Below are 288,358 nucleotides of genomic sequence, written 5' to 3' on the forward strand. Positions count from 1 at the left end.
AAATCGCAGGGACTAAAGGGAGCTAGTGGCAACCTCCTCATTAGGACAGGACGCAATCGCGTTCTTTCACAGGCTACATGAAAAACACCACTGGCTAGAGACCACATTACCCTTGCTCTTATTTGTGTATTATCTATAAATATATATATATATATATATATATATATATATATATATATATATATATATATATATATATATATACACACACACATATACTGTATATATATATCACCTTTATTTATTCAGGGAGGGCCAATTGAGAGCAAGCTCTCATTTCCAATGACGCCCTGATTACATGCCATATAAAATTACAATACATGTAAATTGACTGAACATAGTAATTAATGTACAATATACTGTTGCAATACACAATACACACATAAAACAATTACAGAATATTAAACAACTTAAATTGCACATGTACATTCAGAATACATGGCTTCATAAATAAGACATTTAAAGGTCCAGTGTGTAAGAATTTCTCCCATCTAGCATTGAGCTCATATATCACAATCAACTCTCTCGCACCACGCAGTTCAAAGTACGTATTACAGCTACGGCAGCCTTCACGCTTCAAAAAGCCGGTCTCTTGCTCTTTTCAATATCCTTTGTCTTTTTCTGGGCGAAGAAGAAGACTCCTGTTCCTGAAGTTTGGATTTTGAAAACGTGTGGTCCTCCATGTTTCCTTCTTCAAACTTGCCGGGGCCGGGAAGCTACGATACCCATTAGCAGCATTAGCAGCACCTGTGAGTTTATCATGTGATAAACTCACAGGCGGAGCAGTATGTCCTGTGTGTCCCTTAACGGCTAACGTATTTCAAGATGGCGCATGAATATGGAGCATCTACCCCAGTTCATGTGAATGCAAATGTAAAATTTCAAGCCAAAAGGAATACTTGGAATTGATGGTGTTGGTAAATATTCATGAAAAAGGACAAGTTTGTGAACGGGCAACACAGATAATTTTGGCCGTACATAATTCACACAAAGAATTATGTACTTCTGCTTTTAAAGAAATACAAACCACCAAGAGTGTTTTTTTCTCCTATCCCAGAATGTATGTGGGGTGTAGCCAGACCATGCGAGACTAAATCCCCACTGAATACTCTAGATTTGTTTCAAACTGTCATCATAAATAACCCGGTTTTCAGACTATAACCGATAGATATTGGGGTGGAGGAATTATTATTCCGCAGTGTTATTCCATCCTGTTTTTAGGGGTAGATTATTAATAGATCCAGTTATGAACTGACCTTCATGTTCTTAAACTTCATCAACAGTTCTCCCTTGTAATATAAGGGTTTTATTTAATAGAAGGTATTTTATTTATCCAGAGCAGTGTGCACACCGGGAGAAGCTCATGGGGGTTTCAGGATAAATATTTGACTTTCTGAGTTTACACTGTATATTGAGGATTATGAGTTTGAGAGACCAAATGTGCGAGGTCCTGATCTGCCCATCCATAATGTTTCCTGCCCATTCATCAATCTCAGTGGACTCTCCGATTTCATAAACACGGCCGTGTAAACACACGCCTTTGCATTCTGCATGAGTTCTCATAGTCAATATTTGAGACCTAGTGTATTTTCAAAGTGTGTCTCTGTTTGGATGAGGAGCAGAAATTTAATGTAAATGGACTGTTTTTATATAGCGCTTTTCTAGTCTTAACTCAAAGCACTTTTACATAGTACCCATTCACCATTCACATGCATTCAGACACTGTGGCTGAGGGTGCCGTACAAGGTGCCACCTGCTCATCAGTTAAACATCCACACACATTGAGTTTAAATGTGTGTGAATGTTTATCTGATGAACAGGTGGCAACTTGGGGTTTAATGTGTTGCCCAAGGACACTTCAACATGGGACTGCAGGTCCAGGGATCGAACCACCAACCTTCCGATTGGCAGGCGACCGCTCTACCACCGAGCCGCCCCAAATGCAGAAGTGGTTTGATGAGGAGCAGAAATGTATCATTCATTATCATTCATTAGCACAGGCACTACAGCAGTATTAATTGCCAACATACAATCCCAGGGGAATCAGACTGCAGTGGCTCATTGGATGTCATTTGATTTTAACACTGTTGGAAAAAAAAACATTTGCATCTTTTAACCCAACAAGTGACAACTGGCGGAATTCGTCTGTTTCACTTGTATTCCCACTCAATCAATGATATCACAACTGTTCATATTACCAATACTGCCACCTGTCAAAGATCTTTCACAGCCTACAGGTACGATGTGATGAAAGTGCTAGCCAATATGCTATTTGACTTATTTGAAATCATTTTTGTTTGTATATTTGCACACTCACACAAAACATTGTCACTGCTAGGATTCATTTTTGTTTAAAATATTTTTCATTAATAGATAAATAGCATTGAAGCAGTTATTTATTCTCCCTCCATATTTGCAGCCACTATGTTTCTCCCAATTACTGAGGCTTTTCTTGCCTCATTTTAATTTTATGGGCATTTTGTGAACTTGCCCTCACTGCCCATTAACGTCTGACCCTAGTCATAGGTCATTTAACAGCATTTATGTCAGAAGATTTAAAACCCAAACCAACCAGCACAATAAGTGTCTAAAGGGTCAGATTACCATATCCCAAAACCTATCATTAAGAAAGATATATACATAAAATAAGATAATTGGTGTCCGACAACCTTAAAAGATCACATTCAAGAGCTCACAAAAAAAAATGACTGCCAATAAATATTAAAGCAGCATTAATCCATATTTTTATATTGACATAATGGTTATGTGACATTGTGTGATGAGAAAGTGCCGATGTTAGTGATGAACCCTTAGATAATTATCAGCCAACTCTGCAGTTCCCCTCAGCTGCACAGAGGGGATTTGTTTATAGTTGTATGCCCTGCAACAAATTTATTTCCAGCAGCAGCATGCAGCTGTTTCAAAAAATTAAAAAAAGTCTGATAAACGTACAGTACACTACCTATCCAGCAACAAACAGCACACTGACAAAGTTAGCAACTCGCTGATGAACATAGTGAAACATATGGATGCTAAAGAGTCAGATATATCAGTCAGGAGTTGGAGGGGAACAAAAGACATCAAATAAGACTGAATATTGGACTTCATTTTAAGTCAATTTTATTTATAGTGTCAACTCATAACAGAAGTAATCTCAGGACAGTTTACAGAAAGAGTAGGTCTTTCATTGCCAGACCTTCCTCCACAGCTGTGGAGGAGGGTCTGGCTAGTCCTCACAACTTTCCAGGATGGGAAAAAAATGTGCTCTGGTTTATTGGCAATTGGCAATCACAATCGTCTTGGGCGGTGCTTAGCGCCAGACTGAGCCACGGTGCTTCTGCAAAATAGCCTCGGGAAGGAACTTGTTTTAGTGGAACAAAACTTGTTCTAGTCGTGCGAGAGAAAACTCAGATTGGACTGATAGTCTAGCTAGCTGTCTGGATTTACCCTGCAGAGATCTGAGGAGCAGTTAACCATAGTCCTCAGAAATCCACCAATGCCAACACAAAGACAGTGAAAGGTAACGGGCATCCGGCCGAAAAGAGGGACATCCAGCAGAGTTTCCAACGGCAACGAAGCAATCCCAGAAGTGGAGCGTCGTGAATATAGACTAGCTTGCCACTAGGGTTTTCAAAACAGACCAACCAAGCCTTGTATGCTTATTTTCGAAAATAGTTCAACGAGATGTGATTCTGAAAATATTGTATGCGAGAAATAGGCTATGCAGTTGCTGAATCTGTCTTCACAACATTTGGATGCTAAAGAGTCAGATATTTCAGTCAGGAGTTGGAGGGGAACAAAAAGACATCAAATATATAAGACTGAATATTGGACTTCATTTTAAGTCAATTTTATTTATAATGTCAAGGGTACTGGCTAGTCCACACAGCATTCTGGGATGGGAGAAAAACGTGCTCTGGTTTATTGACATTTCTTTAAACCAATCACAATCGTCTTGGGCAGTGCTAAGCGCTGGACGCAGTGACGGTGCCTCTGCAAAATAGTCTCGGGAAGGAACTTGTATGTAGGGAGGGGAGTTCTGGAATTAAAATGGCTGTAGTGTGTGTGACGATAATTTTACTCAAAAAAAAGAATAAATATAATTTGATTGTCCCATTCTCGTTTCCTGAATTGACCGGAGTTTTGAATGCCAACACAAAGAAAGCGAAACTATCCCGTATATGAAACGTCATCGACTAGTCTAGACTCTTTAATTTACAGAGACCCAACATTTCCCCCAACAGCATGCATTTGGTAGCCAGAGACATGGCCAACTGCTAATGTTGCTCTGTGTCTGCTGGATACGTGAATAGACAACGCAATAGCAAACCGTTAATACTGCTTAATACTTATGAGGTTTTTAACATTAATATGAGTTCCCCCAGGGCTATGGTGATAGGTGTAAACCGAGCCCTGGGTATCCTGCTCTGCCTTTGAGAAAATGAAAGCTCAGATGGAATCTTCTCCTTATGAGGTCATAAGGAGCAAGGTTACCTCCCCTTTCTCTGCTTTGCCCGCCAAGAGAATTTGGCCCACCCATGAGAGAGAGACATCATGGCTTCAAACGAGAAAAGTGGCCGTTGGTCAAGGCCACACCCCAAACCTCCACCTTGCCCCCCCTCTCTCCTCCTCAATAGAATTTAAAGCTACAGACAAAGAAATGGCACATCCTAAGGAAAGCTCATTGTGGTACTGGCTCTAGTGGCTGTAATTCTGCACCAAGGCTGAATTTTGGGAACGAGACTTCAGATACAGTATTAGGGGACCACTAAGGTCTATATAAAAGAGACTTCAGATACAGTATTAGGGGACCACTAAGGCCTATATAAAAGCATTAAAAAGCAGCATGTCTTAGGACCTTTGTCAGATGTATATTGGCTGATGTAAAGAGTGACATTATCTGATGCTTGCTAAATTGACCGTTCGCAAAACCCCACCCTCGAACGGTCCTCGTCCAATCCTAGCTCAGCAACTGTAACTAAGGAGAAGGACCCCCGTCAAACATTGCGATTTCAGCAAGATCGTGAAACGATGCGCCTATGGTACAACCCCAAACAACCTCAACGTTGTCCTTTTTGAACACTGATTAAACGAGAACTCCGGGCAATTTTTACGTTAATCTTGACCGCTATATGTATAGGAGTACTGTCGATAGCAAAAAAGACGAGCCGAATCGGTGCTAGCAACACGGAGCTGCTAAAGCTAAGCTCCCACTCAGCTAAAACGGCAGTTTTGGGGGCATAAGATAAAGAGTGCCTTTGTGCCTCTTAACAGACACAAAATGCAATTAAAATGTGCAACATGAACAGGGCCCTTACATGACAACAAGATGCGTTTAGCAACTTAGCCATTGTTTAAATTCACCTATACCTCTTAGCTGCTAGCTGCCGTCTGGGATGAGTGAATGTGTTCAGCCAGGCTCCGGTAATTATCATCACGCAGCAGTTCCATGTGTATTTGTAGCATATATATATTAGGGGTGTCCCCGACTAAGGATTTACACATTCGAATCAGAATTGACGAATCTTTCTATAGTCGACTGATAGTCGAATCATCTGTGTGTGTGTGTGTGTGTGAATGGGTTGGGAGGGGCACGACACTAGTCAGCAGGAGGGTAGCATGTAAACCGCAGGCGCGTATGGACGCGTATTTCGCATCCGCCGCATGCATAACCGTCTCTATTTTGGGAACTGTGTATCCTGGCTCAAGTGTGCGCATTAATTCTTTATAACCTTCACTGGCCTCATTGTGAAGCGAAATAAACTCTGCAATTTTGTCCGGGATTTCTCTTTTCCTTTTCTCGGGCAATGGCGGTCTCAAATCTAGCTTTCTTTGAGTTAGTTTTGGCGCAGCTCCGGTACTACTACTACTACTACTACTACTACTACTACTACTACTACTACTACTAGATGAACTGCTGTCGTCAGTCTGATACTGTGGGTGGATCTAGAAAAAAGACTAACATATTTTAAGTCCCAACATATGATATTGCTATTCGTAAATTAAAAGCGTCATTATATATGAAAAAGTGAAACCTCTTTATTGGTAATAAACTTACCCGTTTTAAGTGGAAAGCCATGTTTGTTGTTGACGAGTGGTAGGACATGAGGTGTTGGCAAAACTTGCATTTTACTTTTTTTGGATCATCTTTTACCATTTGAAAGTGTATCCACACTTTAGTTTTTCTTTTTCCAGACATTGTTAAGTAACGTTAATCTCCTCGTCTGATGCTCCTCGTCTGTCGCGGATCAGGGAAAGTGAAACTTAAATCTTTCACAGGGGTGGTTGGATTTACACACACACACACACGTAAAAAATATTTATTGAACTTTTCTTTCTTTCTTTTCACGTTTTTTTTACAGCATTATCATAATTAAAGGCTGTATATAACTTAATATAACCGTACAAAACCAGTAGTTCTGTGTGAAATTAGACATTGAGCACCCCCATATTGCTAAAATGGTATGATCCTCGTTTCATAATAACACCTGCGAAGATTCGACTGTGAGATTGGTGGTCGAATCAGGCTTCGCATATCAATGCATCGAATCTTCGACTATTCGGGGTCACCCCTAATATATATATATCCATTTTGTGTGCGATCCATCTGGCGTTGGTGAATATGAGTCTCTGCAGTGGCGAATTGTCTGGTAGTTTCCTTAGCCAGGCTAGCAGCCCCGACCGGGGCATCCTTCTACTTCCTCCCTCGCCTGCCGTGGCCGACAACAATCCACAGGCGGCCGCTGGTCTGGTGGCTGTCCTCCAGAGGACAGTACATGCTTTCGCGGCGAATTTTTGAAGTTTATTCCCTCCTCAAAAATAGGTATTTGAGCACTGTAGTGGTTATGATCATATCTGTGACTATGTAACTACATGGAAACGGGCCAAATCATGCCTGTTTCCCGTACAGTAACAGCGCCACTGAAGGTTAGCTCTAGCTCCATAGTTACTCCAAGCTTCTTCCCTTGTGAACACCTCCGCTCTTCACTTTTCACACACTATGCTCCGATCTGCACACTGCTGTTTACCTTTTCCTGCTACAACTGAATTCCCACGGGACTTAAGCGCAAGACTACAGCCTTCTGCAACGCTAGTTACTTTACAAGAAACAGGCATCACTTGGTCCGCCATGGCTATGTGTCTGGTTCTCAATTGTTTGACGGGCGTAGTAACAATAACTAGGGGGCGTGGCTTTTGCGAACGGTCAATTCCCTTGTACTTAACTGCTGCTGTTGTGACCTCAGATGGTTCTAGAATTTAGTCTCGTATAAAGTGACTGCTGTTTTTACATGGAGCCCACATTCTCAGTCTGTTAGGGAGATTAACAATTAGATTTAGAAACACCAGAGTCCACTGACACTCCTTATTAAAACAATTGCAAACATGGCCTTCTGACTTTGTGCTTTTCGTAACCTTTGCATTATGGTATGGAGTATCTGCATATTTAACCTCTAGATGAGATGGGTTGCAGTATATAGATTCAGATTAAAGGCTTTAACACACTGTTATCAAGCCTTGTAGTGTGGGGGCTGTGGTTAATAAACATAATGTGTTTGCACTCAGTTTCAGGTAAATAGGGCCAAATATGTGGCTTCATGAATATGGAGACTAAACTGTTGTCATTTTAGAGAAATGTCTGATAGAAGAAGCATTCGCAAAACAAGTTTGAACAAAAACAGCTGATACAATTAAAGTTTGTTTACAGTGTTACATTGACGTAATTGTTTTGAGTTTTGACAGTATCACAAAATCTGTAGTTCAAGATGTTAACTGTTATGTTTGCCACATGATTGTTATACTCACGTATAGGACAATTTAAGATCGGGAGAATCTTGTTTAGGAATACATTTTATGTTATTTCACCTGAGGAAAAGCAGGCGATCAAAATAAATACTCAGACTGAGTAATGTAACGGAATATGTTAGAAATTACATTTGTGAGCATGTATTCTGTATTCTGTAACGGAATACGTTTTGAAAGTATTCTTCCCAACACTGGCAGTTAAGCAATCTGCTCTATTTGTGTTTTCTCCAATGGCCGTGATAGCAACACATTTTCCGTCTACAGTTTGAATTGAGAAATATGTTACAGACATTACACAGTGAAAACAGTAAAAACTATCTCCAGCGATGTCAATGGACTGACCATTTAATATAAAGTAATGTGTCATGTTTTTATGGTAAATGTCAACGCATTCGCATGAACAGGTCCGTATGATATCGTACAAAAATAGGAGAGCGATGGGTGGTCACGTTATGCCGGGTGGTCACCTGATGCCAGCTGTCTACGAGCTTTAAGACGCCCAGCGGCAGTTGCTTGTTGTTTAAGCCACTACAGAGCTTTGTGACGCGGGCTACGGACCTCCATTGTATCAGCGGTAGTTGGTGGTTCAGTTACCCGAAAATAGGTGACTTTGAGCCGGGTACAAAGCACCGTGGACATTACGGTTAAGTTTAGTCCACAAAATATGAGCGTTTTGCTGCTACGAAAGTTAGGCACCAAAACGACCAGTTACGATTAGGAAAAAGATTGTCGTTTGGATTAAAACACTCCTAATGAACACGCATTTCCTGGGTGAAAGTCTTTAGTTTTCCCCGGTAAGCGAACTCCGCTCTCTGGCTTGTAAGTCCTGTAGGCCTATGTTAACGCCCACCCATCCACCCCGACCATCTACCTACGCGGCCAGCCGCGTTGTTATACAGCGGCCGTCATTGAGTGAATACAGCAACAACAACAAAAACGTGGAATGCTTACGAATTACAGTGCTTAACTTTTCGTAGCTTTTTGAACGAATGGTTCATGAGAACAGGCTGTATATCTTTAAAAGCATCAAATAAAAGTATCAGATTTGAATAATATAATAAAGTTGCCAAAAAACATAAAGCACCAGCACCTCAAACAGTGCACAGTACAGAACTTGATTATATGTGCTTTGTTACTCTCCACCTCTGAACTGTTTTCTGAAAACTGCTTTCCTCTGCAGGATGCAGTCATAAAAAAATGACAATTTTTCATTGGCTGTGGGTATTGACTGGGTAGGCCTGTCTTCACACATGATCAATAGCGATGTATAATGTCGGCTCACCACAGCTCTTAATAATGAGCCTCAAACACAGCCAAATTCTCATTTTGTTTGGCCTCGAAAGAATAACAAGGTTGTTAATTACAAAGGTTACATTGATTAATATCCCCTCTTGCCCATCAATGGATGAGTAATTCTTGGTAATGAAACATGCTCCGCTCAAAGAATCGATCGGCCTTCATGGAAGTGATGAAAACATATCTGGCTGATATCAGAGAAATGAATTAGAGGACAATCACAAGGGGGTAATGAGCCCCTGCCTTTTCCAGACATCGTAACTTGATGAAGTACAAATGGAGATAGCGGGACAGAAAAATAATCAAATAAAGGAAGAAAACATGCATCAACAGTTGGCATTTTCTGCCTAAACTGCGGTAAATCTACTAACTAACTAAACCCTCAGGTAAAGCTTATTGTGCGGAAATCTACAGTATGTGGGCAGCTTGCGTTCAGCCACATCTTGCATGGACAGATCTATAATGACTCATTTCATTTGGAGCTAGAGGCAATTATACATATGCCAGATAGTGCATCATGTCCCTTCAAATAAACCCTCTACCATACATGCTACAGTAAGTGAGGCATATTTTGCTGTATTCAAACAGGAAATTGCATTTTGTGTTAATTTTAACTGGGTAAAAAAAATATATTTTTTTTTTGGCTTCCATGTAGTATCCCTCTTGAGTTTTGGAGGAAATGCCATTCTGATCATCTAATCCCCACCTCCACCCCCTCTAAACGCCACTCCTGCCTATCTCTGTGACTGAGGCAGATACCGACGGAGGGCCAGATGGTGTGTGTTACACTTGTTTGGCTGTCGCTCGCCTGTTGTTTATACGCCACCGCAGCAGCAGCGGGCCCCCCTAGATGAAAGCTTTTGTTTCCGAGCTTGAAGAGGAGAGAGGAGGAGAGGGTGAGGAATGAGCGGGAGACAAAAACAAATGTCCCTATTAGATTATCACCTCAGCCCCTGTGGAAGAACTCTCTCCTCCCGTCTTGTGTGTATAAGCTCTCCTAGCGTGTGTGTGTGCCCCCCGCTGCCAGGAACAGAAAACAGGGGTCTGATATCTCAATATCACTGGTATTAGCCCGGGAAAGAGGCAATGGATCATTTTAATGCCATCTCGTGTACAGGAAGACCCGAGTAGCAGATCGATGATACATGTCCCGCAGCCACCCATGACACCTACCAGCCACACACACACACACATCCCTCAACCCAGCCCTGGATTCCTGCCTTTTTACTCTTGCATACACACACACACACAGACACACACCCCTCCCCTACCTACTCAATAAACTGTGAGAAAAAGCAATATCTCTCTTGAAGGCAGAGGAATATGATTAAAGCTTCCGCGCTGCCGTTATCATCCCATGAGCCGTTAACAGCGAGCGAAATGAAGCAAAGTGAATTACCTCCAGCTGTCACCGTGTAGCCTGCAGACCCAGAGTCAAGGGCCTGTAATGTTCAAAGCATTGTTTAAGCTTATAATGACAAAAGTCAAGAAAAGCATTTTGTGCCCTTTGTAAAAGCAACCATGGTGTGAAAAGTTTCTGCCATGGTTTCCTTTGTTTCCACAGAGAAGTTACAGAGGAGATACTATAAAAGCTTTATTTTTTTTTCAGTATAGACCGTCAAAACATTTTGACATTGAAGAGTGGTCATAACCGCCTACACCAGGGCTGAAAAGTGGTACACTGCACATACTGTAATTTCTCAAACAATGACTAGTGTTTTTGTTCATTATTTCCAATTACCTCCATGTTGCCTTTTTTGTAATTACTGTTTAGCTTTTGTCAATCAAACTCAACGCTTTTTGTACAGATGTTTTAAATTATTATTATTCCATGAATAATTCTTCTTAAGTCCCCCAGCAGAACAACAGAGACCCTAGGCAGTATCCTTTCCAGGACCCCACTCAGAGACCCTAAGAAAGCCAAATACTCAGGACTATTTTACGTTGCATCGGCACAAACAGTCATGCCTTCCTCTCGGTGACTTGTAGAGCTACGCTCTTGTCCCCAGTGGAGAACCTGTCCGGTGTTTCTCACCCTGGGCAACTACAGAAAGGGTCCAGCCCCTCTCCAGGCGTTTGATTGCAGAACCGGTGCCATACATAGAGGTGAGCCCAGCTGAGGTGTCCCTAGAAACTCTGTGATGCCAGGGGTCAGCACACCTAGGTCACTGTCTGCCATCTGGCTGTCAATGCACCCAATCCCTATCCCTGTGGGTGGCGGAACCACAGGGCGGCACTTTAATTTAGTTTGTCCGGCACTGTAGCACGACCAGGCCCACCAGGTCAAGGCCACCGGCTACGCTGGCCCTCCCAGGCCTGTCTGCAGAGTCCCCAAGGGTGGCAGCAGCTCTTTCTTGAGTTGATTATTGTGGCGTATGCTTGATAGGCAATTTACCTTGGGAGACTAGCACAAGCACATTGAGTTTATATTAAATAAATAATACAATTTACAATAAATACAATTGCCCTACCATCGCTAGTAGGGTGAATTGATAGAATATATATATATATATATATGTATATATATATATATACAATATGTACAGGCCAAAAGTTTGGACACACCTTCTCATTCAATGTGTTTCTTTATTTTTCATGACTATTTACATTGTAGATTCTCACTGAAGGCATCAAAACTATAAATGAACACATATGGAATTATGTACTTTACAAAAAAGTGTGAAATAACTGAAAACATGTCTTATGTTTTAGATTCCTCAAAGTAGCCACCCTTTGCTTTTTTGATAACTCTGCAAACCCTTGGTGTTCTCTCAATGAGCTTCATGAGGTAGTCACCTGAAATGGTTTTCACCTCACAGGTGTGCTTTGTCAGGGTTAATTAGTGGAATTTTTCCCTTATTAATAAAAAAGCAAAAGGTGGCTACTTTGAAGAATCTAAAATATAAGACATGTTTTCAGTTATTTCACACTTTTTTGTTAAGTACATAATTCCATTATGTGTTCATTCATAGTTTTGATGCCTTCAGTGAGAATCTACAATGTAAATAGTCATGAAAATAAAGAAACACATTGAATGAGAAGGTGTGTCCAAACTTTGGCCTGTACTGTAGATATATATATATATTATATATATATATATATATATATATATATATATATATATATATATATATATATATATATATATATACATATATATATATATATATATATATATATTCTATCAATTCACCCTACTAGCGATGGTAAGGCAATTGTATTTATTGTAAATTGTATTATTTATTTAATATAAACTCAATGTGCTAGGGTCTCCCAAGGTAAATTGGTCTAACAATCACAGACGCCACATAAATCAACCAAGAAGGAGCTGCAGCACCTTGGGGACCCATCTTGCAGCCAGGCCTGGGAACTTGTCTACGGGAACAGTGAGAATCTACAATGTAAATAATCATGAAAATAAAAAGGAAACGCATTGAATGAGAAGGTGTGTCCAAACTTTTGGCCTGTACTGTATATATATATATATATATATATATATATATATATATATATATATATATATATATATATATATATATATATTCATTTACCTGTAGTGGTATCCTGCCATGCTGATAGTTTTGGTTGTATTTGGCCAGGTCATGAGAAATGTGATGTCTGCCATTGATCCCATACAATGGAGGTAAATGGAATTTGATTTGTATCACAGCATTTAAAAAACTAAACGGCAATGTTTCTTGCAAGTAAACTGTGTGCCAATGCATGAATCTAACTGATAACAATCTAAAAACCTGAGCAAATAAAACCAAAGGTACTGCAAGATAGTTTTTTGGGATTTGTATTTGGGTGTTATCAACCATTTAATGTACAGTATATTATCTATTCTAGTGCTTTTTCGACAGGAAAGGTATTACAACACATTTTATTTCCATTCCCTTTGCTTGACTGATCATCATAACCTAAGTATAGGGTTAACAATAGGACTGTGAGATCTGGGTGTTAAGGAAAGTTTAACTTTTTTTTTACTGTCATCACACTCACACATCTTTCTCTCATGGCTGAAGTGTTGCGTTGTTGAATTATATGTAGATAAAAAAAGACAGCAATGTAAGGGGACACATTTAATCATTTCCAACATGTCATTTACTCTGTTAATCCAATCCTTTATCAGTTCTCTTGCTATTTCCACAGTGCACTTTATGTGGTGGGGTCTGGGGTGGAAACATGGCAGAGAGAGGTATGTGTTATAAACGCCTTCGTTAGAAAATATTCACTCCGTCCTCTTGAAAAGCCAAGGATTTTGCAATCCTTCAAATATAACATTACGGCTCACGATCAAACGAAATATCAACAGCTCTGGCAGCTACGCTAATCGGTAGCAGCAATGGGATGAGAGGAGAATCAGACAAATCGAAAGAAAGTGTGATAGAAGGAATGAGAGGAGTAAAGTGTGGGTAGGAGACTGATTGCAGCCGGCTGTCTGTCTCCCTGTTTGATTGCGGCCCTGGATGGTGCCTTAGACCTGCTTTTTATAAGGGTTTACTCTGTGATCAGAAATGAAATGTAGCAGGTAGTGGTGTCGTGTCAAACCTCAGGAAGCATTACCATTAAAAGTAGTGTGTAGGCCGAAACCAATACAAGGGATGCTACAGTGAGCTCCCGTGTGAATGGAAAGGCAGTGTGTTGATAAATTAAGTCCAATAAATTAGGACAGGGACTCATTTTGTGCCAGACTGACAAGTAAAGATGCCTTGGGATTCACCCAGTGATAAACTCCATCTTCTCTTTTACATCCATTAAACAGGAGCAATCATCTAGATTGACACAATGAGAGCTTATAAAAAAGAAATAAGATTGTATAACATCATTAAAGTCAAAGTAAAGTCTGACTTATGGTTGTCTCCCCTGTGCTCTCTGACACAGTGGAGATGCAACATTACCAAGCCATGGCCGAGCGACTTGTGTCGCCGCGATGTGTAGTTAAATTTTTTTGAGAAATGTGCGCCAGGCTATGGCGTAGGGTCCGCCATAGGGTCGGTGTCTCCATGTACCTACGTATGTACCCACGGTATCGACTTAACACAGAAGCATAAATTGGTCTTCATTCTCAACAGGATTTGAGTAATAGTGTGTTCAATATACTCAAAAATTGTCTCCTGGTATAAAGTTTAGGTCACATGTCATGGACGGTAGAGATGGCAAAGATTGTAACGATGTTAACGACTTGCGAGCGTTTACGTCATCAAGATGATTGTTTGATTACAGAGTTGGTCGTAGGAGGTTTAAAAAGCACATACATGATGACACTATATCCATTACATTTGTGGTAATTACATTGAACGCCTTGAACTGGTGTGAGGCATCCATGTTTGTTTAGTTTTCACTTTTTCTAGGGATAGAGGTTGCCCCATGTGGCAATAGTGATGTTGGTTTTACAGCCCGCAATGTTACTATTTTGCTTCGCTCTCACCGCAAAGTAAAAAACTAGCTGGTGAACGTAGGGGAACATTTAGCTGTTGAAGAGCCAGATATGTGCTTCAGGGTATGATGGACTAACCTGACTCCGCCAGATGGATTGCTTCGCATTTGCTCGGCATATCCATCTGGGAACTTTCCGTTGGAGAACTTTTGAGAAGGGGCGAAAATACTGGTTAGCTGATTGGATAAACCATCTGTCTATCACCACCTATGACGGGCCAAATCAACCAATCACATCAACGAAGCGTATGAAAATACAACCACAAGCCGCTGCTGCTGCAGGCAAAGCATAGCTCGTTAGCTCAGCAAGCAAGCAACATGTCGGTAAAGGATATTTGCCGTTTGTGTAACGAGAATTTAGGAATAAAAGGCACCCTTTCAGGTTCCCGGTCCATATTCCAAAAGAAGGATCCAATAGAAAAAAGCATTAGCGAGCAGCTAACAGAATTAGGGCTACCGCTTTCTGAAAATACTGGTTAGCTGATTGGATAAACCATCTGTCTATCACCACCTAAACCCGCCTCAAAACCAACGCTGATCAGCCTGGTCGTTTGGTGAACGGCTCCAAATTTTCTCTATCTCAAGATGCCAGACTGATCTGCGAGTGGAAAACTGGAGCTCGCGAGATCAGGACTGTCTCACGAGGCTAATGATGGACACCTAACGAGAACAACAAGGCGATTGAATGTATCACCTAGATACTTAGATTCATCACATAAATTCTAATTTTGCTAGCATGTCTCCTCGATGTGTAAATAGCATGCGTAGGATATAAGAACTGGATGGTGGCTTTTCATTTGAATTTATCATAACAACTTGATAGGGAGATATTATGTCAATGTTGGGTTGACAGCTTGTTCTGCTGCCTGCAGGCTGTCAAAAATGGCAGTTAATATTGCTTTAATGCTGGGGAAAGGCCCTTGTGTTTAAAATAAACCAGTGCTTACTGTTGGTAGGAAACAGAGGTCCTGTGTCAGAGTTGGATACTTTTAACATCATTTTAACCATCCACCACAATCTAAGGTTTTGTGGGAACGTATCAATATACAGTAGTACACTTACGCTTTTTATATACTTTTTTGTATGTTAAGGTCTTGCTCAGTCTTACAGTGCCATTTGTTATGAAAAGGAGATGGAGGTTTGTACAGCAGCTTTTCATAATGATCAATATGCAATTTTATGCTTATGCAAAGTCTAAATGATGCAATTATACCATTTGAAATGAAACAGAGTTTTACATTAATTTGAAAATCAAAGCACTTTCCATTTCGTGCTCCAAAGTATTCCAGCAGATTTCACACCTACTTTCACTCCATGAAGCAAAATGTAAAATGTTAATGTTGATCTCAGTTTACAGTGATTACCCATGAAAATGAGGATGTATTGATGTTAAAACTCTATGCCACCCCTTTTAACAAACACAACATGTAATACAAAGTAAGAAAGTTGTCATATTGCACTCCACTGTAGACGTGGCTCCACTTTTGAGAAAGATGTGTGCCTATCCAAAGAGGCTTAAGGTAACACTTTACTGGGCTATTCTTAACCTTCAGTATAAGACCGACTTGCTGAGCGCTATACGTTTTCATGTTTTGCTCAATCTATCGGCACGGCGTGTGGCTTGGCCCTTGAGGGTGGCCAGACGTAGCTGTTTATTCAGCATGAAATGAGGTGAAGCCTACAAATACATGGGGGTCGAGAGGGGCGCTGGGCGGGGTTAAATGGTTGGCCCCCACATTCAAAGAACCCCAGAATGAACAGTGCTGCCTCATTAGCAGCCTGATATGGTAGCAGGTCCATCTGGAATAGCAGGCAGAGGAACTGGAGAGACTGGGACTCAGCACAGAGAGAGAGGAGGGTCAGAAATAGCTCAAAGATGAACAGACTGACCGCAGGACACACACACATACACACACGCACACACACACACACACGCACACACACACAGACACACAATGGCACGAAGCAAGCAAAGAAGATCTAGAGAAGCACACATAGCCATCACTGTTAAAGTCAAAGACAATGTCAAAGTTATACTAAACACATACATGAAATACACCAGGCTGTTTCTAAATGTTCTCTATGAACCATTCCTGCATATCCCTAGGAAAAGTAATGCACTGTAATTTGTACGTATTCCACGTATTTATTGCTGTATGCACCACATTGACTGCTACTGTATAAGAGCGTGAAACACAGGGCGTTCAAGCGGAGTTCCTGTTTTTGTTTGAGGAAAAATTACAGGAATTAATATTAATTTAATGAAAGATTAGATGCTCCCTGTTCTCACAGTTGGTGACATAGATGCACACTTGCAGATACTCAACACCAACGATCTTTAAAGAATAGGCAAAAACAAAAAACACACATATAAAGAAACTGTTTGACCCATGGACAGATTTACAGACACATACATGTACATGCACGTACGCTCACACACACATACACACATGCACAGACTTGCAATCATATATCATACTGTACTGTAAAGAAAGCTCAAGTCAAAGACAAACAGATCAGATACCCTGTCTGTTTGCCACAAAGCAGAGGGAGGAGTGGAGTATGTTGCAGCAGATGGCCCATCTCCTCCTCATCCTCCTCATCCTCCTCCTCCTCTCTTCCTCTCGTTCCTCTGCCACCTGTGGAGGAGGACACACACTCTCCGAAACAGGTCATTTATCATGAAAGGAGCAGGTCACCTCAAATTAAAGTTTGTTGTGTGAGTGCATGATTCTTTTTGTGGGCTCCGTACTTGTCAGTCTGAAAGTCACAGTGATACCGATGGGAGTTTGTCTTTGCGAGCAAAATGTACCCAAGATCCATTTTAAACATCTCTATTGATCACACAAATCTTCAATTTCTTTTTTTTTCAGGCAAAATAAAAGGGCTTATGTTTTGCAGGAACTCTCAGTGGAAATTAAACTCCAATTGTTACCTTTTTCTTTTAAATGTTTGGCATGGTATTATTATTAAGAAATGTTTATGTACTATGTGAAAAATGCAGCTCTCTAAATGTGATTTGAACAAAAAGTCTGTGCAGAAGTTGTTGGTAGTGACAGGGTCAAGATGAGAACTTTTAAAAAGAAATCCTTAAAAAGGTTTTATTTCTATCTACTGTAACAACGCATTGTCATGAACGGGTTTGCATGATATCGTACGAAAAGTTGTGCACAACAATTCGTATGATATCCTTGGAACTTATGGGTTATGTGACGACCGGTCACATGACAGTTAAGTGTAGCAGGCTTAACATTTAAATTTAGCTGAATAAGGTTGCTGTGAGCCGGGTACGGAGCGCAGTGAGGTGTCGGTCGTTTCTGCAGCCGTTGCAGTTAAAGATGAGCCGACAAAAGGTGACTGTGAGCCAGGCACCGGTCACCGTGAGGTCACAGTCCTTGCAGCAACTGTTACAGTTAAGTTTAGCCGACGAAAGGTGACTGTCATGCAGCGATGAAAGTTAAGTTTAGGCACCAAAACGACTAGTTAAGATTAGAAAAAAAGGTTATTGTTTGGATAAAAACACTTGTCCCCTTAAGTAGTACTCCCTTGACACAAACACGTATTTCCTGTGTGAAAGCCTTCAATTCAATTCAATTTTATTTATAGTATCAAATCATAACAAGAGTTATCTCAAAACACTTTACAGATAGAGTAGGTCTAGACCACACTCTATAATTTACAAAGACCGAACAATTCCAGTAATTCCCCCAAGAGCAAGCATTTAGTGCGACAGTGGCAAGGAAAAACTCCCTTTTAGGGAGAAACCTCGGGTGATGAGAAAAACTCCCTTTTAGGGAGAAACCTTGGGCGATGAGGAAAACTTCCTTTTAGGGAGAAAAGACAGACCCAGGCTCTTGGTAGGCGGTGTCTGACAGTGCCGGTTGGGGGTGTGATGAACAGTGGCATTAATTGTCACAATAAAGATAATGGAACTATGACTAGAAATAGTAGTTGTAGTAGTTCATGTCATAGCAGGGCACTGCAGGGCGTAACAGGGTGTAGCAGGGCGCAGAGCAGGACCACGGCGACAGCTGCAACCATGAGTTAGGTGCCACCCTAATCCAAGGAAAACTGCTGGGCAAAAAAAACATAAGGACTCCGGGGAATAAGCTCCCCAGAGTAACAAGCATTTCTGGGACATGGATGCACACAGATGGAAAGAGAGAGGTGAGAGGAACTCCGTGTGTCAAAGGAAGTCCCCCAGCAGTCTAAAACTATGACGGCATAACCAAGAGCTGGTGCAAGGCAAACCTGAGCCAGTTCTATAAGGGTTGGTAGATGAATCTGACAACTATGAAGAGAAGAGAAGGGGTGCTGTGCACATGAGAGGAGCCTGATAGCTGAAGACTCTCACTCCCATTATACTTTTTTAGACTCTAGGAACCACAAGTAACTCTGCATTCTGGGAGCGCAGTGCTCTAGTGGGACAATAAGGTACTATGAGCTCTTCAAGATATGATGGTGCTTGCAAGCCTTGTGTTTTACCCAGGACACGAACTCTGCCTCCCTGCTGGAAAGCCCTGTATTTATGACATATTATACAGCAGCAGGAAATGTGGGGCATACAGCAAAACATACACTCACCTAAAGGATTATTAGGAACACCTGTTAAATTTCACGTTAATGAAATTATCTTATCGACCAATCACATGGCAACTGCTTCAGTGCATTTAGGGGTGTGGTCCAGGTCTAGACAATCTCCTGAACTCCAAACTGAATGTCAGAATGGGAAAGAAAGATGATCTAAGCAACTTTGAGCGTGGCATGGTTGTTGGTGCCAGACAGGCTGGTCTGAGTATTTCACAATCTGCTCAGTTGCTGGGATTTTCACACACAACCATTTCTAGGGTTTACAAAGAATGGTCTGAAAAAGGAAAAACTTCCAGTACGCTGCAGTCCTGGGGGGCGAAAATGCCTTGTTGATGCTAGAGGTCAGAGGAGAATGGGCCGACTGATTCAAGCTGATAGAAGATCAACTTTGACTCAAATAACCACTCGTTACAACCGAGGTATGCAGCAAAGCATTTGTGAAGCCACAACACAAACAACCTTGAGGAGGATAGGCTACACCAGCAGAAGACCCCACCGGGTACCACTCATCTCCACTAAAAATAGGAAAATGAGGCTACAATTTGCACAACCTCACCAAAATTGGACAGTTGAAGACTGTAAAAATGTTGCCTGGTCTGATGAGTCTCGATTTCTGTTGAGACATTCAGATGGTAGAGTCAGAATTTGGCGTAAACAGAATGAGAACATGGATCCGTCATGCCTTGTTACCACTGGGCAGGTTGGTGGTGGTGGTGGTGTAATGGTGTAAGGGTGTAATGGTGTGGGGGATCCCTTTCGCCTTCAGAACTGCCTTAATTCTTTGTGTCATTGATTCAACAAGGTGCTGGAAGCATTCTTTAGAAATGTTGGCCCATATTGATAGGATAGGGTCAAACACGGTATTAGTATGGTGTTCCTAATAATCCTTTAGGTGAGTGTATGTGGAAGACATACGAATTGCAGTGCATTAGTTGTTGTAGCTGTATGTACGAATGGTTCACGAGAACACTTTGACTGTAATGCAGACGTCTCACAGCGCAGTGTCTTCTCTTCACTCTCTGTTCTTTTATTTCAGAGCCGGCTAAAGCCATGCATTGCCTTCACTTCTCTCCGGCTGAGTTGACGTCGTGACAGGCCTTGAGAGGCAAGGATACACACACAGTGTCCTTATTCTGTCACCTTCCCCCATTGGCTTTGACTGGCCCCAACCCATGCATTCAAGCCCCTACAGCAGAGCCAATAAATCACTGTCTTCTGATACAATACAAGAGAAAGTTTGCTCAAGGAGCGTCGGCACAGACATTATCAGTGTTTGGTCACAATCTATTTTGGTCCTCTCCTTTTTAGTTGCTGGATGTCTGACATGAAAGATGTAGATATGCCAGTGCTTCACACTATGATGAAAACTGTGATGCTCTTCGCTGCATTAACGCTTAGGATAATAATCAAACTGATTGGGATTTCATTCACAGATCCTTGCTCTCACTTCTGAGGAATGTGTGCACACAATTATTCACATTGCACACTTCCTCACTCATTGTTCATCATGACCTTTTGTCACATAACTTTGAGAGGAAAGTGACACTTCATATTCTATCTTCAGACCATCTCTGGAGAGGCATTATTGCTGATGCATCTTCCCCCGGGTACATGTGTCCTCCTCAAAGAGCCACCCATTAATCTTTGAGCACTTCCTATCAATGCAAACGTCCCCATATCATCGCCTCTCTCAGTCAACCTCGTAATATCTGCAGTGACAAATTGACAGAACTGCAGAATGACCTTACGTCAATTTACATTGCAATGTATCCATAGATGAATAATGAGACAATTGGTAAAAATCTCTTCATACTAGTCATTTTGTGTCTCTTTGTAGTCGTTTTTTGTGTCTACTTGTGGTTAAATTTGCATCTCTCTGTCCTCTGCAATATTGCATCTATTTGTGGTCATTTTGCATCTCTTTGTGGTTGTTTTACGTCCCTTTGTCATTGTTTTTGCATCTCTTTTTAGTAGTTTTGTGTCTCTTTATAGCTGTTTGATTGGATCTTCCAACAAGAAATGCTGACAGTCAATTTAAACAGAGTCTCTGGTCCAGGGCCCCCCTGCCCCCTTGGGCCTGTGCCAGTAGGTAATCCATCCATGACTGTATCCCAGTGCACATGCTTGTTAAAAGGTCGGGAAGGATGCTGCGATGTTGCAAGCCACAGAATGAATGAGGCCTGGCTGGCATATACCATCAAGGTGTCAATATAGAGCTCCTGGGCCATGATGGATCTGGCTGAGTTAAAAGAAAGGGTGTCAGACTGCAATGATTGAAGGCTTTTGTCGTTGGAATGTCACTGAGTGAAAACTGGGGATTGGAAATGATTGCATAGGTAGAAATGAAAACTGATTTTCTTTAGCAAATCAAGCACTTTTATGCAAATTGCTCTGAGGAATTTTTCATATATTCACACATCTGTCACCCCAGTCAGACCTCAGACATCAAGCATGCAAAAAAAAAGGGTTTGCCAGACGCAAGAAGCCAAAGGCTGTGATTTGCATAGAAAATGGCCACATGCGATTGGCTGAAAGTGACGAATAAACAAATGAGTTGGATGTGAGGCTTTAGAGTTGGATCTCAGAAAAACAATTCCTTTGAGCAAGATTAAAACTTGGGACAGTGACGAGTTAATAGAGTCTGTCAAGTAATTTCTCCCCTAAATATGTAGCCTGTGTAGAGCAACAGCAAGTAGGCTACTGCTGTGGCTGATAACTGGTTAGCACTTTGTTTTGGTTATTTTTTGGTTTTAAGCATATTATACTAAAAGTCAATGGGCTATTGGAAGAGAATGAAATAGAGGCAAAGTAGATAGTTTGTTGCAAGGGGGTAGGGTGTTTTTATTTCTAACTTTGGTAGGTATATTTGTAATTGCTCTTTCTCTCCTTTGTATGCACACACACACACAAAGAGCATAACACTGCAAAATATTTACTGTGTATTTGGTGATAAAACCTACCTATCAGTATAGATTAAATTACTCAACTGTAGTAGTATGACGTAGTTAAAATTAGCTCCACCTTGCACAAGTATTAACAATCCAATAATGTATAATAACACACACAGACAAAGTACTTTTACTTTGAATTTAAGGATATTTTGCTGATAATAAAATTGTTGAACATAAGTAACATTTTGAATGCTGGACCTTTACTTGTAATGGAATATTTACACTGTGGTATCTGTACTTCTCAGTTCTTCCACAACGTGATTGGGTTGCCAGATCATCAGGTTAAGCATCCCCTATTTCACTCTTTAGTTATCCATCAAAATAGCCCACCTGGGGCCTCTGCATTGACCTTACTTTGAACACCAAGAGAGGCAAGATTGTTAATATTGGTAGGGACCAATTCAGCAACACCTTAACACCGACAATTTGTAGGAACGAGTCCCTACCATCTTTACCTAAACCTACACATATGATTTGTTGATTCATCCCAAATAAAATGTGAAAGTAAAAGTCTGTGACGAGACTAAAAATGTCTGTGAAGTCCATGCACGTCCTTTTTTAAATTATTATATTTAAATTTCTGTATTACAATTAGTAATTACCTGAGTTCACTGAGGTTAAGTGTTGAAATACTCCAGTATAATCAGTTGTATTGTTAGGCATTCACATCTATCTCCAACAGTTCAGTCAGATAAAGTCAAATGAGAAAAGATGGTCTCACTTACTAATGTGTGATACCGCGCAAACATATGGCTCCACAGGGAATTCAATGGAGGACTTTGGAGCAGATAGTGTTACTTCATTCTGTGCTTTTCAGCTTAACAAACAGTTTAAGACTCTCTAAGACCAAAACAACAATTTGTGAATTCTTAAATTGAGTGCTGCAGCCTTTTAATCCCTTTACACTGGTGAATATTTAATGTGGAAGTAAAATAAAAAAAGATCTCATTTGCACTTGAAAAACAATTAGGAAAAAGAGAGCAGGACAAATGTAAAATTTATAGAGGTCAGCTTGATTTATTTATTTTTTTTACTCTGGAGAGATTTCCTATTTTTTTGGTAAGAATTCATCCCCGCTTTAAAGTGAAAGAAACATTAGATATCTCAGGAGACCAGTGTGCCAGAGCTCGCTCCATCTGGTCAGCACTGCAACACAGAACATTGAAGTTTGTTTAGTGTCAGCGCGAGTGAGAGAGCAAAGCAGCGAGAGAAAGAAAGACAAAGACCAAGAGGGAGAAAGAAGAAAGGGTGGTGGGAGGATGCCCCGGTTGAGTCCTCAAAGTGCCGGACTGTTCCACTTAAAGATCTTTAAATAGGGTGGTTCACTAGAATGCCTTGTTCTCATCCGTCTCTGCTCTTGTTGAGACACCATGGGATAAACCGAGGGCTGAGCATCATGGGAAAGTGGGTTGGGGGTGTGGACAGCAGGGCAGGTTGTGTTATCACGGGAGCAGTGGGTCTGGCCAGTCCACACAGCATCCGGGGATGGTAGAAAAACCTGCTCTGGTTTATTGGCATTTCTTTAAGCCAATCACAATCGTCTTGGGTGGCGCTAAGCACCAGGCAGAGCCAAGTTGCCTCTGCAAAATATCATCGGGAAGGAACTTATTTTGGTGGAACATGTTGTTTTAGTCGTGCGACAGAAAACTCAGATTTGACACTATCTATCTGGATTCCTGCAGAGATCTGAGGAGCAGTTAACCATAGTCCTCCTAAATCCACAAGAGTTTAAAATTCCAACGCAAAGAAAAGGTACTGCACAGAAAAAAATGAAATCCGGCATCCGGCGGAATTTCTGAGGCAACGGAGCAATCCAGGAAGTGGAAGGGATATAGACTACCGGAACAGTAGTCCATATCGCCGATGGTTCATTTAGTTCCGGTGCCACCGGATGTGTCGCCGGATGTCCCTCATTTTCCGCTTTCTTTGTGTTAACTTTAAACTCTGAACGCTTCGAGCAACATTAACCGAAACCTCTGAGCAACATTGCAGGTTGAAAATGGCAAGTTTTAAGGAAAAATTGGATCATGCAACAAGGCAGCCCTGCTTGATTTGTTCGGGGAATGATTGTAAAGATTTACAAAGAATATTGTTACGGCACTTGCTCTCTAACTGGAACATTGTGGGACCGATTGGCAGGGATTTGCTATGGACAAAATACATGCGGCGATACACTGGTTAGAGCAAATTATGTATTAGAGCACTTTACTGTATTGAGTGAACAGTTAACTTCATTTAATATTGTATGTGGCGTTTACTTTTGCGGGGTCTAAATGTTTCACCCAAGACTATTTTGAAGAGCCAGGCTCGCTGCCGGAGCTTTGCGACGATTGTGATTGGTTTAAAGAAATGCAAACAGTTTTATCCAGGAGTGTATGCTCCTGTTGCCAGACCTTCCTCCGCAGCGCTGTGGAGATGGAGATGGCCATACGAGACTACCGGAGGAACAAGTCAGAATGACTCAAATTGCTCACAGGGATCAATAAAATGTCCTCATTAGTGAATTTTTGCCCTACAGAGCCACGGCACGGACAAAATAAGGACACAAATCTTGATAAGCAAGCATCATACATAAAACATAAGCCTAAGTCAAACCAATAACATAATGGATGTTTTATGCACTGGAGCCAGAGTTGCTTTGAATGCCAAGACACATTCATTTGGTTAGTGGACTCATTTACCTTCCGTCTGAATTCTTCATGATTTCCCGGTTAGTTGATTGCCTCTAATTTCATCTGAGCATCTGGGAAAGGGGATTCATTGTGGAACAAGAGCGGAGACTGTGGGTCTTTGGATTGCCGTACGCCAGCTAAATGATCTCCAGTGGACGTAGGCTTCAATGGAGGCTAAATGGCGACAGCGAACGCTCCTCTATCTGAAGCTCATTACCCGCCTCTCGATTCCCCCAGAGACCTGGCTCAGCTTCACGTCGAGCACTTTCCTGCCAGGAGGAGGGTGATTACAACATTTTGCTTAACAAAAGCTCCCTCTCCCCTTCCCTTTTCTCATCATTTCCTGTCTTCCCCCTCACCCTGCCATTCTCTCTGTGGTCACCCACTTCCATCTTTCCCTCTCTTCTGTGTTTCTTTCAGATTCCCTCTCTCCTGCACCTCGCAGGCACCCCAGGGGATTCACACTCGGACTGATTTGTCTTTGTGTCCCGCCTATGATTATAACACTCAGAGACAGGCAAGCTGTGAATTGCTAACAGACAATAGTGAATAAGCAGAATTATGAATTATACATCAGTCTAGACAACAAGGAGCACAATAGCGGTAACAGCAAAAACAAAACGGCATGGAAATCAAAAGCTGTTTGAAAGTGAATCACAGGAGAGCCGCAGAACGGTATGGAGATGGGATAAACAGTGATGTGCGCACGGGTACCATCCAGTCAGGGAACAGTCGAGGCCTACGCATTTCTCTGCCAAGGCTCGATGTACTCAAGACCCAGATGGGCAAAGATGTCCTTTTCAGTCGTGGCTGCCAGGAACTCTTTCTAGAGAGAGAACAAACAAACAGAAAGTCAGTGACTTGTGCAGGAATGTGCAGGAATTTGTCTCGGTGAAATCAGAATGCGAAGAATCTGAATCAGAAATAGATGTATTGCCAGGTAAGTAGCACTTACAGTACTAGGAATTTGTTTTGGTTAATGGTGGGGAATTATTAGAATTGTTGGGGCTTTGTAAATTATAGAGTGTGGTCTAGACCAACTCTATCTGTAAAGTGTCTCGAGATAACTCTTGTTATGATTTGATACAATAAATCAAATTTAATTGAATTGGTGCATACAGAAAACAATAATATAAAATAAACAAACAATAAATACAGAAATAAATAACACATACATACATACATACATACTGTACATACATACATACATACATATATACAGTACATACATACATACTGTACATACATACATACATACATACTGTACATACATACATACATACTGTACATACATACAAACATACATACAGTACATACATACATACATACTGTACATACATACACATACATACATACATACATACTGTACATACATACATACTGTACATACATACACATACATACATACATACATACATACATACTGTACATACATACATACACATACATACATACATACATACTGTACATACATACATACTGTACATACATACATACTGTACATACATACATAAATACATACATACATACTGTACATACATACATACATACATACATACTGTACATACATACATACATACACACATACATACTGTACATACATACATACTGTACATACATAAATACATACATACATACAGTACATACTATACATACATGTTTATATACATACATACTGTACATACATACATACATACATACATACATAGAACTATTTAACATTAAGAAAGAAAAAAGAGGCTGTACGGTTAGTGCATGATGTACAAAAATATAGAGGTATGTGCAAAAAGTAAAAAAAAAAAGGCAAAAAGGATATATGGAATGTGGAACAGGATATAGGATTAAGGTTCAAATCCAGTGCAAGTCAACAAAATCTCAATTTTAAGCATCACTATTCCTGAAAATTTGGGCTGCTCAATCTGTCGATTACTTTCTCGATTAATCGGTTAGTTGTTATGCTATAAAATGACAAAAAATGGTGAAAAATGTCGATCAGTGTTTCCCAAAGCCCATGATGATGTCCTCAAATGTCTTGTTTTGTCCACAACTCAAAGAGATTCAGTTTACTGTCACAGAGGAGAGAATAAACTAGAAAATATTCACATTTAAGAAGCTGCAATCGGATGAGTTTTACCGATTAATCGATAATAAAAATAGTTGGCGATTAATTTAATAGTTGACTGATTGATTCATCTTTGCAGCTCTGCTGAAAGTATCCATGTCTTGTACTTGTAGCCTGAACTGAGCTTGTATTTGGACTCCTTTCACCGCTGCAAGCTGTCAATATCAATTTAGGATTTTATTCACCCAGTTTGTGCCAAGGCTCACACATGCAGTGATTGTGCCGATTTACATATGACCGCCCACCTCCCCTCCAACCCATAAACACTCTAACCTTGCTCTAAGTGATTGCACTCGTCAGCAGATGAGTACTTTCCCTGACAAATCACGACAGGGCTATTAACTGCTGGCTGTCCACCAACGCTATGTGATGGGTAATGTCTCTACAGGAGTGGTGACAGGGCCTGACTCACCTTGAGAGTGAGACAGCCTGGAGAGAGAGAGAGAGAGAGGACTGCGATTCTGACACATCCTGCCTTCAAGTGCGAAACTGGACCTGACACGTTGCGAAGAGATGGCAGAAAAAACAAGAGCGGGTCGGCTCCCACTGCCAGCCGAAAGGCAGAGATAACTGAGAGCAACTAGTCGGCAGCCAGGAGAGGGAAAACACTACAAGGCCCGTCTCCCAACATACTGGCTTGTTATTTATAATGCAAATGACAGGTTGGCCATGCGGCGGGGGAGATTTGGGTGCACACTGCATGAAGTCTCTGTTCATATCACAGATCGTCTAAACCACTTTATTTGGAAAAAAGATTGAAAGTGAGCGCATTTGAAAGGTCCATGAAAAAACACAACTTCGGTATGGAAGTGCTGTGAGTCAGTGGCCCAATCCCAATGTCCGGACTCACAGACTCACGGACTTTGGTGCGCGTTCTCGCGAAATTCGTAAGGGCTTAGGGTTGTCCCAATGTGGAATTTCAAAGGGCGTGAGGGTTTGAGTACACACTTACCGAGCCCTTTCCGTAAGTCTGCATCGATGCAGACTTCACCAAAGGGAATTACCCACAGTTCAAAGCGTTGTGACGTTTACCGCGGAGATGATAGGGAATCCGGAAATTACGAAGGTAAACAACAGCACGACACGCGACCACGGAACGGACCAACCTGTTGTCCTGCTTCGTAAAAGAAGAGTTTGGATTCAGGCAGCCGTCTCCCGGGGCCCCGGCCGCGGTGAAAAGCAACAAACTTAAAAGGACAATTCCCAAACCGGCAAGTGTTAGCAACATCTTTGTTATTAAACGTCGCCAAGGTAACATGTGACTCGTGGAAGCCCGTCCCAATCCCATTTATACCTATCCGAGCCCATGTGGCCTCACACACTCGCTCACTTAGTACCTGAGATCACTTAAATCTGTGAGTCCTTAGTCCTTAGTCCTCAGGGCCACTTGGGATTGCCAAGAATATCTTTGAAAAAAAAAAAAAAAATCCTTTTTTAATGCAAAATGTCAAGTATTAGATCATATTGCGACATAAGCGGTTAACATGGCTAATGAAAGTGAATATTCCACTAATATTCCAGTTTACATGCAGCAGTGCAAGATTTTTTTCAAAGTTTTCCACCAGTGGCAGACTTGTTTAACCATGCGAACACAGCGTCCCTCTTTCATTGCTTCAACTAGCAGTTGCTGTTTGCACTCAATGTGTTTCAATGCAATTAGTCTTGCATTGCCAGACCTATCTCCATAGCACTGTCAGCGCCGGCGTATGGTCGGACTACACCACTTAAAAAAACGCCCTGGCTTGTTTGCATTCATTTTAAACCAATCGCAGCTGTTCCGGGCGGCGCTAGGCCTCGGATGCAGCAACGGTGCCCTTGCAGAATAGATGGCGGAGATATAGCGGAAGGGGAGAAAGGTATGTCAGGTTTTATTCCACCCATGTACATCCGGTCAGCCAGACTAACACGCAGTTAAATCAGAAAGGGTAAACCTGGTTTCTGTTATTGGGGTAGAGGATTAAACTCTTGGTAGATTTCTCTTGGTGGATGCAGATTTCACTGCCATGTATACGATACCGCAATCTCTGGAAAGACCAAGTTGCGGATTGCCGGGTGTTTGTGTGTGATGTCCGTGTTTGGATTGCCAGTTTTGATGCAAATTGCAAAATTGTCAGGTGTGACTTGCAATTTCACATGTCAGACTTGCTGTAATACCTTGGCGATGATATAAATGCTGGCCAAAACTACAAAAATAAAACACCAGTTGTGTTAATCAATCATATCCTTTAAGGGCCACTTCTGAAAATCAGTGGACTCTGAGGTTAGCTCTATTTCTAGCCCTCATTTTCTCATGGCTACAAAACATTTAATCATTGCTGTCCAGAGCAATATTATCGCTCTATAATAAAAAAAAAAAAACGGTGTATTGTTAGTGAAACAGTATTATATTTGACTGAAACCATCCCGAGGCCCATAATGTGGTCCACCTCTGCCTGTATTTTTCATTGTGCTCATAAGCCTGAATTCATTTATTGCTATTGTGAAATGCAGACACAGATCGATGCAATTTATGATGCAGCAAGCTATACTTAAACATACAGGTGATAAAAAGTGGAGGCAGGGAGGGAGGAGGAATGAAAGACAACAGGAAAGAAAGAACACTGCTGGACAAGGCTGATGTGATTTAGAGCAAATCCCCATTTCCAACAACACAAGGCAGGGCTTATCGTTCAGAGGAAACAGAGGGGCAACTCGGGCGATCCAACTAAAGGAGAAAACAACAGGGTACAGATGAGATTCTCAACATTTCCAATTTAGCCATTGTCCTGGATCAGGGCTAAAGCGCTCCCACCGCGGCACTGTCCACTTTCCTCAATTCGTACAATCCTCACATGCCCTCAGGGAGACGCTGCTTTATTTACTTAGCACAACACAGTGTGGGCTCTCTGAGAGAAAAATCCACTAGCCTTGTGTACCTCTGAGTTCTCCCCTTTAAGCGTACACAGGGAAGCTACACTTGAAATGGCAAAAAAAAAAAAAAAAGAAGCTTTTTGGTATCTCAAAAGGAGCTTAGAGTTTAAGAACAGAGCGCCGGATAACGAAAAGGAGAGGTTATCTGTCTGAGACACTCGGGTTCTCCATGACTGGCAAGCCATCAGCACCGCAAGCCTGAATGGAAGCCGTGTGTGTTACTTCGAGCCAGTGTCCTTGACTTAATAAGCCGCTAATCAGCTACATGTTTCTCTGTCCACCGCGTAATGACATCCCTCGTGGACGTGAACACATATCAGTTCCTGCAAAACATCTGCCCCTTCTCTGCTGCCCGTCATCCTCCTTCTGCCACCCGGCCCACTGCTTGATGGATGGAGCTGATGGACATGGCTGCCTGCCCGGCTCTGGCCCGACTCAGCTGACACATCAAGAGAGAGAGAGAGAGAGAGAGAGACAAAGAGGAAACCTGGATGCTCAACACTGTGCTGCCAGCAAGCATTCAAAGGACAGAAACATGGAGGAAGTTCAATATCAATCCAAATGAGCAAAAAAAAAGAAAATGATAAAATATTGTTGGCCTGATGTCTGAATATGCACATTATAAACAATTATACTGGAACATAGTGAAATCCACTTATGTTATTAGCTTGATTTTGATTACAAGTTGTCAAGTTGACATTATTTTTAAGCTCAAACTTTGGAACTTCCACAGGGCTCGACAGTAACTGTTGCCATTGGCTACCATTTTGAGAAATTGGAAGTCAGTTCTTGGCCTTTGTTTGTCATCAGTGGTTAAAGGGAGGGTGAATACTGGACTTGCTAATGTTGCTCCATATCTGCTGGCTGTGTAAATAGGCAACGCGTTCTCATGAACGTGTAGCAGTAGGAGTTGAACTCCTAATTACCTGGTGCTCTGTTGACCAATCACTGCCTCAGGGCCCCGTATAAAAACTGCTAGTTTCCCCCTTCCGCCCTCTCTTGCCCGTTGGTGACGGAAGTGCGTCATACTTCTGCGTCGCTCACTCCGTGTAGTTGCTCTGCTGTGCTACAGGTTAGGTAGCGGCCTGGCCGCCCCACACTTTCACTTTCACTGTTAATTCGTTCCCGTTATTTATTTTGTACTGAACGTTTTAGATCTTCGGTTGGCGGGCTATCCTTCACCTTACTGTTGAACGCTGTGAATGAGGAGCGCAGTAACACTGATAGCTGCTACGTTTGCATGCTCGGAGCTTCCTCCCTCTGGGCTTACTAAAACTCTGCTTGAACGGTATGTGGGCTAAATGGGGTCGGATTAATTCTTAGAATTTATTTGGTGTTAATTATTATTTTCTGTAAATGCTAGGAACCGGGCTGAAGCCGCCGGAGATCCTTGTAGCTGCTTAGCACTTCCACTACTGGCTGCTGTTTTGCCGACACTGAAGTTTTGCCGACACTGCTGTTCGCTTCAGACGCCTTTTGCCGAGACTGTTGCTGTTATTTAAAAATTTAAGATTGTAGCGATTGCTGCACGCCTGTCTTGCCTTCACGGCTACTGGGCCAATATGAGTCACCTGTTTTATCGAGGCACTGTTTTATAGTTGAGGGGTTTGACTTGATTTAGTTGTTTCTTTCTTTATTTTCTTTCTATTTTGTTTTCAATTTAATTAAAAGTTGTAGTTATATTTAGTTTAGTTTTTTTTAGTTAGTCTTTTTCTACTTAAACTTTGACTTTCCTTGGTTATGTTATTGTGTTAATTATAAGTGTTTTGTTTGGTTTCTTTTGAGGTTATTGCAAAGTCTTTTCTTTTTAATTCTTGCTTTGTATGGCTTCCTGGAACCACTAGTGGTTCTGGCCATTATATTGTATTTATATTGTGTTCAATTTCTTTCAATTTGTTTCTTTATAATCTGTTGATATTGATTTTTGATATTCCTTTCGTGGAGTGAACCCCTTTAATTTTGTGTGTGTGTGTTTCCCATTTCTCTCCCCATTTTTAGTTACTGAGAGCCGAAGGTGGTGGTGTTGGTGTCCGGGTGGTGGTATCTCCTTTCCGGTGTGCTGTGTTTCCCCATTTTCATTTGCTGTGTTCACTGTTGTGTTTTTGTGTGTTCACGGGTGACTTTCCCTGGGATCCCCTTTACCATCCTCGTTCCCTTCTCCCCCTCCACTGGTAAGCCTCAGCCCTAATTATTTTTCCCCTTTTAGTGTGAATGTGTATTAAATTGTTTACTTTTAACTTTATTGATTTTTATTGAAATAAAATTTTATTCTTTTGTAAGTTGAACCTCGTCTTCGGCGCCTTTGTATATTGACCTGTGTGACCTTAAATATATCAATCTTGCAATTGGAAGTAAAATCATTCATTAGTAAGTGATAGCATTCTCTGGTGGAAATTCCCAGGGTGGCGTTGTCGGTGTGTTTGAGGTAGGCTTCATTTAGAATACTACCTCCTCTGTTCAGTCGGCTCTCGTGCCGCCACAAACGGGTTCGTATGACTAGGGCTGTGACGGTATAGTATTTTTCTTATCGCGGTGACGAAGCAACATATCACCGCGGTATGGCGGTTAACCGCAACCCCCTTACAAGAGCCTTAGCGTAAATTAGAGTGAGAATGGCAGGGGGCCTTAAGTGATTGACGTCAGTGCCCGTGTGGAGAGCAAGCAGTAACGGAGAGCAGCGTATGAGTGCTGCTGTGAGGAAAAGCGAGAGGAAAAAGAGATAGCAAAGATGATGTAAAGTAAACAATAAAACAAGCTTGAGCTTCTCAAGACACAGTGGCTTTATCTGTTGTCAATACCGCCGGTAAAGTGAATGGCCGTTACCCCCCGATAAACATCGGCTTAAAGGATAATTCCGGCCAATTTTTACGTTAATCTTGTTCGCTATAGCTAAGCGAGTACTTTCGATAGAAAAACACCCGACCCGAATCAGTGCAGGTAACACGGAGAAGCTGCAGCTACGTACTACAAGCGTCCCCTGAGCTAAAACGGCAGTGCTCGGGGCAAGTTTTAGAGTGCCTTTGTGCCTCTTAACAGACACTAAATGCAATTAATATGTCTGTGCCACATGAACAGGGCCCTTACGTGTCAACAAGATGCGTTTTCAACTCAGACATTGTTTAAATTCCCCTACCCTGGTCCCTGTCCCTGCCGGTAGCTAGCTTGCCCTGCTAGCTGATAGCCGTTAGCTGCTAGCTGCCGTCCGGTGAGTGTATTCAGACAGGCTTCTGTGATAATCATCCCAATAACAATCCACGGAGCGGTGGTGGTGTGGCTATGTCCTCCTGAGAACAGGTCATGTCATGTCTTGAAGTGTATTCCCCCCTAAAAAAACAGTAGTGCGGTAGTAGCTGTTAGCTGCTAGCTGCCCTCCGGTGTGTGTACAGCCAGATAGCTGTTAGTCGTTAGCTGCTAGCTGCCGTCCGGTGAGTATTCAGCCAGGCATCTGTGATAATCATCCCAATAAAAATCCACGGAGCGCCCGGTGGTGTGGCTATGTCTCCCAGTTACTGAAGGCTAGCTTTAGCTTGTGCTTGGTTTCCCCTCTGTCTGTCAGTCTCGTTCTTTCCAACTCTTGTGAGTTGTGCTAGTTCTTCGTCTGTATACTCGGGTTCGAATAAATAAGGACGACCATCAAACTCAAAAGGCTCTTCCGTGTGTTGTAGCTATATCTGCTATATTCTTCATACTCCAAGCTTCTTCCCTTATAAACAACTCCGCTTTTCACTCTTCACACACTACGCTCCAATCTGCACTCTACTGTTGACCTTTTTCTGCTACAACTGAATTCCCAGGAGACAGCGCGATGCAACAGCTAAGCTTCAGTAACGCTATTACTGTGCAAGCCACAGACATCGTTTATCCCGTTTCCATGTACTTACATAGTCACTGGTATGGTCATAACCACTACAGTGCTCAATTACCTATTTTGTGGGGGAAATAATCTAAACTTTTCGCTGCGAAGGCATGATCTGTCCTATGCAGGACATCCACCAGCCCACCGGGCACTCCGTGCGTAGCGTAGTGTTTCCATTTCAGCTCAATGTGAGAGTCTTTACTGTGTTTTGCTGTCATTTATGGCCACTCTGCTTTCTCTCATCTCCGTTGATCTATTCCACAGACAGTTCAGAAAGCTCTATTGTCAATAAAGTAAAAAGAAAAAAAAAGGTTTGCCGACAATGCCAAGGAAAGACGCTCCGCAGCACAGCGGTCTTAGCAGCTGAGCAGACAGAGTGCTCTGTCTAAGATAACCAATATAAGCTGCTCTGTTTAGGCTACAAAACGTGCATGCAGGCTGAGATTCAACCGTTCAGTTTTGTCAGGATTAAGCTATAAGCAGAAGGAAACTCCGCTAGCTGCTAGGCTAATGTGCAATGGTAAACACTGCAGCGTTAACGTTAATGTGTCCACCTCAGCTCAATGGACTGTCCATCCTCATGTGCAAAGCTGAAGTTACGGGCAACTTGCGTTTTTTTTTCTCTCCATAAACTCTTGAATGTAGGATAGAAGACAGTCGATGAGGGTAACTACACAATGATTATTGCTTTCATTATGTGTCATATCACACAATATCTGTTCTCCTGTAAGTTACGTGAGCTAAAGGTAAAAACAAAAATATGCGGTGATGGCGGTGATGACGTCATGACCGCAGTAGTGGCACGTCACCGCCGGTATTGCGGTGATGCGGTTATCGTCACAGCCCTACGTATGACATCGCATGATGCACAACAATTTGTATGATATCCTACAAAATTATGATGCCGCTGGCCGGCACATTCAATTCAATTCAATTCAATTTTATTTATAGTATCAAATCATAACATAAGTTATCTCGAGACACTTTACAGATAGAGTAGGTCTAGACCACACTCTATAATTTACAAAGCCCCAACAATTCCAACAATTCCAGTAATTCCCTCAAGAGCGAGCAGTGCGACAGTGGCGAGGAAAAACTCCCTCTTGGGAAGAAACCTCGGACAGACCCAGGCTCTTGGTAGGCGGTGTCTGACGAGCCGGTTGGGGGTGTGATGAACAGTGGCGATAGTAGTCACATTAATGCCACATGTCACATTAAAGTGCCAGTTAAAGTGCCCATATTATGAAAAAAAACACTTTTTCTGAGATTTGGGGTGTTATTTTGTGTCTCTGGTGCTTCCACACGTATACAAACTTTGAAAAAAATCCATCCATGGTGTTTAGAGTGCGATACGGTTTCTGAATGTGTCCTGCCTTCAGTCTCCGGGTGAGCTGTTCAAAATCGGCACAGCTTGTGACGTCACAGTCCGAAACAAGCTGGCTAACCACAACCGTTAGCTCGTAGTGTTAGCGTTAGCATGCTACCTCGTTCTCAATAGCAAAGCACTGCTACAACACACACAAGTTCACCATAATCTACAAAAGAACTACTTACATGTGTGCCCTCATTTAGAAGTCTCCCAGCTAATCCTGCCTTGTAACTGACCAAAGTTGGAGAAACAGGCTCTTTTACTGTCTCTAGAGTTAGCTAGCTGACATGATCTACATCTGAGCTACTGCGCATGTGCGAGTGCAATCAAAGACAGTACAGAAGAAGAAGATCAAAAGAGGTCTCACTCTGTAGCTAAAACAGAGACCAGGTGAAAAGAGGATCTGCAGCAGTGAGAGAGAGCTGTACAGTACAAAAAAAATATGGTGTTTTTTGAAAATTAAACCATGTAAACCTATTCTGGTACAACCTTAAAATACAGTTATGAACCTGAAAATGAGCATTATATGGCTTATAAGTTCAGCGGCCTTTACAGTTAAGTTTAGCAAACAAAGGGTGACTGTGAGCCGGGTAAAGACGGTCATTTCAGCCAACTTTGCAGTTGAGTTTAGCCGACAAGAGGTGACCATGGTGATGACAGAAAGATTCTGGTTTGGGTTAAAACACCGTCCCGTGTACTCCTGGGACACGAACACCTGTTTCCTGGGTGAAAGTCTCGTGTTTCCCCTTAACTTCTTCCAAGACACAAACTCCACTCCCCCGCTTGAAAACGCTGTGTTTTAGGACCCTTCCATCCACCCTGACCTTCTCCTTACACAGATCTTCACTGTCTTAAACAGCGGAAGTCTATGTGGTGCATACAGTAATAAATATGTGGAATGCATACGAATTGCAGGGCATTACTTTTAGTAGCTATATGTAAGAACGGTTCTTGAGAACAGCCTGAAATAGGCAACTGTTTTCACATTACAACAGTTATGTACACAGCATTTATAAGGCGATAATATGTTAATGCTTTACAGCTTGTTGAGCTGCCTCCAAGTGGCATACAAATCTATTAATGCAGGAGCAAAATGTTTTGCAGTGTAGGTGATGATTAACAAACCCAGTGGCTATCGACGATTGATTTTTATATTTACGATGAAGATGTGTGGTGGTTTCCTGTTTTCACATCTATTGCAATGTGAACTGTTTATGTGTGTACAATGGAGGGATTAAACAAGAGACAGAAATAATATGCGAGGTAATGATCTCATATGAACACGGCACACCTATTAGGCAGTATCAGACAGAGAGAGATATCTTTAGAAACACAGCGAGACAAAAGACAAAAGAAGTCTGCTAAGAGAACCAAGCTAAAGGTCATGTGGAGAAGTATGCAAACACAACTTGAAATCCATGCAAATTGACTTATGGCAACTCTCTCGTAGTAAAATGTATCTGAACAAAAAAGCCTCAGTAAGTGTGCAGTCATCTCGCTTTCAGTACAGACTGTCTGCCTGGACAAAGCAGCGATAGCCACTTATCAAAAACTTGAGTATTGAGGTCAGGCTGAATGGCAGATGCACATAAAGCTTTCGAATCAGTTTTTCACATCTATTTTCACGAGTCAAAATGGTAAGAGGAACATATTAAGAGTACAGTATTTTATGTCTGAGGACATAGGCCTTTATATAAAGAGTCCAAAGTAGACTTGGATCACAGAATGCACACTCAAAGGTAGAAAGAACTGTAATGTTTTGTTTTTTTTACCTGTATTTCAGGCTATCAAATCAGCTAATGTTCTCAGTCTCCTGCTTATTTATTTGGACTTTCTTCTTCTCACTGACAGTTAGAAATAGATTACTTTATTGCCAAGAGATCAAGAAGAAAAAAATCCTTTGATTGCCTTTAAGTTAATTTGTCTTTATTGCAGCACACAGGAAAGGGCTGACAGGGGCAGAAAAAAAAGCGGTAAGTCGATTATGCCCTTGTGTCTTCCTCCTGCAACGATCCGCCTCACACCCACACTTCCCCTGCGCTCGGGGTCTGCGAGAGCTCAGTTCACAGGACAGCCGGAGCAACCAGCGAGGGCACAGACACCTCACTAATCACACCGGCAATTAGCGCAAGCATCATAAAGCACTGCTGCCTATAAAACAGCTATTGAGTTTAGTGTTACCGTCATTACCTATCCGTCCCCAGCTTGCTAATCAGCCCGTGCACTGGGCAGAGAGGCAGACGGCTAGCAAATAATGAACTCCTAATCAGAAACAATGGGATCCTCACTCGGCCTTCTCTGGCGTTATGGCTCTATGCTCCCGTGGAGGAGTAAACATTTGCAAATCAAAGTTATTTAGTTGATTAGGCTGCCCAAAGGTAATGAACAGATACCGTCAAGAGTATGAGAGAAGTGTAATAAAAAGCACTATGTTTTTCAAGTGACCTTGTGATGTGATGTTGCCAAAGTAGAACTTCCAAATGTATATTTCCATTTGCATATCATTGTCATTGAATAAAGGAATTGGAATGAAGCAGTGACAATTATACATCAGACATATTTCTGTAACACTTTACTTGAAGGTATCGACATAACTATGACATGACACTGTCATGAACGTGTCATAAACGTTATAAACAAGTCATAAACGTTTATCACTTCTTTCATTAAGTGTCATTCGGTTTTTGTTATGACAAGTTGACATTGTTTGGGTTGTCTTGATTATGACAACTTGACATTAGTCAAAGTGACATTACCAGAAGTTGTCTTGGTCATGACAACTTGACATAATGTCATCCTGTTTATGTCAAGTTGTCTTAATAAGGACAATCCAAAGAAATTTTATGTCAAATTGTCATGACAAATACATCTTCTGGTAATTTCATCCTGGTTAATGTCAAGTTGTCATGACAAAGACATCTTCTGGTAATGTCATCCTGGTTAATGTCAAGTTGTCATGACAAAGACATCCCAAACTAATTTAATGTCAACTTGTCATAAAACAGGATGACATTATGTCAAGTTGTCATGACCAAGACAACTTCTGGTAATGTCACTTTGATTGATGTCAAGTCGTCTTGACATCAAGGTGAGGGTTGAGTCCAGGTGGAGAGTGGTTGAGAGCAGGTCAGAGAGATGGTGGGGATTGATAGATTTGAGGTTGCGGAAGGTGATTTCTCTGAAGAGGCGGGGGCGTGGGGTTGGAGAAGGGATGGTGAACCGTATCAGTTTGTGATCAGAGACGGGAAAGAGGCATGGATGGAGGTCGAGCACTGGTTGGTTGGTGGAGCAGACCAGGTCAAGACAGCCCATATATAATCAAGACAGCCCAAACAATGTCAACTTGTCATGACAAAAACCGAATGACACATAATGACAGAAGTCATAAACGTTTATGACTTGTTCATAACGTTTCTGACACGTTCATGACAGTGTCATGTCATAGTTATGACAGTGTCATGTCATAGTTATGACAGTGTCATGTCACGATTATGTCGATACCTTCAAGTAAAGTGTTTAAACCCATATTTCTTCACTTTGTTACAATACCTATAAGAGCCGTGGCAAAACCGCTCCTTGATCTTCACGGATGCAAAGAAAGCTGTCGTTTGCTAGTGCTTCAAAAGTTCACACAACTCAAATATCAGGGGTGTGAATCTTCACTGGCCTCGCGATTTGATTACGATGACCCTGCCAATGTCTCGAATCGATTCGATATCCCGATGCGTCACCTCCTCCATGTTATTATACATTGCTACACAAGGTTTTATTTGATAAATTCAAGGAGTCAGGTATAATAATAATAATAATAAATTGAATTTATATAGCACTTTTCATGGACTCAAAGTCGCTTTACAGGGCAGGGTAGATTATAAAAACATAACAAAACAAAACGAGCAAACAAAACAAGTAGAACAAAACAAGATACAGATGAAAAAGGGAGGGGGGCAGGTGGACTATGGGTAGGCTGAGGTGAAGAGATGGGTCTTGAGGCGGGACTGGAAGATGGTGAGGGACTCAGAGGTGCGGATCTCTTGGGGGAGGGAGTTCCAGAGCCTGGGAGCTGCTCTGGAGAAGGCTCTGTCCCCAAAACAGCGCAGGTTGGACTTTTGGATGGAGAGGAGACCCGGCTGAGGTGGATCTGAGGGACCGTTGAGGGTTGGTAGGGGGAGAGGAGGTCAGTGAGGTATGAGGGGCCAGATGGTGGAGGGCTTTGTAGGTGAGGACCAGGATTTTGTAGGTGATCCGGTGGGAAATAGGAAGCCAGTGGAGTTATTTTAGGACTGGAGTGATGTGGTGCCAGGATTTGGAGCAGGTAATGAGGCGGGCGGCTGAGTTCTGGACCAGTTGGAGTCGGTTGATGTTGGTAGAGCTGATGCCGAGGAGAAGTGAGTTGCAGTAGTCCAGTCGGGAGGAGATGAAGGCGTGAATGAGTCTTTCAGCAGCAGGGGGTGTGAGAGAGGGTCTGATTTTGGCGATGTTGCGGATGTGAAAAAAGGAGGTTTTAATGACTTGACGGATGTGAGGCTCAAGGGAGAGGGTGGAATCAAAGATAACGCCAAGGTTGCAGGCCTGGGGAGATGGGGAGACAATGGTGCCGTCGATGGTGATAGTGGGGTTATTGGTTTTGCTGAGTGTGGATTTGGAGCCGATCAGAAGGAATTCTGTTTTGTCGCTGTTGAGTTTGAGGAAGTTGTGTTGCATCCAGGTTTTAATAGCGACAGACAGGAGTTGATGTGGAGAGGGGAGGATTGTGTGGGGGATTTGGTGCTGATGCCCATAGCTGTGGACGTCCAACAGGGAGCGGCGTTGGAGTATGTGAAGAATTGAAAAATTGGACACCGAGCACACTCCGCAGGGGAGAAAGGATGTGGAAGGTAGGGGAATACCCCGGCCTAAGCAGCGTGAGGGGGTGAGGGGGGTGGGAAACAGATTGAAGGAAAGCGAGGCCGCGCGGCCCAGCCGGGAGGTGGGAGAGGAGGGATCCAGCCTTTAAGGGGGAGGGCTAAGAGAGGGACCCAAAGAGGAAGAAAGTGAGGAGCGGGGAGCAGCCAGAACAGAGTGAGGAGGTCAAGGGAGCAGGTGGGCGGAAAGATGATGGAAGATACGAGGAGGAGTGACGGTGGAGAGGAGGAAGTGTGGAGGAGGGGTCGGGAGGTCTGGAGGGATGGGGAGAGGAGGGTCCAAGGTAGGTGCTGGAGTAGATCCTGGGAGGTCAGATACAGGGGATAGAGATTTGTAAATGAGATTGATTTTGTCAGTGAAAAAGTGGAGGAATGAGTTGCAGAGATCCGGAGTAGATGTAAGGAGGCTGTTGGTCCGAGGCTTGATGAGGTTGTTCAATGTGGAGAAGAGGGTTCTGGGGTTTTGGCAGGGGTCGGTGAGGATGGTGGAGAGGTAGGCAGATTTGGCAGCAATGAGGGCATCTTGTGTAGCGATGAGATGGGATTTATAGGCTTCGTGATGGACTGTGAGGGATGATTTCTTTGTCAGACGCGTTCCGGGCGGCCAGTTTGTTTCATTTTCCGGAGTGCAGGTGTGTACCAGGGTGAAGAGGTGTTAAAAGTGACGAGTTTTGTTTTGAGGGGGGCCAGGGTGTTGAGGGAGGTAGACAAGGTGGAGTTGAGGTGGTCTGTGAGGTCATCGGGTGAGGTGAGGGTTGAGTCCAGGTGGAGAGTGGTTGAGAGCAGGTCAGAGAGATGGTGGGGATTGATAGATTTGAGGTTGCGGAAGGTGATTTCTCTGAAGAGGCGGGGGCGTGGGGTTGGAGAAGGGATGGTGAACCGTATCAGTTTGTGATCAGAGACGGGAAAGAGGCATGGATGGAGGTCGAGCACTGGTTGGTTGGTGGAGCAGACCAGGTCGAGGATGTGTCCTTTTTCATGGGTGGGGAATGTGACATGTTGGGTGAGAGAGAAGTTATCCAGTAAAATGTTGAATTCTGATGAGAGCTTGCAGGTGGGGGAGTCCATGTGGATGTTTAAGTCATCGAGTAGCAGCAGACGTGGAGAGAGAGATGAGGCTAGTGTGAGGAGTTCAGTAAAATCAGAGAGGAAGGAGGGATTTGGTTTAGGTGGCCGGTAAATGAGGATGACTGTCATGGAGGAAAGAGTTTTGAAGGCGAGATATTCAAACGATGATACTGAGGGGAGGGTGAGTTCTGTGATCCGGAAGTTCTGATTGAAAATGACGGCGAGGCCACCTCCACGGTGGGAGGGGCGGGGTTTGCAGATGTAGTTGTAGCCAGGGGGGGATGCTTGGTTGAGGGAGAAGAAGTCATTGGGTTGTTGCCAGGTTTCGGTGAGCAGAAGAAAGTCAAGAGTGTTGTCGAGGATTAGTTCATGGAGGGCAGGGGCTTTATTGTTGAGCGATCGGGTGTTGAGGAGGGCAAAGTTGGCATGGTGAGAGGGTGGTGGGATGGGGGCAGGCTGGAGAGATCTGAGGTTGTCCCGGTTAGCAGTGCGTGTGGTCGTTGGGGTGTGGGGGTATTGCAGTTGAGGGGGGACAGTGAGCCGATTGGTATGTATGAACTCCTTTTTTTTTTTTTCTTTTTTTTTTTTCTTTTAAAAAAACCTAAAAAAAAAAAGTGTATAAAAAGCAGCATCCGGAGTAGGCTATAATCAATTATGGTCTGTCACTGCATCGATGCAGAATTGTCCACGTCCGCATAGCGATGCATTGATGCAATGATTAATTTTACCCCTATCAAATATATATTCAAATTAACTGGCACACGTAAATATGAGCACATTTCCCCCATCTTAGCCTCACTCCACTAGCTGCCTATTCAATTTAGGATCCATTTTTAAATTCATTTATTCGCTTTTAAAGCCTTGAATGGTCTCGCCCCGCCCTACCTCTCGGACCTTCTATGCCCTTATATCCCCACTCGTTCGCTCAGGTCAGAGGATCAGCTGCTCCTGAGTGTGCCTAGAACTAAGCGGAAGCTCAGAGGAGACCGTGCCTTTGCTGTGGCGGCTCCTAAATTATGGAATGATCTGCCTCTGCACGTTAAACAGGCCTCTTCTGTGTCTGTTTTTAAATCCCGTCTTAAAACCCATCTCTTCTCTGTGGCCTTTGACACCTAGTATGATGTTGACTTGATGTACTTCTTTTAATTATTTGGTTTGCTTGGTTTTCATTGTGCAACTAATATTTTGTATTCATGTTATATTGTTATGTATTTTATTTATGATGTTTGATTTATTTTTCTGTACAGCACTTTGTTCAACTTTGGTTGTTTTAAAGCGCTTAACAAATAAAGTTGGATTGGATTGGATTGGATTGGATAAACTCCAGTTGTTTTATTACTTTGATACCGGCCTTGAAATGTTTTCTAGTACTGTATATGTCTCACTCAGTTCCACACAAACAATGATCAGGTATGCGCTATGTAATCAGGTGCTATAGAGAGAATGTCTGAACACACCCAACGCTGTTTGACCCTTTGTCACAACTGTTCGACTACTATGGACAATATGTTAATCATGGACTTTCTGCACATCCATAACTACAGTAAAGATTAATCAGCAAGACATATGTTGTTCATTGAAGTTACAACAGTAAATCCCCACATTGTTAGTTTTTCTCCAAACTAATGCCAATGTATCCATTTAAAGGGACTACTTTAGCTTCAACTCCTAAAAAGTCAATTTTTTAATTATTATTCCCCCTGAGATACAACATGTCAACTTGGACAATTGTCCTTGCACAATGTTCATTTTCTGCCTTCACCCTTTTAATTTGCATTTATTAGGGTATAATCTTCCTAAAGTTCATCGCTGAAGTTTGGAGGCATCTTGTGAACTTGTGAAGTGTCAGAATGGCTGTCTGCCGCGGTCGTATGAAGTTCTGTCTAATCGGTGGAGCCTGTAATTGTAGCTTGACTCTTCCTCACATGGACCCAAACAGAACAATCTTCTAATGATAACAATAAATTAACTTTCTCTGCTCCACTGAAGCTCATAAATAATTAATTGGTTTGTTGAAGAGTGGCCGGTTTTGTGTGACCAGATTGCTTCCTGCTCCAGACAGTGTGATCGGATGCTGCCGCCTCAGCACTCCTCTCATTCTGCTCAATTAAAACGGCACATTGGCAAAATATGAGCTGTGTTTGGGAATTTTAATGACACGTTTTTGTATGATATGAGCCAGGATCATCAGATTCGTTTGATCGGTCACACAACTGGAGAGGCAGCAAATCATGGGATTCGGTAGGAATATGCTATTCCTGAAGGTTAGAAATGCAGGTTGTGACCTAAAATGATTCAAAAATTAATGAATTAATTAAGTTGTGTTCGCAAGTTGTGAAAACACATTTGAGCTGTTTTTACCGGATCCGGGTTGAAGTCGAACGTAAAAACGCTGCCATAACTGTGGTGGCACCTCACCTTAAAACATGTGAAACACCACAGTAAGGGAAGCATTTTACTTTTCAACTGCTTTTGCCTATAAATATGAACAAAGACCCGGTTACATGAAATATGGCCAGGGTTCAAAATTAACTTTTTTGTCCACCAGCTAGTTCAAATTTTACCAGCCACTCAACGTAGATGGTGCTAATAAACCTGCTTAAACCCTGAATATAGCCATCATCATGACTTGCTTATGATGCAAAACACAACATTTTTAGGACCGATGTCTACCTGCGGTGTGCAGCTGATTTCTTGCTAGGCAATATACGCTTTGAATATTTCCTGTCCAAAAATACGCTTTTACAATTTCACGTGTTCAAGATGTTTTGTTTTTAAATAATGCATTCTATGCATTCCATATATGCTGTCAAAACCGATTTTCAAAATAATGTTTTGAGACTGTCGGAGGGGGGCGATGCTGACTGTGATCAACCCAAATATACGCACTCCCACAGCGATTGCATTCAGTTTGATTCTGCAGCCGGCAGTGGTGAAAGCACAACACATAAATCAGGTGGTTTCATCTATAAGGGCACTCAGGATTCTATTTTTGTGACAGTGCATTGGTGGGCTTTGCGTTGGCCTTTTTGCCAGATACACATAGCTTTATTTCCTTTGATGGCAGTCATCTTGCATTTTGGTAACTCACTGTGATGGTGAAAAGGTGCAATATAGTGTGTGTCAGTAATAATCAAGTGGTGCTGGGTAAGTTTGGTGTCAGGGATGGACTGTGGGTTTACGGAAAGTCTCGGTCAGAGTTTCATGGCAGATGAAGGAGTCATTTTCTGTGTTATTTTCACGGCTTTACCAAGCAGGGCACATATCAAGATCGAGATCTTACAGGGGACATATTATGCTTTTCCGTATTTTCTGTCATATCGACAATGTTATAATGTCGGATTTTCATGTTAAATGTGGCCAAAACTTCAAATAACGAGGTAAACACATTTTAGAGAAATAGATTTTAGATAATAGATAATTTTAGAGCTAAAACGTTCAGATTTCCAACTGTTCTGAACGCTCCAGTTTCAACAGTTTTTTTCTACTCTCGGCTAAGTCTTCAGCAACTCTAAGCCGGACTTCTATGATTGGTTATCTCCTCCAGGCAGGAACTAATGAAGTGTTTTTTTTAAGCTACTGCGGTGTTAACATTGTCGCATGAAGCTACATGCTAGGGCAGTAAACAATGTCACCTTGGCTGCCAGTGTCGTTAAATTCTCCCCAATTCCGGGTCACTTTACTCCTGAAACATTTCTGGTTATAGAGTATTTGGTTTGACTGTAGAAAGTGTTGCTATATTCCATTAGTGTCCACTGCTAACTATAGTAGCTACATGCTGTACCTTTACTGCTGGGACATGTCCGTTTGTGTAGTATTTGGTTTAGATAGCCTTTATTGGTAATTTTCATGGTACAAAGTCCTGCTATATACTCCAGATGATACTAGTGCAACAACAGCGTAGGCTGTGGATGGAAGCGCAGATGCCAGGAAATACTCTGGCCAATCCAGGCAGACTGGGCTTTGTCAGGAGGGCGGCTTAAAAAGATAGATTTGTCTCATACAGAGGGTGAATACAGGTGCAGCAGTTTGAGAAAAATAAAGCATGTAAACATGTTCTAGTACAAACACAAAATACAAGTACTAACCCCAAATTGCTATAGTTGTCCTTTAAAACTTTCAAATAATCTCCAATTTTTCATTCTAAATGCTTTATCCTTTCTGGCTGTGCTTGTAATTATTACCATCCAGCACAGAACTGCCAATATGCGTCATCATCTATCATTGAATGGTTTCCTACATTGGAAAATGGTTCTCTTATGTTGCCAAATGTGCTATCTCCTCCCACGCCAATTTAATTTAAGGTACCATATATTTACTTCAGAGTCCCGTTGGGAGAGGTTTTTGTGACAGAAAATCTTTTGTGGTGGATGTTTGCTCTGAACTATTCAGTCGCTCAGAGCAGACTGCTTTTAAAAGGAATAAAAGAAAGAGAAAAATCGGATTTGTCATGAATCATGTCAGGGCCTACACTGGCTGATTAATGTATTCTTCCTAATCTCACCCTGGTTCCAACCAAGGTTAAACGAAATAACGAAAACTAGGTGGGGAAAGACATTGTTGTTAACTGAAATAAAAATGTACACAGTCTATGCCATAGACATATAGTTTCCGACTGGAAACCCAGAAAGGCAGACATTCCATGTCAAATTGAACACAACATAGTCCATGCCCCACGCCTGGCATCATGGGGGTACCGGAAGTCGGGAGAAAGCAACAGAGTCCTATTTGATTATGACTGTGTCACATAAAAGCAAGTGCCTCGCTGTGGAAGGTGGTAAAATATGTGGACAATTTATTAAAGGGAAAAATCCCACGAATTTGAAAGTACATTTGAGAAGCGCGTACAAGGAGGCGAGCCTAGCTTGCCTTAACAAGGTAAAGGAGAACGCAAAGCCCCCTTTCCCCGAAACAGAAGCTAACCCCGGTACGGGGCATGGATGTATGGGTACAGGGCCAGGCAGCATGACGGAGACAACCGCAGGACAGAGAACACTACAGGCGTGCTTTCATCGACGACCAATAGCTGCTGGTTACTAAATACACAGGAACACCAAAAGTGGGAGGAAGCATGGGTTAATATGTGTATTGATACTGGGATGTCTACACAACTGTGTGAGTCGATTGACTTCAAAAAGTTCCCACTTTACTAAATACCTGTTCATTTATGTCTTCTTTAGTCTGTTGGCTATTTAGGTTTTTTCCAGGCACACGTCACTTACACATTTCGCTCTTACTGGCATCTTGTGTAGACTGTTTACATATTTGTGCTCATCATATGTACATGTTATGTACTGGTGTTATTGTTGAATACATTGTGAATACATATTTCTAAAATTGTATGATGTTTTTATTGAGTTATTATTATAATACTTTTTCTGACCTTTTTGAATCTTGCCCTGGACAAATAACCCATATTATAAAAAAAGACTAAAACTAACACTAAAATGAATCAAAACTAAACTAAAACTAAGCATTTTCAAAAAATAAAAACTAAATTGAAGAATTTGAAAACAAAAAGTCAAGACGAAATAAAAATAAAAACTAGTGAAAAATGCAAAACCATAACAACCTTGGTTCCAACACAGTGTCACTGGGGCCACAAGGTGACAAAAAAAACAACAACAGTTGCCACATCCTGTGCCCCCTGCACCATTACACAAATAGAGCCTTGGATGAGATGCAGCTTTGTATATCTTTGCTTTGCCCTCTCATATTTCGGCCAATGAACCTCAGTTGTTGGTTCTGCAAACAGAAAATGCATTACCTCTGTGCACGAGGGATCTGATCAACAAACTGTGTTTATATATAGCTCATGCACAACCTCTCATGAACTGGGTACAGGCTGAGTCATCAATGTATGACGGCAACTGACAACGGGGTTGCCAAACAGAAACATTTACATATTTTTATTAAATCCTGATCTAGCCCTTAATGTGCTCGTGGCTATCAATTGTAATTGAATAAGTCAACAATTATATAAGTGCAGGCTGTATATACACACCTAAACAGAACATGATTACTAATATCTGTGCAATGAAGACTTATTTTGCTGATTTGAATCTTTTTGTACAGTCCAGTTAAAAAAATTGGAGTCACTGACTGTATAGTCCTGACTCGTTCTCCAAAGCTTATCGCCATAATGATCACATGGATTCAGTCAGTTTCTGGTTCAACCTGTCATGTTTAGTTCAGTACAAAAACTAGTCCCATTTTTCATCCGGCGCATGGGAGGAAGTCCCAGGTGCTTCCCATAAGGAAAAGCTAAAGGGGGTGGGAAGGTTAACCAGGCGTGCATTTGCCAGACCAAGCAGTTAGCATTATCTCTTGTGAGACTTAAGCTTGCTGTTTAAAAACACTTTGGATGAACCACAAATCTCATCTTTGTGCAGCCCGTCCTAGCTTGTTTTCGAGTATGGAATAAGCTTATTGCTGCTTTCTTGTGGTCGACACCAACTGTCGTTACACGGGGTGTTTCCTGCTCTGAGGCAACAGGCATGGTCATTGGAAAACGTACTTGCCGCACAAAGGTGAGATATATGCTTAATTGTAAGATCTTTCTTATGCCGTATTGCCATATGCTGTAGGCCCTTTCATCTTGTTCCACTTTGCTCTGTGCAGTACGTTACATTTAGCTGACACTTTTATCCAAAGCAACTTCCAGATAAACATTACACCGATGGCGCAGAAACTCGCGGTTAATCAGGGGACCAAGGATCGAACTACCGACCTTCTGAATGGTAGGCGACTGCTCTAACACCTGAGCCACAGCTGCCCCTGTAGGGAGGTCTGCCAGTGGTGCCCGTAAGAAATCTTTCATAGGGGTGGCCAGATGGGGCCACTGAAAATCTTGGGGTGGGAAACCAAAACCAAAAGTCAGAACTGGATTTTGGGATTTCAATTATGCTGCCTGCTGTTTGTTTCACCCATCCACCACCTCAACCTGCGTCCAGATGTGGAGCTTGGCGCTCCTACACTTTGTCACCTTACTTCCTGCTTTGCTCCCGTCATATTCCCCATGGCCACTAGAGGGCGCAGCTACTATGAACATGAATATGAGTCGTAATTGCTGCTTAAACAAACCACTTATGGGGTTGTTTTTTGGGGCGGGACAATCTCTGTTTATAATGTAGTATTATCACATCATGATTGTTTCTTTGGCTGTTGCTGTATTTTAGTAAACTATTGACCAAGTAATCATCATAGCGGACAACAGTACTTGGTCACCAGTGAGGGGAGTCACTGACTCGTTCAGTGACAAGGATTCAGTATAGTCGGTTCAGTTTAAAGAGTGTGTGTCAGAATGTGTTCAAAATTTGTGCGTACATGTACTGAACACCTCTTGCAACATGAGCTCTCCTTTTCCTGGTATTCTAGATTGAAGCCAGCCATGCCTTTCAGAGGGCACGGTAGCACAGAGAACGGTAGCACAGAGACCACAAATAAGCCTGAACCACCCCAATGATTGTTCAGACCAGTGTCCCTATAAATAAATCATGGGGCAAACTGAAACAAGAGCCCCGGACGGACGGGTGGCTGTGCCACCGCAAGGGCTGTGTCAATTAATGTTACATGCCAAGCGGACACAGCCCGACACCGGGCCTTTCCTTTTCACTTTCATCAATAATGGATCGGAATCTGTCTCCAGAGTGAGCCGACACCCTGGTTCAGCCCAATCCCCAGGCAGCCCCCACCTCCAAAATCTCCATCTCTAATTATATTCCCTTTTGTCCTGTCCTCTCCTTCCATAACAAAGTTCACAGAGTCAACTCATTTCTTGTCTTTGCACTGTAATAAAAAAAAAATTTGATTGCAGGTTGCAGGATTTGGGGGGATAATAGCATGCTATTGAATTTTTTATTTTTTTTTGTGACGCAAAAGGCAGGCTCAATAGAATCTATAAATACTTCTTATACTTTATTTTCACCCATTAAGCCCTGGTAACAGGCACTGTGTGGGTGGATGGTAGGCTGGAGACGTTGAGGTACAGTGGGTGACGTGGCAATGGTGAAACGGGTGACGGAGGAAAGAGGGGGCGGTGAAATAAGTACAGTAAGTAAAAGGATAATATTCATGCAATTATCCTGAATGTCTTTCTCTTCTTTTAGAAATGTTCCCTAGCAGTGTCCATCACTCTTCTCCCCCTCCCCCCCAATTCCCCTTAATTCCAGTCTATTTTTCAACAGTTCCACATTCCCTCCTCTATCATTACCCCCCTTCTGTCAGGCAATAGCTGTCAATATGATTTATCATCAATGCTATCTGATGTAGTTGTCCCACTGTGAAGGCTGATTAGATGACCATCCTGCTGATACAGCCTCGTCAGGGATGACAGTCTACGGGAATGGCAACAAAACCTTCCTGTCTGTTTGCATCTCTTCATGTGTCACTCTGTCTCGTCCTCTCTCCCCTGTTTTATTGTCATGACCGTTTGCGTTTTCTTAGCACATTCCCACATCAAGCATCACACGCCAGCCTCTTAAAGCTCTAGGCACTATAGGCAACATTTTGACAGAAAAATAATACTTGTCATGTCAACATAAATCCCAAATTGTGGCAAAAAAAAACAACAAAACATGTCCGCTTCACTGTGATGTTGTAGATTTGCCCCATTTGCTTCAGAAAAACTGTGGTGTCAGGCATGTACAGAATCTTCTCAGACTACAGAAAGTGATGTATTGAAACATAAGACTGAAGTCCAAACTATCTGCCAAACAGCAGTGAGAAGCACTCCATCTACAGAAATTTTTTTTTTTTTTGCCCATTCCGTCCCTTTGCTATCATTTAGTATGAAGCATCGCATAGTTCACTGATGTTTTTTTTATACATGAAACAGTTTCAGTTTAAAACCAGCATGTAGCTGCTCAAATGCAGCTTTATTATTTATCATTTATAACATTTTTACAACATCTATTGGCCCAGTGAGCGACGCAATCTGTTCTTTGTTGCCGGCTCTAGGGATGGGAATGTCGGTTGGTTGGTCCAGCGCTTTGGTCCAGACTTTAATAGCTCAACTATTGGAATGATTGCCATGATACATGTCCCATGGTTTTGCGTCCCTGTGACTTTTGCTCAAGAGCCACCATGAGGCTTCCATTTTTGGTTTTGAGTTTTTGGATTAGCATGCAATCTGGTAGATATATCCAGGGCACTCAGAGAATGGATCCTTATGGCTCTGGTGATCCCCTGACTTTTATTTAGCGTTGTCACTACCCAAAGTGAGTAGAGTGCAGATTTGAGTTGCGCATGCGTCACTTTGCGACGAGTGCAGATGTGAGTTGCACATACGTCACTTTGCGACAAGTAACCTACAAGATGCTAACGACGGTTTGAGCTAACGTTAGCAATCAAGTAGCCTACTAGATGCTAACGGCGTTTTGAGCTAACGTTAGCAATCAAGTAGCCTACTAGATGCTAATGGTGTTTTTAGCTAACGTTAGCAATCAAACAATCATAGATAGCTAAAACGTTTTTGAAATGACTGCTAGCTACAAGTTAGCAATCAAACACAACATTGGCTGTCACTTGAATGGCGTTTTGAGCTAACGTTAGCAATCTAACAATCATAGAGAGCTAAAACGTTTTTGAAATGACTGCTAGCTACAAGTTAGCAATCAGACACAACAAAGGCTGTCACTTGAATGGCGTTTTGAGCTAACGTTAGCAACCAAACAATCATAGATAGCTAAAACGTTTTAGAAACGATTTCCATCTTCTGTTATTGTATGTAAAGAGAAAAGTTTATTATTTTACAGATTTCACAAATTTCAGTAAGACACGTTATGCCGTAAACAGTTTAAATCGTGCGCAACTCACATTTGCACTCGACCAGAGCCGGTCTGACTCGGCTAACATCGGGTATGACACGTTATGCCGTAAACCGTTTAAATCTGAGCATGCGCTACTCAAATCTGCACTCTACTCACTTTGGGTAGTGACAAGCACTTCCACAGACTGTATAAAATATGGACATAAGGGCGTCTCCGTGACGTCACCCATCTGTTTCTGGAGAGTCCAAATGAAGCTCAAAGTGGGCGGCTCCCTGTGGTAAGGGCCGTCACAATCTAAGGGCCTTTAGACACCTGAAAGTCTGAACCAAGGTCCGAACAAAGGTTCATGTTTTTGTTACATTGTATACATTTGATCCAGTTAGTTTTGGTTTCACACTGCAGTTATCCGGACCGAAACTACCTCTTTTGGTTGGACCAAATTTTGTCTACTTGGTCCGGAACGTAGTCTGGGGGAGGTTTCACACCTGTAATTTTGGTTTGAATCAAACTGAAAATCCAGAAAATCCGGACTAAACAAGGTTAGTTTCTGACGTTGGCTAATCCAAAAAGGGCAAAGAGGTGAACGCGGACTGAATAAAGCCTAAAGTCTATGCTCGCCTCCAGTGACGGCAGCCACCTGTCACTCAAAGTGACCAGCCTTTAAATATCCAAAACTTTTATCCTTAATATAATTTAACTTCACAGAGCTGCTATCATGCAAACTTTTAGTCAAGTGTCTTTACAGTCCCTACAGTATCTGCTCTCTGCATGGCGTGTGTTCTGTGCATTTGTGGAAATTAAATAATAATATGGATCCCTTTTAAACACAACTTTAAGTAAACACTAAATGTGGTTCCTGTACTACAAATGTAACAATATACGTGAATGTGAAACTCAAAGTGAAAAAAACTAATAATAAAAGACTATCGTCATAGCAGTAAATCAGCCTGTAAACCGAAAGCTGCTGGAACATTTATTAACTGGCTGTGTAACACTAGGCTACCTCCATCACTGTGCATCATTGTGGCAGCAGCCCTCCCACTTCACACTCCCCAACCATTCCCATTAAAGTCCCTTAATTGTTTCTCTGACCTCTATGTGGAGCGACCTAATCACATGGCAACTGTATCCTGAAATGAATGTCCATATTTGCATTGTTCACCTGTCATTACTTGAGTGGTTGGAGCGAACAAGCTTCTTGTTCAAGGGAAGGGCGGACAAAGATGGCTCCCACACATTTGTGCTCATGAATTTGCCATCTCATGGAAAGACATTTTGCTTAAGATTTGCTTAACTACAGTACAGGCCAAAAGTTTGGACACACCTTCTCATTCAATGCGTTTCCTTTTTATTTTCATGATTATTTACATTATTTCACACTTTTTTGTTAAGTACATAATTCCGTATGTGTTCATTTATAGTTTTGATGCCTTCAGTGAGAATCTACAATGTAAATAGTCATGAAAATAAAGAAACACATTGAATGAGAAGGTGTGTCCAAACGTTTGGCCTGTACTGTATAAAGTGACATTTAAGTTTTGTAATTTAATACTTTCTAAGGCGTTGTATTGACCTTTGCCAAACGCAAAAGTTGCAGTTGTTTTTCATAAAACAAGCATGCAAAGGATAAGCTGTCAGCATCTTACATTTAGTTGGGATGGCTTTTTTTTGTCAATACAACAGCAGACCACAAATCATGACTAGGGATTGGTCAGAAAACTGCAAGAGTGGAATTAGACGCCACTGCAGCAAACAACTTTACATTACACTCAATGAATGCTGTCACTGTACAATCCATCATACACACATGGTGCTTTACCTGTCCGCAATCATTCCACTCGGCTTCCGTCTTACAGTCAGAGCCTTTCAAAACCAACTCAGGGACATAGCAAAGAAAATGTCCAAATCGACGTGATTAAAGCAAACCTTTTTGAATCCCTTTTTGACTGACACTGAAAAAGGACAAAAAAGGGAACGGAAATATGTGCAGGCTTTTATGGCAAACCAGGAATCTCCTTTGTAATGCTGAGTGGCAGCTCCCTCAGAGGAGAACAGGGTTCCTAATCAGAATAAATGCAAGAAGATGCTCAGACCTGTTGCGTGGTTACGGCATTAACATGGACAGAGAGTCGGCAGACACTTTTCAGCCATGTACTGTGGAGGATATCCTGATCATAGCACCTGCACACAGACTGGGAGCAAATGAATCAGAGAAAGATAACAAGCAGACCAAAGTTCAGCAATAAATGATCAAACCAGGAGGTTTCCAACGTGTGAAGGGTATGTATGAGCATGAATGAACGCCAAAGTAAAAGAGTTTCCTCTCTTTTACCAGCTAGTGCCTTTCAACGGTGCATTTCAAATGTTCCAATGGAACCGCTTTCTTGGCAAAGACCTCATTTACACCTGGTAATACAATCTGGATTGGGATATACTATCCAGATAATTAACAATCTGATGGTAATTGTTGGGACTTTTACTCAGTCTGTATTGATTAGATCCTAGTGTATTTTTGGATGAGCACTGTGCAAGCCAGGTGGAAAGGTGAGGAGGTGAAAACAAGGGACATTTAAGATGCAAAATACATCCTAATCAGGGGTCAGCAACCTTAGCACACATTCCCCCACTGACACGCGATAGCTCAACCATTAGCACATTAGCAATAAGTGTGAAAAAGAGTTTTTGTTGGTAATGTTGAAGTGTCTTCTTATCTGTATGCCAAATTACCTCTTTCACAGCCATTTGCTGAAGCACAGTCTCTTATTTACAGATGCGCGGGAAGATATTTTCGGCAGGGGGTGCTGGGGTGCTGGGTGGGGTCCACGGTCCACGTAGAGTTTAAAGATACTATGTTACGCAGACTCTGTATTCTGCAGACCACTCTACCTCTGTCTCCTTTTAAAAACTCACTCACCCGTCCCCTCCATGAAGTAGAGCTGAGCTGACGGTGCGTACTAACTATATCCCAACATAGGACCTACTGCACAGCCAACTCCAAAAACCAGCGATGAAAAAAGTAGGCCTATCTAAATATCTGTGTGAATGCGTGCATATAAACTAAAATGTCATTTATATAGTGCAACCAATGTAAATAATATATTATTAGCAATACATGCATAATCAAAATGTCCGTTAAAACAAGGAGCTTGACGCCCCAGGATCAGTTTTCTAGATGACAATGTATGTTTATTTTAAAACAACCACAAGTAGATTAAGTGTTCATAAACCGCAAAACGACCAAAAGAATGCCTAAGTGCCACAAAGTAACAGACTATGCAAAATCTTTCTTTTCCGACAGTATGTGACAAATACTGAAAAGTTACAGACTATTAGTTTCTTTATAATAGGCATACATAAATCACAATCATACTAGGCTCAATATAGGCTACCATCTGGGCCTGCACGGCGGCAGGAAAAAGACGCAGAGATGTAAGACGCCGTGTCTCTACCTTACGATGATTTCAGTACACCAAACGTAGATTTGCGCTCTGGAGTTCGGCTGATAAACTCTGCCATGAGACTCTGAATATCCAGATCATCCAAAATGAGACACTTCACCGGAGACAAAGTAGGCCTACCGGCACGCTGTAACAGGGCTACATGTGAGCGGGCAGATCAAAATTCAAAATGCTTTATCATTCCCACAACGGGGAAATTCATAATGTGGCTGCAGCGAGGGATAGGGGGAAAAGTACAAGACACTCCGCGCCTATGGTTATTTAAAAGTCTATTTATTTGAAGGTAGGCAATACTTCTTTTATAGAAGTGACTTATTTTTATTTATAATGGGAATGAATATGTGTAAATTGAACAAATGTTAACTGTATCTATCAGATTGAATTGTATCTCAATGTATCGCAACGAATCTATCCAGATAAAAAAGTATCATCCCTGAACCATATCGTAGCCCATGTATCTAGAAACGTATCGGATCATCTTATAAGGGAGAGCTGCACAACCCTAGAAATTACACATGTTGTTGCATGCATCTGTTAATATAGCAACCCATTTGCAAATAGTAAAGGTGGCCTCACACCTGCACAACCATTCTGGCATTCACGTTTCCTCACCTCACTTGCCATCCCTAAATTATGACGAAGAGATTTAACTGCTGGCTTGGCTCCATGCTTGCACAGATTGCAAGAATGCACATGTCTGCAACATTCAAGACGGTCCAATTTTCCAAATCCTATTTACAAATCCGAATGAATCTTGTAATCTGTAATGTTCCGTGCTTATCTCACGGCTAGGTGGGAGCTTCTCCTGGAACGCGAGACAAGGTTTTATGAAAGATATCTGGAGCGGGCGGCCTGTATATATGAGATATGTTGAGATTTTCTTTAAATCCTGTAGTCTGATCCTAGCTTAAGAAGTAACTCTTCATCCGGCTTTGCTCTGGGCCAAGATGTCTTCATGCAGTATATCGCTCTACTTTTATTAACTGCCCAATGGTTCCTGGACAGCACTGTCACATCACTGACCAATGTTTCTGTGAGTTTCTTGTTGGCTCCGGGGACGATAATCGCCCATTTTATGATATATGGCCAGGAATTGGGGACATGGTGAGTGCGTTATTACCCGAGATGACATTTCCACCTGTGGTGATGACATTGATACCCATGGTGTTGACATTTCCATCTGCGGGGATAATGTTTGCACCCATAGTGATAAATATTCTACCCACGGTGAGGATGTGTCCAGCCATGATGATGATTTTAGGTTTTTTGCAACAGTGATGACTATTTAACTTTCAGTGTTATGTTTTCTCCTCTGAGCAGTGATGGTTACCATGACCACTAAACTTGAGGGGGCACCCCCCTTTTAAATATTTGAGATTTGATGGCTTTAGAAAATAATATTTCTTTTTGCTTTTTAGCTATTTCTATCTATTTTTTTCTTCATCTCTGATAAACAGAAACCCTCCTCTATGGACAGGATATTTGGTTCCTTGCAGCTGGAACACAAAGTACTACACTAGCACAGCACAGTTTTAACAGTCAGTGGAGGCTACAGCTTGCAGTTCGGAGTGTGAGGTGGGAATCAGCTATGTCAAACCATTAAAATAATATGACTTTATTGGATTCAGTTACTGAGAGCTTCGGATATAACTTCACCTGTAGTTAAAGTGACATTAGCATCACTGGGAGAGCCTTTAGCATGAGGGGTTTGTAGCCATGCTAGTGGCAAAGCTCTAGGGATGTCACTGTCTACCGTTCCAACACTTTGGTTCAGACTGACGTATCTCAACAATTAAAAAAGACAATTAAAAAGATTGCCATGAAATTAAGTACAGACATTCAGGTCATCCCCAGAGGATGTAAACCGTAATGACTTTGGTTATCCCCTTGGTTTTCCCTTAGCGACACTAGCGGGTCAAATTTTTCTGAAATATATCTTAACATCTACTGGATGTATTGCCATAAAATGTGGTACAGACATTCACGATCCACAGAGGATAAACTGTAATAAATGGTAACTTTTGATCTGGTGCCAGTGTCAGGTCCAATTTTTATTGCAGAATTAATGACATTCCCATCAGCCTCAGCTGTGCTATTTGTTTGGTGCTTAATAGCAAATATTAGCATGCTAACTAGTTAAAATGCACTAATAATACAAATTTGTGTTAATTAGGGTTGTCTTTTCAGCAGCTCACAATTTTACAGCACTGAAATGCTTCATAAAAAGCCATAATAATTCATTTTACTTAATTTAAGAAGAGCGTATGTGACGGCGGTAGTCTGCGTTTCCCGGAGTTAATCGATGTTTTCTTCACTTGGCCGCTACTCATTCCGTTTCTAGTTTCAAATGTCAACCAGTCTAATCCAAACTTATAATCCAAACTTACATAAAATACCGACGCTTGGGCAGTGGCTGTCAGCGTCAGATAAAAAGCAAAAAGCACCCTTCAGAGTGTGTGTACAACGCACCGGGCTGAGCAGCAGCTTCTCGACGCTATAAGATGACATAGTAATAAGAGCGACAACAGTAGCAAGTTAGCTCTGAGAAATTCCAAATCCGTAGCTTGCAAAGGTCGAAGTCCGCTTCACGCCTCTCCCCTGCTCCACGCGCCACCCCACCACGCCACCCTTTGCTCACGCCGCGCACCCTTTGCTCACGCCACGGCCAGGCCCGCCAGGCCCGCCCCATTGCCCCTTTTGTTTTGTTTCCCTCCAAAATAAAAGCCCCCTTCTTTTCTTTGCCTTCAAAATAAAAGTCCCTTTCTTTTTTTTCACTTTACAAAAAAAAGCCCCCTTCTTTTTTGGCGCTGTCCCGGTCACGGTTTCTGCCACTGTTCTGGAAAAACATGGCTTTTGGTCTCGACCGAGTCAATGTGTCTTTGTTATGTGTATAATAATATTGGAGAGAAAGTGGAACACAGCTTGGACGGGGATGCTGTTCGGCTTTTCACAAGTTTAGCTAGTTAGCTAACGCTACGCCGACGTTTGCTAACGTTAGCGCAGCAGCGTTAGTTAAATACCGGTATTACAACTGCCTTCGGAGCTGCGTCCACGTTGTCAACATAAGACGTGGCGTTAGGGCTCCTTTTGTATCATACTTTTATTGAATGAAATATTAAGCTTTGCTCCTATGAAATAGGTGTTTTTGTAACATTACACACAAAGACATTACAAACATTACATACATATTGAGTGCTATATGTACCTATTAATCAACAGTGGTGGTTAACCTGCAACATGGGCTTTATACAGCCATGGTGCCACTGCATCTTGTAAACTAACCCTGAAAGTCAGAAGTTGCGTGCCAGCGGGGGCGTGGCGTGAGCGGGCGTGGCGTGAGCAGGGGGCGTGGCGTGAGCGACTGCTGCAAGCTGCAGTTGGACCCTTCTCGATGGGTCTGGGAACTCACCATTGACGGAGCTCAATCCGAGGGGCGGGATAAACGGTTGTCTTTCAAATTCCCTCTGCACGTAATAGGATAGCGCTACAACCAGGCAGAGCAACGAAGAAGGTAGCGGAGCTAGTTGATAGATTCAACTTTTGCCGTATCCGCTCGGCAAAACACATCTTCCTTTTTTAAGAATTATTTCAGTGCCGTTCTTTTCTCAAAGAAAAGCTTCCAGAAGACCGCTGTTCCCAGCAGCAGCAGCCATAAGCCCCGCCCACCGACTCTATACACGATGTGATTGGCCTGACTAGAGTTTGGTTTTTCCAGCTCGCAAGTCAACGGAGAGTGCCTAGACCCCCCTGGCTGCAAAATAAATTTGCTGCTGCTAGGCTGCATCTAGATTTCTAGGCTAGTAGCGAGTAGTACGAAAGCCCGAAATGCCGGGTAAGGAGGCTGATTGGGGTGGTGGATGGGTCAAAAAACACAGGACTTTCACCCTGGAGACCGGGGTTCGTGTCCTGCATGTCACGTTTCCTAAACCCAACTGCCCAGTGTCAATAACAGCACCAAAGGCACCTGACCAAGCGTCCATATCTTACGCGATGGGAGTGAGACTGTGTTGCAAATGTACGAGTAGAACCAAGCTCTGGTGAAATCCTAGACGTAGCGAGAGCCATCGAGTTCCCAGGGTGGTTTTGCCGGCAGCTTAAATTAATTTGATTTCAGACAAATAGGGGTTAGGGTTGATAATAAACAGCCAAAGGGGCTAAATAGTCAATAATTTGATTTGGTGTGAAAATAGCCAGAGACAAATGGCAGATTTGTTTCTGAATGTCATGTTTAATTTTAATATGAGCAACAAAGTAGCAGCAGCAGCAGCAAAACAAATACTCCAGAAGAGCAAGGTGGAGCCCCAGCACCCCAGGTGAAATCTTACAGTGGATAGATGATGACGCCCAACAGTGTAAGGTCATTATGTAATAGGCTTTAGTTTGGTATGGGGCTCACTGTATGCACTGTAAGAGGCTCCGAAAGCTTCAATGTCGTACTGACCGCTACAGGAAATCTTTCCTGCCACATTCCATAAAACTGTACAACAATTCACACGTTACAATATTGCACTATTATGCTATTGCACTCTGGTTACTTCATATTTATATTATACATATTTTATTTTGATATATATACTATTTTTGTAGGTTGCACATTTTATTCTACACGTGTACATATTCTTATACATGTACACTCTTTTCATTCCTCTGTGTATTTTTTTCAGTAGGAGTTCTGGTTTTTTGATCTTTTGTTATCTTATTTTATCTAAATATTTTTTTTAAATCTTATTTATTATTTCTGGTACATTTCTTGTATTTTCTGTATGTGTGTACGTGAGCGTGTGTGTCTTTCTGCTGTAACACAGTAATTGCCCAGTTCGGGTTTAATAAAGCCCATCTATCTATCTATCTAGCCATCTCATTTTTATAATACTTTTCCCCAGTGGGAAATTACAATTTACACTCTGTTCAGTTTATTTAAAAAAGCGGACAATGCAAATTAATAAAACACATGAATTTACATGGGTTAAAAATGCCAGAGTTAGCCAAAAGGCTATTTTTCATCTGTAGTCTCCTGTTAATGATGTTATTACACACTACATACAGGCTTGAAATACACACACACGCTCAGGTCCTTTTACATGCACAAACGGAGAGATGTCAGAGTGAGGGGGCTGCGACTGCTGGACAGGCGCCCTGGGCAGTGGGTTCTTGCTCAAGGGCACCTTGGCAGTGCCCAGGAGGTTAACTGGCATTTCTCCAGCTACCAGTCCACACTCCGTACTTTGGTCCATACAAGGACTTGAACCAGCGACCCTCATCCATCTATCTTTTTTTTCTTTTTTATCTTATTCTTATTTTTACCGGCCACCTAAACCAAATCCCTCCTTCCTCTCTGATTTTACTGAACTCCTCACACTAGCCTCATCTCTCTCTCCACGTCTGCTGCTACTCGGTGACTTAAACATCCACATGGACTCCCCCACATGCAAGCTCTCATCAGAATTCAAAATTTTACTGGATAACTTCTCTCTCACCCAACATGTCACATTCCCCACCCATGAAAAAGGTCACATCCTCGACCTGGTCTGCTCCACCAACCAACCAGTGCTCGACCTCCATCCATGCCTCTTTCCCCTCTCTGATCACAAACTGATACGGTTCACCATCCCTTTCTCAACCCCCCCACCCCCCGCTCCTCACAGAAATCATCTTCCTTCCGAACCTCCCAAATCTATCAATCCCCACCATCTCTCTGACCTGCTCTCCACCACTCTCCACCTGGCACCAACCCTCAACCTCACCCGATGACCTCACAGACCACCTCAACTTTACCTTGTCTACCTCTCCTCAACTCCATCAACATCCTGGCCCCCCTCAAAACAAAACTCGCGACTTTTTAACACCTCTTCACACTGGTACACCCTGTACACACACCCGCAAAATGAAACAAACTGGCCGCCAACTTGAACGTCTGACAAAGAAATCATCCCTCACAGTCCATCATGAAGCCTATAAATCCCATCTCATCGCCTACAAAGATGCCCTCATTGCTGCCAAATCTGCCTACCTCTCCACCATCCTCACCGCGCCCCTGCCAAAACCCCAGAACCCTCTTCTCCACATTGAACAACCTCATCAAGCCTCGGACCAACAGCCTCCTTTTACCTCTAATTACGGATACTCCTGCAACTTTCTTTTTTATTTTTTTATCTGCAAAAAAAACCTCCACTTTTTCAAAAAAAAAAAAAACCCAAAAACCCCTCCCCCCTTCCCCCCTTCCAGGATCTACTCCAGCACCTACCTTGGACCCTCCTCTCTCCATCCCTCCAGACCTCCCGACCCCTCCTCCACACTTCCTCCTCTCCCAGTTTAACCCAGTCACTCCTCCTGAAATCTCCAAACTCATCAGCTCTTCCAAACCCACTACCTGCTCCCTTGACCCCCTCCCTACTCCACTTCTGAAGTCCTGCCTCCCGGTCCTATGCCCCTACCTCACTAACCTCTTCAACTCCTCACTGTCCCTTGGAACTGTCCCCTCTGCTTTCAAAACTGCCGCTGTCACCCCAATCCTTAAAAAACCTGGTCTGGATCCCTCCTCTCTCAACAACTACCGCCCAATATCCAACCTCCCCTTTCTGTCTAAAACCCTGGAACGCATAGTCGCCTCACAACTACAAACCCATCTTCTTGCCAATAACCTATTCGAACCTCTCCAATCTGGTTTTCGCCCCCTACACAGCACAGAAACCGCTCTCCTCAAAGTCCTCAACGACCTCCTCACCTTTGCTGACACCGGTTCCCTCAACATCCTCATCCTCCTCGACCTGAGTGCAGCCTTCGATACTGTGAGCCATAACATCCTGCTCACCAGACTCAAAGACCTCGGTATCGACGGTACTGCACTCAGCTGGCTCCACTCCTACCTTTCCAACAGATCCCATTTCATCTCTCTCCACAACCACACCTCTGCCACAGCCACAGTCACTCAAGGTGTTCCCCAAGGCTCCGTACTTGGCCCCCTCCTCTTCATCATCTACATCCTCCCTCTTGGTCAGATACTCCGCCACTTCAACCTGGACTTCCACTGCTATGCTGACGACACCCAGATCTACCTCAGCACCAAATCCCCCCACAATCCTCCCCTCTCCCACATCAACTCCTGTCTGTCAGCTATTAAAACCTGGATGCAACACAACTTCCTCAAACTCAACAGCGACAAAACAGAATTCCTTCTGATCGGCTCCAAATCCACACTCAGCAAAACCAATAACCCCACTCTCACCATCGACGGCACCATTGTCTCCCCATCTCCCCAGGCCCGCAACCTTGGCGTTATCTTTGATTCCACCCTCTCCCTTGAGCCTCACATCCGTCAAGTCATTAAAACCTCCTTCTTTCACCTCCGCAACATCGCCAAAATCAGACCCTCTCACACCCCCGCTGCTGAAAGACTCATTCACGCCTTCATCTCCTCCCGGACTGGACTACTGCAACTCACTTCTCCTCGGCATCAGCTCTACCAACATCAACCGACTCCAACTGGTCCAGAACTCAGCCGCGCCGCCTCATTACCTGCTCCAAATCCTGGCACCACATCACTCCAGTCCTAAAACAACTCCACTGGCTTCCCATTTCCCACCGGGATCACCTACAAAATCCTGGTCCTCACCTATAAAGCCCTCCACCATCTGGCGGCCCCCCTCATACCTCACTGACCTCCTCTCCCCTTACCAACCCTCACGGTCCCTCAGATCCACCTCAGCCGGTCTCCTCTCCATCCAAAAGTCCAACCTGGCGCTTGTTTTGGGGACAGAGCCTTCTCCAGAGCAGCTCCCAGGCTCTGGAACTCCCTCCCCCAAGAGATCCGCACCTCTGAGTCCCTCACCATCTTTCCAGTCCCTGCCAAGACCCATCTCTTCACCTCAGCCTACCCATAGTCCACCTGCCCCCCTCCCTTTTTCATCTGTATCTTGTTTTGTTCTACTTGTTTTGTTTGCTCGTTTTGTTTTGTTATGTTTTTATAATCTACCCTGCCCTGTAAAGCGACTTTGAGTCCATGAAAAGCGCTATATAAATTCAATTTATTATTATTATTATTATTATCTATCTATCTATCTATCTATCTATCTATCTATCTATCTATCTATCTATCTATCTATCTATCTATCTGTAGGGGCTTCATTGCAAACCAGCAGACAAACAGAGACAAGCAAACAACAACAACTTGACCACTATATGTATACTACTTCTCCATTTTAGTGACACAAACAAGCTTTATCCTGTCAGATCAATATTTTTTTCATCAATATAGTTTTTGACAATCTTTATGACGAGGTAAACTGTTCTTGTTGAGTTCTGAAGCTGTGCATCCTCAAAAAACGTCTGGTTGGCAGAGATCTGATCACCTTTAAAGGTGACTTAAATGCCAGAACACATTCCGTCCACAATGTTTTGTGCATTTACACCTAAAGTATACTTTTTCTTATCTAGGTAGACTGACATTTGTTACAAAGGTGTAAAAGAGCTGGAGACTAAAGCTGCACCTCCCACATGCATTTGTTCTTTATTTCTAACTTTTATAATTCATACTGCACAACGTTCTTGATCACGGCATGTGGCTAAATTAGGGTTAAAAGCAAAAGAGAGCGCGATCCAATACTGAGTGCAAAGTCAACCACAGCAGCAAACCACACATAGGCTAACAGCAAAATAGACCATCCACAAAGTAGAGGAAGCCTAGAGGAAGGAAGCAATGAAAAAAACAACAACTTGAAATCAATTTCTGTTACTGAAAATAGAACAGCCAGTGCAGCAATTACCAGTTTAATGTTCCTTGAATACTCCACTTCCGCAAAACAACAATAATCAGTGACGATGATTCCACTTGCAAGCCGCTTAGTGTGCTAAATGAAAGGCTACATCTTGTTTGTAGCCGTGTAAGACAAAGGGGAAAAATAAACTTTCCCTCTGGCTCGCACTTCCTTACCTGCCCTCAGCCCTCTGCAGCTAGATCTGCATATAATGAAGACAGAGAGCAGAAGTGGGTGCATGTCTTATTTGAGCTATTTTGATTCTTGCACTGTGTGCGATTGGTTGCTTAAAATGTGGGCAGCGAACAGGAATCATTTTAGTTTTCTTCTTGCTTGTTATGCAGCGTTGGATTAAAACCTGCTAACAGAAATGGTAATAAAGTAGCATGAAATTGCTGCATGCTTTTAAAATAGTCTAGAATCATATTTGTTCTTTTATAATTGCCTGCAGATGGTTAGTGTTTGTGTGTGTGTGTGTGTGTGTGTATTTGCTTCCCTTCCACAGGATTTGCTCTCTTGATTTTTTTTATACTTTCTTTGTATTATCACCAATAAAAAGATTCTTTCACTATTGCACTTAGAGCAGCAACGATTAATCGATAAGTTGCAAACTATTAAATGAATCGCCAACTTTTTTTGATAATCGATGAATCAGTTTGAGTCATTTTTTAAGAACCAACATTCCAGCTTCTTAGATGTGAATATTTTCTAGTTTCTTCTCTCCTCTGTGACAGTAAACTGAATATCTTTGAGTTGTGAACGAAACAAGACATTTGAGGACGTCATCTTGGGCTTTTGGGAAACACTGATCCACATTTTTATCACCATTTTCTGACAAATTTATAGACCCGAAAACTATTCAATTAATCGAGAAAATAATTAACAGATATATAGACAACAGAAATTAGGCATGCACCGAATCCAGATTTTGGGGTTCGGCCGAATACCGAATCCACTGGTTAAGATTCTGCCGAACCCGAAACCAAACCGAATCCTACTCCCGTCCTCAGTCCATTAACACAGTAAACACATTAAGGGTCCCATGACATGCTGCTTTTTGGATGCTTTCATATAGACCGCTAATCCCCTAATACTGTATCTAAAGTCTCTTTTATATAGGCCTTAGTGGTCCCCTAATATTGTATCTGAAGTCTCTTTTATATAGGCCTTTGTGGTCCCCTAATACTGTATCTGAAGTCTCTTTTATATAGGCCTTAGTGGTCCCCTAATACTGTATCTGAAGTCTCTTTCCCGAAATCCAGCCTTGGTGCAGAATTACAGCCACTAGAGCCAGTCCCACAATGAGCTTTCCTTAGGATGTGCCATTTCTGTGTCTGTAGCTTTAAATGCTATTGAGGAGGAGAAAGGGTGGGGGAAAGCTGCCACTTTGCTTGTTTGCAAGCCATGATGTCTCTCTCTTTCTCATGGGTGGGCCAAATTCTCTGTGCGGGCAAAGCAGAGAAAGGGGAGGTAACCTTGCTCCTTATGACCTCATAAGGAGAAGATTCCAGATCGGCCCATCTGAGCTTTCATTTTCTCAAAGGCAGAGCAGGATACCCAGGGCTCGGTATCATCATTCTAGCCACTGGAGGACCATAGGCAGGCTGGGGGAACTCACATGAATGTAAAGAAAAACTCATAAAGTGAAATTTTCATGCCATGGGACCTTAAAGAAGTAAACAACATCCAAAGCCTCTAAAATAGTTAAATGTGTAACTGAGGGTTTCTTATATCGTCTAGACTCAGGCTTGGCTTTAAAATAAAGACACAGGCTTCCAATACCCGAACCAAGACAGCATTGCACATCTCACTTTATTCCACCCCAACACAGTCAACCATCAGAAAATACACTTTATTCACTTGTAACTTCCTCTTAATCTTCAACTGAGCGGTTACACAGTAAAATACCATACAAATATAACAACTTAATGTTGAATTCACACGCATCTCTTTTCACATCGTAGGAAAGCACATCGCTATCGCCAGATGAGTGACAATTTTGTTTGGCAAATTTTCGCTAACCAGTGTATGATGAAGGCATGTTGGGTGGGTGAAATTAAAAGTTAACGTTAGCTAATGAGCAGCAGTCGCTCCGCTCCCGCTGTAGGGAGACTCCGAGAGAATGGCTGACAGCCCGGGACAGGCCCTGTCTGGTTAACACAAGTTTTTAGCTGTGACTGTGCTTCCTTTGCCGTACCTGGGGTTGCTGTGTTTTGGCTGCTGTCTGTGGATTCCTTCATGCGCGGCTCGTATTCTTTCGTATGTTTCATGCGCAGGGGTTTTGGCAGCGGCGATGTAGTGTGTTGTTTGGGGTCCTTGCCGCAGCGGGACAGGTCGGCATTGCGGGTTGGGCGTGTGGCTCGGCTTGAGTCGCTTTGTTTTGGCTGGGGGTGCTGCCGGGCCGTGCTTTTTCTGCTCGCGAGTTCCATTTTCACTTTCTCACAGCCTACTGCATTGAAGAGTCCACTTAGATTACGTCGACCAGCGTAGCGCGCGCAGTGCAAGCGTAGGGTTGGGTGGGAAAAAATTGGAACCGAACCCGGTGAAAAAACCCAATATTCGGCCGACTCCAAACCTGAACCCTGGATTCGGCGCATCCCTAATGGAAATAACCGTCTCTACTAAATACAAATAGATTGGCTTAGGTTGAAAGCTAATTGCCACACACTGATCACTGAAAGCACTGGATGAACTTCTAACCTTGTAAAAGAAAAAGGAAAAACATCACTATGTATCCCTCATCTTTCAAATGCAGCTGCAGCAGGTCTATCCATCTACCTCCGTTAATTAGAATTCACAGGAACAGACGTGCCACCAAGGTCGAGAAGAAAACGTATGAAAATGCGAATGGTAAGTGAACAACCTTCCCCCACCGACTCCACACATCGCTCCATTTAAATAAATAAATTTAAAAAAGGATAAAAAAATAAGGCTAATTTCCCAGCTCTCCCAGGCTGCCAGCAGGATGTTTGGAGGACAGGGGCCGCACCTTCCTCGGCTCACTTGTCTGTCACAACGTATGCTCAGGTACGCGTGTGTGTGTGTGTGTGTGTGTGTGTGTGTGTGTGTGTGTGTCTTACAGCATGTGATGCCCTGAGGGTCCCTGTGCCGCCATCCGCTAAATTAAACCTCTCCTCCCTTCCCTGTGCTCGCTGACAGCAGCCTCCTCGCAGACAGTGGTGGAATGTAACTAAGTACATTTACTCCAGTACTGTACTTAAGTAAAAATTTGAGGAACTTGTACTTCACTTCAGTCTTTTCTTTTCACGCCACTTTCTACTTCTACTCCACTACATCTACATTAATCTGACGGCTTTAGTTACTCTACAAATTAACCTTTTTGCACACAAAACACGTACTACAGAAAATATGATGTTTTATTATAAATCAAACTACCCAACAATATACAGGCCTACAAGTCCAGCTGAAATGATTAGACCATTAATCACAGAACTGTTTGGATCGTTTCCAGTTTCTATAATGTGAGGATTTTTCTGCATTGACTACATTTACTTTTAATACTTTTAGTACATTTTCCTGATGTCACTTACATAGGTAACATGAGTATTTTTACTGGGTGGTATTAGTACTTTTACTTAAGTGAAGGATCTGAATACTTTTTCCACCACTGCTCACAGGCGGCTCCCATCCTCGCCACAAACGCTGCCTGTGTGAGCAGCAGGCGGGCCGGGGAGCGTTCAGAACCGCCGCTCCCCAAAGCCCAGTGCAATTGCCCTGTTATTGTCCACTCATCCACTGCTCAGAGGGTGGGGGAGGGTGGGGGGGTCGAGAGAGCACTGTGAGCACTCTACATCCAAGATGTCGTAATTTGACAGTGAGCTTTGTATTAAATTCTACCCCGCTGGACAGAGAGAGAGGAAGTAAGTGTTGGAGCACTATCTTCACTTTGTGATCGCTTTTTAAATTAAACATTTTATTCTTGTCGGGGAAAATTGGAAGAGCAAGCGGCAGAATTATGTTCATCTATGTCATTTTTAAATGTTAAAAGGAATCTCCTGTGGACCTTCATGCTGAATTTATGCTGTGTGTGTGTGTGTGTGTGTGTGTGTGTGTGTGTGTGTGTGTGTGTGTGTGTGTGTGTGTGTGTGTGTGTGTGTGTAGATTTATGTGATTACAGCATATTTCATTTTTTTTTTTGTGATGGCATTTTTAATTTTTTTGTAAAAATGAGAAACTCCCAATGGATGTGTTTCTTCCCGCCCAGATATCGTATATGTTTAGCTTTAACTGCTATGAATCAACAAAAATTCAACATTTTAAATGTGCTGCTAAGTCCACACACTTAAATCTTAAGACAAATTTCATTTTAGCATTTACATTTTGAGGTTGTTAGATGAGAACAATATTAAATGAATTAAAAAATAAATATAGCATTCAGTCGTTTTTGGTCTGGGCCTGTATTTATCAAACTGTTAAAGTGATTGAAATGAAACGTAATGATTACTCAGAAACGTAAGAAAAAAAGTTTTTTATCAAATCTATCATGACTTGAAAATGCTCTTAAATTTAAAGGTCCCATGGTATGAAAATTTCACTGCATGAGTTTCTTTAACATTAAAGGGATACTTCACCGATTTAGCATTCAGCTTTGTATCAGTAGAAACCCGATAGTATTTCTGAATGACCGTGCCTCCCTCCCTCAGACGAGAGATTTCTGCATTTGGGGCCTGGAAAAAATCTTCCGATGACGTAAAATTACGATTTTTGCGTCATTGGAAGATTTTTGGGCCAGAGGCAAAGGACTACAGCCAGTAGTAGGATCTACTTCCGTATGTTTTCAACACGCCCACAGGGGGTTGGACTGCCGAGTCTGGCCGAGGTATTCTGAATGAAAACGACTGTCAGCCATCTTGAATCTTCGCTAAACAGGCTTTCGGTTTTCAGCAGAAAACATTTACAACAATTATCTGCATTCAAACTACCGGACGTGTGTACCACCGGGATACATCGGTACAGATCGGAGAATATGGAGGAAACGTTATTACAGACGCAATACTCGGCACACTACGTGAGCTTCAGCTTCGCACGGAGACCAGCGGTGTCGCTCAATGCCGCTAGCCGGCTAGGGGACATCCTCATCGGCTAGGTGGAAAGCTAACGCTAGCTGTCCACCTGTCCCAGCCATCCTGCTTGCAAGTGTCTGCTCATTAAACAACAAGCTGGACTACATCCTCCTTCAACGAAAATCCCAACGTGAGTTCAGTGACTGCTGTGTTTTTGTTGTTGTGGAAACATGCCTGAACAACAGTGTACCGGAACCAGGACTATCCAGCTACCAGGCTGCTCTCGCCGGCCCGTGGAGGTGGACTGTGTTAAACGGACTGGTGTAGAAATAAAATCCAACTAGCTACTGCTAACTGCTGTGGGCTGTGTTAACACCGACTGGCGCAGAAATGTGGTGATTTGTATCCATTTAACTGCTAACTGCTGGTGGAGTTTGTGACTGTTAAATGCCGACCATTCTACATTACACACTAATTCACGGCTGTGTTTATGCTCGGTGTTTACAGCCCACCAAGCGCTAATGCTAGTATGCGTTAGCTGAACTTTACGGAGCCTATAAAGTGTGTGTACTAAATGTAGCCTATTTTTATATAATGTCGTTTTTATATATGTTAAATGTGTAACACCACTTGAGTCACGATGAAACGTTGTTTCGTGTATATGGTTAAAATGACAATAAAACACGCTTGAGTTGAGCCTCTGTCGGTCTGTCCGGGTCTGTCAAGCGGTAGGCGTGGCTTGGGAGTGGACTCAAAGCAACGAAGCAGGTGCATTCTGGGATTTGGTGTTTTTCATCCATATAAGACCAAAACACATTTTCTGGCTTTTCTCGGCCTAGAAGGCACCAATTTAAAAAAAAAATTCACATTTCTACTACATAAGTGACCCAATTTAAAGATATATTCAGCTTTCCAGCGGTGAAATATTCCTTTAATATGACTTCCCCCAGCCTGCCTGGTCCCCCAGTGGCTAGAAATGAAGCTCAGCGCAAATTCTTTCAGGAAGACGTCATTAACCCAAGCACTACTCATTCTTAACTCTAACAGCTGATTAGAAGTGACGCTTTCAGTTGAACCAATCAGACTTGGCCACGAAATTCATGGGCCTATCACAGCCTTACAACTCTGCTTTAAATCTGTTCTCTCCTTGTGCAGTCAGCTGTCGTTTCAGGCAAAGCGCTCGACCCTCCTCCTCCCCTGCCGCCTCCGGTCTTCGTGTTTCTCCTGGCTGCCCACTTCGTTGCCTTTTCGGTCCGATCTCTGGTCTCTTTGTCCGCCGCCACCAGTGTCTGGACTTGTTCCTGTTCTCTACCCCCTTGAAATATATTATTGATTCGATGGAGTCTAATCTCCAAAAGACTTCATATTACACAGTTGTACAATAAATAATTTTGCATATCTGCAAACGAAGTCTCTCCTGATTGAAATGGCGATAGGTGTAAACCGAGCCCTGGGTATCCTGCTCTGCCTTTGAGAAAATGAAAGCTCAGATGGGCCGATCTGGAATCTTCTCCTTATGAGGTCATAAGGAGCAAGGTTACCTCCCCTTTCTCTGCTTTGCCCGCCCAGAGAATTTGGCCCGCCCATCTGAAAGAGACATCATGGCTTTCAAACGAGAAAAGTGGCAGTTGGTCAAGGCCATGCCCCCACCCTCCACCTTGCCCCCCCTTTCTCCTTCTCAATACCATTTAAAGGGACAGACACAGAAATGGCACATCCTAAGGAAAGCTCATTGTGGGACTGGCTCTAGTGGCTGTAATTCTGCACCAAGGCTGAATTTCAGGAAGGAGACTTCAGATACAGTATTAGGGGACCACTGAGGCCTATATAAAAGAGAATTCAGATACAGTATTAGGGGACCACTAAGGCCTATATAAAAGAGACTTCAGATACAGTATTAGGGGACCACTAAGGCCTATATAAAAGAGACTTCAGATACAGTATTAAGGGACCACTAAGGCCTATATAAAAGAGACTTCAGATACAGTATTAGGGGACCACTAAGGCCTATATGAAAGCATCCAAAAAGCAGCATGTACTAGGACCTTTAAGAGAGCTTCAGAGGAATCTTAAATTGGCGAAACAGTAGATCCTGGGTGACTGCAGTACAGAAACACCTTGTGAAACATCCTTCAGAGTGAAAATATAATAGCTAAGGATGAAGCAATATGTATAACTCAGAAGAGCAGTTTTTGCCTATTAATTGAGTTTGATGTGAACACTTGATATGACTTTCCACCACTTTTTCTTTTGCATTTATCAAACAACAAGAACAAAGACGGCTTTGATTTGGTTTGCAATCACTTCATATGCATCTTCATGGTCTGAACTTGTCATTCGGCTCCTAAATTCGTATAATTTTTTACGTGTGCATATATTAAACAAATGTTACATTTTAAGTACAATAAAACAATGAAAAGAAAGAAAAATATACAGTAGAAAGTGTACGTTGTAAGTAAGTTGTCAAAAACTTTGTTGTTGTTGTTGTTTGTAACTGATATTACAAAGGCAAAATGCTGTATTTGGGATACCATTTGGTGTAGAGCCGGAGGAGTGTCAGGTAAAGGGAATATAAATGGTCCCCTCATATCAGTAACTGTGCTTCAGGACCAAAGCCAGGACATCTATGCTCACTGCCTTTTGACCAGAACCTCATTAATCACACTCCCACAGATGACATAGAGTAATTACCCTCTGAGAAAGACACATACTGAAACACACACTCCCACTCGCAGTGTATAACACACTTTATGCACATGGCATGTGAAAGTATGCATAAACAGGCAGAACAAACGGAATTGCATTTACATGAACCCCTTTTTTTAACAGGTGTACTTTAAGGTTTACAGCCCTGGGAACACCTGAGCCGCACCGCTGTGTATTCACACACACACACACACACACACACATACACATGGAGTAAATTTCAAGGGTAGATCCTGCCACACATAGACGGTTGTGTTTTTTTTCTTTTTTCGAGGTGTTGGGCAGGTCATGGATCCCTCCTGCCCAGGGAGGGAGCCAGTCTGTCTAGGCATGATGAAATCCTCCACCTGTCCTCATTCATCAAGCCCACTACACATATTAATTATCACAAACCTTCAGACTTACAGCAGAGGACACACACACACACACACGCACAGAGACCCCCCTCCCTCCCTCGGTCATCTTCCCCAGCCGACACCACTCCCTCAGACCTACAGTTAAAATGTAACTGTGTTGGCCAGATACTGATGCTGGTTGTAAGTGCCGGTGGCACTACAAGTCAGTAGAGTATTTCCAGAGGACGCCTAGATGTCAGTTATTGCTAGCAGGGTGTCCCAACTCAAAGCTGACAGAGGAGGTGCAGTCATATCGATCACACCCGGGTGTGAAAGATCTCCTCGTTCACAGCAGGGTTCAACTAAAACGAAAATAAGCAGGTAAAGGTGTCGTAGTAAAGACCACCTAAACCGAGACCATGTCAACACCAAGGCCAGAGTGTCTTGAGACCGAGACAAGACCAAGACTTTGAGGGGTTGAGACGGAGTCAAGACCAAGGCCAAGGCAGGGCGAGACCGAGTCAAGACCAAGACCAAGACCAGAGTGTATCGAGACCGAGACAAGACCAAGACTTTGAGGGGTTGAGACGGAGTCAAGACCAAGGCCAAGGCAGGGCGAGACCGAGTCAAGACCAAGACCAAGACCAGAGTGTATCGAGACCGAGACAAGACCAAGACTTTGAGGGGTTAAGACGGAGTCAAGACCAAGGCCAAGGCAGGGCGAGACCGAGTCAAGACCAAGACCAGAGTGTATCGAGACCGAGACAAGACCAAGACTTTGAGGGGTTGAAACCAAGACCAAGACCAAGGAAGGGCGAGACTGAGTCAAGACCAAGACCAGAGTGTATTGAGACTGAGACAAGACCAAGACTTTGAGGGGTTGAGACAAGACCAAGGCAGGGTGAGACTAAGTCAAGACCAAGACCAGAGTGTATCGAGACCGAGACAAGACCAAGACTTTGAGGGGTTGAGACCGAGACAAAACCAAAACCAAGGCAGGGGCGAGACCGAGACTAGACTAAGACTTTGAGCGGTTGAGACCAAGACAAAGACCAAGACCAGTGCCAGACAGCCAGAGCTTTTTCTCCTGTTTCCTGCATTCACTTTCTTGGTAGTGTGTGTTAAAGGGTCTGGGAGAAGTTATTAACAGTAACACATTTCAAATTAGAAAAGTTGTTGGTTGCACTTGAAGCAGGAAGTTTTACATCTGATTACAGTATTGCACAAGCAATTAATTGATTTCCCTGCAGTTGTGGTCTTGACCGGTCTTAAAATAAAATCCTGAGTCCTCTTTCTCTGGGACCAAGAGTAAAAATGTGGTCGATTACGAGACAAGACCGAGACCTTCATAGTGGTCTTGAGAACAAGACCGATCTCGAGTACTACAACACTGGCAGGTGACAAATATTTTTAGTAAGTAAAAACTAAATTGTTCAGGAAAAAGTAAAAGTAAACAAACTATATTGCCAGGTAAAAAGAAAATAATAAAACAGGATAATAAATATGAACTTGAATCATTTTGGTTTAATTTTTTTTTACAGAAACTGAACGAAGTTGAGATCCCAGCAGATGGCGCTGTGACGCGATTGCTTCACATACTAAAGCAGCACGGAGATTAAACATACAGGGCCCTATCTTTCACTCAGCGCAATTGCCTTTGTACACCGACGCATGTATGATTCCTATTTTGCACCTGACGCACAGCGGACTTCTCCCTCCACAGACGCACGTCGGTAAATTAGGGAATGTCTTTGCCCGAGAGACCGCAGCAACATCGCCACCCGGTCAAGATGGGCATTTAGCTCCCGCTGGCGTGCGCCAGGCAAGTCTGGCGTCATAATAGCAATCCGCCATGGAACAAGTGTGCCTGCTCTTAAAGGGAAAGTGAGATGACGCTCTGATTGGTTTATTGCACGTTACACCCAAATCACACCTAGCTACTTCAGACCAACCCATTTTAGATTTGCGTCGGGCGCAAGAGTCATTTATCCCGCCGGTATAATAGCAACAGCGGCCGAGATCCGCCCACAAAGCTACTTGCGTTTCACGTTTGATACTTGCGTTTCAGATCGTTAAAATAGGGCCCTAAATGTCATGGCTATTCCAACACAGTTCTCCAACAGGTGTCCACCTCTGTATGACAATAATATAACCATGTGAAAACTGTCTCTGATAAATTGTCTAATCCCTATGGTTCTTCAGATACAGTGATAATAAAAGATAGTTTTCAGTTTGTGATGTAGATCTTTATTTCTTTCCTTATTTCCCTGGTCATGCTGCCAGTTTAGAGCAGGGTCCTTCAACAGGGGGGGCCGGGACCCTTAGGGGGGTCCTCAGAGTTACTGCAGGGGAGCCGCCAAGTTATTGTTTAATCATTTAAAAAAAATGTTTAACAAAACTTAAAATAAGTCTGAAAATACACATAAACATTAGTGCATCATATTATTAGCAAAGATAAATCGGCCTATTTGGTATTTGTTACAACATTGATGATAATAACATAAGAGTATGCTTCCTGGCCTGTAGGTAAGGTAGCCATCCACAGAAACTGTGCTACATGTATGTTTAACATTAAAACATGATGTATAAATATATGTATATATAATTATTTTAATAGCTTAGTATTGTATGCACCATAAATAGGTATGTGTTTTTGTAGGTCCAGTTTATTATACAACTTCATTTTATACAATATGTAGTAGGGGGTCCTTGCTCTGTCTCAGCTACAACTAAGGGGTCCTTGGCCTAAAAAACATTGAAGGCCCCTGGTTTAGAGGATTTTGCAGGAAATGAAAGTAAAGAAGAAAATGGTGGAGAAAGTGTGCGACTCAGCCCTGACTCAGCACAGGTTCCAGTCTGTTCATTTTCTTATGCGAGGCTTTATGAGCACGAGGAACCCCGGCTGTCAGCACCCATCTCCTGATACCCATAAAGCCTTGTGTTGTGGGGTCATTCCCTGTAATTGGTTTGGATAATGTTCCCACTATGGACCAGAACCTGCACTTTCAGCCATTTCACTGCTGTTCCTCTGGTGTCACCTGTGTTCCAATTACATAATTTCTACCTGTGCAAGCAATCTCAATGACTGAAAGTAAATGCTTCAAACAGGAAAACATCTTTGGTGTGCAGTGGTTGCGTCTCCGTGTCGACGGTTGTCCAGAAACTCTCCCACGGCGATTGGACGATTCCCCCTGAGCCTGTTCTTAATTGGGAGGAGATCATTAGCTAGAGTATAGCCCTCTAATCTTTTTTTAAGCATTTTATAATAAGACAGAGACCAGCTTGTATCCGCTGAGAGCCTCTCTGAAAGCCCACAAGATTAAAGTCCTCTAAATGACCGCCTTTGGTCCTGAGCTGGGATGTCTCTCCCTTTAATCAGACACCAACGCTCATCGCTTCCATGTTTTTCTGACACCAGTCACACGGGCAGCGCCAAATCTCTCCAAAACCTCTGGCCAATTAGAAGGGACAGGAAAAAGATAAAAGCGCCATTACCGCGCCGTCCTCAGCAATACGTCGAGCCAATTAACGTCAGTGAGCGTGGGGGTCGCTCCTCATGTCCTGGCCACGGAGAAGTGAGAGCGAACAGAACGCTGTGAGCCGATGGTGACAGGACAGACACCGGGACAGTTAATTGATCTTCATTATGTTAATTATGACTGTGATGCGGTGCGGAGAATGAAAAACGGGTCACACTGTTCAGTTCACTCTGAATGTACCCTGCTAAGCTTTCTGCTGACCTCCGAAACTGTTGCCTTGCAAGTGATGGCGCTGCTTAATCGAGTGAGTGTGCGTGCATAAACAGTTTGGCTTGTTTTCCAGCACTTTTAAAATTTCTGAAAGTTTGTGCTGTAAGTTTGTAATTATGTGAGTGTGTGGTCACATTTCCTCACCCTTGTCACTTTACAGAATCTACTTTTCTTCGAAGTGTTTGACATACCCAGTGTTGGAAGAAGCATTGAGATCCTTTACTTAAGTAAAAGTACTAATACCGCACTGTAAAAAGAAATACTCTGTTTCCATTAAAAGTCCTGCATTGAAAATGTTACTTAAGTAAAAGTATGTAAGTATCATCAGGAAAATGTACTTAAAATATTAAAAGTAAAACTACTCAATGCAGAAAAACCCTCACAATTTGAGAAAATGGAAACGATCCAAACCTAAGTGTTTAATCAGCTAATGATTTCAGCTGGACTTGTAGGCCGTTAATACAGCATGGAAACACTGCATCGCTAGAAGAAATATTAAAGATGCAGTAGATAAGACTTATAAAACTAACTTTCTGTCATATTTGCTGAAGCTGACCCTATGTTCCAGTAGAACTATATGAAGCTGGTAATGATGGTAAAAAACTTTCTTTTTTAAAAAAAATCCAGCTCCTCTGACACCACCTACAGCCTGTAGTGCAATTTGCAAAAATCCACAGCTCCCTGTTCAGATTCACCAATCAGGGCCAGGGGGGGTGTCTAACTGCGTGTCAATCACTGCTCATGCACACGCATTCATTCTCCCTCATGGGGGGAGGGGTTTAGGAGACCGTTTGGGCTTTAACAGAAAGGGGGGGAGGGACTGAGAAGTTGTCGATGTTCAAATTCTTTGGCTAAGTCCTGGATCTTCACAATCCTACCTACGGCACCTTTAATCTTATTCACTCTTGTATTGAATCTTAAAAGTGTGACACCTGCTGTTTTCTTATTGTGTTCCAGATTAGCAGGTATACTGTATCGCTACAGTGTTGAGCCTTCCCCTTGGTTTACTGTCTGAACACAGTGGTGTACCTCTGAAATACCTTTTATACACATTTGCATGTGCAGTTAAGTTCTCAGCTGTCAAACTCTGCAGGACTTTATGATTTTCTACCATAACAAAGGAATTATGTGGGGAAAACAAGGACATGGCACTGTGGCATACAGCAAAATAATGTTGGGTAGTTTAATTTATAATAAATAAATAAATAATGTTGTATTTTATAAACTTGTTTTGCGTGCAAAAATCTTAATTTGTAACCTAACTAGTAACTAAAGCTGTCAGATCAATGTAGTGGAGTCAAAAGTACAATATTTCTCTCTGAAATATTGCGGAGAAGTAGAAAGTGGCATGAAAAGAAAAGAGTCAAGTAAAGTACAAGTACTTTAAATTTGTACCTGAGTAAATGTACTTAGTTACATTCCAGCACTGAACATACCTTCTTACCTCATCAAACTCCCGACAAACATATGCAAGATTTCAGTAACAGTGAGGGTGTGTTGGTGTGTGATGTCCCTCTGTCCACTCCATTGCACGGATGGCTGCACTGTCAGCAAGCCTGGCTCTGCCCTTGCATTTGAATAAACACCATCTGAGTTGGCTGCTTGTGTATAATATCTGTCAGGAAGATGCCACCCGGTGATCCTTCCGACTCTGACCTCTGTCCCCCGGGGAGCGTCTGACGGGACACTGTGGTGACAGGATGTCTCCCCTGTCGATCCGCCGCGCCGATACGCCTTACACCATTCTCTGGCTCAGCTCGCAACTCAAATGGCTCGCCGCTCTGCCCTATGGAAATGAGCTGAGGCTGCCTTACAGGATGCAATGAATTGTCGTGAGGGTAGGATAAACACAAGCTTCGGAGATGCCTGTCACAAAGATTGATGGTTCCCTGGAATTTCTGTTGTCGTCTTGTCAGTACTATAAACTTATCCCTGCTGAATAATTGAGTCCCTCAGCAGAAGAGTGGTGTCAATCTTTTTTTAAGTTTACTCTCACACACACTTGTGCTTTCAGGAGTGTATCTCACTGTCTGATAGCTGTAAATCAGAGAGCCGTGCGGAGAAGAGAAAGCTGACGTTGTGCAATTTCAGCTGATGTACAACATACAAATGACTTGGACTTAATACAAAAACTGCAAGTGGCTTCATTCATCAACACACAAGCAAACCCTTTTTTTTTTTTTTTAGCATTTGCTTGGTTTCAGCTAAATCTTAATCATATTACACGACATTCAAACTGCCTGACTTGTCCTCTGCATGGAAAAATGTGAAAATCGCTGTCATCTTTCACCTCGCAGCTCATCGCACCTGTTGTCAAAACTGATTTTAATATGGGCAAAATCACTTCTCTACATGGGTCTGTTAAAAAAAACTTAAAAAATGACACGAAATATTTGCAAGTGCGAGGTGACGTTGTAGTGGAAGTTTCCTTTGCAGCAGGGGTAAAGGTTTGAGAGTTTAATAACGTGAAACAAATAAGACAGTCAGAGACTAAACCATGTTAGGTTTTTTGTATTTAATTAAAGATATATTTTTAAATATAGGAGCAACATGATTTCACAAAAGGCTGCAGCCCCGTGTGGAGTCAGTCCCTCAAATGAGTGAACAAAACACTAGGCTTATATGCATCTTCAGAGTGGACAGCACACACGCACTTGGCTAATTATGACACTACAATTTTTACAGGCAATCTGATACACATGAAGACAATCAAGAAATACAAGAGACATCTTGGAGCCATCTCACCTCCTCCTCCCTGGACGACTTTCATCCCCCAGTTATATCTCAAACGGCATGGGAAAACTAGAGATAGTTTTAGGGTGACCTTGTACCTTTATCGGTTCAGGCGAACAGTGCTCACATTATGTTCCAGACTGGATGTCTCACAAAGTTAGAATCAAAAGCTACATGTGGGAAATGAGATAAACTCTTTCAGCATTTGTGAGAGAATTAGAAAGTACAAATAAAACATAAAAAATATAAGGAATTATGCTTAAATGTAATTTTCCCATTATAACGTCTTCAAAATGCTTTCTTAGTCTGACCAAACAGTCCAAAAGATATTTAAATTCATAGTGATATAGAACCTCCAGGTCTGAGAAATGAAGCCAATGCACGAGTGCCAAAAACTGCAGGGCCACTTGATGCTGGCTTCAAAAGGGAGTCCATCCCCATAGACCTCCATGTTAAAATGCCCAACTTTACAGTAGAAATCAACATGCACAGGGGTAACCTGTAACCAACTTAGCTGTTTCCATTTGTTTCTATCCTGTTTTGCTGTGCCTTTTTCATATTTATCTCTAGTTGTTATTGAGGTTTTTACACTGATCTTGCTATTGTTTTTCTTTGATTTTACCTTGTAAAGTGCCTTTGAGTACCTTTTAAAGCGCTACATAAAATTATTATTATTATTATTATTATTATTATTATTATTATTATTATGTTTACAGCCTGAAACAAAAACAAAAGCGGTTTGGTCATTATAGCTAATTTCGTTACAATTGTGCAAATTATATTCAGGCTTAAAGTTCTGCATAATTAACAAGGGCATGGCCGCAACAAGGGCATGGCCGCTTTAAATGACAGGTGGGTTACTGTCAGAGGTGGCTATCATAGACTGTAGGTTTTATTCGACCCGCCTCAGTTCCAGCCATGCTGCACCTCTTTGCCCATTTTTTAATTAGCCGGGAGTTAGGCGGAGTCAGACACTGCCAAGATGGTGACTGCCGGAGCCACCCAATTTGAGCTTCAAACCGGCAAACTTGTCACTTGTTCTCTCGCTTCCCAGCTGATGATAAAGACGCTGGACGAAACACATCAGGTACGATTACATTAGATGTGGTGTGAAACATAGCTAAGCTTTCGCTGGATGTCCCTCTTTTCGGCCAGATGTCCGTTACCTTCCGCTTTCTAAACTCTGGTGGATTTCTGAGGACTATGGTGAACTGCTCCTCAGATCTCTGCAGGGTAAATCCAGACAGCTAGCTAGACTATCTGTCCAATCTGAGTTTTCTGTTGCACGACAAAAACAACTTTTGAGCGTACACACGTTCCACCAAAACAAGTTCCTTCCGGAGGCTATTTTGCAGAGGCACTGTGGCGCCGTCCGGCGCTTAGCACCATCCATGACGATTGTGATTGATTTAAAGAAATGCCAATAAACCAGAGCACGTTTTTCTCCCATCCCTGAATGCTCTGTGGAGTAGCCAGACCCTCGTCCGCGGCGCTGTGGAGGAAGGTCTGGCAATGCGAGACTAAGATACACCTGATGGATTGTGGGTTACCTTAGCTTCCATTGTTGGTGTTAGCCATGCTGCTGTAAAGACATGCTGTTGGGTTAGTAACTATTCCATCATAGTCTGGGTTATCATTATTATATCTAGTAACATGAAAGAGTGAAGAATATAACAAAGTTAACAGCCATTCTGTCACCCCTCCGAGCTCGTCACACCTACTGTCAAAACTGATTGTTACATGTGGAAAATGACTTCTCTGCATGGCTGAAAATATCTCACATGACACGAAGGTCTGACTGCCATAGGTTACAAATTATGACAGCCCATCTTGAATAACATAGTAGTATTATCACCACTAAAGGAGACTTTCAAGTCCTGGATGAAAACCTAGCACCTGTTTCATCCCTCCTGAAGCCAATTAACAACATTGATAAAGGCAAGGTGTTCCTAAACAAAACCTAATTAGCTCTTGCAGTGTAGGCAAGCAAATAGTTAATTGGTTATTAAATTGTACGTGTTATTCTCTGCTGTACTGTGTGCCTTTGTAGCACCGTGTAAGGTAAGATGTGGTTTATTTAATTTGAAAATGTGTAAATGAACCTTGGACTCCCCAATGCAATTACCTTTACGTTAACAAGCTTGCGCTTTCATATATTGAAACATTAAGATGGATTTTGTTCAATCAACTTGCTCTGATGTAGTCATGTGTATACGAATGCATTTGTGTGTGTGTGATGGAGCATTGCATCCGCCAATCCCTGCCCACCTCCCACTGAGCACTGCGCTATAATTAAAAATGTTGTTCTCGCTCCAGTATAAAATTTCTGCTCGCTCAGAGTGGAAACACATATTGCATCGAATAATTTGAGATAATTTGTCTAAGTTTTATGATGCTGTGGTATTGCAAACGCCGACCCTAATCTTTTCAAAAACCTTTGAGGAACAGTGCTTTGGCAGTAATTCACTATCCAGATTCATGAGCGCACTCAGACCCACTCAGTCTGTCTCTTTCTCTCTCTCTTATTTAACACTGGCAGTAACTTACAGGCCAAAGCATTTAGCTTGTGTCATCCCTCAGAGTAGCCTGGTTTATAAAGACCGTTGTCCCGTTCTACTCCGGCGTGTCACAGAAACGTACATTTTGTAACCCCACCTGCAATCTTTTCCTAAACCTACCTGTCTGCTCCTGTGCCGCTTGTCAGTTAAACGTACGTCCGACCCAGAGCGTTAAAATGTGATTCCAAAAGTGCCGACCAAACGCATCTAAAGATGATGTTGAAGGAGACTTTTTGCCTCAATAACAAACGCCAAAAGGTACCTGACCAAGCGTCGCTTTTTGATGCCATGGGAGTGAGACTGTGTTGACAGAAAAATGCAGAAATGGCTTGGAGCTTGGATCAGATCAACGCAGCTGCACAAGTTGTTGCAAGATACACTACCGGTCAAAAGTTTTAGAACACCCCAATTTTTTTTGTTTTTCATTGATATTTTAGCAGTTAAAGTCCAATGAATAGCTTGAAATGGTACAAAGGTAAGTGGTGAACTGCCTGAGGTTAAAAAAAAAGTAAGGTTACCCAAAACTGAAAAAATAATGTACATTTCAGAATTTTACAAAAAGGCTTTTTTTAGTGAAAAAGAAATGGGTAAACAACTTAAAGCTGTTCTGCAGCAATGGAGGTTGATCAAGCTTTGAAAGTTGGTGCTACCAATTCCCACAGGTGTTCCAACTTGTCTGGATTACTTACAAACCCCTTTGTTTGTATAAAAGTATTGTTGGAACACACTGTGGTACCGTACCCTCGTGAGCATTATTTGAACAGTATTGTACTGCAGAAAGTAGTGTGTTGCCATAAAAATGGCGGGAAAAAGGCAATTAACAATGGAAGAGAGACAGACCATCATAACACTTAAGAATGTTGGTCTTTCCTGCAGAGAAATTGCGAAGAAAGTCAAGGTGTCAGTGAGTACAGTATTCTTCACCATCAAAAGGCACTTAGAAACTGGGGGAAACTCTGACAGGAAGAGGTCTGGCAGACCCAAAGCCACAACAGAATCAGAAGACAAGTTTCTGAGAGTCAACAGCTTGCGTGATAGGCGGCTCACAGGACAACAGCTTCAAGCACAGCTTTATAGTGGTTGTAATAAGCAAGTCTCAGTTTCAACTGTAAAGAGAAGACTTTGAGCTGCAGGTTTGATAGGTCGAGTTGCAGCAAGAAAGCCATTGCTAAGACGTCAGAATAAGAAAAAGAGGCTTGCCTGGGCCAAGAAAAATCGTCAATGGACTACTGAAGACTGGAAGAAGGTGTTATAGACTGATGAATCAAAATTTGAAATCTTCGGTTCATCACGCAGGATTTTTGTACGCCGTCAAGTAGGCGAAAGGATGGTTCCTCAGTGTGTGACGTCAACTGTCAAACATGGAGGAGGAAGCGTGATGGTGTGGGGCTGTTTTGCTGGATCCACGGTCGGTGATTTGTACAGAGTAAAAGGCACCCTGAACCAAAACGGCTACCACAGCATTTTGCAGAGCCATGCAGAACCCGCTGGTATGCGCCTAGTTGGTCAGGGGTTCATCCTACAGCAAGATAATGACCCAAAACATAAGTCCAAGCTATGCCAGAACTACCTTAGCAAAAAAAGAACAAGATGGTAAGCTTAAAAACATGGAGTGGACAGCACAGTCACTAGACTTAAACCCCACTGAGCTGGTTTGGGATGAACTGGACAGAAAAGTGAAAGCAAAGCAACTTACAAGTGCCACACATTTATGGGAACTTCTGCAACAGAGTTGGGAAGAACTTTCTGAAGAATATTTGATTTCCATTGTAGAAAGAATGCCACGAGTGTGTTCAGCTGTTATATCTGCCAAAGGGGGCTACTTTGATGAGTCAAACATTTAGAATACATTTTGGTTTATAAATTGATTCCATGATTTCTTTTTAAACTTAAATTGTTCATTTGTTCTATTCTTTCATTTCAGAGTACAATAAGACATTGAACTGCATGAATTTCAATAAAAACGTGGAAAAATTGGGGTGTTCTAAAACTTTTGACCGGTAGTGTAAATTACAGCAACAGCAGCTGTACTCTTAAAGCTACACATCTCAAGAGCACAACGTGGCCAAGACTGCAAAATAGTGTATATGTTGGCAGCCTATGTTTAAAAAAAATAAGGTTATGACTAAAAAAAAGGTCCCATCCCCACAAACTGAAATGCCTCTAGTTTGCCTTAATTGTAGTGAATACAGACTGGAAAACGTCTCACACCCAAAAGGAAGTGGCAACAGATAAGTTTCAAAGAGAAAAATAATCTGCAATAACTCACTAAAAGAATATAGTCATCCACTTTGAATACATTTGCTTGACAATTTCACACAGATCCTCAGACTTTTTGCTGGCAGTGGTAGCCATAGTAACTTCCAGTTTAGTATACACACATTTTAAGGGATACTCAACTCAAAACACAATATCATATTCCAAATCATATACTCAGCCAAATAATTTGTATGAATATGTGGCTTCCACTTGCAGCTTGTATGGTGAGCTGTTTATAGTTTATTTTTTTGGCATCTTTTGCTGAAAATATCAGTTTGAAACATTGAGCAATGGATAGAAGACAGGGAAGTGTGCCATGCTGCAGAAATATTATTAGTAGTTTGCTATCTACCTTGTGTCTGCTATAAAACTTAAGACACATGTACATTGTAACCAAAAAATGAATTTCTAGCCTGCAGTGGATAGGTATTTTACTTTAAACTGCTACATGTAGCTGCTCTATATAGTCAAGATTTACAGCAATTATATCCTAAATTGGCTCTTGTTCTAACCCCATACTTGGAATATAAATCGTATAAATATGAACTGCCTTTTTGCACATCATTATGTAATTGACTAAGGAATCAGTTCCAGTTGTTGAGAATCTAATGCTGCACTAACCTTGGTTTTGTCGTACAGGCAGTGGTTGTCCAGAATCATCTGCTGCTTTACTCGAGCGAACCTCCTCAGGTCTCTCTCAAACTGCTGTGGAAGAAAAGAATCAATAGTCTGTAACCAAATATTGGTTTTACTCATCTGTTTTTATGGCATTGAAAGGAAATAGGGAGGCCTTAATGCCATTTTCTTCCTTCTGACTTTATACCGAGTCATCCCATAACATAGAAGGTATTTCATATCAGATATTTTTATATAATATTGTACACTTGCACACGACTTTGTATTGACTTTTCCTCTAACTCCACCATCAGGCCCATGTTTATGCCCAGACGAGTTTCCCCTCAGCGTGTCTGCTGAGCAGGTGACTGGGGCACTGCGGCGGATCGACTACCGAAAGGCGGCAGGTCCAGACAATATCCCGGGACGAGTGCTGAAGGAGTGCGCCCAGGAGCTTACCAGTGTGCTCACAGATATCTTCAACCTCTCACTCTCTCAAGCTGCTGTTCCTGTGTGCTGGAAGACATCAACCATCATCCCAGTGCCCAAGAACTCTGCTGCGAAAAGCATGAATGATTATCGCTTGGTGGCTCTCACACCTATAGTCGTGAAATGCTCTGAGCGGCTTGTCATGGCCCACATAAAGGACAACATAGTCAGCAATATGGATTCCCATCGGTATGCATACAGGAAGAACAGGTCTGTGTCTGATGCAGTATCAGCTGTTGTCCACTCTGCTCTCACCCACCTGGAGAACAGGGACACTTACGCCAGACTGCTCTTCCTGGACTTCAGTTCTGCGTTTAACACCATCATTCCGCAGACATTGGTCAATAAACTGCTACACCTGGGACTTAGACCATCTCTCTGCAAATGGGTCCTTGACTTCCTGTCAAACAGTCTGTTAAGGTCCATGGCATCTCATCATCCACCATTGTGCTCAATATCGGCTCGCCTTAGGGGTGTGTATTGAGCCCCCTCCTCTACACGCTCTTCACACGTGACTGCTCTGCCAGGTGGGCAGTCATATAGTGAAGTTTGCGGACGACACGGCCATCGTTGGACTAATCTCCAAGGGAGACGAGTCTGTGTATAGGCAGGAGGTGGACGATCTGGTGGACAGTAATTTTAAATACAGAGAAAATAACCTTAGTATAAATGTGGATAAGACCAAAGAAATTGCTGTGGATTTTAGGAGGGGGAGGCATACCCCATCACCTCTCATCATTGGAGGATCTGAGGTGGAGATGGTATCGTCACTCAAATACCTGGGGATTCACATCTCTAGCGACCTGACGTGGAGTACCAACATGGCTAACATTCTCAAGAAGGCTCACATGCCACCAAGTACAAGCGTACTCCTTGAGGAGGCTGAAGCAAGCTGGCCTCAGTCCTGCTGTCCTCACCTCCTTTTAAAGGTGTGTGGTGGAGAGCACACTGACATTCTCCATCACTGTCTGGTATGGGAACTGCTCTGCAGCGGATAAGGCAGCCCTGCAGAGAGTAGTTAAATCTGCTGCAAAAGATCACAAACTGCAGTCTCCCTTCCCTGGACAACATCTACGCCAGAAGATGCAGGAGCTGTGCCTCCAACATCATGAGAGATCCCTCTCACCCAGCACACAACCTGTTTAACCCCCTCCCCTCCGGCAAGAGGCTGCGCAGCTTAATGCTAGGACCACAAGGCTAAAGCGCAGCTTCTACCCAGAGGCGGTGAGGCTTGTGAACTCAAGGACTGTCAACTAAACTGTCTACTATGTGCTGCTGCCATCCCTTTTCCCTAAGGAACTGTATGCATTTTATTGAACTGTATGTACTTTACCTTATGGACCGCTGATGCACTTTATGGACTGCTGATGCCCTGAAATACTTGTCGCATTGATTGTTTTTAAAGAAGTGATTTTATTTATCCTATTTATTCTATATTTCTATAATATTCTATATTATTAAAAGCCCTTCTAGGGACAGGTGTTGCGAATTAGCCATGGCTATAAACACTGTGATACAGGCATCGGATTGTTCTTTATGTAATAATCTATGTTTTTTTTGTATCTGTCCCTATTCAAATAAACAACAAATAAATATACCTCTATGCCTTCAGTGAGAATCTACAATGTAAATAGTCATGAAAATAAAAGGAAACGCATTGAATGAGGTGTGTCCAAACTTTTGGCCTGTACTGTATATATAAACCTTTTTTTTTTTAACCATAGGCTAATTAATTACTGCCACTGTCATATTGCTGGTCCTGAGAGCGAATTTCGTTCTCCGTGTCTAACATGTTGAATGACAATACAAATGTAATTGAAATTAAAATTGAACTTTTATATCTTTCTTTATTCTTAGAATTCTTATTCTTGAAAGACAGTAATGGTACATGTCCACCGGCAAGCGTCATTTCCACGCTTCCCATTTATTGTCAATGTAAGCAGCCAGGCAATGCATTCTGGTAGCGCCACGGCAACTTTCAGGAAGCGGGGTGTCGAGCGGCCTGATTCTCATTTGCATCAAGTTGAGGTCTGGGCTACTTTATGCAAATCAGGGGCGTCCAGCTCAACTCGCCGCCTCTCGAAAACTCATAAAAATCTTTTAAACTGACCGTTTTCAGCAACTGCATAGCCTAATAATACATAAAATGTTTTCAGAATCACACCTCGTTGAACTATTTTCGAAAATAAGCCAACCAAGCCTTTTAAGGCTTTACCATGGCTCTGTCTGGCGCTTAGCACCGCCTAAGACGATTGTGATTGGTTTAAAGAAATGCCAATAAACCAGAGCATGTTTTTCTCCCATCCCAGAATGCTGTGTGAACTAGCCAGACCCTTATCCGCAGCGCTGTGAAGGAAGGTCTGGCAATGCGACATTATTGGCAAGCCCACCAAGCGTTAATGCTGGGAAGTGGGGCCATCCATGTGGTCAAAAGACACCACTGTAGACATGTATCATAACTTCTACATTTTCCTTTTGTTTTGTAAAACCAAGGATTCCACCAAGGTTAAAAATAGACTATTATCTATCTATATCTATTTTTAACCTTCATACCCTGGAGCCGGTCCAGCCCAGGAGAGCAAAGGCGTAACGATCCACAGGTGGTGACACCAAGTCCACACGCACTGCCCTCCAACCCCTGCTGTCCCCATCGGCACTGTGGAGACCTCCCTCCACCTGGCTGGCCTCCAGCCGCAAGATCAGGAAGCACTTGGCAAAGTGGTCCATGGCTTCAAACCTGTAGCTGGGAAGCTTTGCCATATCAAAGGTGGAGGCCTGGTAATCACAGAACAGCAGAATGCCCTGGTGAAAAGAGAGACAAATTAAGTATTTTAGCATGGATGTTGGTAGAAATTTATCATTTATGTTTACTGGGTTTTATAGTTCTTTTTCTTTATACATTTTTTTTGCTTCTACTATATACAGTATCAGCCTACTATATATCCAACACCAGTTCATAAAATGTTCTCTACAACCACTAACAGTATTACTTGTAAAACTCATAGCTTAAAGGTTAATTTCAGGATTTTTCAATTTGGACCCTATTTTGCCCATGCATTGGTGTCTAAGTGACTAATGTGAACAAACATCTTTGAAATTGGTCTAGTATTGAGCAAGAACTCTGTGACCTGCAGGCGCAAACCGGGCTGCAATGTAATCCTATAGGGCAAATATGCATAGTCAGTTTCGTCTGACTACGTTAGAGAAAGGATTCCTACGGAGATAGACCTTTTTGTTAAAGAGTAAAATCCTTTTTTGTTTAACCAGAAACAGCTCAGAGATCGCTATTGCTAAATCCACCAGACTCCAGATAAACAATACTTTTAGCGTGTCTAGAGCCAGCATATTCTCACATATAAATCTGTAAATTATGTGTTTATTTCAACCAAACCAGAGTGGTGATTGTTGGAACAGTGGGAAGACGAACCGAGATGGCGTTTGATAGTTTTATTTTGTTTCTGTCGACTTTGAATGAAGTGTATTTTACGATGCTAAAATTACTGTTTATGTACATGGAGTCTGGTGGGTTAAGCGATACCAATTTGGGGGATGTTTTTATGTTTAAAAAAAGGATCTTACTCTTTAACAGAAATGACGATCTCTGTAGGCATTCTTTCCATAACGTTGTCAGACACTTAGAACAATAATCTGAGCCTGTCACTGGCAAAACAAGCACTTTAGTGGACGTAAATTGAAGGTCTGCAATCGCCCAATCATTTTTATTGTAGATTGTTTCGCCTCTGCCGACAGCAGCGGCCTTGCTTATTACTGGACCAATTTTAAAGATTGTTGTTCCAATCATTCACTTACACACAAAAACAGGAAAATAGGGTCCAGGTTGAAAAAGTTACCATTAAAATATTGACATTAAATTAACTAAAAATCTGGTCTTTTGCATGAGTCTTGGCAAGCGACTTTAAAGAGGCCAGCCAGTCTGTCTATCTTTCTCAAGCACCCAGGGGCCCTGACAGCAAAAACCCGGTCACCTTTCATCTTTAGCCCAGACTTCAGAGCAGCCAAAAAGAGCACAACTGTATCTGAGGATCAGAGCCGGCACACTGGCTCATAGAAGGTTAAAAGTACTCAAGTATAATCTATGAGCAAAATGTTGATCAGCCTTAAACATATCAAATAACCCTATTCATCAATTCTAAAATTCAAAAATTGACACCAAAGTGAGGATTACACATTTGTGAGTGATGTGGTCTCTTAGTCCTGAACAAAAGCACTGAGGATATTGCCAGAGCTGAGTCATGCCTTGTTAGCATTACGGTAATTAAGATGAGAGGATATCAGAAGCCTGTGGGATTATGTGTCACTGACTGGCAGGAACCATTTCATGTTTTTAAAAGACTCAATTACTGGAAAACTGCTCAAGGTTTAAACTTGGATCAAAAAGCACAATTACGGTAAAATGTTTTTAATTCATGGCTTGATATTACAGTATTTGTTAGGGGAGCATCAGATTCAGTTTACTTAAGAAGATTTCTCTATTTTCACAGACAGGCTGCAGAACGTGTTGATGACATTGAGACCCTTACATCTGTTAAAAAGTGATGTCATTAATATATTATTAATATATATTAAGTAAATGTTTTTACTGGAAGAATTGGAATGTGGAAATGATTGCCAGTCGTCTGACCTAGAATTGAGCCATTCAATGCAACAACATGACTTTTTCTGTTATTTGACAGGTAGGATGACAGCGCAGCCATAGAGAAACCAACCACATAGTTGAAACCTATGAAAACCTTGGAATCATTTGTGGCCTAATGTTGTAATCACAGTTTCTGGATTCATCATAAGATCTTGGAACGCAAATGGGTTTCAGTGCTGTGGTTTCCATGAGCACTGCAACTTTCTTCAAAACCAGATTCTCAAAAAATCTTGGAGATAATGGCTTAGATATAAGCCTGGAGGTATTGAAAAGGGTTAAGTCAAGGTAAAGTTTTTTAAACAAAGTTGGATATTGCTATCTTGAAATACTGATCAGAGGAATTTTCTGGGGAATATGTGGAGTAGTAGATGTTCTGATTTATTTTGTGAATGGCTAGTATTAAAGAGTCTGCACTCTCTTCTTATGTAGGTGATGTAGCCTACTGACAGCCAGTAGGTGAGTGTGACTGATTGATAAAATGGCAATGGTGGTTGGTCAAGAATATCTCTACAACTATTAGATGGACTGCTGTGACATTTGGTACAGACATTTATTTTGGTCATTTTCTGATGCCATCTTTAGGTCAAAAAAGGTAATCTACAATAACATTATTTTGCAAAAGTTATGCCATTCCCGTCAGCCTCATTGCCTTCTTTGTGTTTAGTGCTAAATAGCAGGTGTTAGCATGCTAACACGCTAAACTACGATGGTGATCATGGTAGACATTACACCTGCTAAACATCACCATGTTAGTGTTGTCATTGTGAGCATGTTAGCCCGCTGACATAAGCAGCTAGCTTCAAACATCTCTGTGATTAAGAACAGCCTCACAGAGGGTTAGCATGGCTGTACACCATTTCTTGGGAAAATAGTGGCCCATGGGCCAAATCGGGCCCTCCAACAGAAATATTTACCCTTTGGTTCTCCTTTGGGTGACTGTATGAATGCAAGGGTTGTGTAAATCCCGATAAACATGACCTTGTAACATTATAATAATAATTTGCATCTCTAACACAAATAGGTGGCAGTTTAACAGAAATGGTGCACAACAAAAGCATTTTCATTCAACCATTAAACTGGTCACAGTTTATTGAGTGTGGCTAACCTATCAATACATTTAAGTCTCGTAGAGCAACTCATTTAGCATAACCAAATATTTTTGGCCAGATGAGTGGAAACGTTTTGCTTCCTGCCCTTACTTATGAGTACAATTACCCATTCTTGGATAAAATAAAAAAAAACTGATTTATAAATCTTTTATTGTTAAAAAAAAATACTTTGGGGCCGCCTCGAAAACGTTATGAGACATCTCAAGGGGTTCATCCTGACAAACAAAATTGACACTTTAAAATAAAATACTCTAAAATGAGGTTGACCCCCCACTGAACAATGCTGAAAGAAAAACAGTTGAACCTAACCGTTATTCTTGTTTCCACTTTGTGTCAAAATTGTAACTGCTTTTGGGCAAATATCCTTAAAGCACACTAAACACGCTTTAGCCAATTGTTTGTGTATTTTCACATTTTTTAAAAGCTCATACTCAGTGCTTAATTTGTAAAGTGGGAGGTCCCGGAGCACAGAGGGGGGGTGGATCCGGCGACTCAAAACGGGGTTTGGAGCTAAGGGAACAAAAAAAATATATATATTACAGTGCCTAGCTTCTCTGACTAAAAAAACCTAAACAACGCTGTGTGTACATCAGGGCAATGTTTATTTTCATTTCAGAACACGCAATGCATCGGTGCGAAATGTAAATTTTTTAAAAATAAAAATACACTGCAACAATCGTTTTCACAAGCAACAATTATCCATCGGACTATTAAATTAACGAAAAAACCCACCGTGGTCTGCACATTCTTGATCGGCAGAAAGGGTTTTTGCTTGTTTGGGATCCGACTGGCCAGCGTATTTGAAAAAGTTAAGCAAACTTTGTTGTCTTTTTGACATTGTTCCAGCTCAAATTAAGCCCTGCTCATACTGTATGAGTATACAAGTATCAACTTTGCCAGACCTTCCTCCACAGCACAGCAGTTGAGGGTCTGGCTAGTCCACACAGCATTCCGGGATGGGAGAAAAATGTGCTCTTGTTTTTTGGTATTTCTTTGAACCAATCACAATCGTCTTGGGCAGCACTAAGCGCCGGACGGCGCCATGGTGCCGCTGCAAAATAGCCTCAGGAAGGAACTTGTTTTGGTGGAACATGTGTACGTTCAAAGGTTGTTTTAGTCGTGCAACAGAAAACTCCGATTGGACAGATAGTCTAGCTAGCTGTCTGGATTTACCCTGCAGAGATCTGAGGAGCAGTTAACCATAGTCCTCAGAAATCCACCAGACTTTAAAATTACAACACAAAGAAAGTGGAAGGTAATGGATATCCGGCCGAAAAGAGGGACATCCAGCGGAATTTCCAGTGGCACCAGAGCAATCCCGAAAATTAAACGTCGCGGATATAGACATGAAGAGCAAAGTCAACATCAATGGCTAAAATAAGCAAAATACCCAGTCACTTTTGTCATGGCTGGAAAAAGAGGTAAAGGGCTATGGCTGCCAGTAAAAGGACATGGACCACTGTGTGAACATGTCCTCAGACCTATCATCAGTCTAATTTGAGCCTGGAGTGGTAAAAAAAGGGGATGGCTGAAGATCCAATAGAGAGACGGGCCTCTTGTCAGCTATAGTAGATGGCTGAAGCCCATACCCTGGTAAATGGTTCCACTCCTTAGATAATGGAAATCTCTGCCAAGTAAGATGTCAGTGTGCTGAAGAGAAGAGAAGGAGAGAGGGTCACTGATGAGAAACAAAGCCTTAAGTGCAGAAAAAGAGTGTAATGGAGTGAGTGCAAGAGAGTCAGAGAATAAAGTGTTCAACCTGTTGGAGAAAGTGAGAATTAGGTGGACGAGTAGATAGCGGGAAAGGCAGAAAAGGAGAGAGAGGAGAGAGTCTGTGAATTGATTTCCTCCGAGGCATGGCCTGGCTGATTGGGCCTCTCCCTGGATGCAGGATGGTTAAGGCGATTAAGATTACAAATTGTCAATTTAATTCCAGCGTCCGGCCTAATTGTTGGGATACTACTCTCCTCTCACTGGCCATAAATCTGCCGCACTCTCCTTAAATAACAATAATTGGGAAAGCGAGTCCATCGGGCAGCCACTCGGCCCCGTCCAGCCAGTGACTGAGGTTAATCACAAAGCATTTAACACCTAGTCAGCATCAGGGGCGGAGGGGGCGGTGGAGGTCTTGAATGATTGTATTTTTTCAAAAGCCCATAATCTTTTAGGTTTTTTAAAATACCTTCAATTGATCTAGGCTACTACTACTATGTTATTCCCTAAAGAAATCAAATATGATTGAGTAAATGTTCTTCTGTTAGCCTACTATATTTTATATTCAGAGTATTGAAGACCATATTTACTTGGCTTTCCAATTAGAGCAGCCCAGATTATTATGACATTTCGATTAAAATGCAGCAGATTTGTCAGTTTAATTTATTGAGTAAACTCTACTCCAGCACAATGTCAGAAAATATTTAAAGATTAGTAATGCGGTTTACGCCAAATTTCTACACTACTTATGTAACTTAAAAATAGAAACAGACAAGTTTGGTCTCTTTTTAGGTGACAGGAGTGAAAATGAGTCATCCTCAACATGTGTTGTGTTCTGGTGTCAGAATGATGAAGACAGTTGAGGAACAGTTAAAGTGATGGTTCGGAGTAATTTCACCCTAGGGTCCTTTGCACCATGACCTCGAGCCAAACACTCCCCCAGAAGCTTTTTTCAGCTGGGTCGAACATTGGGAGAGTTAGCGTAGAGTAGCGTTATCAGCTGAATAGCTTAGCGCAGGGGCTAATGGATCCGAAGTGTCTCTTAACATTACCCCACTAATAATGCCCGAAATGATACCAAACGTCTACAGTAGTACAAATAGGTTATGCTCTCATAAAACGATGGATTGTAAAGTTTGTAAGTACACCAGAAGTTTATGAACACTTGCCTGCTGGCTTCAGCTCTCTGCTGCTGCTGCTGTTACTACCGGGCAGTAAGAGTGCTTAGGGCCGTCTACAAATTACTACACCGAAAAGAGATGCAACAAAAATATTTATTAATTTAATGATTAAATAAGGTAATGTCTCCAAACTTACCTCAATTATAACTTGTCTCCTGCTAGTTATTCTACAGTACTTACTTTAAAAAATAAGTGGAATTAAAAAATATTTTTGTTGCATCTCTTTTCGGTGTTGTAATTTGTAGACGGCCCTAAGCACTCGTCTCACAGCAGCAACAACAGCAGCAGAGAGCAGAAGAAAGCAGGCAAGTGTTCATAAACTTCTGGTGTACTTACAAACTTTACAATCCATCGTTTTATGAGTGCATAACCTATTTGTACTACTGTAGACGCTGAGTATTATCGGCATTATTAGTGGGGTAATATTAAAGACAATTCGGATCCATTAGCCCCCCTAACGCTATTCAGCTGATAACGCTTACCTCTCCCAATGTTAGACTCAGGTGAAAAAGCTTCTGGAAGGTGGCAAGGAATCATGGAAAGCCTAGGGGAAATTACTCCGAACCATCACTTTAAGCCCAGTTCAGACCAAAGATCCGCGACGAGACTAAACCGTTTTAGAACATTGCAGAGAAAAGTTGTAGCGGTCTGAACCGGCCCGTGTCAGTTCACCTCAGACCAGCTGATGGAGTGGCTGCAACTCAGCTGGTCAAGTCTCCAGCGGCTGGTTTTAGAGCATAAAGCACTTCACCTGTTTCAACAGCCAATATCGAAGTCAGCTTGTAAAGTCAGCTACAATAAAATGATACATAATCCGTTAACGGAGTCGCGACGCATGCACCTACGGTCGAGCGAGCTAGAGAGTGACTGAAGAGAGGGAGCGCCTAGGACAAAGCCGTGAATCAGAGAAATAAAACGTGTTTTCGCCGATTCATCACTAGAAATGTAACTGTAGCAAGCATCTCACAATCACTAACGTTATCCACATTCATATCTAGACGCAACATGTGAAATGTTTAGCTACAAAAGGCCTGGAAGTTAGGACGGAAGAGTCGTTGCTATGTAGACGACACAACGTCTCGTCGCATTGGTGTGAACTGGCAGCTTTCAGAATGCTGCAGACCGGTGCGTTGCAAGTAGTTGCAAGTTTCAACTCGTCTCGTCGCAAATCTTTGGTCTGAACTGGGCTTCTGATAGAAAACAGGATGTAAGCTCTACAGGATGATATTTTCCCTTGGCAGCTATCATGTTTTTCCCAAATAATTTAGGCATTCTATTATGAATTGACTTGAAAAATAGTGCATATAGTTGCTTTAAATGGGGGAAAAAATCTCCCCGGAGGAGCCTGCCGCGGGACTCCCCTAGGTGTGGGCTGAGACCCGAATGTTTATAACGTCTGGCCCCGCCCCTGCCCCACTGCCGAACTGCACAAGACATCAAATGAGGACATCGCTTCCCAGAGGGCACTGAGAAACAAGGTAGTGAGAAATCCAAGGCTGCGATGGTGAAAACCTCGAGCGACACACTGGAAGCAGATCTCAAAGAAATCGCCAGCCTCCTCCACGTTTTTCCACCACTAATTATTTTTCAGGGGTGGACTCGTTTGTTGCCCAATTGCAGGCCAAAAGTCTCGATGTCAGCCTCCGCTGCACCCCTGGACCGCTCCACCTCCGCAATTACAGATAACCACTCACCTTCCTATAATAGGCAGGGAGAGGGGCTTCTTAAAGTTCCCTTTACATTCAGTAATAGCTTAGCTTAAGGCGGTGACAGTCCCCACTTAGATAATGAGGCCAGAATGACAGCATAAAAGCACTTAAACACCGACTAATCTGAAATTAAAATCCCCGCGAGCCACACTTGAGACAAGTTGTGGGAGAAGGTCTGCAACCCATCTAATGCATGAGGCCACAAATGTAGGCCACGTCTTATTCTGGCAGTTTTTTCCGGTCCCTCCTGGCAGTGTATTTCTTTAAGCTTTGAATCATTTTGACGCCTTTAGAGAAAAGTATTAATGAGTTATGATGACAGTTGAACAGACTATTAAGTACCTGACTACGGACGCCCTTTGCTCGATAAAGTTTGCGGCCCTCCTGCCTACACACACACACACACACACACTGTAGTCTATGAGCTGCTTTCTCTCAGTCTCTTTCTTTCTTTCTTTCTGCCTGACACACACACTCACAAATCCACCATAAAAACAGGATGACATGAAGTTCCCCGTCTCAGTATCGCCGGGGGCTGTTTAGCCCAATAGCGCTCTGTAATCATCTCCCACGCAGCAGGTAATGTCAGCGAGCATCTGAAAGTAAGCTTATTCCACCAGAACTGTTTACAGAGGGAATTACAGAGGAGGACAGCTGGATGATAATCTTCTCCCCCTAAAGCTTCGCCTCTGAGCGCTGAAGAAAAGAAAAGTCAAGAGAACATGACTTTTGAAATTGTGATAAAAGAACATTCTGAGCTTTTATTTCTTTCGATTTGATTATTTACTCAGGGTCTTTTCTTGAGAAAGAGTGGCGAGTGGCCACTTGCATCCCGAGGATGAGGGCGGGGAGGAGCTCTGATCTCATCTGGCAATCTCTTTGGCTAACAGAAAGAGACTTCAAAACCTGCCTTCAAGTCGCAGATTAGCACGCGTTAGCCAGGGCCGTTTGAACTGTGCTTCGACTTTGATTCGCAGCTTCGGCGGAATGAAAGAGACCGACTGCTGGAATTAAAGGGCGGCGGTATGGGTGTCTGTATGTGTGTCCTCTCAATGTCAGTCAAAGTAGCCTTTAGTGCTCCGATTTTATTTAGGTCTCAAAGTGACAAATATGACTGCAAAATAACCAAAACAATGGACCAAATGCAGAACAGTAAAGACAGAGCTGAATGGCATTCTAATGGTGGCAATGCACACAGCGCTCAGCCTACAGAAAGCATCACTATTTAGTATGGGTGTTTTTTTTTGCGACGTTTAAAAAAAACGAAAAAATTCAATATTTTTTAAACATTTTTGTACCAATGATCGTTGCCTAAATATTTCCTGTTTATATGGTACCACTGATTACATCATATCCGTTTCCAGCTAAACAGAGCGAAAGCAGAAAATGCAGAAATTCCATGTTATGTACTTTTTTTTAAATGAAATAAATGTCAGACTGACCGAGTGCATTCTTCTTAGAAAACAATTAGTTTTTTGTCTTTCATTTTTGTTAAAGAAGGAAAAGAAAATCGCAATACTCAATGCTATTGAATCGCAATATTCGCTAAATGAAAAATAAACAAATGGAATGAATCCGCAAACAAAATGGAACCGCATGTGCGAAAGAATTGAATCGGGCAAAAAAAAAAAAAAAAAGCCCCGAGCCCCTTTTTGTATTTAGAGACAGAGATGATAGATGATTGGAGGATGAAACATGACCCTCTCTGTCTCTCTGTTGCAATTGCCGGGGCCAAGCTGAATCTCATCTGTCTGCCACAGAAGCTGGTGGCTGACCTTGCTTTTGCCCCCAAGTTATGCTTTCAGAATATCAGCAGGGGGGAGGGGGGAGAAAAAAAAATTATGAACTCGTTTTCACAAGGACGTTCCTAGATAGATGTATTTTTAACTCCCTGCAGGCTGCGGGTCGAGGAGGGATGGCTGAAGGGGTTGGAGGGGGGGTGCCCGTGATATTGGGCCAGAGTGAAGACACGTGGGCCCCCGGGGGGGCTTGATTGCAGATGACAAGGTTACACGACTTAGAGTCAACCTCCCGTTACCTCCACTTAATCATTGTCTCTTGTGTCCTCGTCCCTGCGGACCGCGCCCCTCTGCAGCCCTGTTCCATCCAGCCCGCTGAGAAGAATCATGACGCCGACAGTGGTGGATTGTAACTAAGTACATTTTCTGTACTGTAGTGCTGTACTTAAAGTGCTCATTTCATGCTTTTTGGCTTTTCACCTTTCCTTTATTGTGTTATATATCTTTTTTGTGTACGTTATAGGTTTACAAAGTGAAACAGCCCAACGTCCACCCCAAAGGGACTTACCAACTCCAACAGAAAACACTGTTCACAAACTGCTCCAAACAGCTCTATTGTAGTCCAGCCTTTACTTCAGAGACAAACGTGCGTCACTTTGTAACACACGTTATAATGCTCGCCTAGCTGCTAGCACAGCACCCCCTCATACTTTGTTTCTGACTGGCTAGCAGTCCTTACCTAGGTACTGCGCATGTGTGACTCCCAACAAAGATAGAATAGAAGGGAGAATTCTCACTCTGTAGCTAAAGTAGAGAGCTCAACACACAGGGTGAAAAGAGGAGCTGCAGCAATGTGCAGTACAAATACAATACAATAATGAACCTGAAAATGAGCATAATATGAGCACTTTAAGTAGAATTGTGAGGTACTTGTACTTTACTTGAGTCCAGTGGTGGTCTACGTGATACGTGGGTAAACACACTATACCCACTAAGAAAGCTCCAGGATTTCCATATACCCACTTAAAAATGTGCAATGGCACGTAACAACATATTTTCCATCATAATTTTGATATATTCTGAATTGTTATGTATTGTTTTCTTCGCATATGCTAAATAAAGGAATTTACACCATGAATTGGTGCATAAAAGTGTGTCAGAATGCAGGAAATGAAGTCTTTGACGCTCAAAATTTCCCCGGGGGAGGACACCCAGACCCAACACTATGATATGTTTAAGTTTAATTACTAATGTTAACTAGCATTTTAGTTAGCAATAATTAGCCTGTGCCCATGTTATCTACTTACATATACCTACACTCTCCGTCTCTGTAAGATTGGGAATGATTGAGATTTCTCTTGGCACAGCTACCAGAAGATTTACAACTTTCAGACAGGTTGCTCACGTCACATTTACGTTGTCTCTCTCAGTTGGAGGCTGCTCAGTAACGCTCAGCGCTCACCGGAAAAGTGCTTCTAATATCCTTCACTGGTCTCTGTCCAGAGCAACGGGATCTATTGGTCCATTTAACTGTCTATGATGGTGACCAAAAATATACAGTACAGTATACCCACTACGATACATCAAACTACATCCCTGCTTTTCTTTTCATGACACTTTCCACTTCTACTCCGCTACATTTCAGAAAGAAATATGGTACTTTTTGCTCCACTACATTCATCTGACAGCTTTAGTTACTTTACACATTAAGATGTTTGTGCACATAACATGTGTAGTTTATAAAATACTACATTTATTATAAATTAAACTACCCAACATTATTTTGCTGTATGCCACAGTGCCATGTCCTTGTTTTCCCCAAATAATTCCTTTGTTATGGTAGAAAATCATAAAGTCCTGCAGAGTTTGACAACTGAGAACTTAATTGCACATGCAAATGTGTATAAAAGGTATTTCAGAGGTACACCACTGTGTTCAGACAGTAAACCAAGGGGAAGGCTCAACACTGTAGCGATACAGTATACCTGCTAATCTGGAACACAATAAGCAAACAGCAGGTGTCACACTTTCTAAGATTCAATACAAGAGTGAATAAGATGAATATTTCTTTTAGGGATGCAGTGTTTCCATGCTGTATTAACAGCTTACAAGTCCAGCTGAACTGATTAGACCATTAAACTCTTAGTTGATTGACAGAAGTGTTTGGACCGTTTCCATTTTCCTGAGGATACTTACATACTTTTACTTAAGTAACATTTTCAATGCAGGACTTTTACTTGTAACAGAGTAATATTAGTACTTTTACTTAAGTAAAGGATCTGAATTCTTCTTCCAACACTGGACTCCACCCCATCTTCAGCTCCTGAAGCCTTTTTTAACACCTGCTCTACCCGCCTAATTCACTCTCACACATCCCTTCTGGCTCCTTATCCCCGCACATTCACACATAATGTCACACCTTCACCTCGTTCCCTTCCGCCTATGGTGAACATAAGTGGCTGCCAGAGGTGAGAGCTGCCTGCGATAACGTACAGTAAGTAGGAGGTAATTATCGCCAGGATGGACCGCTGAAGGAGTGGAGGCATGTGGAAGTGTGGATGAAAAAGAGACAGAAGGGTTTTATTTTATGTTTTTAAACCCAGAGATGACAAAAAAGAAGAAGCCGAAAGCAAGGCTAGACAGCGCGGCCATGCTCTTCATCAAACACTTGTCTCCTCTGATGACCCTCTCTGACCAGGCATTTATCTGAGGAGAAAGCTGTGTTGACAAATCCTCTGCCTTCTTTTTTAGTTTTTTTTTTTATAGAAAGACATTTATTGTACATTCTTTGTAAGTGATATTGTCCAAAATGCATTTGCAGTGATGAAAGAAGTACTCAAATCCTCAAAATGTTACTTATGTAAGTATCATCAGGAACATGTACTAAAATTAATAAAAGTATTCAACGCAGAAAAACCCTCACATTTTACATACTGGAAACGAAAACAAAACAGTTCTGTCAATCAACTTAGAGTTAAAGGGATACTTCACCGATTTAGCATTCAGCTTTGTATCAGTAGAAACCCGATAGTATTTCTGAATGACCGTGCCTCCCTCCCTCATGTCCCCCTGAGACGAGAGATTTCTGTATTTGGGGCCTGGAAAAAATCTTCCGATGACGTAAAATGACGATTTTTGCGTCATTGGAAGATTTTTGGGCCAGAGGCAAAGGACTACAGCCAGTAGTAGGATCTACTTCCGTATGTTTTCAACAGCCCCACAGGGGGTTGGACTGCCGAGTCTGGCCGAGGTATTCCGAAAACGGACTGTCAGCCATCTTGAATCTTAGCCTAAACAGGCTTTCGGTTTTCAGCAGAAAACATTTACAACAATTATCTGCATTCAAACTACCGGACGTGTGTACCACTGGGATACATTGGTACAGATCGGAGAATATGGAGGAAACGTTATTACAGACGCAATACTCGGCACACTACGTGAGCTTCGCCTGCACGGAGACCAGCGGTGTCGCTCAATGCCGCTAGCCGGCTAGGGGACATCCTCATCGGCTAGGTGGAAAGCTAACGCTAGCTGTCCACCTGTCCCAGCCATCCTGCAGTGTCTGCTCATTAAACAACAAGCTGGACTACATCCTCCTTCAACGAAAATCCCAAACTGAGTTCAGTGACTGCTGTGTTTTTGTTGTTGTGGAAACATGCCTGAACAACAGTGTACCGGAACCGGGACTATCCAGCTACCAGGCTGCTCTCGCCGGCCCGTGGAGGTGGGCTGTGTTAAACGGACTGGTGTAGAAATAAAATCCAACTAGCTACTGCTAACTGCTGGTGGAGCTTGTGACTGTTAAATGCCGACCATTCGACATTCCACGCTAATTCACGGCTGTGTTTATACTCCGTGTTTAGCTACACCAATGCTAGTATGCGTTAGCTGAACTTTACTGATCCTGCTTGCAAGTGTCCGCTCATTTAGACCACAAACTGGACTACATCCAACTTCAACGACACGTGAGTTCAGAGACTGCCGTGTTTTTGTTGTTGTGGAAACCTGCCTGAATAGTGTACCGGACTGTCCAGCTACCAGGCCTGCTAGCCCTCCGAGCTAGAGATGCTCTGTCGCCAGGTAAAAGAGGTGGGCTGTGTTAACACCGAGTGGCGCAGAAATGTGGTGATTTGTATCCATTTAACTGCTAACTGCTGGTGGAGTTTGTGACTGTTAAATGCCGACCATTCTACATTACACACTAATTCATGGCTGTGTTTATGCTCGGTGTTTACAGCCCACCAAGCGCTAATGCTAGTATGCGTTAGCTGAACTTTACGGAGCCTATAAAGTGTGTGTACTAAATGTAGCCTGTTTCATATGTCGTTTTTATATAATGTCGTTAAATGTGTAACACCACTTGAGTCACGATGAAACGTTGTTTCGTATATATGGTTGAAATGACAATAAAACACGCTTGAGTTGAGTTGAATGCCTCTGTCGGTCTGTCAAGCGGTAGGCGTGGCTTGGGAGTGGACTCAAAGCAACGAAGCAGGTGCATTCTGGGATTTGGTGTTTTTCATCCATATAAGACCAAAACACATTTTCTGGCTTTTCTCGGCCTAGAAGGCACCAATTTAAATTTTTTTTTCACATTTCTACTACATAAGTGACCCAATTTAAAGATATATTCAGCTTTCCAGCGGTGAAATATTCCTTTAAATCGGCTAATCATTTCAGCTGGGTAGTTTAATTTATAATAAAGCATCGTACTTTATTAACAATATTTTTCTCTGAAATGTAGCGGAGTAGAATTAGAAAGGAAAAGACTCAAATAAAATACCTCAAATTTGTACTTAAGTACAGTACTAGAGTAAATATACTTAGTTACATTCCACCACTGTGCATTTGAATTAGCCTTTGCAGATCCAGTTCTGCTGTAACATGTGCCATCTCGTTTAGTGGAAAAATATGATATAATAACTGTCTGTATGACATTAATAGGGACTTTACTCATACAGATATTTTAACAGGCTGCTCTAAAGGGAGACATAATCTCAGTGGTGTGATTGGCACACACCTCAATTTGGTGTAAGTTTTTTTTGGGGGGGGTTCTCTTTCAGTTGTCCATCTTACTGAACAGCTATGCTTCTATTTTAATCAATACAGTTGTTTAGATAAGTCACACTACGGCTGATTTTCTTAGTGGGTATTCAATGCAACGAGCTGCAGAGTATGATGCAGAAAGTTTACTTATAGAGTAACAGAGAAATGAGACTGAAGGCTTGTTAGATGCACTGCACCATGATTTATAATGCTATGAGGCAGGATTTCACACCTCAGGATTTTACAACAGTAAGTTTGTAAGTTTGCCACGGTGTGGTGTTTTTTTATTTATTTTTTTTGTACAGTATAATCTCTCGACTACAGTTTATGCTTCACAACCAGTTTATAGAGGAGGGATGTTTATAGGGACCCACAACTCTTTCAATGTCAAGTCACTGTGCTGTGAAAACGAAACAAAAAAAACCCCCAGTAATTTAACCCTGCGGATCACAGGAGTTGCTGGTCCACCGCTTCCTCGATCGCTTAGATTGATTGTGTTACCGTGTAACTTTCGAATCCGAACTAACCCTTTAAAAACACCAAAGTGACACAATAACACAAACAAACTAACTGGTCAAGCCAGCAGTAGACCAGCAACTCCCGTGTCCTGCAAGGCTGAATTATTGTTTTTCTCAAAGGAGTCTGGTGGTTTTGAAAGAGCATGGATGGAGATAACGGCTTCAGTTCCCGGTGGGAAAGCGCTGCCTGACGGCAAAGTAAAGCGGTGAAAATACTCTAAATATAGGATACACCTCAACTGATATTGATCGTTTTAGGTGGGCTTTTTTTTAGGTGACTAAAATCCATTTCTTAGCTTCCGTGCCTGAACTCCTTTCCTTAACTTAAGGGGCCGTGTTTTTTTAACGGAAATCTTCTTCCGTGGGCCCATCACGGAATGTTTTGCGATTCCGTGAAACTGCCACATATTTTGAGTTAAGGGGCCGTGTTCATTTCATGGAATTCTGTCTTTAACCGTCCCGTTATTCCCGACAATGAGCGTTTAGTTAAAGCGAGTTATATGACGCCAAAGGAGACTTTTAGCGTCAATAACAACGACAAAGGCACCTGACCAAGCGTCCATATTATACAAGACGCATTGCATTAAGTACTGGACCAGAAACATAAATGTCATTAGTTCCACCTGTGCTTTTCCTGGCATGGCAATTCAAAATGTCTGCTGTAAAAAACTGTAAATAAATAAAAACATCTGATTAATTTGCTAGCAACGTAAAGTACAAAATAGACCTATTTGTGACAGGGATGAAAAGAATAACTGGTGATGCACATCAAGCAGTCAAAGCTTATCTTGCTCTCCAGTTCACCCTCAATACAGCAGAAGGGCCTATCGTCTTTTGTATGTTATGCCAGTTCATGTTCTTGTTCATACAATTCTACTTGTCTCTTTAGTTACTAGTTTCCTCAAACGTGTTGCGGTTAATAAAAATGTGATAAGATAAACATGTGCATTGAATGGTAGTATGAAACATTTCTCCAGCTTTAAAGGGAGGGCACGAGAGAAAAAGAACCACTGCTTTAAAGTCTACTGATTCTTTAAGAATCTCAAATGGCAAGGCAAAAACAATAATTTCTATTTTTATCATAACAGGACGTATGCCTTCTGGCTCTAGGCTCAGATTCCCTGTGATTAAGCGTAACAGGTATAACAGTCCCTCCAGAAAAACGAGATTATGCCATCGCATAATTCAATGCATAATCAGCCAAAGTCAGCATATTTATGCGGGGGCCACATTTTTTCCAATACGCCGCACTTTCGCCACATAAATTGGCGATTTCCGCGCAAAATATGCAGGGCTTGCATGATTTCATAATCCCCGCATTTTCGTTGAAAAAAAGTCACATATATCTTAGCAGAAAGTTGAAAAATGTTGCGTTTACTTCACACAAGAGCAGCCATTTTCCCCTGTTGCCATGGGAACGTTATGAAGTGACGTAATTACGCGACATGAACATCATCGAAAAGCAAGGTGTTGGGGGAATCACTTTTTTTTCTGTTTATCATCAAACCGCAATTTTTGCAAGTTCCGTGAATGGGGATCCAGAGATCTCTGAGAAGGTGTGAACTACAAGGTTGTAGTTCTTAGAGTTTTCCACTGTGGCCACTCCTTCGTGGTCATTCAGCCATTTTGTACCCTTCTTACCTCCTTTCTTCATGTAGGAGTTTGGAGCAAGGGATGTGGAACTTACATGTAGGCCTGTCTTTTGTTTCAGGCGCTTTGTCCCTGAGCACATGTGCCACATGTGTGTCTTGTCTCCAGAGGTCAGTTTAATCCGAGGCCTTTTGGTTAAAATCAGGTTTAACACCACTGATGGTCCCAACACCGCAATTTTTGCAAGTTTCCACAATTTCATCACATACAATTGCATAAATATCCTGCATATTCCATTGCATTTTTTAAGAAAACGTGCCGCATAATCAAGGATTTTTGCCCGCAACAATCACAAAAAAATTCTGGAAGGACTGGTATAAGTACTCCTTCAATCCCCACAGCCATTTCACTTGTATACTCGGTCCGGGGGAGGAGGTAGTAACCCCTCAATTCACTTGGCAAAGTGTATAGTTTAGTTAGCGATATGATGGGGTTTCTGTGGTGATAATGGTGGTGATGATGGTGATGATGGAGACGATGATGATGATGATGTCTATGCTGCTGATGGGGACAGTTTGTGTTACGATGGAAGAGATGTTGATCATGCATTTGAACATGTCTGGTTACTTGTACTTTATTGTGGGTATTTGTGGCTGTGTCCTCATTCTGCCGCTTTTGTTGATGTTATTGATGCTGTGCTTGACTACTGTTGATCTTCTAGCCCACTGGTACACCCCACCACCCCCCACCCAACATCTCCCTCTGAATTGCATGACTATGTTGTTTTTCATGTATTGTACCTTGCTGCAAAACCAGCTGCCCTCTGGGGACAAAAATAAAGTTGAAAGTAACATTTACTTCTGTACTTGTGAGTCACGCTTGCTCAGGAATGAATCTATGCATCACACATCAAATCATTTTACACCAACTTGAATTTTTACCCTTTCCTTTAAATGCATTGAAATTTCATTTAATTGTATAAAGCCGGAAAGCTGGACAAAGGAAAAGCAGTGGGTATAAAAATGAACATGCTGGACTTATGTTTGCACAATTTGTGATTAGGAGCTCCGTTTAATGTAATTAGATAAATGTGTTTACATGCACTGGGTTTTAATCAGACACTTCTGGAGCTCATTGACATTTGTCGCATTACTGTGATATTAGCAGCAAAATAATTGTCATCGTTTGAGTACAGCCAATAATTAGACCATTATCTGAAAGTAAACATAGCCTGCCGTTAACATTGTCTGTCACTGTGTTTTATCTCTCGCTCACACATTTTCTGACTTTCTACTCACTGTCTCTGTCTCTAATCAGACGCCATCTGTCTGTCTCTCTTCCACATTCATCCTCTCCTTTTTTTCTCCCTCCTTTTTGGATCCATTTTCCATTAAGGGGCTGCCGACGGTCCTTGAAAGCCCGGCTAAAAGTTCTTAAAGTGACCTGCCAAATTGTACTCTTTCTCTTTTACCTCATTCACTCACCTTTTTCCAATCTCTTTCCATTAAAGGTGACAAAATCGGCTCAACCTTGGACCACCTTTCTCTCTAAGTTTTATGAAAAAAAAAGGGCTGCTCTGAGCTTCCGAGTACATTTCTGAAAGTTGGAGAAGTGACCAACTTGTATTGAAACATATACTGCAAGAGGTTACCTTCAGGCAAGAAGTTGTTAAGTCCCGTCCTGCTCCTTAGGTTATATTTTCCTGTTTTATGTCATTTAATTATTGTTTTGTCCCTTTAACTTGCGATGATGTTGAAGTTTGTTTTACCAGATTACAGTATGTAGGGTTAGCAACCCAGCTTACTAGCGTTAGCTAGCACTCTTTGGTACAGTTGTTGCCATTGTCAGCGCTGCTAAGTTCAAACTAGATGGGGTAAAAATACATTTACACACGTGTAAAGGGGTCGCTTTGAGTGGCCACAACTGAGTACAAGCCAGACATGAAAAGTTTTGTGGATAACAAAGACTGTCAGGTTTCTCACTGAGTCAATCTAGGTAAGAAAAAAAAACCTATGGAACCTGCTATGTATCAGGACTGCCATTAGATCTGGAAGTCACTGTTGCTGTTGTAGTGTGGACGTGCATGTGGCTCTTTGCCACATGCACTAAACAGTTCATTCAAAAACAAGAGATCAATCAGGATATCATGCATTTAAGTCAGAAAGTTCATCTCCCTTCAAGCCAAAGCTGCCATGCCCTGTCTGTAAGGATGAACTGCACGGCACTCAGAGCCGGCCCAAGGCATAAGCGAACTAAGCGGCTGCTTGGGGCCCCCTGGCCATGGCATGTTAATGTACGTTACTCAGCAACAGGTGAAAATAGGGGCAAGGTTGCGCGACTAAAGTTAAAATGAATTGAACTTTAACTGAGGAACGAGAAGTGAATTACCTTTATGTGTGAAAACAGCTTTATCTCACGCATCCGTGTAGTGGTTGTTGAATATATAACATTATTATATAATTTGTTCAATATATAGCATAATATCATTTTTTCACTCTTTCACAGAGGGCGCCCCCCCAATACAATGATAGGGAAAACACTCAAACCAATATTTACATAAAATTGGCATGAATAATCATAATGGTATACATGCCCCATGTGAAGCCCAAGTAGTTGCGTGAAGTCACTACCTTAATAAATCAAAAAGCAAAAGGCTATGAATCTGAACAAATTTAGGTATTGCCCTTCTCCAGCTGACCATCCCCAAAATGCACCAGAATACAGGGAATCACATCTACCAAATTCAAAATTTTCTGTGGGGGAGCACCCCCAGACCCCCCCCTCGTTGTTTGCATCCACTTTTGCACAAATAGAATAGGGGGGGAGGGTTCTTATGCATCTGTGCCCCGGGGGGACAGTAGTTCATAAACCGTCACTGTATTAATACATAACCTCACTGTATTAATTTATAATGTAACATTATTGCGTGACATTTGTGTCAATAATCGTCAAGTACAGGTGACTCCGCGTGGTGGGAGGGGGGGCCCCCAAATCAAATTCTGCTTAGGGCCCCCAAAAGGCTCGGGCCGGCGCTGACGGCACTGCTAAGTGCCCAGTCTTTGCTGCCAAGTCTATGGGAGATAAAAAGGCATTTATACATCAAAATTATCTATGCTTTGGATGTTTGCGTAAAGGACATATAACTAAAGATTGCAAAACACGGCATGCCTGTGGAGTGTGTAGCCGACGCCATCCAACCTGTTTGCATGAAGAGAGAGAGGAGAGAGTCGGTGAAACGGCAAAGAGAAGCTTCACTTCTGGTTCCAAAGAAGGACAAGCAAATCAGGAAGTCCACAAAGTTTTGTCCCATGTAGTAACTCAGAATGCTTTTGCTACCTCAAGTATTGTCCCAGTTTTTTTGTCATCTGTTAAAGAACCTCAGAAGGAAATTCTTATATATGCTCTTCTTGACACACAGAGTGATTCATCTTTTGTCTTGGAAGACCTTGTCAGAGAGCTGGATGTAGTTTCTCAACCATTACAGTTGAAGCTTAGCACAATGACTGCTGTGGACACAGTTATAGCCAGTCAAAGTGTGTGTGGTTTGCAAGTTCGAAGTTTTCATTCTGACAACTGCATACAGTTACGGCAAGCATACACACGTGACTTTATTTCTGTCGATAAGTCTTGCATACCAACCAGGACCACAGCGTCGCAGTGGCCTCACCTTAAACATCTCGTAAATAAGATGCCATTCCTTCAAGAGTGTGAAGTGGGACTATTGATTGGCTATGACTGTCCTTCAGCTTTAGCTCCCCTTGAGGTCATCACTGGTGGTGAGAATGAACCATTCGCACAGAAGACAGAGCTGGGATGGAGTATTATAGGGGCAGCTAATCCCCACTTGGATAGGCAGGGAAGTCAAATATTTGTACACAGAGTTGCAGTGAAAGAGATGCCAGTTCCATCACCCGCAGATGTCTTAAAGGTTCTGGAGTCTGACTTCAGCGAGAGGAATTCTGAGGGAAAAGGCGTCTCACAAGATGATGTGCGCTTCATACAGATTCTTAGTAAAACCATCTGGCAGAAAGAGGACGGTCACCTAGAGATGCCCCTCCCCTTTAAAGGCCACAGTTGCCCTTCATTATCTAACAATAAGAAGTTGGCCATCATTTGTCTGCAGCACTTAAAGAGGAGGCTGAAGGCCAATCAACAGTTTTATGATCATTACAAGGCATTCATGGAGGATATGATCAACAAAGGTGACGCAGAGTCAGTCCCAGAGGCCTCTGTCGGAGAGGTTGTTTGGTACATACCCCACCACGGTGTGTACCACCCGAAGAAGCCTGACAAATTGAGAGTCGTTTTTGATTGTTCAGCTAAATTTCGTGGCATCTCATTGAATGACACTTTGCTGACAGGCCCCGATATGATTAATTCCTTGCTGGGAGTTCTCTGTCGTTTCAGAAAGGAGAAGGTGGCCATCATCTGTGATATTGAAAGGATGTTCCATCAGTTCTTTGTCACCCTTGACAATCGCTGTTATCTGAGGTTTATATGGTGGGAGCATGGAGACCTTGATTGTGAGCCTAAGGAATATCAGATGGCAGTCCATCTCTTTGGCGCCGCCTTGTCTCTAGGGTGCGCTAACTTCGGCCTGAAATACCTGGCACCGAAATACAAAGCACATTATCCCTCTGCAGTGGCATTTGTCGAAAATAGTTTCTATGTCGATGATGGGCTAGTGAGTGTTCCCACAGTTAAGGATGCCTGTGAACTGATAGTTGAAGCACAAGGGTTGTGCAAGAGAGGAGGCTTACGACTCCACAAATTCAACTCCAATGAAAGTGAGGCTCTTCATTGTGTCGAGGCATCTGAAAGGGCGTCAAGCGTCGAACGCCTTGACCTCAACCCTGATTCAGTGTCAGTGGAATATGCACTGGGTATTCAGTGGCTAATTGAAAGTGATTGTTTCAGATTTAATATAACCTTGAAAGACAAGCCAGACACACGCAGAGGCATTCTATCGGTCATAGCGTCATTGTATGATCCTCTGGGCTTTGTGGCTCCCTTCGTTCTGAGTGGAAAGTGCATTCTCCAGGAACTATGTCGTCGGAGCATTGGATGGGATGATCTGCTTCCTGAGGACTTGCTCCCACGGTGGGAGGAATGGAAGGCTGGTCTCCAAGGCCTGAAAGGAGTCTGGATTCCAAGATGTTATCATCCACAAGACTTTGGCAAGATTGTGAGTGTAGAACTGCACCACTTTGCAGACGCTAGCAGTATAGGCTATGGAGCATGTTCTTACCTTCGATATAAGAATGTCCAGAATAAAGTTCATTGCAGTTTCGTCATGGCAAAGGCTAGGGTTGCACCATCAAAGATCACAAGTATTCCCTGTTTAGAACTTTCAGCTGCTGTGGTTGCAGCCAGAGTGAGCGTTCTGCTGAAATCAGAGCTAAACATGAAGATTGATGAGGAATTCTTCTGGACAGATTCTCAAGTCACTCTAGCATACATCAATAATGAAGCACGGAGATTTCACATCTTTGTGGCCAATCGTGTCCAGCTTATAAGAGAGTACACCAATCCGAGCCAGTGGCATTATGTTGATACAGAAGAAAACCAAGCCGATCACGCCTCTAGGGGACTCCGTGCATCAGACATTCTGTTAACAACATGGCTATCGGGCCCTGAATTTTTGTGGAACGAAGAGGTTTATTCGGAACCTACTTCGTCACCCGACCTGTTGGTTGGTGACCCAGAGGTCAAAACCATTCAGGCCTTTGCAATAAGAGTGAATGATTGCACGAACATGCTTGATCGTCTGTCTAGGTCATCCTCTTGGACAACACTCCTTAAGGTAGTGGCGAGAATTAAGAGACTGGCGTCTGGACTAAAGTGTCAAACTGATGTTGTGACTGTCGGAGAGCATGAGAGTACTGCCAAAGCGGTGATAAAGCTTGTTCAACAGCAAGCATTTAGTCGAGAGATAAAGGCACTTGGAACAGGAGAAAGTCTTCCACGTTCTAGTCCCCTTTTTTGCCTCGATCCCATTCTTAAAGAGGGCATACTTTGTGTTCATCTCTTAGTGAGGAATTTAGGCACCCGCGCATTCTACCCAAAGATAGCCATATCACCGAGCTTGTTTTGTCACATTATCATTCTCAATTATGCCACCAAGGTCGAAGTCAAACTCAAATGGAGCTTAGAGCAAACGGACTCTGGATCATGAGTTGCAGCAAGTTGGGTGCGAGGCTGATACACAAGTGTGTTCAATGCAGGAAGCTGAGGCGCCCGGTAGAAGAACAGCGTATGGTTGACCTGCCTAAAGAGCGCATTGAAGCATCTGCCCCGTTCACATACTGCGGAATGGACTGCTTTGGACCATTTGTCATTAAAAAGTATCAGAAAGAGTACAAGAGGTACGGCTTGATATTTACCTGTTTCTATTCTCGAGGTGTCCACATCGAAATGTTAGAAGATCTATCCACTGACTCTTTTATCAATGCCTTACGTTGCCTCATCAGCCTAAGAGGTAGAGTGCGCCAACTGTACAGTGACCAAGGCAGGAATTTCATAGGAGCTAAGAATTAATTGAGAGAAGCACTTAAACAGTGTAAAAATCAGGCTTTGGAAATGTTTCTGGTTGAGAATCAGTGCGAGTTTGTATTCAATGCCCCATCAGCAAGTCAGGCTGGTGGAGTTTGGTAGTGCCAAATACGCACCATTCGAAGTGTGTTGGATGCTACTTTGGCTCAAAGTCTAGGTAGGCTTGATGATTCCTCCCTTAGAACACTCTTTTACGAGGCCATGGCTATTGTTAATGGCCGCCCATTAACAGTAGATGGAATAAATGATCCCAACTCTGTTGAACCTTTAACGCCTAATCATCTAATCCTAATGAAGTCAAAGATAGCTCTTCCACCTCCTGGAAAGTTTGAGAGAGAGGATGTATACTGTAAAAAGCGATGGCGCCAAGTTCAATATTTGATTGAGCAGTTCTGGAGCCGACGGAAGAGGGAGTACCTTCAGAACATTTCCACACGACAGAAGTGGCACGTGGCCAGGCACAATCTCAAAGTGAACGATGTGGTCGTTATAAAGGAAGACATCCTCCCAAGGAACCAGTGGCAGTTGGGGCGAGTAGTGGAAACTTCTATGGATGGTGATGGCTTAGTGCGAAGAGTGAAAATAAGAACAGAAATCAGGAAAGTCTCCATCTAAACCTTCTGTTATAGAGAGGCCCATTCAAAAGTTAGTGCTGCTTCTTGAAAGTGAATAGTCATAAAGACACATGCACAGAGACACACGCATAATTCATCAGATTAACATAACTCAATGCGTATTTGCACAATGGTCCAATATTGTGATAGTAAAAGGTCTTTATAATTTTTAGAATCATGCATGATTTATTTGGTGTTATAATTACCATGACATGATTGGTGGGATTGTAAAGGACCACTTTGGAGTTTTAATATATGCTGTGGAGTTAATGAGTAAAATGGGTAAAATATTTGTATATGATTGACCGGAAATTCTGTGTACCCGTAATTTTGAAATGTGTCCCTTTAATGGCACCGTAGTTTTTGCACAATTGAGGATGAGCTTTGAAAGGTAGCTGGCGGGTGTGCATGGCATGCAGCTGTGTTTGTGCCTACAGGATTTTATCTGAGATTTTGTTTCTTTTATGAACTTTGAGAACTTGACGCCCGTTTCATGACGGAAGAAAGGACGATCATATATTGTTTTGCATTCCTTGGGGAGCGCAGCGAGGTACGATGGGTTTTCATTCATAGTAATTTAGAAATTGTTTGCATGTATGTATGGTCTATTTTGCTGTGTAATTAATGTTTGTTCACGTAATGAATTTTGTATCCGTGAAAACACGTGTGTGAAACGTTTGTTTGTATTTTCAATACAGTTTTCACGGTGCTAAGGTGACGATGAATTAACGAATGCTGAACGTCATGCTGGACTGGCAAACTAAATAAAAGACGCCTTATGCATCAGTCAAAACTCTCGTTTTTGGACCCAAGGGCTGTTACTGGTTTTAAAAGGATATCTGCATTATTGTTTATTCTATAATATTGTCCTTGTATAAATAAATCTATACAGCAGTTGTTTTTCCAAAATATAAACCGATGCTACCTACTAAGTATATTTTATTATTTTATTCACAAATGATGATCAACAAAGCTAAACATCCTCAAAAAAAAAGGAAACAACATACAGTACATACTTGCTTTTTCAGTCCGTTAATAATGTTGGGTAGCAGACTCTTCTCTTTCCCCAGCTCCGGTGTGGTCACGATAAAGTCTACGTCATGACCAAACTCCTTGCCCCTGGAGATAGAGACATAGCGCTGTTACTCACTTACTGTGTCCACGAAATAAAGAAAATAATTATCTTTGAGTCACAGCCCTTAACTGATGAACAGGAAAGGTGGCAGACGGAGCTATTAAAAGCACAGGCAACACTAACAGCATTGACTTTTTTTTTTCATCATTCTAACGAGTTATTTGTCCTAAATTGTTAAGTGTAAAAGCTCCATTTTGTCGCCTCAGCTGTCAGAGCTTTAACTTTTATGAGAATCATCGTTTTCTGCTTGGATCAGTGTCATAAAGCATACCCATATGGAGCCCGACTGCGCTTACACAATGTATTTTCTCCGTCAGCACAACTGCGCTGTAGTGGAAGTGATTATGAAGTGATTATCAGTCAGGAGCAGCTACAGTGAAAAGCTCAGCAGAGAACCCCTGCATGTGCGTAAGATTTGTACACAATAGGCATACCAAAGCTTCTGTCTGGAGTCGGCCCAGTGAAGCAGCTACAACACATACTTTTCACTCCTGTTATTCATTCAGGACAGTGATGTCTCCATTTGTGTAGATGCAGTTTAAGATGATCTATGTTTAATTTATATCAGTAGCCCTTTAATTCGTGTACAAGTAATAATATTTGAATTCTGACTTTTTTTCTCTGAATTCTGACTTTAAACTCAGGAATATGGCTTTATACTGAGGCTACATTTACACTGCTATGTTTTTTTTTTTTTTTAAGCTGAGTTTTGAGCCAAAAGCAAGGGTTTTTAGCTCCAGTAGAAGAACTAATCTCTGTTTAAACTAGCACGCCCAAACCGCATATCTCATCAACATTCTCGTATACTGGGCATGCGCGTGCCGGGGTAAACAGGAGGCAGCATGTATGCTCCACCTGTTGCTCTGACCCAATCAGGCAGCGAAACATTGGCGTGTTGCCAAAGGGCTCCGTTTGCGGCCATCGAGACTGCAACACGACCCCATAGATCAACACAGTCTCACTCCCTACTCGTCAAATGTCTGACGCATGGTCAAGGAAACCCTGGCGTCAAGTTTCAACGAAAGAGGGGTACCCTTGACGTTGTTTTTCGATGTGGGGGTCCGTCAGATTCATGTTAATCCCTTACCGTCGGATATCGACGAAAGAAACCCCCCCTTAACTCGAAATTTGTGACAGTTTTATTATTGGTATTTTTAGCCCAATAACCGCTGTTTTAATCAACATTATTCACTAGATATTATCATGGTTTATATGTATTTCTTTTAATTTTATTATTTCGGTCTATTTCGGCCAGGGAAGCTGGGTTGATTTTTTGTTTATTTATATTTTTTAAACTATAACGCTACATCTATCAACATTTATTTAGATATTATCATGGTATTCATTTCTTTATTTTAATAATATTATTTCGGTCTTATTACCGGTGAAAAATTAACCCTGACAAAGCACACCTGTGAAGTGAAAACCATTTCAGGTGACTACCTCATGAAGCTCATTTAGAGAACACCAAGGGTTTGCAGCGCTATCAAAAAAGCAAAGGGTGGCTACTTTGAGGAATCTAAAATATAAGACATGTTTTCAGTTATTTCACACTTTTTTGTTAAGTACATAATTTCATATGTGTTCATTCATAGTTTTGATGCCTTCAGTGAGAATCTACAATGTAAATAGTCATGAAAATAAAGAAACACATTGAATGAGAAGGTGTGTCCAAACTTTTGGCCTGTACTGTATATAAAAAACCTACAGTTGAGTGTTTAGAAATACAGCCTCATGGCTTGTTTGACTAATTGCATTTGTTTTGACTTGTACTGTTGTGAAAAACAATAAACTATATACAAAGAGAAACATTTATTATTTTATTGTTATTTAAAAACAGTTTCCGCAATATTAATAGCAAAGACTAAAGGGGAAAAACATGAGTATATGTACAGTGCCTTGCGAAAGTATTCGGTCCCCTTGAACTTTTCGACCTTTTGCCACATTTCAGGCCTCAAACATAAAGATATAAAACTGTAATTTTTTGTGAAGAATCAACAACAAGTGGGACACGACACAATCATGAAGTGGAACGAAATTTATTGGATATTTCAAACCTTTTAAACAAATAAAAAACTGAAATATTGGGCGTGCAAAATTATTCAGCCCCCTTAAGTTAATACTTTGTAGCGCCACCTTTTGCTGCGATTACAGCTGTAAGTCGCTTGGGGTATGTCTCTATCAGTTTTGCACATCGAGAGACTGACATTTTTGCCCATTCCTCCTTGCAAAACAGCTCGAGCTCAGTGAGGTTGGATGGAGAGCGTTTGTGAACAGCAGTTTTCAGTTCTTTCCACAGATTCTCGATTGGATTCAGGTCTGTCTGACTTTGACTTCGCCATTCTAACACCTGGATATGTTTATTTGTGAACCATTCCATTGTAGATTTTGCTTTATGTTTTGGATCATTGTCTTGTTGGAAGCAAATCTCCGTCCCAGTCTCAGGTCTTTTGCAGACTCCATCAGGTTTTCTTCAGAAAATGGTCCTGTATTTGGCTCCATCCATCTTCCCATCAATTTTAACCATCTTCCCTGTCCCTGCTGAAGAAAAGCAGGCCCAAACCATGATGCTGCCACCACCATGTTTGACAGTGGGGATGGTGTGTTCAGGGTGATGAGCTGTGTTGCTTTTACGCCAAACATAACGTTTTGCATTGTTGCCAAAAAGTTCGATTTTGGTTTCATCTGACCACAGCACCTTCTTCCACGTTTGGTGTGTCTCCCAGGTGGCTTTTGGCAAACTTTAAACGATACTTTTTATGGATATCTTTAAGAAATGGCTTTCTTCTTGCCACTCTTCCATAAAGGCCAGATTTGTGCAGTATACGACTGATTGTTGTCCTATGGACAGAGTCTCCCACCTCAGCTTTAGATCTCTGCAGTTCATCCAGAGTGATCATGGGCCTCTTGGCTGCATCTCTGATCAGTCTTCTCATTGTATGAGCTGAAAGTTTAGAGGGACGGCCGGGTCTTCGTAGATTTGTAGTGGTCTGATACTCCTTCCATTTCAATATTATCGCACACTGCACGTGCTTGCGGGATGTTTAAAGCTTGGGAAATCTTTTTGTATCCAAATCCGGCTTTAAACTTCTCCACAACAGTATCTGGGACCTGCCTGGTGTGTTCCTTGTTCTTCATGATGCTCTCTGCGCTTTACACGGACCTCTGAGACTATCACAGAGCAGGTGCATTTATACGGAGACTTGATTACACACAGCTGGATTCTATTTATCATCATTAGTCATTTAGGTCAACATTGGATCATTCAGAGATCCTCACTGAACTTCTGGAGAGAGTTTGCTGCACTGAAAGTAAAGGGGCTGAATAATTTTGCACGCCCACTTTTTCAGTTTTTTATTTGTTAAAAAAGTTTGAAATAGCCAATGAATTTCGTTCCACTTCATAATTGGGACCCACTTGTTGTTGATTCTTCACAAAAAATTACAGTTTTATATCTTTATGTTTGAGGCCTGAAATGTGGCAAAAGGTCGAAACGTTCAAGGGGGCCGAATACTTTCGCAAGGCACTGTATGTGTGGAACTTAGTTTGATTTAAAATCACACTGCATTATTAGTTTTTTGAAATATCAATTTATAGTAGGCCTAACATATTAATTATATTCAGAAGATGATCCTCATATCAATCACCGTGGTTACAGCTTGTAGCCATCCTAACCTTTGTAGCCTTTTCTGAGACTACCTTTTCAAAACTAGTTTTAGGAAGCATTTTCAGGAAACTAAAAGGATAAGCAGATTGTTGCTGAGGTTTTTGTTCACAGAGTAAGATGTATATAGCTTTGTATGGGTATGTGCACATATACAACATGTGTTTTGGCATTTTTGGCACACTTCTACCTCAGCCTATATACTGCACACAGACACAACTCGCACATCTCATTCAACCATTTCACAAACTGAGGAGTTGGTCGTGACATGGGTCAGAGGGTATCAGAGGTAATACATGATGAACCAATCCATCGGCTCTGCTCCTACAGGCACCTTGGTGTTCATATGGACAACACCTTTGGCTGGAAGGCAGTGTTCAAAGTGTGCGTTATCATTTAGAACAGACACGGACGGTGAATCAGAGGGTTTATGTTATACAAAGCTGCATTACCGAGCATTATAAATATAACTGTCATGAAGGTTGTGGAGAGGAATAGAAACCAGTCTCTCCAGGCAAGCACAGAGAATATGGTTTGATCTATCTTTATTCTCCATGCCAAGTATGAGCTCTTATCCTCTGGCAGAAGATATATACTTAACATTTCTGAACTATAGGCCTAATTTGGACCTACCTCAATAAAAACTTAAATAATGTTGCTTGAGGTTGCTGGTGTTGTGCAATAGCTTCATGATATGATGCATATGGTTGCGTTTTGCTCTTGAGATGAGCAATAGATTGTGGCTGTGTGAGGTTTTGTTTTTTTATTGTAAGTATATGTCAGCTGTATGATAAAACAATATGTAAAGTGTTGTGTGAAGCATTTGAACTCAAGGCAAATACCCCTCTGGGGGCAACAGCATATCATCTGCAAAGTGGTCTCCATGATGTGTAAAAATTAAAAAACATTGTCGTAGGACTATGACAAACACATCGTTGGAAAGGTCTCAACCTGGAGAGTAACATACAGTGGGTATGGAAAGTATTCAGACCCCTTTAAATTTTTCACTCCGTTTCATTGCAGCCATTTGCTACAATCAAAAAAGTTAATTTTATTTCTCATTAATGTACACTCCACACCCCATCTTGACAGAAAAAAAACAAAAAAACAAAAACAGAAATGTAGAATTTTCTGCAAATTTATTAAAAAAGAAAAACTGAAATATCACATGGTCATAAGTATTCAGACCCTTTCCTCAGTATTGAGTAGAAGCACCCTTTTGAGCTAGTACAGCCATGAGTCTTCTTGGGAATGATGAAACAAGTTTTTCACACCTGGATTTGGGGATCCTCTGCCATTCTTCCTTGCAGATCCTCCCCAGTTCCGTCAGGTTGGATGGTGAACGTTGGTGGACAGCCATTTTCAGGTCTCTCCGCTCAATTGGGTTTAGGTCAGGGCTCTGGCTGGGCCAGTCAAGAATGGTCACAGAGGTGTTCCGAAGCCACTCCTTTGTTATTTTAGCGGTGTGCTTAGGGTCATTGTCTTGTTGGAAGGTGAACCTTCGGCCCAGTCTGAGGTCCAGAGCACTCTGGATGAGGTTTTCTTCCAGGATATCTCTGTACTTGGCCGCATTCATCTTTCCTTCAATTGCAACCAGTCGTCCTGTCCCTGCAGCTGAAAAACACCCCCATAGCATGATGCTGCCACCACCATGTTTCACTGTTGGGATTGTATTGGGCAGGTGATGAGCAGTGCCTGGTTTTCTCCACACATACCGCTTAGAATTAACGCCAAAATGTTCAATCTTGGTCTCATCAGACCTGAGAATCTTATTTCTCATAGTCTGGGAGTCCTTCATGTGTTTTTTGGCAAACTCTATGCAGGCTTTCATATGTCTTGCACTGAGGAGAGGCTTCCGTCGGGCCACTCTGCCATAAAGCCCCGACTGGTGGAAGGCTGCAGTGATAGTTGACTTTGTGGAAATTTCTCCCATATCCCTACTGCATCTCTGGAGCTCAGCCACAGTAATCTTTGGGTTCTTCTTTACCTCTCTCACCAAGGCTCTTCTCCCACGATTGCTCAGTTTGGCTGGACAGCCAGGTCTAAGAAGAGTTCTGGTCGTCCCAAACTTCTTCCATTTAAGGATTATGGAGGCCACTGTGCTCTTAGGAACCTTGAGTGCTGCAGAAATTCTTCTGTAACCTTGGCCAGATCTGTGCCTTGCCACAATTCTGTCTCTGAGCTCCTTGGGCAGTTCCTTTGACCTCATGATTCTCATTTGCTCTAACATGCACTGTGAGCTGTAAGGTCTTATATAGACAGGTGTGTGCCTTTCCTAATCAAGTCCAATCAGTTTAATTAAACACAGCAGGACTCCAATGAAGGAGTAGAACCATCTCAAGGAGGATCAGAAGAAATGGACAGCATGTGAGTTAAATATGAGTGTCTCAGCAAAGGGTCTGAATACTTATGACCATGTGATATTTCAGTTTTTCTTTTTTAATAAATTTGCAAAAATTTCTACATTTCTGTTTTTTTCTGTCAAGATGGGGTGCTGAGTGTACATTAAAGGAGAATTCCGGCCAATTTTTACGATAATCTTGATTGCTATAGCTACGCGAGTACTTTCGATAGAAAAAACCCCGACCCGAATCAGTGCAGGTAACACGGAGAAGCTGCAGCTACGTACTACAAGTGTCCCCTGAGCTAAAACGGCAGTGGTCGGGACAAGTGTTTTTGTGCCTCTTAACAGACACAAAATGCAATTAATATGTCTGTGCCACATGAATAGGGCCCTTACGTGTCAACAAGATGCGTTTTCAACTCAGACATTGTTTAAATTCACCTACCCTGGTCCCTGTACCGATCGCGCGGTAGCTAGCTTGCCCTGCTAGCTATTAGCCGTTAGCTGCTAGCTGCCGTCCGGTGAGTGTATTCAGACAGGCTTCTGTGATAATAACAATCCGAGGGCGGTGGTGGTGTGGCTATGTCCTCCAGAGGACAGGTCATGTCACGTCTTGAAGTGTATTCCCCCCTAAAAAAAAGCAGTAGTGCGGTAGTAGCTGTTAGCTGCCCTCCGGTGAGTGTGTCCTGCCAGATAGCTGTTAGCCGTTAGCTGCTAGCTGCCGTTTTTATTGGGATGATTATCACAGATGCCTGGCTGTATACACTCACCGGAGGGCAGCTAGCAGCTACTACTGCACTACTGTTTTTTTTTAGGGGGGAATACACTTCAAGACATGACATGACCTGTCCTCTGGAGGACATAGCCACACCACCGCCGCTCCGTGGATTGTTATTATCACAGAAGCCTGTCTGAATACACTCACGCGGGGGTAGCAGCTAACGGCTATCAGCTAGCAGGGCAAGCTAGCTACGCGCGGATCGACGGACCAGGGTAGGTGAATTTAAACAATGTCTGAGTTGAAAGCAATCTTGTTGAACGCACACGCAGGGCCCTATTCATGTGGCACAGACATATTAATTGCATTTTGTGTCTGTTAAGAGGCACAAAGGCACTCTAAAACTTGCCCCGACCACTGCCGTTTTAGCTCAGGGGACGCTTGTAGTACGTAGCTGCAGCTTCTCCGTGTTACCTGCACTGATTCGGGTCGGGGTTTTTTCTATCGAAAGTACTCGCGTAGCTATAGCGATCAAGATTAACGTAAAAATTGGCCGGAATTCTCCTTTAATGAGAAATAAATTCACTTTTTTGATTTTAGCAAATGACTGCAATGAAACAAAGAGTGAAAAATTTAAAGGGGTCTGAATACTTTCCGTACCCAGTGTATGTCAGTCTGAAGAGGATACATTACTCCTGCTTTGAAATACTGACCTCTGAACCTTGAACCCAGTACATCTTTGAAGGCTTGTCATTTAGCAACAGAAGGTGCTACACACATAGGACCAGCTGTTATAGAAAGCTCTGGACCTCAGCTGTCATGTAGATATGATCTCCAAAGTTTACCCACTGTAAGCACTGTCAAATATGGTAATAAGCTATTTTCACCTATTTAACGATTCAATTTTTAAAATCTGATGACACCAGTGTGTTCCCCATCCCAAAAAACCCCAGGGTGTATCCAAAATTATACACTACCAACTTCTACTTATGAGAAATATACCAATATACTTTAAAACTACAACTCGCATATGAGACGCCACAGAAGCTGTTACAAAGCTTGAGCACTTGTAGTTCTTCCGGGGTGGGTGGGGGACTTGTTCGGCTCCTGTGGTTTCTGCTGTCTGCTGTGAATGGGCTTCATTCCATTTCAGATTGCCTATGTATATTCAGATTGGCCGACCGAGTGCAGTACATGAGACAAATACGTGAAACTGTATTTTATTATTATTGCTATCTTTATTGTTTAACTCCTCAAATACAACGTTGGAAAAAAAACATCAATATTACGAATATTATGTATTTTTATCTTCTTATCCGCTACGTCACTTCCGGAGTATTCCGTGGATTCGTTTAAATGTTATTATGGTGCATAACTTAATGGAACAAAACTGAGCAACGTGTTGTTGCTGGTGACTAAACCACTGACTGTAGATATGTATATTGAAGCGATACTGGCGTTAAAGACCAGCTGATCGCTGCCCGATTGTTTGAAATGAATGACCGCATTGCATTGGGGGATATCGGCTTTGAATGCGTCTAGCTCGGATCATATCGTAATGTTCTGTATTACAGCATATACTGTAATATTTCTGTATATTTATATATATCTATATATATATATATTTATTGTAATAAGACCGAAATAATATTATTAAAATAAAGAAATGAATACCATGATATCTAAATAAATGTTGATAGATGTAGCGTTATAGTTTAAAAAATATAAATAAACAAAAAAAGCAACCCAGCTTCCCTGGCCGAAATAGACCGAAATAATAACATTAAAAGAAATACATATAAACCATGATAATATCTAGTGAATAATGTTGATTAAAACAGCTGTTATTGGGCTAAAAATACCAATAATAAAACTGTCACAGATTTCGAGTTAAGGGGGGGGGGGCGTGTTTTTTCTTTCGTCGATATCCAACAGTGAGGGATTAACATGAATCTGACGGACCCCCACATCGAAAAACAACGTCAAGGGTACCCCTCTTTCGTTGAAACTTGACGCCAGGGTTCCTTGGCCATGCGTCAGACATTTGACGAGTAGGGAGTGAGACTGTGTTGCAGAGATTCCAAACCAAAACGGGTCAGAAGTGTTTTCAAATGTCTCCTGTTTAGGGGCTCTGAAACACCAGAGCAGTGTGAATGCCAGGTGAAAATGAAGCAAAAGATATGTTTTTAAACCAAAACATAGCAATGTAAATGAGTTTAAAGTCATAATTATGACATTTTCTCAGAATTATGACTTTAAACTCCCAATTTGCCCTAATCCACTTCCGTACACTGTGGATTGGTTAAAAGCCGATTACAGGGTTGAGGTTTGAACTATTCTCTTTTGAATTCATGTTATGTCTTCACTGAAAATCTCTAAGGACAATGCTGTCAGAGTATGTAATGAGGCAGACTAAGATATGTACTTATGACATTTGGTTATGAAAATCTTATTCTGAATGTTAAATAGGTTTGTTTAGCCCTATGTGAATATGCCATCAGAATCATATTGAGAGGCTGTTAGTTTCTAAGATCTGGAGGTGGTGTTCTGTTGATTTGTTCTACCTTGTTGCACTCTCTGGCTGCATCTACATGTAACCCATAAGGCAACACTGACATTTTTTTAATGAATGTTTAGTTGAAAAACTGTGCACTAGGGATGCAACAATTATAGATTTTGTTGGTTCGATTATAGTCTGAAAATGTTCACTATTATCATGATTTTTATGCATTAATTTCACTGCTAATGTATGAAATTAGCTCTACATTTTAATGAGTTATTTATTGCTGCCTTCTGAAACAGAAATAACACAATAACAGTTTTGAATGTTTTGAAAATGATTATATGATTAATCATCGACCTTTTTATTTAAATTAATCTGAAAAGATTAGAGACTAGAGGGGAATCAGTCACAACAAACAAAGGCCAAGTTGGCAACAACAGTGCTGTCCTTCTTAGGAAGAAGTTGGCCATTTTTGGGCTAGAAACAGCCCTGGTAGCTGGTGTGTCTAAAAGTTGGAGGAGCTGCTGGACAAGATGCACATGTCACAGGGAGATGCGCAGCATGTTGCCAAGGAATACATGTGATGGAGAGATCTCTTTGCAGCCTTATGTCTCACGGGGGATGAAGAGGAGTAAGCAGAGCTGAACTGGGACATAAAAATCGGCCCTGGCATTTTTGGCCCAGGCAGCCCACACCCACCGTGATTGGTCACTCAGACACATTCCCTGCAGACAGTCCTCTTAAAATATGCAGTCATTCTATGATATGAGTTGCCTAGTGTCTAGGGATCTCAAGACTTATCTGTTGATCTTAAACTAAAATAATTAATTAATTCTTAGAGTCATGATTTGTGTATTTATGGTATTTGTTTATTTTTTAAATTATTGATATTTGATATTGTATTGTCATTATTGTTAGTATTACTATTTTGCTTAATATTGGCTTAGCAACTTTTAAAAACTGTTTACTGTTAATTTTAACTATTGTAAGATTCCTATTTTGTCGCATTGGACAAACATGTCTGCTGAATACAATAACCATAACCCTAACCCTTCCCAAAAGCTACAATAAAGCTGAGAGTAGTATATGCCCTGGAAAAGAACAAACTCTGGCTTTTGCTTAACTGACTTCCACTACCTTATATGACGTTACTGCATCCACTATAAAACAACTTACTTTATTGTCAATTATAACGAGCTAACTTTGTCATTATAACCCCCCCCCCCCCCCACACACACAACACACACACACACACACACACACACACACACCCTCCCTCCCTTCCTGAGAGTCCCTGTTACTCTCTCTTCCATCTTTTCCTCACTCGCTCCCCTGGCCCTGTCATGGTCAATCTCCTCCTCCTCGGCTTCTTCCCTATCATGATGTTATTTCTGCTTCTCTGTAAAGCCAGCCACGTCTCCTCCTTCCTCTACTTCGGGTAATGCTGATGTTGAAGCAGCAGCTACAGTCCCTAATATGTCAGAAATTTTGGCGCATTTGGAGGAATCCGCCTGTAGATTGTTAATCTTTTTCTCCCGTAATTTCTCGTCAGCTCCATTGCGCTTTGGTGGTCGTTTGTCCATTTTAACGTGGATGCTAAACTTCCAGCATAAGCATAACTATTAGGCTACAGCTTGTGTCTCAGGGCCGGGAGTGGGGGAAGGGGTTCCTGGATTTGATTAGGTCAGGCCAGTGCCAATAAAGAAAATTAACCAATGGGCCGCTGTCAGTTTTTTATGGGCCGGTGCGGGCCAAAAAAAAAGAAAAAGGCCCATAAATTATATCTGCGATTCGGCCCAAAAATGTGTTGGCCCACTGGGAAAATGCCCGGTATAATCATTTCAGCTGTACTTTTAGGCCGTTATATTGTTGGGTATTGTTTTTTTATGAACTACATGTGTTTTGTGTGCAAAAATCTTAATTTGTAAAGTAACTAGTAACTAAAGCTGTCACACAGCCAACGAGTGCTGAAGTTGCCCCTCAAACGACAGGAGCTTCCCCCTGCCAGGCTGTGATCAGGCTACCTGCTAAAAGGCAGGGCATCATTTAAACCTGATCATTACCCAACACCCACTGACACACACACTCATAAACCTTTTGATGAACAATTGGGACCAAATGTCGGTGGCAATGTGGCTGCAAAGAAGAAGGTTTAGCTGCGGCGAGGCTCTGTGTTTGCCGCCTCGAACGAATGAGTGACGGCAGCGAGAGAGAGACACATTAAAGGAGGCTGTGAATGGCTCGTGGCAAAGCTTCAAAGGTCACTGTGGCTAATTCAGGGAGCAAGGACGTATTAGTAAACAGCAATTAGAGCTCCACAAGGCATGATGACGGTAATGGTTAGCGTTAGTGGCAGACAACACGCACCCACGTGGCATTAACAGAATGAGGGCCTGGCTTACAGGTTCACTCGGCAGATGCCGCTTTAGTCACAGGCATTTCATTTGCACTGTGACTGTCTGTCATTTATTTTCTTTCTAAAATAATTGAAGATGTGGGAGTGCTCACTTCTACGCTTGTGTTTCACACTCGGTGGTATTTATGTAGTCCTTCATGTCAGAAGTCAACGCTTGTTTAATGAGTCGACTGGTAGGACACAGCTATTTGAGACTGCATCACACATTTCCGTCTGCTGAATGAGCAACTTTCTGCCAACACTCTTAATTGGCAAAGCTGGGATTCCACAACACTTCCAGTTTGTACACTGCACTCAAGTTGTTAAGTGAATCTCACTGCTAGCCCTCTGCTGCGCTGGCAAAACGCACTCGAGTGCACTGCATAAATGAGTGGCATGAATAGCAAAAAGCCAAAGCGGGAGAGAGAGACGGAGAGATCATCAGCATAAATTGAGTTTACCTCCAATCAGAGCTTTGAAAAACAACCTGATTTCAGCGCAGCATGGGAAACAAGGGAATTGGGGTTTATTTTTTATTAATTTTTTTAAGATTCATTTTTGGCCATTTTAGGCCTTTATTAATATAGGACAGCTGAAGACATGAAAGGGGAGAGAGCGGGGGAAATAACATGCAGGGCAGAGTCTAACCTGCGGCCGCTGCGTTGAGGAGTAAACCTCTACATATGGGCGCCTGCTCTACCAGTTGAGCTACCCAGGCGCCCGAGTTGGAGTTTATTTGAGGAAGAAGACGTTACACTTCTTTCAACTCCTTCCTGATTGCACTGGAACATTAGTATGTGTACAGATACCTCCTCCGCTTCGACCGCAGTCAGCAGAAAAGTAGTAGACGACTGCGCGTCAGGCCCAATTCTCTGCAGCGAGGAGAGTGTTTTTCTCCATCTCTGCCTCTAATGGTACACCTTCAGAACACTGTTTTTATTAAGCATTAGACATCCACTCCTGCTCAGCGGGAGATAAGGCTGGCAGTGCTCGGCTCAAAAAATATTGGCTTTGATGAGCTGTTAACACACTGTGCACGGTAACGCCCGCCAGTCTTTAAATCAAGCACCACAAAAGGGCAGAGCAGTCGAATTTAGCCAGTCGGCTATTTTATTGCGTGAGAGAAAATGCTAAATTATTCATCCTTTCAGCACAAAGCCTATCAAATATACATAGTTATTTACAAATGTGTGTGGACGAGACGGCGACATGTATGAATAATACAGGTGTGGGGAAGTGTCGCTGCTGCTGGAAGTTTCACAGAATGCATTTATCTGCGGGAAGGAGAGTTCAGGGGCAGCCCGAAAGTGGCTGGTCAGGGGAAAAGAAACTGGATTGTGCGCACCGATGCATCATTTTCACCTTGTGTCTCACTTGCTATCTTAAGTTTCTTGCTAACACAGAAAAAAACAAAAAAACAAGGCGATAATCAGGAAGCTATTACATAAAAGCAAGAAAAAGCACCAAGTGCACAGCGGATACGTGGGCTATACGTCATGATCAGACAGCTTGTTTTTTCTCTTTTCCCCTGCAAGCTGATACTAGAGTTAGTTTTAAAAATCATGACACCCTGAACTAAATACTGATAAGGATTACTTATCTCGGCTGTTGTTCAAGGGAAACAATGCAGCGGGACTCAGCCCTTGTTTGAGGATTTGAGAGCAGACACCATTGGGCCCCTCATCAGTGTCACTTAGAGCCGTATTCCAGACAATCTCATGTTGAATAAGAGCCACAGCGGGGACTTGCCGGCTTCACACTGAAATAAATACACACACCGCTGACACCGTGTGAGCCTTTCACACGCACTGGTGGTAGAAGCAGTATTTTCAAGCCTAATCTATTTTTAATCCTCCCTCCCAACAAAACCGCTTTAAGACTTGACACCCGGCGCCTTCCGCAGCTGTCCTTTCAATAAGGCTAATGTCAGTGGCATCAGCAAATCCTCGCCATGCTGTTTCCCTCTGAAGTGGATGACAGCTTGAGTTTACTGGTGCACAGCGCTTATTTCGTGAAACTTTTTGGGAGCAGAGTATCATTTTTATTTATTTTTTTTTTGGGGGTTATGTTATCCAGAGATGACAGATTCGCCAGAGCCGAGTGCATTTATTTAAAGATATATAGTATAATGTGCATCGCCATATTTGACAGGGGCTACCGGCTGGAAAGATGAAGCTAATAAGAGACTCTACATCTCGCTGGAAATTATAGGTAATTAAAATGGAGCTTTGACAGGACTTTGGAAGGGAACATTTTCCAATATGTCACCTCGAAGAGAATTAGTGGGTTATTAGTGGCGCTGCTGGCATCTTAGAGAGCATATGAACTATTTTGGTGTAAAATCCCTTATAATAATGCCTCACGCTGTGTTTAAACCATGTCTGGAGAATCTGCTTTTCAGCAAGATAAAAGGTAAATGACTTACTTGCTGAGTGATAATGTACAAGTCATCGTTCTTCAATTATAGCTCCACATGATTCCAATTAGGTCTCACGTAATACTCCCCCAAGCCTGCGCCATACAGTACTGTATATGAGATGAAGTCAATGTGTGCTTCATCTCCCCGAGTCTTAGGCTATAAAAGCTCCCTCAAAGGCCCCTTACCGCTTTGCAGCAGACTCCTGGTCCATTAATCTTGCGCTGTTCCTCCCCTTCATTCTTGATGTTAACTATCCATGATGCTCTAATCACTTTCCTCATCTCTTTTACCACATCATCCCCTTGAGGAGCAGTTATTTACATAATCAGATATCATTCCATATGTCATTTTATCCTTTTGAAGATTAGACATATTGTTTTTTTTTTTGTCTGGTGCAGTTTGATACCATCTTTACTTAAGAAAGTTATGGACCTATAACCACCGAAACAAATAATTAAATATACACCACTGCCCAAGACGATTTACCTTTTGTGAAAAGAAATATAACACAATGAAAAGTTGAATTCATGAGCAGTAAAATGCACCTTCTCTCAATTCAATTCACTGCTACAGACTTCTGGTATGACCCAGGGGCGATTTAAGCCCTTTCTTAAAACTTGATCCCGGCACCCCTAAAAAAAAATTGTTAAGAAGTCTGTGTTTGACAAGTTCCTGCAAGATCAGTTTTTGAGCCACAGTGAAGATTCTGGTATCACCTGAAACTGCACATCCAGGTAGGTGTCAAGCAGATTAAGTTATCACGTTGGGAAGCGGTCGTAACATGCCTTCTAAGTCGGCGAAGCTGTTTATTGCATGATTATTTTCAAACGGGTCCATTATACTCTTGCATCAAGATATCTGAATGAGCTGTAGGCTATTTGGCTTTGGTGAGTCATTTACAGCCATGTCTGACACATGTCAGCTAGCTAGTAAACTAACAAGTAAGTTAGGTTCAGAGTTCTGCATGAAGTGAAAATAATAACGATTGAAATAGTGAAAATATACATGGCCAGGTGGGCCCAGTGGGTAGAGCAGGCACACATATACTTAGAGGTTTGTGCCTTGACGCAGAGGTCCAGGGTTAGAATCCGACCTGTGACGATTTCCTGCATGTCTTGCCCCTCTCTATCCCCTTTCTCACCTAGCTGTCCTGTCAAATAAAGGCAGAAAAGCCCAAGTGAAAATATGTTAATTTTATCACCTTTTTCCCTTCCCTGTTTCTGCATACTGTGGCAGCCTACCTATAAGTATTGGCATTGTAGAAATCGGAGGTGACTACTAATATACAAATATAATACTAATCCTAGAAGCCCAATTTATTCAATATGTGCACGGTCTCGGTTTGCCAGACCTTCCTCCACAGCGCTGGGGAGGAGGGTCTGGCTAGTCCACACAGCATTCTGGGATGGGAGAAAAACGTGCTCTGGTTTATTGCCATTTCTTTAAACCAATCACAATCGTCTTGGGCACCGGACGGAGCTGCGGTGTCGCTGCAAAATAGCCTCGGGAAGGAACTTGTTTTGGTGGAACATGTGTACGTTTTAGTCGTGCAACAGAAAACTCTGATTGGACAGATAGTCTAGCTAGCTGTCAACAACACAAAGAAAGAAGAAGGTATCTGGCCAAAATGAAGGACATACTATGTGGACTACCCAGACCCTCCTCTGCAATGCTGTGGAGGAAGGTCTGGCAAAGCAAGAGTACTCTTGGCTCAAGCTGACGTCAACCACTGCTGGATTTTTTCTCTTCTCTTCTCTTTCTTGATGGTCATCTGCAGTGTTTACATGCTAACGTCAGGGAAACCTGTAATTTTGTTAATTTCATCCCAATTTGGGTTCACAATCCTTCTGGAACTCGTCCAGTTGTGTATTTTTCGCTTTAGAAGGCGTTATTGGTATCTTTTTCGGGAGCGGTGGGCATAAAGAGACACACGCTCCAACAGAGCGTCTCACACAGACAGAGGGTGAGTACAGGTGGAGCATCCATGTGCAGTACATTAATGCATGCAAACGTGTTCTAACAGAAGCAAACAAAATATGAGTATAATAGGTCCAGAATATAAAGGAATATAATACGTCAGCGACATTGTAAAGTCGCAGTTTGACGTCTGGCGGCCCAAAACTTATATCTGTATACAGACGTCGTTGGTCGTTTAGTAGAAGTTACTTTGTCTCACTTTAAAAGTCAGTTTATGGTAATTTTGTACGAAACTTTGACAAACTGGAAGGTTAAAATGCAGTTTGTCGAGAGAGGAAAAACAAACTCTCTCCGGCAACATGTTTTGTTTGTAGCCCGGGCACTATTAAAGACCATCAGCTAAGCTGTGGCAGCTCTGTCACCCCTGTTGAGATGCAAGCGCCTGTCCTTATTGCCACACTGCGTTTGAATTATTTACCGCACACGCCACTGGTTATGGCTGGATTTTTACAACACCACAGAGCAGAGTGCTGCACGCTTGCTCAGGCACAAAGCGCCGCGCATAAAAAAAGAGCAGCACAGAAAGGTGGGGACGGAGAGAGGCGCCGGCTGTGAGCAAATGGTTGCACTCAGTAGGTGACTGTACAAGAGCACTCACAATGCACTCTGAGATTGACAATGTAATGCATTTCAATATCTTAATGCAAATGCAATACTATGTTGGGAATGACCTGTGACACTGTGCAATGTCAGTTTTTTTATGACCAAGAATAAAGAGATGGTTGAGCGAGTGCATCAACACTTTTGATCTACTAATTCATATCAACTGTAGGATGCATTCAAGCACCAGCAGCACCGATGCTACGAACCACACACACTCTGTGACTGTGTGACAATCAAAACAAAAAAAAGTTTTTTGTTTTGGCACATTGGCAAACTAATCACAATCGTCTTGGGCGGCACTAAGCCCCGAACACAGTGACGAGGAGGGAACTTGTTTCGGTGGAACATGTGTACGCAAGGGCGTAACTTTGGGTTCAACATTGGAGGGGTTGAGAAATTTTTGATGTCAAACAAATCATTTTCTGCATTCTGGTGAATTTTTCTGCAACAATTTGTGCCTTTTCTGCATCAAGGATTTCCAGCGGCACCTGAACAATCCCGGGAAGTGGAACGGCGTCAATATAGACTATAAAGATGAGGATTCAAGCAGACCTCTCGAGACGTTTCTAATATATTTGCATTCCCCCTTCGCATAAGCATGAGTGCTGTTCTATTTCAACTACCGTATCGACACTGAGTGGCAGGGACGTGACATGTACCTGCGGAAGCCACCTGTCAGGGCTAGTATGGCGGCCGGTGTGATCGCACGGACAGCTTCGTCAATAATGGTCCTCAGGGATCGGGCCTCTGCTTTACTGACAGCCCTGGTGATGTCTCCATAATGCAGAAAACCTGGAGGGAAAAAAGATCACGTGGTTATTAGTCTGGGAGCCAGCCATCAATCATAGCTATTTGCTCTGGAGAAGTAAAGTCGGGGAGAATTAAAAGTAAGGTTAAAATGTGATATGTGCTGCTCTCTGATAGAAGGTGACTAGCGGTGTATGCCTGCCAGAGGGGGGGGGCTTCAGAGGCTCCAAGGGGGGCTTAGATTAAATTTTGAGCAACCCTAAAACGGGTCTAAAATCGCCAATGGATCAAAAGTTCTGTTACTGGGGAAATATCGCCACTCATTCTGTGAACTGAAAGTAGGTTTCAGGATTAGTAATTCTGTATACACCAAATCCCTAATCTATCTATGTTATGTGACTTAAAAACCATAACATCAGACAATCTGTGCCTGTTTTTAGGTGGCAGAAGGGAAAAGACTCATCCTCAACATGTGTTGTGTTCTGGTTTCCGAATGACGAAGACCGAACAATTAGTTTTAAAATAGGATTAAAGCTCTACAGTCTTTTCCTCGGCAACTATCATGTTTTTCCCAAATAATGTTGATTTATGTCGGCTGAACATCTTCTGGCTCCACCCCTGACGCCAGCTGCAGACACAAGGATTACAGTCAGTGTAGGTTCTGAGCTACATTACAGTATGATTGGTGGATTGATGGGTATCTTGTTGATTTCATGCATCTCACTTTGTATTTTCTCTTTCCTGTTGTTCTACATGAAAACCAATTTCCTTCCCTTAGAACAGATGGAGCTACACCGCCAATTCATTACAATATCTTTAAGGACATTTCTGTCTGTAGTGCCATTAAATAAACGGAATAATTCATGTATCTGCTCTTTTAAGATTTGCAGAATACAGTGGAGAGATCAGGGTTCAAACACATTTTCCATGTCAAAAATTGCCATTATTTCTCTGCGCGGAGCGGAGCCTGCAGTGTTCCGAATGATGGATTATGACCAGTTTGATGAAGATGTCTGTCAGCATAATATATCATCGGATGGAGTTTCAAACTGAATGGGAACCTGCGAGCAGTGTAATATAATGTTTTGAATTACCATCATGCAGTGCTACAGTATATGCATCCAGCACCATCCTGAGCAGAAGCAGAAGCAGACAAATGAAAAGCTGCACATCGCTACTTCCCTTTGAGACATTTAACCACAAACATTAAATGCTCTGTGGGATTTCTATCACTGGCAACAATCGAGGCAGATGTTATCTACATGTCTGGCTGCTCTTATATTGCTTGTATTCCTGTTCACTCAGCCATTTTTTTGTTGTAGATTTGAGCACTGCATCACCTCAGAGAATAATGACCGCAGCGAAAGCTTTAAACTATATCTTCTTGTACTGCACTTCAATTCATTACCATTTTGTTTTTTTCAACCGATCAGTATTTGTTTGTTTTTAGTTGCATAGCTCAAAGGATGGCAACGTCAGATGGCCAATCCACCCCTTTGTTCCAGACTGAAATATCTGAAACAGCCATTTGATGGATTGCCATAAAAGTTTGTACAGACATTCATGGTTTCCAGAGAATTAAGCCTACTGACCCGTGACGTTGACATTTGGGGTTCAGAGTGAAATGTCTTTTGAATGGATGCAGTTCGGTAAAAATGTGAACTGTGCGTCATACAAGTATTACTATATATATATAGACTTATACTAGTATTTATGTATTATATTGATAATATGGAAGTATTAATGTAACATTGATTGTTATGCTTTATCTTTTGTGTGGACCCCAGGAAGAATAGTTGTTACTACGGTAATAATCCTGAATAAATAAATAAATGACCAAATATCAACTGTGTGCTAATTAACCAATGTTAGCATGCTAACCTGCTAAACTAAGATGCTAACAGTGACAAGCATTGATGAAAACACAGATGATGATGAGGATGAGGATGAACTGCTACACATTCTCACTCCCAACTCGTCAATTACTGTCGTCACTTTGTAATGCTCTGGGTCCATTGGCTTCGTTTTTCAATGTGTAAAACCACTTAGTCTTGAGTCCCAGCAGTGAAATTTGGGATTTATGTTAAAATATATCATACATATATGAAACTTGATAAATATAAACAGTGTTATTACACATGTTGACATAAAAAAGAACTAAATAATGTGATTTAATAAAGTTCATGAAGCATTTAATGGGTCCAAACACCACTTTTGTTCATGTCCCACAACTGTGGTCTCAATGTTGAAATACGTAAATGATGTATTATATATCATTATCATATATATATATATATATATATATATATATATATATATATATATATATATATATATATATATATATATATATATATATATATATATATATGCTCCTTTGCGTCGAAATGAGCCAGCTGAGGTGGTTCAGGCATCTGGTAAGGATGCCCTAGGGAGGTGTTCCAGGCACGTCCAGCTGGGAGGAGGCCTCGGGGAAGACCCAGGACTTGGTGGAGGGATTATATCTCCAACCTGGCCTGGGAATGCCTCGGGATCCCCCAGTGGGGCTGGTTAATGTGGCTCGGGAAAGGGAAGTTTGGGGTTTTTCACATCTTTGCTCTTCCAAGTCTAGAAATTATAACAATAAAGTGACTCCTCATGATGACCTTTCTGCTTACCACCAACATCTCTTAACTCTTCATTTTGACACCACCCAATTATTTTACATGACCAAAACTGCGAAAGACCACAAACTGCAAAAGATTTTAAGCAAGTGTTGAAACTCAACTTTCCTCAACCACATTAATGTACTGCTGCTGTGGAAACCGTCCAAACACCTACATCCCAAATCACTGACTGTGAATAAACTGAAAAACAATATCACACATGCAATATATGATGATTCCCCACAGAAATAGGAACCAACTCTAACGTTGGAAATGAATCCCAACTCTCCAACTGTAAGTCAGCGACCTCTCACGGTCTTTGCTTGGATGGCCCCCTATGCCCAGCTGATTGATGAGAGCTCATGGGAATTCCACAGCGAGCGTTCCACTTCACAGTCACTGTTCATTGATTTTTATTAAAAACACCCCTGCTGCCTTTTCCATTGTGTTGTCACCGTAAACTCCCTGCTGGTCACATCTCATCTCACTTTAGAGAAAACACATTACAGCTAGCGGCTCACATCAGGAGCCTCCTATGGGACCTAAAAAAAGGACAAAAAAGTCCAAATGATATGAAGCGCAGGGTTCTTTGAGTCTTTCTTGGAACCAAACTCGAGTGGTAATTTTCAGTCTATAATTTGTGGAGTGGCAGGGTGAAATAATGCTGAGATGTTGATGTACCATTTTGTTGCATCCGGTTTAGATGAACGCTGCGGTCTGCCAGAATGTCAGTGAATGAGCGCAGCCCTCTGCGGTACCACTTCTCAGCCGTCTTAGGTCCAACCCCAAACACACTCGTGAACAGCTGGCAGGAAACGAGGTAAGGACGTAATCAAGAAGACATGCTCTGAAATGACAGGCCCCTCTCAGGGGAGGGTTAGCATTCAAAGTTTTCAAGAGCCCTACGTCCTCAAGAGATGCGAGCAAATGCAAATCATTTTCACGGCACTTTCAAAGCACCAAAAATGGGGAGAAATCAACCAAACGTTGGAGTTTTTTTTCTGTCTACTGACCTTAAGTGTTTGATACCTTTCATCAGAGAGTAGTTTCTCGACTTCAAACGAACGGCCACATTGAAGAACCTCCTGCAAAATATGAAAGTAGATGATATCATTAGGAAAAACTTGGGTGTCAGCATCGGCATGTTTTCTTTTACTGGTTTCTGTTCCATCAGCACTTAACAAATGGCCTCAAATTGCTGCTCATTTAAAAACAGCTTCCACTCAAATCAGGTGCTCCTCGTGTCCTCATATCCATTTCCTTTTCAAGAAATAACGACTTTGTTGTGAAACCTGAGATTAATGCCGGTTTTATGGCGTTCATAAAAAAAAATAAAAAAAAATAAAAAAAAGCCCAAGGTAATGTTTTCCCCAGCTTCTATTGTTTGCTCCGGAAAAACTTTGTTGCGTGTTTAATTGTCTGCCGCTTTCAGCAGAGCACGGCTAATTTGCTGGTCACATTTGAACTGTCGTTATGTTATGCGTAACGCAAAAAAGGCAGCAGCGTTAACTTCCATGGGGGTAATTTTAAAAGTTGTTGGTGTTGAAAGGGACCCTGTATATTTGTGCTTTACAAGAATGAATATTTTATTTCAGTGCCATGTAGGAAAGCTTTTTTGCACACCTCTTTTGTCAGGCAGGTGCGTAGGATATGATCAAAAGTAGCAGATCAAAAGCTTAGAGAAAGTCCCGCACACTGACCATTACGCAAGCAATAATTTATTTAGAAAAATACAACGTTTTCGGTCTCAGACCTTCATCAGTGTCATGCAAATGTGGAATTACATGACACCAATACAAAAAGTAGTTTCATCCACAGCTTGCCGCACACATGTCCACACACAACATACTCTACTTTGCACAATACAAAGAATAAAGAAAACATATTACAGCAGACACAACACATTAGTGTAACCCATAAATTGTCCAAGAACTAAACATTTCACACATAAAACAAAAGTACAGCCCACAAAAAAAATGTTTTGATTAATAAACATGGAATGTCACTTCTAGACAGAATCATCGATACAAAGCCGTCTTTCTGCTTGTTCTAAAAAGTCTGCAAAGAAAATTTTTTATGTTCAAACAACCAGACTAGCAGATCTATATCCTGTATCAGCTCTTTTACTTCAACTTTGTTAAACAATTGCAATCTAAAATCAAGAAGCATCTGCGTGCAATTTAAGTAGGGCTGCACAATTAATCGCAATTGTATAGAAATCGCAATATGGACTACTGCAATATCCAAATTGCAGGGAGGCACAAAGTTTTGTTAAAGGCAAAATATGTGTCAAACCATTCTGAATTTAGTATTGTGGTGCTGCAGAGACGTCCCAGACTAGAAATCAGACTAAAGAAAAAAATCGTTGTTTTGGTACAGATCCTTGCAAAAATCACACCAGACAGTGGAAGAAGTATTCAGATCCTTTACATTAATAAAAGTACTAATACCACACTGTAAAAATCCTGCATCGAAAATGTTACCTAAGTGAAAGTATGTAAGTATCGTCAGATACTTCCCCACATTTTAGAAACTGGAAATGATCCAAACTGTTCTGTCAATCAACTTTAATGGTTTAATCATTTCAGCTGGACTTGTAGGCCTTTATAGTGTTGGGTAGTTCAATTTATAATAAAACATATTTTATAAACTACATGTGTTTTGCGTGCAAAAATCTTAATTTGTAAAGTAACTACTAACTAAAGCTGTCAGATGAATGTAGTGGAGTCAAAAGAACAATATTTCTCTCTGAAATGTAGCCGAGTACAAGTAGAAAGTGGCATGAAAAGAAAAGACTCAAGTAAAGTACAAGTACCTCAAATTTGTACTTAAGTACAGCACTTGAGTTAATGTAATTCGTTACATTCCACTGAATCACACTATAATCATTTTAATTAGAATATTGTTCAATAAAAATGAGAATAATGGTACCAAAGTGATCATTCCCTCCAATATCGTGAATCATATCGCAATGTTAGTCAGAAATAATGGCAATCAGAGGTTTTCATCATATCGTGCAGCCCTATTTTTAAGCCTGTGCGTGAAGGGATGACATCTAGTATCAATGAACCAGTGGACCTAAGATCCACACAGTGAGTACGGTGCAGTTTAAAGCAGCCCTCACTGCTCAATGATGCATCCACCCGTCCACCTCTGCTTTTAAACCCTAGAGCTAGGGCCAACCTCAAACGCAAGGATAATGCTTTAACACACTCGCTGCTCCGGGGAGGACACACTTCTTTGCATGCACACTGAAAAACACATACTGACTATTCATCCCTGACTGTGCCTCAGTGCTCCCAGACTTTCATGTCAGTAGGTTTTTATATCTTTTCCCCCCACTGTGGATGTTCAGTCAGCAGCGAGCGGTTCAGTCGCTGCTGACAGAGTGTCACTCCGATGTTCACAGGCACATCAAGCGTTTTGTTTTTACTCTGTTTGGTTTCACTTTGTTTTTCGTGTCATGTCATTTTTTTTTTTTTTTTCTTCAGTTTTGAGCCACGATCTGTTCAAAGAGACAACCTAGCGGGGAGAAAATAAAACTAAAAACCTCTCACCGCTTGGTAAAAAAGCGTCTGAACAAAAGAATAACATGACTGTTATTTTAAATTTAATTGTCAGAAAGTTGGACTGCAGCGCTCACCTTGTTCTCCGACAGGGACTCTGCGTTCTCTCCGAGCAAACATTTCTCGGCACTTCCCCTGACAACTTGCTATGATTTCTGCCCCGAGCACGACTCTAGGTGAGGGGATGATTGCCAAGTGACCCAATAAGACTTCTCCCCCTCCCCCAAAGTCAAGATAAACCGGTGTGATGGCTGTCAGTGTGTTTGCTCATGTGTGTGGCAAGTTGTGTTAGCTGTCTAGGACTTCAAATTTCAGAAACTATTTTTGATATCTTTTTGAATGATTGGATTTTTTTAGATTTTATTTTAGCCTTCAACAACTCACAGCAAAATGTGTTCTGCAAGATGAAACACCATTTTGGTTTCCGCTGAAAGCATATTTGTGCAGATTGGTATTTATTTTAGAAGAAGAAAGATTCAGCTACATTCTTCTTGACAGAGCACTAAAATGGCACAAAGTTATATTACAAGAATATTACAAAAAAGTCAAAATGTGAAATGCACACGATAGTCAGCTGATGGTTGAATGATAATGGCTGTATGATTTTATGCAATGTCATTTGATGTAGCTACATTGTTCTATGTGAGCCTCCATGGTGGATTTCAGCATTTCTGTTACATATTTATATTATCTGTTTGTTTTATGCATTTTGTGTCTGGTATTAAGTTCACAAAGTTCACCCAGCTCTAAATCTTCTCCTGGGGACAAGAACGTTAAAGTTTAAAGTTGTAGTCAGCTTGGATTCACAACAGTTAAGATTGTATTCTAACGCCAGGGCCGTTTCTAGCTTTTGGCGGACCCTATGCAAGATGCTGTTTGGGGGCCCCTATTATGTCAAACTACGATAAGGGGGGGGATTCAAACCTTTAATATGATCCGTGGAGATGAATCAATCTGTAAAAACCTCTCTCAAATTCAAATTAAACATCTCAAGTTGACCCAAGCAATTTAAACCTACAGAAAATGATAGTAAAAAAGTTAACAATGAGGCTCCTCTATGTTAATAAATGCAACAGATACAGGATTTTCCTCAAACATGTTTTTATTTTGTATTTTTTTGTAGAACAAAGAAGGCTACTTGCTAGTGGATACAAATAAAGACAGGTCATTTTATTTCTCCCTAAATATATTGAGGCTGAACGGGCTGAACTTGCAGCTTGGGGGCCCCCTAGTGGCTGTGGGGGTCCTATGCATAGGAAGAAACGGCTCTGTCTAACGGCAGGTATCACCACCTATGTTGGTGATAGACGGGCCAAATCAACCAATCAGATCAACGAAGCGTATGAAAAATACAACCACAAGCCAGGCTACCCCTGCAGCTTCAGGCAAAGCATAGCTCTTTAGCTCAGCAAGCAACATGTCGGTAAAGGATATTTGCCGTTTGTGTAACGAGAATTTAGGAATAAAAGGCACCATTTCAGGTTCCCGGTCCATATTCCAAAAGAAGGATCCAAGAGAAAAAAGCATTAGCAAGCGGAATTAGGGCTACCGCTGTCTGAAAATACTGGTTAGCTGATTGGATAAACCATCTGTCTATCACCACCTATGTTGGTTATAGACGCTTCTTGTTGCGTCACACCTAAACCCGCCTCAAAACCAACGCTGATTGGCCCGGTCGTTTGGCGAACGGCTCCAAATTTTCTCTATCTCAAGATGCCAGACTGATCTGCGAGTGGAAATCTGGAGCTCGCGAGATCAGGACGGTCTCACGAGGCTAACGGCTACCTGTAGTCACAACATTTTGTTGAAATAGGGCTTATCACGGTCTACCCTGGCTGTAGATAGGTGGGCCAACAAATTTTTTGTCTCAGTGCAAGTAATTAGGTTGTTTTTTTGTCTTTTGTTGGCTCACTTTTACTCACAACATGCTAACCGGCAACATAGGATTCCATTCACTATGCTAAGCTAACTAGCAGCGGCTCTGCCGGTGTTGCACCGGACTAAAACGATGCATACACAAAAAATGCGTTGGCCCACCTATCTACAGCTAGGGGAGACCGTGATAAGCCCTATTTCAACAAACGGTGGCGTATCCCTTTAAGCATATTGTCAGTTTGTTCCAAAGACATGTTTTATCCCCAATATAAATGCTACTTTTCCCCCTTATAGCTCTGACATTCCACCAGCGGTAACTTATTTAGAGATAAAGCTGGTGTTCTCAGTCTGTATATTTGTCTTAGGGTTTTTGCTTTCACACTTGAGCCATTTGTTCCATGCTATCCGAACCCAGGAGCGTTTGGTCAAGTAGTCTGGTTTGTTTGGAGTGGTGCGAAAGCTCATTCCAACCCTGGTGCAGACCAAACAAACTCAAAACTCTGGTCTGCTTGAAAACTGCAGTGGTGGAAGAAGTATTCAGATCCTTTACATCAGAAAAAGTACTAATACCACACTGTAAAAATACTCTCTTACAAGTAAAAGTCCTGCATTGAAAATGTTACTTAAGTAAAAGTATGTATGTATCATCAGGAAAATTTACCTAAAGTATTAGAAGTAAAAGTACTCAATGAAGAAAACTCCTCACATTTTAGAAACTGGAAATGATCCAAACATTTCTGTCAATCAACTGGTGTTTAGTCAAAGTGTTTAATCAATCGGCTAATCATTCCAGCTGGACTTGTAAGCCGATATATTGTTGGGTGGTTTAATTTATAATAATACATGGTATTTTATACACTACATGTGTTTTGTGTGCAAAAATATAAACTAAACCTATCAGATTAATGTAATGTAAAAAGTTAAATATTTCTGTCTGAAATTTAGCCGAGTAGAAGTAGAAAGTGACATGAAAAGAAAGGACTCGAATAAAGTACAAGTACCTGAAATTTGTACTTAAGTAAGTAAGGTACTTGAGTAAATGTACTTAGTTACATTCCACCACTGGAAAACAGGGGACTCAGTTTATTTCCAAGTCCGCTAATAGTTCAGTTCGCTGAGAACGCTAGCCGACCCAAATATAGGAAGTGAAAGAAAAAACACTGCTTTACTAGCCTGCAATTTAAATTTATTCAACCTTGTACGGAATATATGGACTATATGGATATATGATTTAAAGGCTGCTAACTTTCAAATCCATAAAGGTGTCATCCTTTTTTTTTTTTTTTTTTTTTTTTTTTTTTTTTTTTTTTTTTTTTTTTTTTTTTTTTTTTTTTTTTTTTTTTTTTTTTTTTTTTTTTTTTTTTTTTTTTTTTTTTTTTTTTTTTTTTTTTTTTTTTTTTTTTCTCTCTCTCTCTCTCTCTCTCTCTCTCTCTCTCTCTCTCTCTCTCTCTCTCTCTCTCTCTCTCTCTCTCTCTCTCTCTCTCTCTCTCTCTCTCTCTCTCTCTCTCTCTCTCTCTCTCTCTCTCTCTCTCTCTCTCTCTCTCTCTCTCTCTCTCTCTTATCAAGGCCTCGCTGTCTGTCAGCTGCTCATATTGTTTGCCTTCTCTTAAAATATGACAAACCCAGAAAACCCATAAATGTGGTGTTGCTCCATTATTTCTGAGACCCGGAAGTGTCAGTGAGATTCACTCCACTCGTTTCCACTGCGTGATATTTATTAATTTGTGAATCCAAGCCGACTATTGCTGCCATCATTTGGGAAGGAGCAAAAAGTTGAAAACACCCAAGCGCATAATATCTTTATCTGAAGGGACATAAACCAATTTCAGACACCCACCAACAGCTAAATTTGCTACGAATATGTATGGCTTTCATTATCAAAGCGGACTGTGTTACCATCATAGTCACTTCTCTCTGTTAAACTTAGTAATAACGGTTATAATACTTCACTGCTATATTAAACAACCATCCTGTTTTGGGTTTTGGGTGTTGTAGCTCATTAATCACATCACATATACTTAGCGTTACTGCTACCATTTTCCAATGCATTTGCCAAAGTGTCTAGATTGACTTTCCCCCTTCAAGGCAGCCACAGATCATTTCACAACGGTACGAAAAAACTTCAAGAGACCTGAAAGTTGTGAGGTGAGAGAGGTAATCCATCACAGTAAGCGTCGCATTATTTATTGTGACGGATTTGAAAACTCTCCTTGTTTGGAAATTTGAGAGTCGGCTTCCGAAAACTTTGCATTCACAGGGTATGGTTTCAGAAAATCAAACTAGTATGGCTGCCCAAATTAAACACTGCTGTTTCATTCCAAACATTATACAGATGGATTGGCTGTCAGCAAGGAGGCTCTGGGCTTTACTTTACCTCCATGACTGCCTTGGTGTGTTCCCCCAGGCAGGGCAGGTCCTGAGTTGCCCCCAGGCTACGCACCGCCCAGGGCAGACTCTTCAGGACAGACGCCGCTCTCCTGAACGCCAGGCATGGACCCTCCATCTCGCTGAATTCATAGCTCTCCGCCAGCACTTCAAAAGCATCCTCCAGGGAGAGGAAGGCAAGGACAGGTGAGGGGAGAAAGAGGAGTAATATAGAAGATTCAGTTCAGTTCAAACAACTTTATTTATCCCAAAGGGCAATTCGGTTTTAACAATCTACAGACCAAAAACGTTTGCACATAAACAGCAGACAAAATGTCAGAGATAACACATGAGGGCCGGGCAATGAGTATACACAGTTCAATTTCAAGTTAAGGACAATGATAGATGTCAGAAATAAATAAATAAGTAAATAAAAAGGTTCCCAGACAATCCATCCATCTTCGTCCGCTTATCCGGTATCGGGTCGCGGGGGGAGCAGCTCCAGCAGGGTTCCCAGAAAAATGGAACACAAATAGTACATACAACAAGAGAGTAAAATAAGATAATAATAATAATAATAATAATAATAATATTGTCAAGATTCAAAGAGATGTTAAGATTAGAAAAAAATACAAATGTCCTGGGGTCTCATTTATAAACGTGGCGTACGCACAAAACGGGGCTGAAAATGCGCGTACGCCATTGCCCACGCAAAGGTTGTAATTTATAAAAAACAAACTTGACGGGAGAATGTGCGTTCCTCCACGCATACTCTGACCCATGCGTACACACATTTTGGAGACAATGGGAATTCAGACTGAGGAAAGTAAATGTGGGAATAACAATTACTCTTAATATTTTCAAGTATTGATGCCTCACGCATCAAATGTCTGCATGAACGACCAATTCTTCAAAGTATTTAAACAAAGGTAAGACAGGGAAAACCCACAAAAGAAAGCAAGACCAAGCAAAAATTTTGTCAGGTGTGCATTCACATGTGGATGCACTGACCCGTACAGAAAACCAGGCAGGGAACGGAACTCCCTACAGTCCTTCCTCCCCCCCCACCTCCCTCCTTTATCACTCCTTTCTCTGTCCCTGTCCCTGTCACCGTCACCTCAAAGTGGTACGTGCTGCATGTTGGTTTTTCTTCTGGATGACCGGACAGAGACGTTAGAGGCTGGCAAACACCAGACAGGAACCTGTCATTTTCTACTTGTTCACAACACGCTCCCCCAGGGGAGCAGCCACGAGCTCCCCCTTTACAAAGGACATGTTGGAACGCTCAAATAGGCCGCAGTCAGGATCAAGGAACGAATGGATGAATCTACGAGAGAGCACACAAATCTGCCAACAATCTTATTTTTTTTCTTTAATTCTAAAGTTGTTTGTTTAAAGTTGCTACAATCAATATTTTCTTGAATACTGGATCAAATCGCTGATCGATTGTATCACATACCAACAGAGGACCCTACAGTCCCACGTATTAAGGTTCGCAGTCAGCACCAAACGACACACGGACAGACAAAGTCAGCAACTAGCTAGCGAACCAACCAACGCACTATTTATTAACACAGACGCTTTAAAATTCAGTGATCCAGTTGATCTTAAAACTGCACAAATAATGTACAAAGCACACAATAATGTGCTCCCTAACACTACCCTACAAAGGCAAAAGACTCGCTAGAGTTTTTTAGATGTCCAGCCAAATGAATTCTATGATTATAGGTAGGACACTGGAAGTCTGGCAATTAGATGTTTTAGTAATGCAATTTATCTACATAAAAAATCTTGACCCCAAACTTGACTTTTTGACTTTTGACCTCTATTTTGCAAAAAGTAAGAAGTCACGCCAAGGCAAAAGCCAGTAACTTCCACATTATCAATATTTGGTTGCTGATCACCATTTACAAAATCATTATACAATCAACACCTGCATAAAATCTAGTGTCCATGGCATATATTTTTGATGATTTATAATTACTTATAGCTACTGTATATACTGTTAAGACAACCCATTATTTTGTCGAAAAAACAACAACATTGACTCAAGATACCTTTCTACATGATAAAGGATGTCTTGAATGTCCCCAAAAAATCATTAACTCATTTTTGACCAAAAACAAATTTACTGCCTTTTGCCTGTACAGAGTAGTCAGAGGTTGTTTGAAACTAGAGAGAGAGTAGGTATTAACTAAGGGGAATAGGCATGTATAAAAAAAACAAGGGTAAGGACAAATGGCCACAGCACTGTGGAGATAGTTCTGGCAACACCACAGATACATTGTAGTATAGGAGAAAACAAAAAACCTTTTTTTTTAGCAGAAATGGATAAAGAAAAGTGTTTTTTGAATGGCAAGTTCAGTTTCACAGCCCTTCAAGACTGCCCTTCTCTCCACAAGACTTAAGTTGTCTGCATGTATTGTTACTGTTGATGTGAACTGAGTTACCACCCGAGTGCGCTGAGTCTTAAAAGTGCTCTAAGCGATGTCACGCGTTTTACAGCAAACATCTCCTCACTAGCTGACTGTCCCCTGAACACACTGTAAAAGACCGTGGTCTCTGTAGACAGCCCAGGCTCCACAAACGGCAACAAAAACAAACTGCGCCAACCTGCACCACCAAACATAACAAACAGTGTTCCAGCCAGTAACCGACAAGAAAGATTTGGGGGTTGGGGGGTTAGTGCGCGGAAGGGATGGGGAGGGGCGAGCTAGCCTCCGTTTAGTTTGACAATACTTCGAACGTCAACAAGAAGTGACGTCACTGGACATCTCTTAGAGCACCTTTAAAGTGATGGTTCGGAGTAATTTCACCCTAGGGTCCTTTGCACCATGACCTCGAGCCAAACACCCCCCCAGAAGCTTTTTTCACCTGGGTCGAACACTGGACGAGCTAGCATTATCAGCTGAATAGCTTAGTGCAGGCGTTAATGGATCCGAGAGTGTCTCTTAAGATGACCCCACTAATAATGCCCGAAATGATACCAAACTTCTACACTAGTACAAATAGGTTATGTACTTATAAAACAATGGATTGTAAAGTTTGTAACTACACCACAAGTTTATGTAAATAACACTTGCCTGTTGGCTTCTCGTCTCTGCTGCTGCTGCTGCTGCTGCTGTTACTACCGGGCAGTAAGAGTGTTTAGGGCCGTCTACAAATTACAACACGGAAAAGAGATGCAACAAAAATATTTATTAATTTAATGATTAAATAAGGTAATGTCTCCAAACTTACCTCAATTATAACTTGTCTCCTGCTATTACACTACAGCACTTACTTTAAAAAAAGTTAAATTAATAAATATTTTTTTTGCATCTCTTTTCGGTGTGGTCATTTGTAGACGGCCCTGAGCACTTGTCTTACAGCAGCAACAACAACAGCAGAGAGAAGAAGAAAGCAGGCAAGTGTTATTTACATAAACTTCTGGTGTACTTACAAACTTTACAATCCATCGTTTTATGAGTACATAACCATAATTATACTGAATAATAAGTTTGTATTATTTCGGTACGTAGTGGGGTAATGGAAGACACTCTGGATCCATCCGCTCGCCCGCTAAGCTATTCAGCTGATAACGCTACTCTATGCTAACTCGTCCAATGTTAGACCCAGGTGGAAAAAGCTTCTGGGGGGGTGTTTGGCTCGAGGTCATGGTTCAAAGGACCCTAGGGTGAAATTACTCCGAACCATCACTTTAAATACCACTTGAGCATTGAAAATATCTCTTTTAAAGTACATTTAGGATGGATAAAAAAATGTGCGATTAACTTGCAATTAATCGCGAGTGAACTAGGACACTTGTGCGATTAATCACGATTTAAAAATTCTAATCGATTGACAGCCATACTAAAAATGTTTTGCAACAAATTAAAAATAATATTTGTTTGACCAAATAGTCGAGGGAAAACAAACTATTTCGCTTTGTAAATGGCCACAGGGTGGCTCTATCCTCCCCAAACCCTGATCAGTTATTGCACTTCACTGCCAGTGAGGAGAAAACACTTCACCATCCCACTTTGTGATATTGACGACATGCAGCGGAACATTTGTGCTGCTGCTGAAGTGATGAGCTGCTGTTGTGGAACCAAGTGGAGAAAAACATGTCACCACATAGGAGCTGGATCATCAGCAGAGCCATTCATTAGCTAAACAGGTAATGTTCCTATGAAGGCTATGACAAGCCATTTCAAATGAGACTGCTGTCTGAATGTCTCTGAGATGGAGCATGCTGGTGCAGTCAGGAATAAAGAGCTGCAGGTGGGCTTTGTGCCTGTAATCATTTGAGAACTTGTATTATTTTTGAATAGGCAGCACTTTTGCTGAAAAATGGAGCTGTTTTTATTGAAGCAAGAAGGGTGGAATTCTCTGAAATGAAGTGCTAGGTATAATAGTTCTTCCAACTCAGCCGCCAGCTTAAAAACAATCAGAAAAACACTTCATGGTCAGAAAAGCCAGAGCAAACTGCTCACAAAAGATTTATGTAGCACATCTCAAATTTCATGGAAAAGTGACTTGATACAATTATCACATTTCACATCACAGGAAACGCTAATGTGTGGCTGCGTGAGACTCCTCAGGGTATTCTTCTTTCCAAAGCCCCTGAGCATTTTGAGTTATGCGCTTCTGTGAGTGAGGCAAATGTGATAATTGCATTCTTTATTTGCTTTTTTGTTTTCAAATTGTGTGCTGTCTCACATGTACGTTTAATTTGGTGTGTTATTACACTGAACGCCTCCTACAAAAGTTATTTTGCAACCCACAAATTGTATTACTAGCTTCAAAGAACAAACTGCCATCTTGCCATTTTCGTCTTAGAAAACCTCTTGTGGTCGACAAAAGTCCTCTACCTTCTTCATTCATTCTTAATATAAATTATGTGTAATATTATGTCTGTTTAATCCATTTCTATGTAACAAGAATGATAAACAATGAATGAAATAATGTGCAAATAGGATTCATATATATGTTTGCAACACCAAGGCATTTCTAAAAGAATCAGAGAAGTGAGCCACCTGTCAAGGTCAAACTGAATTCAGCCCCCCTCAGTTCCAACATTGGAGGGTACTGACGCAGGGGCGTAAATATAGACGGTGCAGGCAGTACAGTTGCACTAGGGGGCCCTTGGGGTGGAGGAGGGAGGGGGGAAACAAAGAGAGAGTCATGGTTTTCATTTCTGTTGGTAAAATAGTCAGTAATCTAAAAAAAAAAAACTATGCCATTAACCCTTTGAACTCTGCAAGAGAAAAGGTCCTCCAGTGCCTGAATTGGTATGTCTGCTTATTGTGATGTCATTTCCTGGAGTATCTTCAAATGCTTCATACCCCCAAAATCAGTACAACCTAAGCTAAAAGGTTATGCTAGTCAGTAAACCATAATAATTAATATAAGTATTAAAATGGTGTCATAAATGAAAAAAATATAAAAATCGGAAAATGTGTTTTCACGAATTTTTACTAAATTAATACACAAAATATTTCTAAATGTAGAAACATGAACAAAACTTTCCTTAACACTTCAGACGTTATTTGAAATGTCTACCTTTTAGTAATATATTTTTATATTATACTAATGTTTATGAGCAGAGCGTAAAGGCATTTTGATGAAACGGTCCGCCTGCTGCTTTGCACTGGACGCCATGTAACATTACGACGTCATCACGAGCGTACGTTAAGACGGGAAAGACGGAAGCCTTCGCTTTCGGCTGAAAAAAGAATAAAGGATCCAGCTGTTTTGGTTTTTGTTTTAGATCGTTTTGTACAGGATCATGTAAACAACAATCTCCCCCAGCGGCCATTACGGGGAAATACACTGTCGCCACTGCTAGTTAGCAGCCCGCCAGACGTCACGTAACGTGATGACATCATCGCGAGCACACAACGTGGGGACAGGAAAGACAGAAGCCTTTGCTTTCTGGTGCAAAGAGAGTGAATGCTATAGCAGTTATAGTTTTTATTTCAGACCGATTTAAAGAGGATCATGTAAACCACGTGTGTCAAACTCAAGGCCCGCGGGCCAAATCCGGCAGATTTACATCCGGCCCGTATATCAATTTGGGTTCACAATAGATTTCGGCCCGCCTAGTTGTGCGCCAAACCAAAAACACAGGAAAGTGTTTTTTAAACTGCAATTACTTGTTATTCAAAGCAGAATATGGCTAAGATTTGCCAACTCTGAGAATCAGAAATTCCCCCAGAAGCAGAGAGTTTTCATTCATTCACATACAGTAACAAAAGCACGTCAATAAACTCTATACATGTCTGGCCCTTGGTGTGATTCTCTTTTTCCAGTGTGGCCCTTAGTGAAAATGAGTTTGACACCCCTGATGTAAACAATGATCTCCCACAGACAATGTCTTATTTTCTTTGGTATTGTGTCATATACAGATGTGCAATGACGATTGCTAGGTAATATGTACTGTACGCTGTCTAAAGTCAAGTCTCTTTTTGATGTGTGTGTGTGTGTGTGTGTGTCTGTCTCTCTGCTTCACAGCGCTTCGTGGCTATTTGCGGTGTGTGTGTTCCAGTGTGTTTCTGGCGTTAGGTGCACAAACTTCTGAGAAATTAGACGGGTGTCTTTGTTCTAATGTTTGGTTCACTTCTAATCTGACCAGCCTTTCACTCTGCTATTGTACAAGGCTCCTTTTTCACAGCAGACACGTTGAAGTGTCCCAGCAAGTGGTGACAGTGAGACAGCATGCTCAATGCCAGGACCCTGAAACTGAAGCACCAAAGTGGAATTCAGCCATTCATCTTTTTTTTTTTTTTTTTCTTTACACCTGTGCTTTTCCTACTGTCGCGTTTCTCAGTCATCCATCCGATGTGTATCTTAGCAAATCAATACTAACCGATACAAAGCTGCTTTCACTGGCCACAGCATCTTTTAGACGTGATCTGTATTTTTCTTTCTGCAGTCTGGACTTTCTAACCACTGATGGAGGACTACAGGTGCTGCTAATGTCCTGTTGTCGCTATGCAACCAGGAGTAGACAATGTTTGATTCTCATTGGGATCGACACTACAAGCGACCCTTTTTATATTACAGGGATTCATTGGAGTCAACAAATATTGCTTAGTGAAGCTTCAAGAACACAGGAAACCTGAGATAGCACAAGAAGCTCAGAAATAAGTTGGTAATCACTCATTACATTTGGGTCTGCATCTCATATTATGCTAACTCTAGCATGCTGCTACTCTCTACCCTTCATGGAATGCATGCACCAGCTATTTTTAAGAAAAGAACAGTATTGAAATACATATAAGTGAAATACCATACAGCTGATCAAACTAGCCAGTGTAAAAAAAAAATTAAAAAAAAGTGCCTATGGGATAACTATGGAAACCCTCTACAGGGAGTAAAGTGGAGGAATTCTAAATCCAGGACTTGGACTTTATGCAGCCTGGTGTGACCAGAGCTCAGGGCAGACTTGGACATATGCATGCCTTTGTTTTTCCTCTCCCCTAACCAAGCCATGATCTGAGGTCACTTCACCACCCACGGTCCTGTGCAGACATGCAGCCTCAGGTCAGTGTGCAGCAGACTTCAGTCCAGCTCACCCAGGAGACGCACTGACCCGTTTACTACAGCACATGCAAAGGGAACGACTACACAGCAGACACACACACACACACACACACACACACACACACACACACACACACAGCTGGGCTCTCTTCCCAGCATGAGACAAATAGGAGAGGCAAGCTTGTAATTGGATAGGGGATGATGGGGCACGCTTGTGTTGTGCAAGTGTGCAGGGTGTGCTACAAATCATCTATATCTGACTTGGTTAATAGGCTTGTTCTCATTGGTAAGTATCATAACCATTGTAGTAAGTGGAGACATTCTAAGCCTTCCTTTGTTTGGTTTATGAACGATTTTAAATAGTTTTTTTCCTCACTGAAAAAAGTAAAGTGTAGTAAAGTTGCAAGAAAGATGTGTAGAGATATACTGTATCTAGGAAATTGCTGCTTTGATAAATCTCCCTGTGTATGCTGCTAATAAATTTTGACTTTATTTTCTCTAGCCTTTTTGCTTTTGACTTGTGATTTTTAATTAATAGGCCTACCCCCTTTTTGTTTTTTTTGTTATGTTTTGCTGAGAGGATTCTTTTTCTTTCATGTACGCTGACATTTGTATTGAAGCTATTGATGTATGCTCTCTGCTAAAAATGAAAGCCGGTATAAAACCTGTGAACTTGAGAAACGCGTAGTAAAACCCCTGTGCAACCCCTACAAAGCTTGCTTATGTTATTAACGTGAAGTCACATACAGAAACATACTGTATGTGTATGTTAATGTTTAAACAATCTAATGATAGACGCGATACACTGTTCTTTTCCAGTCTTTAAGTTAAACTATACCACACACCTAGACTAATATCTCTACTGAAATCACTGATTAAAATTGTTTGTCTTCTTAAATAAATATATTGCACTAATTAATACAGTATTGCAAATTGTAACGGCAGCTGAGTGCCCAAAGTTTCTTTAAAAATGCCCAATAATAATTGTGATGGCGTTCACAAATGAAAAAAGGAGGGGTCGATGCAGGCGCGTCAATTATCGCTTTCAGTGCGTTTGTGCCTTCATCGGCGTGAGAAATACAAGGTGTGGCGTGTGAGCATGTGAACTGGCTGAAATGCGTGTGTCTCACAGTGAATGCGTGAGGCTTGAGAGCCCTGTTTAAAGAAATGCCAATAAACCAGAGCACATTTTTCTCCCATCCCAGAATGCTGTGTGGACTAGCCAGACTCCTCCTCCGCAGCGCTGTGTAGGAGGGTCTGGCAAAGCGAGACTACAATAAACTAGACTACACCACTGGTAAAGACCAACACAGACTTAAAAGAAGATTCTATATCATCAGGTGCCAGAAACACGACTCCAAACGAATGCTACAATGTCGCTCTGTGTCTGCTGGACGTGTAAATGAGCAACTGTTTACTACTACAACCCAGCAATTATGCCATGCCGACAGCTTGTTCCACTGCCACCAAGAGGCCAGGAATGATGATTATTGCACTCCTGGGAGCAAACAAGTCATGGTGCTTTTCTAAAGTACAACTTGATACTAGTGGAGTGGCAAAATTGCATTATTGCTTCTTGTTACAAAATCACACTCAAGCAGAACAGCCAATTATAATAATCGCACCTGTAGAAAAACTGGATTTTAAGATGTTACACACAGACACACACTCTCTGCAGTCTGTCAACTGTCATGTTGTCCTAGCAGCTGCGTGGAGTCAGCGCTGCGGGCTGAAAAACCCACCCTGCATATGTGCTCATCTAATTAATGAGGAGTAAAAGCTGGTAGAGGGACTTGGTGCGCAGGGACGTTGATATAGCACGCCGATTTACCCCCCACCACCGGATATCACGGACATGCCTGCGAGTTATGTTCGCACAGCAGCCCGCCTCGCTGCATGCGCAAAAGGAAACCATAAAAGGAGGTCAGAGAACCCACTGAGAAGAGTTTTAACACGATTAACAGCTAGGAGATGGATATTATCTATCCCATGTCTAATGAATAAGCATAGGACGTAGTTCTGGATTTTTTTTTTCTTCATGTCATTTTAAGGTTTGCCTCGGATGAGGCAAGGAAGTTTCTTTGACTTTGGTTTCTAGGAATGCCTTCAAAGGAAAGTAGAAGGCGTTTTAGTATAAAATCCAACAGGATCTCATATGAAAAGTATTAAAAACTTCCGAACAAGCATTGCTTGACCCTTTTCTGATCCTTAAGGCTTTTTGTTTGTTAGCTAAGTTGAGAATGTTAACTCTGCTGGAGGATGGAAGGGAATCAATTTGATGCATTTAAGGTTCAGCGCTCCCATACCCTGTCCACTCATCTCTTCATCCGTAGCGTTGCTGCTAACAATACATTGGAGGCCTTTGGCTGAAGGATAAAAAAATTCTGGATATTTAGCCATTTCTCTTTGTACTTCTTTCTCCCTTTTTCTTTCCCCTCCCCTTGTTCGCCTCACAAACTATGTACGCTTGTATATGTTGGTTTGTGTGTGTAAATCGGTGTGTAATGTGTGTTGCCATCATAAAAAAAGGCTGTGCGTCAATCAGCCGAGACACAAATGTCAATATTGGTGTCAGCGCACGTCAGGCTTATGGGGAAATTATGACAGCAGAGGACTCATGGCTACGCAGATAACAAAAAGAGAGGGTGTAGGCTTGACTGTGTGTGTGTGTGTGTGTGTGTGTGTGTGTGTGTGTGTGTGTGTGTGTGTGTGTGTGTGTGTGTGTGTGTGTGTGTGTGTGTGTGTGTGTGTGTGTGTGTGTGTGTGTGTGTGGACAGTGTTGATTTCTCAGTCACAGCAAGAGACAGCAAGAGTGAGAGAGAGTACAGCAAGAATGGGTAGACGGAAGGTGGGTGTGTTAGTCATAACAAAAAGAGCAGGAAGAAGTGGTGGCAAAGTGTGAGGCAGAGATGGGGAGGGATGAAGAGCAGGGATGAATAAATCAATAGTGCACGGCTGTGGAATGAAGGGGCCGCTTGCTGCCGGTGCATGATTGACACCTCACTGGGGTGCTGTTGCTGAGACGCTGACACCTCTCTGCACCACTTACTTCCTCCCCCTTCACCAGCACACCCTGCTGGCCCCAGGATGCTCCCCTCCATCCTGAAATCGTCGCAGGTTGTTTCCTCCGACACTTCCTCTGCCTGTCTATTGAATCCATCCGACACTGACATGCACAAACAGCATACACCAAAATGAGCGGTGTACATATGAGTACACATGGTTACACATGGATACGCATATACATCATTTAAAGCCCCTGGGTGTTTGGTTCACCACACTGTATTACTGTCAAAGTAATTGGTTTGGTTGGTCAAAGAAATTGTTTTTTGGAAAATTGTTCGATTGTTTGTGTTGTATTCTTCGTCTTGCTCCCAAAACGAGCAATTCATTTAAAATGTTGCGCACTTATACAAACACTCACACAAATCCAGCTGTTGATAAGTATGCTGTGCGTGGGCCTCATTGTCTGTTGCAGTAGTTAAAGGAATGGTTTTTGAGAAATGTAGATATGTAGATATTTGCTTTCTCACAGATAATTAAATGAGATAATCAATACCACGCTCACATATCTGGGTATTAAGTATAAAGCTGGAGCAAGGAGGTGATTATCTTAGCTTAGCTTAGCTTAGCATAACGACTGAAAGCAGGGGGAAACAGCCAGCCTTGTTCTATCCAAGGTTCAAAAATATTTCGACCAGCGCTTCTAAAATAGACATTTCTTTAATCAGTACAACAACGGAAAGGTAAAAACTACTTTTTTCCGGAGTTGGGTGCTGAAAATGTTTGTTTCGCTGTAATCTGTGCCCTCACTGTTCTTCTATAATTACAGCCATGTCTGAAAATGCCACAAACATGCAACCATAAATGTATCACAAGAACTGGATACCAGACTAAAAGATGATCAAATTGAGTGAAACTTGCTCACCGAGTAGCCAACTACGAACCTGACAGGCCAGATGGTTTGTTAACACAAAAACATCTGAGAAGCAGCCATTGTGAAAAGGGAATGCCAAACAGTCGCAGCCGTCACACACACCTAAACCACGCCCGCCCCCGTCCCTGTTTAAACTAACTGAATGAACTGCATCACCTAACATTGAGAAAGGTCATGTTCCAGAGATACATTTTTAGTCATTTGAATGCTAAATGTAAAAGTGTGGTTTTGAATTTTTTTACTTTTGAAACTTGAGAACTTGGACAGTGTAATGCTAGCCTAACTGTTGGAGAAGCTGCATTGCTCATAATTCTGTGATAGAGCTGCTTTGTGAGTGCAGGAATTAGTAAAGAAAACGCACTTTTGCACATGCATTTATAAAGCAATGCTGAGCATGAGTCAGGAGAGCTTCTGTTAACTGAGCTGAGAGATTCCAACTTGACTGACTGACCTTTTTTTTGCTCCTGATGAATACATCTCTTACCATCAAAGAAATAATTATCCTTCTTACAAATGGTTTTCCCAGTTTAAGGTTGTGGAAGTTATGCAGTTGTCTATTAAATCTGTAGTCTGCATTAGTGACATAAAAGGAGCTTGGGGGGTCACCAAACTCCTCCAGTTTCAGATTCCACAGGCAAAGTAATTTTAAAAGCTACAGAAATCGTATTTCCTGTTTCATCTTTTGATATGCATGTCACTGTATCGTGCAAAGCTTTTGAGGTTACATATCAAATATTGTGAAAAGAAATTTCATAGAGTCCAGATTTTGACTAAAGTGCAAATGTTGGCTCCCTTTTTGTAAATTACATAAATATAGCCAAATAAATAATATAAGAAAACCTCAGGACGTCATTTGAAGACAAACTCATATGGTTTTGGTTGCTAGGTGACAGAAGCACTGGCTAGCCATGACACACATCAGTGCATGTGGCCATTTACTGGACTATACTACTGTGTGTTTGAGCCAGATGAGCTTCTCCTCTGACAATGCTCATCACTACTATGTTGTTAGTCTCACACTGACAGACCTTCCTCCACAGCGCTGCGGAGGAGGGTCTGGCTAGTCCACACAGTAGTGATGGCCAAATGAGGCTTGGTGAAGCATTTTCTTTATTTTATGAGCCCACAAGATGGCGCTTTCTGTTCAACAAAGGGTTGAGAATACACTGAATTGCAATGCCTTAGGCCTTTCTTTTAAAACCAAGAGCGCCATCTAGTGGGCTCAGAAAATGAAGAAAATGCTTCACCAAGCTTCATTTGGCCATCACTACCACGAAGCATTCAGGAATGGGAGAAAAACGTGCTCTGGTTTATTGGCATTTCTTTAAACCAATCACAATTGTCTTGGGCGGTGCTAAGCGCCGGACGGAGCCACAGTGTCGCTGCAAAATAGCCTCAGGACAACACAGTCTCACTCCCTACTCGTCACAGTCTCACTTCCTACTCGTCACAGTCTCACTCCCTACTCGTCAAATGTCTGACGCATGGTCAAGGACCCCTGGCGTTAAGTTTCAACGAAAGAGGGGTACCTGTTGTGTTCTTTTTCAACAGGGGGGTCTGTCAGGTAGACATTCATGTTAATCCATTACCGTCGGATATAGACGAAAAACAAAAACACGCCCCCATGTTATTATTTCGGTCTATTTCGGCCAGGGAAGCTGGGTTGCTTTTTTGTTAATTTATATTTTTAAAACTATAATGCTACATCTAGCAACATATATTTGGATGTTATCATGGTATTCATTTCTTTATTTTAATAATATTATTTTGGTCTTATTACTGTATGCTGTAATACAGAACATTACGATATGATCTGAGCTAGATGCATTCAAAGCCAATATCCCACAATGCAATCGGGCAGCGATCAGAGGGTCTTTAATGCCAATACTACATACAATGTACATATTTAATCAGTGTTTTTTTCGCCAGCAGTTGCTCTGATTTGTTCCAGTAAGTTATGCACGGTTAGCCTGGGTAAACTCTGACGAACTTCTGGCAAATTTGAGATTTGTTCTGCAAGTCAATCTGGCGAAGAGCCCATTCAAACCCATTTCCAATGTCCCCAAAATCGAGGCACCAATCACAACCGCTGAGGCGGGTTTTACACCAATCACGACCGTTGAGGCGGGCTTTACGCGACGATGTTAACGCAGCGACGGCGAGCAGCTTTTTGTTTACATTCAACATGACGGCTACCAAAGCGCAGCGTCACCGGGATTGTTGGTCTGATTGGTTGAAGGACTATCCAATGCGCCCAGAGGCATTTGAGCGGTGTCCGTTGGTGACGCCCCTTTGGAAATGAACTGTCAATGAACCTTTCCCAGATCCACTCTCAGTTACAACTGAGAAGGGTCTGGTGTCAACCAGGCTAATGCACCGTAATAACGTTTAAAAAAAAATCTGCGGAATACTCCGTAAGTGACGTAGTACGTACCGTTCGGTGGATAAGATGATAAAAAATACATAATATTCGTAATATTGATGTTTTTGTCTAACGTTGTATTTGAGGATTTAAACAGTAAAGATAATAATAATAAAATACATTTTCATGTATTTGTCTCATGTACTGTTTGCTTGGCCAGCCGGCGGCAATCTGAAATGGAATGAAGCCCATTCACAGCAGACAGCAGAAACACAGGAGCCCCCCACCAACCCCGGAAGAACTACAAGTGCACAAGCTTTTATGCTCTTATGGAAGTTGTAGTTTTAAAGTATATTAATTAATTTCTCATAATTAGAAGTTAGCAGTGTAGAATTTTGGATACATCCTGGTTTTTTTGGGATGGGGAACACACTGGTGTCATCAGATTTTAAAAATGGAATTATTAAATAGGTGAAAATAGCTTATTACCATATTTGACAGTGCTTACAGTGGGTAAACTTTGGAGACCATATCTACATGACAGCTGAGGTCCAGAGCTTTCTATAACAGCTGGTCCTATGTGTGTAGCACCTTCTGTTGCTAAATGACAAGCCTTCAAAGATGTACTGGGTTCAAGGTTCAGAGGTCAGTATTTCAAAGCAGGAGTAATGTATCCTCTTCAGACTGACATTTCTTACTGTCGAGGTTGAGACCTTTTCAACGATGCGTTTGCTATAGTCCTATGACAACGTTTTAATTTTTACATATCATGGAGACCACTTTGCAGATGATACACTATTGTCCCCAGAGGGGTATTTGCCTTGAGTTCAAATGCTGTAGACATAACACTTGACATATTGTTTTATCATACAGCTGACATATACTTACAATAAAAAACAACATAAACAAAGTGATATTTAGTCAGACTGAAGCACATCACAAAGCCACAATCTATTGCTCATCTTTCACAAACAGTGACAAGAGCAACACACAACCATATGCATTATATCATGAAGCTATTCCACAACGCCTGCAGCCTCAAGCAACATTATTTAAAGTTTTAATTGAGATAGGTCCGAATAGGCCTATAGTTTAGAAATGTTAAGTTTACATTGGGGTACCCATATCTTCTGCCAGAAGATAAGAGCTCATACTTGGCATGGAGAATAAAGATAGATCAGACCATATTGCTTGCCTGGAGAGACTGGTTTCTATTCCTCTCCACAACCTTCATGACAGTTATATTTATAATGCTCTGTAATGCAGCTTTGTATAACATAAACCCTCTGATTCACTGTCAGTGTCTGTTCTAAATGATAACGCACACTTTGAACACTGCCTTCCAGCCAAAGGTGTTGTCCATATGAACACCAAGGTGCATATTGGAGCAGAGCCGATGGATTGGTTCATCATGTATTACCTCTGATACCCTCTGACCCATGTCACGACCAACTCCTCAGTTTGTGAAATGGTTGAATGAGATGTGTGATTTGTGTCTGTGTGCAGTATATAGGCTGAGGTAGAAGTGTACCAAAAATGCCAAAACACATGTTGTATATGTACATATACCCATACAAAGCTATATACATCTTACTATGTGAACAAAAACCTCAGCAACAATCTGCTTATGCTCTTAATTTCCTGAAAATACTTCCTAAAACTAGTCCCTTCTTAAATTTTGAAAAGGTAGTCTCTCAGTAAAGCTTACAAAGGTTAGGATGGCTACAAGCTGTAACCACGGTGATCGATATGAGGCTCATCTTCTGAATATAATAATTAATATGTTAGGCCTATCATAAATTTATATTTCAAAAAAGTCATTTATTTAAAACAACTAACAATGCAGTGTGATTTTAAATCAAACTAAGTCCAACACAATAAATATGCTTATGTTTTTTCCCTTTCGTCTTTGCTATTAATATTCATCAACTGCAAAATTAGAAAATTGTGTTTTTAAATAACTATGCATGGAAAATAAAATAAAAATGCTTCTCTTTGTAAATAGTTTATTTTTTTGTTTTCCACAATATTACAAGTCACATTAGCCAAATGCACATTAGCCAAACAAGCCATTAGGCTGTATTTCTAAACACTCAACTGTAGGTTTTTTATATAGTGTATATATAAGGCAAATGAAAGTGCTAAGCATAAAACACAATTTTTTCATTATTAATATTTTATTGTGTAAATACTCATGTACAACGTGCAACATTCTTTCACAACGAGGAGCTGTAATTACTACGTCACTTCCGCTGATTTTTTTAAACGTTATTACGTGCATAACTTACTGAAATAAAACTGAGCAACATGTTGTTGCTGGTGACAAAACCACTGACTATAAATATATGTGCATTGAAGCGATACTGGCGTTAAAGACCCTCTGATCACTGCCCTATTCTTTGAAATGAATGCTAGCATTGCATTGTGGGATATCGGCTTTGATCATATCGGAATGTTCTGAATACTGTATACTGTAATAAGAGTGTAAGACTGTAATTTCTGTAAAGAAATGAATACCATGATAACATCTAAATAAATGTTGGTAGATGTAGCGTTATAGTTTTAAAATTATGAATAAACAAAAAAGCAACCCAGCTTGCCTGGCCGAAATAGACCGAAATAATAACATTAAAAGAAATAAATATAAACCATTATAAGATCTCGTGAATAAATGTTGATTGAAACAGCTGTTACTGGGCTAAAAATACCAATAATAAAACTGTCACAGATTGTAAGTTGAGGGTGTTTTTTTTTTTTCTTTCGTCTATATCCGACAGTGAGGGATTAACATGAATGTCTATCTGATGGACCACCCAGTAGAAAAATAATGCAACAGGTACCCCTCTTTCGTTGAAACTTAACACCAGGGGTTCTTGGCCATGAGTCAGACATTTGACAAGTAGGGAGTGAGACTGTGTTGGTCAGGAAGGAACTTCTTATGGTGGAACATATCGATCGGCGCGCAGCGTGCTTCTACCAAGATCTAGTGATGTTTGTGATTGGCTGTCTGGCGTTGAACTTCGTAGAGACACGCAGGAAACACTTTACGTTACACAGAGACACGAGGGAAAACTAAATAAAACGATTTGTGCCGTAATGTTGTAAATACGTTCAGGAAGGAACTTGTTATGGTGGAACATACTGTATGTACGTTCAAAAGTTGTTTTAGTCATGTAACAGAAAACTGTGATTGGACAGATAGTCTAGCTAGCTGTCTGGATTTACCCTGCAGAGATCTGAGGAGCAGTTAACCATAGTCCTCAGAAAAAAGAAAAAACCCAAAGAAAGCAGAAGGTAACGGACATCCGGCCAAAAATAGTGTCATCCGGCAGAATTTCCATCAGCATTGGAGCAATCCCGGAAGTGGAACGCCGTGCGTTGTGGATATAGACTACTAAGGTGTTAACTGACATCTGTTTTTGCTAAACACTGGAGGGTAAAAATGCTAACCCAACAGTAAAGGAGAACAATCTAATTTCACAGTGTTAAAACTTGCCCACTACAACAACAATCACAAAAACCTCAACACAAGTCTGAAGCCAAGGCAGAAGTGCCTTGATACTGCATTCTATCAAATTTCCAGAAGGGGGCGACTCCACTGGTTGAAAAAACAAGTCAGATTCTATAAAGATCTACGAGAAAATTACCATACTTGACACTTTATTACCTCAATAAACATTTTCATAATGAGTTTATGGTCTCTTTCAAGTCTTCTTCAATACAGCATAATGTTCATTTAGTAAACTATGGTCCATTTATTTTAAAATAAACGACAAAGCAGGGGATGCATTAGGGGTGTGGCTACACGGAGACCTGTCAATCAGGACGGAGGCTAAGCAATGCTAACCATGGTACTGGGAACATTCAAATAGACCTGGACTTGTTTTTGGGTGCTGTTTGTGTCTTTATCTTAAACTTTGACCCTCTCACTGTGTGTTTTCACTTTATCAAAGTTGATTGGACTATTTTGGTTGCCTAAAAGAAGGGATGAAATTCAGCAACTTTCCCTTTCTAGCGTTTAGCAGAGCACAGCACCATTGCAGCCATAAACAACACTGGCTGGGCGCATCATCCTCCTCAGCTCCACCCGGATACCATTTGCTCCTGATCCACCATCACATCCGGATACAAAAAACCAAGATGGTGACGGCCAAATTGCCAAACTCAAGGCTTCAAAATGGAAGTCCACAAACTAATGGGTGACGTCATGGCTGCTACGTCAGCTATTTTTACAGTATATGCAACCAACAAATGTCAGTGCATCTGCAAATATCTCTACAAATACTGTATATCTACAGTGTTAAATCTGACTTCTGAAAACACTCCCCATTCTTAATAACTGAGAACCAGCAAATTTGCAAAAAAATAATGAGTAGCCTAGGTTCAAAAGATTAAAGGTTTTTGTTCATATCAGTTATCATTTCATCACAAAGTCATACAAGCACATACCACCACAAAGACATGCACAGAAACACACATACCCACGTACATGAATAACCCATACACCCGTACCCATACACACAGTATCTCAGTCCCCTCAAAAGGGGTTTCATATATTCACAGGGATTACATCATTACTGTGACAGACAGCAGGACAGATCAAGGATAGCTTTGCAACGGTGGATCAATAGCTTGCTCCTCATTAGCACTGCAATACAGTAGATCATATCCTGTGTCTATTGGCTTGCTGCTGCTTATATCTAAACAGAGATGGTTGGTTTACAGTCAAAGGGCATTCAGGCAAGGCAACGGTTTTTTTTTTTTCTGAATGAAATATTTCAAGTAATTGTATTGTGGCATGGGAGTGTTCACCTGTGGCTTTGCCAAGACCACATCAAGAACAACCTTTCTTTCTAATCAGAACGTCTCCTTTGATGTGGCTTTATGTGGGGATAATGAGTTAATCATGGGGATAGGGAAATAGAGTGGGATTGCTACTTATGGAGTTAATGCTGTGGAAAGAAACAGGGGATAAGAAATGGAACAGAAGCCCTCCCCAGGTGAGATGTGTGTGGGTGTGCACGTGGACAACACATGCAGGCGAGCATGTGTGGGTGAATTGCGGTACACGTGCGTGCTTCTATTATGTACATTTACCGTCACCGCGAGATAAAAAGTCATTATGTCATAACAGATGCCTCACAGGCCCTCGGTAAGCTGTGCTTAATAGGTCTAGAAACTCATCAGCGGGTCTCCAGGCTTCAACACAAACGCACACATAGGTTTGGCTGCCACTTCAAGGGGATATTGCACATCTCAGACATGCAATTTCATATCCTGTGCCATATATGGCATCAAGACAGTGCCAACAGAGAAGGATCGCAACAATCTAAGTGGAAATGGATGAAATGCAAAGAGTAAGCAAAGAGTTAGACTTACAACTAATTACTGTTTTAATAATGAATTAATCTGACAATTGTTTTATGATTAATTCTTTTCTAGATTAATTGTACAGTCAAATTGCTTGTTTCTTTTCAACTAACAATTCAAAAGCCAAATATATTCCATTTACAGTGAAGGCATCAATAGCTCAAATTTAGTGGGTGGAAAAGGTGGAAACAGTTTGGGATTGTTGCTTGATGAATGCCTTTAATGATTGATCGATTAGCAAAAATGTTGTTTAATTTATGTCAATCAATTAATCTTTTCGGCACTACTTACAAATCGTATTTGCACATCTGGTTTATTGTTTGTTTGGTTGATATATTGACGACATGCAGACACTGCCTTGTTCCAATTTCCTGACTGGTTTTTCACTCCACATCTGCAGCTACATTTTCTCATTATCTAAATGCAACATCCTTTCTCTTCTCTTTCACACTCATCAACACCTAAGCCAATCAGCCGATCAACCACTTCCCCATTCTGTGCGGGAACCAGAGGTTCTGAGGCCCACCCCGCCCACCGCTCCCTCCCAGACTGCCCCACCAGATGGCAGAGGGACAGATCCATCATTGCTTGTGAGGAGTGTCACGTTCGTCGCACATCATGGCGTAGCACGCTGCGCCTTCGGGCGTGTCCGTGCCAGCCCCTGTGCCAGGGATCGTAGGCATGTCAGCTGTTGCACCTCCAACGCGCCGCAGCTGCAGATGCTGCTCATTTGCAGGTTAATGTATTTTGGGGAGAGTTGTGTCAGAGCGCTGGTGAGTGAAGCAAGTCAGCCATCCAATTAGAGCAGAACAGATTAGGAGGCTTTTTTTTTTTGTTTTTCTTACATTGAAAAGTCAGAGCGACAGCCTGTGGTGGGTGAACATGTAAAAGTAAATTGTGTCCAGAGTGAAGTTAGATAACAGTTTCTTACTGTGAATATCTTGTTATGGTTTTCTGTTGTTGTCCTTCTCTGGCAGGCGTATTGAGAAACGGTGGTCACGGGAGTGGATGTAGAACCTTCTGGCAATGTGGGAAAATTGTCCTGTGTTCAAAAATAACCAGAGACTTATGAATATACACATATGCATAATGTAATTCATTGTCATAATACCTGAGCTCTTGCAAATTGTTGACAGGCTAAGTGTGCAAATGTGTGTCAGGCTATTCCTGACATGCACAGAGCCAACCAAGAGTTCAAATTGAATTACATAAAAATGTAGCCATTTGCCTTGGAGAAGTTATTTTTATGACCGTGTGTCTCCAGGGCAACAGGCTAATGACACTCATCTCACAGTCTGGTGGCATCCAAATCCATTATGCTACCTAACCCGTGGCATTACAAATCTGCTTGCCATCATCCAATTTGCCTCCTGTAAATTGCCTTTTCATTCTATGAAGAAATGGTTCCCCATTTGTAATATATGTGTCAAACGGATTACCAATGTAATATTAATATTCTCGCAGACAATTAGACAACACAAAAGGGAACATTGTGTCCATAAAATTACCCATGTATTGGGTGGGAGAATGATACAGAGAGCGGAGGAAGAGGAGAAAGAGGAAGATCGAGAGATTGTCACCACACAGTGTTGACAGGGGCCGATTCGGCAGAAGGAACATGGGTGTCTCGAAAAGATAATGAAACGAGCTAGTACCTCTCACAATGCTGGGCTGAATCAATCAGTAAGGGATTCAAAAAATGTTCATCATATATTCTCTGCCAGGAGCCTTTCCTGTTCTCAAAAAATAAATAAAAAATAGAATAACTTTGAATATATTTCACGGCACAATTTTTCTGCCAATCAAAAGTAAAACTGTCTTCCCTAACTGTTCTTCTTAATACAACAGGGGGTTCTCCATCACTTTTCTTCCACCTCAGCTGCAGTTTGTTTAATCCAATATGGGATTGTAAGTCCATGGAGACAAACGTCTGTGCATCAGCATGCAGAGGTTGGTTTTCCCCATCTGGGCTGGGTTATTATACAGGCCTATAACTCTGTGGAAGTTAAAGCTCTCTGACTGATCTCAGAGGCCACGTATCCCCGCCTGGCCTTCTCTCCAGCGTCCTCTCCAACGCTGCTGTATGGCTTAGATGTAACTAAACTAATGTGTGCCGTCTACACACCGCAGCTTCATTGCTCCACATACCATCTGCTGAGATGAAAAGGTGCAGTAAGCGTTGGAAGACCTCGACCCACTCCTGCGTCCTCTTCCATACCGTACTGAGACACAGACGAGTTCCTGCCTCCGTGTTAACGTGCTCATATTATGCTCATTTTCAGGTTCATAATTGTATTTAGAGGTTATATCAGAATAGGTTTACATGGTTTAATTTTCAAAAAACACCATATATTTGTTGTACTGCACATTGCTGCAGCTCCTCTTTTCACCCTGTGTGTTGAGCTCTCTGTTTTAGCTACTGAGTGAGGCATCACACTTCTGTTCCATCTTTGTTGGGAGTCGCACATGCGCAGTAGCTAGGTAAGGACTGCTAGCTAGTCAGTTGCAGAGTATGAGGGCGTGCCACGCTAGCAGCTAGGCAAGCATTATAACGTGTGTTACAAAGTGACGCATGTTCGTCACCAGAGCTGTATAGTAACAAAGTAGAACTACTTCACTAGTCTACTTAAGTACTAAAAGGCTGTATCTGTACTTTACTGGAGTATTTTTCTCTCCTACTTCCACTTTTACTTGAGTACATATTTTAGATGAATGAAATACTTTTACTCCCATAAATATTTTATGTGCTGCATCGTTACTCGTTACTGTTGTGAATTCCTCACGCTACGGAGACTGTGTAGGTTACAGTGTACGTTAGTTACGTACGCTAATTACGTAATTTACGTAAGAAATCCCAGAGATCGTGTCGTGTTTCTTTTCATTACGGTTGCTCGTTCAGAAATCAGAGACGATGTAAGTTTGTACTCTTTCTATTTAGCTATTGTTGCAGCAGAGTAATCTATTCCTGAGTTGTTTCAGTCTACAATGAGAACTGAATGTTAACCATTTGACCCTGTGATGTGAAGCTGATCTAATTTATCTGGATGTTTGACCCTGTGATGTAAAGCTGATCTAGTTTATCTGGATTTTTGACCCTGTGAGTGAAGCTGATCTAATTTATCTGGATGTTTGACCCTGTGATGTAAAGCTGATCTAGTTTATCTGGATGTTTGACCCTGTGAGTGAAGCTGATCTAGTTTATCTGGATGTTTGACCCTGTGATGTGAAGCTGATCTAGTTTATCTGGATGTTTGGCCCTGTGATGTGAAGCTGATCTAGTTTATCTGTATTTTGCTAGCTTGCTAACTTTCCTGTACTTCACACATGTTACTAGCTGTATGATATGTTTTGGGGGGCTTTAATTGTTACTGTGCTGGAGAGGATGTTCATTTTACTTGCACAGTGTGATTACTGTACATTTTATTTCACTATCTGTTAATATTTGTTATTTTTAATATAATATATTTAATATATATACTTGAGTAGTACATTTTAAAATAAACTACTTGCAATACTTAAGTACAAACATTTTTGAATAGTTCAGTACTTCTAAGTGTGGTGCTTAAAGAGCACTTCAACTTCTACTCAAGTCACTTTTTTGATAGAACACTTGTACTTTTACTCAAGTATGGGTCTCTAGTACTTTATACACGTCTGTTCGTCACGGAATTAAAGGCTGGACTACAATAGAGCTGTTTGGAGCAGTTGGTGAACAGTGTTTTCTGTTGGAGATGGTAAGTCCCTTTGGGGTGGACTTTGGGCTTTTTCACTTTGTAAACCTATAACGTGCACAAAAAAGATATATAACACAAAAGAAGGAAAGGGAAAATATAATATGAGCACTTTAAGGCTGTGAAGTGGGTGGGTTCTCAGGTGGGTTAATGAAATCCTAATGGGCCGCTGAACAGGGCAAAGGTCACAGAGGTTCTCCCCCCAGAGGCTGATGCATTGGCTGTACACGTGAAGCCAAAACATCTTGATCGCCCCCTGGTAACCCCCATTCTCCACTGGGCGCGTCTGTGCTGCGTTCCGGCTGCGTTTTGGTTTTGTGCCGTCCTCCGCGTCTCAGAAGCGGAGCGTCTTGCTGCCCGACTCGCTGCCCGACTCGCAGATTTTATTGTCTCTACTTTGTACTTTCCAGAACAATCACGTGTTTATTAAGCTTGTATCTACCTTCCACTCCAAGCACTCCGAAAGTTAAACTCCATGTCTTCTCTTTTCTGGTGTTGTCCATAAAAAACAGATCTGTGATGTCGTATTATGTTTTCAACCTCCAAGATGAATCTCTCATCATCCGTGGTGTTGTAGAGGAGACGTATACAATATTGGGGAGGTTGTTTTCGTAAATTGACGAGATGCTCTAGCTGTTTCACTTCCTGCCCGGCTGTCTGAACGCCCCACAGCTCGCGTGAAAATAGACCCGCCACGGAGCAGAGAGCTGCTTCATGCACGCTTCTGGGACTTGCCGTGGCACAGCTGTTGGAATATCAATATCCGGAACGCAGCGCAGACGCGCCCAGTGGAAAATAGGGGTAACTGACTGCAATACAGGCAATAAATCCCGCCCCCTTTTATGTGAGCGGATGGGACCTGGCACCTCAAATAAATTCTTTCCAAAGATGGTTTCTGTTATTTTAGGGAGTTCTTGGCATGCTGAGGTTTGTTCAAGTGTTTGTTCTTCTGATCATTTTGTTTTTTATTAGTTATTTAAAGTGATGGTTCGGAGTAATTTCACCCTAGGGTCCTTTGCACCATGACCTCGAGCCAAACACCCCCCCAGAAGCTTTTTTCACCTGGGTCTAACATTGGGAGCGTTAGCGTAGAGTAGCGTTATCAGCTGAATAGCTTAGCGCAGGGGCTAACGGACCCACGTTTGTATCTCGTAAATGACCCCACTAATAATGCCCCAAATGATACCAAACTTCTACACTAGTACAAATAGGTTATGTACTCATAAAACGATGGATTGGAAAGTTTGTAAGTACACCAGAAGTTTATGAACACTTGCCTGCTCTCTTCTGCTCTCTGTTGTTGCTGCTGCTGCCTGCAGTTAGACGAGTGCTTAGGGCCGTCTAAAAATTACACCGAAAAGAGATGCAACAAAAATATTTATTAATTTAATGATTAAATAAGGTAATGTCTCCAAACTTACCTCAATTATTAATTGTCTCCTGCTAGTTATACTACAGCACTTACTTAAAAAAAAGAAAGTTAAATTAAAAAATATTTTTGTTGCATCTCTTTTCGGCTTACTGCAGCAACAACAACAGCAGAGAGCTGAAGCCAGCAGGCAAGTGTTATTTACATAACCTTCTGGTGTACTTACAAACTTTCCAATCCATCATTTTATGAGTGCATAACCTATTTGTACTACTGTAGACGTTTGGTATCATTTCGGGCATTATTAGTTTACTTTATTAGTTACTATCACTCATTGCCAGAACTATCTCCACAGCACTGTGGAGTAAGGTCTGGCTACACCACAGCAGTGTTGGGAAAGTTGACTTTCTACATGAACTAGTTCAAAGTTCAGTTCACAAATTTTAAAATGAACTAGTTCAGTTCATAGTTCATACTTCAAAATTTTGAACTAAGTTCACAGTTCTAAAAATGAACTAGTTCATAAGTTCTTTTTTTCCATATGTTGCTGCGAGCTATTATTTTTCAAAATTATTGCCACAGCCCATATAGAACCACAGACAGCAATTATTTTATCAGTAATAACACTGAAACTATGCGTCAGATTTCATCTTCATATCCAATCAGTTCAATGTGCCGTTTCAGGTTTGCTGTGGATGGGCAGTTTTCACAGAAATGTAAGATTTTTCCTCACTGACCTTGTCATAAAACTTGTTTGAATGATCATATGAAGCCTCCTCCATGCTGCTTTTTGTTTTGATGACTCATGCAGCGGTGCGACACTGGTGGCTGGTGTTGCCAGATTGGGTGTTTTTTCCGCTACATATTAAGGCCTGTTTACGGTGTGTTTTAGCCAGGTTTTCACCTGGAAGACTCTATAGAAATCTGGCACCCTATTGAACAAAGTTAAACTGAGAGAGCGTGCTGTTCACAGACACCAGAATGAACGAGTTCACAGTAACGTTCATCAGGCAGTAATACAGTACGCTCAGTTCACGTTCACCCAAAATATGAACAAGTTCATGAACTATCGTTCAATGAATGCATTCAGGCACAACACTGCACCACAGATACGTTCTGGAACAGGACAAAAAAAACGCTCTGGGTTGTTTGCATTTCTTTAAACCAATCACAATCGTCTTTGGCGGCGCAAAGCTCCGTACGCAGCGACGGTGGCTCTGCAAAATGGTCTCGGGAAGGAACTTTTTTTGTCGAAACATTTGCACGACGCAAAAGAAAACGGCACATAGAATATTAACTGAAGTTAACTGTTCACACAATAGTAACGTGAGCTATTTAAATTAGCTGGATACATGGTTGAATGTCATTTCACGCTGTGTGTCTTTTGTCCATAGCAAATCCCAGCCAATCAATCCCAAAATTTAGAGAGTAAATGCTGTAGACGAATTATATTTTATCTTTACAATAATTTCCCGAAAGAACCAAGCAGGCCTGCCTTGTTGCACGATCCAAATCTTTTTCAAAAATTGACATGTTCAGCCTGTAGCTTGCTAGCTCGAAGTTTGTTGTTTCCTTGTTACCCAAAGAAGAACGGTGTCGATCCAGACTACTACGGCGCAGACTCTGGCTCCAAAATGACAAGTTGGCAGCACCCGTATCAGGGATATTTTAGCTTTACTTTTGTACGTGGGAGGAAGTAGAGATGTGTCCTCTAGCTTTTTTTTCTCTCTTTTTTTTTTACAATCCATGGTTCCATCTCATAAATGAGGCACACCTACACACCTACCCACAAACATCCTCCTCAGATCAACCTACCTGTCTCCTAACAGAAGAGTGAAGGCTGACACGTGTTCACAAGCCAGATGCAAACTCTAAATTCCCTGATAATCATTTCCATTTTTGTTCCTTTCAAGCAGCGTATTCTTACATCTTACCACCTCTCCACTTAAATAGGCTAAACAGCCTCTCTGCCAGCCAGGAAGTGATGGAAAATATTAAGTTTCAATGGGTTTAATACTTAAAATTTCTCCCTGACTTGGTGTAGAATATTTATGATAGTAAAACACATTGCAATTCCAGACTATCAAGAAGAGCCGCAGGCAAATGCGCCCAAGAAGTGGCCCGTTTGGGGAATATTTTATCTCTACATGGTAGCTCCTTAAATGGATTTATGACTCATAAAAACTATCTAGTGGAAAAGCTGCGCACATAAATGCCTCGTTGGCTTCAGAGAGAAATTGCATCACGAAACAAGAAGAGAAATGGGCTTGTGGTTACCTGGCGAGATGGGTCAATAAATGTCAGCATGGCATCATTAGCCCTGTCACTTAATGGTGCAGCCGCGCTCACATGGCCATGTGGAAACAATGCTAGAACAAGACAAAGGCTTTTTTTTCTGGGGGGGTGGTTATTTCCCATTACGGCACAAACTCAGCCAATGTCATCGTGATAGTTGATGCTGACACAGGCAGTGACTTCGGGAGTGTTTATTTTTTTTCCTTTCCGCTGTGGGAGAAGCTGGAGACAACATATTTCTTTATTTTGGATCCATATGCTGCCAAGTCCTTATAGTGCCACCCACAAGGGGAAAAATGTGTGTGTCTCTGTGTGCGTTTCAGTTAGTGGACCACTCTGAGCCCTGACATCCGGCTGATGGGTTTATTTGACTCTCCCACGCAATATAGGGGGATGTTTCTGTTCGCTACCAGCGAGGTGAAGTGTGGTAATATGAACAGAGGCAAGTTAGATGTGTCCTCTTTTTAAGAGCTCCTTGTCAGGGTTGACATCATAGATTTGCTGGGGGATGAAAAATCCAAATACATACCTAGATGTAGAGGAAATACCTCCGCAACATCTTTCTGCACGAAAGAGTATTCAATTATTGTGTCTCCTCAAATACTGCATGCCTATTTGATTTATTTTGTGGCTACCACATACTCAATGAAAAGCTGCCTGTTTGGTTCATAGTGCCATCTAGTGCTTAACCTACATCTATCTAGATATTTCTGTCTGGTTTGTGAGACACAGACAGACACACAGACACACAGACACACACACACACACACACACCTGAATGAGGTGTCTGGTCTCCACAGCAACAGGTCTCCCCTCTCTCATGCTGTCAGTGAACCAGCTGATGTCCAACACATTCACGGTTTTTAGATTCTTCGGGGCGCACTCCTTTAGCCACTTCCACAGGGATGAAGCGTGGCTGTCCTCTGACACCACATGAGTGACCTCATCACTGTAGAGGGAGAAGAAAAAAAAAAGCTGTCAGAAGGTTTATTGTTCACTTTGTGGTTTTATTACATTCCATGTGGTGTTTTCACATTTTTATTTCCCACTGGCTCTATGAAAGAGGATTAGTACCGGTACCAGTCCAGATCATAATTTACGCAAGCCATCATGGGGGCTAAGAATAAGGTAGATAACAAAAAATACAAGTTTGGAAAAAATACATACGGTTATACACTGGTAAGAGCAAATGGCGTTTAACCATGTATCCAGCTAATTTAAATAGCCCATGTTACTGTATTGTGTGAACAGTTCACTTCATTTAATATTGTATGTGGCGTTTTCTTTTGCGGGATGCAAATGTTCCGCCAAAACAAGTTCCTTCAGGAGACCATTTCGCAGATCCACCATCTTTGCGACCGGAGCTTAGCTTAATGCGAGAATACTCATAATGCAAAAAAATATGCCAAAAGCCTTTATGATACCGTATTTATGGATTAGGATTCCCAAGATACCTTGAATTGACGCAAAGATTTCCTCCACTGCTTGTTTCAACAAAAAGAACTTTCCTGTCTTCGTCTCAGCACAGAGTCTGGAGGTTTAAGCCATGCTTTTGAAATGCAGCTCATATCTCAGCATCGTGGTCTTACAAGAGCTGTTTGGGGATAAACACTGGGTGAACAACAATCACCACAGGCCCTCAGTGCCTCCCTCCACTGTTTGATAGCTGAACTCATTCAACCGGCGCCTTCCCTAGCTCCGCCGAGACTTTCTCAGCAGACTTTTTATCACGGCCTCCTCCCTTCTGCTTCCTGCCACGGAGTCTAACTACCATACCCAATCAGGGCGCCCAGCCATGCATAATTACCATCAGCACACTCCTCCTCTTCCTCTCTCCTGGCGTGGGTAAATCAGTGAAAATACTCTTTAAAGGATAACCCAGCAGTGCTCAGGCTGGGGCTTAATTGGCCAAATCACTGGCGAAACTAATCCTCTATCTGCTCGGCATACCAGTCTGGCCACCGGTGGTCCATGTTTAAAAATGTCTTTCCCAGCACAAAGAGCCTCTCAAGCAAGCACATTTGAGGTATCAAAGAGACACAGCGATTATCTCCAAAAGCTTAAATTCACTTGCCGTGAACAGTTGTCTAACCCCAGTAATAGAGATTTGGCTCTTGGGGCTGATTTCCCTCTCCAATCACAAGCTGTTATGTTGGAACAAGATTAAGATCATGAAAAAAAAAAAAAGAAGCGCTCTCCTCGTGCCATGTTTACCTCATTATAATCCGGCCACTGAATTTGGATCCTTATCTTGTGCGTAGCCATGCAGAATTTACAACGGCAGATTGATGAGCGGGGATGCAAGCCCAGCACCAGATTGTACTTCCCAGAATCAGTGGGACTCTGAGCTCAGACACAAGGACAGGCTAAAGTCAATGGGCTTTGATAGGGAGAACACTCTTCAGTCGTCTCATGTCAGCAGCTACCCTCCTATTCCTTCCAGTGAAAACCAACAGGCGGATCAAAGACACAGTATGTCCATAACAGATTTGTACACCATGACGAGGCTTCATCTGTTTGCCTTTTACAGCTGCTTCCATTGGACCTCTTCACTGAGATACACGTGACCCTTGTACGTAGTAAATAATTCATGATAAACAAATATCTAAATTAAATTGCCTTAAATTATTATTAAATTCAGGCAAGAAGAGCTGCTTCCGTGCCTAGTCAACCAGTTTCACAGATAAACAACATGAGCAAGGGACCAATCGCTATAAACCCCTTGCCCCAAACAGTGATTGTCCAATCACAGCTCAACTTGTCAATATTCTGATTTCTCCACGTGTTGAAGCTGTGTGCATAGATAGAGCTGGATAGAGCCATACATTTCTTAACCCTTAAAACCAAAAGTTCAAGAGCAAACATGTAAGCTGTGGACTAAAAGATGTGTTTTTTCGCTTGTAAGCAACCGTTAGCATGTCCAGCTAACGAGATCACTAGCTACAGTATTAACCTAATGCTGGAAGGAAAGTCCAATGACATTTAAGAGTAAATTATTTTGTGGTTTTACTGGTTACGTTTACAACAAAAAGCCCTGTTCAGGACTAGAACATCCAGTATGTTGCATTCATATTTATATGTATACGTCTTAGCTAATCAAACAAGGTTATGTTAGAATGAAAAAGTCTGATCTTACATTATTCCTTGTCATACTAAGACTAGATTCTTTATTTTCTATACATGTGTCGTCAACTGTGAGATGCCGATATTTTTAGTTCTGGTTTCAGAACGATCAGCTTAGGACAGCTAGCTACAGCTGATACTGTTTGGGGACCTTTAAGTGAATATACAGTATTTCTCATAATGACAATAATCGCCGGATGTCCGTTGCCTTTCAAAACTCTGTTTGTTTCGGGGAAAAAAACTAAAAACTTTGAAACTTTCAGGGAATGATTGTAAAGATTTATAAAGAATATGTTTACAGCATTTACTCTCTAACTGGGACGTTTTAGGACCGTTTGGTGGGAATTGCTATGGAAAAAATACATACGGTTATACACTGGTGAGAGCAAATGGCGTTTAACCATGTATCCAGCTAATTTAAATAGCCCATGTTACTGTATTGTGTGAACAGTTCACTTCATTTAATATTGTATGTGGCGTTTTCTTTTGCGGGATGCAAATGTTCTGCCAAAACAAGTTCCTTCAGGAGACCATTTCGCAGATCCACCATCTTTGCGACCGGAGCTTAGCTTAATGCGAGAATACTCATAATGCAAAAAAATATGCCAAAAGCCTTTATGATACCGTATTTATGGATTAGGATTCCCAAAATACCTTGAATTGACGCAAAGATTTCCTTCACTGCTTGTTTCAACAAAAAGAACTTTCCTGTCGCTAGCTACAGCTGATACAAATCTGCTTGTGACAGCTTTATTTAGGCCGCCAAATCAACGGTGGCTGCCTTTAAATGAGAAACCTGCTTTTTCCTCTAACTGTCTAAAAATCAATGACCCATTGTTTTAAAATTGAGTGGTAAATCCGCCCCTGTTACCATTGTAAACTGCATATGTGCTATGTGGGAACAGAAAGCTTGACAACAGTAACAAAAGGGGACAAGACGTACTGTAGCCAACACGGGAGGAATCTGGGTTAAGAAGATGCTGCTGGGTCCGGAGTGAACCTCTGTCAAACATCCAACTTTAAACTAACTTTACCTCAGTCAGATTTGAAAGAGCATTCATTTGCAGCTCATCCATCAGCCAGGACAAACATGTCGATATTTGAATCCATGTTCATGTGCATCAGACTTGAAATTAGGCCAATGGTAGACTGGTGTGTGCGTGCATGCATGTGAAAAAGAGAGAGAGAGAAGGAACATTCCTTTATGCACAGAGGAATGTGCTTCTGACCATATGCTCAAGGCAGTGTGCCTATAACTCGTGTTAAGACTAGAAAAGGGAAGTGTTGCTATCAAACTGCAGCTGATATCAGTTTTGTTGGCTTGCAGAGTTAACGTCAGTTTGAGGCAGGCACGCTCTACTTCCTGTCGTTGGTTTCAAACAAATGAAGCCAAGTGTAACCGTAGGAGCGCTCAAGCTGTGTTTCTGGGAATGCTGCCATGGCCAAGCTGGCGCACGGCTGGCAGGCACACTTAGACTCGCACTTAAACACTCTCACACACACACGTCTTGGTTATACTATACCCGAGAGGACCCTATATTAACCTAAATCACATGCCAACCTCAACCTGTTTTTTACCTTAAGGGGACATCAATTTGGAAAAACCACCCTCACTGTGAATCTTAAAAAGTCCAATTGATCCTTGCAATGACAGAAGCAGGAGAAATTCTCACACACGCAGGCACGCACACACACACACACGCTCACCAGATAAGCTCAAAGTCTGAGGCTTGGGCTTCCCAGCCCCAAAAACAAAGCAGATTGTTAAGAAAAGGGAGTCGGCATCAACCGTATCACCAGCCTCAAAGGAACCTGACTCCGAATCGTGCGGCTGTCAAGCAGAGGACTTCTGCTGTGTTCACAGTTTGGGATTTAAAAGATACGTTCAATCAGAGACAGAAAAAAACGAAGGCATGCTGCTTCCATAATTACCTCACAATACATGATTCATCATCGGGAGGAACAAGCTCACAAAACACCTCTCCTTAAGTGTGACTTTACTAAAAACTTTTGCCAAACTCATTAAAAAAAAGAGTTTGTTCGATCAGTTACTTTTCTTCAAATGTTTTTAGTTTTAAACATGTAGCTGGCTTAATGTATTTATGTAGGAGCTGAGAGTTATGGCTCAGGGGGGAAATCCACTAAGGTGTAGCAGAGACAGGATGGATGCCCTTACCCTTCCTAATTATGTATTCATTAGACAATAGTGGCTTTGGAACTAGCTAATTGGACCGGAACGTCTTTAAAAAAAAAAAAAAAAAAGACATGTTTTCAAGAAAATTGCACATTGTGGCACTGAATCTCTCACTGGAGAACTGCTCTTGTATCAATAATGTCCTGACATGTTTTCAGAGGAACGGCCGGATCTGTCTTAACTTAAAAGTAGGGCTGCAACTTATTTTCATTAGCGATTAATTTGCCGATTATTTTCTCGTTTGGTAGATCAAATGTCAGAAAATGTTAATAAAGTTCTATCACAGTTTCTCAAAGTCCAAAGTAATGTCAAATGTTAGTCCAAAACCCTAAAGATATTCAGTTCATTTATGATATGAGAGGCTAGAAACAGCCTTTTATTTTTGCATAAAAATGAATTGTCAAATTGTCAAAATAGTTAATAGCGATTATTTTCCTCTCGATCGACTCATGGATTAGTCGACGAATCTCTGCAGCTCTACTGTAAACATCTGGACTGTAGGTTCAATTTCAACATTCATTTAAAGATTACATTATTAACATCATTGTAACTGCCTGTACAGACTATAAATGGATGTTTATTTAAGCATTAAAAATCATCTTTATTTTGCATTTATTGACCCAGCTCTAAGACAGTACAACCGTGCTCAAACAGGCCTTTAATTAGCATTGTAACCTTCCATTTTATTAGAGTTACAATAAAGGCCTTGAAAGCCGACCACAAGGTCTACCTGTTCTGGCTGCTACCCTGAGCACATAACACAACCACAGAAAACACTCCTGTGTCCCTCTTAGCTCTACATTAGCGTGCTCTCTTGAGCTTCGCATTCAGAAAAGCTTTTAGGCACAGAGCCGTGCTCAGTCAGCGAACAACAACCAACCTGAGGACGTCTTCCACAATAAAGCCCTTTGACCTAGCCAGCTGGGTCAGAAAGCTTCTCCTGCTGCGGCCCATTTTCCTCTCCACCAGGTACAGCCTGACATCCTCAAACTTCACCTCTTCACGCCTGGGAACATCAGCTTCCGCTGGCCTCGACCTTTTCCTCACACGAGGCACAATAGGAGCGTGGAACATCTCTCCCGAGGTGAGATATCTGAAGTATATCTGCACCTCTAGGAATTTCTGCTGTTGTTGTTGTGTGCCACTCACCTCTCATCCAGGAAAAAACACCCACTTTTGGTAATGACAGTTGTAGCTCTCTTGCCAGAGTGTGTCAGTTGGTTAGAGTTGGCAGACAGGACGTTGGCAACAGGTGTTGAGGAATTGGTGTTTACCAAAAAACCACCTGCCAAGATGGAAATGATTGAGGATGGGAGAAAGGAAGATAAAAAAAACACCCCGTGGGCAAGTATTCACTTGGAGGAAGTAAACAAAGCCTGATGCAGTTGCTTCTTAAAAAAAAAAAATTAAAAAAAATAACTGCCCTGAAAAGTTTCCATGCAGTTGGAACTCTGCTCTCTTGGCTGGAGTGACGCTCCACTCCTGGGAGATGCCTGGATTCTGGTCACCTCACAGCTGTCCTGCCATGTCCGGTTCGTCTCGCCACTCACCGGCTCATTATGTTCGGACCAAGTCTGCACCATCTGCTCCATCGCTTTAATTAGCTTACTGCCTAAAATGAGAGGCTTTGTGGGCATTTCCCCTGAGATCCCACAGACTCATACACGCACACAGGTATAGAACATGCAGGGCCATTGATTACATCTATCCTGGAGAAAAGAACTGCATGTGCAGTGGTCAGGAGCACAAACTGAAAGTGGATTTATTCTTTTTAACTCGTCTATTCTTTTGCTTTCCAAAGAGGTAATTACAACATGAGCCTGTGCCTTGTGTTATTTCTCTGCTACAGCGGTCAACAATGGGAAAAAGAAAAGGTTTAAATGTCACTTCGCTGCAATTATCTACAGTAGAACAAATAGAATTGGTTTGTTGATTTAGGCGAAGGGGGGAAAAAAATCATTACAGGCCTTGATTCCACTCTAATTGCAAAACCTGTTCATTTCTTCATTTTAATAAGCTCACCTTGCCTCTGTCAGCTAGACAGAATTTATTACACTAGTCTCATTAGAGTAGGGTTGTGAGGTGTTACCGGGTGTCACAGGGCAGACATGACTAATTGTTTGAATATTTACCCCCCTCCAGTCAGCTCAGCTGTGTTTGAAGGTGCTGGTCCCTATTCAAACTGAGACAGATGAAATTCTACCATCACTAAGACAAATGGCTCTCACACTGCCAGCAGCAATCACTGCAAAGAGCAATGAAACCAATTTGTCAACTTTCTTCAGTAGCTCTGTGGATGCATGTCACCATATTTAGTCAATTTGGTTTAGAACTTATGCAGAGTTTAACTCTGAAGTGGGAAGCAGGTGGTGGGAATGACGTCATACCCGAGTTGACTGTGTTCAAGTACAACAAGTCGGAATAACAGCGGGGTTTGCACTAGCCAGGTTAGCCACTGTTAGCAATACCAGTTGATAACGCATCACTGTATTTTGTGCATATAAACAGGTCGAAGATGAGTACAGTAGTATAACGGGTTTGCTGAGGCACAAATAAACTAAATAACTGCTAACTAAATAAATGCTCATTTTTTTATTTTAATGAAAAATACTGTATTTCACATTTAATTTTCTAAGACTTAACCTGGTGTACAGTAGACAATGTTTAAATGTTATTTAAAATAAAGAAAATCTAAATGCAATATGAAATAAACCTGTTTGAGTCGTGACTCACTCGGATCTTTAACCCGAGTCTTTAAATTGACTCACGAATCGCGAGTCTCTAGTATCATTGACCCGGTTCAGTTGAGTCCTACTACAATTCAATCTAAAATGATAACAGCGCCACACACAAACCTCTTGCAACATTAGCTACTACTAGTCCTAGCCATCTTAGCTGCCAAAAGCTGTATAACTTACAATTTCGTAGGCAACAGCAACTCCGCAAGTCAACGCAAGCGACTGAGAGAGCAGAGAGACAGTCCGAGACAGGTTAAAGGAACTTCCCGACCAGCAGCCTCAGAACCAGAAGCTCGCAGACCATGGGATTCACTCGAGAACTCACGAGTCTTCGATGACTCGTGAGTTGTCGATGACTCGTGAGTTGTCGATGATTCATGAGTTCTCGTGTGAGTCAGTCAATCGCGCGAATCAGCCGGCTATGAGTGGATCTGATTGAGAAGAGCGAGTGAAGCCTCTGCTCGAGCTCAGGGTAAAGCAAATCAACAACAAAAGCCATTCTTTCACTTCTGAAATAACATACAATGTTCGGCACGTAGCCTAGCTAGGCCTACTGTAGGTATGGTGTATAAATGTATTATATTAAATACCAATTAGGTCAAGCAGACAGTCCGAAACATTGCAAGCTCGCCTTGACTCGCAGACAACTCATGAGTTGTCGACAACTCACGAATCCTCCATGACTCGTGAGTTGTCGATGACTCGTGAGTTCTCGCGGGAGCCAGTCAATCCCACGAATCAGCCGGCTACGTTGTAATGAGTGGATCTGATTGAGAAGAGCGAGTGAAGCCTCTGCTCGAGCTCAGGGTAAAGCAAATCAACAACAAAAGCTATTCTTTCACTTCTGAAATAATAAATACAATATTCTGCACGTAGCCTAGGCCTACTGTAGGTTTGGTGTATAAATGTAGTATATTAAAATGCAATTAGGTCGAGCAGACAGTCCGAAACATTGCAAGCTCGCCTCGGCGACAACTCTTTTTTTTTTTTGTCTTCAAAAAAACTTTATTATTCAAGTACAGATACACATACACATTGAAAACATTAAATGCATACATACATACATGTAAAAGGGGCGCATGGAATTTACATTAAAGAGGTTGTAAGCCATTGTAAATGTTCAGAGTCCGGATGGCTTTCTTATTTGTCCGTCCTTTTAAAGTTTCAAAATATAATTTCATGTCATTTTTAAATGAATATTCGGTTTTCTTTCAGACCATTTACATTTATGGATATAAAAATTTACAAATAAAATTAAAAGGTTCTAAATGAAAAAGCTTGCCTCGGATGTAGCATAAAATACTGACTCAAGTTACTCAAGTGACTCGCACAACCCGGATCAGTTTAGTCTCTACTTTTCCCCTCTGTCTGTTTCCTCCTGCTTTAAATGTCCCTGTCTTGCTTGCACACTTGCTGCTTGATGCTCCGATTAGTGCACCACACACTGAAAACACTACACAAAAAAAGCTCAACAAGCTTAAAACGTGCACATGCAATAGTCCAAAAAAACTGACCATGTCACACGAACATTTCAAAACAGTTAAACATTAAACATAATATTGAACAATGTTTGCTCTCTCACTGTTATTAAAATAAATTCCACCTTAAAATGTCTTTGTGTGGCCACTTCCTGATTAGTATATACCTGTTTATCATAGCAAAGCTTATGTGCAGTATTTGGGTGCTTTCTGAAGCCATTGTATGTACAAAAAGATGGACAACTTTTTCTACAACAATATAAACCATGATGACATTTTAACTGCTGACAAAGAACTTAAACATTTTTATGGTGCATTTTACAAATGCCTATGTGAATATACTTAGTTTGTTTTTTGTGTGTTTTTTTTACTTTGCTCTAACCTTTGGGAACCGTTGACATTTAAATGTTCTGCAGTAGTAGTAGTGCTCTCAGTTCCTTGACACGTGGGCTTCCCTTTGCGTTTCCAACATTAATGTTGCACGTTGTTGTCTGAAGTTGTAGAAACTGGAACGAGCTTTATCATAAGAGAGGCTGAAGACATAGTGAGCTTTGACTTTCCCAACACAAGCAGCCATGTCTGGACGTTGCATGGGATAGCTTAATTGTCCACAACAATGACAAAAAGCTGATGGTACATACTTTAACAACCCTGCCTTTAAAGCACCCATATTATGCTCATTTTCAGGTTCATAACTGTATTTTAAGGTTGTACCAGAATAGGTTTGCATGGTTTAATTTTCAAATAACACCATATTTTTGTTGTACTGCACAGCTCTCTCTCACTGCTGCAGATCCTCTTTTCACCTGGTTTCTGTTTTAGCTACAGAGTGAGACCTCTTTTCATCTTCTTCTTCTGTACTATCTTTGATTGCACTCGCACATGCTCAGTAGCTCAGATGTAGATCATGTCAGCTAGCTAACTCTAGAGACAGTAAAAGAAAGCCTGTTTCTCCAACTTTGGTCAGTTACAAGGCAGGATTAGCTGGGAGACTTCTAAATGAGGGCACACATGTAAGTAGTTCTTTTGTAGATTATGGTGAACTTGTGTGTGTTGTAGCAGTGCTTTGCTATTGAGAACGACGTAGCATGCTAGCGTTAGCATTAGTTTTAGCATGCTAATGCTAACGGTTAGCATGCTAACGAGCTAACGGTTGTGGTTAGCCAGCTCATTTCGGACTGTGACTTCACACTCCTGCTGCAGTGTATTCCAGGTTGAAGGGGCAGTAAAAAAGAAAACCTTTTTGCCAAGTTCTGTACAAACTGATGGGACGTTGAAGGTAATGAAGCCCTGGGAGCATAAACAGGAACAAATCTCACAAACAACAACAGACAGGTACGGTCAGACAAAACTCTGCATCTACATCTGCACACACACACAAACACACGTACACACACACGCATTCTCCAATTAAAATCGATCTTTGTTTGAGTGGTCTGATATTGATTATAATTATTGATCATAAAATTTATAAGAATCAAAAATATTTGATGGGTTGCTTCTTGCTTGTACAATTTACAGCATAATTATTCTGAGAATCTCTTTTATATTCAAGCAAATTAGTACTGTAACTGAAAATCCCCTAACATAATTGATATTGAATCGGGACCTTGTGAATCAGAATCAAATCGGTTCATTGGCGATACCCAGACCTAGATTTTACACTCCAGTTACTTGGAAATTATTGCTTGAATACAGTAATGATAGCAATAGTAATAATAATAATAATAATAATAATAATAATAATGAAGAGGTGTAATAGCAAAAAAACAAGGTTAGAAGAAAGGAAGGTGTGATTGAGGTGTGTGATGACAGCGGTGCAAGAGCGTTACTTACGGTTGGTGGACAATGGTAAACTTGTTGATGTCACTGTCAGACAGGCTCTGTGAAAGCATCACAGAAATCAGTTCAAAAATTAGAGCCTAACGACTTCTAAATGACTGTGATTCCTTACTGAGGTGACAACACAGGTGTGTCACCTTAACTTTAACACCTTAACACATCCATCTGAGCATGTTAATGCATTAAAACTGCAATACAACACACATTTATGGTCATGCATCACCTATTAGCTAACAGGAGATGGCAGCACCTCACTAAGGGCCGTGTCATCAGCACAGTTTGTTCTTCTAATGTAGCCCTCATGTTATTTTTAAACTAAACCAAAGAGGAAGAGAAACCACTTCATTAGTGAATACTGTACATACATCATGGGAGCTGCAGGGTCACATATGGTTACCAACATTACATAAACGCAGAACATAGTGAAGTCACTGCAGCAATGGAGAAGCTGCTGGGGTTTGTGCATTCGCACAAGGATGGGAGATTAAAATCAAATAAAGTTATTGATGTTCTGTGTGTAGTCGAGTCACCAACTGTCTGAGTCCGAGTCAATTCTTGAGTCCCAAGTGTTCGAGTCCAAGTCTGAGTTTATTGTTTATTAAGGATCCCCATTAGTCATCACCGTAGTCAAGACTATTCTTCCTGGGGTCCAACTCAAGACAAACATACACAAATATTATAAAGCAACATACATTATATTAACAATAAGGCACAGTAGCGTGTTTTTCATGTTGGAAAAACAAGGAAAAACAGAATCAAACAGGTTTTGACCTAATCTCCTTACTTATAACAACTTCTCTTAGTTTCTTTTTGCAGCTTGAAATATTTCCTGTGTGTGTGTGTGTGTGTGTGTGTGTGTGTGTGTGTGTGTGTGTGTGTGTGTGTGTGTGTGTGTCAGTGACAGGGCGCTGTTCCAATATGTTACAGCTATATACATTAACAATTTTTCAAGTTCATTGGTTCTTGGCATAGGCAGGGTAAAGCCATAACCTACCGCCAGTCTGGTATCATAACCATGAGTGAGCTGTAACTTGACAAGCTCGTGTTTTGACTCACTAGACCAGATCACATGCAATAATCTAGATGGGACGAGACTAGATTCTGTGTTACTAACTTTTTTGTTGAGTCTGTCAACAGACAAGCACTTCTTCTAATGATGGAGATGTTTCTACTCATTTTGGACACTTTGTTGTTAATATCCATGATAGTGTTTCATCTATCGTGACATCCCACAATTTGGCCACTTTTACCTGTTTGACAGCATGTCCGAGTCCTCAAAGAAGAGTCAGAGTCGAGTCGCCATGAACTGAGTTGGAGTCCGAGTCGAGTCTCAATTCCCCAGTATTAGAGTCCGGGTCACTAAAGAAGAGTCTGAGTCCAAGCTGAGTCACCATTTCCAGCGTTCGAGTCCAAGTCTTCTTCTCAATTTTGCTTTCACAAATTAAACATTAAGCGGTGCTCTTTCCAGCAGTAGATGCAAAAAAAACACCACTGACTGTGTGTAGCTTCTTTAACGCAGAAATGTAAGCAAGACTGATTTACAAACACACTGGTAGTACACAGTTCATGAACCGACTGACACAGTACAACGGCGGACTCAAATGCACGACTAGGAGAGGTAGTCACAGGTAACAGTCTTTATTGTTCCGAGAACAAATGCAGGCAAAGGTACAAAAAATGGCAGGCAAAAATCGTAGACAAGAAACAAGGCAAAAGGTCGAGAAACACTGGAAAAACAAACACTGGGAAAAAACACGTGACTTTCGTAGAACTACAATCTGGCACTGGGAAGTGGGACTGGTGAGTATTTATGAATGGGGACTGGGGAAGCTGAAAACAAACAGGTGAAACACATTAGGGGCGGGGACGGTAATCAAACAGGCGGGTGACCTGGGAGTGACCTGGGATAAGAGTGACTGATGATTTCAAAATAAAACAGGAAGTGCAAATGAACAAACAAAACACAATAAAAGCAATAGAATGCTAGAAATTATTTGTATGCTGTTGTCTAGTTTCCCTTTTGTGAATTAAAACTGCTGACCTTCAAGTGAAAAGCTTGATCCTCCAACTAAAAACACACCACCATTATACACAATTTCATAAATCATCAAGCATTTAAAAGACTTTATCTGGCAGCCCGCTGCATTGGGATTCTTTGCTGCATTTAATGTTTACTTTGCACTAAGGCAATTGTGATTCACAAATGAAAGGAAATGATTACCATAAAATATGCAAGAAAATCCCGCTAAATTATATATTCCCCTCTTCATTCATAATTCATTGCTCCAGGCCATTATTTGCTCTGTCTCTTCTCTGTTTTATATTTGTCATAATGTAATGAAGATCCATGACAACAGATGTTTGTGAAAGTGTGGATATTTTGCTCTTAAGAGAGGCTTGTGATAAGAGGCTAATGTATGACGTATGAGTCTAATATGGATAGTTAATGTAGTTATGAATAATGTATGGTCGGCCCTTTATCTGCAGAGTGTCCTTTGAAACAGGTGTAATGATGTACGGTTAAGATGCCTACAGTTGATTACATAGTAATTGTTTACGATGTTATAATGCAGCTCAAATACCTTAGAGTGAGAACCTATGTACAACAAAAGGATGCATTACCTCTAGGAATAAGCCCAAAGTATGGTGAAAGCGCTTTAAGCCGAGCTTGCGATTGAATTATTTGTAAATCAAAGTGAGATCACTTAATATCTCCTTCAAAGAACTGAACCTTGGCCTCACAGATACACACTTGGTCTTCCCACTGGCTTACAGGAGAATATACGTATGAAATCAGACTTAGCCTTTTGACAACCAATCAAATTATCAAATAGTCCGCCCCAGTGGATACTCACAAACTCCCACATTGAATTATTTATAGGAGTGTCTGTGCTTGTTTAAAGGGGTGATAGAATGATTATATAGGGTATTTCACACTGTTCCTTATGGTCTCCTAATGGGGTATGTAACATTGGTTGGGCTGAAAATGGCCTGGTTGATATTTTATTGGCCCTTATGCATCCCTGTGTTTTGGCCCTATTTGTAACGAGAGCTTTTCTTCCAAATATGAATATTTAGATGAGCTGCGCGCTGATTGGTTGAGCAAATTGCCATACACACACATTAGAGACGCGCGCTGATTGGTTGAGCGAATCCCCAATACACACATATTAGAGACGCGACAGAATCTCATATTTCAGACACTGCAATGTTTCGTTACCAAATTCACTTTTGAGACTTTTTTATGCGAGAAATCAACTATATAAAGCTCAAATATGGGCCGTTTTACTAAAATGTATGGCTAATTGCAAATTTGGTAAGACGTGTCGGACTTTAGGAGCTCCACACAGTCTGACGAGAAAGCGGCCGCCTGCTGGGCTCCATACCCAGGGCAAAGTCACCCTTTGTGGATACTGCACTAAGGGGCTCCGCGGCCAGCTGCCGGCATAACTATAATATATTTACGGTTTGAATTTCGTCACGCCACTTATATAACATCTACCCCAATGTCTTATAAAGCTAACGTTGTGTCCAATTTTATTTTAAGACATTTTTATGAACGCGAAGCTTCTTGTTAGGACGAGCAGCTAGCTAGCTATATGTCCCATTCAAAACAATGGGAAACGATTGCAGTTGGCTAGCTACACTTTCGGCATAACTATAGTATATTTACAGTTTGAATTTTGTCACGCCACTTATATAACATCTACCCCAATGTCTTATAAAGCTAACCGTTGTGTCTGATTTGATTTTAAGGCATTTTTATGAACGCGAGGCATCTTGTTAGGACGAGCAGCTGCTAGCTATATGTCCCATTCAATACAATGGGGAAATATCGCAGCTAGCTAGCTACACTTTTGGCATAACTATAATATATTTACAGTTTGAATTTCGTCACGGCACTTATATCACAGCTACCACAAGGTCTTACAAAGCTAACCGTTGTGTCCGATTTGAATTTAAGGTATTTTTATGAACTGAGGGGTCTTATTAGGAGAAGCAGCAAGCTGGCTATGTGTCCCATTGAATACAATGGGAAATGATTGCGGCTAGCTAGCTACACTTTCGGCATAACTATAGTAAATTTACAGTTTGAATTTCGTCACGGCATGAATATTACAGGTTCCCCAAGGTCTTACAAAGCTTAGCTAACACTTGTCCAATTTCAGATTTCAATTGAATGCATTTTTGTGAATGTCAGAGGTCTCGTTAGGAGGAGGCTAACTAGCTCTCATTGATGGACTCCAGCTCACCGCGGGCTCTATCAATGAGACTCGCGGACAAGGGGCGTTTATTTCCACAATTGTTTGTTTAAATAACTCAACACACATATCCATTATAAGATTAATTGGAACCTGCGGGCTGCAGTAATAGATTGCGGGCATAACAAGGACGCTGACGTGCTCTCAGTCACTCACCGGCCGGCCGGTAGCAGGAAGAGGGGAGGGAGAACAGCAAGCTGCAGGCCCTGGAGCTCTGTCAGGGCAGCGGCGTTTGGTAGTCCAGTCACCCAGAAAAGGGTAAGTTTGTGCGGGTATTGAGCACCGGGCCGCCGACCGAGCTCAATCGAGCTCACAGCAGGCCGGGGTCTGTGACGGAGGACAGGCAGGGCGGCGATGTAGCAACCCAGGCAGCACCGGCCGCTGAACTCCGACACACAGTCGGACAAAATTAGCAATTAGCCATCCATTTTCGCAAAACGGCCCATATTTGAGCTTTACATAGTTGATTTATCGCATAAAAAAGTTTCAGAAGTGAATTTTGTAATGGAATAGCAGAGATCTGCGTGACCTAGATTCAGAAGACTGCCTGATCTCAGGTCAATTGTGTAGCCTATGTAAATGTTGGGGCGTGACTGTTCTCTTAATACACCCATGGGCGTGACAAAGTTACAGGTCTTGGGAGGTTGACGTCAACTTCCAGCTTTGTTGAGATTCGCCCGTTACAGCGGCAGTTTCAAAATATGAGATTTTCATAGTAAAGGGGTGTCAATGTTCAATTGTAATTGTTTTGGTCTTCAGACCTTTTTGTTAGTTATCAAACTAACTTTGTTGATAGTCCACAGCCTGTCTCTTCTGTAATCTATTGTCACACCCGTATCAAAGAAATAATCAGAAATATGTCCGTTTCTGCAAACTGTCTCAAGCAGTTCGGTCCATATTTCTGGTTCATCTCACCAACAATGGGACCAGATGCTTCACATGGAGGTTTCATTCCCCATAGTTACAGAAGCTTTAGTATACTCTTTTTTTCTTTTTCAATGCAGTCGTCACCACAAGGCTTAGTTCTTTTCTTAGGCAAACCTTGCAAAACCCAGAACGGTCTTCAGACTGTCTCTAATAGTCATGAAACGTGCTAGTTTCGTAGACTATTTATTTTATTAATTTAATAAAAAAATAGGTTATTTAAAGAAAGGCAACATCAAAAAGATAGGTCTTCAGCCTTGATTTAAAAGACCTGCAGTTTTCTGGGAGTTTGTTCCAAATATGTGGATCATAAAAACTGAACGCTGCTTCCTCCTGTTTAGTTCTGACTCTGGGGACAACAAGTAGACCTGTCCCGGCGACCCCTGAGATGTGATCCACTTTCTTGGTTTTAGTGAGGACTCGGTCAACATCGTTCTGAATCAGCTGCAGCTGTCTGATTGAATTTTTAGGGAGACCTGTAAAGACACTGTTACAGTAGTCAAGTCTACTGAAGATAAAAGCATGGACAAGTTTTTCCAAATCCTGCTGAGACATAAGTCCTTTAACCCTTGATATATTTTTAAGGTTGTAATAGGCTGATTTTGTAATTGTCTTAATGTGGCTTTTAAAATTCATGTCTGAGTCCATGACTACACCAAGATTTCTGGCTTTGTCTGTTGTCGTTTGAAGCTGAGCGCTGACTTTTAATCGTTCCTCTTTAGCTCCAAAAACAACCACCTCAGTTTTTTCTTCATTTAATTTAAGAAAGTTCTGGCACATCCAGTCGTTAATTTGTTCAATGCACATATTCAGTTGTTGTATTGGGCTATAGTTGCCTGGCGATAAGGTTATGTAAATTAGTGTCATCCGCATAACTATGGTAACTTATTTTGTTGTTATATATATAATCTGAGCCAGTGGAAGCATGTAGATGTTGAACGGAAGAGGCCCCAGAACTGAGTCTTGGGGAACTCCGCACGTCATATTTGTATGCTCAGATGTATAATTACCTATAGACACAAAGTAGTCCCTATTCTTTAAATAGGATTCAAACCACTTTAGTAATCAGCCAGAAAGACCAACCCAGTTTCCCAATCGGTCAAGTAATATGTCATGGTCGACCGTATCAAATGCAGCACTGAGATCAAGTAATACTAAGACTGAAATTTTGCCACTATCTGTGTTTAAAGGGAAACTTCACCGATTAGCATTAAGCTTTGTATCAGTAGAAACCTGGTAGTATTTTTGAATGACCATGCTTTCCTCCCTCATGTCCCCCTGAGAGGGGAGATTTCTGTATTGTGGGTCTGGAAAGGCCCTCAGATGACGCAAAATGACGATTTTTGCGTCATTTTTGCGCACACCTTCTTCCTCCACCTCACCCACTCCCGCATTGATTATATTTTGTGTTCTAGTGAGCTTAAAGTGATGGTTTGGAGTAATTTCACCCTAGGGTCCTTTGCACCATGACCTAGAGCCAAACACCCCCCCAGAAGCTTTTGTCACCTGGGTCTAACATTGGGAGAGTTAGAGTAGAGTAGCGTTATCAGCTGAATAGCTTAGCGCAGGGGCTAATGGACCCACGTTTGTATCTCATAAATGACCCCACTAATAATGCCCGAAATGATACCAAACTTCTACACTAGTACAAATAGGTTATGCACTCATAAAACAATGGATTGGAAAGTTTGTAAGTACACCAGAAGTTTATGAACACTTGCCTGCTCTCTTCTGCTCTCTGCTGCTGCTGCTGCTGCTACCTGCAGTTAGACGAGTGCTTAGGGCCGTCTACAAATTACTACACTGAAAAGAGATACAACAAAAATATGTATTAATTTAATGATTAAATAAGGTAATGTCTCCAAACTTACCTCAATTATAACTTGTCTCCTGCTAGTTATACTACAGCACTTTAAAAAAAAGTTAAATTAAAAAATATTTTTGTTGCATCTCTTTTCAGTGTTGTAATTTGTAGACGGCCCTAAGCACTCGTCTTACAGCAGCAACAACAACAGCAGATAGCAGAAGCCAGCAGGCAAGTGTTATTTACATAATAACCACATTCCATTGTGATATGTTAGGAGAAAGATCTAGTAGGCAGTTTAATAACTTCCTTCTCCAGAACATAGCTTTTCATGCAGAGTTTATAGCCAAACTGGCTGAGTTTACAGCAATCAATACTGACTCAGTTTTGGACACAGGATTCATTTGGCAAGCACACATCTTCCTTTGCGGTCAATTTGAAGAGAAAACCAATGACCAATCAGGTTTTATACCAAAGCGTCACGCTGCAGACAATGTATGCAGATTATTTCATGTAATAGAAGAAGCCAGAAACCTTCCAACAACAGCAGCAGTTTTATCAGTGGACGCGGAAACTACTTGTGGCAAGTAATTGAGAGGCTTGGTTTGGGGGCCAAATTCATTGACATGGTGCGTACTTTATATGTGAATCCCAGTCTCAACCAGTGACTTGCATTTTCAGCCATTTCCCATCGAGTGGGGCTCTCAACAGGGATGCCCACTCTCCGCCACATGCTATTTCGCGATCTCTCTTGAACCGTTTGCCCAGGCCATAAGGCAAAATTAAATATGTAAAGTCCAGATTAAATCCAATAACAGCTCAATATCATTATTTGCAGATGATATTTTGTTGTGCATCTCTGATCTTGAGGACTCTATTCCAAAAATTCTTAAGATCTTCAACAAATTTGGCTCAATCTCCAGCTATAAAACTAATTGGAATAAATCTAATCTTCTTCTATTGAACAACAGGCATGTGACATCAGCTATTAGTGGTACAAAACCAACTCAAAGCAAAATTACATATTTGGGCATTATCATTCATGCATCAATACAGCGAATGGTCCAGGACAACTATGAAACTATGTTAAGTAATGTTCAAAGGGATCTGGCCAGGTGGATCACTCCGGTCCAGGATTGCTATAGTTGGCTAAAAAGATATTTGGGGTGGAAACAGTTTGCCAGGATTTTTTCTTTTCTCAAAAATTATGCCATCAACATCATTTTAAAGATAGTATAATCATGTAAAAATTCTACATTTAACAGCTTTAAATCAGAGTATGTAAAGGTGAAAAAATGTAATATACTCCATTATGCTAAACACTAGCATATTCGCAATGGATATTCTTGAGGTTCAAAGAGCTCTTTGCTGTCCGGCATCTCTGCAGATGTTGGGTAAATTGACCTTACAACCAAAAGCGCGGGCACAGCTGCCAAAGTTTAAAGCATATAACCTGGAGGCAATGCGTAAGTCTTGAGTGCTCAGAAGTTCAAACAAATGATGAAGGTGCTCTTTGATAGGGGAACACACATTTTCAAAAGAGAAAAAAAAGGTACAAGGCACTCTTCTATAACATTATTTTAAAAACGTTTATTTAAATGGCTATCTCATCAAGATGCATGGGCAGCAACCCACACATAGTGGCACAAAACGGCCTTCTTCTACATGAGGAAGTGTTGTTGACACGTTGAACATTTGTTAATGCTTTCCTTTGAAATCAAGTTTCATTTCACGTGCCCACACAATAAGCATAGCTTTCACAGCAGCTGTGCAAAGTCTCATGGCTGTAATTAGGTGAGAGATCATCCACATGTTCACAAATCTACACTAAATCTTCCAAAATCTGTAACAAATGCAACAAGCTAATACCGGTTAAAAGAGGACATATTTCATTTTGCTGTTTAATACGTATTTTGGGTTTCTACTAGACCATGTTAACATGATTTAATGTTCAAAATCACATTATTGTTCTCATAATATAATCTCTGAATATACCTGTATTCACCATCTGTCTCTTTAAGCCCCCCTCCCGAAAAAGTGGACTGAGGGTTTTGATACTTTTACAATATGTATATGGCATCGACATGCTTTATAATAATAAACATGGAAAATTTCCCTTTTTATAATAGGTCCCATACCTTTCAATTCAATTTTATTTATAGTATCAAATCATAAAAAGAGTTATCTCGAGACACTTTACAGATAGAGTAGGTCTAGACCACACTCTATAATTTCCAAAGCCCCAACAATTACAGTAATTTAAGGACCTTTAAGGTGTCTTCCTCCTTTAAGACCCTAATACGTTGCTCTGCTTGCATCATTCATCACAAGGGGGCTGTGTCCAAATTCTAATTAGATTTAGTGAGGCTACAGTTGGATATACATAATACCTAATCTCTGTTAAAAAAATAGTTGTTTCCTCTCTTTTTAACTATAGCCTACATACATGTTTACAAAGCACATAATTTTTAATTATAGCATGCCACTGTAGATGTTTGATGCCAACAACAAAGCACTCATTGATATATGTTGCCAAATGGGTGTGCATAGGCTGTCCTTTGCTTTGAGTACCGACTTCCTCACGCAGCCGCCACACACAGGCAGCATCACAAAGATAGAGGATGACAATTCTTTTGATCTACTACATATCTCTTTTAACCTGTCTACAGTCTACCTGTGTGTTTGGAAAAGGGCATCAAAAAGATGGAGAATACCTTTATCTACGCTTTGCTGACTGACTGTCATTTACGTCCACACTGTACTATACAACTCAGACAAAACTAGATTGGATTTTCTCCAAGGATGTTATAGGTGAAATGTAAAGAAGGTGTCTATTTACTGAGGGATTTTTATGACCTTTGCACCATCTACTGCATAAACATCATATGAATATGCAAAGTAGACCAAAGGCAATGCTCAGCAGGAGCACGCTCGCTGGATGACATTCAGAGCCCACAGTACAGGCCCTCTCTGCTCTAAGACACATGCTGAGTTATAGATGAGTCAAACAAATCTTATAAAGATCGTTCCACCTTTTCTGCTGCATTTGTGACGGACTGATTGCAGTGAAGGCATACTGATGCACTTCATAGGTCACATCCATCATTCTGCACAGTGAAGCTCTAAGCTTACTGGTAAGAAAACACATTTTGGGGTGAAATATATGTGTGTATGTACATGTAAGTACATTTATTTCACTCTAATTCATAACATAAAGCATCAACGCTTACAGTTGCTGTTAGAAGAGGAACTGGATAGTTACAATGAGAAACAACACTCATAACTGAAGAGGAAAATAGTACCACCTTCTGAGATAAAACATTTCCAGAGCTAAAAATGTCTAAACAAATCTATGAGGATGCAGATGGCAGATTAAACATTAACACTGTCCTGTCTTACACACACATGGAACTGTTGTGCATACAGTAAGTACTCCTATCACACAAACCTGTTCATTAGAATGCTGTATATATTTACACATTATATACATGTTATTTATTTCCTGGCGACCCATCCAATTGTTGAGATATTTCAAATTGACCAACATTGCCATTCCTGGAGCACCACCATTATGGTGGCCTGGCCTCCATCATGTCGGTAATATTGAATGAAAAGTTTATAGAGCGAGCGATGGGTCACCAAAGTCATTAGAATTCATCCTCAGAGGAGCATGGATATCGCTCGCTGTCGGGCAGAAACCTTGTATCTCCATATTTTGTCAATTCTTTTCATAAATCGGTGCTATTGGTCACCCTTTATGTTCGTTTTTGCTTTTAACAAATATTTAATCAGTGACGAGACTTTGTCGAAAGTAAATAGCCCAACATTGATCATCTTTTTTTTCCTTTCCTGAGAAGCAACAGTTTTGGACATACAAAGTTTTCGCCCAACAGCAACTATATCTGTAGCAAACTGCACAGAAATCCATTCAATAGTTGTTTATATATTTAACTCTGAACCACATACAGTATGTATCACACTCACAGAAACGATGGACCCACAAATGCACGACTCTGGTAAGTACAATTCCACAGTCTTTATTTAGAGCACAGAACAACTCATGGGCAGAGATGTATAGTAACGAAGTAGAACTACTTCACTACTGTACTTGAGTACTAAAAGGCTGTATCTATTCTCTACTGGAGTATTATTTTTTCTCCTACTTCCACTTTTACTTAAGTACATATTTTCGATGAATTTAATACTTTTACTACGATACGATGTTTTATGTGCTGCATCGTTAATCGTTACAACTATAAAAATGTTCTGAATCATTCCAAACCCACATTATCACTGCCAGAGCGGTAGACGGCTCGGTCACCAGGTTTGATGAAGCTGGCTCATCATTGAGCGAGTCAAGCGATCAAGCTGTCTTATAAGAAGACCGCGCGCTCTCCCGTTCTGCCTTTTCGCATTGAGAACTCTTGAGCTTTGTTAGTTTGTTTTCGAGATGGAAAAACCAGAAACGCCACCTTCAACACCTTCAACTTGGAGTGATCGTGGCGGTGAGGGTGAGGAAGGAGACCACCCCTGGCCCTACTTAAGAGTCCATGTTTTCATTTGTCGGAGTGAAAGACCATTTGTATAGAATGTGCCTACTCTGCCTCCCAAAAGATTGCGAAATTATGGCCTTCAAAAATTCACCGTCAAATTGAAAGAAACATACCAAGGTAAGTTACAAATACAATACACAAATGGCACACCGGCTTGAGCTATCAGTAACCGCTAGCTAACTAGCTACCCGCAGTTTAGGACATGCTGCGGTGTTGTACATTCCTGTCCTTGTACTGCTGCTACAGCCAAAGGAATTAAAAACATTTGAAATAATATAAACAATATGACATTCAAACTTTTGACTGCTTTCTTTAATAACTACATAACACAATACTTTTACTTTCAGTACTTGAGTAGTACATTTTTAAATAAACTACTTGCAATACTTTAGTACAAAAAATGTTGAATACTTTAGTACTTCCACTTAAGTGTGTTGCTTAAAGAGCACTTCTACTTCTACTCAAGTCACTCTTTTTGATAGAGCACTTGTACTTTTACTCAAGTCTGGGTCTCTAGTACTTTATACGTGTCTGCTCACGGGCAACAGTATCCTAATCGACAGGCAGAAAGGGAAAGTCCAAAAACAGGCAATGGTCCGAAACACAGGAAATCAGGAATACAGGGAAAAAAGGTAACTGGGAATAAACGCTCAAAAGCTGTCACAAAGGAAGCAGACGATCTCGCACTGAGGTGAGGTACAGGTGAGTTGAGAGGAAAAGGGGGACAACGAGACACAGGTGCAACACATTAGGGCGGCAAAAGTAATCACATAAGGCGGGAAGGCAGACAAGACCAAGAAGTAAACAGTCCTGAAACGAGACAAGACTACAACTAAGTTTCCATTCACTTGTCGAATTATCTGAAGTTCGGTAAAAAAAACTCATGCGAATAAAGCTGGTGAAAGTGTGTTTCCATCCAACAGCTTTAAAGCGTATAAAAACCTGTGCGTAATGACGTTATATGCTGTTTTGCGATTAAATTGGTATATCGAATTGATTTGAGACATTTTAAGGTGTTTCCATTCATTTTCGCACTGAATCGCACAAGATTCAAGCAAACTTTTGCGAACAAAGTTTTGCTAGACAGAAGTAGTTGTTGTTAATATTAGAAGCCAAGGAAGCTCCGATGGGCCTTTGGCCGAGGATCTGATCCAGCTCATCAAAAAGGTGGAACTTGCCTTTTATTTTCCCTCCGGCACCTCTGCGAGACAACTCTCTTTTTTGAGACATGTATCGCTGTTTGAGCGCCTTCCATTTACTCCGGAGGACGTCCCACGGCTTGTCGTAACCTTTGTTGGTCATTTCCTTCGCGAGTTCCTGATAAATTATGGCATTTCTTAGATTTTTGCTATCTAAAATAGCAGTTATATTTTGCTCGTAAATTAAATTCAAAAAGTCTCTTGTCTCCTCGTTCGTCCGTTTCCATCTGTTTTTGTTGACACCTGTCATGTTTGCAAACAGAGCGGAAATACTGGGCGGAAATGAACTAAAACTTCTTCTTCTTCGTTTTGTGGCGGGTTGCAACCATAAAATGACCTAAAACGTATTAATCGCAATTCATTAATTTATTCGGCAAATAACGTTTCCATCAGCGTCTATCGAATAAGCCGTATATCGATCAAGAGAAAATCCGATGAGACCGAACGTATTTCCTTTGAGTTGATATTCATGAAATTCTATCGAATTTTACTGTTTCCATAAGGCATTTTTCATTCGATATCACTTAATTCGGATAAAAACGTGTGGATGGAAACATAGCTAGTGAGTAACAAAATAAAACAGGCAATGGAAAACCAAACAGAAAACATGAAATGAACTTACATACAGCAATGTGTTATATTAATACCCCATCTGGTACAAATATCAATGTATGCTATTTGCACCCCTGTGCATTTACAGTACCTTGGCATATATTTACACAGTTATCCATACTACTCATGTATTACACCTTTTTGGAATATTATCGTTGCAGTGTCAAATGTTTCGCACACATATAATACATACACTTGCGTGGGCCACGATATTTTTTTTTACAGGGTGGTAGGGGAAGATGGTTTGAAGCTGGTTAAATTGAGGGTGTGTGTAGCCAGCTGTGCAGTCACGGCAAAATATTCTCGTTCAATACGACCATGGGTTTACCTGAGTTTAATAGAGGGTCTGGGTCTGTAGCTATGGGATCTATCAGTCAATACACATACTTTATGTATATATGCATTTTTCAGATCTGCACTGGTAACCTGCACATCAAAGCCTCTGCTCTGAAAACATTTTTTTCATTTTGACTCATAAAAGTCCACAGTGAGCATATTTTGGGGGGAGATAAGCCTGCGAGATATAGGGGAAATATTTTCATGATGGAATATCTCCCACCTAAAATGGAATCTGCTCAGGGTCAGTGAATAACAAGTAGAAGAGTAGATTGATGCTGTCATTTCTTAGCCTGGCAAGACACATTTCAATAAATGCTTCTACAGGCAAGCCAGGATGTGTTACTGAGGTATTATTTAGCCTCAAAATAAATATTAGGAAGTTATAAACCCATGCTTCAGTTTTTTTAGTTAGGCAGTTCCCATCAATCATGACTGAAGCAGATGTAATGATACTTATTATTATACTTTATTATCCCCGAGTTTGATTTCACAGTTCTTGCTCTCTCACAGTTTGCACCTGCACTCGTGTCAGTGTGCCTCTCAGAGACCTCAGAAGGGCCTCACGCAGTGACACACAATGTGGATGATGAGGACGATTTTTAAAGGTTTAAGATTCAGCTATCCTAACATGGATAAACATACTGCTACAAACACATTTGACTTTAAAAGAATAATGAGGATGTTACAAATGTTTTGCATTGTAAACTGGGGTTTCACCAAGGTTTTTAGCCATTTCCCTTTTTTTTTTTTTTAACAAAATGTAAATAGCATGAGGAAATGTAGCCAGTTCTGCTGTTTTTTAATACCATAATCATAATATTTGCTCGGGAGGATTTGTATGTTTTGATGCAGTTAGAATAACAAACTGAACACAACCCCAACCCAGACATGATCCTCAACGGATTAGTAGATTATGTGACTGCAAGAGAGATAGAATGAGTATTTTCTGGAAATATTCAGGTGAAACAAGAAAAATGTGAGGCAATAACTCACCAGAAGTCTTTGTCCATTCATTTTCAGTCTGTTTACGGTCGCAGCACATTCTTGCATGTTGTTCTGAGGGGCAGTACATATTGGTTCACTCTCCTGAATTTTTACGTTTAACGACACAGATGAACTGAATTTGATTCCATAAAATGTGTCTTCCTGTCATCTTATGCCAGCATCTGTTTATTTCAACACTTGCTTGAGTGGTATACATACCGTATGAATGACAAGAAATAGTCAAACATGAGATTTCACATAATCCACATTAGCTAGATGAACTATGAACTTTCACATTTTAAAGAAATAGTTCCATTAGCATCCACTGGTTTTCTGACAGTGCCTTATTTAAATATGTACACTGAAGCGATACTGTCATTACAGATCCGCTGATCGCTGTCCCGATTCTCTGATATGAATGTCTGCAATGCACTGTGGGATATCGTCTTTGAATGCGCCCCGCTCTGCCCATATCCTAGTGTTCTGTCTTACAGCATACTGTAATATTTCACCGGTAATAAGTAAAAATAATATTATTAAAATAATGAAATGAATACATCTAAATAAATATTGATAGATGTAGCGTTATATTTTTAAAATATCAATAAACAACAAAGCAATCCAGCTTCCCTGGCAATAAGACTAATAATATTAAAAGAAAAACATATTAACCAAATGTTGATTAAAACAGCGGTTATTGGGCTAAAAATACCAATAATTGCAAAGCTGTATACAGCGTCTCTGCTGCAGCCCGACTGGCAGAAAGAATCGTGCTGTGATCACGGAAGATGCTTCCCATTGAAATACATTAGTTTAAAAAATGTCCTGACCATCACGAAAAAACGAGATAAACGTGGCCGTGTACACGAATCAATAGATTAAATTACGTAAACATTTCACGAACTGCCGTGAAACTGGGTTGAATATGAACCGTGACCCCAAATATTGCTTGCATCATTGGAAAATGTGGCTGCATTGTTTATATTGCATTTACATTTTCAAATTTAAAATAACATTTCAATAGTGTTCACTGTACACCAGGTTAAGTCTTTGAAAATTAAATCCAATTACCTATTTCATTTGTGCCTCTTTAAACCAGCCATACACACACTAGTATTCATTTTCTATCTGTGGACATGTTGCTACGCTGTTTATATGCACAAAATACAGTGATGCGTTATCATCTGGTATTGCTAACAATGGCTAACCCCGCTATTATTCCGACTTGTTGGTCTGGAATAGGGATGCAGCAGTTAACAGATTTAAAGCTTTTTCTATTCATGGTCAATAAACCTAATTTACCTTTAAAAAAAAGCAGAAATTATGAATTATTTTGACTAATAGTTAGGATCACAGGATGTTGACTGTCTGTTCAGTTGGTTTATGTCAAAGTTTAGTCAGGATACTGTTTTGAAACCATTAAAACATTTTTTTCAAATGCTATAAATTTGAATAAAACACCCAAAATTCATTGAAAGTAATCATTCATTTCACCTGCAATGTTGTGGTTCCATGCAACGTATATCCATGCTTCCATGTTAAATTAGGGCAATTTGGTTGAAAGGAACCTATATTTCTGATATAAAAAAAAACTTTGAAAACGAGTCAAATTTGACCCAAGGACAACACAAGTGTTAAAACGTCTCATATAGGCTCTGCTATACCAAGTGTTAACTGAATGTAACATGTCCATATACGCGTTGTTTTCACAGATGGGATCGCCCCACTTCCCAGCATTACACGCTAGTTAACTTGCCACGAGTTTCTCTTCACTGACCAATGACAAGCAAAGAAAACAGTCTACACCCTCCTACAACCGCGATGGCTGCAGCTGATTAGACGAACGCGTCACGCGGGGCTGGCTGCTCCCGAATTTCAAAACCGACCATGATGGCGCCTCGTTCGGAATACAATCTCGTATTTTACAAAAATAGTTCACCGAAACGTGTTTCTGAAAACATTTTAAGCGAGGCTATGCAGTTGCTGAATCTGTCTTCGTTTCAGATCGACAAAGGTCAGTTTAAAAGATTTCTGTCAGCTTTTGAGAGGCGGTGAGCCAAGCTGGCCGCTCCTCATTTGCATAAAGTTGGCTGGATTCAACTTTTTGCAAATGAGGAGCGGGAGCGATTCAACGCCCTGCTTCTCCAAGTCCCCCAACGCTAACAGAATGCATTGCTCTGCTGCTCCCATACAAATTAATGGGAGGCGTGGAAATGTGGCTGACAATGGACACACAGCTGACGATATGTGTAGCAGTTCTTTTTTTTTTTTTTGTACACACACAGCACATCAGATGCCAGTCCGGTCATCGCGAGTATTGACTGTCAGAGCGATGTACAACGGCTCCCCATGGTGGGATAACTTACTGCTGCAATTTGTTAACGTTACATCAAGTAGGCCTAAGCAAACACCAGGAAAACACAGAGCAGAGCAGACCCCTGACCTCAGGACACTACAGCTGCAACCGGGAATTCATCCCAAGTTGGTAAGCTTGCTAGCGACTTCGTTTGTTAACGTTGTTAAGTGCTTGTTAGCTTGTTAACGTCACCAGTTAGCTAACGTTAGCCTGTTTAATGTTAACGGTAACGTTACAATTAACAGCTAATGAGTCAGGAGCACAAGTTTGCATTTACAGTGAGCAAGCTGACGATAGCGTTACGTTCGTACGAGTCGAAAATGGGCAACGGCTCAAACATGTCACTGACGTTAACACTAAACATTACTTACTAACTCTTCTTTATTTTTTTATTTTGCAAAGTAGTAGTGGGCGGATCGATCCAAATATCGATAATATCGATACCAATGTTGGTTCCGCTCTTTCGTGAAATGGTCACGTTTTTTTATTTTTTATTATTGATTTGTGTACAGGTCACGATTTTCTCGTTTATTTCGTGTACAGGTCACGATTTTCGAACGTTACCATTTCACGAACTGCCGACTTCAGAGTTAAACTCTGCATAAGTTCTAAACCAAATTGACTAAATATGGTGACATGCATCCACAGAGCTACTGAAGAAAGTTGACAAATTGGTTTCATTGCTCTTTGCAGTGATTGCTGCTGGCAGTGTGAGAGCCATTTGTCTTAGTGATGGTAGAATTTCATCTGTCTCAGTTTGAATAGGGACCAGCACCTTCAAACACAGCTGAGCTGACTGGAGGGGGGTAAATATTCAAACAATTAGTCATGTCTGCCCTGTGACACCCGGTAACACCTCACAACCCTACTCTAATGAGACTAGTGTAATAAATTCTGTCTAGCTGACAGAGGCAAGGTGAGCTTATTAAAATGAAGAAATGAACAGGTTTTGCAATTAGAGTGGAATCAAGGCCTGTAATGATTTTTTTCCCCCCTCGCCTAAATCAACAAACCAATTCTATTTGTTCTACTGTAGATAATTGCAGCGAAGTGACATTTAAACCTTTTATTTTCCCATTGTTGACCGCTGTAGCAGAGAAATAACACAAGGCACAGGCTCATGTTGTAATTACCTCTTTGGAAAGCAAAAGAATAGACGAGTTAAAAAGAATAAATCCACTTTCAGTTTGTGCTCCTGACCACTGCACATGCAGTTCTTTTCTCCAGGATAAATGTAATCAATGGCCCTGCATGTTCTATACCTGTGTGCGTGTATGAGTCTGTGGGATCTCAGGGGAAATGCCCACAAAGCCTCTCATTTTAGGCAGTAAGCTAATTAAAGCGATGGAGCAGATGGTGCAGACTTGGTCCGAACATAATGAGCCGGTGAGTGGCGAGACGAACCGGACATGGCAGGACAGCTGTGAGGTGACCAGAATCCAGGCATCTCCCAGGAGTGGAGCGTCACTCCAGCCAAGAGAGCAGAGTTCCAACTGCATGGAAACTTTTCAGGGCATTTATTTATTTATTTTTTTAAGAAGCAACTGCATCAGGCTTTGTTTACTTCCTCCAAGTGAATACTTGCCCACAGGGTGTTTTTTTATCTTCCTTTCTCCCATCCTCAATCATTTCCATCTTGGCAGGTGGTTTTTTGGTAAACACCAATTCCTCAACACCTGTTGCCAACGTCCTGTCTGCCAACTCTAACCAACTGACACACTCTGGCAAGAGAGCTACAACTGTCATTACCAAAAGTGGGTGTTTTTTCCTGGATGAGAGGTGAGTGGCACACAACAACAACAGCAGAAATTCCTAGAGGTGCAGATATACTTCAGATATCTCACCTCGGGAGAGATGTTCCACGCTCCTATTGTGCCTCGTGTGAGGAAAAGGTCGAGGCCAGCGGAAGCTGATGTTCCCAGGCGTGAAGAGGTGAAGTTTGAGGATGTCAGGCTGTACCTGGTGGAGAGGAAAATGGGCCGCAGCAGGAGAAGCTTTCTGACCCAGCTGGCTAGGTCAAAGGGCTTTATTGTGGAAGACGTCCTCAGGTTGGTTGTTGTTCGCTGACTGAGCACGGCTCTGTGCCTAAAAGCTTTTCTGAATGCGAAGCTCAAGAGAGCACGCTAATGTAGAGCTAAGAGGGACACAGGAGTGTTTTCTGTGTTTGTGTTATGTGCTCGGGTACCAGCCAGGTACAGGTAGAAGCTACCATGTAGAGATTATAAATAAAATATTCCCCAAACAGGCCAGTTCTTGTAGGATCTTCTTGATACTCTGGAAATGCAATGTTTTGTACTATCATAAATTGAGCGTCAGCATCAGTTCTGGCAGGCCAAGTAGTCAAGACGCTGCTAAGCGCTATTGTAGCGTGACCATATTTGAGGACACTCTAGGTTAATGAGGTTAATGAACATGCTTTATTATGCCTCAATGGTGCAAAAAATAACTTCTGTAATAAAATAAAATCTGTAACAACCTGAATAAATAATATGAAATAATGTTCTAACTATGACCTCTTCTGTGTTAGAAAATCCAGCTTCAACAAAATATGTCTTAATACCTTTTCGATGTAATAAGATAAATAATAAAGACACTGAAACATATGTGCCAGCTTTGCACACGGTGCACTCCGCCTCCTACTTCTCTGGTCCCAACCGGGACAGTACGTGTGACTTTATTTTTTTTTGCTGTTGAACTGTGAAGCTGCACTAGCTGCACTAGTCTTGTTTTATGGTTGTGTGCAGGCTCCACGCAGAGCTTTCGCCGTAGCCTATGTAAGTGGCCTGATGTTTATACTTGTGCGCTGGGGTGTGTGTGTGTGTGTGTGTGTGTGTGTGTGTGTGTGTGTGTGTGTGTGTGTGTGTGTGTGTGTGTGAGCGTGTGTGTAAAGGAAGGAAAAACGCTGCTCCGCCGTCTGCTCTGGTCCCTCTGGTGTATGTGTATGTGCTCTTGCCACTCCCCTCACTGCTAAATGGCTACACTCAAACAGGGCGCCCTACTTAAAGCTGCTTTAGTTTGCTCCTAACTGCTTGCTGCTCGCATCTATGCTATTCAGCTAGTTTCGCACGTCAAAGCTCATGCTTTTGTTCAGCACCAAACGTCTGGTCCTACTCACCCTGCTGATTGCCATGATTTCCACCGCTGTCGAGGATGATTCCTGGCAAATCGACTCCTCCAATGACACTCCATTGCCGCTTCAACCTGGCCAGGGGCAGGATGCCTTCCCGGATGACAACACCACCATCCATTGAAGCTCCCGGCGGTCGGCGAGTAAAACCTTGAATCCTCCCAGCATTGGCGACTGGCCTGTGCCTAAGATACTAGCAACCTTGTTCAATAACAATATCCAGTCTCCGAGTGGCGCATCTCACGAGGATTTATTTTTCCTCCTCTGTGTCTCTCTGGTTGTTCCACCGGCCGACATCCTGCCAGTGCCTCCTCCCTACTCCTCCGTGAAAAAGCACGCTAAGAAATGGCAAAATCTTGAGACGGCCGGCAGGCCTACTGCACACAAATTGGCCGGTGGCCATGTTCGTCCAGGCCCAAGCGCATCTCCAGCAGGTGACCTAGTGCTTATGGCGCTGTCCGACATTCAATCTTCCCTCCTCGATATGGCTGCCAGAATTTCAACGCTGGAAGACGACTCCACCGGCAGGCCTTGTTGTTCATCGACCCTCATTTCCGCTCCAGCGGCCTCCACCATCTCCGACCAGCGACACCACCATCACCAGCCTCAGTGTGATGACTTCACCCCAGAGTTAATTCCCAGGAGGATCTTGGCGACCACTGTACCCCTATCCATGGGCCCGCATCAGCTAAGGAGCCAGATTTTGACAGGTAACAACTGTTGGGCTCTGAGCTGTGCGAGCGGTGTGTTGTAGACTGTGGCGACATATCCGTCGTGTTAAAAGATGGGGACTCTAGACTGTTTAAAACTCTGACCTTTCCTGAGTTCTGCGTTGCCTTTATAGGGATAGGTATAGGGATGTAACTTGTGAAGTTTATCCGGCTAGTAAAGCCTAACCTGACACTTATCTTGCCATTATTTCTGACCTAGCTCTCTCTTATGGTGGTACTTTATTTTATGAGTATCATAAGTCATTTTCTGCAAAAGCTGCAATGTCCATTTAACGCTTCCATCAAAGACTGGACTGGTCCGTGGTCGACCTCGCGCTTATAAGTAGACACAACTTTCTAAAATTTCCTTTGGGATGAATAAAGTATCTATCTATCTATCTATCTATCTATCTATCTATTTCACAGGGCACCAAGCCCTGTCCTGATCCATCTGTGGCTCTCTCGCACACTCTACTTCCCTGTGCTCCAAAACTACCACTCATCTGTCCCATCCTGGCCAGAGCCGTAATTCTGGCTCCGAGGTGACTAGATTTAGTACTCCTATTTCTACAATTTTAATGAGAATATCTGTAAGATGTATAACTGTAAATAACTTCATGTCTGTAGCTACTGTCGGGATGCCCACCCAAATTCGATGTGTCCGAGGAGAACCCGCTTCATGAAAGCAGAGCGAAAGAAATAATAACGAATGGTCTGGCAAACCTACATTAAAAAGGTATGACTCAGCTTAGGTCTTATTTCACCACTTTTCGTGCTACTTATTTGTAGCTGCTCTGCCTGTTAATATATCATGTGTAAGTGCTTTTATAATCTACTGCTTTGAGAAAAAAAAAAAAAAAAGCAGCCTTCCATACAAAATAGCCTAGCCTACGGTCGCTGGCATCCAATTCCATCTGAGCTGCCTGGATCCATCCGCTACCAGTATTCTGGAAAATCATCCATACGCCTCTTACTGAATGGCCTCAAAAGGTAGTCACCATGTGGCAATGATGAACGTTTCACATTACCTCTAGTTAAACAACTTTGAGGAAAAGGGTGTTTTGGGTCTTACACAGATCAAATGTTAGAGACAGTCATTTTAACAACTTTCTTTGGTTTTCTAAGGGGTTGCAAAAAAAATTCACACACGTGTTCCTTTGACCCAAATCACGATCTCACCAATTCTGATGTTCTCAATTAATGATCACCATTTCACCTTGTTTCTCGAACACTCCAAACAGAAATAGTGGATGCATAGTTGTTTGTATCTCAGAGTCTAATACTGTCTTTTGTCCTATCTTCCATGCTGACCTACTTGAGGAGCTGTCCTCCTGCTGGTCCGCAGGAGCCGCTGTTTGTCAAGCAGGCGGGGAAACCAATGTCCAGAGCCTGGTTTGCATCTCACCTATGCCTCTGCAATTCTGCGGACTGCCTCCGGACCGTTATACAGCTCATTCCCTGCGTATAGGGGCCGCAACTACTGCAGCGGCATCCGCTCCTGTTTCAACCCTAAAAGCTATGGGGCAATGGACTTTTGCTGCATATGAACGTTACCTTCGACCTGACGTTCGCTCTATTCTTGATGCTCAGAAAGCTATGGCTCTGCTCCCTGATCCGTTTAGACCAATAATCAAATCAGCACATTGTGCCTCATCTGCTTAAATTGTATTATGTGAAACAATCTAAATTAGGATATTCATCAAATCTAGATATGCTTAAAGGCTACTTAATTTCATCCTCTTGTTTAATTTTATCATTTTATCATATTAGTGGATTGCCTGGTATGGTCTGTTTGGGGGGAATAGACGCTCTCCCAGTCCTAAACTGTGTGAGCGTCCCCTAATGCTGCTGCCGCAGCTTAGGAAAATTGTTGAATATATTATGAATAAAATTTGGCGGTATGGCTCTGTTCAGAGGAGTCCCCTGACCTCTGAACAGAGCCATACCGCCAAATTTTATTATTCATAATTTATTCAACAATTTCCTAAGCTGCAACAGCTGATATGCATCAGCTGGTCACTCCCCTCGCTGCTAAATGGCTACACTCAAACAGGGCGCCCTACTTAAAGCTGCTTTAGTTTGCTCCTAACTGCTTGCTGCTCGCATCTATGCTACCCACCTCCTCCCCTGCTCCACCTTGTCGTGTATAATGTGGCATTTGCTTCTATGTCATCGTTGCTGCTCTGTTCATATGGGGGGAATAGTTAGTTCTCCCAGTCTTAAACTGTGTGAGCGTCCCCTAATGCTGCTGCTGCTGTCCCCTAATTCAATGCTCTTTCATGGTGCTCATGAAAGGTCAGGGGACTCCTCTGAACAGCGCCATACAGCCACATTTAATTCGTATTTATTCATAAAATTTCCTAAAGCATTTTTATTGTCTGTGTTGTTCTTGACTTTAATGGACCTGACAGAAATATTCTACACCAAGGCGGGGAGGAATTTTAAGTATTAAACCCATTGAAACGTAATATTTTCCATCACTTACTGGCTTGCAGAGAGGCTGCATCTATTTCTACCTTTTTCTGAATCAATTTATGCTGGAAATATCTTCATGTAAAGGTAAACATAGGGACAATTCAAAATATAAAAACATAATGGAATATAATATAATTGCTTTCAACTATTTATTCTCCTGTAGATCGACTTTTCTAATTATACCACGAATGGATCAATGAACTTAGGCGCTAGCTTCCTAGATTCCGTCCGCAAAGGAAGATCTCGGGTAGCCAAACAGACCTTATCCCCCACCGCATAAGAGGGCGCTGGGATACGACAACGGTTGGCTTGGAGCTGATACCAGTCAGAAACCCTAAGGAGGGCTGATCTAGCACGATGCCAGGTCCGGTGGCAACAGCGAATGTGGGCTTGGACTGAGGGAACAGAGAGATCCTTTTCCTGAGAGGGGAACAAGGGGGATTGGTAGCCGTAAAGGTACTGGAAGGGGGACATCCCAGTGGCGTATGTTGGGAGTGTATTATGGGCGTATTCCACCCAACTGAGACGACCAGGAGGTGGGATTAGAACATACAAGGCAGCGAAGCGTGGACTCCATCTTTTGGTTGGCCCTCTCAGCTTGACCATTAGATTGGGGGTGGAATCCAGACGAGAGGCTGAGAGTTGCTCTATTGGCCATGCAGAAGGCCTTCCAGACAGCCGAGGTGAACTGGGAACAATGTCTTTGGGAGATCGTGGACTCTAAATACCTTCTTGACAAGGATATCAGCAGTCTCAGTGGCAGAGATGGGCAAAAAGTGGGCGAACTTGCTGAATTTATCAACTACAGTCAGAATTACTGTGTTCCCCTCAGATGGGGGCAACCCAGTCACAAACTGTGTCCAGGGCCAGGTGCGACCAGGGTCGCCGGGGAATAGGTAGGGGATAAAGCAGTCCAGAACTGGGTCGATTGGTTCCCTTATTCTGCGCACAAACAGGACAGGCCGCAACAAAACTCTGGGTCTCCTTTCCCATGGCAGGCCACCAAAACCGCCTGCAAAGTAAAGCCATGGTACGAGCCACGCCTGGGTGACAAGCCATCTTCTTGGCGTGTGCCCACTGGAGCACAGCAAAACGGGCAGACTCGGGCACAAACACACAACCAGGCGGACCGTTACCGGGACTGGGCTGAGTCCGAAGGGCCACCTTAACCTCCTCCTCGATCCTCCAGGTAACAGCTCTCACGACGATGTCCCGGGGAAGAATGGTCTCAAGTTTGGCCCCACTCTCCTCAGCCTTAGAAAACACCCGGGACAGAGCGTCCACCTTGCCATTCCGCGAGCCTGGTGGAAAGGTGAGAGAAAATTTAAAACGTCCAAAAAAACAAGGCTCACCTGACTTGACGGGAGATGAGACGTGGTTCCCCACATCGTAGTTCTTTTCAGCTGGAGAGAGACGACAAGAAAAGAAGGCACATGGATGCAGCTTACCATCAATGGAGCTTCGCTGGGACAAGATGGTGCCAACCCCCACATCAGAAGCGTCCACTTCCACTCCAAACTGAAAGGACGTGTCAGGCTGAGTGAGGATGGGTGCGTTGGTAAACTGGTTCTTCAACTCCAAGAAGGCTTTGTCTGCCTCAGGATTCCAGCCAAATGATCTGGCACTTGACGTCAGGGCAGTTAACGGGGCGGCCCGGCTGTGATCACGGATGAACGATCAATATAAAATTGCAAACCCCAGGAACCTCTGGAGCAGCAGTATCGTATTGGGCTGAGGCCAATCTAGGACCGCTCTAACCTTCTCCGGGTCCATCTTAACTTAATGATTTATCTGAGGAAGGATGTGGTGTGGACGTGGAAGCCACACTTCTCTGCTTTCACAAAGAGACTATTCTCCAATAATCGCTGCAGGACCTGCTTGACATGCTGGGTATGGCTAAGAAGGTTCTCAGAGAAAATGAGAATGTCATCCAGGTAAAAAAATACAAAGCGACCGATCATATCTCTCAGACATAATTTACGATACTCTGGAAGACTGCAGGGGCATTGGTAAGTCCAAACGGCATGACCTGATACTCAAAGTGGCCCATAGGTGTATTAAACCCCGTCAACCATTCGTCCCCCTCTCTTATATGCACAAGATGATACGCATTGCGTAAATCGAGCTCGAAAGCAGAGTTTATCAAAGGCAGAGGGTACTTGTGCTTGATTGTAATGTAATTTAACCCCTAGTAATCAATACAAGGCCAAAGGGGGCCATCTTTCTTACTCACAAAGAAAAACCCCGCCCCCAGGGGTGATGACAAGGGATGAATGAGGCCAGCAGCTAGAGACTCCTTAATGTAGGAAGCCATGGCCTTGTGTTCCGGACGAGAGATGCTGTATAAGCGTCCTTTGGGATAGGCAGTTCCAGGGATCAGGTTAATTGCACAGTCATCCAGTTGGTTGGGGGGGGGCAAGCGCCTTCTGTTTGCTGAACACTTCACCCAAACCAAGATAGAACCAGGGACAAATCCGGGGGGGCAGAGTTAATGACCTGACTGGAAACAGAATGGGAACAGGCAGTCTTAAGGCAGTTAGCATGACAATCAATACTCCAACTAGTTACCTTGCCTGTCACCCAATCGAACGTGGGGTTGTGTTCCCTCAGCCAGGGATATCCAAGAACCAGGGGAGCGCGGGGAGAGGGCAGGATGAAAAAGGCGATGACCTCCGAGTGATTTCCTGACAACAGTATCTTCACGGGTTGAGTTTTCATAGTAATACGTGCCAGTAGTCTGCCGTTAAGAGTGGTCCTCCTTCAATGGCCTCCGGTAGTTGCTCCTTGGAAAGCCCCAGCTGTTCCACGAGTTCGGCATCCATAAAACTGTCATCCGCCCCTGAAAATGACCAAAGGTTGGCTCGCTAAAAAGACCTCCCACACTTAGCAAGCCTGGGGGTTTACAGGAGGAGATGTAATGGCTCAGATTACTGCAGTAGTGGCAGCTGTTGGTCTCAAGTCTACGCTGGCGCTCCTCCACAGATAACTTGTGTCGTCCCACCTGCATGGGTTCCGGATCAGATGACTTAAACTCTCCTTTAATCTCATGGGGTGTCAAATGACCAGTAAGCTCTGGTCTATTCCCAGACTTGGATGGCAACAGAATCGGTGACTCGTTCAAAGACCCCCATTGTCTCTCCCTCCTTCTCTCTCGGCATCTGTTATCCACCCAAATAGGCAACGCTACCAGCTCGTCAAGGTCTCTAGGCTCAGGATAAGAAATTAGTTCATCTTTAACTTGCTCAGTCAACCCCTGATTAAACACAGCCTGTAGTGACTCCTCATTCCACCCACTCTCCACAGCCAATGTCCTGAATTCAATTACATACTCTGCTACGCTGCGGGCTCCCTGGCGGAGAGAAAACAATCATTTAGCTGCGTCCTTACCTCAGACGGGGTAGTCAAACAGCTTCCTTGTCTCCACCGTGATCTCCTGGTATGAGACCATGCAGGGATCCTGTCGTTCCCACAGGGCTGAAGACCACTCCAGAGCCTTCCCACGGAGCAGACGAATCACAAAGGCTATCCGAGCTTTGTTTGTGACGTAGGAGTTGGGCTGCAGGTCAAACACTAATCTACACTGTATGAGGAACGAACGACACTTTCCCAAATCCCCCTATACTGGTGTGTTGGAACCTTGGGCTCCCGGAACAAAACAGATCCAGGGACAGCAGGCATGGGGGGGTGAAGTAGGGGGAGGAGAGACTGCTGGGACAGACTGGTAAACAGGGTTTGTATGGAAGGCGTTATCTCCTGTAGTGCCGTCCTGTGCCGCCCCAACATATCTCCTTGCTGGGAAATGGCATGGCGAACCAGGTCCAGGTCCGCTGGGTTCATCTTAGCCGGATTGTTCTGTCACGATTTTCTAGATACAGAACCCAAAAGCAGAAAAAAGTGATAAAAGGTGAGTATTTATTAGGTAAATCTGAACGTGGAAGCAGGTGAGTCCAGGTGATGGGGCAGAGGGAGGGAGTGAGTTGGCTGGAGGGGAAGAGCAGGTCCGATATGGTTGAGGGAGCAGACAGCCAGGCAGAGGTGGAGAGAATTTCCCAGGTGAAACTGCAGACAAAAGAACAGGAGGCAGATTAGCAACAGGCAAAAACAACTGGACAGCAGAGCTAACTCTCAAAAGATTAAAGCTGATACGCAGGCACAACATACTGGTTTGGCTAACGATCCGGCAGGGAATGGATGTCAGGTCACAGCTTTTATGGTGTAGAGGTGATGATCAGGACTGGGTATGCAGATTGCAGATTGCTGATGACACACAGGTGTGGGTAGTTGCAGAATCTGCCGCCTTGCTTTGTAGCCAGACAACCAGACGTTCAAGAAAACTCAGGCAGAAAGCTGGTCAACACACATCACAATGATTGGGATGTCTACTTGGATGCAACGTTGTCCTCCCTGCGATCAAAGATTAATCCATCAACAAAGTACAGTCTGTTGATGTTAATGTATGGACGAGAGGCAAGACGGCGCCGAGGGTAGATTGCCCCTCCAGCAATCTACCCTGGACCGCACCACTATATCCCAGAGATGGTCCTACAAAACATTTCTAACATTAGAACATCTCCACAAAGCTAAACTCCCTTTGTGCTCCTCTACACAATTAAAAGACACTTTACGAGGTATGTAACTTCCCCAATTACAAAAAAAAATTAACAATAAATCCCTCAGACTCTGCTTGGCTGTAAATGAGGAGGTGAAAGTCAAGTCACTCTCTGTTATGACACTTTGGTTTCTTAATACTTTTTTATACATAACTTTGAGGAAGTCCCTGCTTTCCTATCGCCGATGCCTCGATGCAATCTTGGGGACAAATGTAGACATCCCATGATTTGCCACATTACTTACGGATGAAGGAGAGGAAGACAGAGAGTGTGTGTCGCTGTTACTGAGGTGATCTCCCTGTGTGTACCTCTCCCTATTGCAGCTGGCTGGTGTGTTGGAGCCACGGTGTGTGAGGGCTCAGTCTGTAACTGTACTTCCAAAGGCACGCTTCTGCTCACAGGTTCCCCATTGAGAGAAAAATGAACCTGCCGTCCAGAGAGGAGTGTGAGGGTTGGGACTCGGCGCAGGTGGCCTTCTTTATGTGCAAGGTGAGTACAAGTCAGAAAACCAATGAATGCTAATGGGACTATTTCTTTAAAATGTCAAAAAAATCATAGTTCATCTAGCTAATGTGGATTATGTGAAATCTCATGTTTGACTATTTCTTGTCATTCATACGATATGTATAGCGCTCAAGCAAGTGTTGAAATAAACAGATGCTGGCATAAGATGACAGGAAGACAAATGTAAATCATTAAATGTAAATGTAACAATTAGGGGGTGAACCAATATGTACTGCCCCTCAGAACAACATGCAAGAATGTGCTGCGACCGTAAACAGACTGAAAATGAATGGACAAAGACTTCTGGTGAGTTATTGCCTCACATTTTTCTTGTTTCACCTGAATTTTTCCAGAAAATACTCATTCTATCTCTCTTGCAGTCACATAATCTACTAATTTGTTGAGGTTCATGTCTGGGTTGTGGTTGTGTTCAGTTTGTTATTCTAACTGCATGAAAATAGACAAATCCTCCCGAGCAATTATTATGATTATGGTATTAAAAAACAGCAGAACTGGCTACATTTCCTCTAGCTCATGTGCGTCCGTTTTGCTAAAGAAAAAATAAACAGTTATAAAAGTTGGTGAAAACCCAGTTTACAATGCCAAACATTTGTAACATCCTCAGTCAAATGTGTTTGTAGCAGTCTGTTTATCCATGTTAATAGCTGAATCTTAAACATTTAAAAACGCTATTTCTTGAATATACTTTACTATGAATCTTAAATTGCACTGCAGCTCTGAAAACTTCCAAAGTTGTAAAACAGAGGACAGTTTACTGGATATGAAGTGTGACTAGTGTAAATTCACTCCCTTGTATTACTTCCCGCACTCTTGCGGTGTGTAATCACTTGCCCTCAAAATATGGAAGTGAGTACATCAGTTGCAACTTCTGCTTTGAAATGCATTGTCATCATCCACATTGTGTGTCACTGCGTGAGGCCCTTCTGAGGTCTCCGAGAGGCACATTGACACGAGTGCAGGTGCAAACTGTGAGAGAGCAAGAACTGTGAAATCAAACTCGGGAAAAATAAATCTGTGGCCCAAAGTATCATTACATCGGCTTCAGTCATGAGTGTTGGATGGGAACTGCCTAAGAGGATTACATGCAGTTAAAAAACTGAAGCATAGGTTTATAACTTCCTAATATTTAGTAAGTTCAGGCTAAATAATACCTCAGTAACACACCCTGGCTTGCCTTTAGAAGCATTTATTCAATTGGCCATTTTTAAACACTTCTTGCCAGGCTAAGAAATAACAGCATCAATCTACTCTTCTATTTGTTATTCACTGACCCTGAGCAGATTCCATTTTAGGTTGGAGATATTGTATCTTGGAAGCATTTCCCCTATATCTCGCAGGGTTATCTCGCCCAAAATATGCTCACTGTGGACTTTTATGAGTCAAAATAATGTTTTCAGAGCAGAGGCTTTGATGTGCAGGTTACCAGTGCAGATCTGAAAAATGCATATGTACATAAAGTATGTGTATTGACTGATAGATCCCATAGCTACAGACCCAGCGGGCACACCCAAGCTCTATTAAACTCAGGTAAACCCATGCTCGTATTGAACGAGAATATTTCACAGTGACTGCACAGCTGGCTACACACACCATCAATTTAACCAGCTTCAAGGCTGATCAAATATTCCGTTTATGAGTGCACCTAGTTGTGTGAACCTTTGGTCGCTGTATTTGACGTTTAGCCTCGTATGGCTCTACGGCAATGTCAGTCTGTCGGTCCACTGCTTTGGTCCAGACTGAAATATTTCAACAACTATTTTATGGATTTTCATGGGATTTTGTATAGACATTCATGGTCCCCTGGGCCCAGTTTTTAAAAAAAAAATTTATCTGGATCAAACTGATCTGGATTTGGAAATCCCCCTGCTATCCAGCATCTCCTGATCCATCTTACTTTTATGCCAGTTTCTTTAAAAGGAACATTGGATTGGATCACTGTGATCCAAATACCAAATTTCAGGATTACCAAATCATGTTTACCAGAGACTTAAATGGAACAAACAGTGTAGCCTACTGGCTTGGCAAAGAACAACAGGTAGGCAAAATACCAGTGGCCACAAATAGCCATGGTTTGTTATAATTTTAAGAAACAGAAACACTGTAATAAACAAACCTTTTACATTCCTTATTTTGTTATGTTTTTGTTTACCATATCTCATTAGATGCAACATGCTTCAAATATGAATAAATGTATCATCAGTAAAAATTGATTTTGTGATCATTCACTTGTAAGTCAAATGTAAGATCAGATTACATGGTCTGATCAAATTGCCTCGTTGTCAGGAATTGGGGTACAGAACTCCGGCGCAGACTGGAGTAGATGGTAAAGAATCTTGTTTTATTGAAGCTGTGAGTGTGGGCTGGCAGTGGGGGTGCTGGGTCCGAAGATGGCTGGGCTGGTAGAAGGGGTGCTGGGTTCCAAGATGGCTGGGCTGGTAGAAGGGGTGCTGGGTTCGAAGATGGCTTGGCTAGGCTGGCCGAAAGGGTGCTGGGTCCAAAGATGGCCGGGCTGCGTTCTTCAGTGCGGCTGCAGAGTGCGTGCCGTGGTTATTGGCAGCAGAGGATTCTGAAGGTGGGTTATTTCTAGGACAGAGATCTTCCAGTTAGTAACGTCAGGAAACAGAGCAGACAGGTAAGTACAAAGACAAGAAACTAGACTAAATACAAACATCAAAAGCTGGTGAATACACATACTCAGTGGTAAGTAACAAGCCCACAGGGAGAGGAAAGTCAGGCTGGTATTTTAAGGCAGTTGATGGAGCAGGATAAGTAGCAGGTGCGCTGATTGGGATTGGTGCCAGGCGTGGGGAGAGTCAGCAGGGGGGGGCGTGTCTACACACTGTGGAACATGCAGGCAGAAACAGAAACACAGACAGACAAAAAAACAAAAACACATGGCAGGCATAACAAAATGAAGAAATAAACCACAACACATTCACAAACCACCAGACTGTCACCATGCGGAAGTCACGGCAGGCGGGGGCGTGACACTCGTGGCTGATTAAATATTTGTTAAACCTACAGACGGACAAAAAGGGTGACCAATAGCGCTGATTTTTGGAAAAAATTGTAACGACAAAACATGGAGATACAAGGTTTCTGCCCGACAGCGAGGGATATCCATGCTCCTCAGAGGATGAATTCTAATGATTTTGGTGACCCATCAATCGCTCTATAATCTTTTCATTCAATATTACCGACATTATGGAGGCCAGGCCACCATAATGGTGGTGCTCTAGGAATGGCAATGTTGGTCAATTTGAAAAATCTCAACAACCATTGGATGAATCGCCAGGAAATAAATAAATATCTAGGTATATAACTATATATATATATTTATACCGCATTCTCATGAATGGGTTCGTATGATAGGAGTACTTAATGTATGCACAACAATTCATATGATATCCTACAAAGTTAGGTAACCGCCGGCCGGCACATGATGACTGGCCAAATGTTAAGTTTAGCGGCCTTTACAGTTAAATTTAGCCAACAAAAGGTTACTGTGTGCCGGGTACAGGGCACCGCGATGTCACTGTCCGTTCAGCGGCTGTTGCGGTGGAGTTTAGCCGACAAAAAGTTACCGTCATGCCACAACGACAGTTAAGTTTAGGCATGAACATGCGTTTCCTGGGTGAAAGTCTTGGAAAGTCTTTTTATTTTGTCCCAGGACACGAACTCCACTCCCCTGTGTTTTATGACCCCCCATCCTACCTATGCCAACTAGAGTGCTCTTATACAGCAGCAGTCAATGTGATTCATACAGCAAAAAAATATGTGGAACACATCTGAATTGCAGTGCATTACTTTTCATAGCTATATGTGAGCTATGAAAGCCTGAAACATAAATCAATTGAAAATAACTTGAAATGATGTACATATATTCATGGTCCCCAAGGGATGAAGCCTACATTTATGGTTCCTCAGTGGTGGATCATTTTGTTTATTTAAATCAAATTCAACTTGGGTCATTGTATTAGTTGTCATTGATTGATGAAGATTAAATCACTTTTGCTGGGGAGAGGGAGGACATGGATTTTTGTTTGGCTTCTGAAGGGCGGCGTGGCAGGAAAAGTTTGAGAACCAGTGAGTTGGCTGATGGATTACCTGGCCAGTATACTGTGAAGAGAAACCTTCAGTGTGTATAAATAGTCATTTGTCTCTTTGTCCTTGTGTGTCCCTGTACCTTGTCCTATACTTCCCCTTGTGTGTAAGACAGGACAGTGTTAATGTTTAATCTGCCATCTGCATCCTCATAGATTTGTTTTGACATTTTTAGCTCTAAAAGTGATTTCTGAAAAGTGTCAGCTTTGGAAATGTTTTATCTCAGAATTCAGCAGGTGGCGCTATTTTACTCTTCAGTTATGAGTGTTGTTTCTTCTATTTTGGACAAACAGCCCGCTTGCAACAACAGAAACTGTGAGCTTTGGTGTGTGTAAATGTAGCTGCATGTACATATACAAAATTTTTTCACCCAAAAATGTGTTTTCTTACCAGTAAGCTTAGAGCTTCACTGTGAAGAATGATGAATGTGCAGAGTTTGACACTAAGGCTGTTTTTACTTTATTCAAAGTGGGAAAGTTTGTCACTGGTCACCTTAAATAAAAGATTTATGTACATACAAGCATTACTTTGTTCGTGGGATGTAAAAACCTGTACCCCAGGGGTACTTCTACTGTTGCCAGGGGGAACATAGAAAGATTGGGGAGCAGCTCAACTAATTTAAAAATAATGTAATCCTGATTTCATTAAAAGAATATATCAGATATAGCACCTGCACACTTCATGTTGCAGTTATGTAAGAGTGCATGGAAACTAGCTAGCAAGCAAGCGCAGACATTTTTACAGGTAGCTAAAAGCACGCCCGCCGATAGGGGGGGACAAACGGGTCTGTTGTCCCGGGCCCACAGTAGGGGGGGGGGGCAGAACTGGGCCCTCATTAAATTATGGAAGAATTAAAAATCTTTTTTTTAAATAGGCCTATTTGTGGAAAAAAAAATATGTAGCATAATATTTGAATTACATAAAAGCGTTTTATTTGTTTTCTTCCTAATTGTCCTGGAAATGGTGGTCAAGAACCCCACCCCCACCCCCAACATAAAAATGGTTTGGCCACTGATCAAAATTTGATATTGTCACTTGATTTGAAGTTCAATACGCTCAAAATGTCCGGTCAGCACAAGTCCAGAGCTCGGAAAAGGAAAGAAAAGAGAAGAAGAAAATAGAGGCCTTAGAGATTTTCTAAACAAATATTTAAAAAAAGGTGCTGACGGTGAAGCTGGAACTGTCAACGTAGAGCAAGGTAAGAAACAGCGCAGCCAACGTTTACGAGCTTTGTAACGTAACGTAACAGGCCAGCTCTCATGTTAACGTCCATTAGCTTGTATAAAAGCCTGACACAACACGTTAACTTTGACAGAAACAGTTGAGTTTGGTAGCTCCATCAGTAAGGATGAGACAGAGAGAGATCCAGCTGCAGTCAGGTGACAGAGAGAGTGATGCGGGAGGGGCCCCGCTGCCCCGCAACGGAGGGACAGAGTCAGGCTACCCGTGAGAGAGAGAGAGAGAGAGAGAGAGTGATGCGGGGGGCTCGCTGCCCTGTCGGAGAGTCTGAGCAGGATGGATCAGAGACTGATTACACACTTAATTTCAGTGAGAGATGTGAGGAGAGGAAGAGCAAGGGGAAAAGGAGAGATCTGGCCGCGGGGGGCCATCTAAGATCTCGTCCCGGGCCCATGCAAGTCAGCTGGCCTGGCTAAAAGTAATGAATAAGTGGTAGGAATAAATAGCTAAGCGCAAGGACTAAATAGTTCTAATGAGTAGTTAAAAGTAGTGGAGAAACTAACTAACAAATAGTTAGCTAAAAGTATTGCATAAGAAGCTAAAATGGTTGGCTAAAAGTAATAGATAAATGGTTTGAATGCAACTCGATGTAGTTGTGTGATTCTGACTAAACCAACCAATCAATTGACCGTTCAAGAAGTATGAAAAAATTAACAATATCTAGTTTATATAATGAATAGTTTTGGGAATTGATGAAGGTGTGAGTTCATCTGACAGACCAAAAATGTTTGGGAACCACAGTCTTAAACTTCTAGATAGATCTTTAGACCTATGAAGTGCATCAGTATGCCTTCACTGCAATCAGTCCGTCACAAATGCAGCAGAAAAGGTGGAACGATCTTTATAAGATTTGTTTGACTCATCTGTAACTCAGCATGTGTCTTAGAGCAGAGAGGGCCTGTACTGTGGGCTCTGAATGTCATCCAGCGAGCGTGCTCCTGCTGAGCATTGCCTTTGGCCTACTTTGCATATTCATATGATGTTTATGCAGTAGATGGCGCAAAGGTCATAAACCCCCCCCAGTAAATAGACACCTTCTTTACATTTCACCTATAACATCTCTTTATTTAAAGGTATCAGTGGGGAAGAAGTACGGAGTGTGGATTGGTAGCTGGAGAGATGCCAGTTCACCTACTGGGCACTGCCAAGGTTCTCTTGAGCAAGGCACCATATCCCCCAACCGCTCAGGGCACTGGTCCAGCACTGGCAGCCCACTCACTCTGACATTACTGACATCTCTCCATTTGTGCATGAACCGTGTGTGTGTGTATTTCAGGCCTGTGTGTAGTGATTTCTAACAAACAGAGTGTAAATTGTAATTTCCCCACTAAAGTATAAAAATAAATTAAATTAAATTAAAATATAGTACAGTGTTGGATGGGAATGACATTCAGACAGCAAAGCGTAGATAAAGGTATTCTCCATCTCTTTGATGCCCTGTTCCAACCACACACACAGGTAGACAGGTTAAAAGAGATATATAGTAGATCAAAAGAATTGTCATCCTCTATCTTTGTGATGCTGCCTGTGTGTGGCGGCTGCGTGAGGAAGTCGGTACTCAAAGCAAAGGACAGCCTATGCACACCCATTTGGCAACATATATCACATGAGTGCTTTGTTGTTGGCATCAAACATCTACAGTGGCATGCTATAATTAAAAATGATGTGCTTTGTAAACATGTATGTAGGCTATAGTTAAAAAGAGAGGAAACAACAATTCTTTTAACAGAGATTAGGTATTATGTATATCCAACTGTACACAGCCCCCTTGTGATGAATGATGCAAGCAGAGCAACGTATTAGGGTCTTAAAGGAGGAAAACACCTTAAAGGTCCTTAAAGGTATGGGACCTATTATAAAAAGGGAAATTTCCATGTGTATTATTATAAAGCATGTCGATGCCGTATACATATTGTAAAAGTATCAAAACCCTCAGTCCACTTTTTCGGGAGGAGGGTTTAAAGAGACAGGCGCTAAAATGGAGCGTTTCAGACAGCCGATGAATACAGGTATATTCAGAGATTATATTATGAGAACAATAATGTGAACATTAAATCATGTTAACATGGTCTTATAGAAACCCAAAATACAAGTATGAAACAGCTAAATTAAATGTGCAAAATATGTCCTCTTTTAACCAGAATTAGCTTGTTACACTTGTTACAGATTTTGAAAAGATTTAGTGTAGATGTGGAAGGTCTCTCACCTAATTACAGCCATGAGATTTTGCACAGCTGCTGTGAAAGCTATGCTTATTGATTTCAAAGGAAAGCATTAACAAATGTTCAACGTGTCAACAACACTTCCTCATGCAGAAGAAGGCCGTTTTGTGCCACTATGTGTGGGTTGCTGCCTATTTTTAATAAACTAAGATTTATTGATGAGATAGCCATTTACATAAAGGTTTTTTTAATAAGTTTAGTGTGTATGCCTTGGACCTTTTTCTCTTTTGTGCATTTGTGTTCCCCTATCAAACAGCACCTTCATCATTTCTGTGACCTCCTGAGCACTCCAGACTTTTTTTTTTATAAACATCCACATGCAGTTTGCCATTCCAACAGATTGCTTAAAGCTGCTTAATGCGTGTACTTGCCAGGGTTGTGTGCTTTAAACTTTGCCAGCTGTGCCCAGAGCTTTTTGGTTGTTTGGGCCTTAGGTCAGCTTACCCAACATCTGCAGAGATGCCAGACAGCAAAGATCTTGTTGAACCTCAAGAATATAGTTCTATCTATTGCGATTATGCTAGTGTTTAGCCCTAATGGAGTATATTAAATTTTTCACGTTTTACATACTCTGATTTACAGTTTTTTTTCAATTGCTTAAGCACAATTTTGAAAACAGGGACAGTCTTTTTCAAAACACTACACACAAGCTGCTAAATGTAGAATTATGACATGATTTTACTAAATGATGTTGATGGCATCATTTTAGAGAAAAGAAACAATCCTGGCAATCTGTGTCCACCCCAAATATATTTTTAGCCATGCAGCTATAGGGATGGCAATTTTTGTCCACCACTTCAGTCTAGACTAAAATGTCTTTACAGTAATTGAATGGGTTGGTAGGTCCTGGAGAGAAGGAAGATTGCAGCCAATCACCTTCTCAGCAGAGCGGATGGTACGCTGCACTCTGCCCTTGTCCTTAGCAGTGGCAGCAGCGTACCAGATGGTGATGGAGTAAATGATAGCATGTTGACACATTAAACTAAGATGATGAAGATGACAAAGTTATACCTTCTAAAGAACAGCTTGTTTTTCAGCATGTTACAACATGTTAACATACAGTAAGGGCGGCCACACAGAGACACTAGCTTAACTGTAGACTTCCTGCTAATACTACCACCAGATGATGCAAATCTCCGATATTCAAATATTCTATGTCGCCTTAAAGAAAACAGGGAAATGAAATATAAGGATCGATAAAGCATTCATTCAAATAATCTCCAGTTCAAAATTTAGCACACACAGGCATTGCTACTCACACTAATCACGTCATTGCAAGCAAGAATTCAAGCTTGAAAAAGATTATTACTTATGGAAGTTGGAGTATATGTAAGTTATAACAGTGAGAATTAAAATGTCATTGAGTGCTGCTTTGAGTGAGGGTACCTGGTATGTAGTACAAAGGAGAGGCTGCAGCTTGTAGAGCTGTTGCGTCTCATTTAAACAAGCACAGACACTCCTATAAATAATTCAATGTGGGAGCAGTGTGTGAGTATCCACTGGGGCAGACTATTTGATCATTTTATCGGGTGTCAAAAGGCTAAGTCTGATTTCATACGGATATTCTCCTGTAAGCCAGTGGGAAGACCAAGTGTGTATCTGTGAGGCCAAGGTTCAGTTCTTTGAAGGAGGTAAAGCCTTTCATATTAAGTGATCTCACTCTGATTTACAAATGATTCAATCGCAAGCTCGGCTTAAAGCGCTTTCACCATACTTTGGGCTTATTCCTAGAGGTAATGCATCCTTTTGTTGCACATATGTTCTCACTCTAAGGTATTTGAGCTGCATTATAACATCATAAACAACAATTACTATGTAATCAACTGTAGGCATCTTAACCGTACATCATTACACCTGTTTCAAAGGACACTCTGCAGATAAAGGGCCGACCATACATTATTCATAACTACATTAACTATCCATATTAGACTCATACGTCATACATTAGCCTCTTATCACAAGCCTCTCTATTTTTTTTCATTTGACAACTTACAAATTTAAGAGCAAAATATCCACACTTTCACAAACATCTGTTGTCATGGATCTTCATTACATTATGACAAATATAAAACAGAGAAGAGACAGAGCAAGTTATGACATGGAGCAATGAATTATAAATGAAGAGGGGAATATATAATTTAGTGGGATTTTCTTGCATATTTTATGGTAATCATTTCCTTTCATTTGTGAATCACAATTGCCTTACTGCAAAGCAGACATTAAATGCAGCAAAGAATCCCAATGCAGCGGGCTGCCAGATAAAGTCTTTTAAATGCTTGATGATTTATGAAATTGTGTATAATGGTGGTGTGTTTTTAGTTGGAGGATCAAGCTTTTCAGTTTCAGTGGTTTTTTTTGCATCCACTGCTGGAAAGAGCACCGCTTAATGTTTAATTTGTGAAAGCAAAAATGAGGAGAAGACTTGGACTCGAACGCTGGAAATGGTGACTCAGCTTGGACTCAGACTCTTCTTTAGTGACCCGGACTCTAATACTGGGGAATTGAGACTCGACTCGGACTCCAACTCAGTTCATGGCGACTCGACTCTGACTCTTCTTTGAGGACTCGGACATGCTGTCAAACAGGTAAAAGTGGCCAAATTGTGGGATGTCACGATAGATGAAACACCTTGTCTAGTGTCCAACATGAGTAGAAACATCTCCATCATTAGAAGAAGTGCTCGTCTGTTGACAGACTCAACAAAAAAGTTAGTAACACAGAATCTAGTCTCGTCCCATCTAGATTATTGCACTATGATCTGGTCTAGTGAGTCAAAACACGAGCTTGTCAAGTTACAGCTCACTCATAACAGAGCAGCATGCCTTGTTCTTCGCTGCCCCACAAGGAGAAATGTGGAAGAAATGCATACTAGGCTGTCATGGATGACAGTAGATGAAAGACTAGAAAAATATTTTATTGTTTTTGTAAAGATATTTTTGAGGGCTTTTTCCTTTTTTCAGAACAGCTTAAGAGATACATGAAATTGGGGACAGAGAGTGGGGATGACATGCAGCAAAGGGCCTCAGGTCAGATTAGAACTTGGGTTGCTGGCAAGGACCAAGCCTACATGGGGGCACTCTACCAGGTGAGCTAGAGGCCGCCCCAGACCTTAATGTCGTTTTGGTACATTAGGCAAACCCACCAGCCTGTTCTGGCAGTAGGTTATTGCTTTACCCTGCCTATGCCCAGAACCAATGCACTTAAAAAAAAATATAATGTATAGAGCTATAACCCCCCCCCCACACACACACACACCCCCACCGACACACACACACACTCACACACACACACACACACACACACACACACATTTAATCCTAATGGGAAATATTTCAAGCTTCAAAAAGAATCTGTTGTCAATCCGGTGTGATTCCGTTATTCCTTTCTGTTGTCTTCTTTCTTCTTTTATTTCATGTCACTGTTTTGTTGTTTTTTTTTAACATGAAAAACATGCTACTGTGCCTTTTGTTTTATGAAATTCAGGATGTTTTCATAGCTCTGGTATAATATAATGTATGTTTATCTTGAGTTGGACCCCAGGAAGAATAGTCTTGACTACGGTGATGACTAATGGGGATCCTTAATAAACAATAAACTCAGACTTGGACTCGAACACTTTGGACACAAGACTTGACTCAGACTCAGACAGTTGGTGACTCGACTACACACAGAACATCAATAACTTTATTTGATTTTAATCTCCCCAGCGGCTTCTCCATTGCTGCAGTGACTTCACGGTGTTTTGCGTTTATGTAATGTTGGTAACCATATGTGACCCTGCAGCTCCCATGATGTATGTACAGTATGCACTAATGAAGTGGTTTCTCTTCCTCTTTGGTTTAGTTTAAAAATAACATGAGGGCTAGAAGAACAAACTGTGCTGATGACACGGCCCTTAGTGAGGTGCTGCCATCTCCTGTTAGCTAATAGGTGATGCATGACCATAAATGTGTGTTGTATTGCAGTTTTAATGCATTAACATGCTCAGATGGATGTGTTAAGGTGTTAAAGTTAAGGTGACACACCTGTGTTGTCACCTCAGTAAGGAATCACAGTCATTTAGAACTCGTTAGGCTCTAATTTTTGAACTGATTTCTGTGATGCTTTCACAGAGCCTGTCTGACAGTGACATCAACAAGTTTACCATCGTCCACCAACCGTAAGTAACGCTCTTACACCGCTGTCATCACACACCTCAATCGCACCTTCCTTTCTTCTAACCTTACCTCCCTTCCAGCTGGGATTTTTTCCTTTACTTTTAAGCACATTTTCCTGATGATACTTACATACTTTTACTGAAGTAACATTTTCAATGCAGGACTTTTACTTGCACTGTGGTGTTAGTACTTCTACTTAGATATAGGACCTGAATACTTCTTCCACCGCTGCTCCCTTCTCCCCGTCTTTGCTTCTCTCATCTCTCTTTTAATTGTTGTCATGAGAGTAAAACATTTCAGGAACACAGATGTGTTTCACAACATATAGACTGCTCTTCAAACCCAGAAATATTACTACATTCAAGCATCTCTCTATGAATTTCGAGTGACAGGAGTGTGAAAACTAGGTCTGGGTATCACCAATGAACCAATTTGATTCTGATTCACTAGGTCCCGATTGGATATTAATTAAGTTAGGGGGTTTTCAGTTACAGTACTAATTTGGTCCGGTGAATGAATGAACAACACACAGCACAGCAACACGAGCCACACTATTACAGTTTTTCTTGATTGCTTTGACCTGCTTAAAGAAACTGGGATCCACTTGGTTTTCATCATCACTGTCTCAGCAGAGCAGAAGACACCTATTGCAAATGTGTTAACCCTTTCTCATTGGATTGACACATTTTCCCCACCCTTTTGCAGAACAGTTAACATGGCTGTCATTCAAGCAGTCCAAACTCCATTGTTTTAGCTATGGTAACCAAACAGAAACCATCTGTTCCTAACTATTAGAAACTACCTACATCAGTATGAAATCACTGAAGCACCTGTTTGACACTCCTTGACACAAATCTTCAATTAGCAATCAGTCAGCAGGTTTAGGCCATGTGGCCCCATAGATCAGTGTACAGGGTTAGGCCATGTGGCCCCATCATCCTGACAGAAGAGACTGAGTATCAATAGTGGCTATTTCTTATACTCTACAGTAATAGATGTTTATACTTTACTGTAATAGATTTTATTTTTATTTTCTTAATTTCCTGTACTCTAATAGATTTTATTTTGGTTTGGTTTACATGTATTTTGTGTAATATTTACAGTATTTCAGTTTTTAGCCACAGTTTGAAAATAAGAATCAATGGAATCAATAAAATTTGCATCAAATCATTTCTGATTCTGGATCCAATTCTTTGCAAGAAGGCAAATTTGTCAACAAATGGCACTGGCATGAAAGCTCCGTACAGTAATAGGCTACAATGACAAGCAATGGTGCACTGATTCGCACTGAGTGCTGTATTTTGTATTTTGTTGTCCACTGTGTAATGGTTGATTGGAAGAGCTCATACAGTTGTTTGCAAGTTGTGTTGTTTGAAGGCAAAATTTGCTTTTGGTGCATATTTTAAATGTTTTGGCACGGTTAGAGCCTTTTGCAAACAAAATGTTTCGTTTTGACCATGAGTGTCACTGTTTCGACCTGTGTGTTAACTGTTTTGAAAATGTGGAGTTTGAGTTGACTGCTGTATCAAAGCATCAAGAAAAACTGTAAAATCCACACAGATAAAATCTGGGTGGGGAAAGTGAAAGAGCAGCGCTTGTCCCTCCCTCATTACCATCACTGAGGTGCCCTTGAGCAAGGCCCTTAACCCAAACCGTTCCAGTGGAGCTGCTCAGTGGCCAGCAGATCAGACTGTGGTTGTACTGGGCAGCTTCCAGGTGTGAATGTGTAACTGTGTGAATGTGATCAGGGCATCCCTGCAAAAGAGAGGCTGCCTCTCAGTGAACCTCCCCTGAATAAATAAAGGTTAAATAAAAAAAATAAAAAAAAACACTAGTCCAACGCAAGTAGTTACCTGTTGGTCAAATCAACCAAAACTCCGATATTATTTGCACCTCCAACATCAATAGCGTGGAGTTTAGAGTGGTCTGTGACGTAAGATTGTGTGATAGAATTTCACATGCCATGTCGTGAATTTTCACGGTCACCTTGTGTTAGCGTCATAATCCTTATACACTTAAAGGTGCCCTGCCACACGTATTTCATTACTTTGTGGCGATGTCTGAAGTTCTACCATGGACTTTTTTGTGGAAAAAATGCCTTGGTTATCTTGTTCCAAGCCATTCTAGCGTGGTATAGAAAGCCTACAGGAAGACTCGATTTCTGCCAGTTCTCATTAATATTCAACAAGCTAAGCTGTTTGAATCTGATTGGCTAACAGCTAGCCAATGAGAGCCTGGCTGTCAGAATCCTTTACCCAGCCCAACTGGGCGAGCTAATTAATAGTAATGAGCTCAGGCAACATGATGTCAGACTGACCAGCTTTTGTAATTGGCCTGATTTCTCTGCTTATTTCTTTTCAGTGGCTAGAACTGACAAAGGAGGTAGCAGTTCATTTTCACATTCACAACATAACACAAACACATATGGACCTAACAGATTTCAAAAAATACAAGGAAAAACGGTTTTGTATGGCAGGGCACCTTTAAAGGTGCTGTAGGTAGGATTGGGAAGATCCAGGACTTAGCCAAAGAATTTGAACATCAACAACTTCTCAGTCCCTCCCCCCTTTCTGCTAGAGGCCAAACGGTCTCCTAAGCCCCTCCCCCCCACAAGGTAAAATGAATGTGTGTGCATGAGGAGTGATTGACACGCAGTTAGACACCCCCACCCCTGGCCCTGATTGGTGTAAATGAACAGGGGAGCTTTGGATTTTTGCAAATCGCACTACAGGCTGTAGATTGTTTTTTAATTAACTGCTTTATGTAGTTCTACTCGAACATAGGGTCAGTTTCAGCAAATATGACAGAAAGTTAGTTTTATAAGTCTTACCTACTGCATCTTTAACATAGCAGCAGCCAAGGGAAGTTACTCATTTTAAAACTAGGAACATCTGCCAACCACTGAAGGACAAATTCAAGAGCCACTCAATAGTAAACCATTAATTCGTCTCATATTTATCACAAGCTACTTTCAAATTTCACAAGCTTGTGGTGGTGCTAATTCCCATCTGTGCCTAGCTGTGTCATTAGGTGCTCAGCAAAGTAAGCTTATTTCACCTGTAGTATCGTTACTCGTTGATGCCCAGAACATGTCTGTTATTTTGGAGCATTTCGCTGCCTCCTCCTCCATCACTTTTTGAGTCTGACCTTCTCAGCGCCACCTATCCCTTTCCTTTTTTGGCTTTCCATTATTAGACTCACACACTGTCTGTTAACGTTAGGGACAGACTTCCAAGTAAGTGACAAGGAAAAAAAAGAGGTGTTCGATGGCTTTACGTCATAGGCCGATAGGAGGACCAGGGCTATGCCATTTGGGGAGGGGCCGCTCACTGAAAACAAAACAAGACTACAGACAGAAGGAAAGAAGAGACAATACAGCAAAACGGGAAATGGAGAACAAATAACAGAGAAACAGGAAGCAAGCGAACAACACAGGGACTCAAACCACAACCATGACAGTGGGTCAGTTACTATATAACACATGTTCTACTATCTCACTTAGCCAGGAATAAACCAAACTTTTTGCCACTTATTCGCCCTGTCTGTGACAGAGAAGCAAACACAGTGCAGTTCTATATAGTTAATGAACTGGAAAACACTTGAGTGAGGTCACAGGAATTTTAACTTCCCATAGCATAAGTGTCCCCAGTGGTTTCACATCAATCTCAAGACCAAATGGTGACTACAGGCTGTCTAAATCTCATCATGAATCATACACAGCTGATTCCTAAAAAAAACTGTCTCTTTACAGTTTGTTTCGATTGCTAAACGACAGTGGGCACAACTGGAGTCACATGTGCAAAACGCTAACTACAGTCTGCACAGCAGCAATTCATGTGGACCAAACTCTAGATCGTTTTTCATTGCTTGAACACAGTTTTCAAAACTCTACACACTTATCCCATGACTTTAACCACAACGTGCACAACACTGTAGATTTACAGCACTTTGTTCAAATGCTAACACACTGCTGTCAAAACTGTTAACCACACATTCAAAACAGAATAGATTTCAGTCTGGTGTCTATCAAACACTGCTGATTGCAATTTTAGCTGAAAGCCTGAGCAGGTGTCTTGTTTTAGACTAGTTAGTGAAGATATACGGTATTTATACAGAGAAACCTCAGAAAGCCTTTATTTGTATACAAACACCAAATAAGAATGAAACAATTCTACACTGTACTGTTTGAGAGAAACAGGTAAAAGAGCAAAGATACCAATATGTCCAGGTAAGATGTCTGCGGTTATGTACACAGCTATAAAAAAAAGTGAAAAACACTATATCTTTACAATAGTAAAACTGCATTCTTACTGTTTTTCAGAAAGTAATGGAAGTTAAAGCAATAGAAACACCACATTCATTTGTATTTAGAGATGATGAAGACATCCAATGTGATGAAGAAAACGTGCCACATGATGCTGGAGAGAGGCAGGATTAGTCACACTATTCTTTGGTACTGTTACGTATGTACCTTTAGGTTTTTTTCCCCCAGTAATTCCATAAATTACTAGAGACAAAGTACTTTATTGAAGAAAACTGCTGATTTTCATTCCTTCTTGTTTACCTTATGTAAAAATTGGTATGCTATACAATCTATATTTTTTCCTTAAATAAACTGTTGAGTAGTGTCAAGTCACTCAAATTGTTCAAACAGTAAAGATGAAAAAGTTAGTAATTTCTGTATTGGTGTTTGACGCTAGTGTTTTTACCCTCAGTGTGTTCTGAGTGACAGTGTGTGTTATCTCAGTGAGGACTTTGCATAGTGTTTGTTTTGAGACGTGTGTTAAGAGTTGTGTTGCTTTGAATGAGTTTTGCAGGTGATGTGAACTGTTTAGCTCAGGTGACTGTTGGTAGTGCAGGCTGTAGTTTGAGTTTTGCACATGTGACTCCAGTTGTGCCCACTGTCATTTAGCAATCAGAAAAAACTGTAATTTAGGATGGACATTTCTCACCACAGAGACAGCTCTCTGGTTTCTTCTTCTCTGCTGTAGTTGACTGTGATCAGAGGTAGAACAGACATTCTTTTGGCAGAAAAATCCCAATGTGTGACACACACACACACACACACACACACACACATACACACACACACTAACCAAACTAACAGGAAAGGCTGCCCACTCATCTTTCTATACAATCTAAATACTCATCCTCCAATATACAGGAAACACTGATGATTACAATGCTGAACTTTCCATGAGATACCATACATGACCTTAAGTCAGGTTCATATAGCACATCATTTTGAATGGGGGGTAGTGTGTTTAGGCTGGTTGGGCTAAGAATAGCAGGGTAAGCCAATCAGAGGCAGAGTAGGGCGGGTCATGCCTTTGCCATCCTAGGAAAAGAAATATCACCGTTCCCTGCAACAAGCTCCAGCTACAAACAACAGTCCCTCTGTTTCTTTTCTTTCTCTCTTTCTCCGTGAAATGAAACTGCCTTGTGTGTGTGTGTGTGTGTGTGTGTGTGTGTGTGTGTGTGTGTGTGTGTGTGTGTGTGTGTGTGTGTGCCGTGTGTGTGTGTGTGTGTGTGTGTGTGTGTGGTGGTGGCGTGTGGTACGCGGTGTGTGTGTGTGTGTGTGTGTGTGTGTGTGTGTGTGTGTGTGTGTGTGTGTGTGTGTGTGTGTGTGCTCTTGTATGGAGTTATATTCCTATCTTTAATCAAGAGTGCATTCTTTCAATTTGAGAGCATTTCTCACTGATATTACGTTCAGATTTTGTAATAATTTCCCTCAAAACCTTGCTCTCACACTCAAATAGTCACGTCGCTGCCTTGGATTTGCTCTGCTTGTGCTCAAAGTTTGTGCTCGCGGCGCTTGGATTTTTTCCTGCTTGTCTGAACGTTTTGGCGCTTGGATTTGCTCTGCTTGCACTCAAACTTTCTGCTTGGACTCAGATATGTTGTTGTTTGGACAGATTTCCTGCTCTCAGCTTTGAACCTTCTCCTCGCACTCAGGCTGATTCTGCTCACTTGCAAAGTTTCTGCTCTCGGATTTCTCCTGCGCGCTTGGATTTTTTGTGTGTTATAACCCTATCAAAAGTCAACAACCAATAGAATGCCAGCTGTAGTGTTGACCAATGAAATGATCCCAACCCTGTTGAGGGTGCGTTCACTTTACTTTAGAACGTCTGTTGAGGGCGGCTGCTCTGTAACCTGACTGTAACCAAGTTTATATATCCCCGTTCCGCCTTTTAGCTTTATTATAAGTATATGTCAACAATGTGCACAGAATGGTCGACGCACTTTCACCTGCACCGGTCAGGAAACTGGAGAAAGCTTTGAAGTGGGACGTATGAAGTTACGTCCACAACTACGAGGGTGAGTAACATAATTTAAGCACCTAGCTAGCTAGCTAGCATATGGCCTAGCTTGATGTCCAGAAACAAATAGAGGTGGTTTAATGTACCTAAACAATGATCAATGATTACCAAATTTCTCTCTCATATTGCTCCTCATAACCACTGAAAACTGTCAAAAAAATCTAACCCAAAGTCCAATTATTATGGACGTTATGTGACTGATAACTGATTGATATCTGATTGATCATTGTTTAGGTACATTAAGTTACCACGTTAAGCTTTTTCCGTTAAGCGTTAGAATGTCGCCGCTGCTGTTGAGGGAAACTGTAGTCTATAACTTCCTGAGCGACTGATCGTCCATTTTTGCCCCTTTACATAATAAATATGGCTATGAAATGGAACATGAAATACATAAATGAGGCAATACATATATAGGCATTAGTCATTATAGTTCAATAGCCTAAATACATATGTTTTACTTATATTTATTTCCGGGGACTTTTATTTTATTCCGTCTATTTATATGCACGTTATATTCAAAGGAAGTTTAATTAACTCTACAGGCTCAGACTAAAAGCAGCAGCAAGCCTGCCTGACATCAGTGCATAGCATATCACTGCAAAGTAAATAAAATATGAATAAATCACGCAGCGGTAGATTCCCAGGTCAGCTAGAGCGGGTAACGCAGCTCTGCAGACGGACCAGAGTCAGTCAGCACCTGGGAGCGAACCGCGGGGACCAAGCTCACAGGGCTGGTAGCTAACTGCTAGCTAGCTGCAGCAGCTAATATTAGAATATTAGACCCAGCACCGGAGGTCTGATCCCCATGATTTAAAACGAAAATCAAATAACCATTTGTTTTTTAATACCTGTTTATGAAATGAAAATCAAATGAACGAAAAAGTACACGGACCCAGTCTGTTAAGTACAATTTCACCACTAATAAAACAGATCTAGAGATGATATGCTTTATTTGCAACTTAAATGTAATTTTTTTAATTAATACAAAGCAAACTGAGCAGAAAGAACAAGTATTTTGTTGGTTTGTTTCTCTTCTTCCAGGTGTGACTTAAGTACCCGTTGAGCTGCATCACAGCTGCACTATGTGCATGGACCTGTGCCAGTCAGCACATCACTCACCTGTGTGCAGAGGACAGGCAGCAGTAGCACAAACCAAGAAGGTTGGGCAAGTCTGATAATAATGCAATTGTAAAAATAATAATAATAGTAAAATCATGTTACATACACTTATGTTTCTTGCTTAAATTCACAGGGTGCACAACCAGGCCTGGGAGAGAAAATTACTGATGTCCACAAAACCAAATCAGAGAAGGTAAGGTAAGATAGTAATGATGTTAAAGCAAGCTATGTACACCTAATATATTACGTGTTGATGTCTATGAATCTGTCTTTAATAGGAGCATACTATACAAAGACAACAGTGGAGAGTTCCTGGATCGGTCTGTCCTCAAACGTGCCAGAGATCTACAAGGACTTCACCCTTTTCTGCACCATCAGCGTATAATCAAAGTGATAAAAGAGAGAACAAATTATTGTTTTCTCTGTTGACATGAATAGGTGCCTGTAATGTCTGTCCATATATTCAATCAATTCAATAAATGTTGATAAGTATCACTGCTATTTCTTAAATCATTGTAGTTTTTCAGAGCAATAAGATACAGATTATTAAAACCATGTTCACATTTGCAACAAATTAAAACCCTGATCAAGGAAAATTTTTTCATGTTCCATAACATTTATAAAAAAAAAACAGTACAATTAAATTTACCAGAGCTGACACTTGGTAAATAGCTTTAATTTACCTTGTCAAAACAATGAGTAATTCATAACAAATTGCACAATATTTGACACAAAACCTTAAAAGTATATGGTTCATACTACGGTGAAGCAGTACAATGTGCCTATAGGATTTACTGTAGCAGGAACATTGATATTGGCAAACAGATGACCCAGGTTCAGGTGAGTTTGTGAGCAGGGTTATGAATAAAGATAAGATAGGCCTAGTGTTCACAAGAGGGATGATTCAGGTATGGCAACACAAATTAAGAATAATTCAATTAAATAGGAGGTATGTACAACTAGTAGAAGATAAATTAACTATACAAGAGCAATTAAGGTAAAGTTTTGAGGTGGCAAGCTAAAGTATAGTCAATAGCATGGAGTCAAGTCAACAGTGTACACCAGAATAATATATACTGTGATTAAGTAATGATACTTACTGTTGTCTGTACTAATATAACACAAAAAAATAATAGTGTTTGATGCAGTATGGAGAACAACCAAGTCCCATATGAACCCAAGAGACTTTAAGTGCAGCTGTTGATGATGTTCACTACAAACAAAACTTGCAGATGGTTGTAGTCTGTAGCCAGTCATAAAGTAGGTAGATCTGGAGCAGATGGTTGTAGTCTGTAGCCAGTCGTACAGTAGGTAGATCTGGAGCAGATGGTTGTATGTGCAGCCGTATAGGTAGATCTGGAGCAGATGGTTGTAGTCTGTAGCCAGTCATACAGTAGGTAGATCAGGAGCAGATGGTTGTAGTCTGTAGCCAGCCGTACAGTAGGTAGATCTGGAGCAGATGGTTGTAGTCTGTAGCCAGTCATACAGTAGGTAGATCAGGAGCAGATGGTTGTAGTCTGTAGCCAGTCATACAGTAGGTAGATCAGGAGCAGATGGTTGTAGTCTGTAGCCAGCCGTACAGTAGGTAGATCTGGAGTAGCAGGGTGAATTCTAGCTATCATGGGTTGGTGATATGACACACAGATCAACAGGGGTCAAAACCCCTCAGCCCCACCTGGATGAAAAGAAAGTAAAACAAAATACTTGTTTTTCAGTTCAGTTTGCTTTGTATCAATTAAACAAATAACTGCTATTTAAGGAGCAAATAAGAAACCATATCATTTCTAGATCTGTTTTTATTATAGTGATAAAATTGAACTTAACATTACGTTTTATACAGATTGCTATGAATCTATTTTCAAACTAATGTTATATGAAGGAATGAAGACTAAATTCTGATGAACAACAAACAACAGTGATGCAAAAACTGACACAAACAATCCAGTTTCTTGTGTTCTTTCAGTTATATTACAGTTTGTTTTACTACTGGCTCTAACATGAAATTAGCCAAATCCCAGGCACAATGGTTAACCAAACGAGGAAAAAATACAAAGTAGGGTCATCACATATACACACACTGTCCGTCATATGTCGTTCAATCTAGCTAGCTATACAATAAAGAACATATATTTGTTTCTGGACATCAAGCTAGGCTATATGCTAGCGCCATATGCTAGCTAGCTAGCTAGGTGCTTAAGTTATGTTACTCACCCTCGTAGTTGTGGACATAACTTCATACGTCCCACTTCAAAGCTTTCTCCGTTTCCTGACGGGTGCAGGTGAAAGTGCGTCGACCATTCTGTGCACATTGTTGACATATACTTATAATAAAGCTATAAACGGCGGGGGATATATAAACTTGGTTACAGTCAGGTTACAGAGCAGCCGCCCTCAACAGACGCTTCTAAAGTAAAGTGAACGCACCCTCAACAGGGTTGGGATCATTTCATTGGTCAACACTACAGCTGGCATTCTATTGGTTGTTGACTTTTGATAGGGTTATAACACACAAAAAATCCAAGCGCGCGCAGGAGAAATTCGAGAGCAGAAACTTTGCAGTGGAGCAGAATCAGCCTGAGTGCGAGGAGAAGGTTCAAAGCTGAGAGCAGGAAATCTGTCCAAACAACAACATATCTGAGTCCAAGCAGAAAGTTTGAGTGCAAGCAGAGCAAATCCGGAAGCGAGCACAAACTTTGAGCACAAGCAGAGAAAATCCAAGCGCGAGCACAAACTTTGAGCACAAGCAGAGCAAATCCAAGCGCGAGTAGTGACTATTTGAGTGTGAGAGCAAGGTTTTGAGGGAAATTATTACAAAATCTGAACGTAATATCAGTGAGAAATGCTCTCAAATTGAAAGAATGCGCTCTTGATTAAAGATAGGAATATAACTCCATACTCTTGTAGTTAGGTATTTCTCTCTTTCCTTTTCCTCACCACTGTGTGCAATTGCTCCTGGGGGACATGTTGGGTCCGTGTAAACTATAGAGTGTGGGCTAGACCTAGTCTATCTGTAAAGTGTCCTTAAATACTTTAAACGTCTGTTATGATTTGACACTATATATAAAATGGGAAATTACTGTAGCAGCAACTTCCTCAGAGGCACTTTTGAGTACTACTGCCAGGTGTTTAAATGTCTGTTTGCAGACAGATTTTGTGTTCAGACCACACCCATCTTCAAACACCTTCATTTTGATTTCAACTGCACACCTGTAAAGTTTCGTAACTGACGCCATAGCTGTGAAAAACTCTGTCCTCAGACAGACATACAGGCTTAACATATAGCAAAGTAGTTAATACCGCCTCTGTGATAGTTCCCACTACAGTAGGTATCTCCAGGACCACATTTGGCCATCTTGACACACACATACACACACACACATACACAGACTCACAAGGTGAAAACAATACATATCTTGTGTGGAAGCTTTGAAAACGGTGGCACAGTTCTTTGCAGATGATGGAATGTTAAGAAAAAAATGAAAATCAGTAGAGACGTTTGTGTGTCAAATACTGGAAAGTGCATAAATGACCTTAGAGCTGGGCAATATGGATATGTGTGTGTGCCGTGTGTGTGTGTGTGTGTGTGTGTGTGTGTGTGTGTGTGTGTGTGTGTGTGTGTGTGTGTGTGTGTGTGTGTGTGTGTGTGTGTGTGTGTGCCGTGTGTGTGCATTGTTTGGAGCAATAACTCCACCTCCTCGTCCATCCAGACAAAAATGTCAGCTTTTGTTGTTCGCTTCGCCATAAAAAGTGAAAACGCAACTTTTGCGTTTTCTCTTCAGATCGTGTCCGTCTAAACATAGCCTAATATCACGATATTACGATATAAAAATTTTAAGATGATATCTAGATTCATATATCAATATAATATCTATAAATTGCCTGGCCCTGGATGACCTTGCTAAAAACTGTTCCAAAACATGCCCCCATGAACTTGAATGCCTCATTCATGTGATGTAAGTTATTAGCAGCCGGTTGAAATGGCAACATTGTCTAGATGGAAGTGGAATTGAAGAGGGTCAGGAGAGATGTGATGCAAGAGGTTTGTTCACTGAAATCTGTGTAAGACGGGGAGTGGAAAAGAGAAGTGATTTTTTTTTTCCACCAGAGGCGGATTAGAATGAATTTCCTCCCCTCTGTGACAAAGACGTGACCTGTAGCCAAACACTGTGTTCATTATCATTCCTGCGAACGATCTAGCAGCACACACTTAATGCATGACAGGACTCAGGTCCAAAAATGTTAAACATGAATATGGAAACGTTAGGTAAACTCACTGCTCCTGCTACAGAAAAGATTCGGTAAGAAGTTCAGTTTTATTTGATATTTTGCTGTGAATTATGAAACTTCTTGCTAATGCTTTTTAATATATAATAAAACTGTGTTTACATTTGGCGCTTTGGACAAAAACTAAACCACAACCGCTTACATTTTTGCAGTATATTATGGAGTATTGTAGTAGTATAGTAAAAGCATTGTGTTACATCTGTTACCATAACTTTTCTCTGCAAGCAACAAAAGGGTTCAAACTTGGGCAAAACAATTGTCATGTCATTGTAAGAATTTGCTTTTTATATTACATTTACCATTAAATGAATAAAAAAATTAAACGGAAAAGTGGTAAAGTAGACAATTTAAGTACTTTTAAGTGCATTTAAGTACCTTTTTAAAAGCTGAAAAATAACTATGTAGTTGTCTAACACTTTTGGTCAGCTAATAATACTGCAAACTTCTTTTTTGAAGACCTGTTTATGAATGACGTACCATGTTTTCTAGGCAGCTTCAGAAGATTGTTCAAGACATCAAGAAAAATGACGGCAGCTTACTGAATAAACTGAGAAGGTCAGTGTTCAAATTGTTACCATTTACTGCTCTCTTTAAAGTATTACACGCACATATTATGTATGAAAAAAAATAAACAGTGGAAATATATCAGTCTAAAGGTATGTGTATTGTTAAGTAAGAGACAAATCACTGACAAGTCTGGCTGATCTAAAAATTCCCTTTGTGGTGGCGAATTAGAGAATGTCAATTCCTCTTTCACAACCGTTGGAATAAGAGCAAGACCCATCAACCAAAAATAACTGAAACAGATGGCTGTTTCAATTTCCTTTCCTGAAATGAGTCCCCTCAAGGCACATAAGGATAGATACTATAATGACACATGTGTGGTAAATATGCACAGCAGTCTGCTAACCGTGGTTATGGTAATATCCCTCTAACAGTTTTACAGCACAGGTGTTTGCTGAGTATGCAAATGGAATGTGTCTTGCACCAAGACAAAGTACCATTACTCAAAACAATTCCCCTTTTATAATTTCAATTTCATTTCCTTAGCAACAAGTCCTCCAAACCATAGGGCAATATACAGTAGGTCGTGTATTCTTACTTTCTAAAGGGACCGACCCATTGGAGTGTTTTCCATCCTCATATCTAAACGTAACACTTGGTGGTTTTAAACATGTTTTTACCGTTGTGAAATGGTCGCAATTTGGTTAGGTTTAGGCACAAAAACCGCTCGGCTATGTTCAGAAAAGTGGATGGTTTGGGTAAGGGTAGTGATCACCAGAGGCCCCACGAGACGATATTGTCACGACAATCATGTCACGATACAATATTATTGCTATTTTAAACATATTGCAATTTTCTGCGATGTATTGCAATTTACGGTATAACCTCTTTTTCCAACTTCAAATTAAAGGAAAACATCTTATCTAAAAAAAATAAAGTTCCATGTTTGTTCATCTCACTTCAATTGTAGTACATTCTAGTACTAAAAAGTTGAATTGTCATGCGCAATTTATATAATAAAAGATCAATACTTGGCGTCCCTGTATCGATACAGTATTGCCGCAGGAAATATCACGGTACTATCCTGTATTGATTTTTTTACTCCACCCCCTAGTACATAGCACAGATGACTTACAGCTATAATGCGTAGTTTCCTTCACCCCCATGTAATGACAACAAACCGGTCGGCGCGTCCACAAGATGCAAGCCTTCCGTTATCGCGCACTGATTAGCTTTGTAGCAACTCATTTGGCAATGGCCTTAAATGTAACAGATGTTCATTAATATAAAAAAGTTACACGCTAAAGCTCTGATGTGACGTAGTTCTGCTTGTTCTGTAAAGTCTCAGTTTACTTTTGTTTTCAAATGGAACACAAACCCCAGTCTCCTGGGTGAAAGTCCTTCCTGCTTTGCTCCCATCGAAATGACCACGGCCACTATATGGCGTAACTATTTACTAAAGGGCGATTCATATATGCTGCACATGTAAATATGGGTCATAACTGCTGCTTTCAGGGGAGGACAGTCTTATAGTAAGGCAAAATGTTCACACTGTTAAATCATTGCCAAATCACTGTTGAGTCATTCACTGCTTGCTGCATGATGCCAATATCTCTCTCTATATGACAGGCTGAAAGGCAAACAACTTCCAAAAGTCCCTGCGAGAGATTACAGAGGTAAGAACTGAGTCATTATCACTGGTCCCACACCAAGATTGACACGTGGTACAAAATAAGCTGTTATTAAAACCTTGTATGATACTGAAAGAAAACACAGGTGAGTGTTGTCCTGTGTTTGATGCCCATATATCCAGAACATCTTTATTCAAGTCGGTCTTATAACACTGTTTAAATGCCAATACGAACATTGGAAGAATGGCTGCAGTCATCCGAGTCAGCCAAATCAAGTGGGTATCTTCCAAAGGGATGTCTTTAGTACAGAATTCACTCTTTGTGCTGCTATACCCCTACCATGACGCTCTGCAAGGAAACATTGTAGGAAAGGAGTGTAACTCAATAAACTCAATAAACCTTTGGGTAGTTTAATCTATAAATCAATATTTTATATTATAACTGGTCATAAGTTTTGTGTGCACAACTAGTAATTATATGAAATGGAGTGAAGAAAAATGTATGAAGTATATTATATTGAAATGCTCAAGTAATGTACAAGTGATTAAGCAAGTAAATGTTTTTAGTTACTTACCCCCCTGCAGAAAAATCATGTCTGTTGGCAAATACAGAACTAGGCAAAGCATTTTTTTGGAAAATTTAAGTGTTATAAGATTTTCAGCTTAGTTCGCTAATCATGGAGATGATATTGTATATTATTACAATCATTATCACCTTTTTTGTGTTCCAAACGTTCATTCATTCCTTGCAATTAGCACTTTTCTTACACATCATTCATGATTTGTATTTGCTTTCTCTTCTCCATCGGAAAACAAACACCTACAGGATTCAATTCAATTGTATTTATAGTATCAAATCATAACAAGAGTTATCTGAAGACACTTTACAGATACAGTAGGTTCTAGACCGCACTCTGTAATTTACAAAGACCCAATAATTACGACAAATTCTCCCAAGAGCAAGCATTTAGTGCAGGATCTGTTTCATCTCAATTAATTCCCGCCTGACGGAAGCCTCCGTGCTCACGAAATGTCCAGATTTACAAAAAAAAACTGAGCTGCAGAAACAAGTAGACATCCCTGCACCTGTTTCGAGATGTTGTTTTGAGAAACACGCTGTCAGTGGTGGAATGTACCTTACCACATTTACTCAAGTCCTGTACTTAAGTACACATTTGAGTAAGTAAAGTAAAGTTTATTTCTAGAGAACATTTAAACACAGCTTAAGTTTACCAAAGTGCTGTACAAAGTAGCACCAAGGTGCTTTAGGTGCTTGTACTTCACTTGAGTCTCTTCTTTTCAGGCCACTTTCTACTTCTACACGCTACATTTCAGAGGGAAATATTGTACTTTTTACTCCACTACATTCATCTGACAGCTTTAGTTACTAGTTACTTTACACATTAAGATGTCTTCACACAAAACACATAATGGTCTACAAGTCCAGCTGAAATGATTAGCTGTTTAAACACTTATGATTAACCGAACTGTTTGGATCGTTTCCAGTTTCTAAAATGTGAGTTTTCTGCGTTGAGTAGTTTTTACATTTTTCTGACGATACTTACTTACTTTAATTTAAGTAACATTTTCAATGCAGGACTTTCACTTGTAACAGAGTATTTTTTACAGTGTGCTATTAGTACTTTTACTGAAGTAAAGGATATGAATACTCCTTCCAGCACTGCACGCTTGTGCATAATTATGTGAAGCTTTTGTTCAAACTGCATCATAACAAAATACAGTCCCCTTGCAGAGAAAGTACACAATAGTTCAAGAGGTGAGGAAACACGCACCGCTGGTTCCTCAACCGACCAAGCTGGCTTAGAGAGTAGGCTTTGTTCTAAAATTAGAAAATGTGCTCTGACACCTGCTCCGATGGATTTAACGCTGGTACTTCATATTTTTTTAAGGTAGTTGCGTTTAGTGAAATCCACAAGCTCGTTGTTTCCCTCTTTGTAATGAAACCCCTCTGAATGGCTGTGTTCACAGATGACAGGGAAGACGACGAACTGTCTGAACCTGATTATGTAAGTTGGGAAATATGTCATTTAAATTGTTGTTGTTGTCTGATATTTGTTCAAAACATCCCTTTTTTTCCAGTTTGTTGTAAATTCTCACACAAAACAAGTGACACAGAAAACAGCTATACAACAATTCGGCATTATACTCATTATAGCTTTTAGAACAATCTTGTCTTCACTCTCATGAAGGCATTACATATTATTTTATCAAGACATAAGATGAGCTTACACAAGAAGAAGGAATAAATGTATAAATAAGAAAGGGGGGCAAAGAAAAAAGAATAAATGCAAGAAAATACTGTAGCCTATCAACTATATGATTTTTATATATAATTTAAATGGACTTAAAGTTCTTGAATTCAATTCTTAAGGGTTCAAATGCTGGCCGAGATTTTGAGAACTTAGCTTTACGGATGTGAAATATTCCCTGTAGAATTAATAAGTTGACAATCCGCTGTACTGTCTGGGTTTTATTTCATATTATAGTATGATATTACATCCTTGGCTTCCAACTTAATTGAGTTTGTCAGCATTGAAACATTGCAAATATGTTGTTCCCAGGATAATGACATGTACGAGGATCCACGTGAGGACCAGGACGACAGCTACGAGCCTCCTCCCAGCCACAGAGTCTTACCCACAACTCCCTCCGCTTCCTTCCCCAGGGGGGAGTATCTTGGTCAGTACAGTCATCTGACATGAAAAAACTGTTTATGTCAGCACTTAATTTTCACAAGAAATGGCTAAACATACTGGCATCATTAGTTCCCCTTATGATGACTTTCATAATTCATTTTCACAAAGTTTCTACACCTTCAATAGCTTAGGCACTATTGAGCAGGGCTGTAGTCAAGTCCACCTTTGTCAAGTCCAAGACTAGGACTAGTTGAGAACGAGTCAAGACCGAGTCCAAATGAGAGACAGTCGAGACCGAGAAAGAAAGGATCAAATTAGGCCACGTTATTTACTTTAAAGTGGCTATATGGAACTTTCGGTTTGAGTTGATTCTAGCGGCCGCTTTGGATAAAAGCGGTAGTGTATTTACCACACCTGCTGTCGTAAAGGGTGCTGTACTGCCCACTGTAGAGTACTGAGTTAGCGTTACCAAACAGGAAGTCATATAGTTGCTATGACTGTTTTGCTCAGACAGAAAATCATTCATTCCCAATAAAAGAATATGTTACAGATGCATCGTTGCATTTCAAGTGTTGCATACGGTAACTTAGCCTACTTTGGATGTATCATGGGCTACACCGGGTATCACTGTCACTGTGTTACAAGCCAAGGCATTAAGAGTTTGTTGTAGCAACCAACCTAATAATAACTTAGATTAATATAGCGCAGTACACACTGTGCACAAGTACAGGGGGACAAGGGAAAAGAAAATAGTAGGCCAACACAAACACGGACTTAAAGGATTAAAACGTCCGCGCTAAATGGAAGGGGGGCGTAATTTAATGTCGGCTACTGACGTACAACCACATCGCACGTTGTAAAGTCATTTTTTGAATGAAATAGACATTTTATTTATTCCTGAGGGCCAATTCGTTTATGAATCATTTACAATCCCATAATTGTCTCTATCTGTTGATAGCCCGCCTGAGACTGACTCGGTTTTGCCCATTGTCTTTCACTTTCCCTTTTAGCTTTTAGTTGTTCTTCGTTAAATGTCCTTCTTTTCTGTGATGGTCCTGCCCCAGTATCAGCCATAACTACAGCAGATAACTTCTAAAATAAAATAAAGATACAATTAGGCCTATGTAAAGAAATCTCCTGCTACCTGGCTGGATACAATAACACAGGCTTTACCGGTGTTGTGCCAAAATCTGTGACCTGTCCGAATGTGTGCTCTGTAGCGCCGTCTACCTGCCGTAAATCATTTTGTGACTTCGCGGGAAAAATCGGACCGGGGCAGAGGCATTAATAAATGTAAAACTAGCGTTCTTTTCACTGCTAGTCTCGTTTGCTGAAAAATGAAAATGATTGATCCCTGATGTTTGAGGCATATGACGCAGCCAGGTGTATACCAAGGACCTATACCAATGCCCGCTCTAGATGGATTTTGAATTAAACCAGTACCTTTTTTTTCTGAACAAGCACACTTCATCAACAGTTTTGTTTTGAAAGAGGAAGTTACTTAAAAAAAAAAAGCATGTAGTGCTGGACTGGGGCGAGACCAACTACAATATTTGGCGAGACCAATTTGGTCTGAGACAATTTCAAGTCCAAATACCAACGAGTCCAAGACAAGTCCGAAAACGTCTCAAGTCCGGACTCAAGTGCTACAGCTCACGATTCAGAGCATTCTTACCTACTGCATCTCTTCCTGGTTTGGTAACAGCACAGTAGAGGAGAGACACAAACTGACCAGGATAGTGGGAACAGCTGAAAATATCATTGGTGCCTCGCTGCCGCGTCTGCAGGACATCCACACTGAGCGCTGTGTGGGTGGAGCAGACAGCATCATTAAGGGTGCCGCTCTTCCCTCTCATGGCATGTGTCCGGGAAGAGATACACAAGTATCAAATCAAGGTACTACTAGGCTGTTAAACAGCTTCTTTCCCACAGCAGTCAGACTGCTTAATCAGAACTGCAAATTGTTCCTCGAAAATATTTTAAACTACTCACTTTATTCTAATTTTCAGCATAATCTGAGTTTATTTAATTTGCGCTTATTTAAGCGTAATCTTAGTTTATTTATGAAGTGCTTTTATTTACGAGCTTAGAATTTTAAAGTTTTCTGTCTTGCACTGACTTATATATTGACTAGTGCAGAGATCTTTAACAGGGGGTCTGGGGGGGGCGGCCTCTAGCTCACCCAGTAAGGGCGTGCGCCCCATGTAGGCTGAGTCCTGTGCAGCGGCGCGGGTTCGAATCCGACCTGTTGCCCTTTGCTGCGTGTCATCCCCCATCTCTCTCCCATCTCTCTCCCACTTTCCTGTCTCTCCACTGTCACTATCTAATAAAGGGGGTCTGGGACCCATAGGGGACCCTCAGAGTTGTTGTTTAATCTTTTTTTTTTTTATGATAGAAGTAAATATGTCTGATCCACAGATACAGTTAAGCTTAAGGATTCACTGTGCCACATGTATGTTTAGCAATAAAACATGGTGTATAGTGTTAAGGCTTTTAGGCCACCCTACACGTTATTGTAGGTCCAGTTATGCAACTCAGTTTCATACAATATAAGTAGGGGGTCCCTGCTCCATCTTTCTTTCAGCTAAGGGGTCCTTGGTTAATAAAAAAAAACCGTTGAAGACACCTGGACTAGTGGATGTGTGAAACACAATTTCGTTTTTTTTATGTGGTGCATAAAAATGACAAATAAAGGGATTTTGAATCTTCTCCTTAACCAGTCATAGCTCTCTTCCAGCTGGAGTTGCGTTGGTGGATTAAGGCCCTTTACACCGTTGAGCCAAAGCCACAATACACAGGGGGCTTCATGCAAATGCTGACGCCCTGCTTCTGCTTCTGCTTCTGCTTCTCCTTTACAGACAACTGCCGTAACCGGCCCGACCGGCCGCCCAAAAAGCCCCTCCGCCCAACCAGAGCCTCCAAACAACTGCCCCCCGAACCCACCCACCAGGGAAGCGATGATGTAATGCAACTTTCTCTACCTCAAGCTCACATAAAGACTGTACTGCAGGCCTGTTTCGTTCACACATTTCCACAAACATGTCGCCATTTCCTGTGTGTGTTAGTAAATGCCTTCCAATAACTGACTAACTGACCCTGTTTTCACAATATGTTGTCGTTCGGCAGGACAACTACGTTGATCCAGACTGCAGTAACGATGATGACAACTACGTAGAACCTGCAGGGAATCAGTCTTCCAGTAAGATACATATCAGAAGAGAGAGGAGACAGACTTTTTTTGTGATTAGAATATCTAATGTTTTCTTTTCCATTATTGCATCGCCGCATATTTCCTCTTGATATTACTATTTTATGTTGTTTTATTTGAGCTTCACGTTCATGACATTGTATCATCATTTTTGTATTTTTAGATGCATTCCAATGCATTTGTTCTTTTATTGACATCCTATCTTGCACTTTCACTATTTAGGGGGTGGGCTTACATGGGTTTCTGATTCTTTAATTGTATTTTCTAAATCTTTTAATCTGGACAGCATGCTTGATAATTAGTATTACTATAAAGAAATAATAATGACAATAATCTCCATGCCTCTCTTTAGATCCCATGATGCACGGTGGGAGCAGGGCAGGCAGGGAGCGTCCCATGTTGCCTACACCTTTACCAGAGTGTCCACCCAGTCCTGGTAGGTACAACAATAGTCTCACTTTGCCAGACCTTCCTCCACAGCGCTGCGGAGGAGGGTCTGGCTAGTCCACACAGCATTCCGGGTCGGCAGAAAAACGTGCTCTGGTTTATTGGCATTTCTTTAAACCAATCACAATCGTCTTGGGCGGCGCTGCACGGAGCCCCGGAGCTGTTTTAGTCATGCAACAGAAAACTCAAATTGGACAGATAGTCTAGCTTGTCTGGATTTACCCTGCAGAGATCTGAGGAGCAGTTAACCATAGTCCTCAGAAATCCACCGGAGGTTAGAATTCCAACACAAAGGAAGAGGAAGGTAACAAGACATCCGGTCGGAAAAAAAAGGACATACGGCAGAATTTTCAACGGGGCAATACTGGAAGTGGAAGGTCGTGGATATAGACTAGTACAACAATAACCATGCTGTACCCCAACGCTAGCTCAAAAGGGGTCAGCCTAGTATGGTATATAAACTATTATAAACTGTCTACAGCCATTGTTACGGCAAAACTAGGGAACCCAAGAGCTGCACACAGAGGGACACGATGCAGGAGTATAATTCATAAGAATTTTTTTTTTTTTTTACAGCCCTTAATATAGTGAGCAGGGAGTGAACCAATAGTACATTTTGAGCGTCAAACCCTTCATTTCCTGCATTCTGGTGAATTTTTCTACAACAATTTGTGCCTTTTTTCAATTTATGTTGCAATGGTCTTTAGTTATGTAAAGGAAATGACTTTTCCCCTGTATGTTCAAAACTATCTGCATATTCAAAACATTGCACGTGTTTCGGGCTGGTTTTTTTCAGGAATCATGTACATCTCAACAACAAATCTGTTAGAAAATGAGACCTTGTTAAAGCCAGAAGCTCCAAAGTTTAAAGCTACATAGAAGACATGAAATCACAAGAAATGTATCTTTGTTGCTCCTGTTGTGTTCTTTAATTAGACACTACTACTGTACTTGTTTTCCATTCATGTTTTGAGCCCCCTCAACGGTTATTTTTGCCTCTTTTTGGGGAGTGGGCTCCTTCATATTTTTTAAGGGACAAATTTACCTCTTCTTACCCCCCACCCTACCCCAGTAACATGGCTAGACACAGAAGAAAAAATAGGACTCCATTATGTTTACAGTATTGAATGAACAGATTATAGGCCTATATCCATGAAAAGTCTTTAGTAAATACACTACAATGAGAGACAGTCAAAAGCCCTTAGTCCAAACACAACACAAAAAACGCCCAAGGGCAGATACTGCTGCATGCTGAAGAGACATGTCTGTCTGAAGTATGAAAACAATGCGATCCAGCACCAAAACAAGGCTTTTGTGGTTCTGCAGTGTGTCTGATTTTGGCTCTGGTTTGTTTTTCAGACTTTTATGAAGTTCCTGACCAAGAGGTAGGCTTTTATTTAACCGCAATTCCAATTCTTTTTTTAAGGTACATTTACATGTGGAATTCATTGTAGTTCCATTTTCTGGCATCTTTACAGGGAAGCTCATTATCTCTTCCAGCAAGCAGGTCAGTGTGAGACTGTTTTAACTTCGGTTCATTCACGTAATTGTATAGACATGCAATATAAAATGACAGTAATTAAGAAGACATTTTGACTACAGTCTGAGACTAATCATTTACCTTGCAGACTGTGTCCAATCCCCACAACACACTCATTTTCTTTACCGCCGAAGCCCAGCCCAAGGTAGGACTCACAACATTGAATCTAGGGGCCTGAAAGTTATGCAGTTTTTGCATTGCTTTCCTATTACTACACTAACAATGAGTTTTTCCCCCCTTTTCAGAGTGAATATGAAGAGATCTCCTACAGCTGTAAGTTATGAAAAATGTGCAAGATTTCATTTAAAAAGAGGTGCTTTGCAGAGATGCTGAATGCTGCACAGTTAGTAGGTCATTGACTGATACGTATTGTGATTGTCCAGGTCCAGGAGCCCACAGGCGACGATGAATATGAAGTTTGCAATCCATGTGATGGTAAGTATTAAATCAAACAAGGACTGGCTTTTTTCCATTTCAATTTGTATAAAGAAATGCTGCTACCATGAATTATTCTAGCACGTAATAATATCAATAATAATGTTATTTGTATAGCACCTTTTAAAAACAATAGTTTACAAAGTGATTTGACAGAGGAAACAAAAGCACATACAAATCAATACACATATTTAGACATTGTAATAGAGAAAACAAAAGATCGGGCAGCTTTAAAGGAGCGGGGAAAAAATGACAATTCAATACACAGAATGAAATGAACAGGTGCTAGGGTAAAAAGACAGGAGAAAGATGATAAAAAGACGGACTCACATAAAAGCAAGTCTATAAAAATGTGTTTTAAAAGAAGTGATTTAAAGGGGACATATTATGCTTTTCCGTATTTTCTGTCATATCATCATATTAAACGTGGCCAAAATAATGAGGTAAATGTATTTTTTGACAAATCCCCGTGAGCTAAAACGTTTCTTCTCAACGCTCCGGTTTCAACAGTTTTTTCTACTCTCGGCTAAGTCTTCCGCAACTCTAAGCCGCCGTTTTATGATTGGTCATCTGCTCCAAGTAGGCAGGACTGGTTTTTTTTAAGCTACTGCAGTGTTAACATTGTCGCATGTAGCTACATGCTAACGGCAGTTAACAATGTCACCTTGGCTGCCAGTGTCGTTAAATTCTCCCCAATTCCGGATCACATAACTCCTGAAACATTTTTTGTTCATGTAGTATTTGGTTTAAAAGCCTTTATTTTGACTGTAGAAATTGCTGCTATATTCTATTAGTGTCCACTGCTAACTATAGTAGCTACATGGCTAACGGTAGTAAACAATGTCATCCGGGATGCCAATGTTGTTAAATTCTCCCCAATTCCGGGTCGCTTTACTGCTGAAACATGTCCGATTGGGTAGTGTTTGGTTCAGATGCCTTTATCTGCAATGTTTGACGCTAGAAATTGCTGCTTCATTCTACTACAATCTAACGTTAGCATGCTGCTAACTATTTAGAAGCTACATGCTAACGCGACATAGCTGTAATCTTGGCCAATGCCGGTCATTTCTCCCCAAATTCCGGTCACTTTACTGCTGGGACATGTCCGGTTGTGTACAAAGTCCTGCTATATACTCCGTTGCAGTAGCTCCAGCTTCAACTAGTGGAACACGGAGCGGGGGCTCCGGAGTTTCCAGGAAGCGCGCTGGCCCATCAGAGCAGGCTGGGCTTTTCGGGTGGAGGGATTAAAGAGACAGGCGCTCCTACAGAGAGTCTCATACAGAGGGTGAATACAGGTGCAGCAGCCATGGGCAGTATGAGAAAAATATAGTGTTTTTTTTACATTAAAGCATGTAAACATGTTCTATTACAAACACAAAATGCAAGTATAACCCTGAAAATGCTAAATAATAGTTGCCCTTTAAAAGAAGTCACTTATTCAGCAAGCCTCATCTCCTTGGTGACGCCATCTAGAGGATGGCCAGTGGAAGGAAACATTGTTTTAAATGGACAATTCCATTTTCAATTAAATTTTATTTATAGTGTCAAATCATAACAGACATTATCTTAAGACACTTTCCAGACAGAATAGGTCTAGATCACACTATAATTTACAGGTACCTAACAATTCCCCTAAAAACTTTCTTTTAACAGGCAGAAACCTCAGGCAGAACCTGGCTTACAATAGCAACTTATGACTTTCCAAAGCTAATAGCAGTCATAATAACTCATAGATCACTGGTCTTTTTTTGTGTGTGCTCCTCTAGGTTCCAGTGATAAACCTGCAGAGAGCCCTCCTCTACTCCTACCAAAACCTTTGCAGAGAGAGTAAGCATCACTTAACCAAACATTTTTCCAATTATAGGCTATATACCATAGACTGTATAATATTAATGGTCAGAGCATGTATGACGTCACCCATTGGTTTGTGGAGATCTGCTATCCGTCGCCGAGTTTGCCGTTACGGGCGCAGCCATCCTGGTTGCGGTTGTGACGATTTTAGACAAGAGGGAGGAGTGAGGGAGGAGCTGCTTACACTCCACATTACATTACAGACTTTCACTGGCAATCACATCATAGCCACGCCCTAAAACACCCCCTGCTATATCGCCGATTTTAAAATCAACAAGACCATAATTAAAAAAATGAACAATCATTCTGTGTTGCACAAGACTTAAAACTAACAATTGAGACCATAAACTCATGAAAATGTTTACTGAGGTAATAAATCAAGTGAGAAGTCACTTTCTCATAGGCTTCTACAGAAACAAGAACTCCTTTTGCAACCGCACGCGTCGCCCCCTGCTGGAATTCAGATAGAATGCAGGTTTAAGGCACTTCCGCATTGCAGCACTTCGCCAAACCGAATGCATTGTCCATTAATATTATACAGTCTATGCTATATACTCAGCGGTCCCACGGTCATGGAAAACCTAAAAATAGTAAAAACAGGAATTTTAAAATCTAATTTCTAAGGCCTGGAAAGGTTAAGTACAATGGTAAAATCCTTGAAAGTTTTGGAAAAGTCATGAAATTTTGTTGTGTTTAATAAAATTGTTACAGTTATCTTCTTGGATAACCTTCAACGTAATATAAGTAGGACAGTTAATCAATTTTATCGCATGATTGTCACATTTTTTATCCGTCTTGAATGTACTTTAAGAGGGATATTTATCAAGTTTTTAATAATGTTTGTAATGTAATGTTAATAGCCAAGTTTGGCCCGTGCTCCCTTTGTTTTTGTTCACCATGCTTATTCTGCTCTTATTTTAAAAGTGCTGTAAAATCCTAACCGTAATGACTACAAAACGCACTTTTTGTGCAGCTAAAAAGTACTTCATCTGAATTTTACGCCAATGTAAAGCACAGTGCTGGTAAACTTCCCTATTAAATTAAATATGTAAGTTTTATCTACGACGAATAACAACAAGTGCGGTGTTCAACATCAAAACCATTTTTTTGGCCCTTGGCCTTCCATTCGGATCCATTCTGGCCCAAAATATAAAAGAATCTGATTTAGAGTAAAGTATTCTATACCGTTCTGTTTGTGATATACGTTGTGAATGGTCATGAACATTTTATTATAGGTCCTTAAAATCTCATGGAATGGTTTTGAAACGTTGTCCATGGAACTGTGTGGGAACGCTGAGTACTGTAACCTGATTAAGCTTTACGCAGGGAATAACTGATTGTCTGATCATCTCTGTTTTTTCCTCTCAGGAGGTCACCAAAACCACCTTTAAAGCCGGTAGGAATATCACATTCAATCATCATGGCTTTTTGTGTTTTACTTTGTTTTATGGGATCAGCTGAAGTCTGTCAACATTACAGTGAGTATTTTTTTCTTTTTGCAGAGGCCAGCTTTAAAACCCAGGAAATTTGAAAGTAAGTGTTTACATTTATTCAGATACTATATGTACACATTATTAGTCACACCAGAGCTTGTATTAATTTAAACATAGTCAAATCAGACAGTACCAGGCGCTTCTATGATTGGAGTGTTTCCTTTCCTGACACACTATTAAACCCACATTGTTAGCAGCGCACATTTCATTTACTCACTGGATTATTTGAAGACAGTAATTTAGCCCAGTTGCAAACTTTTGCCGACTGTTAGTGTCCAATGATGATCTAATTTCACACATACATGTGCTGCACTTCGATACAAGTCATTCGTCTTCCAGATGAAATCTATTCCAGTTAAAAGGGAATGTAGATGTAGTAGTCAAGACCACCTATGTCGAGTCCAAGACCAGGACTAGTCGAGACCAAGTCAAGTCTCGGTCCAAAGAGGTTTGAGGCCAAATGAGAGACAATCAAGACCGAGTTTAGTTCTGTTGCAACATTTGCCGGTGGCCTTGTGTTTCCTCCTCTTCAGTGCAACGTGGACACATTTTGTGTCGTTTGTAAAACCAAATTGCATTATGCTGCCGCTCGCCAACATTGTGTCTGTGGCCAAAATGAAAATGTCTCACGCCTCAGTGTGTGCGCTATATATTGCTGGACTCGGTCAAGAGTAGGGCTGGGTATCATTCAGAAATGTCTCATACCGATACCGATACCAACACCAGTACTGTCACTTTGATACCGGTTCCTAAACGATACTTCTGTTCGATATCAAAAAAGAAGAAATTACAACATTACACTTCATTGTTTTAATTACTTTTTCAGCTCCTACTACGTGAGCCCTGTCTCTATGTAGAGATGTTCTGATATCGATACCAGTATGGGAAGAGCTTCCGATACTGCCTAAAATGCTGGTATTGGTATCGGAAAGTACTGGAGTTTAAGCACCAATCCAATAACACCTAATTCATCCTCGAAGAAAATCTAATTTAAAATAGTTTATTTATGTTCTTTTTTCCGTTATGACTGACTGTCAAACTGGATGATAAAAGAAAGTTCTACGGCGTTCATTGTTAGTGTTTGTTTATGTTTCACAAAAAGTTTAACCTGAGCCGGGCCGTACAACAAAGATAGAAATCATATCACATCCATACAGGGATAGTAGGATACAGTTATTAAAACATAATAAAATATATGACACACTCGTATTGAATCGGTACTCGGTATCGGCCGATACGCAAGTTCATCAGGAAGCAAAAAATGGCATCGGACCATCTCCATATCTGTGAAACGTAGAGTTTTTTCCCTGCGTGTCTCTACGGCGTTTAACGTGAGACAGCCAATCACAAACATTATTAGATCTTGGTAGAAGCATGCTGTATGCTTATTGGCTCACTGATCTCCTCCTTAGGTATTGAAATTGGGTATTGAATGACGAGGCAATTTTCAATACTCAATACTTCAGAGGCAATTCGGTCTGTGCCTAAAAAGTATTGAATTCGGTACCCAGCCCTAGTCAAGACCAACTAGAATATTTGGCGAGATCAATGTCCATGTCTGAGACAAGTCTGAGTGCAAATACCAAGCGAGTCCAAGACAATAGAAAAATGTCTTGAGGAGTCCAGACCCAAGTACAAGTATCTAGTATAAGTCAAGTCATGTCAAGTCATCTCTATTTATTAATAATAATAATAATAATAATAATAATAATGTATATTTTATTAATCCCACAACTCTGTTGTTATTACCCACATTACACACAGGCCTGAATTACACACACATGCTCAGTACATATACATGCACTAATGGAGAGATGTCAGAGTGAGGGGGCTGCCCATGGAAAGGCGCCCTGAGCAGTTGGGGGTTCGGTGCCTTGCTCAAGAGCACCTTGCCAGTGCCCAGGAGGTGAACTGGCACCTCTCCAGCTATCAGTCCACCACCATACTTTGGTCCGTATGAGGACTTGAACCTCCAACTCCCTACTGAATGAGCTACTGCCACCCTTTTTTACAGCATATTTAAAACAGCATAAACTGACCCAAAGTGCTTTACAACCAGGACAGATGGGGTGAAGTTTGACTTGATACATAGATAAACAACATCAGGCTACATAAATAAAAAAAGTACGTTACAAACACAACACTACAAAATGTAACACAAAACAACTTGCATGATAAAACCAACGTCAAAAAAGAAGGAAGTCAGGAGAGTGAATTAAAGCCTCGAAAACAACTGAAAAACCTATATAGGCTGCATATGTCATTTGTAAAAAGTGTCTTCATTACTAACTGCAAACATAGCCCTAGTTACAATACGTCTGGATTTCCACAGGCCAAACACTACCTGTGATGCAAAATGACCAGAAGCCTCCACCAAAAGCTTTTACACTGGACTTGAAACGACCAAAGTAAGCAATGCAGCACACAGTTTTACACAATGCGTTTTATGTACACTGAGCGTATGCAATTTTCAATGCTCCTCAACTGAGGCAAATTGCCTTTAATCACAGCTTGGTGCTGTGTGTTTACTGTGCTCTGCTCTGTTTGTGGTCTCTGTCGCAGAATTCCTCTTCAACAGTTGCCCTCCCCCAGTAAGTACAGCTCCTGCTTAACTCTCACAACCATATGCAAAGGAGTTTTTTTTTTTTTTTTTTACTTTAGGAATTCAAAATCAAAATGTCACATGTCTACGTCATCAAACTAAACCCCCATTATTATTACGTTTGTGTCTCTTGTCCCAGAACCAGCTGACAGAGGAAGCGTCTCTGCTGAAAATGGACTAATAGACCAAGATAAGGTGTGCTCTGACAGCATTATATTGTAAAGATGAACCAATAACTTCACAAAACTATACTCATACAGTATAATCAGAGTGATGGTATTAAGGGAAGGCACTACAGGCAAAAACATAATTTTTCAATTTTGAGTTGTTGGGATATTTTGCTTCCATAACCATGTCTTCTTTTAACTATTTGCGCCTGTAAAGTACTGCTAAATGCACCAAAAGTTAGCAGTAGTTGATGCCTCATTTTCATATTTAAACATAACATTTTCAGAAAACTTGTAATACAAACAATAATTGTCTTAATGTAAGTAATCACCTGGGGAGGTTTCATGGTGATATCTATATCTGTAGTGTCTTCAAAATGTGAGGAATTTCACAATCCATATCTTTGCAGGCCGTTTTCTCAAAATGAGTATTTCTCAGACTCTGGGCTAAAAATCTCTACTTCATTAGCACTGACATACACCAAACTTTGCAGTTTCATTCCTATCTATATTCGGAAGCTTTTAACAGAGGGACTTGTTCATGATTCATTCATTGCCTGTTTTATGTAACATTTTACACCTGTAAAATTTTTTATTTTTTATGGCTGTTGACAGTATTTTCTGATCTATGGAGTGATAAAAAGAGATATCCAAAATGCTCTCTGTTCAAACCTTTGACTCTAATATGTCAACAAAATGAAGCGAGAAAGAATTTTGAACCTGGTTTTATCCAATGTTCACACTGGAAATGTAAGCACATATTTAACCAGAAAATGCCTCATTTGCATATTCAAACATGAAAATTCAGAATACTTGCAATACAAAAAAAAAAATCAAAGTAATCAACTGGGGAAGTTGCATTGTGATATCGTTCATCCCTATTCACCTGCAGTGTCTCCCCATTCTGTTCTCCGTTGTCTTTATTTCAGGACGTCTATAAGAAATCCTGGTATGCCAGCACATGTGACCGCAAGACTGCTGACGATGTCTTGTGTCGCTCAAATAAAGTAAGAATCTTATAATTTAGGAGAGCACAGTCATCCAAATGAGGGGTCTGTGTGGAAAAAAAAAGTGGCTGCCTCAACTGTTCGACATTGTCTTTTGCACCAAATTGTAGCTATTTTTAATCTTAGACACTTTAGTTGTCTGTAGTGCAGCGGTGAGGCCAATCTCAATAAGCCCTATTTTGAACGCCTGTTTTTGATCTATTTTGTAAGCAATGTGTCACAATATATTCATGTCACCTTTTGAAAAGTGTGTAGCCATCTTAAATTGTTGTGCTATGATTTTGAATTGTATTTATGAGAGTCACACCCGCTGGAGTCTGAAACAGCTACATGCATTCATTGTGAAACAGTGAGGTCAATATGTTGTCATCTTAACTGCCCAATCTGAATAGTATTAGTGTGTACATCTACGTCTGAATAGCATTTCAATGTATTGTTTGTTTATTTTCCGCATATCACATACCGCATATCTGACCATGTGAATTGATAAAAACAAATTAGGGTCAGAGGTCACTGAAATCAAATACACCTGGGGAAGGCCATATTGTGGGCCGAGACGTTGTGTGCCTTATTTGCACGTAAAGTATTTTTCCCGGAGCGTTAAGCTGCTGTGCGGACTTTACCTTCTTTCAACATTCCCTTTTTTGTCCTGCATCAGGAACTACATGGATGTGCACAACATTGTCTTTTTTTTTGGAACTGTGATGGATTATATCCCATCGCCCCCTGCTGGGTCTGACTGTGAGCTCTTTTGTGTTTCAGGACGGGGCGTTTATGGTGAGGAAGAGCTCCGGTCAGGACGCACAGCAGCCATATACGTTAGTGGTGTTTTACAAGGGCAGAGTGTACAACATCCCCATCCGCTTCATACCAACCACTCAGCAGTACGCTCTGGGAAGAGAGAAGAAAGGGGAGGAGGTACAGTGGAGGACTTTTCAGTTTCAAACTGGATTTTGAAAAGTTGGGGGGACATGTCCCCCCTGTCCCCAGTGGAAATTACGCCCTAGCTAGGATTGTTAGACTAAAGCTACAGACATTCTGTACGCATACTAGTTTGCCAAATAATGTTCAACCCTTGTGTATCTCTTTCAAAAGGTGATGTCCTTAGAGGACAAAAATGTGTGCGCCATAACATTATATATCAATTTTTTCCACTTTCACTAAGCTAATATATATTTTTATAGCAGTTTTAAGAAGTTTTTTTTTTTTTTATCTGACATTGCACAAAAAAAAGCTTAAAGGTCCTATGACATGGTGCTTTTTGGATGCTTTTATATAGGCCTTAGTGGTCCCCTAAAACTGTATCTGAAGTCTCTTTTATATAGACCTTAGTGGTCCCCTAAAACTGTATCTGAAGTCTCTTTTATATAGGCCATAGTGGTCCCCTAATACTGTATCTGAAGTCTCTTTTATATAGACCTTAGTGGTCCCCTAATACTGTATCTGAAGTCTCTTTTATATAGGCCTTAGTGGTCCCCTAATACTGTATCTGAAGTCTCTTTTATATAGACCTTAGTGGTCCCCTAAAACTGTATCTGAAGTCTCTTTTATATAGGCCATAGTCGTCCCCTAAAACTGTATCTGAAGTCTCTTTTATATAGGCCTTAGTGGTCCCCTAAAACTGTATCTGAAGTCTCTTTTATATAGGCCATAGTGGTCCCCTAAAACTGTATCTGAAGTCTCTTTTATATAGGCCATAGTGGTCCCCTAATACTGTATCTGAAGTCTCTTTTATATAGACCTTAGTGGTCCCCTAATACTGTATCTGAAGTCTCTTTCCTGAAATTCAGCCTTGGTGCAGAATTACCATCCTGGTCGCACAGAATTCCGTGAAAGAATCACGAATCGTTAACACGCATTACGTGGTGGTGGCACGGAATGTGTGAAAATTCCGTGTGGCCACCACGGAAAACAATGCCAATGTAAACTGAGAAGATGACGTAGCATTAAGAGCAACAACGGTAGCGAGTAGTATGTAAGGCCGAAATTCCGCGTAAACACAGGACTTTCACCCAGGAGACCGGGGGTTCGCGTCCCGCATGTCAATGTTTCCTAAAGTCGCTTTCTTCTTTTCTGTCCCGTTCTTTCCGCTTGTCACGGAACCGTAAGCCCACCCACGACCTTTTCCTGAACCCAACCGTCCCGTTCTTCCCGCGTGCAACTCATAAAGTGAAATTTTCATGCCATGGGACCTTTTAAAAATCAAAATTGTTGCTAATCATTGTTAATACACGTTTAAGATCATTCAAAATGTCCTTTGGGAAAATGTAAAAAAAAATAATTATAATAATAATTACCTCATTGACCTAATTTGATGATTTCGAGAACATTTAAACTTTTAATTCCAACTTCTTCACTGTCTTTTTGCAGTATTTCAGCAGCCTCTCCCACATCATCGACAGCCACCAGAAGTATCCTCTGATGCTGATTGACGGCCAGAGTAACACCAAGGAAGCCACCAAACTGTGCTACCCAGTGAGGCCCTAGAACACCCCCGCTGAGTGCAAACAGCCAAGGAACTAGACTCGTACATCCCAACCTGCTGTGTTAACTGTCAGACTGTTTACAGAACTCCTTTATATTATGTGATGCTTTTCTCCTCCTCCTTTAGTGTTAATTCGAGGTCCTGTCAACAGGATTGTATGCTAGACTTGCCTGTATTGCTGGCCATGCAGAGCCAAAAATAGGACTGACTCAGATGTCTTTTTATAACTTGTTTTATTTAGATTTTTTTTTTTTTAATGCTCAGTCGGTAAACAGTGTATTTAAATGAATGCAAGGAATGACAGTGTTGCTGTGGCCGAAGGATGCAGGTAGACACATCATTTGTTTATGACAGCAAATACTTTGCGGGAGCCACAAAGAAAGAAATACAAAAGGTTGTATGTTTTTGTTTTAATAAAACTCTTTTCTTGTCTTGTATAATTTAGCTCACATCTTCAGTCATCACAAAAATGCCACCAGGGACTGACAAAACTGGTTCATTTATTGTCCGGTCAACAAGTTCTGCTAGCATACTCATGCACATTTGTCGCATAACAAGAATTCCTATAGGCACTTGGTGAAAACTCTCAGGTAATATTTTTACAGTCCCTCTATCTGGACTACATACAATTATAAATCTTATCTAAATAAAAATAAAATATATATATATATATATATATATATATATATATATATATATATATATATATATATATATATATATATATATATATATACACACATACACACACACAGTGAGTGACACTGAAGTGTGCATTCCAGAAACAAGGGATACATGCACAACATCAGTACATACAGGACAGGTGCATCTGTGTAATGGACTAACAAAACACACACAGGAGCCACCGTTCCCTTGCTGTGAATACTGAGGGATCAATGTTGAGCCACAGTAGGACACTGGTTGAGATTGTCAAAAACTTAGGCCTGATAAAGGTGAGGTAATGGGAAATATAAATCCTCCTTTCATAGTGCAATTAAAAAGATTGGATTATCGTTTCAAGTCAAAAGAGGAAGGGAAAAAAAAACAAAAAAAAAACATGAAATCATCCAGGCCTCATGTCCAGATTTTTTTTTTAAATTGACAATAATTAAGTGTGTCTTTAGGGATATCTGCTTCCACTAAATAAAATGCATGAAAATATACCCCCCCTTTTTACAGTTAAAAGGACAATTTGGGCGCAAAATGAACCTAAGGGTTAATAACACATTTGTACTGAGTCGACCGTTCTCTGGGATCTGTTTTCATGCTAATCGAATGTGACCAGTTTTAAAGGCAAACCGCTAATTAGCTTATAACGCTAGCCGTCCGGGCCACGCAAAAGTAAAAATAAAATATTCTACACCACCAACAAGGCTCAAAAAGCCACCACACTTCCACGGTAGCATAATGTGGGTCCGAAGCATTGAGAACTTTCTAAGTGTACAGACAGTTTATTAAAAAGATAGTTTAGAAAGACTGTACCTTCACGTATACAGGCAGGCGCCATCTTGGGAAAACAGGCACGACCAGTCGAACGCCGCGTATACAGTAACATAGCTCAAGCACGGTGCTCGACTACCACGCTACCGTGGAAGTGTGGCGCTATTTTGAGCCTCGTTAGTGGTGTAGATATAGCGGTTTCTTTTTACTTTTAACGACTAGCGTTATTAGCTAATTAGCGGTTTGCGATAAAACTGGTCACATTCGATTAGCATCAAAACAAATCCCAGAGAACGGCTGACTCGGTACACGTGCGTTATTAACCCCTAGGTTCATTTTGCGCCACATTTGTCCTTTAATACCATTATTTGAACATAATTTGGATTTTATACAACATTTTTACAAATACACAGATTCTTTCAATGGCCCAAAAATAAATCATAAAGAAAAACATATAAAGGCTAAACCTATGAGTCATAAATAAATGTAGAATAAAACAGCTTATTGTCTTTTTTTTCCTTTTTTTTTTCTGTAAAACACACAGTTTTGGTATATCTGAGTTAACTTGTGGGTCTCTGCGTCCCATTCCAAAAACATAAATATGATAGCTACCACACTGTAGAGCCTACCCGTACATAAACTGATTCAGATAGTATGGCAAATATACATATTACAGTGTTCCATAAAAGAATCCATAAGACAGTGTGCGGAAATCACCTTAAATAAAGCTATTATAAAGCGTACACAAAATACAAACACTACAAAGACCTAAATTATCCACACCATGTCTGTGTGGCTTTACAAATAAATCCCTAATGTACAAATACTTTGTATTAAGCTACTCCGACTGGGAGAGAGACGATAGGTAAATGTTTACCCTGAGAATGTGAACCCTCCAGGGAGACGTAATAATAATTTCATTCTCCCATAACCAACCAATCATAATTAAGACTTTTAAAAAAAAAAAAAAACAGACTGGCTATCACCGTTTCCATTATTGTAATATTGCAAAGTCATCATTTTCCAGACTAGTTTTTGGTCATCCAGTGTGTGCGACATTTAAGAGTTTTTCACAGTTTGGCCTTTTCCACTCCATCAGATGTCGCTGCCGATGGACCATCCACATTTCCTGACATGCAAAGACCCTGCCGCAAAACCAGCAGCGAAACTTGGTCGCGACATCCCTGCTGGGAGAGACTGCGCCGACTACTTCGTACTTTTTCCTGCTCAACCTACGGAGTTTCAATTTCAACATGAATCGCTCCCGCACAGAGGTTTTGGCGTGGCCCGCGGAATTGGTTGGGGCCTCCGTTGGCTCGTTCGCCACGGGGGCCTCGCCGTCCACGGCTGCGAGCGCGTTCACGGTCCTCCGTGACAGCACGACCTTCTGCACCTCCCCTCTGTACCTGTTGATGACCTCCATGATCCTGGCCACCGCGGGGATGTCGGCGTCGGGATGATTTAGCACCACAACAGGCTGGTCTCCCGCTGGCCGCTTTACCAACTGAGAGGGATTCATGGCTACTAACTTCAGGGTCCTCTCCAGGTTCTTTGGGAGCGTCTGCCACCGACGCCCGGAGGCTGGCGAGGGCTCCGGTCGGATGTCCGGGCAGGAGTCAGCGGGCACCTCTCTGCCTCTCACCCCCTCAGCAACCTCGTCGCTGGGCTGTGAAGACGGAGCAAGGCTCAAATCTTCAGAGTTCAGCTTATCTGCAAGACAAAAGGTGAACAAAACAATCATTTCAAAACAGGTTTGCTTTTAGGTCTGGGTATTGCCAAACGATTTCCCGAAAAATCTATTTAATTCAGAGCTCCCGATTCGATTACATTTCCGATTCGATATCAATTAAGTTAGGGAAATTTCAGTGGCAATTCCAATTTTGCTTGGATATGAAAAGAGATCGTCAGAGAACTTATGTTGTAAATCAGGGGTCTTCAACGTTTTTTAGGCCAAGGATATCTTAGCTGAAAGAGAGACACCCCCCCCCCCACTACATATTGTATATGCATACAATACTGAGCTATTAAAATAATTGACATTTATATATTTATTTATACATAACGTTTTAATGCTAAACATACATGTAGCACAGTGAATCCTTAATGGATTGATGGATGGCTACCTTAGTGGCTACCTTCATCAATGTTGTGTTAATTTAAAAAGAAATCTAAAATAGGCCCATTCATCTTTACTAAATATGTTGGACTCATGTTTATGTATATTTTCAGACATATTAACTGTTAGAACGTTTTTTTTTTTTTTTTAATTGATTAAGCAATAACTTGGGGCCGTCCAGCAGTAACTCCGAGGGCCCCATAAGGGTTCTGGACCCCCTGTTGAAGATCTCTGCTGTAAATTGTACAAGCAAAAAGAAACTTTCAAAGTATTTTTTATTTTTTTTTATTTTTTTTTTAATAAAGCACCAGGTTCATGTTTACAGTAAGAATTGACTCCAAAAACTGTTTAAAGTACTTTTTACTTAACAGGACTAACATGACCGGCATATAGTCAAAAGATCCATTTGGGGATTCTTAAATCGATATCAGATCAATCAAACAAAGAATCGATTTTAATTGGAGAATCGATTATTTTAACCCAGCCCTATTTGCTATTGCTTCCGATTGTGAAATTTCAAAACATCAAAACAAAAAAATCAAACATTCAAATGTATTCCAAAAAAAGTGCCACTGCATGTTAAATCTTGTAAGCATTATGTCTATGTAGGAACTATAATTTGCAGTCTTACCCTCTGCTGTAAGAACAGGGTGGGAAACAGGGGAGGACTTGGTGCAACTGCTACGAGTCGTCGCTCCATCAGCAGCCATCTCATCGCCCGACAGATAGCAGTCCGTGCCGCTGCCCGATGTTTGGAGCGGTGCGTTCTCAGGGCCCTTCTGTACTTCGGTCTCCGCTGCAGCCGTCGAATTTGACTGGCCCGTCTTACAAGCTGAACCGCTCTCGTCGACTTCTGCTTCAGAGAGGGACTTGTCTGCGTCGTCTTGCGTCGATGACACGCCGGGCGTGTTTCCGTCCATATTTTCAGACGCCGTTGGCTTTGCAGCACAACCGGGGGTTAGTTCTTCCCCCGGCTTTGGTTGTGGACTTAAAGTCATGGCTTCAGAGGGGCCGTCCGGATCGGCCTCAGGCGCTTTGGTCCGTTTCTTCTGGTGTTCTCCCGTTAGCAGCGGGTTGGGGAGAATCTGCGCCGTCTCCTCCAGCGTCGTGTGAGGGCTTGGCGGTCCATGGTGGTCATCCGTCGGACCACCTGCTGATGGAGACAAAGAGCTTTGCGACAGCCACTGCTTCACCTTCACTGGATTCTTCTTCAACACTATCTTTAAGGCCAATGCCGATGACCTTTTATCCGCTCTTTTAGATCTGGCCCTTCTTTTTCGTCTCCATCTCTTGTTTCTCGGTGCAGCTTCATAAACGGATGTCTGCTCTTCGCTCTCATTCATCAACTTCACCTCACTGGTGATATTAATCCCATCCTCGTGCATAGGCTCCACGGGTTTGTTACTTTGTTTCTGAATTCCCTGATCGGTCTTTAATTCCCGATTCTCTCGGTTTTCCTGCATTTGAGTGCACTCAGGTGGCTCGCTCTGGGCTGGCGTTGAGACGTCATTATTTAGTTTGGTGTCAGTCTGTGGACAAGGTGTACGATCCTTCGACTCTGACCGACATCCATTTTGGTCAACTGCACGACCAGCATCATCGGGCGCACTTTCAGGGGAAACCGTTTCCTTGTCTGATGATGATGGTGATGATGTCATCGTTTTCAACCTTTTGGTGTAAGTAGCGCCGTTCTGAGCCACAGTTATCTGGTTCTTGACAGTCAGGACGGTGAGATCCGACGAGTTCGACACAATGCCGTTCTCTGACTTGGGGTGAAGACTCATATCTTGAGGGACATTTGACCAAACGGTTTTAAGAGCCTTGGTCCATTTCTGGTCACCGTTTTCCCCGGCAACAGACTTCATCAAAAACTGTTGCGTCTCCTCTAGTGTAGTTTGTGGATCTGACAGATGGCAGTATTTATCCAGGAACTCTCTCCCTGGCAGAGAAAGGCAGTCCTGCGTCAGCCAGCACATTTCCCTAACTGCACTTCTCGTTAATCTAGGCTTGATTTTTGGGATCGGGTCATTTGGTTTCATTGCGATGGAACAAACCTCCTCCTCCTTCTTCTTCTTCTTCCTCTGATTACCATTCTGGCAAACATGGACAGCTTTAACGTGCTTAGTAATCAACCATTTCTGAGATGCCTCATAGCCACAGTGCTGACAACGTAAAGTTTGATCAGTTTTTTTATTCTTGCCCTTTGTATGCAGCGATAGATCCTTAGCTCCCTCCAGGCCCAAATTATGTGCGTACATGTGCTCTAAAAATACTCTAACATCACCTGTGGAGAATTTCTGACACATTTCACATGAGTATTTGCCATTTTGGTGGTGATACGTAGTCAGGTGTGCATTGAATTCAGGCCATGTGCGCTGAACGTTGTCATTGCAAATGCTGCAACTAGAAAAAGTGTCCTTGTGGCTTAATAGATGAACCTGAAGGTAGGAGAACACATGCGTACTGAAAGTACACGTATGACAGGAAAAAACTGGTGGGCTCCCTTTGTGGTTTTCCTCAAAGTGTTTCACTAAGTCTTTGGGAACATATTCCAAGTTGTCCCTACATTGAGAGCATGTGAACCTGAGTGTATTTCCGTTGTCATTTGTCTGAGACTGCTGTGCTTTCTGGGGGGGCTTCTTTAATGAAGGCCACACTGTGCTTTGCTCCCACTCTGCTATCTTCTTTGGGCCACTCTTATCTTCACTTTGCATAGTTGGAGGCAGAGCGGCAGTTTTCCTGAGGTGGAGCCGTTTGTGCCGATCTCTATTCTTCTTGTTGACGCGCAGTTTGTTATCTCCTCTGGAGGTAGTTGCGCAAATATCCACTGAATCCATGTTTTTGTTTCAGGTTTCTGAAAATGCAGAAGAAAAAAAAAGAAATCATATTTGTACTTACATCATTTCAGAACCACATCCATCTAGGCATCCACATACTGTTGGACAAACGAGTGTGTGTTTAGCATGTGGCAATAAATGATAATTAAGAAGTGACACTTGTTTGGTTCTTATGGACCCGGATTCACTAGTAACCAGAATCGGTACATGGGTAGCGCCGTGCACCCGTTCTTTCCACATATAAACTAAAACAAAAAAAACAGCTTTAACTCCAATGCAGCAAATCAAAGGGTGCCTGTTTTAGATGCATTTACTCTTGCTATGAAATGCTTTCAAAAGAGACAGCATGCTGTGTGTGTGTGTGTGTGTGTGTGTGTGTGTGTGTGTGTGTGTGTGTGTGTGTGTGTGTGTGTGTGTGTGTGTGTGTTTGTGTGTGTGTTAAGACTGCATGGTTCATCATTTCACAGCAAACCCATAAAAAGTAACTGCATGCATTCACAGTCACTACTCTGCACGTTGTTAATGTTAAGTCCACCTGTTGCTGGCTTTGGTTTAAAATGCCTCTGCGTGGATATTAATGCATCCCACTCAGATCAGGCGTAAAACAACGAATTTAGATTCGTATCTGCCCCCAGGTGTAGGAAAATGCACTTTAACTCACCTGCCCACACAATAGTTGTGATTGTGAACTAAGACGCAGCTAGCGCTAGAGGCGATATTAAAAACCTCCTCTTAACTAACAAATGCAAACACACGTACTGGAAAAGGTCGAAGTAGCACTCCTTAGTAGCAGATTAATCGGCGAATGTGCGGCCATTGTGCAGTTTGACTTGAACCACAACAAAGTGATGAGACTGCCTTTGTAGCGAGCGACGACCGCCTTGGGAATTGCGAAGTTACGATAAAACTATCCCACTGTGACACCACTGGAGCCTTTTACATTTCCCACGTAAACACACGGTCGTTGTTTACCACCTGGGCTAACTGTTAGAACGTTTTTTGACATAGCGTCTGAGTGATTTGAGTTAACGTTAACGTGACGCGACAAGAGCTTACAAAAGACGAAATAACTTGAAGAATAAAAAGCGTAGCGACAAAGTTACGCCAAACCAGTTTTTTTTTTTAAACATTGCATCGAGTTATTACTGCAAATAAACCCACCGAGTGGTAGATAAATCATGAAGGTGTAGTTGTGTGTGTAGTTACCTCGTTTTTTTTTTTTTTTTTACCTTTTCTTTTGTGGAGAGCTTGACAGCTCAGCGAGTGGCAGCCATGATGGTTTCATACGGGGATTACAGCCTCTGAGCTGCTTTAGCCTTTAGCCTGGTACCTCCGACAGAGAGCCGTGCTGTCCCGGGCCTACAGCTGAACACAATCACCGAGCTGTTTTAATGCAAACACTGCTCTCAATGCATTCGTGTAGTGCTTTATTTATATGGGGGACCATTCACGTCTGTCAGCGTTAAGGTGAAACAACCACAAAATGGTGTAAAAATAACCAAACTAACAACTAGTAGCTACAAATTGTTTCAAGTTAAAATTGTACCCACAATCCCCGTGCTGGATACTGCATGGAGAGGGCAGCATTCCCCGTGCTGGATACTGGAGACGGCAGCATGTTAAACAATTAAACTCAAATATTCGTACGCGTAATTGTCAACCAACACAGTTATACAGTGACAGTTTCCTCATTGTAAATAAAAGCTGCCAGGCAAGCAGTCTGCTGCCCCCCTTGCACCCAAATATTTGGACCAAATGTGCCCACCTCAACATGCCAGGCTACTATGAAATATGAAATTCCAAAAGATGTTTAGCCATTACATGCTGCAATAGGCTACCGTGCACATTTGGAGTGAAACCACCTATCAGCCTCTGAACACAAATAAGGCACTCAAAGACTTTGGTGGTGAAGTCTTTAGATTTAAAGAAAAAGAAATACATTTGCATGAAAATGTTGAAGGAGTAGGCCTTCAGTGATTCATTTTAAAATTTATTATTATAATCTCTAATCAGTGTACTGTTCGTATTCGAGTTTTTGGCTAAAAAATAAAAAGCTGTAATATGTAAACAAATTCAAATAGTAAACTGAATTATTTTGAAATAGAAAGATACTTAAAAATATTTTCCAAAATGTATTTTTTTCCCTTTTCATGCTCAGTTGGTTGCTTGTGCTCAGGCAGGTATGTGCCTTGATATTCCAGGCATGTACAGTGAGTAATTTAATGGGATTAAACTTCCACATTCACTCCCTAAGTGTTTTGCAAGATAAAGCAATCATTATCTTTCAAAACACTTTGGGAGTTAGGCTGATTTATAGCTGTAGCTTACTCCTGCCACAGGCTTCACACCCTTTGGGTCTGCCCAGCTGTTCACAGATCATATTAACATACAATGAAGGGCCACTCTACACAGTTCAACAACAGCTATAAAAATAGGCCAGTGGAGCTAAATTCAGTAAACGTGAGAGACACCTTATTGCATTAAGATGCTAGACTGTTGATTAATTCACACTAGTGACCTTTTTAAGTGATCACTGTTTAACATGAATTTGTAAAAATAAAAATTACTTCATGCTAGTCTTGCATTGCCAGACCTATCTCCACAGCGTGTGGAGTAAGGTCTGGCTACACCATAGATGCATTCTGGGATAGGAGAAAAAAACTCTCTGGGTTGTTTGCATTTCTTTAAAACCAATCACAATCGTGCTCCAGACGCAGCGACGACACCAATCAGTCCTAAAACGTCCCAGGTAGAGAGCAAATGCTGTAACATATTCTTTGTAAATCTTTACAATCATTCACTGAAAGAACCAAGCAGGCCTCCCTTATCACAAGACCCAATTTTCTTCAAAACTTGCCAGTGTCAGAGTGTAGCTTTGCTCAAAGTTTGTTGTTGTTTCCCGTAGCAAAGGGATTTTGAGAAAGGCAATACACAGAGAGCGGAAGGTGAGGGACATCTGGCGCGTGAGCCACATCGGATGTCAGGTTTTCTCCTGAAAACTTTATCCAGAATAACTTCATATTACTGCCTGTTCAGAATCAGAAAATGTTTTAATGCCAGAATAAGTACACATAGGTGTATGTGGAATTTGCCTTAGTGAAAGGTGCATATATAAAAAAACAATAGAAAATAGAAAATAAAGCAAAAACAGAAAATCTAATATATACACTCAAAATAACTGTTGTTTAAGAAAAAGAAAAAACTGTAGAATTTGCAAAGAATATATATGTGCAATTGGCAGATTTTATGTGTTGGACCCACTTACTAATTCTACTTTACAGCTTATAGTAAGCGAGGTAGCCTGCACTTGTAACTTCTTGACTTTCATTGTGAACTAGGTCAGCAATTACTATGCATAGCACTCCATCATTGCAGCGTGACTAGTTGCTTTGTCATGAAATCTATTGTGAATGAGTCTATAAGGGCAGAGTGACCTTTGTGCTGCCAACAACTTGAAACCGAGCCCTCCCAAAACTAAGATAAGGTAAAGATGAGCATTTGTGTTACCAAGAAGCATCAGTAAAAAAAAATCATTGGTTGTGATTTAGAAACCAGGTGAGTCACCATCACACCCCTGACCAGACTACTTCAGATATAAACAGACCCAAAAGAGTATGCTACTTGGATAAACATTAAGAAGGCACATTGCCAGTACTGATCCGGTGTAATATCAATAACCAACACACAGGGTTCAAAATTAGCACCATCCACCAGCCAAATGCTGGGTCCGATTTACAGATCTGGCATGCAAGTGGCTGGCAGATTTGCTTCACTCACCAGCCAATAAACAATGGTAACCTATTGAGTGGCTGGTCAAATTTGAACATTAACTAGCCATTTGACTGGTAGACGAAAACCCTGCCATCACAATAAGTGACAGACTGCTTACATTGTCTACTTAGGTATCCCTGTCTGTATCTTTTCGCGAAAAGAACAGGACTGTTCACATTCCTGTGCAGGTCAATGGCTGTCAGCTGCCTTCCACCAATGCACTGCATGACTGCACGGGGAAGAAAAGCACAGAAAGGACGGCCACCAATTCCCTCCTCGCAGGACACCATTTGTTTCCTCTATGTGAGACATTTCCAGCCCATTAAGAACAAAACTACCCACCACTTCAACAGCTTCTACCATAGAGCAGCTAACATTACCAATCCTCTTAAGACTCACCCCTTGCATGCAGCCACAATCTCTGGACTGCCCTTATTTTTTATTATTTAAGCACAACATGGAACCTATGATGTCTTTGCACTAGTGCTCCCTACAGAACATATAAAGAAGTAATGTAAGGTTACTTCCAGCACAGTATATATGCTACAGCTATGATCAAATTGAATCTCCAGATAAACACATCGTATTATAAATGTGGTTCCTGAATTTTAGTAGATGTTTCCAAAGTCACACATTCAATTAATTATTTATGCCAGGAATTTACGAGATGCATTTCCTGACAATAAGTGACACAGTTGGATCATACTGGCTCCATGAATACATCTCACTTGAAGCCACAGAATAGTCGACACTATAGAAATATGGTCGACACACTAGTTTTACCTTCTAGAATCATTTAATAATAATCTCCCAGATTTCAAAGGTTTTGGTTCACATTAGTCACTTAGACACCAATGCATGGGAAAATAGGGTCCAAGTTGAAAGATACTTAAACACCATTACCGATGCAGTTTAGCACATCTTAATTATTAGACAATGCCTCATTTGCATAATTAAACATAAAACTTAAGAAAACTTGTAAAAAAAAAAAATATTGTCTTAATGTAAGTAAACAACGGGGGGAAGTTTCATGGAGATATCTGTTAGTTAAAATATTTTCCCTATTCACCTGTAGTGTTTCCCGTTAACATGGGCTGCAATGGGAAATTGGCATCATCTATTTCATTATTTTTCTATACTTTCTATATATCTATTTCTTAGGACGTTTGATATGTTATAGAGGAGACTTTTATGAGACTATATCAGTTGAAAGAGTTGTTGCAATTTGTGTGGGGTCATGTTGCATAATGCCTATACTAAGAAGGGATGTATCAGCTGACATCTTATATGATAGATAGATAGATAGATAGATAGATAGATAGATAGATAGATAGATAGATAGATAGATAGATAGATAGATAGATAGATAGATAGATAGATTTGTATTGATCCCAAAAAGGGGAAATTACAGTGTTACAGCAGCAAAATATCAGACACACAGCACACATACAGAATATACATGAAATAATACGATACAATATACAGGAAATAATAAATAGGATAGAATACAAGAATTTTTTTTAAAATATATACAAGTTGGGAATAAAAATGTAAAACTACTTCACTAGTATTGATAAAGATGTAAATAAACCTATTGTGCAAGTTGCACTTAGTGCAGTTGCGATGTCTATGAGTCTTATCTAACACTCAGTGATGAAGTGTTAAAATGTTTTATTGCCTGTGGTAGGAATGATTTCTTGTAGCAGTCCATGCGACATCAAAGCTGTCGGAGCCTCTTAGAGAAGGTGCTCCTCTGTTGGACCAGCGTGGGGTGGAGAGGGTGGTCGGGGTTATCCATGATAGATTACAGTTTGTTCAGTGACCTCCTCTTCACCACAGCTTCAAATGTGTCCTGTTTGCAGCCAATAACGGAGCCAGTCTTCCTGAGCAGTTTGTTCAGTCTGTTAAGTCTGTTTGATATATATATATATATATATATATATATATACCAGTATTCCCAAACTTTTACATGTCAAGGACCCCTAAACTGACCCCAACTAGACCACGGACACCCATGGAAGATTTCGTCCCAGGGTCTGCCATTGGATAGGAGTTTTGCTTTCAGATCTTTTATTACAGAAAGTGTATGAAACCCATGACCAAAATAGTCATGCATTATGTCATTGTGTTACTTATGGATGGAGTTATAGGGAAAATAAATTATTCCCCTTTTGGCTGGGGGCCCCCTTTAAGGACCCCACTTTGAAAACCACTGATACAGATGATCAGTGTCCCTCTGCACCAAATTGAGGTGGTGGGGTAACATGGGGCATTAGATTAGTTCATTTGCTTTTGAAAGGCAGAGAAGCCATTGTAATATTGATGTCACTTTAACCTATTTGGGTCAAATTGAACTGTGCTGTGCTGCTGGGGTAAACTGCCCTACTTTGAATGCATACTACCAAAATGACTCAATAAATTGTTTTGTCAACGTGAAACTTAACATGCGGGCGTACTGGTTATAGTATATATGCCAAAATACGTGATTTCAATTCTTGTTACACTAGATGTCAACATTGCTCTCATAGCAGTGTACCCAGACCCAAATGCATGCTAACACTCATGCACCCATGTTCAGGGTTTTTCCAATTACTTAATTTCTTGCATACTGATAAATTTTTACGCACCAATTTATGGTGAAAGTGTCTTTATATATGTGAAGGAAAACACAAAATTCCAAATGTAAAAGGAAAAGGAAAAGGATCAACTGCACCAAAACATGGAATTGGACAACTATTTACCGGGTCTACAAGGAGTTCTCAACCGGTTATGAAACTGTCTAAATGTATTACTGATGCCATATACAAGAGAGAGGGCGTTGACTGCTGGAAGTCAAAGACGTTAGGCACTTGGGATTTTCCTTTGGCGCTGGCTAAAACCTATTTGGGGGGTGCCAACAATTCCTCTATGCAGGAAAACCCCTGATGTCTTTTTCTTTGCCTTTTGTTCAGATTTGCACAATATTCCATACATTTAAGACACAACACTTGTGGATTTGCTTACTGTGAATTCCAGTTCTTTCTAAAACTATTTTGTCACTTTCGTACTTCATGACAGAGAGGGACTAAACCGATACATTTCCAGCAACATTATAGCCTCTAACCCGCAGGGATGCTCAGCGTGCCTCAGGGCTAATGCAATAGAGCATGGAAAACAGGGATAGTGACAGATGGGGTTTCTGTCAATGCGATGTACAAATATCAGTCCAAAACAAATAGGATATCTTTGACCTAACACTTGAAAACCTTGCCTCAGTTTATCTCCAGGATAATCATTATTTAAAGGTCCCATGACATGCTGCTTTATGGATGCTTTTACATAGGCCTTAGTGGTCCCCTAATACTGTACCTGAAGTCTCTTTTATATAGGCCTTAGTGGTCCCCTAATACTGTATCTGAAGTCTCTTTTATATAGACCTTAGTGGTCCCCTAATACTGTATCTGAAGTCTCTTTTATATAGGCCTCAGTGGTCCCCTAATACTGTATCTGAAGTCTCTTTTATATAGACCTTAGTGGTCCCCTAATACTGTATCTGAAGTCTCTTTTATATAGACCTTAGTGGTCCCCTAATACTGTATCTGAAGTCTCTTTTATATAGGCCTCAGTGGTCCCCTAATACTGTATCTGAAGTCTCTTTTATATAGACCTTAGTGGTCCCCTAATATTGTATCTGAAGTCTCTTTTATATAGACCTTAGTGGTCCCCTAATACTGTATCTGAAGTCTCTTTTATATAGGCCTCAGTGGTCCCCTAATACTGTATCTGAAGTCTCTTTTATATAGACCTTAGTGGTCCCCTAATACTGTATCTGAAGTCTCTTTTATATAGACCTTAGTGGTCCCCTAATACTGTATCTGAAGTCTCTTTATATAGGCCTCAGTGGTCCCCTAATACTGTATCTGAAGTCTCTTTATATAGACCTTAGTGGTCCCCTAATATTGTATCTGAAGTCTCTTTTATATAGGCCTTAGTGGTCCCCTAATACTGTATCTGAAGTCTCTTTTATATAGACCTTAGTGGTCCCCTAATACTGTATCTGAAGTCTCTTTTATATAGACCTTAGTGGTCCCCTAATACTGTATCTGAAGTCTCTTTTATATAGCCTAGTGGTCCCTAATACTGTATCTGAAGTCTCTTTTATATAGACCTTAGTGGTCCCCTAATACTGTATCTGAAGTCTCTTTTATATAGACCTTAGTGGTCCCCTAATACTGTATCTGAAGTCTCTTTTATATAGACCTTAGTGGTCCCCTAATACTGTATCTGAAGTCTCTTTCCCGAAATTCAGCCTTGGTACAGAATTAAGGCTCTTATATACTAGACGCAGCGCAGCTGGCGCGCGCAAATGTGACGTCATGGGATCGCCGTGACTATTTATACCCACACTGGTGCTCGCGACACTAGTTATGATCTTCTCCTGAACAGAGGTGGCGGTAATAAGCAAAGGCTACCGACGTTGCTCTTTCTACGGACTAGAAGAAGAAGAACAAGGTAAACAACGGCAGAACTGGCAGCAGCATTGACGTCAATGCTTCGATTTGATTCGATGACCTACTTCGTCGGATCAAGCCTTTCATTTGCCATAAAAGAACTCATCTTAACCCAGTAAGTTTACAAGAGAGATTTGCAGTCACTCTGAGAGTCTCTGAGAGACTCTGGCATCCGGTTGTTGGCGAACTCGTTCAGGCATCCTGTTACCGCTTTGTCGCGCGCCACTGAAAAAAAAAGAGCCGTGCATGACCTCTGCTCGCGCGCCATAAATCCGGGCGCGCCAGCAGGATATTACATAATTTTGACATCACGATACCGTACGTTTTACAGCCACTAGAGCCAGTCCCACAATGAGCTTTCCTTAGGATGTGCCATTTCTGTGTCTGTAGCTATTGAGGAGGAAAGAGGGGGGGCAAAGTGGAGGGTGGGGGTGTGGCCTTGACCAACTGCCACTTTGCTCGTTTGAAAGCCATGATGTCTCTCTCTTTCTCATGGGTGGAGAGAAGGGGAGGTAACCTTTCCCCTTATGACGTCATAAAGGGAAGATTCCAGATCGGCCCACCTGAGCTTTCATTTTCTCAAAGGCAGAGCAGGATACCCAGGGCTCGGTTTACACCTATCACCATTTCTAGCCACTGGGGGACCAATCCAGCATTATTTATTTTACATTTTAATCAAAGAAGATAAATGGCACTTTCACGTCAAGTGTGATGTAGCTGTGGGTAAATCCCTGTCATTAACCATGAATATCATATCCTACAATATATTACTTAAAATCAAATCAAAGAGAATATATGTTAAGTATTTTTCCATAGATTTGATTTCCACATTGTTTTAATCGTCGTGTTGTCCTGGGGTCATTCTGACCCCAAATGGAATCTTTTATGCTCTGCTCTTAATGAGTAAAATTAATTTGAAGTAATTTGATTGAATTATGGGTGTTTTACTGAATTTAATAACTTCTGTTGTCCTCTGGGGTCAAAAAGACCCCCCAGCACAAAGTGGTGCAGTGGAGCAAATTGTCACACCATACTGCTCGCCAAAACATCTTTGATCATGGATGTTTGATGTGTGGGGTCAAGCAATGGTTACGGCAACAACAAAAACAACAAAGCAGGTCTTTTCTCACAGGTGTTGGGGCATTTCGCATTTTAGTCTGAGAGAGACCGGCAGCACAGTGAGGAGGCCAAAGCTCTATACTGCACAGGAGGCTTGCGAGATATTTTTTAATATAAAAGAAAAGAAAGACCAGGAGGACAATGCTGAACATAATGAGGATGAATCAACTGATGAGGAGGATTCAGGGTCAGAAGAGGAGGAAAATAATGATGAGGTGATAGATCCAACATACAGACCGCATGCTACGTTTTCCTCTGAAGAAGCCCCCACATGGCCTGCTGCAGAAATGGAAGATGAGTATGAATTGAAGGAAATTGATGAACTTGATGATGAGGTAGATCTGAAGCTGAAATGGAAGTGTCAGAAGTGGAGGACTGCATCTATTATGATGAAGAGGAAGAATCAACGGATGAGGTAGAATCTGAAGCTAAAATGGTACAAGTGTCAGAAGTGGAGGACTGCATCTATTATGATGAAGATAAAGAATCAACTGATGAGAAAGAATCTGAGGAAGAGGACCCAGCTGAGATAGAAGAATATTTCCAGTCAAAGGATGAAACATTGATCTGGTCTTCCATCCCTCCCAGTGACGGATGACGCATGTTAACAGCAGAGAGAGAGACAAGCCACCGTGGTCCAACTGCATATGTGAATTGATGACATAAAGTCCTTACATTTCAAATTGAATAAAGAAATGGTGTTAATGTGTTTGAATGAAGTTGTTATCAAAGGTGTAACACAGAATTATCCACCAAATATTCTTTAAATAACAGTAAAACCATATGGGGTCAATTTTGACCCCAGAGGACAACAGGTGTGATTATGGGCTGCCATTAAAAAAATTTAAATGATTCAAAAACAGCATCCTCACTAAACTTTGAAATATACCACTCTGTGATAAGTGAAATAGTCAAAATAATATTAAGTCAAAATAATTCATAGTTTCATTTTATTTTTACTCAAAAACAGGGTATACTTTTATGTAAACAAGATCTATTGGCTCTAAATTCCAAAACGAAGGGGAAAATGTGTAGTAATGGGTTGAACTGAAGTAAGACAGTGTAACACAGAATTGATTGACAATGTATACTGTATGCTTTAAATAACCAGACAGGGTCATTTTTGACCCCAGAGGACAAAAGGTTTAAGGCATTCAGGAGGACATTACGAGGGTTTAAAAGTCCCAAAATGTCCCAGCTCACGTTGACCTGGCTAATGTCAGCATTATAAAAAAGTTAAAGTCAGGTAAGAGTTAACCCTTTATGTATGTAGTTCCTATTTTTGTGTGCTGCAAATGTGCAGCAAAGTGTTAAAGATATCTTACATGCTACAAAATGACATTTACTGTGACCTAGTCTGTCCAAAAATTATGCCTGTTTTTCTGTTTTATTATTATCAGGAATGGCAATCTATAAATGGCATGGAGGCCTCTTGCGTTTTAAGTGGTGAATGTGAACGTTATAAATCCCTCTACACAGTTTACTTTTTTTTTAAAGGTCCCATGACATGAAAATTTCACTTTATGAGATTTTTTAACATTAATATGCATTCCCCCAGCCTGCATATGGTCCCCCAGTGGCTAGAAATGGTGATAGGTGTAAACCGAGCCCTGGGTATCCTGCTCTGCCTTTGAGAAAATGAAAGCTCAGATGGGCCGATCTGGAATCTTCTCCTTATGAGGTCATAAGGAGCGAGGTTACCTCCCCTTCTCTGCTTTGCCCGCCAAGAGAATTTGGCCCACCCATGAGAAAGAGAGAGACATCATGGCTTCAAACGAGAAAAGTGGCAGTTGGTCAAGGCCACACCCCCACCCTCCACCTTGCCCCCCCCTCTCCTCAATAGCTACAGACACAGAAATGGCACATCCTAAGGAAAGCTCATTGTGGGACTGGCTCTAGTGGCTGTAATTCTGCACCAAGGCTGAATTTCAAGAAAGAGACTTCAGATACAGTATTAGGGGACTACTAAGGTCTATATAAAAGAGACTTCAGATACAGTATCAGGGGACCACTAAGGCCTATATAAAAGCATCCACAGAGCACCATGTCATGGGACCTTTAAATAGTCATTGCCACGTCACCACGAGTTCTGCATTGACAAGGACACTGTATTTCTCACAAAATCTAGAAAGATTTATTGGAAGCTTTATTGCAAGATCATCTGTAAATGTGGTCAATCGGGCCAGTGTTCTATCAAAACGTTGCACTTTGCCACAAGCTGGTGCAAACCTAACAGTTAATACTGGAATTAGTGCACAAAGTAAAGGTTACCACTGAATTGCTGTGTTTTCAAATAATGTGTAATCTTATTGGCCAGATTTAGTAATCAGCACTTTATAATTTTGTTTTACAGTAAAATACATATGGCGTGTTTGGCATATTTTGCTGTGAAAAAGTGGATCCTTACAAATTCTAATTATATAATTCCCATTAATTGGGTATTGGCTGCATCAGGCCAGTGATTGGATGTTGACCATACTAGTGATGCCTTCAAGTGCTAATCGGAATCTCAGTACTCATCTTAAAAGTTCCCTCTGGGGGCGCCTTGGTGGCTCACCCGGTTGAGTGTTAGCCCCATGTAGCCTACAAAGTCTCAGTCCTTATCGCAGCGGCTCGGGTTCGATTCCGAATTGCGGCCCTTCCCTGTCCCCACCCCCACAACAATGAATCAAGCTCGTATGACGACGTTTGTACTTGAGTGGCATAGACAAGATTAAACCATCATAAAATCTGAAATTAATGTAGCCTTATAGCAAAAACAAAGTAGTATATGCATCTGTTTTACCACCAGCTTTGTGTTTTCCACTTGCAAAAACGCCACTTTTCGGCTCTCTGTTTATGCGAGTTGGTGTTTCCGGTAGCACTTGAAGGCAGCACCAGTGTTTTGTGAACTCGTGCTGAGCCGAACGGTCTCACACTGACTACAACGATGAGTGTGAGCAAAAGCATGTCACGGCTAGTTTGATTTGAAGTTTACTTCAGCAAAACTGCCCGTAATATTTACTACATGTGCTCATTTGGTGAGTGTCCACTTTTGAACAGTCCACACTTCTTTCATTTCCTAGTTTGGGAAAAATCCAATGAACGGCAGCTAGGCGATTGATCACGGTGCCAACCCAACTCCTGATCCGCTAGCGTCAACACTTGTATGCGGCTGTTGCCAGTTCCGATACTTGAGCTTTTTCCATGTGCGGAGCATCCTTAGCGCCAAGTGTTTGATTGTCTTTCACATGTGTTGCCTTTCAGACGTTTCCAAAGCCCTGTTAAATGGAGCTAGAGGACCAATGGTGGAAAGGACAACTCGCTGCAGATATATACAAGGCGCTACGATACAAAGTGAGTCGGACACTAAATAACTGTAGTGATGGCTGGCTGCCACAGTAGACAGATGAAACAATCATGGAAAAACGGTACTTTTAAGGGATTTTTTTTATCTCGTGTCAATGCTTGGATTACGTGCGTAACACACTTCTTTGTTTCAGGCTATTTTACTTATCGTCTTCAAGTACTGGCAATGCGAGACTCACGTTAGCCATCCACTAAATTTGTGTTTTTATTTTCTTATTGGATGTCTGTGTTTTGCGTGTGTGTTAGAGCAGTGACGTCAGTTCTCCTTTTTTTTTTTTTTTTTTTTTTTAAATAATTTACCTGATTTGAAGTATTTTTTTTTAATCCAAATAGGCCTACCCCCCTGAATAGCCCAAAACATTTCTGGTGGAAAAAAAGACTAGGTATATTTAAAGGTACAGCACAGTGCTGCGCCATCAGTGTCTGATTTACTAGGATAAACCACAACAGCCTTGTTCCTGAAACACACTTAAATGCCAGCCTACATTTTAAATGTTTAGAATCCATCAATAAACTGATTCGTTATTATAGTATGATTATTTAAGGAATTATGCATAAAAAAAAGGTACCCCTAGGGGTAGTACTAGTACGGCGGATGCCAGTTAAACCAATTAAAAATGATATATTAGTCCTAGGCATTTCTTAAATATAAGCTATGCATAACATCAGTGTGAGAATGTGTGCAAATGACAGGTTGAACTCTCACCGCTCATATCTCCCTGCATCAAACGGCTGAATTAAAAGGGTTTAATGTCTTTAGGCTGGCCCATAAGTGTAGAGGGGGGGGGGGAAGAGGTAGATTTGTCCCCCTCCAAAAAAAATATGAAAGACAACCCACTGCCAACAAGAGGTAAAAAATAATCATTCAGGGGGATCAAATGCACGGAAAACAATAATTGTGTCTACTTCTGCTACCTTGGGGGGGGGGGGTTAAGGACCAACAGGACGGTGAAAAATATGGATGTGATTTCTTGTGATTTTAAATGTCTTTTCTGTAGATTTAAACTTAAAAGGCGCTTATGGATTTGTTGTTGACTGTTGAGATGTACAGAACATGATTCCTGTGTTTTGAATGAGCAGAAAGGTTTTTAACAATGCAGCAGAATAATAATTTCCTTTTCATAAATAAAGACACTTGCACTATAAATTGTTGCCTAAAAACGTGCTGGAATGCAGGAAATAAAGTGTCAAAATGTTCTGGGGGATGACCCCCCCCCCCACACCCTCCAGTTATTCGTGTCACCCTCAATTTCGAAACAAAAGCTATGCCCTTGGGCTGGCCGGCCATCTGTGTAACCGATTACAAATGTTGTAATGAAGTCTTTTTATGCTTTAATATTTTATGCAGAAAGTTACTTCCTTTAGGATAATCCTCACAGAATGCAATTGGAAATGCAGTGTCTACTCAAGAAATGTGTACTTTTAGCCTTTTTGCCCATTTCAACTCGACGATTGTTCATCGGGACTAAATGTTTTCACCTGTCCATCTGCTGTTAATGTTTACATCGAAATGAATATAATACATTTAAATGTGTGCTTTTAAAGTTAGCTTAACCACAACAAATCACATATTACAATCACAACAATGCCAGTTAAACGGATAAAAAAAAAATCTGGCGATCGGTTGGTCCTAGTCATTTCTTACATATATGCATAACCTAAACATTTCTGATAAGGATGCGTCAGTCCCACCCTCCCGAAGTACCAAAATGATAAGAATTGAGAATAAAAATAACAGTTCATATCCTCTCTAAATGTGTTTAAGAGCAATTTACCAACCAACCGTTGAACAAGCAGAACATAAACTTGAAAATGAGCGCTAATCTCATGTTTTATCTCTAAATTCCGGCTGTACCGGACTCTCCCGGTGATTTATTTAAATATGTTTTGAACCAGCTTTGTTAATTGGGGTTTCATTTACTCAAGCATAATATACATTTTCTTTCTTAAATTGTCAGAAATAACAGGAAAATGCATAGATTTCTAGTAATGGAGTCATTGCCTTTTACTGTACGTGGTCCAAACGCCCCGCAGTTTGCGTGAAAATATAGACCTGGCGTAGACTGGGTAAACCCAGCCCGATCTGCCGGCGGTTTGATTCCGCCCTGCAGCTCAGGCTGGAAACCTGTATGTTTATCTATCCTGCTTCTGTTACAAATCTGCGGGGACAAATCACAAAATGGCTTATCCACCTGGCGCGCTATTGGCGGGTTTAACACGATGACGATAGAGAAGCGACGGCAAGCAGCTTTTTGTTTACCTTCAGCGTGGCGGCCACCGAAGCGCAGCAACCCGTTGACGCCGCTGTCGCTGCTACGTCCCCCGGATCGTTGGTCTGATTGGTTGAAGGACTATCCAGTTGCGTACGGAGTCATTTGAACTATGCCCGTTGTGCAGTAGAAAATACAGAGCAGGCTCCCCAGACTAATGTTCAATCTTAAAAGATTGAGCTTGGTCTGGTGATAGCCAGACTAGACCTGGCGCGTTATCTTTAGCGGAGCGGAGCAGAGAGCTGCTTCACCCCCACGCGCAGCTGGTGGAATATCAAGCATCGACTTAAATGGCAGCGATTGCTCGCTGGGCCCCGCGGCGCACCCGGAAAAGCAGCGCAGATGCGCCCAGTGGAAAATAGGGGTTATGGAATTCTTTTATCCACGGAACTTAAATCCCAAACAGAACTAAAAGTGTTTATCACAAAAGCACAAATCATGGCTTAAACAACAATAGAGATGTGAGCACTAATGGTGTCCCTTAGCGACACAATTTTTATGTGAATTTTATTTTATTTATTTTTCTTTCTGTATTTTCTGAGAACTTTATAGACTGTTTTGTTGTTGTTTTTGTAAAAACTTGCCCAGGGACAAGGACTGCAAATAAGCGGAGGCTAGACGTCCTTAAACACCTTGCATCTTTTGACATCTGGTTGTGATAATGTTCTAGGTATTGTCCCCTGATGAATAAAACCATCAAATAAATCAATTCTCAAACACCATGCGTGTCTTACAGGAGCTGGAGTTGCCGTCCTACAAAGGCCAGTCCCCTCAGCTCAACCTGAGACGATACTTTGCTGACCTCGTCGCCATCGTCAGCAACCGCTTCAGGCTGTGTCCCGCCGCCAGACACCTGGCCGTCTACCTCCTGGACCTCTTCATGGACCGCTATGATGTCACGGTGCAGCAGCTCCACATGGTCTCGCTGTCATGTCTTCTGTTGGCCAGTAAGTCTGTAGTCTCGCATTGCCAGACCTTCCTCCACGGTGCTGCGGTGGAGGGTCTGGCTAGTCCACACAGCATGCCGGGATGGGAGAAAAACGCGCTCTGGTTTATTGGCATTTCTTAAAAGCAATCGCGAAGTGTAGGACGCAGGTACGATGCCACTCCGAAATGGCCTCGGGAAGGAACTTGTTTTGGCGGAACGTGTGTACGTTCAAAAGTAGTTTTAGTCGTGCAACAGAAAACTCCGATTGGACAGATAGTCTAGCTAGATGTCTGGATTTACCCTGCAGAGATCTGAGGAGCAGTTAACCATAGTCCTCATAGATCCACCAGAGTTTAGAATTCCAACACAAAGAAATGAAACCTCTTCGATATAGACTAGTCTGTATGGTGGGATGCTTTTGCAACTGTTAACTTATTGCAGGTAAATTTGAGGAAAGGGAGGACCGGGTGCCCAAGCTGGAGACCCTGAACAGCCTGGGCTGCATGAGCTCCATGAACCTGGTCCTGACCAAGCAGGGTTTACTTCACATGGAGCTGCTCCTGCTGGAGACCTTCCAGTGGAACCTGTACCTGCCGACAGCCGCGCATTTCATAGAATACTACCTGTCTATTGCCGTCCACGAGGGAGACCTCCACGATGGCTGGCCTATGACCTGCCTGGAGAAGACCAAACTATTCATGGCCAAGTATGCTGATTACTTCCTGGAGGTTTCCTTGCAGGGTAAGTTGCATTTTACGCACACAATATACTAGCTTTTTAACAATTTAACAAAACGGCATTGTTTACATACTTGCCTGCGTACTTTGCGTGTACCTGGAGGATAAATGTATATCCACTAGGGCAGAGATCTTCAACAGGGGGTCTGGGACCCTTAGGGGGTCCTAAGAGTTACTGCAGGGGGGCCCCAAGTTATTGTTTTTCTTCTTTTTTTTTCTTTTATAAGTTTGAGAAGTTAATGTCTGATTTTATTTATTTATATATATATATATATATATACACACACATACACACACACACACTAGCTTGCAGTTTGGTAACCTCAGCTCATACTCCCTATACAGGACGTGATTTGGGTCGTGGGTGATTTTGAGACCCTGTTTCCTCACCGCCTCCTCAAAGAGCTCCTGAAGAGGAGTTGGTGGCATTTGGCCAATTATTTTTCCAGCCCTTTTTATCAAGTTTTGGAGCTGTGATTTTAATTTAATGGACAGATTACCGAACCAAGCCATAATGCCATAACGAACAATAGATTCAATGGCTGCCTTGTAAAACAGTAGCAGTAGATATCTTTGTCCACTCCATGAACTCTAAGTCGTCTTATTTTTTAATTTACACTGATGAAGGTAACCACTAAGGTAGCCATCCATCCATCCATTAAAGGTGCAGTAGGTAAGCCTTATAAAACTAACTTTCTGTCATATTTGCTGAACCTGACCCTATGTTCCAGTAGAACTACATGAAGCAGGTCATTTAAAAGAAAATCCGGCTCCTCTGGCACCATCTACAGCCTGTAATTCTTTCCAAAAATCCACAGCTCCCCGTTGTCCCTTTACCATACCTAGAGATTGGCATGGTTTTATGTCGGTTAGCCTAATAGCTGGTTTGATTTGCATTGAGAGATGATTTTATGGCAAGTAACCCATGCCAATCTCTATGTATGGTGAAGGGTATGTGATGATGTGGGGGGGCTATTTTAATTCCAAAGGCCAAAGGAACTTTATCAGGATGCATAGTATCCTGGATCCATGTAATAACTGGCCTTTAAAAATAAAAATCTGCCTGCCTCTTTGGGAATTTAACATAGGGGTGTCCTCACTTTTGTTGCCAGCGGTTTAGACATTAATGGCTGTGTGTTGAGTTATTTTGAGGGGACTGCACATTTACACTGTTATACAAGCTGTACACTTAATACTTATTAATAATTATAGTAATTTCTTCAGTGTTGTCCCATTAAAAGAGATAATGAAATATTTACTAAAATGTGAGGGGTGTACTCACTTTTGTGAGATACTGTATGTCGCAGCTTTCGCAATGTGTTTATTGTGCCTCTTATTATGCCAGATATTGCAATGACGATTTAAAAAAAAATATAAAATATATATATATATATATATATATATATATATATATATATTTATTGTGCAGCCTTATTACTGTGTTTTTGCGTGTGGAGCTGGACTGGGAAGAAGAGATGCAAGATGTGATCTGTTTCTCTTGAAAATAACAGAATACCCTGAAAGAGTGTCTTTAATTTGTAAGAGACTTGAAGAGATTGGTACAACACGTTGATCCATATGTTGTATGTACACAATGTGCAATATGCATACTCTGCTGTAATTTTCTGTGGAGAGCCTGCAGTAGGATTTTTTGGTTTTGTTTGAGATATTGGGTATGAATGTTGTTGTTAGGTGGCTAGAGGCAGAGTTTGCACCACTGTACCCACCAGTGTTACTGTATAATTTAGCTACAGACCAAAAAAAGTATTGTATTTATTTGAGCCAAATTACCTCAGAAGTATTGAATGTAAAATACCTCATTGCCTATAGTCTTTAATAAGTTAAGGGCAGTTACAAAAAGGGACTTAAGTTGGTTTGTGGTTGAGATTAGAGATTTTTCGCTGCATGTGGTGATGGGGTGCTGTTTTCTCTCTCTCCCCTCAGATCATGTGTTTTTGTGTTTTGCCCCCTCGCTGGTGTCTGCTGCGTGTGTGGCCACCTCCCGCCTCATCCTCCACCTGTCCCCTACATGGCCGCCCCGACTGCAACGCCTCACAGGCTACACATGGGAGAACCTGGTCCCATGTGCCGAGAAACTCCTCATGTGCGTATCCGTCCGTAGCTCAGTCGACGCTGAGTTAACGTACACGCTCATGACAGCGAATATAAATGGATGGATAGTGACGACACCAGGGGCATGGATAGAAGGGGGGCACAGGGTGGCACCCGAAAGATGAGTGTTGTGAATCTGACAATTGTGATATCCATTGGATCAGAGTAATGTCACTTGGCTGCCTGTTCTGTCAGTATTCCCAGCCCTTGTCACATGAACAATTCATGTTTGTTTATTCATCAGAATTACATTAAGATCTATCCCATATTTCAATGCAGATTTTTTTATGCTGTACGCAGATTTTCTATGCCCCCCCGCCCTGCCTGACTGAATTTTGGTCCCCCCCTACCCCCCCGTGCCACCCCAGTTTAAAAAAATCCTGGAATCGCCCCTGGAATCGCCCCTGGAAAACACATCCATGCTGCCACATTACACAAGTACAATAGGATCTCACACACTAGCTTATACATTTCACACTACGCATTCAACAAGAGACACGTGTCAACCTCACAGCACATAATCTTTTCACAAATCGGCACTGCAACTCTTTGTTCCCTTTTTTTTTTCTTGCAGTGCACATGATGGTGACGTCAAAGAGGCCAACAAGCAGAAGTGCCAGCAGCCCAGCCAGCAGCAGCAGCAGCAGCAACAACAGCAACAGGGCCAGACGGTGTACCACGGTTCAGGCCAGACAGCCACTGTGGCCCAGTACCTGCACTGGCCCTGCGTGCAGTATCCCCAGCAGGCTCCGCAGCCGGGCCTGGCCCCTAACCACAGGCCTGCCTCCTACCTCAGCCACTCCACCACCAGCCTGCAGACTCCTAACGGCAACACCCAGGCCATCGCCGCCCTACAGGATCCAAAGTCCAGCATTACTAACCGGGCTTACCAAGTCAGCATGCACTACACCTGCGCTGCTCCGTGCTTTGACAGATAATGGGTTTTTCAGGGTGCAGTAATTTTTTTGGGGGGGGAAGAAGAGATGCAAGATGTGATCTGTTTCTCTTGAAAATAACAGAATACCCTGAAAGAGTGTTTTTAATTTGTAAGAGACTTGATGAGATTGGTACAACACGTTGATCCATATGTTGTATGTACACAATGTGCAATATGCATACTCTGCTGTAATTTTCTGTGGAGAGCCTGCAGTAGGATTTTTTGGTTTTGTTTGAGATATTGGGTATGAATGTTGTTGTTAGGTGGCTAGAGGCAGAGTTTGCACCACTGTACCCACCAGTGTTACTGTATAATTTAGCTACAGACCAAAAAAAGTCTTGTATTTATTTGAGCCAAATTACCTCAGAAGTATTGAATGTAAAATACCTCATTGCCTATAGTCTTTAATAAGTTAAGGGCAGTTACAAAAAGGGACTTAAGTTGGTTTGTGGTTGAGATTAGAGAGCACAGTTTATGTAGGTGTTCTGTACCTCGAACTTTTCAGTTTTTTTTTGTTGAGTGTCATTTCTAAAACTTAAAGGAAAAAATACTTCTGTAGATGTCACAATTTATGTGCAGAGAAAATTGTTGCTCTTCTGAGGATTCCAGTCAGTGCTGTGCACTTTGATGATGATAGTTTTAAATAAAAAAAAAACTGTTAGTTTAACTGAGATTTTTGTCCTGTTGATTTCTTTGATAATGCCTCAAAAGCTGTTCTGGTTTAAAATGTTATCATATAATTCTACCACTCCACTGAAATCCTTTAGACATGGTGATTGAGGACAGCCTAGTCAAAACAGGATGTGCTGCAGTAACTTCATCTTTCTAGTGTCTTTTAAGTGTCTCAATTGGCCGTTAATGTTATGTTGCAGCTTGTTTCGCAGCTCCCGACTGCAGCGGTTTTGCTTAATACTAAAATAAAAAAATTTCCCATCATAGCATAGACATAAAAACGTAGTAAAATAGGGTGCAGGTTGAAAAATACCAAAGTTATCATTCAAGTTTAGAAAAAGATTGTGGTTTTTGTTATTGCCAGACCTTCCTACACAGCGCTGCGAAGGAGGGTCTGGCTAGTCCACACAGCATTCTGGGATGGGAGGATAACGTGCTCTGGTTTATTGGCATTTCTTTAAACTACTCACAATTTTGTTGGGCGTCGCTGAGCGCTGGACTCAATGACGTTGCCGCTGCAATATAGCTTCGGGAAGGAACTTATTTTGGTGGAACGTGTACGTTCAAAAGTTGTTTTAGTCGTGCAACAGAAAACTGATTGGACAGATAGTCTAGCTAGATGTCTGGATTTAACCTGCAGAGATCCGAGGAGCAGTTTGTAGTATTTGTCGAGATATAATAACACACGCAGACACGGAGCCAAAATGAGTGCCGTTTACTTCCTCGTTCAGTACAGATACAGAAGCCCAAGACGAGAGTTGCCCATACTATTACCGTATTTACTCTAATACACTCTCAATACCATTACCGTATTTACTCTAGTACTGATACTATCATTACCGTACCGCATTAACTACTACACTCCTCCTCCCTAGATTTTAACCTATGACAAGAAGACTAAATAACTGAACTGTTATCGCTATTCTTGTAAACCTAATATGCAGTGCTAAATTTATACCACATCTACAACTTCATTAACATAGCAGTAAGCACCTGAACATGAATAATGTATTCATAACTCATCTCTACAGGAACACTTATACCCCTTTTCCACCAACAAGAACCAGGTGGTGGTTCAGAGTTAGAGCTAGTGTCGGTTCGGAGTTGGTTCGACTGACAAGCCTCCAAAGAACCGGTTTGCTTTTCCACAAGCTAAAGAGCCAGCACAGAGCCAGTTCTTACGTCACTATATACGTCTCATCTTTCCCAGCAACGTTAGCGCGGCGGCACCAAACACAAACGCACCATCAACAATGGCGGACGTTGCTTTGCTATTGATGTTCATGGCTTTGTGGACCTACATCGGCATCCAAACTCAGCGGATCCAACGTTTTTTCTTTTTTTTTCTTTTTTTATTAAAAAAAAAAAACATTTTCCCCTTCTGACCACTGCTATTGTTGTTTAATCACGTCCATCGTGTTTATCTGCTAATTCAAAAATGGCGGTCACAAGTTTCTGTTCGTCTTGTTGGTCACGGTAACCCAGCCCCCAGCCGCTGACGTAAGCGGTTCTTACTTCTGGCCCAGCAATGATTTGGTGCTACTTAAGAACCACTTCTACTGGTTCGGAGTTGGTGCTTTGGTGGTCGAAAAATAAAGAACCGATTTGAAACTAGGCTCTGGCTCCAAACCAGCACCAGCTCTGCCTTGGTGGAAAAGGGGTAAAAGAGATTCAGTCTTGTTGGTGCTGTCCGCTGCCTTTCTGGATAGCAGCGCTCTTGTTGCACTTCCTGAGATGGACCAGCAGCAACATTTTCTAGCTCTGTACTTTCTGCTGGATCCTCACAGCCTGTTGAGCACTCCAAGAAATCCTCGTCATCCCTTCTGCTTGGTGAATGTGAAGCTCCGTTGGACGCAGGATGGTAGGGTGGTGATAGCACATGGCGGACTCCATTATTCTTGAGAAACTGCTCAAACTCAGCTGATGTAAATGGAGGCCCATTATCTGACACCAACACCTTTGGTAGGCCATACGATGCAAATAGGGTTCTGAGAAGATGTGCAGTCTTCTCCGCTGTTGTCTACTGAGTAGGCATGACTTCTAGCCACTTTGAATAGACATCTACTACCAGCAGGTAGTGCTGCTTATTGATCTCAGCGAAATCAACATGTATTCTTTCCCACGGTGAAGTAACCCATGACCAAGGATGGAGGGGTGCTACTGCCGACCTGTTCAGGGTGATCTCACATGCAGCACACTGACCCACAAAGTTCTCTATCTCTTGATCCAGTCCAGGCCACCACAGTAAACTTCGGGCTAATGCCTTCCTTCGTGTTATTCCAGGATGTCCATCATGTACATCAACAGTCTCCGTCTGAACTTTGGTGGTATAACGACCCTCGACCCCCAGAGAATACATCCCTGGTCTGTAGATAACTGGTCATTCCTCCAACGGTTTAAGATCTGGATTAGGCACAAACTTTGGCCATCCTGACAATGTCAGATCGAGAACTTTGGTAAGGATTGGGTCATGTCTTGTCTCTTCAGCAATGTCTTTTGCTGAAACAGGCAGCTCATCAACATGTGAGACACAGAGTACTCCACCTTCATCTGTAACGTCATCAGTGTTGTGCTCGCATGGAAGACGTGACAATGCATCTGCATTGGCGTGGTCACTGGATCATCTGTACTGAATGTCATAATCGTACGCCAATAGGATTAAAGCCCAGCGTTGCATGCAAGTTGGAACTGCAAACTTGGGGCCTAGAATTGTCAGCAGTGGTTTGTGGTCAGTCAACAACACAAACGTTCTACCGTATAGGTACTTGTGAAACTTCTTGACACCGAAAATTATGTTCAATGCTTCTTTCTCAATTTGAGCGTAATTCTTCTCACTAGATGAGAGAGTTCTTGACGCAAAAGCAATTGGTTGCTCTTCACCGGATGGAAGCACATGAGAAATTACTGCTCCGACACCATATGGACTGGCGTCACAAGCAAGCCTGAGAGGCTTCTCTGGATCATAGTGTGCAAGGCATTTGCTATTCAGGAGACACTGTTTACAGCCCTTGAATGCATCTTCACATTGTGGAGACCACTTCCATGGTGTTTCAGCTTGTAGCAGCTGGTGAAGTGGGTGCAGCAAAGTGGACAGATTTGCCAAATATTTTCCATAGTAATTAAGCAATCCCAAAAATGATCTTAACTCCGTAACATTCTTTGGATCTGGTGCGTTTACAATGGCCTCAACATTGCTTGTGGTTGGGTGCAGTCCCTGTGCATCTATTTTGTACCCTAGGTACTCCACTGAGTCTTGCAGAAATGCACACTTGGAAAGCTTGACTCTCACACCATACTTTTCCAGTCTTGCCATCACTTGATCCAAAATGGCTAGGTGTTCTTCCTTTGTAGGTGCTGACACCAGAATGTCATCCATAAAGCACACAACCTTCTCCATTCCATGCAGTATTTGATCCATTGTGTGTTGAAACAGTGCTGGATCTGTGGAAACTCCATAGGCAAGGCGATGGAATCTGAAGAGGCCTTTGTGTGTGTTTACTGTAAGATACTGCTCTGACTATGGATCTAATTGCAGTTGTTGGTAAGCGAAATATAGGTCTAGCTTACTGAAAACTGTTCCGCCTGCCAGAGTAGCAAACAAGTCCTCAGCATTTGGAAGTTCTTCTGGGAGTATGCATCGATTCACGGTCACTTTGTGATCACCGCACAATCTCACTGCCTTGTCTTTCTTTGGTATAACGACAATAGGCGCCGGCCATTCACTCCTTTCCACTTGAGTTATGATCCCATTCTCCTGTAAGCGTTCAAGCTCTTTTTCCACTGATTCCTTCAACGCATAAGGTACCGGTCGTGGTTTGTGGAAGATGGGCTTGGCCTCACTTGGCACTCTAATCTTCGCTCTAAAGTCTTTAATCTTCCCATATCCATTTTTGAAGAGATCCTTGTGCTTTTCAAGCATTGCTTGCAGGGTGAGCTGTTCATTTTCCTTGCCGCCTTGAAGACTGAAGATCTTTCCCCAGTTCAGCTTTATCTTCAGCAGCCAATTTCTTCCCAGTAGTGGTGGTTTACTGCCTTTCACCACCACGAGTGGCAGCTTCCACTCATGTCCCTCATACTTCACTGGCACTAGGATTTTCCCAAGCACAGGAATGGTGTCTCCTGTGTATGAAGAATGAATGGCTGCTGGCTGAAGAGAACAGTCCTTCAGTTGCTCATGGTAGAAAGAATCAAGGACACAGATGCGCTTGTATCAACTTGCATATTCACTGGTTTCCCAGCTGGTTCCACTTTGACAAAAATTCCATCTTTTGCTCCTTGAGCGGTGTACACCGTAAACAGGTCCAGTACGTCGTCCGTACAATCATTCGAGTCATCAGTTTCTCCAGTTGCGTTCACCATTTGAGCCTTGTCCCTATGCTTTATTTTCTTGCAGACTCTTTTTAGATGTCCGACCTTTCCACAGCCATGGCATGTTTCGGTGTGATAGTAGCATTCAGTTGATTGATGATTGTCCTTGCCACACTTCTGCTTTTTCTCTGTAGAGGAGCGCTGTTTAGCTCTTACATCATCCTGCCGTTTGTAACATGAAATATTACTCTTCTTGTGGTGCCGCCGGTCACCAGAAGTGTTGAAGACACTGTGAACTGCCCCTTTTGGTTTATCAGCATGTTCTCTCAATTCCTTTGTGTCCTTGTAAGCCAACTCAAGAGCAAGTGCAATATCACAGGCCTTTTTGAATGTAAGATCTTTTTCAGATAATAGCCGCTTGTGATATCCTTCCCCTGAGAGGCCGCAAACAAACTGATCTCTGAGGGCATCATTGACAAATTGTCCAAACTCACAAGAGCTTGCTAATTTCTTCAGTACATTAATGTATTCAGTCACTGTTTCATCTTGCTTTTGCTGTCTTTTGTAGAATCTGAATTGTTCTGCAATCAAAATGGGTTTAGGCTTAAAATGCAGTGACATGGCACGTGTGATATTGTCATAAGACGCTTCCGTAACCTTCTGAGGCGCAAGTTTTTCGACATATTCCATAATCTATATTCAGTGGGACCCAAGACACTCAAACTCAAATGTCTGCTTTCTTCCCGGCATCGATCTCATTTGCTGACAGCCATCTTTCCAAATATGAATCAAATTCTTCTGTCTTATTTTCAAATTCTGGGACTCTTCCTATCAATGCCATCTCTACAGGTGTTTTCTTTATTTAATTTCTTTACAATTTCCCCTCTTCCAACACATTCCTTCCTCTGGCTCCCTCTGTTAATCTCCGTTTGTCTTTTATGGCTTGCTTTTTTTCTTCTTTTTTCTTTTGCAGTTGCATTCACTCACCACAGGAAGGCGCTCTTGTGCTTTCAGGGATCTGTCCCTTCCCTCGCTCACACGGCAAGCTTATGGTGCGTTCTTTTTGTCTTGTAATCGCGACTAGTAGCTCGAGTGTGACGTCACATCCGTGTCGAAAAACGAATCACAGCGGGTTGTTGCGTTCTTTTTGTCACACAATACTACGAGTTGGAGAAAAGATGGATTTTTGTAACATTTTTAGTAACATTTAGGATTCTATTCACCCAGTTATTGACATATTACACAAATATATTTCACAGTTTGATACATGAAAATTACGTTTGATTAACGTTAGGCTACTGCTCTGCTTTCTGCTCAAGACTCGGCTTAAAGCCATTGTTGTCATATAGCAACCGAGATACAAAAATAACTACAAAATAACTAATTAGGCGGTATTTAACTCCTAATAAGACTGTAGCGACATGCCTATAGGTAGCAGTATACAGTGCTATGTGTACGACTTCTTCATTTGGTTACAACAACGACAAAAGTGCTTAAAATGTGTTTACTACGTGTGATGCACGACGTAGCCATCTTTGAAAGTGAGCTCGGGGTCCTCTGAGTTCAGACGACTTGACGAGTCGTATATACGACCTCGTGGTGTTCTTTTTGCAACTTCCGGTTCGTAACTCCGGAAAACGACTCGTAAATCGACTTCGGTGGACAAAAAGAACGCACCATTAGCCGTTTCAGAAGCTAGCAGTCTCGGTTCCTTCCGAACCAGAAAACAGGCGGAATGTTGCCTTTTCACAGAGTTTTGCTCGTAAGAAATCTTCAGTATCCTTCACTGACGTGGATTCCTTAACTTTTTTACCTCGTCGCCACTGTAGTATTTGTGGAGATATAATAACACACGCAGACACAGAGCCAAAGTGAGTGCCGTTTACTTCCTCGTTCAGTACGGATACAGAAGCCCAAGACGAGAGTTGCCCATACTATTACCGTGTTTACTCTAATACACTCTCAATACCATTACCGTGTTACTCTAGTACTGATACTATCATTACCGTACCGCATGAACTACTACCCAGTTAACCATAGTCCTCATAAATCCACCGGAATTTAGAATGCCAACACAAAGACAGCGGAAGGTGACGGACATTAGGCCGAAAATTAGGGATCCCCGGCGGAATTTCCGGCAGCACCTGAACAATCCCGGAAGTGAAACGTCGTCGATATAAGTTTGGTTATGTTACTTTGATTCCAGTCAGCATGTGACAGAACGTGACCTTGTTCCATAAATTCTGCCACGTAATTATGAGTCGTAATTGCTGCTTGAAAAAAGGACATATGGGGGCGTTTTTCAGGAGACAACAGTCTCAAATTTACACAAAACATTCGTGAAGATAGATGTTATGGCAGGACTGTTAGATTGCATTAGCTTGTAACACAGTGTACCTAATAAAGTGGCCCCTGATTGTATATCTAGTAAACAGTTTCCAGATGCTTGTGAGAAGATTGGAAAAACACCTGTGACATGCTGAGGGTGTTTATTTACCTCTCATTTTGTGATTAACAATTTTATTATTTTTTAACAACATACAAAACAAACAACTCACAACACTGACATTTTTTTCAAACGCCACCCCCTAGCCATCTCATACCTCAAATTTTGGATGTTTTAAAATACATTCTACTTGCTCAGAGCAGGTGAGATAATGGCTTATGATGTATTGGAATCAGCAGCAACAGCAGCCAGTTAATTAAAAAAATAAGTGATATCCAGACCAGCTAAATGTCGTTCAAAATAATGAAAGTAAGGGTGCCCTAGGGCTGACCATGAACTGCAACTTCCCCGTGCGCATCTGGCTGGAGACCTTTTATTGCATATCCGACTTCGTTCCCCCATCTCTCTCTCCCTCCTAATTTTACTGGTATTTTTCTACTGTTGGCTCAAGGCACAACATTTCCAGAAAAAGTTAAAGAAATGCATCATAAATGAAAACTGAAAGGAAAAAGCTGTATAGTGCCTTTAATAGTTTCTGTGTGTGTGTGTGTGTGTGTGTGTGTGTGTGTGTGGTGTGTGTGTGTGTGTGTGTGTGTGTGTGTGTGTGTGTGTGTATTTCGACATTTGGCCTGGGTTGCTATTGTTTTCAGGATTTAGCCCGTTAGAAATCCGCCCCAAAAACCTCTGTTCTATGGTGATAAAAGACAGTTGTCGTGCACAGATAAGTTTTCACAGTTCAGTTCAGTTGGTATTACACAGTGGGGGAAGAAGTATTCAAACTTTTTATTTAAAGGACAATTCCGGCGCAAAATGAACCTAGGGGTTAATAACACATGGGTGACACGGTCGACCGTTCTCTGGGATATGTTTTCATGCTAATCGAATGTGACCAGTTTTAGCACAAACCCCTAATTAGCTTGTAACGCTAGTCGTCGGGGCATGCAAAAGTATACCAGTCGAATGCCGAACGCTGTGCTTGAGCTATGTTACTGGTTACTGGTTACACGTCGTTCGTTGTTCGACTGGTCATGACTGTTTTCCCAAGATTGCACCTGCCTTTATACCGAACGGTACTGTCTTTCTAAACTATTTTTTTTAATAAACTGTTTGTACACTTACAAAGTTCTCAATGCTTCGGTTTACATGTAGGGACCCTCATTATGCTACCGTGGAAGTGTGGTGCTATTTTGAGCCTTGTTAGTGGTGTCAAAATAGCGATTTCTTTTTACTTTTGCATGCCCCGACGACTAGTGTTACAAGCTAATTAGCGGTTTGCGCTAAAACTGGTCACATTCGATTAGCATGAAAACATATCCCAGAGAACGGTCGACTCAGTAGCCATGTGTTATTAACCCCTAGGTTCATTTTGCGCCGGAATTTTCCTTTAAGTAAAAGTACTAATACCACACTGTATAAAAAAAGAAATCCTCACATTATAGAGAATTGAAACGATCCAAACAGTTCTGTCAATCAACTAAGTGTTTAACTGACTAATCATTTCAGCTGTACTTACAATGTAACCGTTACATTGTTAAGTAGTATAATTTATAATAAAACATCGTATTTATAAAGTACATTACGTTTTGTGTGCAAACATCTTAATTTGTAAAGTAAATAAAGCTGTCAGATGAATGTAGTGGGGTAAAAAGTACAATATTTCTCTCTGAAATGTAGTGTAGTATGAAAAGAAAAGACTCAAGTAAAGTACAAGTATCTAAAATTTGTACTGTGGCATCCCGAGGGGACATGTAGTGGACGGACGAAAAATTCCCGTAGAAGGAGGTCATGGAAGTCCCAAAATGGCCGCCTTCGTAGACACTACATCTCCCACAATGCAGCGGGAGGAGTGCAGGTGTTTGGGATTAATGGTGCGTTCTTTTTGTCTTGTAATCGCGACTAGTAGCTCGAGCGTGACGTCACATCCGTGTCGAAAAACGAATAACCGCGGGTTGTTGCATTCTTTTTGTCACAATACTACGAGTCGGAGAAAAGATGGATTTTTGTAACATTTTTAGTAACATTTAGGATTCTATTCACCCAGTTATTGACTTATTACACAAATATATTTCACAGTTTGATACATGAAAATTACGTTTTGATTAACGTTAACGTTAGGCTACTGCTCTGCTTTCTGCTCAAGACTCGGCTTAAAGCCATTGTTGTCATATAGCAACCCGAGCGTCTCTAGCCAATTTCAGCTGCACAAGCTACAAAATAACTAATTAGGCGGTATTTAACTCCTAATAAGATTGTAGCGACATGCCTATAGGTAGCAGTATACAGCGCTATGTGTACGACTTCTTCATTTGGTTACAACAACGACAAAAGTGCTTAAAATTGTAGAAAACCACAATGTTTACTACGTGTGATGCACGATCATCATAATCATCAAGGCAGAAGGGAGACCGAGGAGAGGAGTGTGTGGATTGGTGTAGAGAATCAAGGAACACACGGAGGAAGCCTTGGAAGCTCTGCTCAAAGAAAGTTAAGGTTGTGGAGTGTAAAGCTGGAACTTGAGTTTTTGGACTTTGGAGTTTTTGAATTTATCTGGAGGACTTAAATAAAGGACAAACCTGGCTGAGACGGAGCTGAAAAAGTTTGGTTGAGTGTTTTACTGACCTTTGTTTGAGTTACTTTGAACAGTGGATTGTAGAAAATAAAAGCTCCAATCTTCTGTTATCACGGTTTGTGCTTGTGCTGATATTGCCCACACGGCCTCAGAACTTCATGTGTTTTGGAGAAAAACCCTTCCGACATTACAGTACTAAATAAGTACAGTAAATGTACTTATTTACATTTCAACACTGGTATTACATTCATTGTCATTTAAGCCAAGATAAAACCAAGATTCCACCCCATCTCACAGTTGTAGGTCAGGGAATAAGCTAAATATTTAGTATATTAACAGTGCCTGAAATGAGCCAGTACTCACTGATTTTTGTCCACATTCGTATCCTTACTTCTAATTGTTTTTCACAGTTTTAAAAATAGGCTGGCTGATATTTATACCAAAATAGGCTATATAGCATGAGTTATTATAAGAAACCAAGCAAATCTATGTTAAATCAGATATTTAGCAGCCCAACTATAGCATGAATGGAATGATCCTTTGTGTCATAAAAACATTCTCAGAAACTGTGACGATTCAACTGTGAGATTGGACAGTTGAATCAGGTTCCTTAGATCGAATAGTAAATTTTTCGGGGACACCCCTACAAGATATACATAGCCTATATATAAATATATCCAAGACACATGCAATGATCGTGTCATGCAACTGCTCAATTAGCATACTGGCCCATATTTTGATCCAGTTCAGGCACTGTATATATATTATTGTGTTGAGGTGAACCACAAGCCCCCCCCCCCCACACTCCCCTGGGCCCAGTTTTTCAAAAGTAATCCAGTGGGATTTCAGGTCACGGATTGGATCAAATCTTGGAAATGGGTTTTTCAAAAGCAAAAGAGGGATTCTGATCAGATCATGTAATCCGTTTTTACATTTGATCTCGATCAAACCTGCCCTTTGGGTTTTTCAAAACTTTGAACTTGGTTTGGGATCAATTTGATCCAAAATAACAGGATTATCCTGATCCCATCAGAAGGGTGGGTCTATTCAGTTGTGATTTTTCACAAGTTTTTTTTTTAAGCGAATGATCATAAAATGATGGTTTACTGACTATAAATACTATAAAAATTACTTAATATTTGAAGCATATATGAAGCATGTCATCTAATGAGATATGGACTATTAGTATTGTTTTTGTTTTGTTATTTAACAGTATAACAAAATAAGGAATGTAAAATGTTTATGTTTATTACAGTGTTTCTGTTTCTTAAAATTCAAACAGAAAATGGCTATTTGTGGCCACCGGTATTTTGCCTACCTGTTGTTCTTTGCTAAGCCAGTAGGCTACACTGTTGGTTCCATTTAAGGCTCTGGTAAACAGGATTTGGTAATCCTGAAAGTTGGTACATGGATCACAGTGATCCAGTCCAATGTTCCTTTAATAAACTGGCATAAAAGTAAGATGGATCAGGTGATCCTGGATAGCAAAACATGGGATTTCCAAATCCAGATCAATTATTACATTTAACAAAAAACTGGGCCCTGGATATCAAAGGAAAAGGAAAAGCTACAATCTCTCTCTTAGTTATATAACATAACAATCACGTTTCTCCTCTGCTCCAACATTTTGTTTATTCAACTTTGAGGCTGGAATTGTGGCTATACTTTGAAAGACACCCCCAGGGTTCTTGATAGATTCTAATTAAAGTTAGTTCCTGCTAAAAAAAACTACCAAAAAAAAAATGTGGTCAGGTCGGATGGAAAAAAAAGCACCTCCAAGTAAACCTCTAATGCACTCCTGATTCCTACATGTCACGATGTGGCAGAGCTACAGAAAGCATTTCCGCTCTGGGGTTATAACGCTGCAGAGCTTCCTGTGGATGAGGAACTGACTTCGACTTAATGACTTATGAACCTGGTGGTGAGGACCAAAGTCCTCTCGCTGTTTAGGCTTTGCCATTGGCGTAAATTTTATCTAACAGTAGGGGTGGGGGGGGAGAGACAATAAACATAACATTTCTTAAGTGCAAATATTGAAGGGGACACAAATAATACAGCCAAAATTGTACTTGTATAGGATATGTGTAGTTGTGGAACTCCAGTAAGTAGGCTGGCAAAGCTATTTTATTCACTTTAAACATTGGATGAAGTGATTCTTTTCTCTAATACAGACGATGCTGAGCCAAGAACTGAGCCCCCTAGCAAGCAAGACAGCCAACTTACTAGCCAGTCGGCCGGCCGGCCATTGAATGACTAAAATGTAACAGCTCAATGTTTCATTCACACACTCTCGTCACAGCTTAGAAAAGCACAGCGCTCTCACCAACTACTTTGTTCAATTCATTTTCTGTAACCAGTGGTGTGTGGCTTGCTAACTATCCAACGAGCTACCCAAACAAGCTAAGGCGTGATTTATGGTTCTGCGGAGGCTCCACGCAGAGCTTTCGTCGTAGCCCACATAAGCGGCCTGAAGTTTATACTTGTGCGTTGGTGTGTGCGTCGATCTCTTTAAGGAAAAAGTTAACCCTCTCCTTGATTTCATGTTGTTTATGGAGAAGGAGAACCAGGAAATGAGTAGGGGGAAATGCAATCTACCAGGGCCGAGCGACGTGCATCGCCGTGACATGTAGTTACATTTTTCGAGAGGTGCACTTCAGGTAAGGGCGTAGGGTACGGCGTAGGGTACGGCATAGGGTACAGCGTAGGGTACGGCGTAGGGTACGGCGTAGGGTACGCCGTAGGGTATGCCGTAGGATACGCCGTAGGGTCCGTGTCTCCACGTACCTACGTGCATAGCCACAGCGTAGATTTAATGCAGAAGCATAAATCGCGCTAACATTATAAATGCTAACATAGTGTACTCGTTCTTGCCTTGTTTGCGTTTGTATCATTTTACTACTCGCACAATTATATTAAGTATATATTATTAATACAAAGCGTGGTTTTTAATGATATTTTAGGGGGGGACAACCCCCGCCCCGACCCCCCTGTGATTTCCACCCCTGGGCTTAGCTACTCCCCAACCCCTTCCCAAACACTGCTGTTTACTTACTGTGGATATTAGTTCAGTAGCCAAACAGGTCGACCAATAATTATGAAGTCATCCAGGAGGCTTCATGTGTTGCCCTATTTATTCACTGTATCCTCCTGTGTCCGGGTTAGGTAGCTACTAAACTGACACACCTTTCAAAATATTGGCTCAGCGATATTCCATTTGCCAGTCTTTTGACTTCACAAAGGCATTTAGTGTGATGCAGGAAAAACCACAATGGACAATGGTGGAGGAATGAATTAAATCATCCCACCCAGGCAGCGTGGGTTGAAGCTTTTCTCTATGAGACCAGAATCATGAAATCACAATACCATATGAACTTCCACATATAGTTCTGGAGAAAAGCAGTAACAGAAATAAGTTAAATGTCTTTCACATACTTTTCTGTGGTTGCTAAAATGTATCTGAAAGACCCAGCCGCCCACCTATCCATCTGTTACTCCATGCCTACTAAAACAAGCACCAACAAGATTTAGC

The 288,358-nt window shown here is 41.5% G+C and overlaps 4 protein-coding genes across 11 annotated transcripts; 2 read left to right on the plus strand and 2 right to left on the minus strand.

The window, feature by feature from the left end:
• Positions 1-23,821: 23,821 nt before the first annotated feature.
• dntt (deoxynucleotidyltransferase, terminal) lies at positions 23,822-171,823 on the minus strand. 4 transcript variants are annotated; one of them, XM_039784815.1, is made up of 11 exons: positions 171,601-171,823; positions 166,178-166,352; positions 158,940-159,050; positions 138,823-138,993; positions 132,021-132,092; positions 131,689-131,812; positions 128,275-128,407; positions 110,874-110,976; positions 85,983-86,231; positions 82,947-83,027; positions 23,822-25,577 (listed from the first exon to the last, which is right to left on the minus strand). In XM_039784815.1, the coding sequence occupies exons 1-11, from the start codon at positions 171,792-171,794 to the stop codon at positions 25,491-25,493; spliced, it is 1,500 nt and encodes a 499-aa protein (XP_039640749.1). In that variant the 5' UTR covers positions 171,795-171,823; the 3' UTR covers positions 23,822-25,490. The 4 variants fall into 4 exon arrangements, with proteins under 4 accessions (XP_039640749.1, XP_039640748.1, XP_039640751.1 ...); XM_039784814.1 differs by having other exon boundaries at positions 82,947-83,030; XM_039784817.1 differs by lacking the exon at positions 171,601-171,823 and adding an exon at positions 167,618-167,743 and having other exon boundaries at positions 82,947-83,030.
• Positions 171,824-204,968: 33,145 nt separating this feature from the next.
• On the plus strand, positions 204,969-249,173 carry blnk (B cell linker). Of its 3 annotated transcripts, XM_039784137.1 has the most exons (24): positions 204,969-205,222; positions 205,481-205,543; positions 216,936-216,982; positions 229,193-229,258; positions 230,837-230,883; positions 232,827-232,864; positions 233,420-233,537; positions 236,353-236,456; positions 236,621-236,693; positions 237,055-237,138; positions 238,509-238,534; positions 238,628-238,656; positions 238,778-238,834; positions 238,935-238,962; positions 239,073-239,124; positions 240,891-240,951; positions 242,344-242,371; positions 242,478-242,508; positions 244,801-244,876; positions 245,031-245,059; positions 245,210-245,265; positions 246,167-246,244; positions 247,007-247,162; positions 248,615-249,173. In XM_039784137.1, the coding sequence occupies exons 1-24, from the start codon at positions 205,154-205,156 to the stop codon at positions 248,729-248,731; spliced, it is 1,533 nt and encodes a 510-aa protein (XP_039640071.1). In that variant the 5' UTR covers positions 204,969-205,153; the 3' UTR covers positions 248,732-249,173. The 3 variants fall into 3 exon arrangements, with proteins under 3 accessions (XP_039640071.1, XP_039640072.1, XP_039640073.1); XM_039784138.1 differs by lacking the exon at positions 205,481-205,543 and having other exon boundaries at positions 204,970-205,222; XM_039784139.1 differs by lacking the exons at positions 204,969-205,222; positions 205,481-205,543; positions 216,936-216,982 and adding an exon at positions 228,294-228,717.
• Positions 249,174-250,699: 1,526 nt separating this feature from the next.
• LOC120548120 (zinc finger protein 518A) lies at positions 250,700-256,783 on the minus strand. Of its 3 annotated transcripts, XM_039784140.1 has the most exons (4): positions 256,673-256,783; positions 256,352-256,487; positions 252,917-255,139; positions 250,700-251,879 (listed from the first exon to the last, which is right to left on the minus strand). In XM_039784140.1, the coding sequence occupies exons 3-4, from the start codon at positions 255,120-255,122 to the stop codon at positions 251,209-251,211; spliced, it is 2,877 nt and encodes a 958-aa protein (XP_039640074.1). In that variant the 5' UTR covers positions 255,123-255,139; positions 256,352-256,487; positions 256,673-256,783; the 3' UTR covers positions 250,700-251,208. The 3 variants fall into 3 exon arrangements, with proteins under 3 accessions (XP_039640074.1, XP_039640075.1, XP_039640076.1); XM_039784141.1 differs by lacking the exons at positions 256,352-256,487; positions 256,673-256,783 and adding an exon at positions 255,882-256,158; XM_039784142.1 differs by lacking the exons at positions 256,352-256,487; positions 256,673-256,783 and adding an exon at positions 255,784-255,803.
• A 10,595-nt stretch (positions 256,784-267,378) lies between these two features.
• On the plus strand, positions 267,379-275,507 carry ccnj (cyclin J). Its single transcript, XM_039782996.1, has 6 exons — positions 267,379-267,522; positions 267,749-267,838; positions 270,857-271,067; positions 271,490-271,789; positions 273,730-273,889; positions 274,472-275,507. The coding sequence occupies exons 2-6, from the start codon at positions 267,770-267,772 to the stop codon at positions 274,833-274,835; spliced, it is 1,104 nt and encodes a 367-aa protein (XP_039638930.1). The 5' UTR covers positions 267,379-267,522; positions 267,749-267,769; the 3' UTR covers positions 274,836-275,507.
• The last annotated feature ends 12,851 nt before the right edge of the window (positions 275,508-288,358 follow it).

The sequence above is a fragment of the Perca fluviatilis genome, chromosome 19, assembly GCF_010015445.1.
Source record: "Perca fluviatilis chromosome 19, GENO_Pfluv_1.0, whole genome shotgun sequence".
In the NCBI taxonomy this organism is placed as follows: Eukaryota; Metazoa; Chordata; class Actinopteri; order Perciformes; family Percidae; genus Perca; species Perca fluviatilis.

Coding starts and splice junctions, on each gene's coding strand:
- dntt (XM_039784814.1), bottom strand. CDS start 171,794: ATGTTCCACGCTCCTATTGTGCCTCGTGTGAGGAAAAGGTCGAGGCCA. Junction 159,051..166,177: donor AGACCAGACACCTCATTCAG/GTGTGTGTGTGT, acceptor TTTTGAACACAG/GACAATTTTCCCACATTGCC. Junction 128,408..131,688: donor AAACCGGATGCAACAAAATG/GTACATCAACAT, acceptor TTTTCCCTCCAG/GTTTTCTGCATTATGGAGAC.
- blnk (XM_039784137.1), top strand. CDS start 205,154: ATGAACCTGCCGTCCAGAGAGGAGTGTGAGGGTTGGGACTCGGCGCAG. Junction 238,657..238,777: donor TTATCTCTTCCAGCAAGCAG/GTCAGTGTGAGA, acceptor TTTACCTTGCAG/ACTGTGTCCAATCCCCACAA. Junction 246,245..247,006: donor TCTTGTGTCGCTCAAATAAA/GTAAGAATCTTA, acceptor TTTGTGTTTCAG/GACGGGGCGTTTATGGTGAG.
- LOC120548120 (XM_039784140.1), bottom strand. CDS start 255,122: ATGGATTCAGTGGATATTTGCGCAACTACCTCCAGAGGAGATAACAAA. Junction 251,880..252,916: donor CCCTGTTCTTACAGCAGAGG/GTAAGACTGCAA, acceptor TTTGTCTTGCAG/ATAAGCTGAACTCTGAAGAT.
- ccnj (XM_039782996.1), top strand. CDS start 267,770: ATGGAGCTAGAGGACCAATGGTGGAAAGGACAACTCGCTGCAGATATA. Junction 271,068..271,489: donor GTCATGTCTTCTGTTGGCCA/GTAAGTCTGTAG, acceptor AACTTATTGCAG/GTAAATTTGAGGAAAGGGAG. Junction 273,890..274,471: donor TGTGCCGAGAAACTCCTCAT/GTGCGTATCCGT, acceptor TTTTTCTTGCAG/TGCACATGATGGTGACGTCA.